The sequence below is a fragment of the Myotis nattereri genome (assembly GCF_964212035.1).
Source record: "Myotis nattereri genome assembly, chromosome: 2".
Classification (NCBI taxonomy): domain Eukaryota; kingdom Metazoa; phylum Chordata; class Mammalia; order Chiroptera; family Vespertilionidae; genus Myotis; species Myotis nattereri.
The window spans coordinates 213,999,520-214,282,415 of record NC_138076.1 but is presented as its reverse complement, the minus strand read 5'-3'; the positions used below and the strand labels follow the sequence as shown (position 1 = coordinate 214,282,415).

Sequence of the window (282,896 nt, the reverse complement as noted above, 5' to 3'; positions counted from 1 at the left end):
TCGGCTGGCTCAACACGGAGTGTGTGTGTGATATCCGGGGGCTCACTTGCACACTTCCTGGCCTGGTGGCACCGGCATGGCCGACTTGGTCCAGCACACCCGCCATCCTGGGATGACCCACTATTCCCCCTTGTCAGATGCTGCACAGAGGGTCTCTCTTCCCATCACTGCAGCAAAGGGACCCTGTGCAACAGGCAGGTGGGTGCTAGCCTGGCACGGATCTCCAGGCTTCTGGGGGCAGAGCTCAGGGCGCTGGGCACCGTCAGCGAGGAGAGGGGTTTAGCTCTGCGGAGGAGCGAGCAGTAGGAGCTAAGGCCAGTAACATAGCTGGCGGCCGGCTGTGCCCACCGAAAGGGAACGATGACCACGCAGCCCGGCTGGCACTGAGCGTGGAAGCTGAGACTCGGCATTGGGGATGTGGGTCCAAGTGCAGGCGGCGCCCCTTCTCCCAGGCGGCCTGGGACGGGCTAGCTGGCGAGGATCTCAGCCCCCCACCTGAGAAATGAGGTGACTGGCATGACCAGCCCTTCACAGAGCTGCTCTGGGTCATGAGATGACACGGGGCACACGTCCCAGGCCTGCCTGGCCCTGGCTTTCAATGGACGGCAGCTGCTATTGAGATTTCTGGGACTTCAAACTTCCTTGGAGCAGGACTACCTCCCGCTTCGGTTCTCACGCTCAGGCCCCAGGCCCAGCCAGCAGAGCTGGGGGCAGAGCTGGGGCAGAGGAGCCTCGCTGGCCCAGCCTCCCCCCTGCAGAGTGGGTGACGGCGGACATGAGACCTAACGGGAGCCTGAGTCCCGCCCAAGGGCGCTGCGTCCAGGCAGCCGCTGGGGAGGGCCGGTCCCGCAGGCGCGCTTGGATCCGCCCTGCGCGGCCGGGGGGAGGGGAGGAGGGCGCCCCTCTGATCTCTGTCCCCTGGCTGTGAGGTCTCCACTGCGGCCGCCGCGTCCCGCGCACCGGGGGCGGGCGGGGGGAACGGGAACGAGGAGGACCGGAGGAAGTGCGCGCAGGACCTCCCCGGGTAGCCGCGCCCTTCCGCGGCAGCACTCGGCAGCCTTGACCTTGCAGGCCGCGCGCCCTTCCGTCCCGCTCCGGAAGCCGGGCGGCGTGCACGCTGCGTGGCGACGGGGGGCGGAGCCTGCGGGGCTTTACGTGCCCGGGGGCGGGGCCTCTGCGATGCCCGCTCCGGAAGCCCGCGCGGGGGCGCCGTGGGTGGGCCGATCGAACGCGGCGGCGCACCCGAGGGGCGTGGCTTGGCTCGGGGCGTGGTCTCCACGCGCTGGGGGCCGCGTCCAATTGCCAGGGCGGCGGGCCGTGCAGACGTCGTGGCGCAGCGCAGGGGGCGGGGCCTGAGCGGAGCCTTACGCGGCCATAGGCGGGGCCTCCGCGCAGGTGGCTCAGAAGCCTCTGGAAGGCACGATTGCGGCGCTGCGGGGGGCGGGGTCTTCCGGGCCTGGGCGGGGCCTCGGTGCTGGGCTCCCGCGCGGTGGATTTCAGCTTCCGTGCCCCGCCCTCCTGGCCTCCCGCCCTTTGCTCGCGAGCCGGAGATATCTGAGCTAAATTTAATCTAGTTCAAATTTTCATTAAACTGTCATGTTTTAAAGTTTGGTAATTTTATTTCCTCCTCCTTCCCAGCCAGCTGACCAGGCAGTAGGCAATTTGGAAAACCTAGGAATGGACACATAGAAATGAGAAGTCTTTCAGAATCTCAGCAAGTCCAGGCCGACAGCTCAGCATGGGCTCTGGCCTTGAGTCTTTTTTTTTTCTTTCTTTTAACTATATAGGTTTTTCCTTCTTTTTCACGCCATTATGCAGATCTTTGAAACCAAAACAGTATGGCGCTGGACACACTGTTGGGCAACATCCTCCTTTCATGCGCGGCTCTGTGCCAAATGTTCCCACGCCACCGGGTGCGCATCTACGCCACAGCCCTGTGTTGGTTGGCCCATATTTTATTTAACATATTTGCTATGATTGGGCATTGATGTTCACAGTGTCCATCTCGTCCATCTTTCTTTGGTGACGAGCATCCTTATAGCTAAATCTTTGTGCGTGTTCATGAAAATGCCTTATGAATCTGTAGGCGTGGAGTTGCCGACTCAAAGAGTATAATCACGAATGCTTCTTGTACCCCTCTTTTTTTTTTAAAATATATTTTATTGAGTTTTTACAGAGAGGAAAGGAGAGAGATAGAGAGTTAGAAACATCGATGAGAGAGAAACATCGATCAGCTGCCTCCTGCACACTCCCCACTGGGGATGTGCCCGCAACCAAGGTACATGCCCTTGACCGGAATCGAACCTGGGACCCTTGAGTCCGCAGGCCGACGCTCTATCCACTGAGCCAAACCGGTTTTGGCGACCCCTCTTTTTTTGTTTTCCAGATTTAAAACGTAATAAATGTTTTAACAAATGATATGACCCAAGAATACTCTATATTTTTTAAAAAGTATCTCTCATATGCAAAATATTTTATAAAGGATTCCTACAACTTAACAAACCCAATTAAAAAGTGGGCAGTAGACATTTCTCACAAATAGCCAATAAACACATGAAAAAATGCTCAACATCATTCATCATTAGGGAAATGCAAATCAAAACCAACATGAAATACCACTTCACACCTATTAAGAAGACTATTAACAATAAACAAACTACTATGCACTGGTGAGTAGGTAAAGTAATGGGAATCCTCATGCATTGCTAGTGGGCATGGGATATGGTGCAGCTGCGGTGGAGACATGGCAGTTCCTTGAGAATTAAACATAGAATTATCATATGACTCAACCACTTCACTCCGAGCTGTGTATCCAAAAGAAATAGAAGCAGAAACTGGTTTTTTTAATGTATGTTTCATTGATTTCAGAGAGGAAGGGGAAGGGAGAGAGAGAGAGAAACATCAATGATGAGAGAGAATCATGGATCGGCTGCCTCCTGCATGACCCCCACTGGGGATCGATCCCACAACCCAGGCATGTGCCCTTGACCGGAATCGAACCCGGGACCCTTCAGTCCCCAAGCCGATGCTCTATCCACTGAGCCAACCCAGGGAGGGCAGGAACTTTAACAGACAGTTTATGCATCCATGTTCATAGTAGAATTATTCACAATAGACAAAAAGTGGAAACAGCTCAAATGTCCATCAACAGGTGAGGAGTAAACAAAATGTGTTTATACATAAAATGGAATAGTATTCAGTCTTTTTAAAGGAATGAAATTCTGGTACATGCTACAACATGGATGAATCCTGGAAACATTATGCTCAGTGAAATAAGCCAGACACAAAAGGGTGAATGTCACATGATCCCATTTATATGAAGTACCTAGATTAGTTTAATTCAAATTCATAGAGACAGAAAGCGGAATGGTGGTTGCCAGGGGCAGGAGGGAGGGGAGAGTGGGAGCTCGTGTTTAATGGGGACAGAGTTTCGTTTCAGATGATGGAAAAGTTGGGGGGGGGAGAGCGGTGATGAGGGCAAGTATGAGAATATATTTAAATGTATTTAATGATGCTGAAATGGTAAGTTTTATATTATGTACATTTTGCCACACTCACAAAAAGACATTTCTGTGCGGGGGGGGGGGGGGGGGGGGAGATTTCTTAGATGCCTGCTCCCAAAATGCCTGGGTGGGACAAGGCCTGCCCATGTAGCAAGCTTTGGGGGTGGGGGGGTGGGGAGTGACCCTGCCCAGGCAGTCAGGGACAACCTTTGGGGGGCAGGGCCTGCTCTGGAAAAACGGGGGCTGGGCTAGGTCTTATATATCCAGTATTTTCCATAATAATTCCCAAGCTGCGAGAGAGAACCCTGCTTTGAGGAAGCAGTGAGTCACTATTGGTCTTTTATCTGAACTTGGTCTTTTCTTTCTGGGCCATTGAAACACGCACACACACACACACACACACACACACACACACACACGACTCTCTTTCTCTTAATTGCAAACATAATACACGTTCATTGTTAGCAATGTTGCAAATGCAGAAAGGCACCCATGAGAAAATACAGAGGATCCCAACTCATTGTTGACCTGCGGGGATATATTCGTACGGCAATACTTCCTTAAATCCTGTGGTCCTGCCTCATGCTTATAATCTGCATTCTCGCTAACATGCAACGAACAGCTCACCCTGCCTGTGAATATGTTTCTATAGCCTACTTTTTTTTTTTAATCGTCACCCGAGGATATTTTCCCATTGATTTTTAGGGAGAGGAGAAGAGAGAAAGACAGAGAGAAACATCGATGTGAGAGAAACACATGGACTGGTTGCCTCCTGCACACACCCCGACCAGGGCCCGGGGCCAGGGAGGAGCCTGCAACCCAGGTACAGCCAAACCGGCTAGGGCTCTATAGCCTCCTTTTGTTGTTAGTTTGTTTTGTTAATTCTCACCTGAGGATATTTTCCCATTGATTTTTAGAGAGAATGGAAGGGAGAGGGAGAGAAACATCAATGTGAGAGAGATACCTCGAGTGGTTGCCTCCTGCACACACCCCGGCCAGAGCCAGGGAGCCTGCCACCAAGGTGTGTTCCCTTGACCGGAATCAAAACCGAGACCTTCAGTCCATAGGCCGGGGCTCTACCCACTGACCCAAACCGGCTAGGGCTCCATAGCCTACTTTCTAGTAACTGCAGGGGAATCCGTGGCTCGGCTGCTCTGTGGCTCCTCTGCCAGCGCTTCTTGCCGGCTTCTAGGAGAACGGGCAGCTGTGAGCACCCCTGCCCAGGAGTAATTCTCACAGGAACCCCTAGGAGAGCGACAGAAGGCAGAGCATCGTGTTCTAAAGGTGCTGGACGAGATGACCATCAGGCCCCTCCAGGAAGGGGCACCATTACAGCCCCCGCAGCGTGAGTGTGGGTGTGGCTTTTACATGGAGGTGTCTTAGCGCTACCTGGCAGGAGGCCTGGCATGCAGGCCCCGCTGCTCCTGGGCCCTGCTGTCCCTGGGGGCCCGTTGTGGGCTGCTGTTTTCACCTTTGCTCAGCACTCCCAAGGAGCGTGGGCGGGGAGGCCTGGCTCTGAGCTCTGCTGGGGCAATGGCCCCGGCCCCGTGGTCCCTGCCCCTGGGGAAGGGTGACCCCTACCTGTCCCTGGAGGCCACCAGCACCTTCCACTGTTTGTCTGCTGGTGCTGTCAGGGCCGCTGGGCCCATTTCCCAGGGGCAGGGTGTGAAAGGCCCCCCAGTTTCCCACCAGGCCCGCCCCCCGCCCCAGCTCTGCACCCGGCTTGGAGGGCGATCAGTTGCACCATTGTAGGGTCACATTTCTATGAAGCAGGACTCTTGCATAGAGCAGTCACCCCAGGACCCCCACCCTGGAAGCCTCCCTCATGGGGGCCCCCACACACACACACCACAGCAGAGGGTGTCTTGTATGACCCTCGGTGGCCACAGCTCTTGGCCCAGTCACACAGCGGCTCAGCCCCAACCCAGGGGCCGGCGTGGGCACCCTCTCCACATCCATCCATCTTGGTTTCCACAAGGCCACCAGGGACACTGGCGACACAAAGTTCTGGCAACTTTCCTCCAGGGCCCCATCCTCACAAGCAGCTCCCCTCCCTCCCCTGGGCTGCAGCCTCCCTCCTCTGGTTAGTACCCCCCCCCCCAAACTGCTGCCTGCCCCACCTTCTTCAAACCCTGATGCTCCACCACCCCAGGGGGGCGGGTCCCCTGCTACTCTCTGCAGCCCCACCTCCCAGCCTTCCCCCACCACGGCCTCCCATTTCTGCAGGCACATGCTGTTCCCTCCGAAGGGGATGTTCTTCCTGCCCACAATGCCCCCTTCCCAAGCTCCTCCCCTTACTCCACTGCCTGCAACAGCAGCAGCTAATGCTACTGAGCAAGCCCCTGAGCAAGGCTCAGCTCACCTACCACCTCCTCCAGAAAGCTCTCCTGGATTGACCCTGTGGCTCTGCCAAGTCGCCCCTACAGTGCCTGGCCCTTCCAGCCCGGGTGGCAAGCCTTGCCTTGGAGCCCCACTGGGCTGGTTTCCGCAGAGCAAGGACTTGAGTTTCAGTGTCCGCGGGGCCCAGCCCAGGGCCTGTTGCCAGTGTCACGTCACATCCTGTTTGGGGGAGCTGGGCCAGGACAGCACAGCAGGCACAGCCCAGCCTGGTTACAGCGAGCGGCTGAGCCCTGATAGGAAGAGGAGCGCTGGTCGGAAGTTAATTCAAACCATCCAGTTTCAAGCCTGCAGCCATCTGAACACAGAAAAGCTCGAAATTCTTTCTTGACGGAAAGGGATTAAAAAGCAAACGAAAATGAGAACAGTGTTCACCTTCCTGTTACCGAGAGAGCAATGGTCTTTCCAGCGTGACCGTGCTGTGTGACCTTGGACAAGAGTACTCCCTCTCTGGGCCTCAGTGACACCCCCCCCCCCCCCCCCCGCGCCTCGCAGCTCGGAGGCCAGTACAGGTTCCCATGCTCATTGCCGCCGGGGCCTGCAGTCCAATGAGCAAAATGTCCCGGGGCCACCTGCCCTTGGAGGAGGGGGCGAGGTCCTTCTAGAACTCTCCACAAGGTCCAGTGCAGCCGCTTTCCTCAAACGCCCCGTCCTGCCCGCCCCTCCAGGGGTGGAGCTGATGGCCTGTGCCAGGAGGGCCAGGCGCTTATGCACCTTCCGCACATCTGCACGGCCCTGTCTCACACCCTGGGACAGACGGACGGACGGAGGGCATCTGTGCTTGGTCCCCATCTCTCTGTCCTCACAAACACCCTCCCATCTTAGTGGCCCGACAGGCTTGTGCCACAGCTGCAGGCCACGCCCGGGGCGCTCCTCAGGGTTCACTGTGGGCCGGGTACCCCGGGTGGAGCCGCCAGTGTAGGACCCCATGGAGCCAGGGACCCGGCAGGAGACCCACACGGCCCAACGGGGTCGGGAACGCTGGTGCCCAGAGGAAGGGGCGCCTCGCAGGGGACCCGACCGGGAGGGAAGGCCTGGCCGTGGCCACCACGCCTGCCACTGTTTGGGTGAAACACCACGCAAGAGGAGGCCGCGGCGAGTCATGTCTAATGCCACGCGGGGGCCCAGGGAGAAACGGCCTTTGTCTGCAGACTGTCTTCCTTCTCCAAAAGTCGGTTTAAAAATATCCTTTCGAAAAAGGAAATTATAATTAATCTAAAGGCTCCGACATGGAAAAATAGAAAGCTGGCCATCTTCAGCGGGTCTGCAACGTTTCCTTTGAAATGTGACCGGTCTGTGGGTTCCAGATGTCTGAGACCCCTTCCCGCATGCTGGGGGAGGGGGGGGGGGACCAGGGCGAGCCCGCACCGGCCTCCCCTCCGCTTGAGTCGGTGGGGAGGCAGGTGGGGGAGGGAAGGAAGGGTCAAGGGCCGCTTCCTGGAGGAGGGGGGTCTGCACCCAGCCTCGTGGGCTGGGGGAGGGGTGGGGGAGAGGAGGGAGGGGCGGGGGGAGGAGGGAGGGGCCGGAGCGGGTGCCCCAGATGGCCTTGCCTTTCTCACGGAGCGGGGGCTCCGGGCAGGAGGCATGGGGAGGGGGTGCTGGCAGGGACTTGGGGCCTCGCGGCCGCAGGGGCACATCAGGGGCTCCTGGCCGGGACCGTGGGGGGCTCCCGGCCGGGCCGCCCGCCCAGACGCGCTGCCAGGCTGATTAGCATGGGCGAGGGGCGCTGGCGGGGGCGCCGCCGGCCGAGCTGGCACGTCCCCCGCGGGCCCAGCTGGCCGGGCCGAGACACAAAGCGCCGCAGACGGCGGCGGCCTCGGCCATTCACGCGCAGGGGCGGCGCGGGCGCGGGGACCAGGCATTCCCGCCGCTGGGCGGCGAGCAGCGCCGGGCCGGGCGGGGCTGGGCGGCCGCGCTCCTGACCTTGACCCTTTGTGACTGGAGCGCATGCAAATCGCGCGCCGCGGGGGCCGGGCCGGGGTCCGCGCCAACAATGCGCCGCTGTCCCGCGCGCAGGGCTGGGGGGCGCGGGCGCGCACGGGCGCGGCACGAATGCCAATGCGGGCTCCCGGCGGCCCGGCCACGTCCCCAAGACCTCCCCGCCTGCCTCCCCGTCTTCCCTTTATTCGCTTTATTTTATTAAATCCTCTAAATGGCCGTTAACAAGATGAAGGTCGCCCTAGTAACAGCCGCAGCCAGAGAACCCGTGCTCCCCGCGGGCCCTGCGCCCTCCCCACCGTCCTTGTCGCTCGGTGCGGCATCTTGCCTTTGTCACTGGGCATCGCCAGTGGTCGCTGACCCCGTCCCCAGTCCCTTCCCCAGGCCCCTGACCCCCAGTCCCTTCCCCAGTCCCTTCCCCAGGCCCCTGACCCCCAGTCCCTTCCCCAGTCCCTTCCCCAGGCCCCTGGCCCCCAGTCCCTTCCCCAGGCCCCTGGTTCCCAGGTCACTTCCCCAGTCCCTTCCCCAGGCCCTTCCCCAGGCCCCTGACCCCCCAGTCCCTTCCCCAGGCCCTTCCCCAGGCCCCTGACCCCCAGTCCCTTCCCCAGGCCCCTGGCCCCCAGTCCCTTCCCCAGGCCCTTCCCCAGGCCCCTGACCCCCAGTCCCTTCCCCAGGCTGCTGGCCCCTGCGTGCCGCGTCAGTCCCAGAGTCTCCTTGCAGCCTCCCAAGGAGGAAGTACAGGGGGCACCCCCACATCAGTCGCTAAGTTACGAGCCGTGACATTGAGCCCAGAAAGGTGGTGGCGGGCCAAACCATGGGCAGGTGAGCGGGCCCGTCCTCCCTTCATCCTGCCTTTATTGTGTGCCTAAGTGGCCAGAGCAGCAGTCAGCAAGCCCATGTGCAGGCCAGAGCACACACGTGACCCAGGGGTTCCAGCACCTTCCATGAACTTGAACTGGACACATTGGAAATAGGAGACAGAGCCCCCGCGCGGTCAGGCGTCCTGGCCCTGATGCCGCCGGAGCGTGACCGGCCACTGGTGCTCCTGGGACTCAGTGTCCTGCCCTGATAAGGGGTCTGGCGCCTGCCTGCTCAGCTCGCAGTGGCCGTGGGCATGGGGCGGGTCCTCAGTGTGAGGGAGGCCCTGTGCGCTCGGATGTGCCGGGGTGCACACACCGTCCATTCCGACTGAGGCGCTGGGAGCCCAGCTCTGCCACAGAGAGGGCCCAGGGCAGGGGCAAGAGGTCCAGAGGAGTGACCTTGGGCAAGAGCCCCCCTCCTCGGGCCTCAGTTTCCCCAGCTGCTCAATGAGGGGGTTGGAGAGGGGATCGCTGAGGATTCTTCCACCTGCTCACATAGAAATGAATCAGAACCACTGTTTAAAACGCTATGTATTTTTATTAATTTCAGAGCGGGAGAGAGAGAGAGACATCAATGAGAGAGAATCATTGACTGGCTGCCTCCTGCACGCCCCCCACCAGGGACTGAGCCCACAACCTGGGCCTGTGACCTGGAATCGAACTTGATCTCCTGATTCATAGGTCGACGCTCACCCACGGAGCCACGCGGGCGGCCATAGAACCACTGTTTCAAGGCCGGTCTAGAGCGCGGGCTGCAGCCTTCGCCAGGGCGCCGGGATGCGCTGCCTCCCTTGGTCTCCAGCAGCTGCCTCACCCACCGAGGCCTCCCTTGGTCTGGACGCTGGGGCAGACAGAGCCCCCAAAGGGCATGAGAGCCTGTCGCTGTCCTTGGGGGGCTCAGAGCCTGGCTGGAGGCGGGAGGTGGGCAGGAAGGCCAAGAGGCAGATGGTGAGTGTGGTGAGGGAGAAAGCGTCGGGGGCTGGGGGGGGGGGGCAGAGTGCAGCCGGAGAGGAGGCGATGCAGGGCCCAGAAGGCTGGGGCGGGGGCTGCGGAGCACTCCAGGCAGAGGGACACCTTGGGACAGAGGGAGCTCGTAGGACACACACAGGGACCACCCCTGGCAGAGGGAGCCCTCCAGGGACGCAGTGCAGGCGTGGAGCCTTCTAACAGGCTCAGGGCACAGATCACTCCAGGCAAAGCCCTTCCTCAGGCCAATGGCCCTGCTTTTCTGCCTCACGGCGGCGAGGGTGCTGGACCAGAAGCACCCACCGAACTAAAGATGACATGCAGGAGCTGGTCTGGCTGAGGGAGAGGGCAGGGCAGGAGGCTGGTGGTGGTGGGGGGCGGAGTAAAGAGCTGTTGGCCTGGAGTAGCAGTTTCGGGCGGGCCCCTCTTGCCCTCACACATGTAGCTGCTGTTAGGGCGCCTCCCAGGTCCCTCCCTGCGCCTCTGGACAGCGAGGGCTGCTGGGTGCCAGCGCTCAGGGCGCCACTCTCAGCGCCAGCACAGCCCGGAGGCTGGGGGGTCCCTGGCAGGGCTCCTGGGTGGGACGTGGGGGTCAGGGAAGGCTTTCTGGAGGAAGGCATGGCGACGGGTTGATCTAATTCTGTTCGCCAAATGGCCACGTGATGCTCCAAAGCTCCCGGTATGGACGGGAAAGAACCGGCCAAGCAAAGGCGTCCCGCCCCCCCCCCTCCCCCATACCTCCCCCCATCCTCTCCCTCAACATCTGGCTGCTCTAGGGACCGGACCTGGCCGCCCAGAGGGTGGCTGGGGGTGGGGGGTGTGTGTGTGGCCACGTTGGTTCTCAAGTTCTTTGAACTCACAGTAAAATACGTTTCTGAAATGGAAGTGCTAGGTCATGGTTGGCTGGTCTTCACTTCCGAAGACACATTCTGAAAACAGACAGAACTCAGAGAGGATGCGAGCCCCGAGGTCCGCCGCCGCCGCCGCCCTTTACCCTCCTGGGCCTCGCCAGCACCGCCTCTTGGGTGAGTCAGGCCCCCAGGCCCTGGGCATCACGGCCCCCGGCTGCCGACCTACCGAAGAGGAGCCTGAGGCCCCAGAGGCCCTCATCTTAGACGAGGGCCAGGGAGAGAACGGGGCCTCCCGCCTTCTGGTCTTTCCACTACTTCACCAGATTCCTCAGGAATTAGCAATGGAAACGCGATCCCACGCTGGGGAAGGAGCGCGTCATAGTTTCCATCCTGGCTCTGTGAGCACCTGGGACTTGGTGGGTCCCCGCCCCCAGATCATGCGGAGGAGCTGGGTGATATCCCGGGGCCGGGCGGGGTGGGGGGACAGTTAGGGGAGATGGTTTGGCTGAGCTCACCGAATGGGTGGGGCTCTGCTAGGAAATCGCCCGGGAGGCCACCAGCTGGCGGCAGTCCTGACCTCCTGCTCCGTTGGCGGCCCAGGCCCTGGGGCAGAGGGGACAGGGGACAGGCGCTGGCTGGGCTGCCAGGCTGCCAGGCTGGCCGGAGGGCCATGGCAAGGCCTCCGGGGCTCCGGTGCAGGAGGGAGGAAGGAAGCCACACGGCTCTGGTCCCGGGCGTGGTCTGCTCAGGTCCCGGTGGAAGCGAGCATGGAGCTGCCTGCCTGGGCTTGACCCTGGCTCGCCCCTCACGGTCCTGGGCCCCTAGATAGGCTGTGTCCCCCCCCGCAGGCCTCCGCTGTGAAATCAGATTGCAGCCCTACATGGTGCCTGGCACACAGTAGGTGCGCAGGAAATGTCAACATTTGCTGGCTGCTCACCCTGCACTCACTCTCCCTCGGTCATGCCGTGATGGAACCCTGTCGGTTTTGTCCTTTCGTCCCTATTTCTTTTGGTCCCCGAGACCTGAGGTCCCACACGGCTCAAGGAGGGTGGGGGGCGCTGGGAGCTGGAGAGAAGGGGCCTGAGTCTCTAAGACCCAGCAGTGGAATTCGGGCAGGACTTGCTGGGCAGGATTGTCCTGCCCGTCCCCTGTGCACCCACTGACCCAGACACCGAAGCCAGCGCCTCAGGAGTGGCGAGAGGCTGTGAGGGAGGCGGCGAAGACGGGTTTTGGTCCCCAAGGCTTTGGTGATTTCCGCCGGCAAGAGCTCACCCTCAGTATCCGTGGCTAAGCGGGACTCCCTCCGTCCCTCCGCCCCTCTATTCCTCCCCCGCCTATCTTCCTCCCTTCTTCTCTCTCTCTCTCTAAACTCTGTTAGTATCTGCTTCTGTGCTGGTCCCTGTGTTAGTAGCTGGAAATAGCAAAACCAACCATGTTGACTGCCGTTTTCATGTCGATAGTAAACAGCGCGAAGCAGCAGGCAGTGAGCCAGAACCCAGAGCCCCCGGGGCCGACAGAGCGCCCTGCAGTGGCCGTCGCCACTGGCCACACGTGGCCACGGAGCCCTTGAACGGGGGCTAGTACCGCTGCGGAGCTGGGTTTTGAATTTTATTTCCTTTTAATTCATTCGCATTTCAGTGTAAATGTGGGGCCAGGGCTGCGATGGACAGCACGGAGTTAGAGCTACAACCGCCCCACTCGGTGTTGGTCAGCTTTTATTCTATTTCTTCAAATTCGTGAGCTGTTTTTTGGTCATCTGTCTCCACCATGACATACGAGTGTCTAGTCTGGCTTCCTTGACAACAGAGCCCTGGACGGAGGAGGCTTGGCCGCAGGGAGCTCGGTTGGGAACGAGGTCCCGGGGAACCCAGTAAAAGCTGCTACCGGGATGGGGGCTTGGTCCCACGGGAACTTCCGGCCACGTATGACATCGTCTCAGAACTGACTGCCTCGGGGGTGCGAGGGGGGCATCTGTCCAGAGCTCCCGCTCGCCATTCGCCAAGGATGGCTCCGGGGCGGCGGGCTTCCTGGGCTGCGTGCCTGTGAGTGCGGAATGGGCGCGGGGGGCCTAGGTCTCAGAGAAGCACCGGGCAGGAAGCAAGAGGTGCACAGCACGGGCCCAGGAGGAGGGGTGTCCGGCTGCACCTGTGCAGCGCTGGCCGAAGCCGACGTGGGATGGGCGGCTGCGGTGGCTGGAGTCGGAGGTGGGGTTGGGAGGACGCTGAGATGGCGCAAAAGAAGTGCCCGACACAGTCCGCCCCTTGCATCACTCCTGTCTGCCTCTGCCTCTGAAGTGCCACCTGCCGGGGAGCTCCCCGGGAGCTGCTGGCTCGGGACGTTTGCAGCACAAGATGGTGAGGGGGGCAGGCCACCCAGGCATGTGCCCTGGACCGAAATCGAACCCGGGACCCTTCAGTCCGCAGGGTGACGCTCTATCCACTGAGCTCTATCCACGGGTCCTCTTGAAGGTCAGGGCCAACTGCCTCGCCAGTGTGCTGGCTACGCGTTTTGCCTCTTGATACCCTAGCACAGTGGTCAGCAAACTGCGGCTCGCGAGCCACATGCGGCTCTTTGGCCCCTGAGTGTGGCCACGAAGTTTTAATCGCACTGTACATGTGTGGTATTTTGTGGAAGAGCCACACTCAAGGGGCCACAGTTCGCCGACCACTGCCCTAGCATCAGAAGGCCGAAGCAATCAGCATTTAGTTGAGACTAGTGGAACCTTTAGCGTGTTCCCTGGTGGAAGAAGCCGTGTGTGGGAACCAGGGCCTCGAGCTGAACGAAGCCTCAGGCTGGGGGGGCGGGGGGGGCGGGGCGCGGAGGAGCCAACGTCACTGCCCGCGCCTGTGTTCCCCGGGGTTCCTGGGCCCACGCCTTCCAACACCGGGATGCAGGCCACGCGTCCACGCTTCTCTCTCCCTCCAGCACTGGAAGCCACAGACTTCACCGGATCTGGAAGGGATGAGCAATGGGTGTCTGAGCAGAAAGAACGTTCTAGAAAGGATTCTTGTCTGCGTAGGCCATTGCTATGTCTCCAGCACCTAGGACGGTGTCCAATTCGAAACAGGAACTCCGTACATATGAGCAGAATAAGTAATTTCAAGTGGATTTAATATCTGTAAAATGTATTATGAAGATGGTCACTGGGAGGGCGGATCAGTCTAGAAAGAAACGAAGGTGTGGGGTGCCAGTTCCCGGGGGTGGGGGGTGGGGCATACAGCTTTGCTTTGTTTTTTTAAATCAGGGGTGGAGACGCCGGCCAGCATTCTGAGGAGGACATGGCATTGGCCCTGCGCTCCTCTCCTTGAACCGGGTACACTTGAGATGGATCCAGAATCGTAAGGCAAAATCTGAAACCGCGAATACAGCTGGAGGAAATATAGAGAGTTACATGCTTTGGCGGCGAATAAAAGTCCGCCCGAGGGACGACACCCACATCAGAGGCCGTGAAAAAAATAAGGGAGATTTGTGCTAAATACAAATAAAAGTGTCCACACGGGGAAAAACAGGGAAGCAGAGTGGAAAGGCGAGTGGCAAGGGGGGAAATATGTCACTGACAGAATACAGTCGCCCCTGAACAATGCGGGTTTGAACCGCACGGCCCGGTGACACGCGGACTTTTGTCAAGAAATACCTCTTCTGTCTTCGGTCCGTGGTCGGGAGTCCACGGACCCCACAGACCAACTGGAAGCACTGACCGACGTCACGCTACGTACAGGGCTTGAGCAGCCCTGGGTCTTGGTGCCTGCGCGGGGTCCTGGGACCAATCCCCCATGGAGGCGGCTACATTTAGGGGGGTCGAAAGTGACACATGGGTTTTCGATTGTGTGTGGCATTGGCGCCCCGAATCCCCACGTTATTCAAGGGCCAACGGTGGTTCCGACTCGAGATGCCAAAATCCCAAAATGACAAGACAGCATATTTGCAAAGGAAACTTACAGCAGAGAAAGCTCACATGTCCAATATGGCTGTGGAAAAGGCTTTAAAGGATGCAAATTCACCAAAGGTGACATGATAACCTATTAGATCGGGAAGGCAAATAGAGAGATGGAAGGAAGCACTTGTAAAGATTATAAGCACCCGTGGGTGCTCAGGGGATGAACACTGGTGAGACAGATTGGGAAAGTGTCCTGGAGGCAGAGTGGGCAAGGTTCACCCATTAAGCAAATATTTACGGAGCTCCTGTGCGTGCCAGGCACGTGGGAACCACACGGCTCGTCCTGGCTCTCCTCTCCCTCCCAGGGTCATCGGGGAGATAGGCAGGAAAGGGGAAAGTATACAAACAAGTGTGTAATTACTGCAGTTGTACAAAGTCCTTATAAATGTGTTTAACGAGGGGTCCTCGCCTGGTCAGGATTATTGGGGAGACTTCCCTAAGGAGGTGCTTCTGAAGCCAAGTCTAGCTCGATGAGCAGGAATGAGGAAGGAGAACGGTGAGGAGAATCGTTCCTGGCAGAGCAAATGGCAATATGAAAGCTCTGATGAATCCTGCGACTGTCCCCTCCCCGCCGATGGCCGTGATTCCTGGTATGTTCTGGCCCCCACTCGTCTTCCTCGGCTCAGCCTCTGATTTCAGAGCTGCTACAATGTCTTCTTCAATAGCCAGCGTTCAAACAAAAAGCATCAGACCATCAAAGAGACCAGAACGCTGCTCACACAGGAAGTGGACAGATACGAGCCCGGAATGGGCTCAGGTTTCAGATGGAGCAGTCGCACACTTCAAAGCCGCCGCCGTCAATGTGGCCAAAGAACTAAAGAAAATTGCTTTCAGAGGAAAATATGTTAAAGGAGTTAAATGAAAATATGGTATCAATGAGTACACAGACAGGGAATCTCTGTGGACAAATGGGAACTATTAGTGGGTATTTGAGAGCTGAAGAGGACCATAACCAACAATTGAAAAGTTCCCTGGATGGGCTCCATGTCTGGGGATGACAGAAGAAAGGATGAGTGAACCTGAAGACAAATCAGCAGGAAGTTTCCACCCAAAGGAAAAAAAGAGAAATAAGGCTGAGGGTAAAAGAGGAGAACTTTAGAGACCGGTGGGGCAATGCCACGTGGTCCAAATTCATAGAGTTGGAGTCCTAGAAGGAGAGAAGAGAGATGGATATAGGGGTAGGAAAATGTGAGGACGTAGTTGAGAACTTCCCAACATCCGTGGAAACCATTAACGTGGAGACCCAGGAAGCTCCACAAACCCCAAGGAGGGCACTAGGAAGCACAGGTTGCAGCCACGTCCAGGTAAATCACAGTTACACTTCTGACAGCCAGAGGAAAGGGGGAAACCTTGAAAGGTTTGGAGGGAAAAAAAACACACAACAAAAACCATGTGTGTTGATTAACCTCTGACTTCTCATCAAGAACCAAAGGCAGCCCTGGCTGGTTTGGCTCAATGGATAGAGCGTCGGCCTGTGGACTGAAGGGTTCCAGGTTCAATTCCGGTCAAGGGCACATGCCCAGGTTGCGGGCTTGGTCCCCAGGAGGCAGCCAATCGGTCATTCTCTCTCATCATTGATGTTTCTCTCTCTCTCTCTCTCTCTCTCTCTCTCTCTCTCTCTCTCTCCCTTCCTCTCTGAAATCAATAAAAATATATTTAAAAGAAAAAAAAAGAACCAAAGGCAAATCCAGAGGTTTTCCTAGAGTCCCCAAGAGTAGATATTAGTGAGAAGAGAGAATTAGCATTTTGTCTCCTATGAAACAGGGATTCCCTAGCCTGAAGGAAGGTGTGAGTGCTCACGCTGGGAACGCCCGTGTGCAAAGCAGAATAAGTGGGAGAACGAAGAAAAGAAAAATCGCAACATTCCCCACCACGGCCCAGGATAATGGACATCTAGGAGAGAGAACACACTCTAAAACCGCACGTTTCTTATAATTATAGAAGCTGTCAGGAGGAGCGTATATTACAGAGAGGACGAATGAACGTGTTTTTTTTTAAGCGATAGCTCTGTCAGGGGAGAGGTTAAGCTACAGAGAACTGGTTGTAAGGCCAGGCTGCCTGTCCATAGCAACGCGAATGAACTTTGTACAACAGACATATGTCGGGTTCTGCCTTAGAGGACAGAGAGCCAGGGAGGACACGCGCTGCCTGCAGGGCATTCGCCAGTTCGGCGCCGGTCAGCAGACTCGTGTCCGCCTTCCTGTTGCCCACACACGTCTGTCCTTCAGATTCTCCTTTGAACCGGCTTTCGCGTCGCATCGTGTGGGTGCCCTGAGCACCGAGTTAAGTAAAATGGTAGATGGCCTCGTCTTCCATGCGCATGAGAATTATGATCTAATCGCTTGCAAAACCTGTTATTTTTCTAGAAGAATTTGAATTCATAGTAGATGGCATGTAAGTGCAAAAGGAGCTCCTATTATAAGGAAAAATCCCCAAAGACAAACACCTAATAAAAAACGAGTGAAGTTTTTAAACCGAGAAGTCACCTCATTAGTAACCAGAGGAAGTAAAATGGAAACACCCATTTCTCCTTTTGCACTCACACGGTTTCCACGGGCCTGGACTCGTGGACGTGACTGGGGAGGGGCGGGGCGCCAGATGGGGCTCTGTGTCTCCAGAAGGTGTTCTGGCTGCCGGGAGGGCGTGTGGGAGAGGGACTGGGTCCCGGTGGCTGGGGTAGGGCATCTGGGGAGGCATTTGAGGTCCCAGGAGGGTACGCAGGATTCCTCTGCCGTGGAGGTGAGTGAACCACGGCAGGCTGGAGGCAGGGAGGCCAGGCCACGAGTGGACACCACCAGACAGCCACCACGTGGGATGCCCCATTTCGGGCCCACTCAGCCCTGTCCCCTCCACAAGCCCTCGGCCCCTCCTCCCCCTGTGCAGCTGGCATTGCAGAAACACTGGGGGGACGTGGGGTTCGGGGCTGGGGCAGGGCTGAAGATAGGTGTGGGTATCCTCAGAGGGTTTGGTCTTTGAAGTCTGGGAGTGGTTGAGGTTAGGCAGGAGGGCAGCCACGGCACAAAGGAGCACCCAGCGAGGTGGGGGCCCAGGGAGGCCGGGAGCACCCAGGCCCAGGCCCAGGCCCAGGAGCTTTCCTTGCGGAAGAGGTGCATCCGCACATCACACACCGGGATGGAGTCAGAGGCGGCCCTGGCTTCGGCAAGATGGGGCTCATCGTGGGCCCCGATAAGGGCCATTTCAGTGGAGGGTGGCGACAGCACCCGACTAAGTGGGTTGGGAAGCCTGCAGGGGCGTGGGGGGGGGGGTGACCGGGGCTGGAGGGACTGGGCAGTGGGAGGGGGGCAGGGGCGGTGCTGGAGGTGGGTGTGGTGTCCGGGTGTTTTTCTCTGAAGAGGAGCGATGAGAACGTGAAGGTGCTGGGTGCTGGGTGCTGGAGGGAAGGGAGCGGCAGCAGATGCCGCAGAGAGAGGGGGAGGCCGGGAGGCAGGGAGCGGGCAGGGCCTGGGTGAGCAGGTGGGGCGTGGAGGGAGGGTGTGGGCGCCTGCACGGCGGGGTTGGTGGCAGGAAGGTGAGGGAATGCCTGCCACCGAGAAGCAGGTGGGTGAGGCAGCGACTTGCCCTGAGGTCAGGGGACCGCCTCTTACCACCCCCCCCCACGCCCCCTCCCCCGCCAGCACCTGGACGATGATTTATCTGTGAGACAATCTGACGGGCGGTGGCAGCGCCGTGGGAAGGCGGCTGGAAGGACATCTGAGCTCAGAAGCCTGCACGTTCCAACACAGAGCTCTGGGCGCCCGGGGCGCAGGGCTGCCGAGCGGGGGCCCCCAGGAAGGGCAGGTCCCCCAGGAGGCAGGTGGCGGCTGACTCAGCAGGCGTGGCCACTGGGGAGCAGAGCCTCCTGGGGGGTCGGAGGGCATCTCTCAGGCCTGCCCTGGGGAGGCTCCCGGAGGCCACTCCGTCCTGAGTGAAGGGGGCTCTTCCCTCCGCCCAAAGTTCAAAGACGCTTCCTGAGCGTCCCCACGGCGTCCACGCTCAGGCTCAGGCTGGCGGGCGCTGAAGGAGATCCTCCACCTTCTTCCAGGCGGCAGAGCTTCTCATGGGACCCTGCGCCTTCACACACTCAGCCCCTCACTCACATCATCCACTCTCTCACTCTCTCTCTCTCTCACTCACTCACTCACTCACTCACTTGTTCGCCTCTCATCTACACATTCACACATCCATCCATTTATTCATCATTTGTCCATTCGTTCCACGTGTTCCCTGGGGGCCTGCTGTGCCACAGGCTGTGCCCGGCCAGGGCCACCACCCGAGGGGCAGACTCAGCTGCCTCCGAGCCCGTGAACTGACGCTGCCGCAGCAACGCGGGTCAAAGGCTGAGAGCCCTGGGTTGGCTGACGGCCAGGGGAGGCCTCCCCGACCCAGAGAAGGGCTGACGGAGGGAAAGGGCGGGGAGGGGTTTAGGTGGCGGAGGTGGGGTGAGTGGGGTGCCCGGGCCGGGGCTCCAGGCTGTGTGAGCACCGGGAGTGGTGTGACTGGGGCAGGGACTGTGCTCAGACGGTGGCTCTGGCTGAGGCAGGGAGGCTGGCCTGTGGGGTCAGGCCCACGGGGAGGGGAGGGGGGGCGGCTGGCCAGGAGGTGCAGCTTCACCCAGACCTGCGGCCCAGGCAGGAGGAGCCAGGAAGGCGGGAGCCCAGTGGGCAGGCAGAGTGGGCGGGGCCTGCAGGACGCCCAGGGCCAGCCGGACAAGCCGGAGGCCCAGGGCAGAGCCCGCCTGGCTCCCAGAGCCTCTCGCCCCCCTCTGGGCCCCCTCAGCTCTCGGCCCCTTGGGTTAGAACCTGCAGGGACTGGCCTGGCCGAAGGTCACGGCCTCTCTGGCCCGGCCACGTCCAGTGATGGGTGCAGGCGGGAGTCTGAGGCCGGCGCCCCCCAGCTCAGCGGCTCTGGGCGTCTAGTTCCCCCGCCCCCGGCCTGTCCCTAAGGGGCGTCCTGCTCCTAGAGCTGCCCACAGCGGCTGCTGGAGGCTGGGGCCCGCGAGCTCAGGTCCACGGGGCAGGGGCGGTGGGGCCCACCGGGGAGCAGGGCACGCAGCCCCTTCTCAGCTATGGGGGCCCAGACCCGGGTGGGCAGGAGGCCCAGCCCCAGGGGAGACACAGACGAGGAGTTCGGGGATCTGGAGGCCTGAGCTGCTGTGTGGGCAGACGCCTTGCTCTGAGCCCCCACCCTCTTCCTGGAACCCAAACCCCACTTCCTATCTGCAGCCCAGCGCCCCTCGGTCTATGCCTTCCTGGTCCTCTGGCCTCTGGGCGGCCCAGGTCCCAGCTCCCGGGACATCACGGCGCCCCTTCCTCGGCCTCCGCGCTCCAGGAGGCGGGAGCCTGTGGTGCGCTGCACGCAGGGACCCCTCTGGGAGCTCCCCTCTGGGTCCCCGGAAGCCCCATGAAGCACGGGTTCCGGAGCGCGGCTGGTGTGGGCGGAAATCCCCGGAGGCGGAGAGGCTGGCGGCAGGGACAGCGATACCGCCTGTGTCCGCAGCGAATGAACTGGAGGGCGCGGGCGGGGACCTTGGCCGGTGCTGGGCCCACAGGCAGCTCTGAGCAGCGGGGGGCAGCCTCCCGCCCACCGCCCAGGGGCTGGCTCAGCATCTGTCCTGAGGACCAAGAACAGCTGGACCCGTGGGCCTGGGTCGGGTCACTCCCCGGTGCCCTGGGCGAGCAGGCCCATCTGGCATGTAGCTCAGCCCGCTGGAGAGAGAAAGCCCAGCTTTACCGGGAGCCCCTGCTGCCCGCCCTCTCCCAGGGGCGGCCAGGGAGCTGCGGGCCGAGTGCAGAGCTGAGGGTGGAGCCAGCCCGGCCACCCTCCCCTTCCTCCCCCCAGCTCCCAGGGCCCCCTCCACAGGCTTGGGGCCTGGCAGCTCAGCCCCCTGGCCGCGTCTAAACCGATGTTCTGCCAGGCGGCCCGTTGGCTGCCATGAGCGCCTGAACGGCCGCCTTTGTCCCGCGGGCGGCCCCGGCCCCGCTCACTTGAGGCCCAGCTTCTTCCCAGGCCAGGCGGGGCAGGCAGAGCCTGGGAGCCATGGAGACGGCACAGACCACTGCCCCACCCGCTCTCCTCTCTGCCCAGGGCTTTTGTCTGCGCGGGCCTCCTGGTGCGCTGGCCCTGCCCCTGCCAGGTCTGGGCGACAGCCCTCCCCACCCTCCCCACCCTGGGACCTCAGCGGCACCTCACCTGCCCCCAGCCCTCACCAGATGCAGCCCCTGAGGGCCACGGGGGCGAGGGCCCCTCCTTCCTTCTCCAGACACCCCACCCCCACCCCGGGGCCAGGGAGAAGGCCACTCGGGGAAAGGCTCTCTGCTGGGTGCCGCCCCACCATGAAGCAGGCCAGCTTGAGAGGTGGTGAGCTCCCCATCACATGAGACATGCAGGAGGAGACTCCCGGAGTTGCTGTAAGGGACCCTTGTATGAGTGTGACCTTAACTGACTGAATGAATGAGCTCAAGAGGTCACCGGCTCTTTCCTTCCTTCCTTCCTTCCTTCCTTCCTTCCTTCCTTCCTTCCTTCCTCCCTCCCTCCCTCCCTCCCTCCCTCCTTCCTTCCTTCCTTCCCTCCTCCCTCCTCCCTCCTCCCTCCCTCCCTCCCTCCCTCCCTCCCTCCCTCCCTCCTTCCTTCCTTCCTTCCTTCCTTCCTTCCTTCCTTCCTTCCGCAGACACCAGCGGCGTCCACCTGCCCATCCTCTGGGCGAGGCCGGTGCCGGGTGCTGAGCGCATGGCAGTGAGATTACAGTCCTGGGAGGCGGAATCCTGTGGACAGAGGAGGTGGGAGCCCCACACAGGAGGGAATGACTCCCCCGTCGGGCGGGTCAGGAGCCCCCAGGGACCACAGACAGGATGTGTTCAGCGCACTATCCCGTGGGCGGGGAGGCTGAGGCACAGGGGGACGGCCTGCCCCACAGAACCAGGACAATTTCCCGTCTCCGGATGGGAGACAGCTGCAAAGGCCCATGGGAGTTCTGAGGAGGGGAGACCCCTTCCGAGTTTGAGGAGCGCCCGGGGAACAGCTCTGTGGATGAGGCTGCGCAGAGCCCTCCCGAGCACTGGCTGCCTGGCAGCCCAGGCGCCACGAGAATCCAGCCTCGGGATGAGTTCCAGGTTGGGGTCCTCTTGCTTCGCGGGGCCACACGGCTGGCAGGGCGGAGCAGCCCGAGCTCCTCGCTTGTTCTCAGGAGCAAGTGCTGAGCAAACCGCCCACACGGGGAGTAACCCTGCCGCCCTGTCGCTCTGCTCACCGGTGCAGCGGCCAGGCGTTCTGCAGGGGCGCCCGCTCTGCTCTGCGGCGGCTGGCGCCTCACCTGGGGCCACGGCCACGGCCACAGCCACGGCCACAGCCACAGCCACGGCCACGGCCACGGCGGCGCTGGCGCCCTGAGCGGGTGGAGCCACCTCTGAGACGGCTTCTTCTTGCTCCTGTCTGGAGCCTGGGCCGGGCTGACTCAAAGGCTGGAACTGCCAACCAGCGCACCTACAAGTGGCCTCTCCATGCTGCTTGGGCTCCCTCACAACATGGAGGCCTCGGGGAACCTGAACTTCCGTCTTTGCCAGGTGACTCAGGACTCCAGGGCAGAGGCTGTGTGGCCTTTGGTGACTCCGCCTTGGAAGGTGCCCAGCGGCACTGCGGTCACAGTCGGTTGCCGTGGTCACAAACCTGCCCAGATTCGAGAGGGGAGGACACGTGGATCGGTTGCCTCCGCTCTCAGTGGCAGGAGGACCGGGGACTTGCAGCCATATTTAAACTAACGCAGGACTGACGTTCCCTCTCATTTCCTCCTCTACCCTTCGAGCATTCTACCATCTGCCGAGGCTGGGCTTCAGTCCGGAGCCAGAGAACCTCCTGCTGACTCCTGTCCCAGCACCACTTCCTACTCACCTCGCGCCCTTGGCTATGACCTCTTTCCAATAATAAGGGCAGCCGTGAGCCTGGTACTCCTCGCATTGGGACCCTGCCCATGTGCTTCCACATGTATGTTCTCCTTGGGGTCTCACAGCAACACTGTGAGACTTTTCAGAGGGAGGGGCATCTAGCCTGGAGTTTTGCAGGATGAGTAGGAGTTCTCCAGGTAGAAGTGTGAAAAGAGGCGTGGTGAGCTTGGCACGTGTGCAGTCGGGTGTGACTGGAGGACAGTTTCACTTACCCTGGGGCAGGGGCTTTCTAGTGGGAAGTGCACCAAACAGACCTGTGTCATGGGGGACCCCTGTGGCCCTGAGAGTGGGGAGCCTGAAGCTGGCCCAGGAGGAGCTGGTGTTGTTGGTGCCTGTGGAACACCCCCCCCGCCCCGCCCAAGAGCCTGTCTGCCTGTGCCCCCTAGTCTCTTTCTTTTTATTTTTTGTTAATCCTCACCCGAGGATATTTTTTCCATTGATTTTTATTTTTTTAAAACTTTTTTTATTGATTAAGTTATTACATATGTGTCCTTATCCCCACATTACCCCCCACCCCCCACTCATGCCCTCACCCACCTGCTGTCTGTGTCCACTGGTTAGGCCTATGTGCATGCATACAAGTCCTTTGGTTGACCTCTCCCCCTCACCTCCACCCTCCCCTGCCTTCCCTCTGAGGTTTGACGGTCTGATCGATGCTTCTTTGCCTCTGGATCTGTTTTTGTTCATCAGTTTAGGTTGTTCATTATATTCCACAGATGAGTGAGATCATGTGATATTTATCTTTCTCTGACTGGCTTATTTCACTTAGCATAATGCTCTCCAGCTCCATCCCTGCTGCTGCAAATGGTAAGAACTCCTTTTTTACCGCAGTGTAGTATTCCATTGTGTAGATGTACCACAGTTTTCTAATCCACTCATCTATTGATGGGCACTTAGGCTGTTTCCAAATCTTAGCTATTGTAAATTGAGCTGCTATGAACATAGGGGTGCATATATCCTTTCTAATTGGTGTTTCTAGTTTCTTGGGATATATTCCTAGGAGTGGGATCACTGGGTCAAATGGGAGTTCCATTTTTAGTTTTTTGATTTTCCATTGATTTTTAGAGAGTGTGGAAGGAGGGAGGGAGAGAGAGCGAGAGATGTGAGAGAGACACATTGGTTGCCTGCCATACGCACCCCAACCGGGGCCAGGGATTGAACCTGCAACCCAGGTATGTGCCCTTGACTGGGAATCCAACCTCCGACTGACCCTTTGGTGCGTGGGCCGATACTCTAACCAGTGAGCAACACTGGCCAGGCTCCTATCCTCTTTTTTAAAAATATATTTTTTTATTGATTCAGAGAGGAAGGGGGGGAGAGAGAGAGAGAGAGAGAGAGACATTGATGATGAGAGAGAATCATGGATCAGCTGCCTTCTGCATGCCCCCTACTGGGGATCGAGCCCGCAGCCCGGGTCTGTGCCCTGCCCGGGCATCGAGCCCTGGCCTCCTGGTTGAGTCACACCAGCTGGCTCCTGTTCTCCTTCTCACGTGGTTTCGAGTCCTTTCGACCATCCCCTGGGGGAGGGCAATGAGCTCACGTTGTACATGAGGACACTGCTGCTCAGCGTGTTCTCAGAATCCGAGCCGGCGGGAGGGCTGAGCCCGGCTGGGAGCTCCCTGTGGCCCCATCCTCATCCCTCAGCGCCCCCCTCAGTCCTGGGAAGCTCCCCCGCCCCCCGCCCCCAGGTGCCCGCAGCCCCCACCTCCGCCCTGACCGCCTGGCCCAGAAGGCCCAGCCGAGCCGCTGCAGCGCCGGTCCCATCGGCCGGAGTGCGGCCACATGCTCGCCTCGTCCACTGCTCCTGTGGCCTCAGGGGGGGAGGGCAGGAACTCAGGGGGGAGGGGAGCTGGGGGGAGGGGAAACTGAGGCCCAGAAGGGGGGAGGGGTCGGCTTCCGCTGGGAGCCTGCACCTGGCTTGCCCTCTGGTCCGGCCACCAGTTCCAGCTCTTGAGATAAATCCCTGCCCGCCTGGTGGCCAGCCGGCTGGGCAGTGCCATGCTGCCGCCGGTCACCCCGAAAAGCTGACAAAGCCAGCTGCCCTCCCAGCGGTCGCCCGGCAGGCAGACACCGGAGGCGTGACGCCTGCCCTCGTCTGGCACCGGCGGCTGCCAGGAGGCCGGGAGGCCCTCCCGCTCCCAGGGGCCGGGCTGCTCGGCGCGGCATGGCTTCCCGATGAGGTAATGCGCTCGGAGCGCGGGAGGAGGCCGCGGGGAAGCGCTGGCCCCGGCCCAGGCCTCCTCCCTGCCCGCCCCGGGCCGCCAACATGGGGGCCAGGGGGCCAGGCGGGGAGCGGGACTCTGGACTCAGGACGCTGGGCAGCCTCGCCTTGGGGCCGCTGGGGGACCCTCCGCGCCCCGCCCTGTGCCCACGGAGACAGAGGTCCCCGGGTCAGCAGGCGCGAAGGCACCCCTGGGGCGGGGGCGGGGGAGGGCAGCCCCGGGCCACGTGGTGCAGAAGCCTCAGGGGTGCTCGCTGCCACCGCCCAGCGCCTCCTTCCTGTGCCCCAGCCTGGGGACCCGCCTCTGGGCTGTCCACCCCGACCCCCAGGCCTCTCCTGGCCCCCCTCTGGGCAAAGCCCTGCACCCCACCTTCCTGGGACGTGCCCAGGAAGCCGGGAGCTCAGCGGGAAGTGTCCCCCACTCCCTGCCAGGCCCCCGAGGCCGCAGGAGCCAGCGGGCCCAGCAGCTCCTGCTCCTCCGGGGAAGGAGGCACCCAGAGAACCAGGCGGCCGGGAACAGGCCTGGGGGGGGGGGGGTGCTGGGGTCGGAGCAGAGGCCCTGGGAGCTGGAGGGTCGCCTCCCCCTCCCCTTCCCCGGGTGGGCCCGGGGCCCCCTGCTCATGATGGAATCTGGGACACAAGGGGGTGCGGGGAGGGGGGTGCAGAGGAACCAGGCCAGGCCTGGGGTCTGCAGGCCCAGCCGGATCCGCCTCCGCCTTGAATGTGCCGTGGGCCGCGGGCCAGGCCCTGCTCCTGGCTGGGTCTCAACTTCCCCATCTGCGGGCGGGGGGCGCGGGGCGGGGGGCTGCACCGGACGCCAGGAGCCGCGGGGCCGGGCCGCAGCTGTGTGGGGGAAGCCGCGCCGCCTCCCCGGCCGCCTTGGACCGGGCCCAGGGACCACAGTGCAGCCCGTGCGCAGCGGGGCGGGCGGCCCCGCGCCTGCGGGCGGGAGTCGGGCCCGGATCCCAGCCCCGGCTCCCGGCCCCCGAGTGACCGCGGGGCCCCGCCCGCCCGCCCGCCTTCCCTGCACAAAGCCCCGCGCTGGCGCCGGCGGGAGGGCTGGCTCCCCGCGGAACCGCGCCCCTCTGCTGCCCCCCGGTGGCCGCAGTCGCACACGGCGGCCCAACCCAAAGCCCTGGCGCCCGCGGGGCTGCGCCCCCACCCGCGGGGCTGGGCATCCCCAAGGCCACGGGGCTGGGCGTCCCCAAGGCCACGGGCGCCCTCACTAGGCGGCCCGGCGAGAGCCACCTGCTGGCTTCATGGGGTTCCCGGCCCCCCCCAGGGGACGCCATGGCTGCCCGCGTGCAGACGGTGGCGGGGGTGGGGGCCGGAGGGGGGACCCTCAGGGAGGCTCATCGGGTGTCCGCCATGGTCGCAGTCGGACACCTCCAGGGGGAAAGTGAGCCCCAATCCGCAGCCACCTGGGCTGCAGGCTCGGGGAGGCGACGGGGAAGTGGGGCTCATTGTTCTGTGTGTGGGGGGTCCCCAACTGAGAAAAGGAGGAGAGGGGCCAGTTCTTGGGAGCAGGGGGTGTGTGGGGGCCCTGGTGCAGGGCCGGGGGGTGGGGTGGGGCACGATCCCGGGGACCCGCTGGGGCTCAGCCTCTCTGTGCTCAGAGCTGCCACGCGGACCTTAGGTTGTGTGGCCGCTGGGGGTGCGGAGAGATGAGGGGTAGCCCTGTTCTTGGGGGTCTCCCAGTCCAATGTCAACCCTCACCCCCGCACCCCCGCCCCTGGAGCAGGACAAAGGGGCTCCTCCTGGGACGTGGCTGGCCCTGAGCAGGTGTGTGTCGGGAGAGGGGAGCCCGCAGCCCCTGCGCTCCCGGCACCACTGGGCGGCAGGGGCGGCCGCAGGGCAGGGAGCAGGGAGGGCAGAGTCCGGCAGCCCTGGAAGGTCGCTGGGAGGGCCATCGCGTGTCCCCCTGTCAGGCCCACGACGCCCCGCGGGCTGGGCCGAGGGTGCACGGTCCCCACGGGCCTCTGCAGACGGGCATCTGGCTCCCATCACCCCTTTGTCCGGAGTCTCCCTTCCGGGTCCAGGACGCGCTGGGAGGCCTGCAGCCTCTGGCAGCTGGATGCAGTTAGGGAGCCAAGAAGTTATTATTTGGGGGAATCTCCCCCCAAAGCAAAAGGCATCTCCCCGAGATGGCCAGGTCTCCTCGAGGGCACGTCCTCATGACGCAGCCCCATGAACGCTGGAAGGGGGTCCCTGCGTTCCAGGATGCCAGAGAAAAGGACAGTGGGGTGACACAGCCCACCAGGTCTGGCCCGGCTGGAACAGGGCTGTGGGGGCATTGGCCAGGGCTCTGTGGGCCCCCTCCCCTGGCTCCAACCCAGCTCAGGCCGCTCCCACCAAGGCCCCTCCAGGCCCAGGCTGCACCAGGGCCCCAGCCCTGCACCCTCCCTCCTCCTCCTCCCTCTTCCCTCTCTCCATCTCCCCTCTCTCCCTCCTTCTCCCTCCTCTCTCTCCTTCCTCCCCCTCCTTCCCCTTTCTCTGACTCTCTCCCTCTCTCCCCTTCCCTCCTCTCTCCCTCCCTCCTCCATTGGCCCACCAGGGGCCCTGAAGCTCCAGCTCAGCCACGGCCCCCACCCTTGGGGACAGCCCAGGGCTTCGCTGTGCCCCTCAAGGCTCCCCAGCCTGGTCGCCCCCTTGCCCCCCATGCATTGCCTCTGACACCCGCCTGGCCCGCCCGCCTGGCCCAAGGCCGGCCTGCTCAGAGCCCGGACACTGTCTGCGGGGTCATCTGGGCAGCCCCTCCCCCTCCTTCCTGCCGCCCCCAGACAGGGCCCTGCTGTGGGGGTCGGGCGGGAAAGGGGCGGCCAGCCCCACGGAGGGCTGAGCCCACTCTTGGACGTGAATGGCCAGCGGGGAGGCGGCCGCAGGGCCTGGAGAGGTGGCCATGCTGTTTATTCAGCTGCCGGAGGCGCCCCGGGTCTGCGCTTCTGCAGTTGAGGCCCAGCCCTGCCCGCGCTGGGCAGTGCCTGCTCCGCGTGGGGTTTCTCCGTGGGAGGCTCGGGGGCCCTTGGCCAGAGCCCCCAGGCGGGGCCCCGGCTGCGGCTCAGCCTCCGCTCCTGCCCCTGGGTCTGCGCGGAAGAGGCACAGCCTGAGGAGATTTCCCAGGGCCGGAGCAGTGAGGCTGGGGGCCTGAGGGCGAGGGAGGGAGGGGGGTCCCAGGCCGGGAGGGGCCGGCCGCCTGGAGTGGGGCTTCCGCCCCGGGCCTCCCAGGCTGAGCCCACGCTGGTGGGGACTGGAGGAGCTGCCGGGGCAGCCAGGAGGACGCCACGGAGGACACTGCTCGAAGCCCAGCCGGCTGAGCTCCAGGCTGGGTACTAATTTCTTCTAGAGCAGCGGTTCTCAACCTGTGGGTCGCAGCCCCTTTGGGGGTCGAACGACCCTTTCACAGGGGTCGCCTAAGACCATCGGAAAACACATACATAATTACATATTGTTTTTGTGATGAATCACTGTGCTTTAATGATGTTCAATTTGTCACAATGAAATTGGGGGTCACCACAACATGAGGAACCGTATTAAAGGGTTGCGGCATTAGGAAGGTTGAGAACCGCTAGTCTAGAGCCTTAAGGGGACTGGATGCTCCCGCCCCAGCCAAGCCCTGCTCCCTACCCAACCCAGCGCCAAGGCCCCCCCTCCACACACACACACACACACACACACACACACACACATGCTTTCCGGTGGTCAGTGCGTTTGCAAGGCTGAGGCCAAGCGTAGCTGTGGGTGCCATTCCTGCTGCTCCTCCTGTTTACCTCTGGCTTCATCTCCTCCTGGGGGTGGGGGACGGGGAGGCTGGGGGGGGGGGGGACGAGGGCAGGAGGCTCCTGAGGGCAGGGCAGGAAGCACCTATAAAAGTACTCCCCACCCCCCGCTGAGCTGCCCTCTCATCAGATGATGCCCCTGATGGTACCCCAGGCCTCTGTGCCAAGGAGACGGGTGGGAAAAGGTCTCGGGCTGTGAGAGCCTGGGGCAGGCAGAGGGCCATCCGGAGAGGCTGCCTGGAGGAGGAAGCCTCGAAGGGGAGCCAGGATGCTGAGCAGGGGCAGCCGGGAGGAGGAGAAGGCCCGCTGTGGCCTCGCACTGGCGGCTGGAGGCCTGTGCCAGCAAAGGTGTGGCAGGGACCCACGTGCCTGGGGCGGAGGGAAACCAATCCTGGAAGCTCAGTGTGCCTGCCTTCAGGGAGCAGTGGGAGCCATGGGAGGTGATGGGGGAGGGAGTGCCCGGCTCGACTCTGAGTGCAGAGAGTTCTGACCAATGGGCGTGGCCATCTGGCCTGGTGGGGGCACGCCTCTGTCCCCACTGTCGGCACCGCCCCCGCCAGGCAGCGCGGGGAGAAGGGGGTATTTCCAGGAGGGGTAATAGGAGGGCTGGCCGGCTTTGGACATTAAAGCAGACTTTGAACGCCCTGGCCGACGTGGCTCAGTGGTTGAGCATCGACCTTTGAACCAGGATCCACGGTTCGATTCCGGTCAGGGCACAGGCCCGGGTGGTGGGCTCGATCCCCAGTGTGGGGCGTGCAGGAGGCAGCCGACCCATGGTTCTCTCTCTCTCTCTCCCTCTCCCTTCCTCTCTCTCTAAAAATCAATAAAATCATCTCTTTTTTTTAAAAAAAAAGCAGACTTTGATGCCGAAACCGGTTTGGCTCAGTGGATAGAGCGTCGGCCTGCGGATTGAAAGGTCCCAGGTTCGATTCCGGTCAAGGGCATGTACCTGGGTTGCGGGCACATCCCCGGTAGGAGATGTGCAGGAGGCAGCTGATCGATGTTTCTCTCTCATCGATGTTTCTCACTCTCTATCTCTCTCCCTTCCTCTCTGTAAAAAATCAATAAAATATATTTAAAAAAAAAAAGAAAGTTAAAAAAAATAAAATAAAATAAAAAATAAAAAAATAAAAAAGCAGACTTTGAAAAGCATGGTTGAGGCAACATTTTGAAAAACAACAACAACAACAAAAGAAGCTTCTAGAACCCAGAGCCTCGGCCAATGTGAGTCCATGTCCCAAACAGTGGCTCTGGGAACTGAGGAGCCAGGGCCCTGAGCCGGTGCTGCTGCGGGCCGGCCGGGGAGGGCTGAGAGGACGCGGTGAAGGCCCTCGGACAGGCCCGCCGGCTCTGACCGTGGCCCTGAGAGCAGGCCCCCCCCAGGCCCCCCAGGAGAGATGCCCAGTGACGGGGCGAGGCTGCCCTGGAGGGGCCAGGCTGGAAGAGGGCCGGAGGGTACCTGCCTGGACAGACGGTGTCCCCCCAGGGGATGCCCTGGCCTCAGATGCCCCGCGAGGGAGAGCTCTGCGCTGGAACCCCAGGGACAAACTGCGCCGTGAACACGTGAAGCCCCCGTCCCCCACCCTTCCTCACAGATGCTCCTGGGAAAGTGCTCTGTGACCCTGAGGTGGGGGGCGTCCAGCCCAGGTGGGTGCCCTGGGGACCAGGGACACTTACAGGTTCCCAGGGTGACCTCTGCACTCCGCTCCCTCACCCTGCTCCTGTCCCTGGAGTCTAGGGCTGGCATCCCCGTGGGCAAGGACAGGGACAGAGCCTCCATGGGCACTGCCTGGGGGGGCACCGCGCTGGGGTGTCCTTGGGAAGGCGCAGCCTTTGGAGTCATTTCACTGGGAAATTGGCCTGGGCTTCTCTCTCCTCTGGCCTCTGTCCTGGCTGAGAGGCGGCTGCTGGCTGCTGTAGGCGGGGCCACCCCCCTGCCCCCCACCCTGGCAGGGTGACCCACCGAGGGGTCCTGGGAGCCTTGGGCAGACTGAAGGCCCTGGCTGTGCTTGGAGGCAGCCTCCTCATTTAACATCCTGGGCAGCCCTGGGGGGGGGTTGGCAGTCGCCCCCCCCCCACCCCAAGTCCAGGCCAGAGGAGGGCGTGCAACCCCGGAGGCCTCTGCACAGTCTCAGAGCCAGGGGTTCAAGGTCCCCATGCCCCGCCCACCCTGGGCAGGAGCCGGCTTCCGGCCACAGGACAGACAATGAGCCCGCGGGGGAGGGTGGCCCTGGGCCAGACCCCCCAACTCCCTCCCAGCCACACAGGAAGGCAGCGTGTCCTAGGGTGACCCCGCCACCAGCGCTGTGATTTCGGCGCCAGATTCGCCTCCAGCGGCATCGAATTGGTTTCATACTTTCAGCCTTAAAGCCACGAGGGGCCAGGACCCTGCCTGGGGTTGGGGAGGGCCTCTGCGCCCTCAGGCAGCCCTGGCCACGCTCCCCCAGCCCCTCAAGGAGGCAGCTCCTCCAGGAGGGCCCCCGGGTCTCCGCAGGCTCCGGGCCCTTCCTATCCTGGCGCCCCTCGTTCTGCCTCTGCCGTCTGGGTCCCTGGTATCCAGTGGGATGTAGGTGCTCCCCTCCATCCCGCCTCCCCACTCAGCCCCCTCCCCATACTCCCCCCCCATGTCCTCTGCCCTGGGGCTCCGTTCTCAGGATCCAGCCCCGGGCCTTCCCTGCCCCAGCCCCTGGCCGCCCGGGTGAGTGCACCCCAGGCTCGGTCTGCCTCAGTCTCCCGCCCTGGGAAGCCAGGAAGGGCAGGGCTGAGGCGGGGGGAGGGAGGAGGCGGGGGGGGGGGAGTGTGGGGGTGTGTGTGGGGGGGCATCCATGTCCAGCCAGGCAAGAGTGGCCAAGTTCTCTGCTGAGCTGGGCACGCCAGTGATGGTTGGGCTAAGGCGCCCACAGCCCTCCCCCTGGGACCCCAGGGTGGCCTGGGGAAGAGCTCGCGGGAGGAGCCAGGCTGACCAGTGGTGCGGGGAGCCCAGGTCCTCAGTGGGGCTGCCTCCGAGCTGCCCAGCCAGCACCAGCCCTGAGCCTGCTTCCTGGCTGGGGGCCCGCTCCCTCCCAGGCCCAGCCCCCCTCCTGTCCCCCTCAGCCCACAGCCCAGCCACCAGGCCTCTGCTCTGCCCCAGTCACACCCTCACCTTGCACGTCCCCTGCCCTGGGCCTCCCGCAGAGCTCGCACCGTGCCCACAGCAGGGCCCTCCCAAGGCCAGAGGCAGGACTCCCGTGCCCACGGGCATGGATGCATGGGCAGAACGTGGTCCCTCCGTGCAACCCTCCTCAGCCCCACGGGGACCCTGCATTCAAATAAATGCCCCCCCCCGCCTCCCCTCCCCCCCAACACACACTCCTGCCCGTCTGGCCTTCGTCTCTCCGCATGGGGTGGGGCGCAGCCAGGCACATCCGCCCTCCCATGCCCTCCTCGCAGGCCCCAGACGGGCATCGCTAGGGAGAGGCGAGGGGACCCCTCCCGGTGGCCATGGACCCTCTTTCCTGGCCGCAGGGCGCCCTCTGGTGGTCACACTGGGAGTTTTCGGGGACTTGGGGAGGAAACGGAATGTGGTGGGTCCCAAGGTCAAGGGTCTGAGGCCTGGGGCTGCCCAGGGACCCACCAGCCCCCCGGAGACCTGGGGGCAGGGGAGCAGGAAGCACATGGGCCGGGGTGCGTGTGTGGAGGGCGAGTCAGACCTCTGATGTCGCAGAAGTGGGGGTGTTACTATCCCATGGTGCCGCGGGGCCGGGAGGCCACCCAGGGGGTGTCGCCAGGCCGCTCACCCCAGAACGGCCTGTGTCTGCATCCCACAGGGACCCACTTCCTCCCTCTCGCTCTGCCCCCCAGGCCGGGGCCATCCTTTGTGGGGACTGGCAGCCAGGCAGGGCACCTCGGGGCGTGCGTGCAGGCGCGGGCAGCCCTCCGGACACGGACACGGGGCGCCAGGCCCCCTCGCCTCCGGCCCGCCCGCCCCGGGCCCTGAGCTCGCCCCGCCCGCCCGCCCGCACGGAGGCCGGGAGCCTGGGCCGAGGGCGGGCGGGGCGGGCGGGGAGGCCGGTGCTCGGGGATCTGGCCCGGCTCCGCGGAGCTCCGAGAGGCCGGGAGTCCTCCGCGCCGGGCGGGCGGCCTTTGTTAGGCCGATGAGGGACGCGGAGGCCGGCGGGGCGGGTCGCGGGAAGGACTGGCCGCGCGATCGGAGGCGGCGCTCTGGCCCCGGACTGCGCCCAGCGCCTCGCGGGCGGGACGGAGCGGCCGGGAGCGGAGGGCCCACCCTGCTCGTTGGTCTCCCGGGTCAGGCCCCGCGTCCTGGCCCAGCGCCGGAGGCGACGGGGCTTCCCCGCCCGGAGGGCAGGAGCGGGAGGCTGAACTTGGCTCCCAAGTGGGCACTTTTGCATCACAAAAGAGCGGGCTGGGGCGCCTGGAGCACCAGGGTGGCTGCAGAGGCTCAAAAACACACAAAGGGAGGGGGGGGGTTAGAATCAGGGGGGTGTAGGGGGGCTCGGGAGCTGCAGTGTGCTCCGTGGGGGGGTAGAGGGGGTGTAGGGGGGTGGGGAGCTGCAGTGTGCTCCGTGGGGGGGTAGAGGGGGTGTAGGGGGGTGGGGAGCTGCAGTGTGCTCTGTGGGGGGTAGAGGGGGTGTAGGGGGGTGGGGAGCTGCAGTGTGCTCCGTGGGGGGTAGAGGGGGTGTAGGGGGGGTGGGGAGCTGCAGTGTGCTCCGTGGGGGGCCAGGGGGGTGTAGGGGGGTCGGGAGCTGCAGTGTGCTCCGTGGGGGGTAGAGGGGGTGTAGGGGGGTGGGGAGCTGCAGTGTGCTCCGTGGGGGGTCAGGGGGGTGTAGGGGGGTGGGGAACTGCAGTGTGCTCTGTGGGGGGTCAGGGGGGTGTAGGGGGGACTGGGAGCTGCAGTGTGCTCCGTGGGGGGGGGGTCGGGGGGTGTAGGGGGGTCAGGAGCTGCAGTATGCTCCGTGGGGGGTCAGGGGGGTGTAGGGGGGACTGGGAGCTGCAGTGTCCTCCGTGGGGGGGGGAAGTCAGGGGGGTGTAGGGGGGACTGGGAGCTGCAGTGTGCTCCGTGGGGCGGGGGGGGAGGTCAGGGGGGTGTAGGGGGGACTGGGAGCTGCAGTGTGCTCCGTGGGGGGGGGAGTCAGGGGGGTGTAGGGGGGACTGGGAGCTGTAGTGTGCTCCGTGGTGGTGGGGTCAGGGGTGTGTAGGGGGGACTGGGAGCTGCAGTGTGCTCCGTGGGGGGTCAGGGGTTGTAGGGGGCACTGGGAGCTGCAGTGTGCTCTGTGGGGGGTCAGGGGGGTGTATGGGATGGGGTGTGTCGGCTGGACCCACTCTCCCAGAGGCTGGGCTCTGCCCTCAGCATCCCCCTTGTCCTTCCACAGGGACCCCCTGGAGGAGACCTCAGACAGGGCTGCTCTGAGGAGGAGGGTGCCTGGCTGGCAGTGCCCAGAGGACAAGCCCTGGAAGCGCCCCGTGTTTCAATCACTGTCCCTCACAGCCGGACCCTGGTTTACTGGGCGCTTAGTGTGTGCCAGGCCCCAGCTGGGGGTCATGCTTCTGACAGCTCAGGAGGGTCAGGGTCCCAGTGGGGAAACTGAGTCACAGTCCCTGCCCCCAGATTCTGCACCCCCCTTTCTCTGGGTCAAGTGAGCCTGGGAGCCAGCTGTGCAGCCTGCGGAGCTGCCCCCAGCACCTGGCGCTGCAGACCGGCTTCTTTTTTTGTATTTTTATTGATTTCAGAGAGGAAGGGCGAGGGAGAGAGAAACATCAGTGATGACAGGGAATCACTGATCGGCTGCCTCTTGCACGCCCCCTACTGGGGATCGAGCTCACAACCTGGGCATGTGCCCTTGGCCGGGATCGAACCCGGGACCATTCAGTCCGCAGGCCGATGCTCTATCCACTGAGCCACACAGGCCAGGGCAGGTGGGCTTCTGGTTAACTCTCACCAGAGGATATGGTTGTGTTTTCCTTTCGCTAGTGGAGAGAGAGGCAGGGAGCGGCACAGAGAGAGAGACATGGACCGGGTGCCTCCCACATGCAACCTGACCAGGGATGGAACCCGCAACCTGGGTGTGTGTCCTGACTATGTGCCTTGACCCTTCGGTGTTTGGGATGGCGCCCCAACCACTGAGCCACCCTGCCTTCTTAAGCCCCCCCGTGGAGGCCCCTGGGAGGAAAGGCTCCTCCCAGTCCCACCAGGAGTGTGAGGAGAGGCCGGGCCAACCAGCTCTGAAGGCTGGAGCCTCCCGGGTCCTTGGGCACCGGCTCTGTTGAACCCGGAGTGGAGGGTGGGCAGCAGGGAGCGCCCCAGGGGCCACGGCCGGTCCATCACCTCTTTGTTCACTCATTACCGTCCTGGGGGCTGCGCAGACGAGGGCTCACAGGGCACCAGTGCTGGCCAAGGCCTCCGCGTGGGTGGCAACCTCCCAACTCACAGCTGAGCAAACCGAGTCCCAGAGCTTGTGCCACACAAAGGCCTTTTCTGGGCCAGGACGACTGCCACCTGCCTGGCACGGAAGCTGCCCTCTGGGGCCTGTGTGTCTGCATGAGGAGCCCCCGGCGGGGGGGGGGGGGTCCTGAGGAGTCCCCACCTCCCTGGGGCTCTGCCCTGAGGACGAATGAACGGGTGCAGGAAGGAAGGCCGTGTGGCCAGAGTGGGGACCCCAGGCCATGCATCCGGTGCTGGAGTGGTTGCTGTAGCCATGGGAAGGGTGCAGGTCAAGAACCCAGGGGACCCCCTTGGATGCTGGGGCCAGCACGCTGGGCTTCCGATCCTTGCTTGGCCCCCGGGTGACCCTGCCGCCCTGCCCCCTGAGCCGCAATCCTCCCGCCCTCAAAGCCAGCGGCTCCCAGGTGCTCTGCCCCTGAGTCAGTGTTTGCCACTCGTGAGTCACCTTGCAGGGGTGGCGGCGGGGGCGGGGGGGGTGCGGCGTGCAGCTTGCCGCCTCCTGCCGTCTCCGCCAGCCCTGGGACCCTGGCTCTGAGACAAAGACCAGACACCCATTACTTTCAGGAGATCAATCTGGCAAATGGGATTCCGGCTGCCGAAGTCATTACATTTCAGACAGTGAGCCCTTCTTACCGGTTCAGAAATGAGCTTCCCTCCTCCCCTGACCAGCCAGCCTTCCCCGAGGCCGGGGTGCAGCCCTGCTTCTAGAGCCTGCACTTGGCTTAAGGCATGAAAAATGCACGAGGCAGCGTGACCGTGAGAGGAAATGAACGGGCTTGCCTTACACAATGGCCCGCTCCCCGCACCTCCCAGGCCGGGCCCAGTCAGATCAGCCAGGAGCTGGCTTTACTCAACACTCTTTCTTTCTTTTTTAAAAAAATATTTTTATTGATTTCAGACAGGAAGGGGGGGGGGGAGAGAGAGAGAGAGAGAGAGAGAGAGAGAGAGAGAAACATCAATGATGAGAATCATTAATCGGCTGCCTCCTGCACGCCCCCTACTGGGGACCAAGCCCACAACCCGGGCATGTGCCCTGACTGGGAATAGAACCCAGGACCCTTGAGTCTGCAGGCCGATGCTCTAGCCCAGCCATGGGCAAACTACGGTCCGCAGGCTGGATCCGGCCCGTTTGAAATGAATAAAACTAAAAAAAAAAGAGACCGTACCCTTTTATGTAATGATGTTTACTTTGAATTTATATTAGTTCACACAAACACTCCATCCATGCTTTTGTTCCGGCCCTCCGGTCCAGTTTAAGAACCCATTGTGGCCCTCGAGTCAAAGAGTTTGCCCACCCCTGGTCTAGCCAGTGAGCCACACCGGCTACGGCTCAACACTCTTTCCATGAACAGGGCTGGCTGAAGGCGGGAAAGGGGTGTCCACCTGCCTCTGGATTCCTTCAGCACAGCCTTCGGGGCCTGGCTCCAGCCTGGGGCCCAGCTGGGTCCCTAGGGAAGAGGCTGAACATCAGTTGTCCACAGGCTGGGTGGAGCCAGGACAGGGACACCTGAGCAGATCACGGGAGGGGGAGAAGTCGGTGATTGTGCGCCCCACTTTCCATTTCCCTATCGAGCTCCAATTCCAGCTGGGTACAGTGCTGCTCGGCCAAGAGATTCCGTTTCCCAGCCTTCCTTGCGGCTAGATATGCCTATGTGACCCGGTTCTGGCCAATGGGAATTAAGTGGGCGTGTTCGGGAATGGGGAGAGGCAGGCCCTGACTTGGTCCTCCTTCTACCCAGCAGCCTGGAGAGCAATCGTGATGGCAGGCCTCCAGCAGCCTTCGAGGACTCCGAGGTGAAGAGAAGGCAGAGCAACAAGCTGGCAGGAGCCTGGGTCCCTGATGACACGCGTGGCCTTTAAACAAGCCCTGGCTTATCTACGTCTAGGCATCTATTATGGGAAAGAAACACACATTCATCTGATTTAAGAACTGCTTTTTTGAGTTTTGCTATACTATGCAGTCAAACCTAATTGGAACTGACGTGTTGGGAAAAACACTTCAAGAAAACAACATGTGCGAAACCCAGAGGCGTGGCCAGCGTGGGGTCCTGCAGACAGCTCGCGGGGGTCACCTGCTGCAGGGGCTGGCCCTGGGGCACGGTTTGCCCCCTCGAGACCAGGAGTGGTGGAAGCGAAGGCCTGCAGGGCCCATAAGAATAGTGAGCAGTGGGGGAGGGGCGTCAGGCATGTGTGGGGAGGACCGGGGAGGGGACTGGCATCTACAGGGAGTGAGGAGCTGCCAGTTTTCCCTGACGATCCATTGTCCCCTTCTCTCTGCTTGGCATCTGTGTGCCCACCTGTTCTGTAAAGTGGAAGCTGGCCCTGGCCGGCACCCGGCTGTGACCAGGGCTCCCAGCCCCAGAGCAGCTGGGCGGGGCCATAGACTGGGCCGCATCAGTGGGGTGCGGGCAGGGGTGGTGTCAGTGGGGTGCGGGCAGGGGTCGGTGTCAGTGGGGTGTGGGCAGAGGTGACAGGGTGCAGGCAGGGGCAGCGTCAGTGGGGTGTGGGCAGGGGTGGTGGGGTGCAAGCAGGGGTGGTGTCAGTGGGGTGCAGGCAGGGTGGTGGGGTGCAGGCAGGGGTGGCGTCAGTGGGGTGCGGGCAGGGGTCGGTGTCAGTGGGGTGCGGGCAAGGGTGGTATCAGTGGGGTGCGGGCAAGGGTGGTATCAGTGGGGTGCGGGCAGGGGTGGTATCAGTGGGGTGCGGGCAGGGGTCGGTGTCAGTGGGGTGCAGGCAGAGGTGACGGGGTGCGGGCAGGGGTGGTATCAGTGGGGTGCGGGCAGGGGTCGGTGTCAGTGGGGTGCGGGCAGAGGTGACGGGGTGTGGGCAGGGGTGGTGGGGTGCGGGCAGGGGCAGCATCAGTGGGGTGCAGGCAGGGGCAGTGTCAGTGGGGTGTGGGCAGGGGTGGTGGGGTGTGAGCAGGGGTGGTGTCAGTGGGGTGTGGGCAGGGGCGGCGTCAGTGAGGTGCGGGCAGGGGGATGTGGATGCTGTGTCACTGGCTTAAAAGGAAATTTCTTGTTTGGACTTTTCTGCTCCCCCACGCGGGAGCTCAGACGTGCCTGTGACCCCACGAGAGCCTGGCAGACCCCGGAGACCAGGCCACCCTGGAGGTGTCCACGCAAGAAGACAGACAGGACCCGTCCCCTCCACACACAAAACCCAACCTCACAGCCGAGAGCCGGTTCTCACTGCCTGGGAGCACGGTGGGCGCCGCCCCTGGGCGATGGGGTGTTACAACATGTAGCGGGTGGAGGCCACGCCCCTGCAGCGCCCAGCACAGCGCGCGCCACGGAGCGGATCCAGCCGGGGGCCCGGTGCTGCGGGTGTGGAGCGTCGGCACAGACGGGCAGCCCGGGCCCAGCCTCGAGCCCTCGCCGGGGACAAGGCCAAGGCCAAGGCCTGGCTCTCCACGTCCTTCCTGGCTGGGCCCACATAAGGGCTCCAGGCCGGGGCTGGAGTCCAGCTGTGCAGGGGAGAGGGGGAGAGAGGGGAGAGGGTCCGTGGGGAACAGCAGGGAGAAGGCGCAGAGCAGGACTGAATGGGGGACCGGCTCCCGGGGCCGTAACAACCCTGTTGCCCGCTGGGCAGGGTGGCCCTGAGCTGTGAGAGGAAACGCAGCCACGGCCGCGGGGTGCGGGTGCACACTGGCCGCGTGCCGTGCTCTGGGAAAGGCTGTGCTCCATCCCAGGCCGCGGGCAGCTCACTGTGAGCTGGGAGCCTGAGCAGGTGCCGCCGGGTCTGCCCCGTCCCCGGCCCCGGCCCCCCGCCCCGCCCAGGCCCCACCCCAGCCTGCATGGCGGCTCTCTGGCCTCAGGGCCAGAGCGAGCCCACCTGCCACTGGTGAGGTCACGGTCAGGGCAGGTCCCCTGTGGAGAACAGCACCCCCTCACCCCGTGGGGGGACGCAGCGGAGACAGTCTCTCCCGTGGCTGGTGGCTGGCGGGCTCCCCTGTTCCCTGTCCTCTGTCCCCTGTCCCCTGTCCTCTGTCCCCTGTCCCCTGTCCCCTGTCCCGTTCCCTGTCCCCTGTCCTCTGTCCCCTGTCCCCTGTCCCGTTCCCTGTCCCCTGTCCTCTGTCCCCTGTCCCCTGTCCCCTGTCCCGTTCCCTGTCCCCTGTCCTCTGTCCCCTGTCCCGTTCCCTGTCCCCTGTCCCCTGTCCCCTGTCCTCTGTCCTCTGTCCCCTGTCCTCTGTCCTCTGCCCCTGTCCCCTGGAGGCCATGTCGCCCACTGAGAGCTGCAGACAAGACATTGGGCAGCCCGGTCACCAAGGTAACCGCTGGCCAGCCTGCCCTCCGCAGCCCCTGGCATCTTGGAGCCAAACAGCAAGTTCACTGCGGCCCTGAGCCTCCACCAGACGCTCCCCACCTGGAGTCCTAACCCCACAGAGGTCGCAGGTCAGAGGTCAGAGGGTGGCCTGCGCAGTGTGTTCTGGGTACACCCACGCTGGGTCCCCGGGCTCCCAGATGCCCTGTGGAGTCGTGCCCAACTCTGGGGGTGGCCTGTGGGCTCCCCTTCCGCCCAGCGGGCCAGGCTCTGTCCGCCCTTCCTGGGGGGGCCTCGGTCCCGGGGGCGGAGGGAGGGTTCCCCGAGGCTCTCAGGCTCCCCTGGGATCCCCTCCATCTCCCACCACCTCCTCTCCTGGGTGGGCTCCAGGCCTGTCCCACCAGAGGGTGCCCCGTGCCTCCCCTAGGGGCCACCCTCCGCACAAGGGCCCTACCCCCCGAGGGGGCTGGGAACCCCCAGGGGACTCAGCAAACCGCGCACGGAGAGGGTCTGGGACGTGGACTCGGCACCTTCAGCCGCGTGTGCGAGTCCAAAGGGCGGGTGGCAGGGCGCGAGCTGACGGCCCCTCCCGGGACCCTAGGAGCCAGCCGGGGGAGCGGAGATGCACCATCTGAGCCGCCTCCCCGGTCCTCCATGGCGCCCAGCACCCATAACGCCGCCTCTGCCCCCAGAGTCTGAGCCCGCCTCTCGGGCCTCTCACCCTGGGCTCCGCGCTGCAGCGCCAGCAGCCGGTCGGCCATCTGGGTTTCTGCCCCGCAGTCTGCAGGCCGGAGCAGACTGTGTGTGTTTCAGTCCTCAGGGCTGCGCTCCGTACCGCCCGGCCCGCGGGTCAGCGGCAGCATGTCTGCAGGGGGCGCTGCTCAGGGTCCCCGTGTGTGCGCCTCACCTGGGGCTGGGAAGGACCCAGGCTCCTGGGGGCAGAGGCAGGGCCTGCGGCTCCGGAGCTGAGTCCCCACGTCCTTGTTGGCTGGCAGCCGGGGTGGCTCTCAGCGCCTGGGTGTCACCTGGGCTCCTCACCCCAGGCCCCTCCGCCTTCGAAGCTGGCAATGCAGGGCCAGCTTACACTCTGAACCCCCCTGACTGCCCCTCTGCCGGGAGCCAAAGAAAACTGCTTTTACAGGGCTCACCTGCCCGGCCGGCGTGGCTCAGTGGTTGAGGGTCAACCCATGAACCAGGAGGTCACAGTTCGATTCCCGGTCAGGGCACAGGCCCAGGTTGTGGGTTTGATCCCCAGCTGGGGGCATGCAGGAGGCAGCCGATGGATGATTCTCTCTCATCAGTATTTCTTTTCTTTTTAAAATATATTTTTATTGATTTTGGAGAGGAAGGGAAAGGGAGAGAGAGATAGGAACATCAGTGATGAGAGAGAATCATGGATCAGCTGCCTCCTGCACACCCCACACTGGGGACCAAGCCCACAACCCGGGCATGTGCCACTGAGCCAAACCGGCCGGGCATATCAATGTTTCTATCTCTCTCTCCCTCTCCCACCCTCTCTCTCTAAAATCAATAAAAACATATTTTTTTTTTTTTTTAAAAAAAGGGCTCATGTGATTGGGCCAGGCCTACTTGTGATGAACTCACAGTCAGCTGATCAGTCACCTCATCACTTCTTTTGCCACGTGACATGGCATGCTCATGGGTATCGCATCACCACATTCCCGGTCCCTGCGATCAGGGCAGGGCTCTTGGGGGTCATTTAGAATTCTGACCCCTGCACCCCCATTCCTCTCCAGGCCCCCCTCAGGGACCTCACTCCCCCTGGGGTTCATCTAGTGCAGGGGTGGGCAAACTTTTTGACTCGAGGGCCACAATGGGTTCTTAAACTGGACCGGAGGGCCGGAACAAAAGAATGGATGCAGTGTTTGTGTGAACTAATATAAATTCAAAGTAAACATTACATAAAAGGGTACGGTCTTTGTTTTTTTAGTTTTATTCATTTCAAACGGGCCGGATCCGGCCCGCGGGCCGTAGTTTGCCCACGGCTGATCTAGTGGGTCCTTGTGGCCTCTTGTCCTCTGCTCGCACCACACCCCTGAACTGGGGGCTCGACTTCCCGAGGCACAGGCCCCGCCTCCCCAGAGGGTGAGAATGAAGTGAAAGAAGCCCAGCTCTGGGCCCGATGGCCCGGGCCCCAATCCCAGCGACTGTGTGACCTCGGCCAAGCCCTTCCTTCTGGGCCTCAGTTCCCTCATCTGTGCAATGGGTTTAGCAGCAGCGTCACAAGGCCGCCTGAGGCCCATCAGGCAAGCTCGCGCTCCTTATCCAGAAGGGGCTCAATGCACGTCCAGTGTAACCTGAGTAGAAATTTGGGGGCACAGGAAACGCTTGTCCATCAAGCCAGAGACAAGAAGCAGGGGAAAGGCAGCCAGCATAGGGAGTGCCGGATGCTGGGGATGGTGGCTGAGGTCAAACTCGAGGTTCAAAGGAGTCACTGTCAGGTTGCTGGTCTCCATGTTTGCAACATCGCAGGCCCTGGATGCCAGCTGCCTCCTGGAAAACCATTCATTCACCCAACAATGGTTTATTGAGCACTTACTATATGCCAGGGCCAATCTTACCCCCTGGGGACAGAGCAGGAACCAGAGCGGACAGGGAGGTGGTCCCTATGGAGCTTACCGACTGGCGACGGACAGGACACAGATGATGATGGATTTGCCTTCCGTGTCACCCGGTGGACAGCAAAGTGTTGTGTGACGATACAGAATACCAGTGAGTGCTTTCAGGGAGGAATGTGAGGGCCCCTCTGACATTGGACATGTAAGCGGGGGCCACACAGAACCAGGGACAGAGCTGCACTTGAAAGGACAATGTGTGCAAAGGCCCGGGGGCAGGAACTTGCTTAATGTGTTCGCGTGACAAAAGGAAAGACAAGGGCGGTAGAGAGGAGAGGACAAGGGCCTGTGATGAGGCTGAGGAGGGACAGGCAGGGGCCAGAAGGTGCCAGGCTGAGCCCGCACTGACCGAATGCCCGCCTCTGCCAGTCGCTTTTGCGTGGTCAGCTCCTCCCTCTGCCAGAAGCCCTGGGGCTGCAGGGGCTACTGTCCCCCCCCGCCCCCCGCATGGAGACGAGAAAACACGCGCTGCAGACGTTGAGAACTTGGCCCATGGGCCTAAGACCCATCCGGGGTCCCTAGGGTGCCCTCCTCTGGAGACTACCGCCTTTGGGGCATTGGCTTGTATCCCTATTGAGTGGGAACCGGAGCCCCAGCCCTGGCAGAAGGGTCCCCTCTACTTCCTTCCGCCCGATCCTTCCCGCCCTAAACAGATGTGGGACCTTGGAGCTGACGCCAGCCGCCCCTGCTCAGGGTGAGAGAGCTGCAGCCCCATTTGGGAGGAAGGACAGGTGGGGTCACTGCAGCCCTGGATTCAGCCCTGGGAGCCCGGGCAGCTGCGTCTGCCCCCTGCATGTATGCATGTATGTGTGTATGTATGTGTGCATGTATGTGTGCATGTATGTGTGCATGCACATACGCCAGAGAAAAACAACCCGGTGAGGGGAGCAGGTCCCCTGAGTGGTCACTGAACCTGGCCCCGGCGCCGTTCCCTCCCGCAGCCGGCAGGGGGCAGCAGGACGCCGCGAAGCTGAGTTACAGTGAACCAACCAGGTGTCCCGCCCGCGGCCGGTAACCCTCTCATCTCCCGGCCCCAACCCTCCAGAGCCCATCGGGAGGGGACACGGTGGGCGATGGGGGTCCCTGCAATCCGAGTCTGAGGCTGGCCGAGGCCGGAGGTGGGAGGAGGCCCCACCGGGTGGTTCTCTAAGGCGCGCCGCAGACCCACGGCTCCCGGGGATTCGCCCTATTAACGAGCAGGGACACGGAGGACGATGGCGGCGGGGGCGGGGTGGCCCGCGGACGCGGTGCCAGGTTGGCGACACTGCCCGGCTGCAAGTCCCCGGGACGCGCACCCGCGGCCCCGCGCCGGAGCCTGAGTGGCCGCCAGGTGGCAGCATCGGCCCGCGGCTCCGAGCTCCTCCGACGCTCTACCCGCGCCGACCCCTCCAGCTGCGGACCAGGGCTCCGGCCTGACCCTCCAGTCTCCAGAGTTCAGCCTTCTGTTGCGCGGGGGGCACTCGGAGGTGAGGCTGCTACGGTCATTTCACGTAGTTCTGTGCCTCAGTTTCCCTGCCTGTGATTGTCCCCAACTCCATGCGCCTGGGAACACCGCGTCCTCCCGGCTCAGCACAGCTGCAGGCCCCCCTCCGATCGAGGGGCCCGAAAGGCCACGCCCGGGTCATGGCAAAGGTTCAGGGGATTTGAAGGATTAAGAGGGGATCAGGGGCCGGGGGTCGAGGGGGACTGCAGGGGGCGGGGGAGGGCGGCTCTGGGCTCCTGGTCCCTGCCTGAGCTTGGCTGGGTGGGGCCAAGGGGGACTGCACCCCCTCCCCCAATACTCCCAGGCTGGCGAGTCTGGGTCCCAGTTGGTCCTAGGGGCCTAAGCTCTCCCCAGCTCCATCCACTCGCCCGGCAGCAGGAGAGGGGCCCAGCCAGGCCCGAGGTTAGGCTCCTGGTCGCTGTCCCTGCCACCCCCAACAGCCAGGGCTGCAGCTAATTGGGCCTGCGGGCCTGGCGCCCACTCACTCCCCTGGGCCCAGGTGTGTGAGGCCCCGGCCGGCGGGTCTGACCTCCCGCTCTCCAGCCCAGCACAGGGGACCACAAAGACGATAGGGGCCGGGGGCTGGGGAGGGGAGGCAGGGACCCCCGAAGGCTGGAGCTCCCCTCAAAGTCTGGGAAGTGCCCCGCTGTCCTCCAATTGTCTCTATCATGGACTACTTAGTAGAAGGGCTCCCGCAGGTCATCTGAGCCTCCCCCTGCATCTGGCCCACCCGGCCGTCCCTTCCCGTCTGGGCCGGGCGGTAGCAGTGCTGACAGGTGCTGGCGGGTGGGGGGGGGGGAGGGGGGGGCTGGGATCCAGGTCTGCCGGGAGGCCGAGCTGCTGGCGAAGGGTGTGGCCCCGAGGACCCCGTGCTGGGGGAGGGGGAGCGCCAGGACCAAGGTGTGGCTGGGTGGTCTCTCCCTCCCCCACCAGAAACTGGAGGCTGAGTGGCCTCCACAATCTGTACTGTCCATTCCCGGCCCCCACCCACCCCCACCCCGCAGGCGAAGAGGCCGGCCAGCCCCTGCGCAGGTGTCTCTTCCGAGCCGCGCCCTCCCCCGCGCCCCCCCTCGCACCCAATCTCCCTCCCCCAGCCCCGTCCCAGGAGGACAGTCGGGAGGGAGCCGGCCTGGGGAGGGGGTGGGGGGGTGGATGCGTCTGTGTGTCACGGGGGAGGGAGGAGAAAAGGGAGGGGAGAGACGGGGAGCGAGGGAGAGAGAGCGCGCAGCGAGCGAGGAGGGCGGGCGGGAGGCGGGTCCTCCTACCTGGGGCGCGCTCGCTCCCTCGCAGCTCGTTTGCCGGGGCCGCGAGTCACCTGGGGAGGCCGACAAGTGCGGACACATTGGCCGCCGAGGCGCTCGGCGAGGCGCGCACGGCCCCAGGCGGCTGCGCCCAGGACAGGCAGCGCCCGCCCAGCCGCCGCGCTCGGGCCCGGGCCCGGGTCCCCGCCGGCGCTCGTGGGGCTCCGCGGTCGCTCAGTGGGGCGGCGAGGTTGCGCCCCGAGCCTCGGTCACTCCCCGGCCCCGGCGGCGGCGCCCCGCTCACCATGGTGGCAGCGCGCGCCCAGTGCCCGCGCCTCGCCCGCCGCCGGAGCCGCAGCGCCGGCTGAGCGCGGTCCGCCAGCCCCCGCCCGCCCGCCCCGCCGCCGCGTCCCCTCCGCCGCCGCTGTTTATGGCGCAGCCCCCCGCCCTGGATCATGCACAGAAACTTTCGCAAGTGGATTTTTTACGTGTTTCTCTGCTTTGGCGTCCTCTACGTGAAGCTCGGGTGAGTAACGCCGTGGGCCGGGCCGCGGCCGGGGGTCGGGCCGCCGCAGGAGCCGCCTCCAGGGTCTCCCGCGGGAACGTCGGGACCGGCGGGGGCCTGGGCGGCTCTCCGGGATCCCGGCTGGCCTGGGTGCTGGCTCCTCGCCGCCGCCGAGCCAGGACGCAGCCGAACCCCTGAGCGGAGGGTCCTCCGAGGGCGCCCAGCCCGGGGCTGCGGGAGGAGCAGGCGCTCGGCGGCCGCGGGCAGGCTGGCGGGTAGCGGCGAGCGTGCCCGGCGCGTACTTTCACCTGTTTGGGCTCCAGGCCCCGGGGGTGGGACGCGCCTTCCCTCCCCCGGGCTGCGCTGGGCGCTGAGCCCGGGCCGAGCGCTCGCCGCCCGGAGGGCGCGCCGGGGCGGGGGGCGGGGGGGTCGGGCGGTTGGGGAGGCCCCAGAGCGCGGGGGGCGCGCACCCCGCCCGCGAGCGCGCAGGCCGGTGCACCCGCCACGGCCCTTCGTCTCTATCCATCACCCGGACGTGTTGAAATTACCTTGACAACTCGTCCGGCTGGCTCGGGATGGGCCGCCGGGGCCGCCTCGGGCTCGGTCCGGGCTCCGCGCCCCCGCCCTCCCGGGGCCCTCGGCCCGGCCCCCTCTCGCCGCGCTCCCCCTCGAGCGGCCCGGCGGGCGGGCGGGCGGGCGCCCGGCGGGCCGCGCTCGCAGCAGTAGCTGCTCCGAGTCGTATTTCCACATTCCTGAACCCAGCCGAGTCCTTACCTGTTGAGCCGCGATCTCCTTTAGACAGAATCTGTCTCGGCCTCGCTCGAAGGGGGGGGGGGGAGGGGGGAGCGGTGCGCTCTCCGGGGCGCCCACGGCCCCGCACCCCGCCGCTCCCAGCGCGCCTACTGTGCGCCGCGGGCAGCCCGAGGCAGGCGGTCCCGGCGGTGGGCAAAGCCCGCGAGCAGCCGGAGGGAGCGCCCAGCCAGGTGCCGGCGGAGACGCGGCTTCCCCGTGCGGGGAGAACCTCGGTCCACGGGCCCCTCCGGCGTCTCACAGCTGGAGAAACTGAGGCAGGTGAGGGCAGGAGGGAAGCCCTGACCAGGCCTCGCCTGGCCGCGTGTTGTTCCCGGGTCTGCGTGGAGGCTCCGTCCCGGGCTGTTTGTTTATGGAGGTGCAGGTTCGCGCAGGGAGCCTGCTGGGGGGGTGAGGGGGGAGGGAGACCGTTTTCTGGACTCTCCAGCAGCCCCTGCAGTTACTCTTCCTGTGCCCCCCAAAGGAATGGGCACCCTAATGAGGCCCCCTGCAGCCCGCTGCGCAGCACCAGGGTGCCCTCCCTGGAGGTCAGTGCCCTGACTCCTGTGTTTAAGGACGCGGACACCCAGCAAGGAGGCCAAGCCACTTGCCCAGGAGAGTAAGGGACCCAGCTGGAACGGGAGCTGGCTCTGGCCTCCGAGGAGCACCCTTCCCAGCACCCATTCCCCCATGGGAGCCCTGAGAACCGCTCCCGGGGAGGGCTCTGTGCGCCCCCCCCCCCACTCTCAGTGCCCAGCCTGGGCTCCCAGGGCTGCCCCCCCACCTCCTGCCCCGCCATGAGCCTCCTGCCCCAACCCCCATGCCATGAATCTTCTGCCCCCCTGCAAACAGGACTGCGCTCGGCCATCTGACCGCAGGGGTGGCCAGTGCAGGGGTAGGGAGAGCGGGCCTGGGAGACCCGGCCTGTGCACCCAGGCACGCGACAGCCACTGGGCGTGCAGAGAGAGCGGGTCCAGAGAGAGCGGCTGGGGCTCAGGCCCTGCCCTCCACTCCCATCAAGGAACCTGGAGTGGAACATCCTCCCGGGTGCCCCCGAAAGCACACACTCTCCTTCCTGGAGAGCAGGGAGACCCAGAGGCACTGTGGGATCCACTAAGGGTCCAAGGGGGGCTCAGCCCCTGCCACCAGCTCCCCTCCCCTCCTTGATCTTGGGGGGGGGGGAGGGGAGAGGAAAGAGGGGGAGGAGGAGGACCCCTGTCACCTCAGGGGTTAAATGACCTGGGAGCCCTGTGCACTGAGGTGGTTTGGGTGGGCAGTGCCCCCTACACCCCTCCTCCAGTGGCCTTGGCTGAGCTCTTTAACTGCCCAGCCCACCTGCCCTCATCTTAAAAATGGGGTGACAGTAGTGCCTCCTTTCCTGGGTGCTGTGAAGGTTAGTCCTGGGGCCCTTTGTGTGGGATTGGGGGGGTGTCCCCTCACACTGGCCCAGTATTTCTTATTGTTAATGCCTGAGACCTCACAGACACTACAGACCCCTGGGGCGCCTGCACAGCACATCTGGGGCCTCAGAATCGGAGGAGAGGGCCCCAGGTGAGAGGTGGTATGTGTTGGGATATTCCGTGATCACACCCTGCCTGCCCACAACTGTGCACACACAGTACCCCCCCCCCCGCCCTCAGCCAGCGCGGGTCTCAGCCCCTGGGAGGGCTCCCAGACCAGCAGGGATGGAGAACTAGGCCCTCAATCCCTTGGGATTGGGGTCCCAAGGCCAGCTGTGCCTTGGGTTTGCACAATTCTGAAGCCATCGGCCTTGAGGAGTCACCGTTTCTCAGCTGGGTACTGAGCGGCCCTGAGCTCCAGGGCCCGGAGGACCCGCTGTAGCCTGGGTCCCCTCTGTCCCCGGGAACCAGGGTCATGAAGTCCCAAGACCAGCCCTGCTCCAGGCCTGCCGCCTGGCCTTGGGGCCGGAGAGGCAAAGGGGCCTGAGAGCCCTGGACCCGGAAGAATGGAGAGGAGAGGCAGCCCCTCTCCTGGTGCTGGGTGTGTCTCCGCAGAGGGAGAGATGGAGGCGACTGGATCCCCCAAATCCACCCCCGCCATGTTGCTGAGGGCTCTGTTTTCGGGTCACCTCGCCTGCTCTGTGCCTTTGCCCCAGCTTAGAGGGGCCACGCTGCATCTAGAGAAACACGGAGGTTAGCCACGCTCCACAGACAATAGCAGGTGGAACTCGACCCGTGTTTCTGGTCTTAAAAAAAATCACTGGAAGAAGGATTGTTCAAGAAAGTGTGTCCCACTCTTCCTGCAATCAGCCCCTCAAGAGACAGCAAAAGGAGTGGGGGGGGGCGGAGCCAGAGCTGGGGGCTCTGTGCACCTGTTGGGGGTGCGTTCCCACTGTCAGCCTCTCCCAAGAGACCCAGAGGCCGGCCCTGCAGACACCAGTGCGCATGTGCACAGGTGAGCCCTGCCAGGCTGGGCCTGGTTGGCCAGAGCAGTGAGGGCCTGTGACCCACAGCCAGGCTCACCAAAGTGAAGGGCGCGCAGGCAGAGGCGCAGCACACACAGTGCATCTGTGTGCACACACCTGCGCCCTCCGGGACGCGCCCACGCCCCTGCCGGCGCACAGGCACATGCAGGCACATGCACACAGCACACACTGCCCAGCGCAGCCCCGGGGAGCGAACGCCCCCGCGCGGTCACCCCGCGGCGCGCCCCCCCAGGTGCACCCTCCGGCGCAGCCAGAGCCCTGTGGCTCGCCCCAGTTGCGGGGAAGGGGTCCCAGCCAAGGCGGTTTGGGCAAGCCCTGGGGGCGGCTCCCGCCGCGCGCTCGGGTCAGCCTCCCCTTTAAAACACCCGCCCGCGGAGGAGGCGGATGTAGGGGCAGCCCGGCCAATGGCAGCTGCGTGCCTCGGGGACTTGGAGACGTGAGGCAGAGCGAGTGACAGAGCCGGTTCCGACCGATCCACGGACGGAGGTCCAGTCTCGGCGGCTGAGGCTCCCCGGTGTCCCCTGCCGGCCCCACCCCCTCCCCGCGCTCCAGCCCCAGGGCGATGCGCAGCCCTGGCGGCGGGGCACCGGCGACCACTGCGCCGGGACCCGCACGCCAGGGTCCCTAGCGCCCGCCGCCGCCGCCCTTCCTCGGGGAGGGCCCTGGAGACCCCGGCCTCCGCTGGCCCAGGCGCCCTGCCCGCGGGGCCTGCCCAGCCCGCCGGGAGCGCCGGCCCACCATGCGGCTGCTGTCGCCGCGCAGCGCGCTGCTCTCCGTGTACTGCCCGCAGATCTTCCTCCTCCTGTCCAGCGGCAGCTACCTGTGAGTGCGCGGGGCGGCGGGCGGGGACTCCTCAGCCTGGAGTGCGGGAGCCCCGGGAGGGAACGAGGCTGGGAGGTCCTGGGCGGGGCGCCGGTGTCCAGCGCGCAAAAGCCGGGGGGCATTGGGTCGCCTGGCTGCCTAAGCCCCCGAGGTGGAGGGCGGGGCGGGGCGGAGGGCTTTGGCGGAGACGGGGTGGTTTGGGTTCGAGCAAAGGTGGCTTCCTAGAGGGGATTATCCCCCACGGCCAGGCTGCAGGCACCGGGCGCGAAGGCCGGAGGGCTCTGGGGCGGGGCGGAGATGCCCTGCGCGCCCAGCTGAGTCCTGGACCAGCGCTGTCCCCTCCCCATATAAGCCCACGCGGCCCACACTGTGGGGCCACATTTGAGAGGGTCCCACGCACGCCCCCGCCCCCCGCGGAACAAGGGCGCACACGTGCACGCCGCTCCCCTCCAGGCTGAGAGCATCCAAGTTGCCCTGGAGTCTGCGGCGTCTCGCGCCTTCCGCCTGGCCCGGCCCGGCCCGCTCCTCACCTGGGGGTGAGGGGGAGCAGAGTGCGCGCGCGGCCCTCACCGGGGTGTGCCCCGGGGTCCCGGCCCGGGCAGCGGCGCGGAGCGTGGGCGCGCGTGTGCATCGGCCGGGCCAGCGATCGCCCGGCTCCGGGCAGCTCTAGGCAGGGCCCGGCCCGGCCCAGGGAGCCGAGGGGCACGTTGGCGCAGCGGTGCCTTCGCTGGGTTCCTAATGGGACGCATATGCTCTGGCCTCCGATTTAAAAAGAAGTTTGATTTATGGAACCGCCGTTTGGGGGAATTTAAGCTGGATGCTACTGATTAAACCTCAGAGCCAGCTCTCCCTCCCGCCCGGCCTCCCTCCCCTCCCCTCCCCCTCCCCCTCCTTTACACGCGGGCCACGTCCGGGGTCGCCTACCGCGGCCTTCCCGCTCCTGCGCCTCCCCTCCCCCCACGCGGCCGCAGCTCTAATAAATGGCCGCGCCCCCACCCCCTTTTAATAGCGACACAGCCAATTCCTCCTCCAGCTCCTAGGAAATTACTATCCTACCAGTTTTCCTTCTATAAATAGTCGCGCATCTTGAAACAAAAGTTCGCAACCACAGCCAGATGCTGCGAGGCCCGCGGTTTGCCGGGCTGTGGGACATAATTACAAGGTCCGGGCGCGGAGCGCTCCAGGCCGGCGAGCAGCCGGCTGCGGAGGCATCGCCGGGGGCGGGGGAGCGGGCTGCCCCGGGCGGCGCGGGGCGGGTGGGGACCGCCTGAGCGGCGGGGACTCGGCTCGGGAAGAGCCCTGCTGCTGGCGCGGCTCCCAGGAAATGGATCAGCCCAGCGGCCTGGGCCCCCACCCCGGGGTCCCCGAGGTCGGAGGTGGCGGTCAGCAGCCTCGCCCCCAGAACCGGGCACCCAGCCTCACATCTGCACCCGCAGCTGCGCTCTGGAGCCAGCTGGCTGAGGTGGGGTGACGGGAGGTGTGCAGGGTGGGGACCCGGACTCCTGGGCTGGTTTGCAGTGAGGTTCCGAGAGAAGGAGCTGGTGGGGGCGGAGCCCGGCAGCAGCTGAGGGCTGTGGGGCAGGTGATGCCGGTTTACCTCCGCAGACCCCGGGGCTTTCCTTGGGGTTTGGCCCCCAAATCCGGGTCTGCAGTGGCCACGGTGTGCGCTGCCAGCTTGGTTGGCAGAATTCTCCTACAGCGACCGCTTTCCCAAGTGTTCCTGGGCCGCCGCCGCTGGGGTCTGGAGTGGGCACTGGCCCCTGCCCTGCCTTCAGCAGCCCGGCCTGGCCCAGCCGCCAGCCCAGCGGGAGCTGCAGTCCCAGCCCCGGGGGAGAAAGTGCTGAGCCGGCCTTTCCTGGGCAGAGAGGAGCTCAAGATGTTCCCAGGAGGGGGGCAGGGGCTGGAGCATCTCCGGGCATCCCTGCCCGGTTTGGGTGGGCACAGCCTGGTTTAAGCAGTGGTGCCAGGGTGGGAGCAGGGCCCAGCAAGGGGAGTGCAGTGCGGGTGGTGAGGATGGGAGGCTGAGCTGATGCCTGCGGGCAGGTGAGCCGGCCAGTGCCAATGCGCTCGGAGAACTGGGGTCAAGGGAACGCTTGGGGATCTGGGCCCTGCGGGATCTGAGGATGCCCAGGGCAGGAGGGGCCTTGGGCAGAGGCTTCTTTCTTCTCCAGAGAAGTTTCCAGAAGGCATCCCGTAGCTGGGGTCGCACACTGGCGGACAGCTGATCCTGCCCTTCCTCTGGCCGCGCTCCCAGCTCCCTGTCCTGGCCTGTGGTCGTGCACAGCGACTCCCAGATGCTGCCTGGCCCCTGTGCTCATGGGGTCCGACGGGTGTGCTGGCCTGGAAGGGCCTGACCCCTCCCCCCAGGCCTGGTGCTGAGCTGGGCCAGATGCGCTTGTGCGGGGCGGCTCTGGCCAACCACGCCCTCCTCTCCGGGCAGAGCAGAAGCTCCCGGGGCTGGCGGGTCAGCGAGGGCCAGGGGCGGGCAGGTGGGGGGCCGCAGGCCAAGAGGATGCTGCGGTGCCAGGTCAGCTGGGATGGGGGCCTGGTGGAGGCCTGATGCCAGGACCAAGCTGACTCTCTGTGCTGGGCAGGTCCTTCCGGCCCGGGCCGCCCGCTCCCAGATGTGGGGGCTGGCTGCAGTGACCCCCCAGGTCTTCCGGTAGCAGCCTCGTGGTGACCGCCTGCTCCGGGGAGCAGAGTGAGTCACGAGTGACAGGGCGGTTACTCACCGACCACCTGGCTGTGGGGGGCGGGGGCCCTCGCCACGGCCCAGCCCAGGCTGGCCTCTTCCTGGCTCCGCCACCGTGGCTTTGGTGGTGGTGTCCACCGCAGCCCCAGAAGCCCTGTGGGCATGACCCTGGGCGGGGGGTGAATCAGGTCCCCTCCGCGGCATCACAGCCCACGTGGGGGCAGAATGGGGCCATCGCTGAGGTGGGACAGGTCGCCCTGGGAGGAGAGCTCCCGGCCGTTGGCTGGTCAACAGGAGGGACAGGAGGGGCTGTGCTGTGCGGCCCTGGCCAGGCCCACGGGCCTCTCTGGGCCGCGGTCTCCTTGTCCGTCACTCTCCTTCGCACGCTCAGGTCCGGCCCACGTGCCCGAGGGTCTGAAAGCGAGAGCAGCGCTGGAGAGGGTGGGTGTGTGTGCAGGGGTTAGAGCCAGGGGACTGACAAAATCTTAGCACCCCAGGGACCCCGGCTCAGGTGTACAAACCAGAGAGAACCCCAGGAAGTGTCTGACATGTGAGACTCACCAAGCGCTAGTTAGGGGGCGCAGTGTGCTCTGGAGGGGACTCCCTCTGACCTCTGTGTGTGGGGAGGGTGCACTGCGGGCGGGGGGGGGGGGACCTCTGAGCTGTGCTGAGGCCGTAGGAGAGTGGCCCCTTTTCTAGTCAGGTTTCCTGTGAGTCCTTACGAGGCCCAGGGGCCAGGTGGCAACCCAGATCCCATCCCCATTCCTCCACGTACTGCCTGGGTGTCCTGGAGCCTCGGCTGTGTCCTCTATACAGAGGGGACCACGGGGACTCAAACCTCCAAGAATGGGTGTGAGAACCCAGCAAGCCAATGCAGGGATGTGCTCAGCGGCTCCTGTGTGTACAGTGAGCGCTCAGGAGGTGGGCTCATTCCCAGCTCTTAGGAGTGTGTTTGTTCAGAGGAGAGTGATGAACTCTCAAGGGTATCTCGGAGGGCTTCCTGGAGGAGGTGACACCAAGACTGAGATTGGAAGGATGGGCAGGAGCTACCCAGACTAAACAGGACCATGAGAGAGAACCTTAGAAGGAACAACAATACTTACTGTCTTGAGAGCACCTTGCAGCATCTTGCGGAGGGAGTCAGACTGTGTGCCGGAGTCCAACAGAGAGGCCCTGTCCCGGGGACACCCAGAGCCCAGGGGAGCAGCCTTTGAGGAAATGTCCCCTAGGGAGTCCAACAGAGAGAGGAGCCCGGGTTTGGGGCCTCAGGGGAGGTCTGGCAGCCGGTGGAGGTGCTGGTGGAGGAGGTCACCATGGAGGGAGGTGCTGTGTGGGGCCCTGTGGGCTCCCCTGGGGGCACGGGGACATAGGCCAGCAAGTCCCACCCGCCCCCTCCACCCCACCCTGTCCCAGAGTGTCATGCAGCCTGTGGGGAGCCCAGAGCCCCAGCTGGGGATCTGGGCTGATGCTCTGGGTAGAGGGTGTGGCAGGGGAGGGGAGGGGAGGAGATGGAGGTCTTGGCCGTGGGACTCAGACCTTTCGTCAGCTCAGGATTGGGGGGGCCCAGAGCGAGCCCTCTGGGTGCCGCCTGTGGCCCGTCCCTCGGCGCTCTGCCTCTCTCCCGGGGAGGTTAGAGGGGCTTCGGCTGGCTCCCCGGAGGCCTCCATTCTTCATGGCCCTGGGTCCAGCTTGCATAGGGCTCACCCCCACCCCCCCAGCAAGGGGACAGGCTGGGCGCCCTCCCTTGTCAGATGAAACCCCGGCCCAGGGCTGCCTCAGCCTGATGAAAGGGTCATTGTGTGGTGCCGGCCGCCCGCTGGCCAAGGACAAAACCACCGTTTGTCCTCCCCTGGCGCGGGGCTGGGGCCTCCCCTTGGGCTGGCCGGCGGGGTGGGGGTGGGCACAGGTGCGCTCCCTCTTCCCTTTCTCTATCTCCCCTGTCTCCATCACAGAACTGCTCCTGGCGTGGGCCCCCTCCCAGTCCTGCCCCGACCAGGGCATCCTCACCCCTCAGTGGGGGCCTGAGGCTCCAGCCAGCCCAGCTGTTGGAATAGAGGTGGTGAGCTCTCTGGCCCTGGAGGCATGCAAGCGATGCAGGAGTGAGGCCGGGAAGACAGCCCTTCCTCACCGGGCCTCCGCGCCAGCAGCCATGCAGGTGCTGGGTCCGCTCCACGGAGAAGGTTGCTGAGCCCCGAGGCGGGTCTGTAGCCTCAGGTGCAGAGCCCAGCACAGGGCAGGTGGCCGCTGAGGCCTTGGGGCGCCGGGAGGGGCTGTCGGGGCTGTGAGGGGCGGACACTGTCACTGGGCAGTGGCCACAGGAGGGAACAGGAGGAGGGATCCCTGAGCCTGCCCGCCGCCCGCCCAGCAAGCAGCTCCGGCCATCAGCTGGCCTGGAAGAGCCCTTAGCCTTCCCGGCTCCCGTCCCCATGACACCCGTGGGCTCTCACTTTCCGGACCCGCCCCCCACAATGCACTGCTGTCCCTGCTGTCCCCGCTCTCCGCCCGCTCCGCCTCCAGGTCAGAGGTGCTCCTTGCACTGAAGGTCCTGCTCCTCCGGGAGGAAGGGCCCGGAAGGGTGGTGGCGGCTCAGCTGACCTCCCGGGAGCAGACCCTGTACCGCCAGGCGCCCAGGTTGGAGCTGAGACGGGCTCACGCTGTCCGGATGGTAAAACATTAAAGGCCCCTCTGAGTGGGATCGTCCGGAGCGGCTACCTGCCCGGCCCTGGGCCGACTGGGGACCGGTCTGTGCTCTCCTGCGGGAGGCCGGGCCGGGAGCGGCCTCGCAGCGGCCCCTGTGCCAGGTGAACGCCTGGGCAGAGCTCACCGGTGGGACTGGCAGCCCCGCCTTCCTTCCCACAGCAGGGCCCTCACCCTCTCCTGGAAGGTGACCTCTGACCTGCTCCTAAAGAATGTGCCGGCCCAGTTGCGTGGCTCCGGGGTTGAGCGTCCACCTATGAACCAGGAGGTCAGGGCTCGATTCCCGGTCAGGGCACATGCCCGGGTTGCGGGCTCCATCCCCAGTGGGGCATGTGCAGGAGGCAGCCGATCCATGATTCTCTCTCATCGTGGGTGTTTCTCTCTCTCTCCCTCTCCCTTCCTCTCTGACATCAATAAAAATATATTTTTTTTAAAAAAAGAAAGAAAGTGCTGGAGAGAAGGATGGTGTTCCTGGCAGAGGGCTGGGTGGCGGGGCTGGGTCGCAGCCAGTTAGAGTGGGGTGGGCGGTGGGAGGTGAGGGGGGCGGGGCGGGGCAGGTGCCCTGGGCCTGGGGGCCGAGGGAGGGAAGCTTTTAGTCAGGGCACGATGGGCAGCTTTATCCTGGGGACGGGGAGGGGTGCTCCTGGGCGGGGCTCAGAGGGAGGGGGCTTCAGCCAAGCAGGAGCTGGGCTGAGGGCTGTGAGATCTCTCTGACCCCCGCCCCCCCCAGCGCTGATGAGCAAGGCCTTACTCCAGGCGACAGCCCTGAGCATGCGGGGTGGGTGCTGGGTCCCTCGCTTCCTTTTTCCTTCCCATCAGCTCCAGGAGCCAGGCAGGGGGCGAGGTGTGGTGACTGCTGGGCAGTCCTCCTCATTGTCCAGCTCCTGCCCCAGGCCAGGGCCTTGCAGGGGGCTCCCTGCCCCCAGGGTGCGGCCCCCATGGGGTGGTTCCCGGCCCCTCCCAGAGAGGTGCTGCGAGCCAGGGTTTGCGGCCAAGGCTGAGCGGGAGCCCAGAGCGACCCCTGGCTCGCCTCCCTGCCTTCCTTCCAGGGCGGAGATTCCCGCAGGGGGAGGGGCGGGAGGGCCGCCAGCGCTGGGAGAATGAGCGCTGAGGAAGCAGGAAACGGGGAAGGCCCAGGGCTGTCCTGCCCTTGGCAGTGATGCCGAACCCCTGCCAGGTGGTTGCGTGGCCTTGGACCAGACACTGCACCTCGCCTCCAACTAGGGGCTGGGGCTGGGGGTGGCGCGTGGCTGAGTGTGTGTGTGTGTGTGTGGGGGGGGGGGGTTCCGAAGGTGCTGCCCTCATTAAGCGCTCACCACATGGTTCAGGTGGTCACACCCGGTGCCCAGGGTGGAGCAGGCTGCCCCTGAGGTGGTGAGCGCCCTGCCCCGCAAGGCATCCAAGATAACATGGTTGGCTGGGGAGGCCCTGGGGGCTCAGAAAATCTCAGAAGGAAAAGCCCATAGCGCTGAGGGGGGGTTGGGGGGTGCAGGCCTGTGGTGGGGGCAGGGGGTGGGCTCATACTCTGCTCTGAGCACTGCTTGGCCCATGCAAGCCCCTCCTTCATCTGTGCCTGGTGGGGGACCCTCCAGTTCATGGCCACCCTGTGGGCTACGCGGAGGTGGCTGCTCACCATCCGCTGCCTGCAGGGGCCCGGCCCCCAAACCCACCTCAGACCATGGCCCGAGCAGCCAGGGTGGCAAGTCCTGGGCGGCCCGAGAAGTGCCCGTGGGCCAGGGCCCTGCCCGTGTCTTCCCTCCTTTCCCGCCCTCGTGTTGTCCAGAGTCTGTCCTGGGGCTGCAGGCTGGCCATCCTGGCCACCCAGGCCTGCAAGGCGCCCCGCGTCCCACAGGTCCGGGCACCAGGGCCAGGGCTGGGGTCACAGTGGCCCTCTGTGCCCGGGGACGAGGAGAAAGGCCGGGCATAGGCCAGGGGGAGGTCTAGGGCCCAGCCCCGGTCAGGCAGAGCGGCCGGCCTGCGGGCAGGGGCGCTGACTCCCAGCCCTCAGCAGCCCCTGCGGGAGCCGGGAGAGCCGCATCCGGGCTGGGAGGGGGGACAGGAGTGCGAAGCCGGGCCTGGAGCTTTGCCTGGCTCCGCAGGGGGAGTTGTAGGTCCACGAGGCCTGAACCCGGGCATTCGCGATGGGCCCTGGACGCCCAGCAGAGGTCTGGAAGTTTCTGAGGTCAGGGTCAATGTCTTGGGGTCACAGTGATGGGTGAGGCTCTGACTCCACAGGTCTAGCAGCTGGGGCTGCTCCTGGAGTGGGGGACCCCTGGCCGTGCTCGCCCCTCTCCAGCCGCCTCAGCCCGCCCACGCCCCCCGCTCACGGCCTGCTTTTGCCCAGCCTGCCTGGTTCTCTCCAGGGCGGAGTCCCAGGTGCCAGGCCAGGCGTGCCAGCTCTGAGGGGAGGGCGGGCTGGCGCTGCCCGCCGGGCGCGGGAGGGACGGGCGGACGCTCCGCTCTCTTCCCCGGGAACACTGCGTTTGCGGGCAGCGGCGGCGAGCTGAGCTGAGCTGAGGGAGGGAGGGCAGTGGCCCGGAAAGGCTGTGGCGGGCAGAACCGCCAGGGAGCCTGCGGGCAGGAGACCCCGCCTGCAGCCGGGGGGTTCTGCCCATGGACAGATGGGCCAACGGAGGCCCGGAGGGGCCAGTGAGAGTCAGCGGCAGAGCAGAACTCGCACGCAGGACCCCAGGCCAGACTCTGTGGAATACAGCTCGGTACCTAGGTGGCCGCCTCGGCCGCTCACTCTGCAGATGGGGAACTGAGGCCGAGCCGGGTGTGCCCTCCGCCCGTTTCCTCCTCTGGAGGCGGCTGGGGAGGCCCCTTCTGAAGAGCCGCGGGGGGCGGATGTGAGACCGGCGGGCAGCGAGGTGGGCCTTCTGACCTGTTCCTCCCCCGAGCAGGCCTGGGTCTGGGCAGGTGAGGGGACAGGCTGATGGCCGGGCGGGCTGCGGCCAGGCCTGCCGTCCGTACTCACGTCCCCCTCCCCCCTGCAGGGCCCAGGCCGGTGAAGGGAGCTGCCATTTGCCTACAGAGGGCTGATGGGTCCCTGTGATCAGAGGAGAAAACCAAGACTTGCTCGCAACGGCCTCGCGTGGCCTTCCCGACCTCTGAGATGTCCCCGCGCCCGCGCCCCACAGAGCTGGGCCTCGAGCCCCGGGGTGGGGGGGCGGCAGAGGAGCGCACTCGGGGGTCCAGACACGAGACAGGCGTGAGGGCCCGGGCCCTGGCACCAGCCGCGTCCGGCTCCGACCCCTTCTGTCCCTTCTCTCCTGCTCATTCCGCAGAGGCGGCTGCGGGGACCCCCGCTCCCCCATTCTGGCTCTGACTCTGTGACCGGGCTGGGGGTCCGCTGCACGACCCAGGCCTGGGAGACAGGCTTCTCCCCACGCGGCCGGCCGGCGGGCCCACCTGCGGGGCAGCCCTGCACCTGCGGGCGCGGGCGCGGGCGCGGGCGCGGCAGGAAGTGGCGGGGGCGGGCAGGTGCCGCCTCCGGGACTGCGAGCACTTCCTGGACGAGTGGACCGCTGGCCTCCCCGGCTGATGCGGATGATTAGAACATTCCTCAAATATTTCGCCCGAGGATGCCCAGGAGGAAGGATTGCACAGCTCCCGGGGCAGAGCGTGGGCTGGAGGAGCGGGGGCAGCGGCCGGCGCCAGGGGTGGGGGCCGGAAGGAGGCTGGGCCTGGGCCCCAACTTGGCCAGCGTGCCCCCCTCTCACCAGCAGCTGGGGTTGGGGTGGGGCTCACGTCCAAGGCCAGCTCCGAGCCCAGCTGGGTGCTGGGCCATGGGGGGGATCCCTGACCTGGGAGCCCACAGCAGGTGGGTGGACAGCCCGGGCCCCAAGTGGTGCGCAGAGAAGCGCGAGGGGTCCAGCACAGGGTCCTCCGCCCCGGGGCCTCCGAGGAGGGTCCCTGCGGGAGAGTGGGGTCTGGGAGGACCGTCAGCCGCCGGTCAGCCTGGGGCCCTGCGATCTGCCGCCCAGCGCTGTGGCAGGAGGGAGCGATGAGGAGTGTGCTGCGGCCAGCCTGGCTGACCCCATGGCCCCAGCCACTGTCCTGCTGGGTGGGGAGGGCAGGCTGGGCATGGGTGGTGAGGCCCAGAGGGCAGGGGGCTGGTGGGCTGCCCCTGGGGATGGGGAGGAGGGATGGGGGCAGGTGCCCAGGGGCCCCTCCCAGTCCAGGGGAAGGGTCTGGGGTGTTGAGGCCCAGAGGGTGCATCCAGGTAGGGCTCCAAGAAGAATGGGAACCTCCTCCCCCTTGGGGTGCTGCCTGGCCCTGTCCTCAGGACCTCCCTTCCCCCCTCCCCCCCGCACTGGGGGCCACAGGAGCTGGTGCTCAGTCCAGAGAGAGGGCAGAGGGCGCGGGCCAGGAGGGCCGCCCACGTCAGCTCTGTCCTGCAGCCTGTGGTGGCGGTGCCGGCTCTGCGGCCTCCTGGCGACAGGGCGGCCCGCCTGTGCCCATGGATTTAAGCCCTGCGGGCGGATCCCATGGCTCCCAGCCTGGGAGGCTCCTGTCAGGTCCCGGCTGGCAGGGACACCTCCTCCTCTGGCTTCGACACAGAATGGCACAGCTTGTCCCGTCCCTGGCAATGCTGGGCCCAGTGCTCAATGGTCGGTGCCCACCAAGGGCACCTGGGGCGGCTTGACCCCATGACCCCGTCACCTGCTCACCTCCCACAGCTGGAAGCGGGCCGTTGTGGGAAACGTCCCCTCCACCCCGTGGGAAGTGGGGATGAAAGCGGCCTTTTTACTGACCACAGTGAAGGTGGGGCGGCCGGAGGGCCACCCAGTCACCTGCCCGCCAGCCCGACCCCCTGAGGTGGCCTCGCTGGCCGCCCTGCTCCCCGAGTGACCTCTGGAGCGTCTCCAGCAGCTCTCCCAGCAGATGGGGCTGAGGTGTCGCCTCGTTCTGCTCCTAGGCCTGCCTGTCGGCCATTCATCCAGTTGTTCCAGGAGGACCCGCCCGCACAGCACACAGTGGGGGTGAGAGGGACCCGCCGCCCTGGGCCGGCCCTTGGAGGAAGCGTCCAGTACTCAGCCCTGGGCCCGAGGGACTCTGCCTCCTTCAGGAGCCCCCGGAAGGGAGTGCAGCCCCTGCTTCCAGGCACCAGCGGGGGACCTGGCTCTCCAGATGGACCAGTGCCCCCCACCCCTTGACAATCTTTGAGGTCAGGGATGGGGTGACGAGGCGCTGACCAGCCTGGGCAGAAGGTGTGGCCCCAGCCCCCGCTCTCCGCTCCCTTCTGAGCTACTTGGCAGGTGGCTGGGCCTCTCGGGACGCCCGGTTCCTATTGTGAGGGACTCACATGACTCTTGTTATTGTTGTTATTATTATTATTTGTTGTTGTTGTTGCTGTCGATCCTCACGGGAGGATATTTCTTCCATTGATGTTTAGAGAGAGTGAGTGGAAGGAAGGGAGGGAGGGAGGGAGGGAGAGAGAAACGTCAATGTGAAACAGATGTTTCCCGCACCCACCCCAACGGGGTTGGGGAATGAGCCTGCACCCAGCTACGTGCCCTTGACTGGGAATCAGACCCTTGACCCTCCCGTGCCTGGGCTGGCGCACTGCCCACTGAGCAACACCGGCCAGGGCTGTTGCCTCTCCTCTTAGCCCGGACTCCAGCGCTCTGTCCTAGCTGCCGAGTGCTGAGCAGCACGAGGGATTCAGGTTAGACTTCCGGCTGCTGGGACAGGCTGGGAGGGTGGTGACCTCCTGAATGAGGCCGGGGCACCCCCTGCAGAGATGGGGCACAGAATGGCTCGATGTTGGATGCAGCTGAGACGCTGGCTCCCCGACCCGGCCCCGCTCTGGGTCTCAGGTCCCTGACAGCGCCCTGGCATGGATGTTCTTCCCAAGGATGGTGGGGGCGGGTGCTGCCCGAGGAGCCCCCAGCGGGGCCGTGGCAGGGGTGGTCTTAGCCAGAGCCCAGAGCTGTCGCCTCCCAGGCGCTGCCAGGGCCTTGGGGAAGGGGACGCCAGCAGGTGGGCAGTTCGGCCACGGGCCCTGAGGGCTGGGCAAGGCGCAGCCTGTCAGCCCCACCTGTGAAGGCCCCCCGCCCCCAGGCTCTGCTGTCTCCATCCTCCTCCTCGCCCCGGGAGCCACTGAGCAGCCCGTCCCCTTTACTCAGGGTTCACAGAGCCAAGAGCCTGGGGGACGGGCGGGCTACCTCTGCGGGCAGGCGGCCAGCCCCCAGCAGACCAGCCGGGGAGGCCTTTTGATCCTCGGGGTGTCTGAGAGCCTGGGTTCGGGTTGCACTCCTGCGGGGGAGCCCCTAGGCCAGGCACACACAGGGGAGGCACGTGGCAATGATTTTTAACGTTCATGTCGCATTTTGAAAGCGTCTTTTTGTAGGAAACCTTGGCGTTGCATCCCCGCCTCGTTCTGCTGGCCTGTGCCTGTGTGTTGCAGCCTCGACCTTCTTGTTGAGGTGCAACCTGCACGAGGTGGCTGCAGACATCGCAAGAGGACAGGGGTGCCTGCTTCCCTCTGTGGGCACCTGTGTGACCATTACCAGCGGGGACAGAGAACATTCCGGAACTCAGCAGGCTCCGGCCCCTCCCAGGGGGGCCTCCCACCCATGGGGACACCAGTCTGACTTCTGTCTCGAGGGGAGCTGGGCCCGGTCCGCAGCCTGTCCTGTCTGGCTTCATTGGTTCAGCGTGTCTGGGAGGGTCACCCACGTGGACACATGTCACTCATGTGGACCTGTCACCACGGTGTGAACGTGTCACCGTGTATCTGTCGTTCTCCCGGGGCGGACCCTGCAGGGCGGCTCCCCGCTTGTGCCGGACACGCAGGCATGGCTCTGGTGACACAGACTCAGCTCCTTGGGGTGTGGACTCCGTCCAGAGCGAGATGCGGGTCGGGAGCTGGTCCAGGCGTGGGGTGCAGCGTGACGTGGGCCCCGCTGGCTCCAGAGCTGCCGGGGGAGGCGTCAGCCCCCCCCCCCATGGACACACCTGCTCCCCGGTCCCCACAATGGCTCAAGGAATGACAGTTGGCAACGGGCCCCCAGTCTCAGGCCCCGAGGGTAAAGGCGGGCCCCCACTGGTGACCTCTGGCCACAGGCCAGCTACAGAGAGCTGGTCCTTCGAATCGTGTCCTCCAACATCAATGTGAGGCAGCAGGCCCGCCTTCCTCCCATTTCACAGAAGTGGAAACTGAGGCACAAAGGCTGAGAAACTTGCCTGAGGCCTCACAGCTAAGAAGGGGCAGAGCCAGGTTCCCAGCCCCGCTGGCCGGCACCCGCGGCGGCCAGGTGGGGAGGCTGGCCTGCTAATGCCCCCGCGGAGGCCGCCCTGTGGGCCACTCCTGTCGCCTGGCCTGGCCGCCTCCCCTCCCCCTCCCCCACTGGAACCGCCTCATCCCCTGGGGACGCTCTGGCTGATCTGTCTTCTCTCTTGTCCCCTCCTTGCACGAAGCCCTGCTCGCCCCGTGCCAGGCCCTCTGCTGGCCTCACGACCTCTGGCCCGAGACTGGAGTCCTGTCCCCGGTCCCCAGGGGACAGAGCTTCTTGTCTGCTGGGCCCCGAACCCCTTCTCCGCGCTCCCTCCTCCGAATGGCCCTGGCCAGGGGCGAGGGACATTTCCGGACGTTCCGCCGCGTCCCCTCCCGTGTCCCGAAGCCCCTGAGCAGTGCAGGGGACGAGCCCAGAGCAGAATTTTCCATGGAAAAAGTCAGTGACTGAAACAGGAGCCCCTGCCCGCCTCTCCGGGTGCCCGGGCCACTCGCGACGTCCTGCCAGCCTCTCCCGGCACCTGAGCGGCAGCTGCGGGTGGGAGCTGCCCAGAGGGTCCTCCCCACTTTGGGGTGAGAGCCAGTCCCCTTGCGGGCAGCGTGCTGAGCGGCACAGCGCGCCTCACCCAGAGGCCAGTTACCGCAGGGTGCGCCCGCGCCCGCCGCCGCCCGGGAACCAGTTATCTGGCTGTGATGTGTTTCTATCCCCACCCCACGCCAATGGCTCCCTCCGGACAGCCAAGCCGGCCCTTATCAGCCGTCCCCTCCCTTCCAGGCGGAAGGAAGAGTGTGGGCAAGTCCTGGGTGTGGCGGGGCCAGGCCTGCCTGCGAGGGCAGTGGCCAGCCCGCGGGCACGCGGGGCTATGGGGGAGAGGGTGATGGGGCGGCCAGCAACGGCTCCGACCTCAGACGCCAGCAACAACAGTGTCCACAGCCCTGGACGAACTCAGGAGTGACCGGAGCACTTCAGCCGGGGAGGGTGTCAGCTGTCCTGAGATGGAAAGGGAGCGTGGCTTCCACTCCTGGCTGACCTCTCATGTCTGTAAAGCACCTACTACGTGCAGTGTTTGGAGCCACAGCGCTGCGTCCACCTGACTTCTGGAAGCGGAGCGGGCTCTAGGCCTGGCTGTGTGGCCTTGGCGGGTCCCCTGGCCTCTCCCAGCTCCAGGCGGCACCCCGTGACGTGGGGATGGCAGGGCTCTGCCAGGAGAGGCCCGAGGCTCAGGGCAGGGGAATTTAAGATTGTGGGGGACGAAACCCCACAGTCTAAGGAAGACTATTCGAAGTTATTTCTGAGTTACCAATCATATCTGATTATTCATGCTTCTGTGACTCTTGTGCGGTATATATATATACACACACATATATATATTTAATATATTTTTATTGATTTCAGAGAGGAAGGGAGAGGGAGAGAGATAGAAACATCAATGATGAGAGAGAATCATGGATCGGCTGCCTGCTGCACACCCCACACTGGGGATGGAGCCCGCAACCCAGACATGTGCCCTGACCGGGAATTGAACCGTGACCTCCTGGTTCATAGGTTGATGCTCAACCACTGAGCCACGCCGGCTGGGTGCGGTGCCTATATTTCACCCGTACGTAATCTAGCACTGGCTGGGGGGTGACTGGGGGCTCCCATCCCCCTCCTCATCGCCTCCCCCCATACCCCAGGGAGGCATACAGTGGGTACAAGTGGGGCACCACATGGGCAAGGCCCCTCTACTCTCCCCCTGAATCCCACTGCAGCCGGGTGTAGAAATCCTGTGTACAGATGGAATTTTTAAAAATTGTGGTTAAAGACACGTTACATACAATCGGCCCCTTTCACAGTGTGAGAGTGAACGCCCAGTGGCACCGGCGCATCCTCGATGTGTGGCCGTGTCTCTGTCTAGTTCCAGAACATCTCTCATGACACCAGGTGGAAACCACGCCATGAGATGGGGCAGGCGCTCCCCTCCCCCCCACCCCCCGCCCCTGGCAGCCACGGATCCCCCTCTGTGCCTGTGGGTTTACCTTCGCCGGGCGTCTCACCCAGACGGAGCTACAGGACGTGGCCTTTCGTGTCCAGCCCCTTTCACAGATGTGATGTTCCCGTGGTGCAGCCGCGTGGCCGTGGCAGCACTCCCTTCCTTTTCATGGCCGCATAGCATTCCATCCCATGCAATGCGGGCCACATCCTGTTTGTTTGTTTGTTTGATCCTCACCGGAGGATGTTTTTCCATTGATTTGAGAGAGAGAGAGAGAGAGAGAGAGAGAGAGACATCGATGTGAGAGAGACACATTGATTGATCGCCTCCTGCACGCGTCCTGACCAGGGCCTGGGCGGGGAGGAGCCTGCAACCGAGGTATGTGCCCTTGACTGGAATCGAACCCGGGGCCCTTCGGTCTGCAGGCCGATGCTCTATCCACTGAGCCATACTGGCCAGGGCCATATTCTATTTATTCATTCATATGATGACGGACACATGGGTGGTCCTGCCTTTGGCTGTTGTGAATTGCTGCTGTGAACGTGTGTGCTCACGGTCTCGTTGGAACCTTCTGCTCTTGTGGCTGCGTCCCTCGGAGTGGAGTCGAGGGCCGGGGCCTCACCATCTCCCACTCCCACCAGCGAGCGCGAGGTTCCGGGGTCGCCACACCCGCACCAGCATGCGGTTTTCCGTGGCGTTGAGCGAGGCCACGCCGGCGGGTGCCACGCGGTCCCGGCTGCGGCTCTGATGCGCGTTTTCCCAACGGGAACCATGTTTACAGGCCTCCCGCCTGCCGGCTGGCCACTGGCTATCTTTTAGGAGAAATTCTCTTCCAGTCCTTCGCCTGTTTTCAAACCGGACTGTCTGTCTGCTCCTGAGCTGTAGCGGCTCTTTTAGACGGAGTCTTTAGTATGTACTCACTCACCCACCCGTTTCACAGACACTCGTGGGCAGCGACGCAGGGCCGCCCCGAGGCCCCAGATGCAGCTCGGACTGGACGCCGCCCTCACGGCGGGGAAGCTGGGCATGGGCCCCTGGCCGTGAGGCAGGGGTGAGGCGCGTGCCCCTGTGCGAGTCCTCAGCACCGGCCGGAGGGTGTGCGCCAGGGGGGCTTGCACTTGGGCCTGGAAGGGAAGGAGCATCTGCCAGACAAAGGCAGCGGCAGCGGCACCCCAGGCGGGGGGGCCAGCGCCAGCATCGGGGGTGGGGTCCTCAGGGCCAGGTCCCCAGAGCCCCCAGTCCCAGGCAGCGGAGCCTGGCGCTGGGGCTGGGCTGTGAGCAGGGAGAGCATGGTTGATGGGGGCGTTGGCGGCAGCAGGGCGGGGTGGGCTGCCTGGAGGCGGAAGACCAGGGCTGCCGTGATCTGTTCCATCCCCCAGCACCCACCTGAGTCCCACTGCAGTCTCCCCAGGAGACCGGCCGCCCCAGCGCCTGCCCCAGCAGGGGCTCCTATGCCGGGGGCGCTCGGAGCGGGCAGCGGGCAGCGGGCAGCGGGCAGCGGGCAGCAGGCTTGCGCCGGGATCCGAGGCGGCTCTGACCTGTGGCCTGGAGGCGGGTGCCCGGCAGGGTTCCCATCCGTCTCAGTTCCCAGGGTCGGTTTTCGGAGGATCTACAGTTACTCTGGGCGAATTCCCCGGATTCCAGCCGCTCCCAGCCTCGCCGCCCAGAGGCTTCCTCCACGCCAGCCTCCACTCGCTGCTGCCCATTGTGCCCGTGGGAGACCGGGGGGCCTGGGCCAGATTAGCGGGCGGGCCGGGCGGGCTGTGGGGATTGGGTGTCGGTCTGGCGTCCGGGTCCCAGCACGTGCTGTGGGCTCGAGCCACACGGGGACTTTCCAGGCGGCTGTGGGTGCTGGGCTGCGCTCCCAGGAAAGGACTGCAGACCGTGGCAGAGGACAGGGCCGTGGGCATCCGCTTTGGGGGCCCCTCGGGGCTCCCCCGCTCCCACCCTTCGGCCCTCACTGAAACCAGCTGTCGCCTGCACTTCTGCCGAGCCACGCCCCTCCTCCAGCGAGCGGTCCCTTCTCCTCCGGGCGCAGCCTCTGTGGACAACAGCTGGGCGATTCCCCAAAAGCTAAACAAACTCCCGATGGCCCAGCAATTCCACTCCTGGGCGTGAGCCCCGAAGAACGGAAGACAGGGACTCGCACAAACACCCGGCCCTCAGGTCCGGGCAGCCCTGTCCCAGCGGGGAAGGCGGGGCAGCCCAGCTGTGCTAAAGGGGTGGACGGAGGTGGTCTCTCCAGACGGTGGGACGTTACTCCGCCTTAAAAAGGCTTGAAACACTGACACCTGCTACCAGGTCACGGCCCTTGAGAATACAGCGCCCGGTGATGCTGCGTGAAAGGAGCCAGACTCAGGCCCGGGTCGCGCGAGCCTGTCCCTCTGCGGCGTCCGCACGGGCAGAGCCGCAGGACCAGGCGCCGGTCCGTGGCGTCGGGCTGGAGGAGCGGATGGGAGTGCCGGCTGAGGGCTGGGTGGCCACGTCTGGGAGCTCCGTAGAGGTGGTGGTTGCACAACACTGTGAATGTGCTGAACTTTAAAATGTTTAACTTTATGTTATGTGACTTTCACTTCATCAAACAAACAGTCACGTGGATAGCAGCTCCAGCAGGAGCCTGAGCCCCACAGGTGCCCTCCTGTCTCGGCCCAGCTCCCCGAGGATGCCGGGAGAATTGGCCAGGGCGCCCTCAGGGGACTGCTCTGAGTTCTGAGCACAAGCTGCCCCGCCCAGCACGCAGTAGGTGCTCAATTCACGTTGGCGCCTGTTTCCTTCTCTGAGGGCACCTCGCCATCCAGAAACGAGAGAGTAATGGCAGCAGCCCTCCCCCCTCTGCTGTCCGAGCCTGGGTGGCGGAGGTGGTGACTGGGGACAGGTGTCTTATACCCCCATTCCATGGATGTGGAAACTGAGTCTCAGAGAGACACAGCGCCTTCCCAAGGTCACGCACAGCCTGCGGCGGGAGCCAGGAGGCGGTGGGCTTGGCTCCCAGCCCGGGCACCCCGGGGGCCAGCCGGGAGTTGGGGTGTGCTGCTGGGGGCAGCTGTGTGCAGACCCGAGGGGATGGGCGCCAAGCCCGAGGGTCCAAGCTTCCTCTTGACGCCTGGGGCTTGGGATTCCATGTCCTGCCGCGTGCTGGTCCCTGCGACTGGGAGGCTGAGAGGGCAGGGGTGCGTGTCAGTGGAACGGGGCCCCTGGGGGCGGCCTGCCGCCGGCTCACCTCGCCCTGCCCTCTCCCCGCCTGCAGAGCGCTGTCGTCCGTCGTGGCCCTCGGAGCCAACATCATCTGCAACAAGATCCCCGGGTTGGCCCCGCGGCAGCGCGCCATCTGCCAGAGCCGGCCCGATGCCATCATCGTGATCGGGGAGGGGGCGCAGATGGGCATCAACGAGTGCCAGTACCAGTTCCGCTTCGGGCGCTGGAACTGCTCCGCCCTCGGGGAGAAGACGGTCTTCGGGCAGGAGCTCCGAGTAGGTAAGGGCACCTCCCGGCTCGCGGGACACCGACATCCCGGCTTCGGGTGCTGGGGCCAGGCCGCCTGCCCCCCGCCCCCCCAAGGCCAGGCTGGACCCCGCCCCCTGACCAGTGACTCCACCACAGCATCTCCTGTGCCCTTCTCCATGCCTGGCCTGGGTGGGACCGGGACCCCAGGGAGACCCAGACCGGGCCTGCCCCCAGGGACCCTGCCACATTTGGGATGAGGGAGGTGTTGCCGGGAGCCAGCCCGTGGGAGTGGATGAGGGTCCTCGCTCTGGGCTGTGGGCTGGGCAGGCTGGTGGCGGGCAGTGTGGGGCAGTGGTTGGAGGCGCGCCCTGCTGCTGGGCGGCTGTGTGTGCCCAGTACCTCCACGCCTCCCCGCCAGCCCCCGGTCTGCACTGCTGTTCCCGGAGATGGGGTGACAGTTGTGGATTCCACGTGGGGCTGCGGGGGCTTGGTGTGAAGGGTGCCCAGCCCACGGGAGCTGTGGTGCCACGGTCCCGAGAGTGGAAGGGATTCCAGGCAGAGGGCAACAACGTGATCACACGTGATCACACGTGCGCGGGATGCTGGGGTGTGACTGGTGTGGGGACACGGAGGAGTGTGTATGTGGAGTCAGGACTTGGGGGTTGGGGGGAGAGGTGCTCCTCCACTTCCCTGGGCAGGGGCGGCTCAGGAGGCAGGGGCGGCATGATCTCTGCTGGCGGTGCCGCTGCACGGTTCACGCCATGTGTCACGTCCTCACAGCCCTGGAGGCTCCATCGTGCCCATTTCACAGGCAAGGAGACTGAGGCCCAGAGAGGGGCTGAGAGGGGAAAGTGTGACTTCCACGTCTGACCTGGATTAGAATCCAGCCGTGTGACCTCCTGCCACTCAGGGCTGCTGAGGGCATCCGTTTCCTCATTTGTAAAATGCGCTCCAAGAGAGCAGGCCTTCTGCTGGGCCCGGGGCCTCTCCTCGCGTCTGCACACAGTCGGTGCCCCATAAACTGCTGCTGCCTGAGGGAGGGGGGCAGTCACACTGCACCCTGGCCATCGTGAGGGTCAGGTGGGGAGAGGGATACCTTGGGGTGCAGCGCCGGGCATGCAGGGGCGCCTTTGCTCTTAGACCGCAGCCTGAGGGCACAGGTGGGCCTTGGAACGTGTGGGCACAGCGTGTCTTTCCGGTCCCAGAGAGCCAAGCGCCACAGCTGCTGGGACCCGGGCCAGGCCAGAGCTCTGCAGGGCTTGGAACGCCGGGCATGAGCTGGGGTGGCGCAGGGAAGAGCTCCCCGGGGCCCCTTTGCGGTGAGCAGCCTGTGGGTGGCACCTGGCACGGCCGGGAAGGCGGCCCGCCCCTCCCTGGGGCCCCACCACCCAAGTGCAGCTCCTCCCTCCAGGTGCCAGCTGGGGAGAGGGGGGCTGCCCGCCCATCCAGTGCAGGGCCAGGTGCCCACTCCTGCCTGGCCCTGGCCCGGAGCTCCGGGCTGTGAGGCAGCTGCGAGCACCCCACGGCCCAGCCGAGGCCGCCGAGGCCCCGGGCAGCTGCACCGTCGCCGGCGGCTGCAGGTTTGCCTCGCGGAGCTGGGTTCAGATCCCGCGTCCGTTCTGGAGCCCCTCGGTGCCTCGCTGTGCAGGCGGGCAGGGGGCGTGGTCCCGTGGCTGGGCCGAGGGCCGTGGTCACCAGATGGGGTGAGAGAGACGTGGCCCCGCTGAGCCTGCTCTTGGTTGGGGCCGGGCCCAGGCGGGGGATTCACATTCGGTGCCTCAGTAAATGCCAGACGCCTATGGCCGCCTAAGTGGCCGGAGTGGCGTTGGCCGCACCAGTGACCTGTCCCCACCCAGGCCACCTGCTGTGAGGACGTGGCTCTCAGCTCCCTGGTCCTTCTAGGAGCCCAGGCCTCGGCCCAGCGGGGGCCTGGGAGGATCCGCAGCTCTGGCCGCAGGAGGGGCAGCCTCAGCCAAGGACGGGCTGAGGCAGGCGTAGGCGGGGGGGGGGGGGGGGGGGATAGGGTCGCCCCCTGCCTCCAGGGTGGCTGCTCGGTGTCTTCACGCCCTGAGCCCCGCAGCGCCCGGCGTCTCGGGCTCTGCTTCTGGGGAGCCCGCCTCAGAGACCCCCTTCGATGAGCCTTCCTGAGGGAAACCTTTGGCCAAGCTGCCCACCCCCATCCCATTCCTCACCTCCTCTTGTTCCCGCCCTTCGAGGCCAGGCCGTGGTGACCTGTGTGGCTGAGTGACCCCTCTTCCTTGGCTGGGCCCCCTCGCTGGCTTCCTCTGTGTCTCCGCTCCTGGGCCCCGCTCCAGTCTGCGCTCCCCGGGGCCACACCATGGGGCGCCCTGTGGACGGCCAGCAAGCTGACCTCTGGCTCGCACGCTCAGCCTCCAGCTGTTTACGCCCCCCACACCCAGCCTCCGCCCCCGCCCCCGCCCAGCCCACCCAGGCGTCTCAGTGGTAACCTGGTTACTCCTCTGTCCACCTCTGCCCCCTGCCCCCTGCCCACCGCGGGGCCTGCCTCTCTGGCCCTCCCCAGGCAGCTGCCTCCCACCCAGCCCCAGCCGTGCCATGTGACTCCCTCCACAACCTGCAGTGGCTCCCTATTGCCCAGGACACAGTCAGCTCCTCAGCTTGGTGACTGAGTAGCCCTGCCTGTGTCACTCCTGCCTCCCTCCTCTCCCCAGCATACCAGCCCCTTCCCTCCTCCTGGGCCACCTTCCCCTCTGCTCTGCTGGCTTCTCCAGGGGCCACGCCTTTTCACCCTGCCTGACTTCGCTGTCCACAGCCAGGCCATAGTCACCTCCTCATGCCCCTCCTCCCGCTCTCAGCCCCAGGTCAGCCCAGCACCGGCCCCGAGCCCGCCCTGCACTTTGCCCGGGCTGGGGGCTCTCCGCCCAGGCGAGGCCTCCGCTGGCATCCTCCCCAGAGGGCCTGGCGCGCTGGAGCTGGGCTGCACTCTGCGGGCAGCGGGCTGGGTGCTGTGATGGCCCAAGCCAGCGCCTGCTCCTCCCGGGGCCAGCGGCTGGGCGCTGGGCATCACGAGCAGGGAGTGGGCCGAGGAGCGAGGCATGCGGGGGCTCTGGGCACGAGATGGGAGCCGGGCCATGAGCTGGCAAGCAGCCGGGGGCACTGTGGGAGCAGCCACTCAAGCGGTGACCATTAATGATTGGCCCCAAGAGGGGGAACGGCCCGGGTGCGGGACGGCCCCCTCGGGCCTTGCCTGTGACCTTGGGCCATGCCTACATCTTGAGAACGGAAGGGAACCCCCTGAAAGGGGCACACCAGCCCCTGTGCAACGGCCCAGGCCCTCTTCCGGCACCTGTGCCTCCAGGGACGGGCGCTCACGACTCCATAGCAGCTGCAGCTTCCTTGTGCCCGCGCTGGCTCTGCCTGGGCGCCCGGCTGCTGGTGGCTCTGGCCCTTCGCGGAGTGAGGCCGCCATGCGCCCCCTCCAGCTGCTGTGCATGGTGCCCTCCTGCCTGTGGCCTCCCTGTGCCCACCGGCCTCTTTCCTCATCTACTGAATGAGCTAGAGGCCCAGGCCCCTCCTGGCCTGTCTCTTCTGGAAATGAGCGTGTGCATGCATGTGTGTGTGCGTGCATGTGTGTGCGTGCATGTGTGCACGTGCACTGTGGTGAATGTGTCCCCAACTCAGCTGTCTTCATGAAGTAGGGGAGGGGCAGAAAAGACAAGAACTGGGGGGTGAAGCTTGTATTCCAGGGACACCTGCTAGAAACTCAGGGCCCCCAGGGCCCCCGAGCAGGGCAGGACATTGCTAACGGGCCTCGTATTCGATTCAGGACTGTGGCCAGGGCTTCCTGGACAGGGCGCAAGTAAGGGGAGACCGGAGGGCGGATCAGAGTGACTCAGAGGGCCTGGGTGAGCACGGGAAGAGGGCTCCAGGTGGAGGGGACAGCATGTGCCCAGGCTCAGGGGCCAGAGAGCTGCTGGTATTACCCAGGAACCGTGGGAGCCTGGAGGGCGAGTGGGAGGGGGAGCGGGAGGGTGCGGAGACCCGAGGCCGGAGGAGGGGGTGGGCAGGAGCGCCATGGCAGGTGTGAGTGCTGGCCGCCTGGCAGGCCTGGGAGGACTGCCCCGCCCCCGCCGGAGCCCTGGGGACCCACCTGCGCGGGCTCCGACCCACCCAGCGGCCATGGGACACCGCGTCCCGCCCGTCATGTGGCACTCAGACATGACCAGGCATAGGGCCGCCCTAATCCCGGCTCACGTGGCCGCCCCGGCCGCTGTCTCCGTCCTGTTTGCTCCGTGGCTGAGATCTGCGTTGGGAGCCAGCCCCGAGCGCCGCAGCCGCACACAGGAGGGCTCACGAAGCTCCTCCAAGCGGCGCAGGGCACCACAGAGACCTAGACCCTAAGGAGCCGTGAGCTCCCCACCCCTGAGGCCTGGCTTCCTGGACAGTCAGTCTGAGGTCCCAGGGTGACTCTGAGGCAGGGCTGGAGGCAGGGGCCTGGGGAAGAGAGGGCGACCCTGGTCCCGTGAGCCTCCTGTGCGCCAGGGTGCCTGCCCGGGGTCCCCAGGAGGGCCGGGGCTCCAGGCTGCAGGTCCACTCTCGGGCCACTGGGAGCACGGGGCTGTGACACCTGCAGACTGGACCATGCACGAGGGTAAGATTCCGGAGACTTTGAAAGAGAAAAGGCAAGTGAAGTAGCTCTTTAATAGCTCACGGCTGACGCGTGGACACGGTGCTGTTGGCTAGATGGGCTACACAGGTGTTACCGGGGGACATTCCCCCGGTATTTCCACCTGGCGTGGCTGCCAGGAGCTCTGCAGTGGCTGCCAGGGCCGCCCGCGACTGGCGCCGTCAGGAGCTGCCGCCTGGCCACGGGGGGTGGAGATTTGAACCCCGACTTGACTCTGACTCTCCCCGGACTTCCTCCAGCTCTGCTGCGGGCGGAGGTCGCTGGCCAGCTGCTTCCTGGGCAGCCCTGTCCCTGGGCGGCCTGGGCAGAGAGTGCCCGCTCTGTGCCAGGCCTGGGAGAGGCGAGAGGTGTCACCAAGGCTCGGGATCCCTAGGCGGGCGGCCGGGGCCGGGCTCAGGCCCTGGGCCTGAGGGAAGCAGGTCTTTGTCCTGTCTGCCTGGTCACTGCTGACCCCACCCCGGCCTGGGGTCCCGGCCTGAGGCAGCACAGAGACGTCTGTGAGGCTCGGGGTCCAGCAGCCGGGGCACCAGGACAGCTGGGCTCGAATGTCAGTCAGGGGACGTCCCCGGGCACCGGCGGTTTGAGCCTCTCCTGCCTCAGGACGCGGTAGGGTCGGGGAGGCCGGGCACTGGCCAGGGTGGAGGCTCCTGGACAGGACACGGCCCAGCTCAGGACACAGACTTGGGGTTCTATCCACGTCGCCCCTCGCCATGCGGCCCGGGGCCAGCTTGCACCTGAGGGGGCGGCTCTGAGTGCCCGTGGCCTTCCCACGGCGGCACGGGAGCCCGAAGGTCAGCGAGCCTTGGGCCAGCTGGGTGCCGGGCTGGGCGCGGCTGCCCCCTCACGTGGGCCCTCGCAGGCCACCTGGACCTGGTCCAGGGCGGGAATTTCCACCCTCGCTGGCCGGGCCCAGCAGGCAGGACAGGCTGTGGGCGGCTGGCCCAGGAGGGGAGAGGGTACTGCCATGGAGGCAGCCCCCCGGCCAGCTGCCCACTCCCACTGTGTGAGCTGGGGCGCGGCTTTGCTCTTGCTGGGCCTCAGTCTCCCCAACCGGACCAGGGGCCGAGGCTGGGCCCAGACTCCGCCAGGACTTGGGGTCTCTCCGCAGAATGGGGGCAGGAAGGCCCTCACCTCTCCAGTGCCCACACCAGGGTTCCGCCAGGGGTTCCTTGGATGGGGGTCTGGAGATCTGGGCTCTGGTCCCCTCGGCCTGGCCCAGCCCTGACCCCAGCCGTCTCTGAGCCCCATGCCTGCGGCCACCCCCCACTTCCAGCAGCGTCGCTCACTCCCGCCCCACTGCGCACACATCACAGGAGGGACACAGGCCACAAGGGGCCAGTGCCCGCCCCGGGCGCCCTGGGAAGAGCCCGGGTGTGACCCCCAAGGTCCAGCTCTGCCCTGGCCAGCCAGGCGGGCCACAGGCCTGGGGGCAGGGGCTCTGGGCCGCCTGTCCCCCCACAGGCGGTGGCAGCCTCTGCTGAGAGGCCAGATGCGGGCGGTCAGGAGGCAGGCGGCCCGAGGCTGACTCCCGAACAGGAGCCCGGGGGGGTGGGGTCCTGGACACGGCCCAGCTCAGGCCCGGCCCCGGGGTTCCGGTCCAGGTCGCCCCTCGCCATGTGGCCGGGGGCCGGCTCTCCCCGCTCCGGGGCGGGCGCTCCCCGAGCCGGGCTGGAGCGCGACCCACCTGCCGGCTGCGCGTGAGGGCCTCGCTGGGTCAGAACAAGGCCGGGGGCGGGCGTGCCGGCGTGTCGGGGCCTGGCGGGCTCTGCCTGCTGTTTATGGCAGCGGACGGCTGGGCTTAGCGCGGAGACACTGACTCAGCCGCGCTGGGCGGGCGGGGCCGGGCGGGGCCGCAGGAAGGACAGGGGGCAGAGGGACAGGGGGAAAGTCAGACACCGAGAGGGAAGGACGGAGGCCAGCAGCACACGCACACACGCACACACGCACACACGCACGCACGCACACGTGCACACACGTGCACACACACGCACACACATGCACACAGACACGAGTACACACACTCACACACAGACACACATGAGCACACATGCACGCACACATGAACTCACAGACACAAGCACACATGAGCACAGACACACACATGAGCACAAACGCACACATACATGAGCAGACACCCACGAGCACACACACACACAAGCAGACACACGTATACACACACGCACAAGCACGCACACACAGACACACAGAGAGACACACAGGTATACACAGACACATGCACACATATGAGCACGCACAGCACTAGCGTGGCCTCCCCCCGCCCTCGCTGCCCTGGCCCAGGGCCTCGGTCGGCTCAGCGGATAGTCACAGCAGCCAGGCGCTCCTGCACCTCCCGGTCCCTGAGGCCTGAGCCCTGCGCGACTCTCACTCACTCACACTGCGATGCACGCCCCCCCCCCCCCCATTAGCAGGTGTAGAAACAGCCGGCCTGGCCGTCGCTGGGCAGAGTGGTCCAGGGCTCCAGGCTTGCGGTTCTTCAAGTGCACAAATACGGACTTGGGGCCTCGCTAGGCCTGAGGCACCTCTGGGCTCACCTGACCCCCACTGACCTTGCCCCCACCTCCCAGCCTGAGCCCCGAGTGTGCTGGGAGGCAGCTCAAAGCTGAGGCCAAGGGGCCAGGTGGGGGTGTGGGCAGACGAAAGGGTTTGCTGGCCCCGCCCTGGGTCCCTGGGCTTCTCTCTCAGCTCCTGTGCCCCCCACACCTGGACTTGGGCACCGTACCTGCTTGGCCGGTACCACCAGGAGCTGCCTGGGGCTCTCCTGGCCTCCCCGGCCCCCTCCCCACCTGTGCGCTGCGTGTGGATGGGGTGGGTACTGCCCCCCACTTCTAGGCTTGTGGGAGCTGATCAGCCAGCAGCGTCCTCCTGGCCGGGCGCAGGCCTGGAGGACTTGGGACCCCATCCTGCCTGTGGCCCTGCCCCCATCAACCCAGCATCCCACCCTGACCTGCTCCTCAGGAAGATCCCTCTGACCCAGGCTCCCCACTACACGGGCCTCACCCCATGTTTTCTGGGAAATGGAGGCCTGGGGAGCAAAGGACTGGGCCAGTGTCACCCAGGAGCCCACCTGGGCCCGCCTTCCCCTCCCCTCTCACCCGTCCACTGCCTCACGTCTGGCCTCCTCCTCCAGGCAGGCTGCCAGCACTTCTTACCTTGACGCTTGTCACAGCCTCCCAGGGGTCTCTGCTTCCACCAGGCCCACCCTCAGCCTGAGGGTCCCTTTCAGTGTCAGTCACCGCAGCCCTTCCAGGGGCTCCCCACCTTCTTAGAATAACGTCTAAGATCCTCTCGGGGGCTCCGCTCCCACCGCTCTCTGCACAGATGGTGAACGGAGCTTCATGCCCACACGCGAGTCACATACCACACACGGGCTCTCCGCAGCTGTGCACATGTTTGGACATCCGTGTGTGGGTACCTCACTCATTCTCTCTTCAGCGCCTTAGCATTGCTGTTCCCTCTGCCTGAATGAACACTGTACCCCGTGCCTGCGCATGGCTCACTTCTCTCAGCGTTCAGGACCCGCTGCAGCATCCCTTCCTGGGGGGGGAGCCTGGCCATCCTCTGCCCAGTCCCTGCGGCCACCCTGCCATGCCCCCTCCGTGGCGCTGAGCGTGTCCCGGGCCTGCACCCTGTGAACCGCCTCCGGCCCACCCCCTGGGCTGCAGCGGGTCAGTCTTGCCCGCCGTGTGCTTGGTCTTAGGCTCGGGGATGGGTGGGGCTGAGGGCCTCACCCCCGGGCCCTGGGGCTGGGTTGGGAGGGAGGGCTGTACTGGGTGCTGGGGACACACTGGGTGGTCGCAGAAGGAGCGAGAAGAGGAAGGGGTGAGAGAGCACAGCCCCCGGGCTCACAAGCAGGCCTGAGCCCAGGCCGGTCAGGAGGTGGGAGGCAGCGCCGCGAGGTCTCCCTGTCCTGGAGGGCGGCGAGGGGTCTGTGCACAGACTTTGGGGTCCCGGGTCAGATCCCTGCTCTGGGGCTGGCCTGCCACGTGACCTCGGGCCAGTCGCCTGCCTGCTCTGAGCCGAGCACCCTAACTGCCGGGGAAGGGGGGGGTGCCTGTGAGGGTTTAAAACGAGTAGGACAAGCTATGTGCAGTCCCCTAAAACCATCACATGCTCTGTTTTATCACAGCTCTATTGAGACCTCACCCTCATACCACACCGCTCACCGATTTAACGTGCGCACCAGTGGTGCTGCGTGTTCAGAGTGTGCAGCCGGCGCCACAGTCCATGCTGGAATCTTTGCATCTCATTCAAAAGCAGCCACACCACCTGCTCTCTGTCCCCGTGGGCCTGCCCGGTCCCGACACCCCGTAGGAATGGAATCATGTCACACGTGGCCTTTGTCCGGCGCCTCTCGCTGAGTGCGCGTTCCAGGCCCACCTGGCGCGGCCTGGCGCAGTTCCCTTCCTTTTCGTGGCTAGGTAATATTCCGCGGTGTGGACGGACCACAGCTTCTCTGTCCGCTCTCCTGTTTCTGGACGTGGGGGCCGTTTCCAGCCTGGGCTATTGTGGCTGAAGCTGCTGGGAGTGTGTGTGTCCAGGTTGTGGTGTGGACACGTGTGTCGTTTCCCTGGAGAATGTACCGAGGAGGGGCTGCTGGGAACCCTGCTTTGCGTGTGAGGACCTGCTGAGCGGTCCGCAGCGGCCGCAGCGCGTAGCTGTCCCGGCGGTGTGCGGAGGCCCGAGCCCGCCCCCTCCTCGCCCCGCGGCTCGCTGCCTGTCTGTGTTTCAGCCACGCCGCAGGGGTTTTTAAAAAAATATTTTTTTTTATTGATTTCAGAGGGGAAGGGAGAGGGAGGGAGAGAGAAACATCAGTGATGAGACTCATTGATCGGTGGCCTCCTGCGCGCCCCCCTCTGGGGATCGAGCCCGCCACCCGGGCCTGTGCCCTGACTGGGAATCGAACCCTGACCTCCTGGTTCCTAGGTCGACGCTCCGCCACGGAGCCACGCCCGGCCGGTGGGGTGTTCGTTTGTATTTCCGCGAGGGCTGATGACGCTGAGCCTCTTGCCACGCGCTCCTTGCTCCGTGCACGTCTCATGTGGAGAAACGCCTGCGGATCCTTTTCCAGTTTTAATTGGGTTGTGTGCTTTTTTATTGCTGAATTGCTAGCACAGAAGATGCCAGTTTTCTTTTCTTTGCTTAGACAAGGGCAAGCTCAGCTCGACAGGGAGGCGGGGTGAATGGAGCTGTGGCCACGAGCGCGGGCCGGCGTCTCTCGCTGAGTGTGTGTTCCGGCGCACACTCACGGGAGCCACATTCGTGGGTGAGCCCAGCGACACGCCCGGGACACGAGCATGGGGACTCGTGTAGAGGTTTACACACACGGATGCCCAAATGTGTGCACACTCACGGAGGGCCCGTGTGGCGTGTGTCACGTGTGCGGGCATGATGCTCAGCTCAGCCACCCTCTGTGCTGGGCCCGTCTGCCACGTGACTTGGCCGGATCAGGGCCATTATCCTCATTTTGCAGGTGGGGAAGCTGAGGCCTGCAATGGCCTCTTTGTCGGTCTGGACTTGAGTTCGAGGTTTCAGCCTCTGAGTCCCCTCTCTGGGAGCATGTGACCCCAATCCTCAGTCATTCTGGAATATCAGGCCTGGGCTGCCCCCACTTCTGAGCTGCTGTGTGACCTCGGGCAGCGTGTGCCCCTGCCAGGAAGGGGGCTAGGAGTGGCAGTAGCTCTGAGTGGACAGGGCAGGGAGCCCCTGGCATGGGGGAGGGCAATGGGCTCCGTTCTGCCCAGGCCCCCGCTGTGCTTGGGCGACACCTGTCCCCTCCAGCACCGCTCACAGAGATCGGCCTGGTCCCCGCGTCCTCCTGGAACCAGGGTGAGGGGATCCAGCTGGCATCACGGAGGGCTGGGGCAGGGCGGGGCCAGGTCTCTTCCCTCTGGGCCTGGAGCCCATCGGGGCAGCGAGGGCTGATTTTGAATGACCCACAGGAAAGAGAGGGCGGAGCGGGGTGGTCCCCGAGTGGCCTGGTGGCCTCGGTTTACCCACAAGGCCGTGGTCCCTGAGGGCTCTGCTGTGCTGCTCCGATGTGTGGAGGGGCGGCCGGGGCTGGCTGGTCAGCCTCAGGAGGAGGCTCGGCTGAGCACAGGGGGCACCGGGCCTGTCCCGGGGGCCCAGCGTGGTGCCTGGTCGTCGCGGTCCGCCCTGCCCTGCTTCCCACTTGGTGAGGGTGAAGGGTGCCCACTTGTCCTGTTGGTCCTCAGAGCTGCCCCGGAGCTGTGGGCTGGGTGAGGATCTCCAGCCCTACCTGGCCGATGGGGACACAGGCTCAGGGAGGGTGTGTGACCTCCGCAGGGCCACACGCAGATGTGCTGGGTGGGCTCTGATACCAAAGAAACCCTGAGGCCTCCTGAGACCAACGTGCACCCCCAGGACAGCTGCTGGCACCAAACAGACCACCATGCCGCCTTCTGCCAACTCCCCACCCCGTCGCCAGACACACCTGTGGCACCTGCCGCCGCCACTGCCGCCTGGAGCAGACCGTTCCGGCCTCCAGCCTCAGTGTCCCCTGTGACGTGGGCTCATCAGGAGGGTCTGTCTCATGGGCTGTCGTGGGGATAGGAGGAGGTGGTGAGTGTAGGCCCCCAGCCCAGCCCTGCTTGTGTTTGGGGTACAGGAAACAACATTGAGTTGGGGGTGCACTAAAGAGTCAGACGTGAACCCTGCCCACCACCCTGAGCCCCAGGGCCACCTGGCTAGAGCCCAGAGGGGGCACCTCCTTCCAACGGGGCTGCCAGGAGCAGGGGCCGGCCCAGCGGTGTGCAGAGCCTGGAGAGCCTGTGGGCAGTGGCAGGCACCCCCGGCAGGGAGAGGGCCGGCGTGCACCAGCCCGTGGCAGGGCCCAGCTGGATGGTCTACTGGACAAGAGGGTGCACCCTGGCGGCCAGGTGTCCATGTGGCCAAGCTGAGCTGCAGGTAATGGTGAGCGGGGTCCGGTGGGGTCGGGCCTTTGGGGCTTGAGGTCGTCTCAGAGGCCAGGGAGCCAGACAGCTGCTGAGGAAGGCCCAGGGTCCGAGGGGCTTCCTAAGCCCTCGTGCCCGCTCCCCCTGGGGAAGTCATGCAGACAGCAACCTGGGGACTGGCCGGGCAGCCCCGCGTGTTTTGGGGAGGGACCCTCTCCCAGCTCCACGCCGGGCACGCTGACCTGGGCGAGCTCCGAAGACCCGGAGCCTGTGTCCAGGTCTGTACGGGGCTGTCGTGAGAATTAAACTGGATGAGTGTACAGAGTGCGGGCGCACGGGAACCAGGACCTAGGACCAGCCTCCTGGGTTCTCCCCTAACGAGACTCCCTCCGTGCCCCCCCCCCCCCCCCCGTCTCCATGGTGAGACAAGAGGGTTTGGCTCATTAAAACCAAATAAAAAAGGAATTATCGGGAGTGGCGGCCCGGTGAGTAAGTGATGAGTAACCGAGTCTGAGCCGGGTCTGGGCTTGGCCAGGTGGGAGCAGGCACTCAGCGAAGGATCCGGGAGATCCCGACACGCCCTCCGCAGGCACAGTCCTGGCCTCCGGCCTGCCGCCTGCCAGGGGCTTAGGAGGAGTCCCCATGGGCTCCTGGGGGCAGCGGGGAGGGGAGGGGGAGAGAAGAGGAGGGTCAGGCAGGGTCCACGCCTCCTCGCTGGGGCAGGACTTTCACTCCCCCGGCCCGGCCTCTTGGCAGGATTGCACAATTGTCTGCGATTTCTCTGCCCTCCCCACCTTCACTGGTGCCTAGCTTGTGTCATGCCCCCTCTGAAGCCGGTTGGGTCTCCCTGAGCTCCCCCGAACCCCCACCCAGCGTGTATCTGCTAGCTAGCTGCTATTCCCTCTCCCCCGCACCCGCCCCAAGATCCAGGCTGTCCAAACATAGCACCCTCTCCCCTCACGGCCGCACCTGCTGTCCCGTCTCCTCCTGCTCAGGTCCCTTGGCTGCAAAGGGGCCACGCTGGGGGCAGGAGGGCCTCCGGTGACCCACGCCCCAGGCCCTCAGGCCCTCCCTCTGCTTCTCTGGGCTTTGATTCCACCGCCTGCATTCAGATCCTGCTTCAGCCCCTAACCGTTTCACAGCCTGTGCGCTCCTCTGTGAGATGGGGACAGTAATGAGAGCTGCCGCATATGTGAAGGCTTAGAGCAGTGGTTCTCAACCTTGGCTGCACATTAGAATCACCTGGGAATCTTTTTAAAATCCTGATTTCCGCCGTGGCCGGTTTGGCTCAGTGGATAGAGCGTCGGCCCGTGGACCGAAGGGTCCCAGGTTCAATTCCGGTCAAGGGCATGTACCTTGGTTGTGGGCACATCCCCAGTGGGGAGTGTGCAGGAGGCAGCTGATCGATGTTTCTCTCTCATCGATGTTTCTAACTCTCTATCCCTCTCCCTTCCTCTCTGTAAAAAATCAATAAAATATATTTTTTTAAAATCCCGATTTCTGGGCCTCATCCTCCGGAAATTGTTTCTTTGTTACTAATGTTGTGGTCCCACCCCGTAACAAAGACACAGAATTTCCGGAGGATGAGGCCCAGAAATCGGGATTTTAAAAAGATTCCCAGGTGATTCTAACGTGCAGCCGAGGTTGAGAACCACTGTCTTAGAGGGATGCTGGGATGCGGGACAGCTGCTGAGGGATAGCAATGGCTCTGCTGCCCTCTCTCACCAGAGCTGGATTCTGAGTGCCACCGCGTCCGCCCCAGCTCGCACAGTGCCGCCTGCTTCACAGGAGTCTCTGGCCTCCCACAAGCAGCTCCCCCAGACCTCAGCCACCTCTCTCCTGGTTACTCTGGACCTCATACTTCTGCAGCACCAAACTGCCACACCTCTGCGCCTTTGCTCCTGCCGTGGCCAGGAGTGTGCACACACCCCACACACCGTGCGTGCACACACTAGATACGTATACACACACTCGGATACCACACGCGCTCACAGGGAGTTAACACGTGCTTCTTGTTAAACTTTAAGATGTCGCCCCCTCCAGGAAGCCTCCCCAGACTCCACCTCCACCAAGGCAGGTCAGGCATCCTTTGAGGTTCCATGCCTCCCCGTGGCCCCTGCTTGCAGAGTCCCATAGTCACCTCCTTCCCTGGGACCCACCTGGCTGATCACTCCTGCCCGCGTGTCCTGTGGCCGCTTGTCGGCAGGCTCTGCTGGGCTTGGGCGACACAAGCAAGGGGTTTACTATCCACTTCACACCCAGCGGACTTCCCTTCCGAGCGGAGTGGCCTAATTTAGAGCCGGGAGGTCGGCTCCCATGTTGCCCTGTCCCTGTGTCTGGGAGCCCTGGTCAGCCGGCCTTGATGGCACAGGGGCTGGGGCTCCTCAGGGCCACGCCCTGTGCTGAAGGACGGTTGGTTATGGAGCCGGGGTGCGGAGCCCCTGTGGTCAGCTGGTCCCCGGGTGGCCGTGCTCTGACCCGGCTGGGAGCGAAGCGCCCCCAGGGAACAAGGACTTCAAGGGTGAGCCCCCCAGGAGAACGGGGACCCCATCTAAGTGAGCCCCCGGCGGTTAGTGGGTGAGGAGGTGGACCCCGGAGCACAGTGAGCCCCAAGCACAGGCGGGGCGTGCGGTCAGTGCTCATAATGTTTATGGAATGAACCTGACTTGAGCCTTAAGCCTCCTTCAGTCTGGGGGTCACCCCAGCCCCCAGCAGAGGGGACGGCGGCCGTCAGGGACACAGGTACGGCTTGTGGACGGCCAGGGTCGCGGGCTCCCAGCTGTCCCTCCCGGGACAGAAGCCGGCCCTCCCCGTTACTGCATCGCCAGGCAGTGGGATCCCGGCTCGTCCATCAGAGGGGGCTCTGGTCCCGGCAGCACCACTGAGCTCTGTGCCCGCAGTGCCGGGCTGGGGCCCACAGGGAGCCTCCGGTCATGGGCACGGGGACAGGGGGCCGAGAGACAGCCGGGATGGTGGGTGCACAGGGCCTGCCCAGGGGCCGTGGAAAATAAAGAACTAGAGCTGGACCCGTTCCTCTCAGGGGCCTCGGACCCCGCTGTAGCCAGGAAGTCCCTGCGGCCAGGGCTCACTCGCGGGGCCGTGGAGGGCTGCCGGGAGGAGGCATGGGAATGGGTAGGATTTGGGCAGAAGGAGAGGGAATTCCACCAAAAAGACCAGGTAACCCCCAGGGCATGTGAGCAGCCCTGGAAGGGGCATCGTTCTGATGGACGGAGGCCGTGGAGGTGGGCACTGGGCTTGGAGGGTGGGCACAGGCTTCGGGTTTGGGCTGTGGCCGGCCCTGCCCAGCTCGGGCAGAGGGGAGCTGCGGAGGTGCCAGGCCTGCACCCTGGGCCCGCACGGAGGGGGTGGGGTGAGGGAGGCAGGGAGGCCCCCGGGGTGTAGGAGAAGGGGACGCAGGAGGCCTGGGCCTGGTGGTGGGGTGGCTCAGTGGTCAGAGAGGGAGGCGGGGACAGAGGCCGCGTGGCTCGGGGCTGCGTGGGTTCTGCTGGGGAGCCCACGGGGAGCCGACGAGGCCTGCAGCCGTGACTGGCCCCCGAGGAGCAGCGCGGGCAGTCAGGGGGGCGGGGAGGGAGGCCGGGCCCCACACCTATCACAGGCGCCTCCCACGTTGGGGAAACTGCGCCCCTCCAGCCGGGCCCTCGGGACAGGCAGCGAAGGGGGGCGGGCTCGCTGCGCACCAGGCAGCCCGGGCCGTGCCCTCCGCCCGCAGAGCCGGGCTCCGAGGGGGCGCGCTGGGCGGCCCGGGTCCCCGAGCCGCCCGCCCTCACCGTGTCTCCGCCCCGCAGGGAGCCGTGAGGCCGCCTTCACCTACGCCATCACCGCGGCCGGCGTGGCGCACGCGGTCACGGCCGCCTGCAGCCAGGGCAACCTGAGCAACTGCGGCTGCGACCGCGAGAAGCAGGGCTACTACAACCAGGCCGAGGGCTGGAAGTGGGGCGGCTGCTCGGCCGACGTGCGCTACGGCATCGACTTCTCCCGGCGCTTCGTGGACGCGCGTGAGATCAAGAAGAACGCGCGGCGCCTCATGAACCTGCACAACAACGAGGCGGGCAGGAAGGTAGGGCGCAAGGGGCGGGGCTGTGAGAGGGGCGGGGCGTGGGGAGGAGCGATGAGAGGGGCGGGGCGTGGGGAGGAGTGATGAGAGGGGCGGGGCTACGAGAGGGCGGGGCGTGGGAGAGGAGGGCCTATGAGAGGGGCGGGACATGGAGGGAGGAGTGATGAGAGGGGCGGGGCTATGAGAGGGCGGGGCGTGGGATGAGAGGGGCGGGGCGTGGGAGGGGAGGGCCTATGAGAGGGGCGGGACATGGAGGGAGGGGTGCTAAGAGGGGCGGGGCGCTGAGAGGGGCGGGGCGTGGGAGGGGAGGGCCTATGAGAGGGGCGGGACATGGAGGGAGGGGTGCTAAGAGGGGCGGTGCGCTGAGAGGGGCGGGGCGTGGGAGGGGAGGGCCTATGAGAGGGGCGGGACATGGAGGGAGGGGTGCTAAGAGGGGCGGTGCGCTGAGAGGGGCGGGGCGTGGGAGGGGAGGGCCTATGAGAGGGGCGGGACATGGAGGGAGGGGTGCTAAGAGGGGCGGGGCGCTGAGAGGGGTGGGCGTGGGCACTAGGTCACGGGGTCTTGACCTCCCTGAGCTTTGGGCGCTCCTCCTGGAGGTGGGAGCTGGGAGCCTGGACCCCGGCCGTGCGGTGCGGGCGGTGCTGGGCAGCACAGTCACCCGGGATCCTCCCAGCAGCTCAGAGACGCACTCGCTGTTCCCATTCCCGAGGTGTGAAGACTGAGGCTGGGAGTGAGGTGGGATGTGCCTGCACCTCCTCCCCGCAGGGAGCCCTGGGAGGAGGATGAGACAGGGAGCCTGTTTCCACGCAGGATGGGACCCCGGGTGGGGGCAGCCCCCCAGGTGACACTCCCATGTCCCCGCACTGGTCCCAGGGGGGTCGTGCCCGCATACCAGATACCAGGAAAGGCTTCTCAGAGGAGGCGGCCTTTGGCTCAGTTTGCCCCGAGAGACCTAAGGAAGGGCTGTTCCCTCAGGGAGGAGCGGCCTGGGGAGGGTGGGCGGGCCTGCGGGGGCGGGGGCTGGTGCCGGGCTGGATGCAGGTGGGGGGGAGATAATGGAGGACATTCAGGAGGGACACACTGGGGAAGAGGTCAGCGCGGGCCCAGTCCTGCCTCGGGGAGATGCGGGCCCCAGATACTGGGCCGGGAGGAGCGGCCACCGTGGCGGCAAGATGGCCAGAGATAGGGCAGGCAGCGGAGCAGAACGCCTCTGTGGGTCTGATTCCCAGCCCCGGCTGCACCCAGGGCGCCAGGTCCGAGGGGCGCTGCAGGCACAGGCAGACTTGCCTTTCCCGGCAAGGAGGAGTGGAAATTGCCCCCAGGGACCACCGGGGAGGCCACTGGCCGCTCACTCATTCACTCAACGAACGCTCCTTGCCCTCCTCTGTGCCATGGCTAGGTTGGACACAGGGGACAGGGAGGAGGAAGACGTGACCCTAGGCAGGGAGCTGCCCCCGCACCTACAGGGTGCACGTGAGGGGAGCAGAGGCCACACCCAGGGCCAGCGGCAGCCTGGGGACCAGCGGGCGGTGAGCAGAAGCTTCCTGGAGGCAGCGATGTCCCCGTGGAGCCTGAAGGACACACCAGAGCTAAGAGGCAGAGGCAGAAGGAGGTGGCACTGGGCGGGGGGGGGGGGGGGGGGGAGGCGGGGGGAGGGGGGGGCAAGGCTGCAAAGGACTCAGGCTGGCGGGAGCAGGAAGGGCGGGCAAGCAGGGCGGGCCCAGAGCAGGCCTTGAACGCCAGGCCAAGGGTTTGGCTTTTTTCTGTTGAGGTTCTTAAATTTTGGTCAAATGAACAAGTGAATGAAGGAATGAGTGACAGTTTGCCTCCAGACAGTGTGTGGGCACGTTCTCTAGGCCAGAGATTGTCGACCTTTATCAGCTCACGGCACAGAAGCGAGTTCCAGGACTTCCTCGGCACGCTGAAACATTCTAACATTCCAAATGGGTAGAATCTTGACTCATTCACACCGGACGGCTCTTGTGTTGGCTGCTGTCCGCTTTTTGCTTGACAACCTGAGGGAAGAGAGGTCCGAGCCGCGGACGAGTCAGAAATTGCACGTTTTAAACCTTCTCGCGATTCGCCGCTTGAAAATCGCTGCTCTACGCACAGGCAGATCGAGATCGGTGCCCAGGGGGCCGAGGAGGCGAGATTCGCTTATCCGGAGGCCTTGGGAGCCGGGGGTGGGGGTGGGGTTGGGGGGGAGGCATAGCTGAGCCCGCAATGGAGCACCTCCCCTGAGCCTCTGCAGTGGCTGGGTCCGGGGCGGGCCTTCCCACACCCCTGGGAAGAAGGCCTCACTGTTACAGGGAGAGCAGTGGGGCCCCAAGGAGCTGCCCGTGGCCCCGAGGCCCGCGCCCTGGTCGCTGCTCCATGGGGAGTGGCTGAGCGAGAGCGGAGGTGGGGAAGGGAGCCCGCGGAGGGGCCAGCACAGGCACAGGTCACGCGTGCAGTGCAGCCGAGGGGTTTGGGCGGCTGAGGAGACGGGCAGGCTGAGCAGGCCTGGGGTGAAGGACTGACAGCCGGGCTGGATTTTGGCCCCTGGGGCGCGGGTGCGATCGCAGACCCTTGAGGGAGAGTGGGGCCGAAGAGCTGGAGGGCCAGGGTCGTGTCTGATTCCGCTCGGAGGCCTGTGTGAACCCCAGGGCTGGCCCGGCGCGGGACTTGGGGGTGCTCAGAGACTGACGGGTGGTGAAAGGCATTGGGCGGGATGGGCCCGGGGTGGGGGGGTGCGATGGGGGTAGGACAGCGAGGGGGCTGGGGGCAGGGTCCCAGCCTGCCAGGGGGATGCGGATGGAGGAGGGTCAGCCTGTGGGGGTGCACCGGGTGAAGCTGTGCCCTGAGGAGAAAAGGTTGTCAGGGGAGGGGTCAGGAGTTGGAGGGCCCGTGGGGGACAGAGCAGTGCAGGGAAGGGCTGTAAGTGGCAGCGGTCAGTTCGGTGCCAGCGCTGTCCCTGACTCGCGTGCGGCCCGCTCACCATCCCTCTTTGGAGCCTGTCTCCGCATCTGCACGGTGGGCATAGCGCACCGGTCCCCCGCCCCGCTGCCCCCCACCGCTGCTCTGAGCCCGCGGACAGGCCAAGGGTGCTGGCAGCACCGTGACCCTGGGGTCCTCCAGCAGCACGGGGCTCACCGGGGGGGGGGTGGGGCATGGCTTTCGAGGTTTCCTTAAGACCCCAGTCCACACCTTCATGCGTCAACCCAGAGTGGGGGGCCGGCCCCCATTACAGAGCGATCAGGCTGCCCTGCTTCCTCCACGTTCTCAGGGCCACGGAGTTTAGCAAGTCGGGTAGAAGGCACGCTGACGGCTGCCACACGAACTCCCACAAAGGGGTGGCTTAAAACGACGGAAGCCTGTTCTCTCCCAGGCTGGAGCCAGGCGTGGGCGGGGGGGCTCCCTCTGAGGGCTCCAAGGGAGGGTCCTTCCTGCCTCTCCAGCCCTGGGGCACCAGGTGCTCCTGGCTTGTGGCCCCATCATCCAGGCTCTGCCTCCGTCTGCACGTACCCCGCCCCCCCCCCCCCCCCCCGCCCCCGTGTCTCCTCTTCTGTCTCTTGTTAGGACGTGTCCTCAGACTTAGGGCGACCCTGGTCCAGAATGACCTCAGGTCTCACCCAGTTACACCTGCGAAGTCCCAGTTTCCGAATAAGATCACCATCTGAGGTCCTAGTGGGGGTGTGTTTGAGGGAGACACTCTGCAGCCCCCCTCGGCTGGCACGTGGTCCTCCACATCCCTGGTGGGCCAGGGGCAGACAGGCTGAGCGGAGGGACCTGCTCCCACCTCTTCTGCTGGGCTCCAGGCTCCAGGCTCCCTCGGGACACGGTGCACCCACCTGTGATTCCCCTAACCCGGCCGTTCCTGAAATCTGTTCCCAGAGTGGGGGCACCCCTTATTCCTGAAAGAACCCCAAGTCAGCTCTTTCCTGGAGCTCTTGCCACCTCCAGACCACCTGGCGGTGGGGGCACCGAGGCTGGGGGAGGCCCCGCTCAGTCCTAGCTCCCCGGGGAGAGCGGTCGCTCCGCAGCCGCCCAGGTGGTCTCAGGGGCAGCGGGGCTGGCGCCACCTCCGCTGTCGCCCTTATCTCGAGGGCACTGGAGCCGGAAGCGGCACATTCTTCACTCCTGTGATCACTTCCCAGGAGAGGCTCGGGCGCGGGGGACCCAGCCAAGCGAGGATGCGGCCCCTCGCTCTGCAAACAGCCGCCAATCGGCTCCATCGGCGGGCGGCCACTGGTCCCGCCACACAGGGTCCCTGGACGGGGAGGGGGGGTGGCCTTGTGGCCTTGATGCTGACAGGAAGATGGGACTGAGGGAAGGGGTTTGGGCAGGTGGCACAGAGAGGGGGGCAGCTGTTCAGCCAAACTGGACACGCAGGTGGCAGTTAAGCTGGGCCCACCGGCTGGCACAGCCTCCGGTGTGGGCAGCCCTGCCAGGTCTCCGGCCATCACGACGACTGAGGAGGAATCCCTGAGGAGCAGCCTGGGGTGGACGGTGCCAGGCGAGGGGTGTGGGCAGCTCCTGGCGGAGGGGCAGACACAGTGGGCAGTGGCCAGGGGAGGGGAAGCATCCAGGCCTTGAAGGGCCAGTGATGGAAGAAGGGGCTCTGAGGAGAGGGGAGAGCAAAGATGAGCCTGGGGAGGGGGAGGAGGGGGTAGGAGGAGGAGACACGGGTGGGAGGGGCAGGAGGCCAAGAGGAGGCCCAGGGGTGCTTTCCCCTGGGAAAGGGATCCCACCAGGGTCCTGCCCTTGACCCAGACCCTCAGACCAGCCTTCTGGCCTGTGCCCTGGACCGCGACACCCCATGGCCCTGCAGTTCCACGTCTGAATATGCCCCAGGATGTCCTCCACACAGGAGCAGAGGGCCCTACCCCCAAACTCCAGGCCGCCAGCCTCACGGCCGCCGCACACACATAATGCTCATTTGGGTCAAATATTCCCTCTGCAGTCATGCGGACAGCTGGTGCTGCACCCCCTCGCGCACACCTTCTCTGCACCTAATGATCTCCATAGACATGCAGTGCACGTACTGCCTCCTCCAGGAAGCCCCCCTGCTGGCACCCTGGACCTGGGCAGGCGGAGGCTCCCATAGCCCCTGCACTTTGAACTTTTGAGTGTCAGTTTCCTTCTGTTCCCCACACTGGACCATGAGCCCCGGACTGACGTCCTCCCCGAGGTCCAGGCCCCAGGCTGCCAGGGCAGGATGAGAGATTGGGCAGTGGCTGGTTCTGTGGGCTGTCCCTCTTGCCCCTTTGCATTCCCCGTGGGCCTCCTCCCTGGGCGAGGGCTGGGGTCCTGGGCGAGGGCTGGGGTCCTGGGCGAGGGCTGGGGTTCTGAGCGAGGGCTGGGGTCCTGGGTCAGCGCTGGGGTCCTAGGCGAAGGCTGGGGTCCTGGGTCAGGACTGGGGTTCTGAGCGAGGGCTGGGGTCCTGGGCGAGGGCTGGGGTCCTGGGTCTGGGCTGGGGTTGTGGCATAGGCTGGGGTTCTGGGCCTGGGCTGGGGTTGTGGCAGGGGCTGGGGTTCTGGGTCAGGGCTGGGGTTGTGGCATAGGCTGGGGTTCTGGGTCAGGGCTGGGGTCCTGGGCGAGGGCTGGGGTCCTGGGTCAGGGCTGGGGTCCTGGGCCTGGGCTGGGGTCCTAGGCGAGGGCTGGGGTCCTAGGCGAAGGCTGGGGTCCTGGGCCTGGGCTGGGTTGTGGCAGGGGCGCAGGGTAGCAGCTTCCTTCTGGGCTGGTGGCGGAAGTGAGGCCGGGCGGGGACAGCTGACAAATGGCCCCTCCGCAGCCGTGGGCCGAGCTAATGATTCTCATCTTTAATCAGCGCGGCTGGCAGGCCCCTTCGATCCAGGTAAATGAGTACCTGGGGTCAGGGCTGGCGCTGGGAACCGGCCTCCGCCAGGGAGGGAGGGAGGCCCCAGGAGAGCACACGGCTGCGCCCCTCACGCCCGCTCACAGCCGAGGAGGACCCACATGTGGGTCAGGGAGGCTTCCTAGCAGATGGCAGCCCCACCTCCCTGACCTGCGCACCCGCCCGCCCCCCCCCCCACGCCTTCAGCAAACGGGGCGCGGAGAGCCCCACACGCACATGCACACGGGCTTCCAGGGCACAGGCCCGACCGCACGCCAGGCCCAGTCCCCCAGGAGGGCAGGGAGGGGAGACGGGCGGGTATCCCCGCCGATGAAGCTCCCGCTGTCGCTGGGCCTGGTGCCACCGTGAGGCGCCCGCCCCGAGCCCGGCTTCACCCCTGCTGCCCGTGACCTGCACACGCCCCACAGGCACACCAGGCCCCAGTTTCCCCGCAGCCACTGGCCCCAGCTCCCTGAGGGCTGTTGGGGAACTTGCGAAGCACTTTGGATCAATGTGTGCCCAGCTCTGCCGAGTTCCGATTCTCTCGCGGCCCCTCGCAGGCCTGCTCGGTGGGGACCTGTGGTCAGAGCCCCTTTAGCGGGGGAGGGCTCAGGGAGGAGACACTGACTCAGGTGACACAGCGGGGAGTGTGGGGGAGCTGGCTCCGCTAGGGCTGGAGGCTGAGGGCCTGGGTGGAGGGGTGCTGTGGGTGGAGGGGTGGTGTGGGTGGAGGGGAGCTCTGGGTGGAGGGGTGCTCCGGGCGGAGGGGAGCTGTGGGCGGAGGGGAGCTGTGGGTGGAGGGGTGCTGTGGGCGGAGGGGTGCTCCAGGCGGAGGGGTGCTGTGGGCGGAGGGGTGCTCCTGGTGGAGGGGTGCTGTGGGTGGAGGGGTGCTCCAGGCGGAGGGGTGCTCTGGGCGGAGGGGAGCTCCGGGTGGAGGGGAGCTCCGGGTGGAGGGGTGCTCCTGGTGGAGGGGTGCTGTGGGTGGAGGGATGCTCCAGGCGGAGGGGTGCTCTGGGCGGAGGGGAGCTCCGGGTGGAGGGGTGCTCTGGGCGGAGGGGAGCTGTGGGTGGAGGGGTGCTGTGGGCGGAGGGGTGCTCCAGGTGGAGGGGTGCTCCAGGCGGAGGGGTGCTGTGGGCGGAGGGGTGCTCCTGGTGGAGGGGTGCTCCTGGTGGAGGGGTGCTGTGGGTGGAGGGGTGCTCCAGGTGGAGGGGTGCTCTGGGCGGAGGGGAGCTCCGGGTGGAGAGGAGCTCTGGGTGGAGGGGTGCTCCTGGTGGAGGGGTGCTGTGGGTGGAGGGGTGCTGTGGGCGGAGGGGAGTTCCGGGTGGAGGGGAGCTCTGGGTGGAGGGGTGCTCCTGATGGAGGGGTGCTCCGGGTGGAGGGGTGCTCCGGGTGGAGGGGTGCTGTGGGCGGAGGGGAGCTCTAGGTGGAGGGGAGCTCCTGGAGGAGGGGAGCTCCAGGTGGAGGGGTGCTCCGGGTGGAGGGGAGCTCTGGGTGGAGGGGTGCTCCGGGCGGAGAGGAGCTCCAGGTGGAGGGGAGCTCCGGGCGGAGGGGAGCTCTGGGTGGAGGGGAGCTCTGGGTGGAGGGGAGCTCCGGGCGGAGGGGAGCTCCGGGTGGAGGGGAGCTCTGGGTGGAGGGGTGCTCCGGCCGGCCGCTCAGCCCTGCTCCTGGCCCCGCAGGTCCTGGAGGAGCGCATGAAGCTGGAGTGCAAGTGTCACGGCGTGTCGGGCTCCTGCACCACCAAGACCTGCTGGACGACGCTGCCCAAGTTCCGCGAGGTGGGCCACCTGCTCAAGGAGAAGTACAACGCGGCCGTGCAGGTGGAGGTGGTGCGCGCCAGCCGCCTGCGGCAGCCCACCTTCCTGCGCATCAAGCAGCTGCGCAGCTACCAGAAGCCCATGGAGACGGACCTGGTGTACATCGAGAAGTCGCCCAACTACTGCGAGGAGGACGCGGCCACGGGCAGCGTGGGCACGCAGGGCCGCCTGTGCAACCGCACCTCGCCCGGCGCCGACGGCTGCGACACCATGTGCTGCGGCCGCGGCTACAACACGCACCAGTACACCCGCGTCTGGCAGTGCAACTGCAAGTTCCACTGGTGCTGCTTCGTCAAGTGCAACACGTGCAGCGAGCGCACCGAGGTCTTCACCTGCAAGTGAGCGCCCCGTGGCCGCCGGCCACGCCGCCACCCGCCACTGTGCCCACGCTCCCACCTTCCCGGCTCCGCGCGGCCGGCGGGGCAGCGGCGGCTGCAGACGGTGGGGCTCCAGACGCAGGGGAACCCCCTGGGCCCAGCACCCTCTCCCCGGCCCGCGGCTCCTTCCTGCCGTTCCGTCACTTCCTGCGGCGGCCCAGCGCCCGCGGCCTTGACGGGCCCAGTGAGTCCTTTTCTTCTCTCCGGGAAAGTGAGGCTCAAGGACACACGTGTCCCCGGAAAGCAAGGAGACGACAGGAGTGTCCCCCGCCCCTGCCTGGTGGGTGAACACGGACAGGCCACGCCGGCCGGCCCCACGCGAGACTGTCCTCGGCCACGTCAGCTGCGGGACCCTGGAGGGGGCTGGGCAGATGGGGACAGATTATTTATGTTTTTTTAGTGTCAGAAGAGGACTCTTAGCACGCAGGCCTGCCGGTCCTAACTCCGCACCCGGTGTTAGCGCACCCCCTCGGCCCCCGTTCCCGTCCGAGGCCCTGCCTGGCTCTGCCCCGAGACAGGGGGCTGTGTGCGCGTGGTCCCCAGGTGAGCGGGCAGCGGCTTGGTGACCACCATGGCCCCAGAGGGCCCTGAGGGCAGCCCTGCACAGGGACCTCGTGCCCTTCTCTTAGAAAAATTTTAGAAAACCCCATCAAACCGATCAAGCTGTCCCCCAGGTCAGGTTCAAGGCGTGCTGTCCCCCTCCCCAGGGCCATGGCCCCCCAGCCTGGCACCTTGCTGTTTACAGAGCCCCTCACACCCCGAAGCCAGCGGGACCCCAGGCCAGCGCTGAGCGGGGTGTGGGGGGCTGGGAGTCTTTAGGGTGTTTGCCTCACTGGACAGCCGGGGACACAGGCCCAGTATGGAGCACCTGCCAGAGGCCCCAGGACCTGAGTGGGGTTCCTGCCGTGGCTTGGTGTCCTGACCCACAGCCCATGGCTCCTGGCCCAAAGGACAAGCTCTGGAGACACCCAGGCTGGCGTGAGGCGGCCCCCACGCCCTGAGAAATCCGTTGCACCCCTCTCCGCTGCCTCACCGGGCTCTGCACCCCCAGAGGTGCCTTTGAGGGTTTGCCCTTGCCCATCCTGGCCTTTCACCCTGACCCTGATGTGGAGAAAACTTGGGTCCAGGCGACCCTGTGCTAGGGCCCCACCTGACACCCTCCCCCCCCCATCCCCGCACCACGCAGGCCCTCCCTTGAAATCCACTCACCCTGAAACCCAGGAGACAGGAACCGGAGGGGGTTGGCTCATTCTAACCCACGTGGGGAACAGGGAGAGACGAGAAACCAGGGACTCGAGCGGGCGTGCCCTCTGCCGACGCCCCCACCTCCCGGGGAGACGGAGTCGCAGAGGTGACTGTGGGAAGCTTGGTGTGTGATGACTGCTGCCCACGCACCCCGCCCCGAACTTAGGGTCTTTTCTCATCGACCCGTGGACATGCGTCCTCAGGCAGCTCACCGGCCACGTGGGCTGGGCGTTAGCCTGGCGTGAGTGACACTCTGGGCCTGGCGTCCACCCTGCGTGCCCCCAGAGATGCCAGGACACTCCCTTAGCTGCTGTCCTGGGACCCTCCAGGCCCACGTGAATGCCCCCTCCCCCTCCCCCGCCCCGCAGGCCCCAGGACCCCCACGTCCACAGCCCTCTGCCGGGGCACCTGGTTAACTTATATTGTTATATAGTGTTGAGATGTCTATAGTGTCTTAAATTATTGTGACCTACACTGGGTACAAGGGGGGGCTGCTGCCCCCCGAGACAGGCTCCTCCTTCTGCTTGAAACAGACTCTCGGGCCCTGGCGCTCGTGCGCACCGTCCCCGGGCCTCCCCCAACTGTCAGCAGGGCCCTCCGCGGGGGAGGGGTCAGTGTGGCCCGGGCAGGGGCGGGGGGCCCGGGTGTGTGTCCCTGCAGGGCCCACTCAGGAGAGCGGGTGGCTTCTGACGGGCTGTGTCCACCTTCTGGAGGGGAGCAGCGGCTCCAATAAAGCTGGGATCAAAGACGATGGCGAGTGTGGAGTGGCGTCACCCCTGGGCACAGACATGCTGGGCGCCAGCCGCTGCCCCTGGGCCCCGGCCCCCCTCCTCTGGCACTGCCCGATGTCCCCACCCCATTCCCCTCCTCACATCTGGCCCAGGTCCCAGGTGGGACCTGGAGTCACACCTTCAGGTGCCTCTGGGCCTGCCCCACCCAGCGAGGGCCACTGGCGGGGCTGGACGGAGGGCTGAGGCTCCCTGACAGCGGGGCCAGGCTGCGGGACGGGCCATGGCCGGAGCTGGGCTGACTCGGGGCAGGTGGGGGCTCTTCTCGGGAGAATGGGGAGCCTGGGGGTGGGGGACCCCAGCCAGGTGTCCCTGGCCCCATCTGCTTCCCTCTGTGAGGTCTCCCTTCCCTTCTGACCCCAGCTGGCCTGGGGGTCCATCCAGCTGTGTCTGGTGGGTTTTGGCTCCTGTGCCCCCTGAGGTGCCCCCTGAGGTGCCCCTGCCCTCTCTGGTCCTGGGAAGGCAGCTGAGGCCCCTGGGCAGCCACCAGCCTCCCCTCCTCTCCCCGGAGGCCCGGCCTCGCCCGAGGTAGCCATGCCCAGGAGGATGAATGGCATTCCTGCCGAGGGGAGGGCCGGGAGGCATGCGGCGGGGCCGGTTTGGCCACTGCCCGGGGTCCCAGCAGCCTGGCATCAGGCGAACCACTGATCAAACAGCCCCGTCTGCCCTCTGCCCACCGGGCACCCACGGAGCCTGGCCCCAGCCCCAACCCCCGGGGAGGCGCCACAGGTGGGTTTCCGAGGGGGTCGGCTCCTCCGGTGCGTGGAGGGGGGACAGGGGGAAAGACCCCGTCCTGACCCGGGGCTCGAGAGCTGCTGGGCGGCCCTCCCTGATCTATGGCCTCAGCCTCCCCGTCGGAGAGCAGGAGGCAGCCGGGGCGTTGGTGGTCGCCGAGGCCCGCGGGCCCAGCCGGCCTGAGGGGTTTGGCAGGAGGCCCCGGTTCCCCGTGAGACGGTAAGCAGATCCGAGGTGGCGGCCGCGGTGGAACGCCAGGGTCCGGCTACTCCCACGAGGCCAGGAATGAGGAAAGAGCCGAAGGCCGGGCCCCGGTGCCCAGACTGTACTTATTTCTTGGCCACAGTTCAACCCCCGCCCAGCCTCCCAGGCTGCGGGCACATCCTCGGGGGCCCTGCCCCAGGCGTCGGGCCCACACTGCCCGCCAGGCCCTGGGCCCGGACCCCAGCCCCGGCCCCGCCCCCTATTCCAGGGGCCTTTCCCAGGGCGGCCCGGCGCACACAGTCCGCTGCCCACGGCTCCTGGCTGGCCCCGGGAGCGAGGCCTCCTGCCTCGGGTTTGTTGGGTTTGTGTGTCCCTTCCCCACGTGCCCGGGCCCTGCCTGGACCGTGGGAGGCTGTGGGGACCCTAGGGAGAGAGTGGGGGCGCCTCACTGCCACCCATTCACCCATTCATTCCCTGGGGGTGGGGGACCTCAGGGGCTTCAGCTCTTCACCCCGCCCCCCTGCCCTGAGCGGCAGCCCATTCTGGGGGTGCATGTGCTGACCGAGGAGGCCTGGGAGACAGGAAAGGCCTGGGCCGGCTCCCCAGTCTCCGAGCCTCGCTGCCCCCTGCGGACGGGCACAGGGAGTGAGCTTTCCCGCCGGGCCACCCGGCTCCCCTTCCTGTGGGAGACACACGGGCCAGGCTTTAGCACCCAGGCCTCCCGCACTGACCGCCCCCCCCCCCCCCACAGCTGTCCACCCAGCAGGGCCCTGTGGCTCAGGGGGCAGAGGTTTGCTCCCGGTGTGGCCCGTGGAGTTCTTCCTGACCCTCTGCCTCCTCTGCAGCCTCCCTCCCCCCAAGCCGCGCCCCCACAAAGCCCCGCCCTGCCAGCGAGCCCTGCCCCCCCCCCCCCCCCCCGTGCTTCTGCCCACGCACCCCTCTGCCCCAGCTGTGCCCTCTGCCCGGGGCCCTTCCTTCTCCCCCTGCCCACCCCCTCCCCTCTCTGCCCGAGCTCACCGGGCTCCTGCCCTCCCCTTGCTCTCACCCCTCCCCCGTCCTGATGGGCAGGGCTCTCATTGCTGTGACTGGCCCTGCCCCCCAGCAGGCCGAGGGCCCATGGGACACTGAGCAGCCCCCATCATGCCAGTCACTGGGTCTGGCCCACAGGTGCCCACAACCTTCCCAACACCCTTTCCCCAGATGGGTCAGTGCTGGCTCCAGTTTATAGACGGGAAAACCTAGGTGCAGGGAATAAGGCGTTCTGTCCAAGGTCACACAGCCGGCGAGAGGCAGACCCAGGATTTGAACTCAGGCCCTCTGGGGTCTTCCTTCTACACAACCCACACGCCTCCTCCCGTGAGTGGGAAGGCGATGGTGAAGGCGAGTCTCGGGGCGGCGGTGACAGCTGCAATCCGTCCTCACCTCGGACAGAACAGGAAAGACCGGGTCCCACAGCGAGGATCTGGGTCAGACATCTGGGTGAACTTCGGCGTGAGCCGGAGCTGGGGGAAGGGTCAGGAGGGCAGGGCTGGGTGAAGGGAGGACGAGGAGGCGACCTGGCTGAGGTGGGTCTGGGACGGGTGGGGCTGTGATGCCAGGCCTCCCAGGGGCCGGGGAGGGAGGAGCAGTGAGTGGGGGCTGGAGCTCAGGGGAGCAGGCGAAGTGTGAGCTGCCTGGGCCCAGCAGGCAGGCCGCTCCGGGGGCCGAGGAGCCGGGAGCCGGGGGCCTGAGCCGGGAGGTCAGCCTGGGTCTTGCCTGCTGGGGTCCTGGCCGTTTCCTTCCTCTGGGTGCTCGTGCGCCCACTGCCTCTCTGGGAGGTCCTTGGTCTTGCAGAGCCCGGTGCTCAGAACCACCGGGCCTGGGGGTCCCAGCTGTGAGTCCTGGTGGCCCTGGGAGTGGCAGGCCTGGCACCCGGCAGAGGCCTGCGGGGCGGTCAGGTGGTCAGCCAAATGCCCTGTGAGGGGAGCCCAGAGGGCCCGGAGCCAGGGCCTCGGGGCGAGCAGTGCCCAAGCCGGACCTGCCGGGCCCGCTCCCCTGGCTGGTCGGCTCCGTGCCTCTGGGCTCAGCTGGAACCTGCCGCCACCTGGGCCGCGCGGAAGGGAAGCCTCGCAGCCTCGCAGGGAGCAGCCGGCGGGGCGGTCCGGCCGGTGAGGTCCTCTGACTCCCCCAGGGCAGGGCGGGGCCCCGTCCAGGTGCTGGGCAGGTGTCCTTCCTAGGGCCTTGTTGGCCTCCTGGGTGGCCAGCCCACCCGCCCTGAGGCCCGAGGTAGCCCTCAGGACTCAGGACTAACCCAGTGGGGGGTCCCGGCTGCCCACGAAAGGCAGGACCCCTGAGGACACGCTCTCTCTGGAAGCCCTGCCTGGCTGCTGGGCTGGGCCGCAGCTGGGCCGTCCTGCCGGCTCCGCCTTGGACTCCACCCCAAGGGCCTGGGGCTCTGCCCAGGGTCCCTCCCTGGTCCCTGGCCCAGTTCTGGCTCCTGAGCCCCTGCTTTCCCGTAAGCAGGACGGGGTCTGCGTCTGTCTGTGCGCACATCCCTTTGCTCCCCCGTCCACCACTGAGCGCGGCCGGGGATGCCAGGGTCCCAGAGCAGGGTCCAAAGTGAAGTCTTCCTTTCAGAGCCCAGGCTGGGAGAGGGACAGAATGAAGGACAAACTGGCCCTTCGCCCCCGTCCCACCCTCAATGCCTGAGGCTGGGAGAGCAGCGGTGCGTGGAACCGGGCCTGGGGTGGGGGTGGTCAGGGAGGGCTTCCTGGAGGAATTGGCATCTAGGCTGGGCCTAGGAGAAAAAGGCAGGACAGGGAGGCTGGGAGGGAGGCAGGAGGCAGAGATGGTTCAGTCCTGAGGACGGAGGTGAGTGAGGATCTGGGGTGAACTGAAGGGATGGGGAGCATGGAGTTTGGGGGGCTGGGCAGGAGGACAGTGCAGCCTGAAGCACTGCCCCACAGCTGACAAGGATCCAGAAGGTTCCAGAAGGACAGGGGGGAAGCTTGCACTTGAGTCTCAGGCTTTGCAGCATTTGGCAGGAACTCTCACTGCCCCCTCTCCCCCGCCCACGGCCAGCGCAGCCCATTCCTCCGGGCAGAGGGCTGCGTGCCAGCTGGCTTTCCCGGCACCGGCTGCTGCCTGGAGCGCTCATTTTTCAGTAGAAAAGTCTCTCAAATAAGAGTCCGGGTCTGTGAGGGGCGGGGGAGCGAGGGCTGGGCACCGGGGCCCCCCCGAGGCTGCTCCTGGCCCCCCCTTCTCCCCCCCGCCGGGCCTTGGGACAGGGTCTGCCAGGCCGGGGGCTGTTTCATGAGGTCCCTGCAGCCAGTGCACACGTTCGAGCCGGACCTCCCGGGCCCTGGGCCTCCGCTGCCTCGTCAGACCAGGCTGGGCCCAGCCCAGTGGGCGCTACGCAGGCCGCGGCTCCCCAGGCCACCGCCGGGGGCTCAGCGGGCCCACACCAGGCCTTTGGGCTTCTTGTCACCCAGCCCCGGGGCGCCCTGTCTCAGGACCCGCTGAGGGTGAGGGCAAAGGGCCTCTGGCACAGGACAAGGGCCTTCCTGAGGCAGAGCTATGGGAAGGGGGCAGTTCCTGGAGAAAGTCAGGCCTGGCTCCATCTCCACGTGATGGCGAGGTGCGGCCCCGGGCTCCGACCCTCAGGCCTCAGTGCCTGGGCTTGGAGTCTTGGTTCTGTGGTTGGAGGGGCCGCAGTTCTGGGCCAGGGCGGGGGCGGGGCGGGCAGTGTTGGGTTCTGCGAGGGCTGCCCCATCCACGTCCTCTCCTCCTGGCCCGATGCCCAGTGCCTCTGGACGTGAGACGCTTTGCCTCACCCGCATCCATTTGATCCGCAAATGTCGTGCAGCCTCGTGTGCCAGGTGCTGGGGACGCAGCGAAAGCCCTGCCCCCGGCAGCGGACAGTGGGGAGGGGACAGGCGACAGCAGCGTCTGTTAGCGAGAGCATGAACGTCACAGCCCGGGAAGGGTGGGCACAGAAGGTAATCAGGGCTAAGGGGAGCCAAGGCAGCTGTGGAGGGAGGGGCAGAGTGGGCACAGGGAGGAAGAAGCCAGGTTATGGAGGGTGGGGGCAGAGCGGGCACAGGGAGGAAGATGCCAGGTTATGGAGGGTGGGGGCAGAGTGGGCACAGGGAGGAAGATGCCAGGTTATGGAGGGTGGGGGCAGAGCGGGCACAGGGAGGAAGATGCCAGGTTATGGAGGGTGGGGGCAGAGCGGGCACAGGGAGGAGGAACCAGGTTATGGAGGGCGGGGGCAGAGTGGGCACAGGGAGGAAGATTCCAGGTTATGGAGGGTGGGGGCAGAGCGGGCACAGGGAGGAGGAACCAGGTTATGGAGGGCGGGGGCAGAGTGGGCACAGGGAGGAAGATGCCAGGTTATGGAGGGTGGGGGCAGAGCGGGCACAGGGAGGAGGAACCAGGTTATGGAGGGTGGGGGCAGAGTGGGCACAGGGAGGAGGAACCAGGTTATGGAGGGCGGGGGCAGAGCGGGCACAGGGAGGAGGAACCAGGTTATGGAGGGCGGGGGCAGAGCGGGCACAGGGAGGACACCAGGTTATGGAGGGCGGGGGCAGAGTGGGCACAGGGAGGAGGAACCAGGTTATGGAGGGAAGGGGCAGAGCGGGCACAGGGAGGAGGAACCAGGTTATGGAGGGCGGGGGCAGAGCGGGCACAGGGAGGAGGAACCAGGTTATGGAGGGTGGGGGCAGAGTGGGCACAGGGAGGAGGAACCAGGTTATGGAGGGCGGGGGCAGAGTGGGCACAGGGAGGAAGATGCCAGGTTATGGAGGGAGGGGGCAGAGCGGGCACAGGGAGGAGGAACCAGGTTATGGAGGGCGGGGGCAGAGCGGGCACAGGGAGGACACCAGGTTATGGAGGGCGGGGGCAGAGTGGGCACAGGGAGGAGGAACCAGGTTATGGAGGGAAGGGGCAGAGCGGGCACAGGGAGGACACCAGGTTATGGAGGGAAGGGGCAGAGCGGGCACAGGGAGGACGCCAGAGTGAGGTGGGTGGCACAGAGTGAGGGAAGGGAGAGCGGGAGGTGGTGGACAGGCGCAGACTCCAGCTCACGGTGAGGGCGGAGCAGGCCCTGCAGGCAGGGTCACGGCTGCCTGCTCTCTCCGGGGGTCTGGCTGCTGCTGAGAAGGGAAAAGCAAGGGCGGGGCGGGGAGCTGCTGCACCACCGGGCGGGATGCGGCCGTGGGGACGCGGGGCTCTGGGTGCACGTGGCGTGAGAGCAGCGGCACTGACCGGGGGGAATGGCCGGGAACCCCAGGGAGGCCGCGGCCAGAGAAGGCCCTGGCGCGTCTGGCCAGCTGAGCACCCGGCTGTCCCTTGGGGCCGTGGGGAGGGGCTGCCTGGCACATGGGGTTGGGGAGGGCCCGGGACACAGGCCCGCCTGCTCAGAGGCAATGCCGGGGTTGAAGGAGCCGCCGCTCCGCCGTGGTCCCGAGCGGCCTGTGGATGGAGGGCGTGGCCTGCTGAGCCCCGGCTGTGTGACCTGGGCCGGCTCTGCCTCGGTTTCCTCTTTGGGAGACGGGACGAGAGAGCCTGTCTAGGGCTGGGAGAGGGGCCAGTGAGATGGGCTGTGATGAGCATCCGGTAGAATCACCGGCCTGCCCCCCCTGCCGCCTCCGGCCCCTCAAGCCGCCTGCGTCCACGCCACCTGGGAGCGGAGAGCTGACTGTCCCCACGCTGGCAGCCCGGCGATGACCCTGGGGGCCCCTCTCCCAGGCCTGGGGCTGCTGGGAAGGCTGGTGCTCCAGGGAGGGACCCGAGCCTCGCCCTCACCACGGCACCTGACAGTTTAGTGTCCCTGTGCCATCATCCGGCTCTGACTCAGGGCCGGGAGCCCCAAGTCCTGGCCTCGCCTTCATCCTCGGGGACCCCCTCGGCCGGTGTCCCTCCCCCTCCTTCCTTTCCTGGTCCCTGATGGACGCTGGGTCTCAGGACCCCTCCTGTCCCCTCCTGGCTCCTCACAGGGCACAAAGCTGCCTGTGTTCCGAACCTCTGTCTACCTGGCCGGCACGGCCTGCGACCTCTCATCCTGTGGGCGTCACCCAGCTCGTCCCCTACCTGCCCTGCCCCTCTGGGGAGTCCCCGGAGTCTCTTGCCCTGGACTCCCTCCCCCGCCCCCCGCAGCCTAACAGAGCCCCCTCCCTGAAGGCCCCCAGGTTCATGTGCCACCTGCACCCGGGATCTGCCCTGTGCACAGCCCTGCTCCCTCTGGCGGACACTCCCCACACCCCACATCCCCACACCCTGTTGCTCCTGGTCCCTCAGCAGGATGCGTCTTCTTCCTGCGCCTCCCCCATCGGTCTGTTGCTGTTGTCTGTTGACTCTTAAATGGGGGGGGGGGGGTATTAGAGCTGTTGGGTGAAGGGCGGCCGGGCTGGTGTCCAAGCCCCGCCCGGTGCCCCTGAGGCCGGCCCTCCTGGGTGTGGCGGCCCCGCTGCTGTGCCTCCTGCGAGCAGAAATGGGCACCTTAATCCCATAATCATTTTCTGATCCTGCTCTCCTGTCACCGGCAGCGCAGCCAGAACTTGGCAGGAGCCCGGGGGCTGCCGCGGCCTTGCCCAGCGCCGGCGAGCGTGGGAGGAGGGAACCCCGCACAGGCGCCTATTTTTAGACTCGAGAAGAAAGCTAAACCCCAACACACACAACATGCAACACAAATATTTGTTTTTATTCTTAAAAGGGCTCGGTGGTGGGCGTGGGGCCTGCAGCACACGCTTGGCTGAGCCGCTGGCTCAGAGGGAGCCTCGCCTGTCCCCACACGCCCCACCCAGCGCGCCCTCCTGCGGCCCCACCCTGCCACTCCCAGAGCCGCCCGGGGTCCCCACCCGCCAGCCAGCGCTGTCCTTTGTGGAACTAGCCGGCCGACTCCAGGCCCCTCTGAACGGGCAGCGACCCCGACCCCCGAGGGCTCCTTCTCCGCGGAGACTTCCCTCCCGTCTCCTTCCCCGGGACTGGCCGCCATTAGATGTCGGGGGCAGAGGACCCTGTGGGCGGGCGCCGTTCTGATTGCTCAGCTTCGTCTTGCAGAAGCAGACGTGACAAAGGCACCCCCAAAGTGCCCCCAGCTCCCGGGGTGCGGGGGAAGGGCCCGGCACGCTCTCCCGTGGCTGCCGGAGGGCATGACCGTGACCGCCCCCCTCCCGCCTCGCCTCGCCCCCCGGGGAGCTTTAGAGCGGACACCTCCTCCCTCACAGCGCGGAGGCCACCAGCCCCAGGCCGAGGGGTCAGCAGGGCCGCCTCCCTCGGAAGGCAGACTTCTTCCGGCTCCTGGGGGCTGCCGTGTTCCTAGGCTTGTGGCCTCACCACTCCGACCTCTAAGGCGACCTTCCAGTCTTCGTGCTCCATCTGCACGTGGCCCTCCTCTGTGCACCAGGCCCCCAGGCCCCCGGAGGACTCCTGTGCTTGCACTGGGCACCCTGGCTGGTCCAGGGCAATCTCCCACCTCAGACCCCGAGTCACCCACAGGTGCGTGTAAGGAGAGGGTGACAGGCTGCAGGCAAGAACCTGGACTCCTCCGGGGCGGGACTCAGCCGGCCACACTGGGGGAGGGCTGGGCACGCTCTCCCGTGGCTGCCGGAGGGCAGGACCATGACCGCCCCAGGCAGCTCCTTCTGAGATGAGGGAGGTGGGGAGGTGCCCGCCACGCCGAGGGCAGCAGGCCGTGGCCTCCGGAATGTGGGTCTGGGGAGAGATGCAGAGCTTGAGGCTGCGTCGAGCCCCCCAGGCTGCTGGGTCGCATGTGCCAGCCAAGAAGCTCGGGCTGGAGGCTGGGCGGGGCCACCGCGGTCCACCCCCCGGACCCGCCCTCCCCGTGCAGAGGTGGGAGGAGCGAACCCAATAAATGGTGGCTCTGCCCCTGCCCAGGACCAATCGGCCTGTGGGGAGGTGAGGGGCTCACGCCTGGGACACCCTCCTTATAGAGCCCATAGGTCTCAGCATGGTGTCACCAACTCAGAGAGCCTCCCCTGCTCCAAGCCAAAGAGGACCCCCAGTCACCGGCCACCTCCTCCCTTCGCCAGCCTCCTCCTCCCATCGCCGGCCTCCTCCTCCCATCGCCGGCCTCCTCCTCCCATCGCCGGCCTCCTTCTCCCATCGCCGGCCTCCTCCTCCCATCGCCGGCCTCCTCCTCCCATCACCGGCCTCCTCCTCCCATCGCCGGCCTCCTCCTCCCATCGCCGGCCTCCTTCTCCCATCGCCGGCCTCCTCCTCCCATTACCGGCCTCCTCCTCCCATCACCGGCCTCCTCCTCCCATCGCCGGCCTCCTCCTCCCATCGCCAGACTCCTCCTCCCATTACCGGCCTCCTCCTCCCATCGCCAGCCTCCTCCTCCCATCACCGGCCTCCTCCTCCCATCACCGGCCTCCTCCTCCCATTACCGGCCTCCTCCTCCCATCACCGGCCTCCTCCTCCCATCACCGGCCTCCTCCTCCCATCGCCGGCCTCCTCCTCCCATCGCCGGCCTCCTTCTCCCATCGCCGGCCTCCTCCTCCCATTACCGGCCTCCTCCTCCCATCACCGGCCTCCTCCTCCCATCGCCGGCCTCCTCCTCCCATCGCCAGACTCCTCCTCCCATTACCGGCCTCCTCCTCCCATCGCCAGCCTCCTCCTCCCATCACCGGCCTCCTCCTCCCATCACCGGCCTCCTCCTCCCATTACCGGCCTCCTCCTCCCATCACCGGCCTCCTCCTCCCATCGCCGGCCTCCTTCTCCCATCGCCGGCCTCCTCCTCCCATTACCGGCCTCCTCCTCCCTTCGCCGGCCTCCTCCTCCCATCGCCAGACTCCTCCTCCCATCACCGGCCTCCTCCTCCCATCACCGGTCTCCTCCTCCCATCACCGGCCTCCTCCTCCCTTCGCCGGCCTCCTCCTCCCATCGCCAGACTCCTCCTCCCATCACCGGCCTCCTCCTCCCATCGCCGGCCTCCTCCTCCCATCGCCGGCCTCCTCCTCCCATTACCAGCCTCCTCCTCCCATCACTGGCCGCCTCCTCCCATCACTGGCCACCCCTCCCCATCACTGGCCGCCCCTCTTCATCAATGGACACCGCCTCCCATCACTGGCCACCCCTCCCCATCACTGGCGCTCATCCCACTAGGCCTCCAGGCTTCTGGGGGGTTCCACCGGCACGTCAGGCCCACGGAGGGCCCGGCTGGTGCCAGGGCCGGGACACAGCAGGACTGTCGCAGTGTCTCCTGGTCCCCGTGGGTGGGTGTTTGCAGAGCCTGGTTCCATGAGAAAACGCCACGAACGTTTGAAGGCAGACATCAAAACGGCGAGTTTGCCCAGCCACCCTGGACACGGTCACATCACGCCGTGCCCCCTGCCCCGCGTCCCGGCGCGGGTGGGCCTGAGCCCCTGGCCCGGTTTAGGCAACTACAGATCAGGAGCTGGGTGATGCCTTCATCCAGGAGCACATTTATTGAGCGCCCACTGTATGCCAGGACCGCCCTGTGAACAGTGTGCTAACTGCCAGGCCCCGCCCCCTCAGGGCCCAGGGTCTGAGGAGGAGAGCTGGCGGCTGCCCCCCTCCCTCCGGCCAGGCGCCCTGCAGCCGGGCTCGGGGGGCTCCGTGGACACTTCCGGGCTGCGTTCGTTGAGCGAGGAGCGAGAGGAGGGATTGTGCACAGCCAGGCGGCGGTCGGCAGGGCCCTAGGGGGTCAGGCGGAACCCCCCTCAACTGCACAGTAAGAGAGAGGGGTTTGGACCCCAAATCACAGTCTGGGGGCACCCAGGGTGGCCACAGGCCCAGGTGCTCGCCCGGGAGGGTGCCGGGCGGGTCCGGCACTGAGTGTCCTCAGGGGGGTGCCCTGGCCCAGGGCGGGGCGCTGGCCTTCGGACCCCCTCCCCCTCCACACAGCTCTGCCGTGGCCTGTGCCAGGTGGGGTTCCACGGAAGGGCTAGTTCGACAACAGGTTCCGCTGCTAAAAATGTTTGAAAACCACAAAGGGAGTCCAATCCCAGCACTTCCCGGAGGACTGGCCGGTGCGGGCCTCGGGCCCTGAGCTGCCGCTGCGTCTGCAGATGAGCCCACCCGCCAGGCCTGGGAAGGCGCCCACCCCTCCTTTGGGCTGGGGGTGACCCAGGGCTTTCCCATTGCCCAGCCGTGGGTAATGGAGAAGGCGGCTTCCTTTTAATTAAGGATCTGCCGGGGCTGGTGCCCCCGGGAGGGGAGAGCGGAGCTGCGGGATCGTTAGCCAGACAAAAGGCAAATCCTCTTAGCCGCTCTCGGGCCACTGCAGGGTAATTGCTCGGCGCTCCTGCCCCGCAGGTCTGGGCCAGACACCCGGCTTTCCCCAGCCCCCCACCGCTCGCTGACCCCGAGGCCACACCTGCCCCGCTGGCCGGCGTGGGAACCCAGCGGGGCTCCGGTGCCCTCTGATCTGCCCCCTGCCCTGCCAGGCCCTCTGCTCGGCCCTGGCCCCTCCTAGCCCCCTGAGTGAGCAGCCCTGGCCCAGCTGCCTGCCTGGAGCGCCTGGGGCCTGGGCAGGTGCCCGGGGCACCCCCAAGGCACGCTCTCCTGTGGCCCCGGCTGGGCCCTGTACCTGGAACTGCCCTCCCAACCCCCCCGACCCCCACCCCCACCCCCCCGCCCAGGGAGACGGGCTCCAGGGACAGGGCTCTCTGGCGAGGTCCCCGCCCGCAGGCCGCACAGATGTCACAGAAGTGGCCACAGCTCCCGCTCTCTGGCTTGTCCGGTCCTCACCTGTCCCCAGGCAGAGACGGGGTCCCCAGGGGCTCGGGGCCCAGCCCGGCCGAGGGCAGGTGGTGGCTAAGGGGCTGGGAGGCCCAGTGCTCTCAGCAGGCTGCCCGCTCGCCCGCTGCCCGCGGAGAGCCGCCCTCCTGCCCGCCTCTGCGAACGGCGCTCGCTGTCTGTGGGAGGCAGGAAGGAGCCTGGCCACCCGATGCCACCGTCAGGGCGTCAGACGGTCCCTGGGCTACACTCCCTGGCCCATTCCTTCCACCTTTGTTACAACCGTTCTGACCGCCCCCTTTCCGCCAGCCACGGCGGGCCTGCCACTGGGTGGCCCCGGCTGGGCTCAAGCGGCAGCCACCCGAGGTGGTCACGGCCGTCAGAGCGGGCGGCCCGGCCTGCGTCTGCCTCCGGCGATGAGGCCACGAGGCCGGGAGAGGTCAGGCCCGCGGTCACAGGCCGGGCTGAGGGACGGCGGCTGCAGTGGGGTGTGAGCCCCCTGCCCTCCTGGCCCAGACCGGGGTGGGCGGGCCTGGGTCACCGCGGGCAGCCTGGGCCCCACGTGCGGCCCTGCCAGCGGGTGAGTCAGCCCACGGCCGGGCCTGAGCGGGCGGCCTGCTCCCAGTCGCAGGGAAGGACAGCTGTTTGTTTTGCTTGCCGTTGAGGGGGGCGGGGCGGGCACAGGGGGAGCTGACCACTGGTTCTCACACTGGCACCGGCTCCCTGGGAGCCGCGAAGGGAAGGGGCCTCAGGGACAGGCGGGGGGTGGGGGGGAGAGAGCCTGGGGCCTCCCCACCGCGCTCCCGGGGCAGCCGGCCAAAGCCCCGGCCGCAGACCAGTTCCTGGAGCGGGATGTTGGGGTTTCCGAGGTCGGGAAGGAACTGGCAGCATCGAGTCATGATGTCACCGGCCCAGCCCCAGCCTGGCCCGGCCCTGGCCTCGCTGCCGCCTCCCCAGGAGAGGGGCGCCCCAGGGCTGCTCAGGGCCGCGGGGAGGGGTGCCCGGGCTGCGGGGGCCTGTCCCAGAGTGGCCCTGGGTGTCCCAGCCCCTCCAGGCCCGGGTCCCGACACTGGGCCACCAACCTGGGGGCCCTCGGAGCAGAACAGGCCTCGGCTGGGCCTGGCCTCGGTGGCATCGGGGCTTCCTGAACCCAGAGAGCACCCCCGGCAGAGGCGACCAGCCCGGGGCTCCTGAGGACGCGACCCGATCCTCCGGCGGCCCTGGGTATGGGGTGGGGCCTGCGCCCTTGGCCTCGCCTCCCCTTCCCAGGCCTCTCGAGGGGGCACCCCCCCCCCCCCCCAGTGGGAAGCTTGTGGATCAGAGAAACCACCTTCCTCCTCCTCTTCTGGGATTTCCAGTTTCGGCCGCAAACACTATTTTTTCTGGAGCCTTTGAGTGAAGTATAACCCGCAGAAAAGTGGACGCAGACGCGCACAGCTCAACAGATTCTCAGCCCCGAGCCCCGCGCCCCCGGCACCGGCTCAGAGCGGCAGCCGCTCCCAGCGCCTCCGCGTGGATCGCGTGGCCTGTTTTGTGCCCCGAAGGATGGGTCACACAGCCCGTCCCTCAGCTGTCTGGCTCCTCTGTCCAACGTTGTGTTTACAAAAACGTAAAACGACCGGGGGAGCGAGGAGTATGTTAACCAGCGCGACGGTGGCGACCTTCACACGGGCACGGGCACGGCTGCGCGGTCCGTCTTCAAGGCGCACCCTCCGTAGTGCCCGTCGCACCTCGGCCGAGCTGAAGGTCACAGGCGCGCCAGCACCCAGCCTGTCCGTGGGCTTCACCCCCATTTCTGTGTGTGGTTGTAGTTGATGTAAAATTCTTTTTTTTAAATCAAAAGACTCCTGAGAGCAGTTTTGGTTTACGGAAAAGCTGTGGGGAAGCGCAGAGCTCTGTCTCCCGCCTGGCCACCCCGCCCGCTCCCCCGCTGCGGACTTCTCCGGCCAGCGTCCCCGCGGTAATATTCGTAAAGCCCCCGGCGGAAGGGTTCGCTCGTGGTGCCGTGCGTTCGCTGGGTTTGGATGAACGTAGGCCCGTCATGACAGCGTCACGCGGGAGTCCCACTGCCCCGAGCCTCTGGGCTCTGCCGCGCACCCTGCCCCCCAGCCCTGGCGGCCGGCCTTTCACTGTCCCCATGGTTTTGCCTTTTCCAGAACGTCACAGAGTTGGAAGCACAGCGTGCAGACTGTCGGACCGGCTTCTCTGCCTTGGGGACATGCCTTTAAGGTTCCTGCATACATGTCCGTGGCTGGACGGCTGTTTCTTTTTAGTGCTGAAGGAGGCGTCTCTGTCTGGCCTGGCCGGCGTGGCTCAGTGGTTGAGCATCGACCTATGAACCTGGAGGTTGAGGTTCGATTCCGGTCAGGGCACATGCCCGGGTTTCGGGCTTGATCCCCAGTGTGGGCGTGCAGGAGGCAGCCGATCCATGATTCTCTCTTATCCTTGATGTTTCTCTCTCTCTCCCTCTCCCTTCCTCTCCGAAATCAATAAGAACATTAAACAAGCCATATTCCACCGTCCGGGTGGACCGCGTTTCCCCGTCATCTGCTGAGGGCATCCTCGCTGCCCCCGGGTTCTGTCAATTGCGAATAAAGTTGCTGTAAATACCCACGGGCAGGGTTTTGTGCGGAAACAAGTCTCAGCTCCTCTGGGTAAACGCCAAGGAGAGCGATCGCGGGATCGGACGGCAAGAGGGCGTTTCGTTTTGTAAGAAACCGCCAGGCTGGCTCCCACGGTGTCTGCGCCATCGGCATCCCCAATGGCGTGAACGGGGCTGCCTGCTGCTCCCCGGCCGGCCGGCCTTCCGTGTCGCCAGTGTCCTGGGCGGCACCTCCTAAGGGAACGTGGGGACACCTCGCTGTCTTCCTGTGCGTTTCCCGATGCGTCGGAGGCGGAGCGTCTCCACGGGCCCAGGTGGCGAGGGGGCTCGGAACCGCCCTGCGCGTGCTGACCTCCCAGTGCGAGGCGTCTGCTCAGATCTCCGCCATCTTTCAGGCGGGCTGTTTGCTGTTCCGTGGCGGAGAGTGAAGAGCTCCCTGTGTGTTTGGAGGCCCGTCCTTCCCCGGTGCTTTGCACAAGGACTCGCTCCCTCGTGGCTCGTCCCCTCGTCCTCTGACCTTTCACCCGGCCGCTTGCACCTGGGCAGCCCGCTCGGCCCGTGCCTTCCGCGGTCACGTCTCTGGCGTTGTGTCCGAACCGCCGTCGCCAAGCCCGCGGCCACCGGGGTTTCCCCCTGTGCTGTGTTCTAGACGTCTGACGGCTTGTGCCTTCCATTGGGCCTGCGACCCACGCGGAGTTCCCTCGGGCGACGGTGTGAGGTCTGTGCCGATCCACCGTCCGCGTGTGCCTGTCCCGCTGCCCCAGCACCGAGGCAGGAAGGCGGACTCCGCTCCGTCAGCCCCTGCGCCTTCGTCGGGGGTCAGCTGACCGTGCGCGCGGGTCTACTTCTGGGCACTCGGAGGCGCTGCTCTGGCCCCGGAGAGAGCCAGGCCCGGGCGGTAGCTGCCCAGTGTCTCAGACTCCAGCTGCTCCCGCTCCTCTGCCTCGGTTTCCCCAGCTGCACGATGAGGTGACTGACCTGCAGGATGCCCCATCTCCTGTTTCAGGAGCCGACTCCCGGAGTCCTGGGTGCACAGGTCAGGAGGGGACAGATGAGCCTCCTGGCTGGGTCCTGGGGGGTCTACTGAGCGGGGGGCTGCCCACAGCACCTGATTCCTGTCAGCCCCTTCCCCCGTGGAGCCCCAGTCCTGTCACTGCAGCCCCCAAACCCCGCTGCCCGGGGCCAGGCCCAGACGAGGAGCCCGGAGGCGGCAGGAGCCCAGCCCCTGAGAGCAGGCGGCCCCGGGCAGCCACTGCCAAGAGGCGGAGGCCCCCAGAGGCCGGCTGCAGGGTCCCTGGGGGGTTCAGATACTGGGGCCCCTTCTCTGGGCCCGAGTCTCTCCATCGGGAACAGGGCCCCGAGGGCGGGACAGCCACACCCGGGCTGGGGACAGGGAGGGCTGCAGACACCATGCCACCCTGGTCTTCATTCTGATGGGATGGGGGGGGGGGCTCTAACCCTCTGGGCCAGCAGTCCCTCCTTCCCTGTGCGGCGGCCCGACTACTGCACGCGTCCCAGCACAGCCGTCCACTCCCTCACCACCTGCAGGTGCGCTGTCCGCGGGCACAGAGGCACTGTGTGTGTGTGTGTGGGGGGGGCTCTCCCAGCTCCCACGTGCTGTGGGCACTGAGTGTGGTGATCGGACCTAGCCCTGACCCCTGGGGTGCACACATGACTCAGCGCCCCTTTTGCAGATTAGAACCTGAGCTGAGGGAGCGACTTGCTCAGAGTCCCACCGGGGAGCACCCTGCCCCGAGGGGCGTCCGCATGGCCCTGTCCTCCGGCCGGGAGCTGGGAGGTGCTGGCCTCCCCGGCGCAGGGGGCTGGGGGTGTGGACGGGGTGTTTTGCCAGCGCCCGCGCCTGCCCCGGGGCTGTGGGAATTTCCCGGAGCCCTGAAAGGCCTCGGAGGGCGGGGTGCTGAGTCCAGCGGGTGGAGGCGAAAGGGCCACACGCTTTTTGTGGGCGAATTATCCAAACCCGGAGCCGGGCCAGCGCGCCGGCTGTGAACCGGCCGCCTTTGTCCAGCGCAGACAAAGGCGGCGCTGACGCGGCTTTTCCATGGTCCCGGAGAGAAAGGCCGGGACAAAGCCCAGCCAGGGGCGCGGGGCTCAGCTCAGTCACGCAGGGCCCGGGGCAGCCCCCCCAGAGCGCCCCCCGCCTGCCCGAGCGCAGGATGAGGACAGAACAGCAGGAGCCACTCGCACGGCCCCCTCTGTCCCTGGACGGCTCTCGGGCTGCAAGGTCCTCCCTCCTCACGACTGTCCCCCACCAAGGGGCCTGACAGGGACCCTGAGAGACCTCAGGGTCATACTGCCACCAGCACCCCCTCTCCCCCCGGTCTGGCCTCAAGGCCAGGCCAAGGGTGGGGACAGCGCACAGCCTGTACCTCACACCTGCGTGGGCCAGGCCTCCCAGCCAGCAGCCCAGGAGCCCCCAGGGGAGCCCCCCTAGCAAAGGGCTAGAAAAGGGGTAAATGGGGTTGGGGGGAGGGGTCAGCTGCAGCCCGTGGGGCAGGGAGACAGCCCCCCCGCCGGAACTGGGGCTCCCTTATCCCAGGCACAGTGGCCGAGGAGTGACCACGGAACGGGAGGCCTGCAGGGCTCGGAGCACAGCCTCAGGTGCAGGGGCGGGGTGACCGGAAGAGGAGGAGGCCCCGTGGGAAGCAGGGCAGAGCCAGGCACCAGAGCTGGGGAGCTGGAGCACAGGGGGGCGTCTGAGAAAACCCCTCCCGTGCCAGTAGGTCCTCCTCAAGCCTCAAGCTTCGGCTTCTGGGCTTTGAGGGAGGGAGGAGGGGATGGGGGCGGCGGTTGGGAACGCCGATCTGCATGGACATGGCCTGGGTGTGGGCGCCCCACAGCACTGAGGTCACAGAAGGGGCCCACCGAGGGGCTGTCAGGCTCATTCCTGCGTTTCAGGAAACGTCCTCGAGGCACCTGGGGCGTGAGCAGGAGGCGAGGCCCAGGCCAGGCCGGTGGCCGTGGGGCGCGGTGGAGGGGACGGTGGGGCGGCAGGCAGCCGGTGCCCTGGGTCGGCGGAGGGGGTCCGGCCACAGGGGTCGGTCCTCGGGGTCCACACGCCAGAGGCCACGCCCGGGAACAGGGTCCGAGCTGCAGGCCCTGGGCTGGCTCTTCACAGGCCGTCACCCCATCATTTACTCCTCAAAACTGCAGGGAGGGACTTATCTCGTCTACCCCCCGGGAAACTGAGGCTCCAAGGGCCTGGGAGGGGTCCATCACCCCGCCTGGCGGCACCACAGCTCACCCCGAGACCCCTGCGCCACCCCGAGGGGTGAGGCGGCTCACCCACCACGGTGCCCCCCTGGCCGCTGGCCTGAGCAGGCCCCCTGCGCCCTGCCCGCCCGTCTGGTCGCATCAGCCTCTGCCGCCAGGAGCCAGGCGCTGCCTCACGGGAGAATGAGCAACAGCCGTGGGGATGCCGCCGGCCTGGCTTCGCCCCAGCTGGGAGGCGCGTTTCTGATGAGGAAGCAACTTGCTGATCCACCCTGTCGGGTGGTGCCCCGAGGCCACCCGCCCAGGCCCCTCGGGCCCGGCCAACAGCTCCGGCTCAGGCTTCCGCCAGGGTGACAACGGCCCGGCGCTTCTGTGGGTCGCCTGGAGGGCAGCCGTGGGGCATGGAGGGCAGAGTGAACGTGTGTGAGTGTGAGCACGTGTGCAAGGGTGCTTGCCTGTGTGTATGTGTGTGTGTGTGTGTGTGTGTGCACGTGTGTGAGGTAGCCCTATGTTGGGCCCGCCCCACCTCCTTGGAGACGTGGGCTGCTGTGTCCTCTGGGGACTGGGACCCACCACCCCGACCGCAGCCGCCGGGGAATGGCATCTGCGTGTGGATCATGGGGGCGGAGGGAGCGTGAATCTGCAAAAAGCCTCTAATGTGTTTGGAGAGAGCAAGCGAGCCGCCCAAATGCTCGGTCACCTGCTCACTGCCCGGCCCGCCGCTGTTCTCTGGCCTCTGGGGTCACGGGGCCTCACCACAGCCAGCAGTCGAGCAGGCTGTGCAGACGTGGGGTCACCACCTGGCGCCCCGCCTCCCACCCCTGAACTCGGGGGGCAGGGGCCCATCCTGGCCCCAAGTTCCCGTCAGGAGCAGCGGGCAGGCAGGGAGGCCCCCGGCAGCAGGCGGTGAGCACCGTCGCAGCCGTGACTGTGAGGCAGGTGGTGGGGGCCGTCGGGGCAGAGGGGACGCCCTGAAGGAACAGGAGGAGCAGGAGGGGGGCAGAGAGCGGCGTGGCCAGGAGGCCAGGGCCTTGGGGAGCTGCTGACGTGGTGCCGTCCACGGCCTGACCTGAGATGCCTCTCTCGTGCCTGAGCCCAGAAGTCTCTCTCACCGGGGGTTTGGGGGACCTACTCAGCCCCTCACAGAACGGGGCTCCATGGGGGGTTCAGAGACATCCACCCAAGCAGGTTTCTCCCTCTGCTCTCGGGGGGCACCCCCTGCCGACTCCCCAGTGGCTTCCCCCTCCGGCTCCACAGGCACCCACAGGGCCCAGGGAGCAGACGGGGCGGCGCAGGGACCCGGTGGGGGCGGAGCCCCGGCTCCAGGCAGGCTGGGAGCAGTGTGTGGCCCAACCTTGGACAAAGGGTAGGATTGGGCGGACAGGGAAACTGAGGCAGGGTGCTCCAGGGAGAGGGAGGGAGGGGCTTCCACACCTCCCTGAACACGGTGTGGCTGCAGCATGGGGCCTCCCACGTGTCCCCCACCGGGACCCCGAGTCCCTCTGAGACGTAGCTCGGGCCAAGGTCCCCAAGGCCGCCAGCCACGGGCTCCCCTGCGCTCACGCCTGAGTGTGTGCTGGCTCGGCCCGGGGCCCCCCCCCCGGCTCTGGACTCCCCGACGAGGAGGCTGCACCTCACTGCGCCCCACCACGACCGGGGGACCGCCCTGGCCAGTGACCGGGCGCCCGGGCTTCGGGATCCCAGTGGACCCGCTGCGAAGCTTTGGGCCCGGCCGAGGGGGCGGGCGTCGCTCCCCGAGGTCCCTCACGGCGAGCACGGACGCTGTCACAGCCGAGGACGCAGGGGGACGGTTCGCGGTCGGACGCCGCGTGCCCATCTGCCTTGAGGGACGCCTCCAAGCTGGGAATTATGGTTCCCAAATATGTACTTACTTGGGTTTGCTTTTGAAAAGGTTAGGATTTAAGTATCACCCGATAACACACACATGCCCAGCGACATGGGAAATTACAGAGCGGCCAGTCCCCGGGCCTGGCGCGCGCCCACGGCTCCGCGAGGAGGTGCCCACGGCTGGGCCCGCTCTGCCCGGGGAGGGGCGGCTCCGAGCAGCTGCCCACCTGGGCCATCGCGGCGGGGGCTCTAGGGGCTCCCTGGCGAAGGAAGGTCTTCGGGGCGCCCTGAGGGCGGGCAGGAGGGCGCCAATGGCCCCGCCGCTGTGCCTGGGGAGGGGCCCTGGATCGCCACCCACGGCGGGCACAGAGGGGACCCTAACAGCTCTCACAGCTCGGAGCTCGGGGCCCTGGGCATGTTTCCTGTCCTCCCCGAACCTCGGTTTGCCATCTGTGCAATGGGCCCCCATAGGCTGCGGTGAGAGAGAAGGTGCGCAGGCCGCCCCGGGCCTGGAGGCGAGACGCAGGGAGAGGGCAGAGGCCGCCAGCCCAGCCTCATCCGCACAGGCTGCTGGGGGCCCGGGCGGCAGTGGTGGCCGCGGCCTCATGGACAGATCATTATCCTGGCCACACGAAGACCAGCGGAGGGGCGAGGAGGTGGGAGACGTGGGGAGCTCTGCGGGCCATAGAGCAAGTCCCAGCGGAGCGAGGCACAGGCTCCGGGAGGAGCCCAGGGAGGCGGGGCGGGAGTCATGGGGAGCACGCGGGCGTGGCAGGGCCCGAGGCAAACGTGAGCAGAGCTGTGCGGGGTCTCCCCCGCCCCCTCCCACCCCCCTGCTCCTTACCCAGCTTCCTGGCTCCCTGAATGGGCAGGACCCCCACCAGCCCCCCTCCCTCCACACCCGCTGTCCCCAGCCCTGGGTCCTCTGGCTGGGACCTGCTGTCCGCACTGCACCGGAGGTTGGAGCAGGGGTGATGGGACCCGGAGAGGGAGCTGCGGCCCAGCTGTGGGGGGCTCCGAGGGCCCCCTCCCTCCGTCTGTGGAGCAGGGTCTCCAACCTGCCGCTGGAAAACCAGCCGAGGGCCCAGGCGTGGGGTCCATTGCTCCCTCCTCTCCGCGGTGTGGCTTGGGAAAGTGAGTTCGCCTCTGCTCCTGGTTCCTCTCTATCAATAACAGTGATGCTGCCCCCCACCCCCGCCCGCCACACCACAGGGCTCAGCCTCGGGCCACAGGCGCTGGCACAGTGGGCCCTGGGGATGGTGCTGAGACCCCGGCTGGAGTTGGGGCCGCTGAGCCGCCACCCTGTCCCTGGGCTGGCTTGACCACCTCACTGGCCTCCAGCTGCTCCAGCTCAGGGGCACGGGCACGGGGTAGGCGGCCCCGCCCACATGGAAATGGCAGCCCTGAGGCCGGCGCCAGCCCCCAGGGCAGGAGGGTGTCTCACGCTGGTTACGTTGGCGTGAGCCATGGGGGAGCCAGACCCGGGCGCGCTGTTTGCAGGCATCTCGCCGTGGGCTGCCGTGGCGTGAGTGGTGTGGAGGTCGTGCCCTCAGCTCACGCCCCAGTCCTGAGCAATGTGGTCACAGACGGTCTTTAGTGGATGATCCTCACGTGGCCCGACAGACCCCCGGGAGACACCCCAACAGACACCCAGAGACCCCCCGACAGACACCCAGGAGACACCCCGACAGACCCCCAGGAGACACCCCAACACACCCAGGAGACACCCCGACAGACCCCCAGGAGACACCCCGACAGACCCCCAGGAGACACCCCAACAGACACCCAGAGACACCCCAACAGACCCCCAGGAGACACCCCAACAGACACCCAGGAGACACCCCAACAGACACCCAGAGACACCCCGACAGACCCCCAGGAGACACCCCAACAGACACCCAGAGACACCCCGACAGACCCCCAGGAGACATCCCGATAGACCCCCGGGAGACACCCCAACAGACACCGAGACACCCCCACAGACACCCAGGAGACACCCCAACAGACACCAAGAGACACCCTGACAGACACCCAGGAGACACCCCAACAGATACCCAGAGACACCCCCACAGACACCCAGGAGACACCCCGACAGACCCCCAGGAGACACCCCGACAGACCCCTGGGAGACACCCCAACAGACACCCAGAGACACCCCCACAGACACCCAGGAGACACCCCCACAGACACCCAGGAGACACCCCGACAGACACCCAGGAGACACAACAGAACCCCCAAGGAGACCCCCTGACAGACACCCAGGAGACCCCCGACAGACCCCCTTGAGGCCCCCCGACACACCCGAAGACACCCCGACAGACCCCCGGAGACACCCCAACAGACACCCAGAGACACCCCCGACAGACCCCCGAGAGACACCCCGACAGGCTGCCAGACACCCTGACAGACACCCGGAGACACCCCGACAAACACCCGGAGACACCCCGACAGACACCCAGACACACCCCGACACCCCCGGAGACACCCCCAGACCCCCGGAGACACCCCGACAGACCCCTGGAGACACCCCGACAGACTCCAGGAGACACCCGACAGACACCCGGAGACACCCCGACAGACCCCCGGAGACACCCCGACAGACCCCTGGAGACACCCCGACAGACCCCCCAGGAGACACCCGGGTGGGTGATGCCCAGCTTGAGCCTCGGCAGCTCAGACCCAGATGGGCACAGGGATGGAGGAGGCAGTGCCCGGCGTGGGGAGCACACCACCAGGGCGGGGGTGGGGGGAGCTCCGGATGCAAGTGCCAGCCCTGCCCTGTGGAGCTGTGCCAGGCCAGAAGCAAGCGGCTGAGCCTCCCCGGGCCTCAGTTTCCCCATTCGTAACTGAAGTGAGCAGCTGTGATGGGGTGGGGGTGCGGGGGGGGGATGGCTGGGGGCAGCGGGGGGTCAGGGAGCTGGTGTTTCTGTTATACCTATTGGCTTGCTCCCAGGAACGCCTAGTGGCCCAGAGGTCACCCCACTCACAGAAAGCATCTTGAGGCCGGCGGTGGAGAAAGGTCTCTGGGAGGGTCTCTGGGAGGGTCTCTGGGAAGGTCTCTGGGAGGGTCTCTGGGGGGGTCTCTGGGAGGGTCTCTGGGAGGGTCCCTGGTAGGATCTCTGGGAGGGCCTCTGGGAGGGTCTCTGGGAGGGTCTCTGGGAGGGTCTCTGGGGGGGTCTCTGGGAGGGTCTCTGGGAAGGTCTCTGGGAGGGTCCCTGGTAGGGTCTCTGGGAGGGTCCCTGGTAGGGTCTCTGGGAGGGTCCCTGGGAGGGTCTCTGGGAGGGTCTCTGGGCGGGTCTCTGGGCGGGTCTCTGGGAGGGTCTCTGGGGGGGGTCTCTGGGAGGGTCTCTGGGAGGGCCTCTGGGAGGGTCTCTGGGAAGGTCTCTGGGAGGGTCTCTGGGAGGGTCCCTGGGAGGGTCTCTGGGAAGGTCTATGGGAGGGTCTCTGGGAGGGTCTCTGGGAAGGTCTCTGGGAGGGTCTCTGGGAGGGTCTCTGGGAGGGCCTCTGGGAGGGTCTCTGGGAAGGTCTCTGGGAGGGTCTCTGGGAGGGTCTCTGGGAGGGTCTCTGGGAAGGTCTCTGGGAGGGTCTCTGCGAGGGTCTCTGGGAGGGTCTCTGGGAGGGTCTCTGGGAAGGTCACTGGGAGGGCCTCTGGGAGGGTCTCTGGGCGAGTCTCTGGGAGGGTCTCTGGGAAGGTCTCTGGGAGGGTCTCTGGGAGGGTCTCTGGGAGGGTCTCTGGGAAGGTCTCTGGGAGGGTCTCTAGGAAGGTCTCTGGGAGGGCCTCTGGGAGGGTCTCTGGGCGGGTCTCTGGGAGGGTCTCTGGGAAGGTCTCTGGGAGGGTCCCTGGTAGGGTCTCTGGGAGGGTCCCTGGGAGGGTCTCTGGGAGGGTCTCTGGGCGGGTCTCTGGGCGGGTCTCTGGGAGAGTCTCTGGGGGGCACTCTGGGAGGGTCTCTGAGAGGGTCCCTGGGAGGGTCCCTGGGAGGGCCTCTGGGAGGGTCTCTGGGAAGGTCTCTGGGAGGGTCTCTGGGAGGGTCTCTGGATGGATCTCTGGGCGGGTCTCTGGGAGGGTCTCTGGGAAGGTCTCTGGGAGGGTCTCTGGGAGGGTCTCAGGGAAGGTCTCTGGGAGGGTCTCTGGGAAGGTCTCTGGGAGGGCCTCTGGGAGGGTCTCTGGGAAGGTCTCTGGGAGGGCCTCTGGGAGGGTCTCTGGGTAGGTCTCTGGGCGGGTCCCTGGGAGGGTCCCTGGGAGGGTCTCTGGGAGGGTCCCTGGGAGGGTCTCTGGGAAGGTCTCTGGGAGGGTCTCTGGGGGGGTCTCTGGGAGGGTCTCTGGGAGGGTCTCTGGGAGGGCCTCTGGGAGGGTCTCTGGGAGGGTCTTTGGGCGGGTCCCTGGGAGGGTCTCTGGGAGGGCCTCTGGGAGGTTCTCTGGGAGGGTCTCTGGGCGGGTCCCTGGGAGGGTCCCTGGGAGGGCCTCTGGGAGGGTCCCTGGGAGGGCCTCTGGGAGGGTCTCTGGGCTGATCCCTGGGAGGGTCTCTGGGAGGGTCTTTGGGAGGGTCCCTGGGAGGGCCTCTGGGAGGGTCTCTGGGCTGATCCCTGGGAGGGTCTCTGGGAAGGTCTCTGGGAGGGTCTCTGGGAGGGCCTCTGGGAGGGTCTCTGGGAGGGTCTCTGGGTAGGTCTCTGGGAGGGTCTCTGGGCTGATCCCTGGGAGGGTCTCTGGGAGGGTCTCTGGGAGGGTCTCTGGGAGGGTCTTTGGGAGGGTCCCTGGGAGGGCCTCTGGGAGGGTCTCTGGGCTGATCCCTGGGAGGGTCTCTGGGTAGGTCTCTGGGAGGGTCCCTGGGAGGGTCCCTGGGAGGGTCTCTGGGTAGGTCTCTGGGCGGGTCCCTGGGAGGGTCTCTGGGAGGGTCTCTGGGAAGGTCTCTGGGAGGGTCTCTGGGAGGGTCTCTGGGAGGGTCTCTGGGAAGGTCTCTGGGAGGGTCTCTGGGAGGGTCTCTGGGAGGGCCTCTGGGAGGGTCTCTGGGAAGGTCTCTGGGAGGGTCTCTGGGAGGGTCTCTGGGAGGGTCTCTGGGAAGGTCTCTGGGAGGGTCTCTGGGAGGGTCTCTGGGAGGGTCTCTGGGAAGGTCTCTGGGAGGGTCTCTGGGCGGGTCTCTGGGAGGGTCTCTGGGAAGGTCTCTGGGAGGGTCCCTGGTAGGGTCTCTGGGAGGGTCCCTGGGAGGGTCTCTGGGAGGGTCTCTGGGCGGGTCTTTGGGAGGGTCCCTGGGAGGGCCTCTGGGAGGGTCCCTGGGAGGGCCTCTGGGAGGGTCTATGGGCTGATCCCTGGGAGGGTCTCTGGGAGGGTCTCTGGAAGGGTCTCTGGGAGGGTCCCTGGGAGGGCCTCTGGGAGGGTCTCTGGGCTGATCCCTGGGAGGGTCTCTGGGAGGGTCTCTGGGAGGGTCTCTGGGAGGGCCTCTGGGAGGGTCTCTGGGAGGGTCTCTGGGTAGGTCTCTGGGAGGGTCTCTGGGCTGATCCCTGGGAGGGTCTCTGGGAGGGTCTCTGGGAGGGTCTCTGGGAGGGTCTTTGGGAGGGTCCCTGGGAGAGCCTCTGGGAGGGTCTCTGGGCTGATCCCTGGGAGGGTCTCTGGGTAGGTCTCTGGGAGGGTCCCTGGGAGGGTCCCTGGGAGGGTCTCTGGGTAGGTCTCTGGGCGGGTCCCTGGGAGGGTCTCTGGGAGGGTCTCTGGGAAGGTCTCTGGGAGGGTCTCTGGGAAGGTCTCTGGGAGGGTCTCTGGGAAGGTCTCTGGGAAGGTCTCTGGGAGGGCCTCTGGGAGGGTCTCTGGGTAGGTCTCTGGGAGGGTCCCTGGGAGGGTCCCTGGGAGGGTCTCTGGGTAGGTCTCTGGGCGGGTCCCTGGGAGGGTCTCTGGGAGGGTCTCTGGGAGGGTCTCTGGGTGGGTCCCTGGGAGGGTCTCTGGGTAGGTCTCTGGGCGGGTCCCTGGGAGGGTCCCTGGGAGGGTCTCTGGGAGGGTCTCTGGGAGGGTCTCTGGGTAGGTCTTTGGGAGGGTCTCTGGGAAGGTCTCTGGGCGGATCCCTGGGAGGGTCCCTGGGAGGGTCTCTGGGAGGGTCTCTGGGAGGGTCTCTGGGAGGGTCTCTGGGCGGGTCCCTGGGAGGGTCCCTGGGAGGGTCTCTGGGAGGGTCTCTGGGAGGGTCTCTGGGAAGGTCTCTGGGAGGGTCTCTGGGAGGGTCTCTGGGAAGGTCTCTGGGAGGGTCTCTGGGAGGGCCTCTGGGAGGGTCTCTGGGTGGGTCCCTGGGAGGGTCTCTGGGTAGGTCTCTGGGCGGGTCCCTGGGAGGGTCCCTGGGAGGGTCTCTGGGAGGGTCCCTGGGAGGGTCTCTGGGAGGGTCTCTGGGAAGGTCTCTGGGAAGGTCTCTGGGAGGGCCTCTGGGAGGGTCTCTGGGAGGGTCTCTGGGTAGGTCTCTGGGAGGGCCCCTGGGAGGTCCCTGGGAGGGTCTCTGGGTAGGTCTCTGGGCGGGTCCCTGGGAGGGTCTCTGGGAGGGTCTCTGGGAGGGTCTCTGGGTGGGTCCCTGGGAGGGTCTCTGGGTAGGTCTCTGGGCGGGTCCCTGGGAGGGTCCCTGGGAGGGTCTCTGGGAGGGTCTCTGGGAGGGTCTCTGGGAGGGTCTCTGGGCGGGTCCCTGGGAGGGTCTCTGGGAGGGTCTCTGGGAGGGTCTCTGGGAGGGTCTCTGGGTGGGTCCCTGGGAGGGTCGCCTCACTGGCTCAGGGACCCAACAAAACCCAGCACCAGCCCCACCAGTGCCTGTGTGTCTGTGGGACCGACCACGGCAGGCGGCCATCTGCGGCCACCCTGGCAGGAGATACGCGAGAACAAGGCCAGGCACTGAATCGCCGGGACTCGGCAGCCCCCCCCCCCCTCCCCGGGGTGGTCCCAGCGCCCCCAGCCCAGCGCCGGCCCCGCCCCGGAGGATGCCAGGGCTGCGGTATTGTCCCGGGACCGTCTGTCCGGGGGGCGGGGGGCCGCGCACACGGGGTCACGCCGCTGCCTCTCATTCACATTCACACGCCTGAAAGGAGGCCGCCCACCCTCCTCGTGGGAGCTGCGAGGGGAGGGGGGAGGGGAGGGGAGGGGAGGGGAGGGGGCGGGCCGGGAGGCTGGGCAGGGCGAACAGAGTTGCTCTGTTCTGGCCTCACAAACAGAACTGAATTCGGAAGAAACCAGCCGGGCGGGCGCTGGGCCGAGGGCAGCTCTTCCGCGTCCTCCATCAGCGAGGCCCAGGGCTCCGGGCACAGGGGCCAGCCCCCGCCCTCCTGCGCCCACAGGGGCGGCGCTGGGGGATCCCCTGAATACAAATCAGTTCGCTCCAGTCCCTGCCCCCGTTCCTGCCCCGCAAACGGGGTGTGCAAGCAGCAACTGCCCCGACGGAGGGGCGGCCAGCGAACCGGCCACCGGGCCGCCTCCTGCGCAGACCCTGGTGGGGCAGGGCACCCTGGGCCCCGCACGAAGGAGGCTGGTCCCACCCCCCACTCACCCCGGAGAAGGAGAGAGAACGCTGGCCCCAGTGCCCGCGGCTCCCCTGCCTCCTCTGGGACGTGGCCGCTGCCCGCCACCCCGCGCAGCCACGGGGGGCACGCAGGCCGCGGGTCCTGGGCCTGGTCAGGCTGTTCCCGATAACCATCCTACCAGCAGCCCCTGCCGGTCGGAGGGCCGCACCGTCCCGTCCCGGCTCCACAGGAGCAGCCCCAGAGGGTCCCCGTCCCAAGGCCGAGCCCCGCGCGCCTGCTCTGCGCCCACCAAGTCCTGTCTCGTCCCCGGACGCGCCTGCAGCCGTGGACGGTGCCCCTGGAGCCACCTGTTCCCAGAACATCCACCTGAAACCAGAGGAAGGTGCCTCCGGCTCCAGGAAAATGAAACAGAAGTGCCCCCCCCCCCCCCCCCACCCAGGAGCAACCAGGCCCTCTGCCTTTTCCTGCGGAAACCCTGGGGCCCGTCCTGCCCCAAGACCCAGGCCCCTGGCCTCCCCGGCTGTGAGCTCCAGGTACCACCTTAGCCCAGCACAGAGCGGCCCAGGGAGGGAGGGGGGCCTTGGCGCCCGCCACAGCAGCCCTGTCCCCTGGCCACACGGGGAGCGTCCTCTGCAGGGACCCCAGCCGCCCCTCTGCCAGGGATGCACCCGTGTTCAGGGGCGTCCTCCTGGGAAGGGCAGTGGGCACACAGCACCCATCTCCAGCCCCACCCCGCTGTGGGGGAGAGCGGCCAGGCTGCCCAGGGGCAGGGGCAGAGCCCGTGGGTGTCTGTGCCGGGTGGGCTGGGGCCAGTTCCCTCTGAGGCTCTGAGCCATTGGGCACCACCAGTGCTTCGGGATGGCGCGGCCCGGGGCCTGGTCACGCCGATCGCCAGGCGATCATTGGTGCTAATTAGGGTCTGGTCGCCTCACAAGGCCGTCGGTCCAGGGCAGCTGAGACCCCCGAGCGCGAGGGACCCCAAGGGGTGGAGTCCTTCTGCAGTTCAGCCGCGTGGGATACTGGTCGCTGGCATTGCCTGACCCCAGGAGGCGAGCCTGTGGCTGGCCCCGCACCCAGGATCTCCACCCACGCCGCCCACGGGGCACCTGCCTCTGCTGCCCTGGGGGCCACAGTCCCCGCTCCTCATGGCCCCGGGCACTGGGCTGGGCCCCGGGCACTGGGCTGGGCCAGGACCTGCAGTTCAGGTTGTGCAAGTTTCCCCTGCGGGTGCGCGTCCATATCTAGACTCCACCTCGTTCCGCTGATCCACTGGTCTCTTCACACCAAGACCACACGCTGGTCACAGAAGCTGTGCATAAGCCTTAGAGCCACGCAGCGTGCGTCCGCCAGCTTTGCTCTGATTTTTCTAAGTTGCCTTGGTTCTTCTCGGTTCTACACATTTATTTCCATGTGAACGTTTGAGTCAGTTTGTCAGTTTCTACAAAAGCAAACAAACAAAAAACCACCCCACAACAGCAAACAACCCTGCTGGAAGTCCCATGGGGGGCGGGGGTGGGGGGGCGCTGGGAGGGGTGGGACTGGCATCTTAACCACGTTGGCTCCTTCCCGGGTGTAGATCTGCAGTTTCTCTCAGCAATGGCTCCTAGTTTTCAGATGACAGGTTTTTCACATCTCCTGTTAGATTTAACCGTGAGGATTTCGCGGTTTTTGATACTATTGCAAATAGATTTTTAAAGTGTTGATTTCTGATTATTTGTTGCTAGTATAAACACAACTGATGACTGTGTATTGATCTTGTTCCTGCACATTTGTTAAATTCAGTGATTAGTTCTAGTAGCCTTCCTGTAGATTCACTGGCTTTTTCACATAGATGATCATGGCATCTTTCCAACTGAAGTATATTTCACACGGAACATTGTGTACATGTAAGGTGTGCAACATGTTAACAGGACACACTTACATGTTGTGATGTGGTTGCAACGACCATGTCCTCTGTGACTAGACAGTTTGCCTCCTCCTTTTCCCATCTGGATGTGCCTATGTTTTTCTTCAAGTTTGTTCGTATTGTATGGTGATTGAGTTGCCAATATTAAGCCAACCTTGCATTCCTTAGATAAACCTCACTTGGCCATGGTGGAGTTAACCTTTTTATATGCTGTTAGATTCAACTTGCTAAAGCATTTGGAATTTTTGGATTTATGTTTATGAGATGCTGTTTTCTTGTCATGTCTTTGGTTTTTGTGTCATGGAATAAGTTGGTAAATACATCATTTTCTTTAGCCTTTTGAGTTTGTGTAGAATTCCTTAAGCATTTCATAGAGCTCCCAGTGAAGGCACCTGGGACTGTTTTTTTCAATTTTTTAAAGATAGAAACACAGATACGCAGGTTATACTTCTTCTTGAGTGAGCTTTGGACGCTCATGTCTTTCAAAGAATCTGATGTTTAACCTAACATGTCGAATTTATAGGCATAAAGTTGTTCATAATACTTCCTTTTATCCCCTACATCTGAGGAGTGTGTGGCAATGCTACTTTTCTCATTTCTGATTTTAGTAATTCCTGCCTTCTCTCTCTCTCTTTTTTTTTTGGTCTGGCTGGAGTCTTATCAGTTTTATGATCTTCCCAACAGAAGATCATAAAACTCCTCTGTTATTTTTCTATTTCATTGATTTTCACTTTGCTCTTTTCCATTTTCTTCCTTTTCCTTACTTCGGGTTTAATTTGTTCTTTTTTTATTTTATCATTTCTTAAGGTGGAACTGAGGTCACTGATTTGAAATCTTTCTTCTCTTTAATACAGGCATTTAGTAGCATCCAAAGCCGAGCTCAGCTGTGCTTCAGCATCATCGGCTCAGAAATTATATGCTGTGTTTTCATTTTCATTCCTTTTAAAATATTTTCTAATTGTGCTTTTTATTTCGTCTTTGACTCGTGGAGTATAAATTGTTTAGTTTCCAAATAGTTGAGTATTGTCCAGATATCTTTATGTTGCTGGTTTCCATTATGGTCTGAGAACATATTTTCGATCATCTGAATCCTTTCATATTTTATGACCCAGAATATGGCCTATGACGGTAAGTGCTCCATGTGCACTGAAAGGAATGTTTACTCTGCTGTTGGGTCCAGTTGGCTCATGATGCTGCTCAAATCTCCTCTGTCCTTCCTGACTTCCGTCTGCTTCTTCTTCAGTCCCCGAGAGAGGGGTCCTGAAATCATGACCCATTTCTCCCTTCAGTTCTGTCCGGTTTTGTGTCTGTCTGCTTCGTGTTTTGAAGCGCTGGAATGAGGTGAATATTTAAGATTGTTACAGCCTCTTGATGAAATGACACCTTTATAATTACACAGCCACTTTCTTCATCCCTGGTAATGTCCTTCCTCTGAAGTTTGCTTTGATGTTATAGCGACTCCGGCTTCCTCTGGACGGCCATTAGCACGGGGCACCCTTTTCTGTCATTGGTGTCTTTAGAGTTAAGGTGCTTTTCTTGCAGGCTGTATATAGTTGGGCCTTGATATTTTATCCAAGGTGACAATCTTTGACTTAATTAGGGTGCTTAGACTATTTATATTTAATGGGATGATTGACATATTGTCTCGTTTTCTATTTTTTTATTCCATCTGCTCTTTATTCTTTTCCCCTCTTTCACTGCTTCTTTGCGTGTCTCATAATCTTTGGTTGAATGCTTGAAATTTGTAAAATTGTACCTTGTTGGTCCCTTAATGTCGTTGTATTCCAACAAATACTCTTGATCTTTGGTCTGGGACACAGTTAAGTTACTTGGAATGAGTTTGATCCTTTGGGTCTTGCTCGCATGAGTCCGAGGCGGGTCTGGGTAAGTGCTCAGCCTAATTGTTCCCCACTCCCCAGCCAGGCCTTTCTGAGCACTCTGCCCTCTTCACCCCAACGGCTCCCCAGGACCATGAGCTGTTCCGATCCGGCTGGCGGGCACAGGCGTGGTTCCCGGCCCCGTGAGAGCACAGGCTGATTCCCAAAGTCCTTTAGGGTGATTCTCTCACCGGCCTCGGGTGGTTTCCTCACACGTGTGCCGTGATCAGAACCCGGGAACACCTGAGGGGGGCCCTCTGCCAGCTGTGTAACATCCTGGTTCTTCAGGTGGGAGTGAAAGCAGCTGTTCCTCACCCCGGGCAGAGCAGAAGCACCCCCTCTTTTATTTAAAAATTTTCATTTTTTTAATCCTCACCCGAGGATATGTTTCCATTGCTTTTAGAGAGAGTGGAAGGGAGGGGGGAAGAGAGAAAGAGAAACATTGATGTGAGAGAGACACAGCGATTGGTTGCCTCCTGCACGCACCCCACTGGGGCCAGGGATCAAGCCTGCAGCTGAGGTACGCGCCCTTGACCGGAAATCAAACACGTGACCTTTCGGGGCAAGGGCCGACGCTTTGACCACTGAGCCGAACTGGCCAGGGTGCACCCTCTTTTTAAACCAAGAATTGGCCACCTCCTCCCTGCTGGGTGTGTGATCCCATGCAAAGCTGGACAGAGCTCCCGCCCCCCCTCCCAGGTGGGGTGGGGCTGCCCCACGGAGCTGTCAGCAGGCGGAGGGGTGGGAGGCGATTGGACACGGGTTGCTGGGGCCCGGGCCGAGTCAGGGCAAGACGCATCACCTGCGCAGAGGGGAGCGGCCGGAGACGGCCTCCTGGCAGGGGTGCCCAGGGCTCTGTTCACGAAGGCAAAGAGCCTGACTTCCTTGTCTTGATGATGCCAACGCAGAGAGAGCCTAGCACCCGGGTTACGGCCCAGGGCGCTGCTCAGAGTGTTTTTCCCTGGATTAGAGGAACAGGCCGATGGCCCGGCAGGAAGGCTGGAGGCTGGAGGTGTCAGGTCAGGGAGAAGACGAGGACCCGTCTACCAGGTGGAGGCACGGCACCCGCCAGCAGAGGGGCTCACTGCCACCCAGGGAGCCTGAGGCTGAGCCGGGGTCACGGCCGCGGTCATCACCCCGGTTCTCGCTGCTCATCTGCAGTGGCCGGCGGGGCCACTTCTGTCCATTCCCACTGGGGGTGGTGACTGAGGCGGACGCTCACCCGGGGAGGTGCCCTCTCCCACCCGCCCATGGCACGATGGGGCACAGCGCCCTTGGATTGGAGCACAAGGGGACGCAGGCCATGCCCTCGCCCTGGGCAGGGCCCTGCCTGTGCAGCAAGACGCTGGGCGACGTGGTCCTGACGGAGCCCCCTCTCCCGGGCCTCTGCGTCCAGTGGTGCCAGGGCCGCATTAAACACCTGGCAAAGCGGAGGACCCCCGGTTCCCTAGCCAGCGGCTGTGCTAAGAAGTGCATGTGAGCCTGTGTGTGTGTTGTATGTGTGTGCATGTGAGCCTGTGTGTGCGTTGTGTGCATGTGAGCATGTGTGTGAGCATGTATGTGTATATTGTGTGTGCATATTGTGTTGTGTGCATGTGTGCATATTGTGTGCATGTGAGCTTGTGTGAGCATATTGTGTGTGCATGCGTGCATTTTGTGTGTGTGTGCATGTGAGCCTGTTGTGTGAACATGTGTATGTGTGCATATTGTGTGTGCATTCGTGCACATTGTGTATGTGCATGTGAGCCTGTGTGTGTGCGAGCATATTGTGTATGCATGTGTGCATTTTGTGTGTGTGTGTGTGCATGTGACCGTGTGTGTGCATGTGAGTGTGTGTGTGTGTGTGTGTGTGTGAGAGAGAGAGCATGTGTGTGTGCACGGCAGTGGGACCCCTGAGGTCTTGGTCTGGGGCTGGAGCCGCTGGGTATCCCCAGCTCACAACTCTCTGGGGTGAGCGGAGGCTGAAGCGGCTTCGATGCTGAGCCTCGGCGCCCAGGCCGCTGGGGTGACACCCGCTCTGGCCCCGAAGACACGGAGCGGAGGCCAGCTCCCTCCACTGACTGCAGCTCCTCACAGGCCGACGGGCGGGCAGGGCTGCCCAGGGCAGCAGAGCACTAGCCCCCCCGCCCCCGCAGCTCCTGTTTGGGGCCCCCGGGTCTGAGCAAGAGGCAAAGGGGTGGACGTTGGTGGGGCAGCCGCCGCGCACCAGTGCCGTTTGGGGACCGGGCAGCAGGGAGCAGAGAGGGGGAGTCCCCGCCCGCCCTCGGGAACAGGGGGCAGCGCCCAGGACGGCGGGGGGCGGGGGTGGGGGGCGCGTGGGAAGGGAGACCTGAGCCAGAGGGAGGCTGGGGGGGGGGGGGCGGGCAGCAGCCGGAAGGCTAAGCGCCCAGGACGTCAGGGGCCACCTCCTGCCTGAGCCGCCCAGGGCGCAGGGGCTGCTGGCGGGCGCCCCGGGGACAGTGCGGGGGGCGCCATGGCCCCGGGCGGTGCAGGAGCCCCAGCGGCTGCGGCCACCTGCTCAGACGGGACTGGGCTCCGACGGGTCCTCTCAGCGTCCCTTTCCCGCTCTGCCCCCACTGGATCGCACCTCCGGGGCTCTGAGCCCGGCGCCTGCTCCCGGGAACCTCGGGCCGCATCCCCGAGCGCTTACTCTTCGCATCTCCTCGGTGCAGAGACACGGCTGAAGCCGGAGGCTCTGGCGACCTGCCCAAGGCCGCACAGCCGGGGCCCTCCGCCTCCCGCCCGCAGGCTCTCCGGACCCGCGGCCCCTGTGACCTTGGCGCCTGTTCGCTTGGTCTTTGGCGGCGCCCCCTCCGCCGGGAGAGCAGGGAGCCGGTCTGTGTGCACAGGGCCTGGCGTGTTCCGGGCTCCGTGGCCGGGGCTCCGTGGCCGGGGCTCCCACGGAAGGTGTTACCGGAGGGAGGCGGGAGGACGGGGAGCAGTCCCGCCCGTGGCCGCGAGAAGGCGCCTCGCCCTCCGCCATGGGCACCGCAGCCACGCGGGGCGGAGGCTGGAGCCGCGCGAGCCCTCGCCGGCGTAGTCCTCCCACCTTTGGAAGCCACACCTCGTGTTCCGTGGAGCCGGGCCCTTGGTGACTGTGGCTCAGGGCCGCTTGTGACACCTGTGCCTGGGCCACCTCCATGCCCCGCCCTGCCTGTCCCCTGGGTCCCGGCCCTTCCCGTGCAGGGCAGGGAATGGGTGCACCACCAGGGCCGGGCCAGGCAGCCAGGGAGAGAGGAGCCAGGACCCTGGAAGCAGGCGAGGGAGGGAGGGAGGGAGAGAGAGAGAGAGAGAGAGAGAGAGAGAGAGAGAGAGAGAGAGGAGGGGTGGGAAGAGCAGAGGGAGCAGCTGGCAGGGCGAGGGGGCTGGGAGGAGCGGGCCTCGGCGAGCCCCTGGCGGATTCATTATTCACGGATGTTAATGGCTGGGAACACACTGCGGCGGGAAGCCCCGTGAGTGCCAGCTCGATGCCTCGGAGGAAGCGCGATGGAGCGGGACCTGGGAACAAAGCCCCACGCCAGCGGCCGGGGGGGGGGGGGATCCCCGACGCAGGCCTCACACCGCCCGGAGCGCGAAACCTGCGGCCGCGGGCTCTCCGTGCTCCCGGGGGAACATTGGCCGCGGTGACTCAGCAGCCGGCACCCAGGAAAAGGCCCAGGTCACCCCTGAGGGCGCTATCAGCGCTGCCATCGCCCGGCCCTGCCCATGAAACCCGAGACAGTGCCAGCTGGGCCGGGCGGGGGGGACCCTGGCCAAGCTGCCTTCCTGGAGGGAGCGCGGCCATGCCCGCCGCAGCCCTGTGTGGTCCAGGCGTGCGGAGGTGCCCGCCCCACCTCACGGCCTGGAAACGCAGGCCCCGCCGGCAGCTCAGACGCCAATAGGACGGGCGGCCTGGAAGAGGCAGGGCTTCCCGTGGCCAGGGAGTGGGGGGGAGAGTCTGGGTCGGCCACGTGCCTCCCCCCTTGGCCACTGAATGGCCACCATTCAAGCACATGTGCGCTGTGGGCGCCTGCGCACTTTCATCAGCCTCCGCGGAGTAGGTGCCACTCTGCCCATTTTGTTGATGGTAAAGTTAAGGCTCCAAGAGCTTGTCACCTGCCCGGTCACTCAGCTCGTCATGGCAGCACCTGCCTCCAGTGCATGCTCTTCCCACGGGGACTCGCTGCCTTGGTCACCCTGCAGGCCTGTCACACACACACACACACACACACACTCACACTCACACACACACACACACTCACACACACACTCACACACACACACTCACTCTCACACTCACACACTCACACACACACTCACACACACACTCACACACACACTCACACACACTCTCTCACACACACTCACACACACACTCACACTCACACACACACTCACACTCTCACACACACTCACACTCTCACACACACTCACACTCACACGCACACACTCACACACACACTCACACACACACTCATACACTCACACTCACACACACACTCACACTCACACACACACACTCACACACACACTCACACACACACACACACTCACGCGGCTGTGCCCACTGTGCCTGCAGAGCCCTGGCACCGCGGGGCGGGAGCCGACTCGCTGGCCCACCCACGAGCCGGGACTCTCCTTGCCCTTAATCAGTGAGATATGTTTCTGGAATAAGAACCGCATCAGCACTTTTATTTTCAAGTTCAGACAAGGCTTCTTCTTTCTTCCCAATTTCCCTCCGCATGGGCGAGGCTCATCCTGCTGCCCAGACTGACGGGCCTGAGACGCAGCCGCCGGGAGCGGGAGAATCGGGACAACAGCGCAGGGGCGCCTCCCTCCCTGAGTGTCCGGCCCAGGAAGGCCACAGCCAGCGGACCCGAGGGACAGCAGCCCCCCGGCCTTTCGCGGGTCAGCGACAGAGACGCAAAGGCTGGGGCTCCCGCTTCCTCCCCGGGGTGGCAGGCAGAGGGGTGTCCCCAGGTGGCTGGGCCGGGCGCTGCGCCTGGGAGGGAGAGGAGCTGGAAGCAGCAGGGCACAGATAAAGGGAGGCGGGAGGGGCAGGGGCGGGAGCCAGAGCTCACAGCAACCCTTCCAGTCGGGGAACTGACGGCCAGGGAGGGGAGCACTGGCCCCGGCCACACAGTAAATACTAGGATTCTGCCCCCAAGAGTGTTTTCCTTTTTATTTTTTAAAACTTTAATTTTTAATCTTTACTGTTGAGAGTATTACAGATGTCCCCATTCGAATTGTCGCTGCTCCCGGATCTGGAATGGACTCCTATCTGAGCAAGGGGTGCCGGGAGGCGGACTGCCCGCAGTAAATGGTCTGGGCCTCCGTTTGGGAAGATCTCCGAGAAGCCACAGCTAGCAGAGCCGGGGGGGGGGGGCGGTGGGAGTCAGGGCCCCCCAGGAGAGGAGGTGAGAGAGCCCCCGAGCCCACCGCCGGTCTGCCCCGGGGGAAGCCGAGGCAGTGCCATCAGGCGGGACTCCGAGGGGCTCTCCCGCCATCCTCTGCAGGGGACCCTCCTGTGGGGCCTGCTCCGGGCACTGCGGGGTGTCTGACCCAGCCTCTGCCCATGAATGTCAGGGACATCCTAGGGCAGTGGTCGGCAAACTGCGGCTCGCGAGCCACATGCGGCTCTTTGGCCCCTGGAGTGTGGCCACGAAGTTTCAATCTCACTGTACGTGCGCGCCCGCACGTGGTATTTTGTGGAAGAGCCACACTCAAGGGGCCGCAGTTTGCCACCACTGTCCTATGGTGGTTGTGGCAACTCATGCTCCCACACATTCCCAATGCCCCCTGGTGGGGGTAGGCAGTACTGCCAGGGTAGAAGTGAGGTGTGTGTGTGTGTGTGTGAGAGAGAGAGAGAGAGAGAGAGAGAGAGAGAGAGAGAGAGAGAGAAAGAAGAAGAAGAAGAAGAAGAAGGAGGAGGAGGAGGAGGAGGAGGAGGAGGAGGAGGAGGAGGAGGAGGAGGAAGGGGAGGAGGAGGAGGAGGAAGGGGAGGAGGAGGAGGAGGAAGGGAAGGAGGAGGAGGAGGAGGGGGAGGAGGGGGACAGGGGGAGAAGAGGGAGGAAGCCAGGGGACATGAGATGGGGAAGGACGGTGGTTAGGGTTGAGGCAGGCAGCACCGGGTCAGATTGCCTTGAATGTCCCACTGGGGAGCAAGCTGCTGGGGAATTCTGGGTGCAGGATGACATGACAGGTTTTGCTCTGGAAAGATCCCTGGCGGCAGGGCGGCCGCTTTAGAGGGTGCTGAGATCGAAGGCAGACGTCTGGGATTGTCTCTGTGGAAAGGTTAATCCAAATTCTATTTAACAGACCTGGAGCTCTTGGAATTTTCTTGTTCTGGGTCCATGTTGATAATTCATGTCTTTCACGGAGAAAAACTCAAGTTTTAGAATTTTTTTGGGCATAAAGTTGTCCATGTTCCCCTCAGTCCCTCGTCTTTCTTTAATGTCAGTAGGATTTGTAGTGATGCCCCTGCTTTTGTGGCTGATATTGATCATTTGTTTGTGGGGTTTTTCTTGAGAAGACTCATTGGAGATTTATTTCCTTTATTGATCTTTCAAAGAGCCAGCTGTTCGTTTCACGATTTTCTCTGCCATTTGCCCATTTCCTATATTGATTTCTGCATTTGCTCAGAACTTTTGGTTTCATTTGTCCTCTTTTTGTAGCTTCTTATACTGGAAACTTAGATCATCGCTTTGAAATCTCTCCTTTCCTAACAAAGCACCTTAAAGCTCAAAGTTTCTCTGAAACTCAGTGTTAGCTGCATTTAGAGAATTTTCACATATTGTCTTCCTTATCATGCAGATAAACATACTTTTAACTTGTTTAACAATTTCTTCTACCCACAGGTTATCTAGGAGTGTGCTTTTAAATTTCCAAATATTCAGGTATTTTCCAGGTGTCTGTTTGTTACAGATTTTAATTCACTGCTGTTATGGCCAGAATTTAATTGTGTACGTGCCACCATGCGTATCCTGTATGACTTCAAGCGTAAAAATAACACATTAGGATGAAGTTCTGCGAGAGGAAGGACATGAAGATGCAGATTCCAGAGGGAAAGTATTTCCAAACGTTAAAAAAAAGCATCCTCACTTTTTAAATGGATGAAGGTGGGCGCATTTTTCTATATTTCGATTTTACTGAACTCAATTACAGGAATGATATCATAGCTCTGTTTTAAAGTTATCTCCCACATTTGCTGCAAAGCACATTATCTGCGACGATAGACTTCAGGTGAAAAACTTAGGTATCGAATGGAAGTGCTAGAGTCCATTTCTTCAAGGTTCCTTTAGGGAGATGGGAACAGAGTTTGAAGACAAGCGAGCTGCACAGCGAATGCAGTTGGGGGGGGAGGGCTCCCTTAAGGGGGGTGAGACCTGTGCCTGTGGGGGAGGAAGAGGCTGGGGACCTGGGCGAGGGGCACAGATGGCACCTCCCGCCTGTGAAGGGACCAGGCCAGGTGGGCGCTAGGCCGGAGGCGTGAGGGCTGGTGGGAGACGGGGAGGGAGCCAGTCCTGCTCGGGCTCCTGGGGAAGGGGAGGGGAGAGGAGGGGGCGGGACTGGGGTCTCCCAGCCCCGGGGAGCTCGGGGTGCTGACGGGAGGATGTACAGGAAGCGTCTGTCCGCAGTAGGCTCTCAGCTTCAGCAACAGGATGCACCACGAAAGTTCCCGTGGCGTCTTATGCCCGGACAATGGTGGGCGTCGAATGCGACATAACTGGGCACCTGCCATGTGCAGGCCCGATGCGGCAGCGTCTCTGGCACCTGCCAGTCGTAGCTGGATTTTGGTGACTGGGTTCCCTTGTCCCCTAAGTAAACAGGGAGCGGCATTGAGGCGTCCTGTCTCCCCCCAGCACCGAGCGCAGCCCCGTGAAAGGCGCGCTGTTCCCTGGGGCAGCAGATCCATCTCCCTCCCTAGCGCCTGTTCTGAGCTGTGGTCCTGACACATGGAACAGCCCGAGGCCCTGGTGCAGAGCCCAGGGGTCAGGGAGGTGCAGATCCAGGCGCACCCCGCCCTTGGAAGGCTTCCTGGAGGAGGAGTGAGCAGGCTCCCGAGAGGAGAGGAAGGACGCGCGTGGACCCTGCGGCTCTAGAGGCAGGCGGGTGGCAGCTGCCTGAGCCTGGCCTGGGCTCCACCCTCTGCCGCCAAGCGGGCCTCCCTGTGGGTTGTACGCCCCCACCCCACCCTGCAGGAACCCCAGAGCAGCGGCGTTGGCCGGCATCTTCGCTGAGCGAGGGCCCTGCTGTGCTGTCAGGGTGAATCCTCACCTAGTTCTTCCTCCGCGGAGAAGAGGGAGAGTGGTGCTCCGATGGCCTGAACTTCCTGAGCTCCCAGGACCGGGAATGGGAGCCGGGTCTGCATCCTCCCGTGGGGCCAGGCCGCCTCCTGCGTGGCCTCGCGCCGTCCGTTTTGCCTCCTTCGCCTGCGGCCGAGTGAGAACCTCCTGCCCGGGGCTCCCACCGTCTCGGGTGGGTGCGAGGTCTCCCGGCAGGTGAGCCTTCAGCAGCAGCGCGGAGGTCCCAGCGGCAGCGTCCTCGGCTCCAGCCCGATGCACACACCGCCGGGCCATCCCTTCCGCCCAGGCCAGCCGCCTGCAGGCCGCGCTCCCACCTGGGCTGCGCCCGCGCTGCCCCTGCAGGTGCTCCGGCTGCGGCCTCCCCGCGCCCTGGCAGCTATGCGGGCGAAGCCTGTCACTGATGCCACCGCGAGCGGGCTGGGGGCTGAACGACAGAAAGCCGTTCTCCCCCAGGGCTGGAGGCCAGAGCCCGAGGCCCAGGAGTGGGCGGTCTGGTTCCCCCGAGGCCTCTCTCCCCGGCTTGCGGACGGCCGCCCTCTCACCGCCTCCTCCCGCGATTGGCCGTCGTGCACGCACGCCCTGGTGTCCGTGTCCGTGTCCGTGTTTCCTCGTCTCGGAGGGAGACCGCAGTCAGACCGGGTGGAGCCTGCTCCCCATGGGAAGGCCCAGCTCCAATACAGGTACATTCTGATGTACGGGGGTCAGATGAACCTGGGAGCGGACGTGATGCAGCCCCTAACGGGGTTAGACATGCCCAAGTGACACCAGCAGTCCCTGTGCTTCCTAGCCTGCGAGCCGGGGGGCGGGGGGGGGGGGGCGACAGGCAGCACGGGGCTGGGTGGGCAGTGGTGCCAGCTCAGGGCCCTCCTGGGCTATGTGAGAGGTGACTGTGGATGAGCTGGCGGCCTGAGTAAAGCAGCTTGCACTCCCATCGAGGGTCGGCCTCCTCCAATCAGTTGAAGGACTGAGTAGAACTCAAAGGCTGATCCCCCCCCCCCCCACCCCGCCCCAGAAAGGCGCATTTTCTCCTGCCCGACTGCCTTGAGCTGGGACGCTGGGTTGGAGTGACCGAAACATTGCCCCAGGCCAAAACCCTGCCCACACACCAAACAGCCTCGCCTGCACAAGACTGGAGGGGCCCGTAGCCTTCACCACTCTCTGGGTGGCATGCCAGATCCAGCGAACTGTCCCCACGCCCCCTCCCCCTCCTTCCGGTGGTCAGGAATCACTGGCCCTGAGCGGGCACATGGCCACCCAACTGGAAACCGCACGGTCCAGTTTCACTTCGGACTAGATGTGGCCAAGGATTCAACTCTCGCCAATAGGATGTGAGCACAGACACGTGCGCGGGGACCGCCTCCTCCAAAGGAAACTGCCCGCCCTCCCCTTTCCTCTTCCCAAAGGCAGGGAACCAGGCTCCTGCGACCCCGAGGACGCGGGGCACCTCCTCGTCCCCCCCCCCCCCCCCAGGGGTGTAAGACCTGGGTGATCAGCTATTCTGGTGGTACCCGGATGTTTTCACTGTGGTTTTAACGTGCATTTCCTTGATCACTAATGAGGTTAAGTGCTTTTTCATGTGTCTACTGGTGTCTTTTGTGTGAAGTGCCTGTTCAAGACTTGCGCCCATTCCCAACTTTTTGATGTATTTGGAATAGGAACCCTCTCTCAATGATGTTTCAAATATCTTCGCCCTCTGCCTTTCCACCCTTACTGGTGACTCTTCATTTTCAACCAGGTCCACCGATCAGCTTTTGTAACATAGCTAAGAAATCTTACCCTACCTAAGGTTGTGAGTCTCTATCAGATAGAGTCTATCTCCTAGAAATGGTAGCACTTTGCGTTCATATTCAGATTCACAGTACTGCTAGGAATTGATATTTTTATATGACACAAGGTAGGGGTCAAGTTTCCTTTAGCCTCTAAAGCTGTGGTTCTCAACCTGTGGGTCGCGACCTCTTTGGCGGTCGAACGACCCTTTCACAGGGGTCGCCTAAGACCATCCTGCACATCAGATATTTCCATGACGATTCATCACAGTAGCAACATGACAGTGATGAAGTAGCCACGAAAATAATGTTATGGTTGGGTCACAGCATGAGGAGCTGTATTTAAAGGGCCAGAGGTTGAGAACCACTGGGCTAAGGGTATTCGATGGTGCCTGAAGGTTTGTTGAAACCACCCTCCTCCTCCATGCTCAGCAGTGGCACTGGGGAACAGACACCCAGAGCCCGCGCAGAGGGTCCGTCTCTGGCTGTTCCTTGGGCCTGTCTCTCTGCCCTGGGCCAGGACAACGCTCGGTACTAATCTTGCTTTGACCAGTTTTGATCCCCGTCTTGTTCTTACAGTGTCTCCGCAGTTCTTGGCTCTTTGCATTTCCTTATACATTTTAGATTTTAAAACTTATTTTCTAAATCTTTGTTGCTGGAATGTAGCAGTCCGCGAACCTTTGTATATGTACCCTGCATCCAGGAACCTTGTTATTCATTTGTTAACTCTAACATTTCCCATCCAGACTTTTCTGCATTAGCTACGCAAACAAGCCCATTGTCTGTCTGTCTGAGTGCTTTTCCAAGCATTTCCCTCCTGCCTCTTTTTTTCTGGAGTATTTCATTGGCCTGGTCACCTTTCCACTATAAGGTCGAATGTAGGTGAATTGTGACCGACCTCGCCCTGTTCCTAATGTCAGAGGAGCATGTCAACATTTCTTCATCTCGCCTGATACTTGCTGTGGTTCTTAGAGACACTCCATCAGAATCAGGAACTTCCCTCCTAGCCCTAATGTGTTCATTCTAAAATTAACAGCACAAGTTGGATGTTGAATTTTTTCATACTTTTGTCTGAATTGATCATGATTTTCTGTTAATGCTGTGATGTTTGTTTGCTTTAAAAAAAGCGATACCCATCTCGCATCTCTAAGATACAGTTTGCCAATAATGTGCGTAGGCTGCCTGGGCCCATGTTCATGTGTAGGGTGGGCCTTTGCTGCTCCTTTCTTCTTCTTGGGTGCTGCCATCAGAGTCACGCGGGCCTCACAAAGTGAGTTGTGAGGTGTTCCCTCTTTATCTGGGAGAATATGTGTGACTGGTAGCACTTCCTAAAACGTGGGTAGGAAGTTTCAAAGATGAAACACTGAAATATAATCACATTCTATTGCCTTTGAGAGCAAAGCTGGAGCAGACAAGGGCCACATGTCCCTGTGTAGTCTGCACACACAGGCTGAAAGCCCAGGGCAGGGCCAGGGCCAGCCTCCTCCGCCTTCGCCGGGGCAGAGCATGGTGAGTGTGTGTGTGTGTGTGTGTGGGGGGGGGGGGGGGCGACACATGGCAGCTTGACTCCAATTGTTGGGATGCTTGGAGGCCAAGCCTGCTCTTCTTTCAATATATTTTTATTGATTTCAGAGAGAAGGGAGAGGGAGAGATGGAAACATCAATGAGAGAGAATCATTGATCGGCTGCCTCCTGCACGGCCCCTACTGGGGGGTCCAGCCTGCAACCCAGGCACGTGCCCCGACTGGGAATCCAACTGTGACCTTCTGGTTCGTAGGTCGATGCTCAGCCACTGAGCCACGCTGGCCGGGTTGCTCTTTTCTAAATCAGACAATTCTGAGAAATGTCCTTGGCCTTGACCTTCTCTGACCCCCCGGTGTGCTGCCTAAACCACAGAGCTGTACCTGCTGTCCACTGGAGCATTCACAACGAGAAACATGACAGAATGCCTGGTGAGGAAGGAATGGTCGCGTCCATTGCTTGGATGTGAGAGAAGGGGTTTTAGCTGTTTCCCCACACACCGGCCATGCAGCTGGGCCGATCAGAACCTTGGACAGCACCGTGGCGGCTTTCTTCTCCAAAGGACTGGTTTTGTGTTAAATCTTAAATGTTAAGGTTCACCCTCAACTTCCCTGCATTTTAAGTCTCAAGGGGATTCCTTTAGGTTCATGTGCAGAGCTTACCAAGGAGAGAAGATATGTGTTTAAAGTCCTCCTCCTGCGTGCAAAGACTGGCGTTTTTGTTCCAGCATCTTTACTTCACTTGAGGATAGAAATTAAAAGGTAGTAAAAAAACACTTAAATGACATTTAAGTCACAGGTGTTGTTATAAGAGCAGTATGTCAATGCCTTCAAGATAATGAGTGCTAAATATAGGCATACAAAATTTAAATTTTGATTTAAAATGTAGTAATTGAGCCTGACTACATGGCTCAGTGGCTGAGCATCGACCTATGAACCAGGAGATCGTAGTTCGATTCCTGGTCAGGGCACAGGCCCAGGTTGTAGGCTCGATCCCTAGTGTGAGGCGTGCAGGAGGCAGCCCATCAATGATTTTCTCTCATCATTGATGTTTCTATCTCTCTCTCCCTTTTCCTTCCTCTCTGAAACCAATACAAATATATTTTTTAAAAATTTTAAAAATAAAATTTACTAATTGGTAGTCCAAATGACCGCAATCATTTCTCTGTCTCCCATTTTGCAAACAGACATCTTTGAGTAATTCGCAAAGCCCAGTGGTTAGACTCAGAAGTTCCTGAACAGAAGATGCGTCTCACTGTTAGCATCCCTCAGAAACCCAAACCCGTGAGGTGTATTCATGTGGATCTACACACACACATTCATACACACATGACGAACGCAGGAATATGTTACTAAAATCGTAAGAACGAGTATTTTTGAAACACCAGCACCCACCGTCTAGTGATTTTTTAAAAATCATCTGCAAGTACGTGGACTCCACGCCAGGCAGAAGCCGCGCCTGCAGCGTCAACCCTGAACTGCCTCCCCGGTTTGCCCTTGAAAGCAGCGATATGGCCACCCAGCTCGCTGTGACCACTCCATCTCCATAGGCTGCCTGCCCTTTCCCTCGCTCTCCTTCTAAGCGACGGATGGAGGCGGCGATTCAATCCTCGGCAGCAGCGTGTGAAATGAGGCGCTCAGGCGCCGGGTCCCAGGCGGAGGACAGGCAGCGGCTGTGGGAATCAATGCGGGAGCATCCGCAGCCACAATGCGGCCGCCAGCGGGTTCCCTGCGAGCCCCCACCTCCCATTAGAGCACACAGACCCCCGCCCCCTTGTCTTCCCACGGGCTCCCTTCACTTGCTCGTGTTTGTTATTCACGGCTCCACCGGCACGTCTGTGCGGCTGCACTGGTGTGCACACAGCCAGCGAGGCACAGAAGTGTCTACTGCAGCCTCCTTAAAGGGAAAGGACCCCTGCTGCGTCCCTTCTGGCCCCACTTCCATTCACAGAAGTGGAGTTTAACGCTTTGTGTCCCGGGCCAGAATGCCGGCTCTGCATTTCATTTTGAATTTTGCAATGGCTTCTCCCGTGGTGGAATGCCACAAACAAGAGAAAAAAACGTTGCTTGCAGATTGCCCATCCTAGAAGCTGACATGCTTCAGAGTGACACAGGACGCAGAGCACAGGGACAACCTTTATTTCATGCTCAGGCTGTTTTACAAAGCGACCAGGTGTGGCACAGAGGACTCAGGAGCGCGGGATCTGGGACAGCGTGTTTGGACGCGCCTGCTGGGCTCTGCTGTTCTGATCTGGAAGGTCCAACAGGATGTGCAAAAGCTCCGGGGGTTCTAGCTGAGCAACAGGCTGGAGCACCAGGGTGAGCTTCCCGCACGGCCACGACCTCCCAGCCGAGGCCCCGAGGAGGCTCCGGATCGATGGTCGCAGGCTGGCGCTCACTGACCCAGCTCTACTCTACAGTGAACACGGAGCAGTGATGGCGAACCTCTGAGCTCGGCGTGCCAGCATTTGGAAAACCCTAACTTAACTCTGGTGCCGTGTCACATATAGACATTTTTTGATGTTTGCAACCATAGTAAAACAAAGACTTATATTTTTGATATTTATTTTATATATTTAAATGCCATTTAACAAAGAAAAATCAATCAAAAAAATGAGTTCGCGTGTCACCTCTGACATGCGTGTCATAGGTTCGCCATCACTGACATAGAGGAAGGTACAGACAGACGGAAAGACAGATCCAGGTCAAATCGCCTCCGGCTCTCCAAAGCTATCTGCGCAATCCCAGCGGAGCCACGGCCACCCCGGGCACGGCCTTTGGAGACTGCGGTTCACCGAGGGCAGCTGTCCCTTGAACGCAGACCCTGCCCAGAGGCACCACAGGGCCAACGAGGCATCAGCGCTCACACATGGACCTGAGGGGCCTGACTCTAGGACGTTCAGAGCAAGAAGAGTTAATGGCCCCGTTTCTCCGACTCCCCACGGAATTCCAAAGGGCAGCTCGGTGCCCCAGCGCAGAGGGAGAGCAAGCGAGCGCTGTTCTTCAGCATCTCTTGAATTAATGAACTGGAAATGCGTCTTGTCAGTGCTTGGAGAGGCGGAAGGGGTGAAAGAAGAGGCGAGAATGAATCACAGTGAGAGCCGCGTCAGCTGCCTGCGGCGCTCAGGAAACCCAACAGGCGAGGAAACAAAAGGGACCGGCTGCCTCGCATCTAAAGGAACAAATGGGACCCGCAGCCCCGCGTCTCCGCCAAGGCGGCGGCCTCCAGGGAGCGCACCAGGCCCGAGATGTCCGTGGCCCCGGGGACGGGCTGCAGACGCTGGGGTTTAAAGCACAGAAACAACAGAACACGCGTGTACTCTCACGTTTACGCGGAAACACAGGAACACTAGCATCTAAGCATGACGAGCTCCTGAATCGGTGCCGAGCCTTCAAACACTTGCACCTTCACGCGCTGCGAAGACGAAACGTCCGTGAAACACACTCCAGAACTCCAGGCTCCTGGGGAAGGGTCCGTCACTGAGAAGAAAGAAAGAGAACTGCATCTAACCACCCCTTTCCAAGAGTCACGGGGAGAGCCTCTGAGGGGCGCTGGTCAGTGATCAGAAAGGAGCGAGAGCCCGACAGCTCCCGCAGCACACGCTGGCCCTGCCCGAGGGAGCAGGAGCCGTCTCTGCAGTCTCCTTCTGGCCAGAAACACAGACACACAGGTGACATGCTCTTCCGAGTTCTTCCCAGAATGAGTCTGACATTTTCACTCTTACGAAAACTGCAGCCTAAAGCCTGAGGAACTGGCGGCAATTGAGTGTCAGGCCGCCTTTTCACTCTGGAGGCGCAGCGCTCCCACCCGCTCCCAGGCCGGAACCCTGCCGTCCGAGGGGCCGGAGGGGGGACCTCCCTGCAGCATACTCACCGGCGGGGGGGTGCTGGTGGCTTTCAGAACCAGCTTGTCACCCCTCTTCTCCACCTCGAATCCCATCTTCTTCAGCAGGGATGCGTCCGCCAGCCCCTGCTCCTCCATCTTGGCGATCAGATCCTGGTTCTGGCTGTTGTCCTCGGTGAGGTTGCGGATGGCGTACACGACCCACTGCGTCAGGACTGGGACAGAGTGAAGGAATCTGGCGACACGCGTGTTGCGTCAGGAACGCCCGTGAGGGCTGCGGGGCAGGGCGGGGAGCGGCACCGTACCGCCTCACGGATGCTTTTCTTGAGGCTGTGCTATAACTACGCATCCAGAGCGGAAAGACACTTACAACCAAATGCACACACGTATGCACACGTGTGTCCAGTGTGCAACGGCAGGATGTGCTGATGAATGAACACAGAAGCAAAGGCGCAGAGTAGCCACTCCTGAAGTTTAAGAACACCAGTGTGTGCACTCACGCACACTCACATACATGCACGCACGCATGCACAGGTAACGGTTAGAGTCACCAGGGAAAGGATCAGGGCGTTACCGAACCAGACAGGAAACCACCTTTCCCGAGGAAAGCCCGTGGAGGAACAAGCATGGCTTCCTAGGCACGCGTGGGATTCCCTCACTCCCGCTGACGGGTGAAGCTAGGAACCTCAGGGGCGTGCTTTCGGTTTGAATGCTCGTGCCCTCGGGAAAGAGCCCCCCTCCCTGCCTCGCCGCCCCCTAACTTTACATGATGTGACGAAGTCCTCACAGCAGACAGGCTCTCAGTGCCTGTGAGCCTGGAGAGGTGCTGCCGTCGGGACATTTCCATGTTGGATCCAGGGACACACAGGACATGCCAGGAACCGGGGGCCCGGCCCCCCTGTCGGTCCAGAGGGAACAAAGCTCCGGAGAGGGATAAACACTTTCCCCGCGAAGAGCGCCTCCTGCCCCTGCCTGGGGCAGCAGCAGGGAAACAGGCCTGTCCAGTGGCAGAGGTTCCCAGGCCGGCGTCTCCGAGGCCATGACTGGGGCACGTGTGTCCCACAAGGTGCCAGACCTGTCCTGGTTGCAGCCCCTTTGCCCTGACGCAGGAGCCAGGGAAGGCTCCACGCACAGCCTGTGGCCCCAACGATGCGGGCAGAGCCTGTGGCCCTGACCACGCAGGCACAGCCTGTGGCTCTGACGCAGGAGCCAGGGAAGGCTCCACGCACAGCCTGTGGTTCCCGCTCAAAGGGTTTGGGGAAGAAAGTGGTTCAAAAGCCTCACGGGAAATAGTAAAAGACGCGCCCGTCCCTGAAGTCAGACAAAGGTGAGGTAGAAAACACGAGAAGTTTTATGTTCGGGACGTTTTCTGGGGGCTGAAAGGTCGCTCGTCTTGGTTCCTGACACACCTGAGCTGCCCCGCACCGAGCGGCCTTCCTGGCACCGCGCTCCTAATCGCGGCTCCTGCAGGAGGGGCCTGGCCGCACACCGGGCCGCAGACACGCGCTGCGGGACGGCCATCCGGGCGTGTGGCACCGAGACCATCGCGTGTGAGGGCGGCCCTTCCCAGGTGCCAGGCCCGGAGTGCGGGCCGAGGCTGCCGCTCTCATTACTCGCCCCGGGGGAGGTTCTCGCGCCACCGACCTGGCACCCTGGCGCAGCGCCCCGGTCCTTGATGAGCTACGTTTTCCTCCTGGAGCAGAAAACATTCCAACGCATGAAGCCTAAATGTGACTTTCTCCCTCTCCCACAATCACCAGAAGACTGGGTCCCGGGGGAAGCTCTTCCAGCCGCCCGTGCCCTGAACAAGCCTCACTGCGCACGCGGGCCAGCCAGCACCGCCCAGCTCCTCGCGAGAGGCAGCGGCCGCGAGACCCCACGGGAGGAGCCAACGTGAGAAAGGGGGGATGTAGGCCGGAAGACGCCCCTGAGACTGGAGTTCCCGTGCTAACCTCTCCTCTCAATGCTAGAAGCCGGAGGCTGCTTCCCGGACCTTCCTGGCCACTCACTGAGACACCGAAAGTGGGAAACGCCATGTTCCCATCCGCGCTGAGAGCCGGACAACTGCAGGGCTCGGGGCTGGGGCTGGAACGGGACGGAGGCCGCTGGCCCGCCCGGTGCACACGCGGTGCCGCTGGAGGAGAACCATCACCCGAGCCGCCAGTGGTCAGGCTCACGGCCCCAGGCAGCAGCCCCTGCCCAGCACGGCCCGCATTCGTCTCGCTGGGTGCCCTCAGCCCTGAGGCTCCAGCAATGTCAGTCCCACACGCGAGCCCCACCTGGGACGTGCCCCCCCCCCCCCGCCCTGTCATTTCTCACTGACACGCTGAGCCCCTCCGGCCCCGACATGGCAGCCACCCCCCACCCCCACCCCACCCCGGCTGCCCCGCACACAGCTGGCTCGGTGTGCCCTAGGGATGTTTCCAGAGCTTTCTCGTTCTCGTTCCCACATCACTGTGCCCACCTGTGTAAGGGCCAGGGCCACACCTTCCAGATGCCCGTACCCCCGGCTCTGTCTCATTCCCCACACAACGTGGATCACGATACACGATGTCAGCGGACCACCTGCGGATGTGCGTCTGCCCAGCCCCCGAACCCCTCCTACGCAAGGTGATGTCTCTTCACCTCGTCCCCTGCTCCAGCCCAGTGCTGGGAAGTGTCTGCCGGTGTCGGTGTCAACAGTGAGCGTGTCTCCCACTCCCCGTGGGGCGGGGGCGGGGCCTGGGCACCACACGACCCACAGCCCTGACTCAGGGCTTTGCAGGGTTGAGATCAGAGGAAAGTAAACAACATAAATGCAAACCAGGCAGATGCTGAACTGTGTACATAAAAGGCCATGACAACAAACCTCAGAGTCCCATGTGGACGGACAAGTGTGGACCTGACTCATGTTCATCTGGGAAGGCAACCACCACATTTTGTGAAAATACTGTTATGTTTGTTTTCTTTTATATTTCCACTAGAGGCCCGATGCATGAAATTCGTGCAAGAGTAGGCCTTCCTTCCCCTGGCTGCCGGCACCGGCTTCCCTCTGGCACCCAGGACCGGGGCTTCCCTTGCAGTCCTGAGTTCGTCTGGAAAGATGTCCAGTCTAATTAGCATATTATGCTTTTATTATTATAGATTGCTTTCAGAGAGGAAGGGAGAGGGAGAGAGAGATAGAAACATCAATGATGAGAATCACTGATTGGATGCTTCCTGCATCACCCCACTCTGGGGATGGAGATGGAGCCCACAACCTGGATATGTGCCCTGACTGGGAATTGAACTGTGACCTCCTGGTTCACAGGTCAACGCTCAACCACTGAGCCAAGCTGGCTGGGCTGTTATGATATTTTAATAGCATTTCACTCGTAAAGGGTTTGGTGGCTAATTTCTGCTGAAAAGCTGACGCGATCCCCATCTGACTCCAGGACAGGAGGAGCAGAGGAGGAGATGAATGAGAGCCGACACCGGCGCCGCGGACCCAGGGGCAGGTGCGGTGCGAGCTGGCCCAGCCCAGCTGCAGGAACCACATGATCCAGACTTCCCGAGGAGCAGGTCTGGGCACAGCTGCGAGCGACAGCCTCCCAGAGCAGCACTGAAGCCGCAGCAAAGCAGGCAGTTCGTGCTCTTCCAAAGCCGGGCTCAGGGGAAACGAGGTGCAGGGAGGGAGTGGGGAGCTTCTCGGTACCTTGAAAACCAGAAAGAACAAACAACGGCAGCAGGACCCCAACACTCTCAACAAAGTGCGCCCACATTCTTACGTACGTGAGAGTAATCCCACTTCCTCTGTAAGGAGGGCCTGTGCCCTGGGAGTGCTGCGTGTCGCTCACTCTGGGGTGCCATCTACCAGATGTACCGGTTAATAATGCAGATTTTTTTTTCAATAGATGGGAGTTACATATATGGTGATATATATGTGATCTGATATGTATGCTATTTTGTATTGACAGCAAGCTTCAAAACTTCATATGTCAAATTTGCTGAAGGTGTTAACATCATAGATATTTTTACGCTTATGAATGCCAAATTTTGTGCCAAAAAAGAGCATTTGTGGGAAGTTTTAATTCATTACTTTATTTTGAAGAAAAGTGCTGTTGAAAGTTATCTTCTACTTCGGGAAGCTTATGGTGAACATGCTCTATCTCAAGATGCTTGTGAGCGCTGGTTTAAATGCTTTAAAAGTGATGATTTCGATGTGAAAGACAAAGAACATCCAGGTCAACTGAAAAAGGTTTGAAGACCAACAATTACAAGCATAATTGGATGAAGATGCGTGTCAAACTCAAAAACAACTTGCAGAAAGATTAAACGTTGCTCAGCAAACAATTTCCAATCGTTTATAAGCAATGGGAAAGATTTTAAAGGAAGGAAAATGGGTGCCACCCACATCAACTGAACGAAAGACAAATGGAAAACCAAAAAGTCATCAGTAAAATGTTGCTTCAACGGCACGAAAGTCTTTTTTGCATCGAATTGTGACTGGCGATGACAAGTGGATTTATGTTGAGAACCCCAAATGCACAAAGTCATGGGTTGATCCAGGTCAAACATCAACATCGACTGCAAGGCCAAATCGCTTCGGAAAGAAGACAATGCTCTGCGTTTGGTGGGATCAGGAAGGTGTGGTGTATCATGAGCTTCTAAAACCAGGTGAAACTGTTAATACTGATCGCTACCGACAAATAATCAATTTGAACCATACTTTGATCGTGAAACGACCAGAATGTGCCAGAAGACACGGCAGAGTAATTTTGCTTCATGATGACGCACCATCACACACTTCAAAACCAGTTAAAAACACATTAAAAGATCTTGCCTGGGAAGTATTAACCCACCCGCTGTATTCACCAGACCTTGCTCCTTCAGATGACACTTGTTCTGATCGATGGCACACACACTTTCTGAGCAGCACTTTAAAACATATGAAGAAGTGGAAAATTGGGTGTCTGAATGGTTTGCCTCAAAACAAGAAAAGTTCTATTGGGACAGTATCCACAAATTCCCTGAAAGATGGGGGAAATGTGTAGCTAGCAATGCACATTACTTTGAAGAAAGCACTTTTGATGTTTCTCTTGAAATTATCGTGTTTCTTTGATTACAAAACCCGCCATTATTAACCGGTACACCTAGTCTATATATGTAAAAGCCTAAGCGACCATCGCAACCAAACAGACGACTGAACAGGATGTGTGGGGTTAGTGAGGGGTGACCAAATGACTGAGCAGCAGGCTGCGTGGGGTGACCAGGCCGGCAGGGGGGTCAGTGAGGGGCGACCAAACAGCACGCTGAGTGGGGTGACCTGGCCCTTAGGAGGGGCAGTTGGGGGCGACCAGTCTGGCCGGGGGGGGGGGCATTGAGGGGCAACCAGGCCAGCAGAAAGGGGCAGTGAGAGGTGACCAGGCCAGCAGGGGGGGCAGTTAGGGGCAATCAGGCAGGCAGGCAGGTGAGCAGTTAGGAGCCAGTGGTCCCGGATTGTGAGAGAGATGTCTGACTGCCGGTTTAGATCCCTGTGGGATCGGGTCTAAACCGGCAGTCAGACATGCCCTGAGGAGCCCCAGATTGGAGAGGGTGCAGGCTGGGCCGAGGGGACCCGCCCCCCATGAAGGAATTTCGTGCACCGGGCCTCTAGTATATATATAAAAAGCCAGCGACCTGAATGCTGTAACAACCATAAGGACTGGTCGCTATGACACCACTGCGGCCAGCAAACCAGCCTGATCTGGGGGTGATACTGGCCGGCCAACACCCCCGCCCTTCCCCCTGGATGGCCCCGCCCCCGATGGGCCTCCACCACCCCAATTGGCCAGCAGCCCTTCCCCCTGATCACCCCCACTACCCCAATAGGGGATGGGTCTGACAGGCCAAGCTCCTGCAGCCCCTCCCCCGACCCATCCCCACCCTAGATCAGCCCCCCCACCCCAATCAGGGGCAGGGCTGGCTGGTCAACTACCTGTGGCTCCTTTCCCAAGCCAGCCCCATCCCCGTTGGGCCCCCACCACCCCGATTGGTTGACAGCCCCTGCCCCCAGCCAGCTCCGCCCCCGATCGGCCACCCCCCCCCACACCAATCAGGGGTGGGGCAGGCCAGCCAACCTCCCACAGGCCCTTCCCACAGCTGGCCCCGCCCCAATCGCCCCACCACACCAATCGAGGGTGGGACCAGCCAGCCAATTACCCATGGCCCCTCCCCCCAGCCTGTCCTGATCAGCCCCAGTAGGGGTGGGCCAGCTGGCCAACCTCCCACTGTCTCCTCCTCCCGACAGGCCCAGCAGGCCGGCCAGACCCCACCTTTGAACGAATTCGTGCACTGGGCCTCTAGTTTATCTATAAAATAACAGCTCACGAGGTCCTCTAATTGTCCCCATGTCCTGAGGACATTGTAGAATTACTGTTTAGGATCTCCTACTTAATCGGAATGTAAAAACCAAGTCTTAGTTCCTTCGATAAAACCAGCTGACAAGAGAAAAGGTGCAATAGAGCCCTTATGCACTGTCCCCCGCCCCAGCCTGGCTCATGAATATGTGGCCTCCAGTGTCTGTGGGACCCAGACAGCCTCGAGTGTAACGGAGACTAAAGCAGGTCCCAGTTAATATTCACATTGCCCTCTTGTTCCCTCTCTAAAGAGACAGAAAAAAAGCATGGGGGAGAAAATTAAACATCTTCTAAAGCTCTAATCCACCAATACTTGAAGTGCTTTCTTGTGTGCTTAGCTCCAGAAACAGCGCTTCTAAAGTTCCCATAGCGACTGCAAACAGAGGCATGGGCCTGTGTCACACAGCCTCTGTACAATGCCTGCAGCCAGTGCTGGAGGAGGCCGAGCCCGGGAGGGAGACAGCCCCTGGGATGGCCAAGCCCGGGAGGGTGACAGCCCCTGGGATGGCCGAGCCCGGGAGGGTGACAGCCCCTGGGATGGCCGAGCCCGGGAGGGTGACAGCCCCTGGGATGGCCAAGCCCGGGAGGGTGACAGCCCCTGGGATGGCCGAGCCCGGGAGGGAGACAGCCCCTGGGATGGCCGAGCCCGGGAGGGTGACAGCCCCTGGGATGGCCAAGCCCGGGAGGGAGACAGCCCCTGGGATGGCCAAGCCCGGGAGGGTGACAGCCCCTGGATGGCTGAGCCCGGGAGGGTGACAGCCCCTGGATGGCTGAGCCCGGGAGGGAGACAGCCCCTGGGATGGGTGAGCCCGGGAGGGTGACAGCCCCTGGGATGGCTGAGCCCGGGAGGGTGACAGCCCCTGGATGGCCGAGCCCGGGAGGGTGACAGCCCCTGGGATGGCCGAGCCCGGGAGGGTGACAGCCCCTGGATGGCTGAGCCCGGGAGGGTGACAGCCCCTGGATGGCCGAGCCCGGGAGGGAGACAGCCCCTGGGATGGCCGAGCCAGGGAGGGAGACAGCCCCTGGATGGCTGAGCCCGGGAGGGTGACAGCCCCTGGATGGCTGAGCCCGGCAGGGAGACAGCCCCTGGATGGCTGAGCCCGGCAGGGAGACAGCCCCTGGATGGCTGAGCCCGGGAGGGAGACAGCCCCTGGATGGCTGAGCCCGGCAGGGAGACAGCCCCTGGGATGGCTGAGCCTGGGAAGGAGACAGCCCCTGGGATGGCTGAGCCCGGCAGGGAGACAGCCCCTGGGATGGCTGAGCCTGGGAGGGAGACAGCCCCTGGATGGCCAAGCCCGGGAGGGAGACAGCCCCTGGGATGGCTGAACCCGGGCAGGTGAGAGTGAGAAGCTGCTCTCTCCCTCCGGCAGCTGTGCATGGGACTCAGAGACTTAGCCCAACACGGGACCTGTGGCCGGTGCATGTCAGGGAGGGACCGACTCCAGCAGAGAAGCACGGAGGCCGGGAGATGGCACCACACAGAGAACCTCCCGACTGAACATTTAACCAGCAGGCGCACGTGCCAAACTCACGTTCACAGTGCAGTCAGGAGGCTCCCCACGGCACTGGAGGTGCCTGGTGAGGAGGAAGAGGACCCTTCCAGGAGCCAGAATCAGGGCACTTGCCGTAGATTCCGGAACTCGGCCCCGGGGGGTGGCAGGGACTTGGTTCTGCTCCCCACTCTCTCTCTGTCGAGAAGACTGCTGAGAACAGGTAAAACATAGCCCGTGTTTTCATATGGCTGCAAGCTAAAAAGATTTTATATTTGTAAATGGTCAGGGGAAAATCAAAAGAACACTAATTTGTGACATTAAAATTATTTGCAAACATCAGTATCCACAATGAATAAAGTTTTACTGGTACACAGCCACGCACACTCACTCATGCATCGTCTATGCTGCTTTCATGCTGCGGCGGCTACAGGCAGCGCGGCTCTGAAGCCAAAAACACTAAATCCAACCTTTACCGAGAGGCCTGCAATCTCTGGCCCCGAGCATGGAAGGCACCAATGAACACTCGCTGGATGAACACACGAGCTTTTAAACGTGCCGTCACTGTGTTGGCCAGCACGGCTCAGTAGTTGAGCATTGATTTATGAACCAGGAAGTCACGGTTCGATTCCTAGTCAGGGCACATGCCCGGGTTTCGAGCTTGATCCCCAGTGTGGGGCACGCAGGAAGCAGCTGATCCATGATTCTCTCTCATCACTGATGTTTCTCTCTCTCTTTCTCTCTCTCTCTCTCTCTCTCCCCCCCCTCCCTCTCTCTCTTCCCCTCTCTGAAATCAATAAAAACATATTTTTAAAAAAGTGCTCACTGAAAAATATATATATTATTTAAATTAAAATTTATTCTTTAAAAAATATTTTTTATTGATTTTTTACAGAGAGGAAGGGAGAGGAATAGAGAGTCAGAAACATCAATGAGAGAGAAACATTGATCAGCTGCCTCCTGCACACTCCCTACTGGGTATGTGCCCGCAACCAAGGTACATGCCCTTGACCAGAATCGAACCTGGGACCCCTGAGTCCTCAGGCCGATGCTCTATCCACTGAGCCAAACCAGTTAGGGCTAAATTAAAATTTAAATGTTAAAAGATTTTACTCACTTTCGAGACACATATACACTATATGTCTAATGTATCTATATTTAGTGCTTTATAGAACATCTATGTTTAATTTTTGCCTCCAGGATAGATTTGAGAATTGTTTCGGCACCACGCCACTGCTGGTGAGGGGCGTATGTGCTGCCCACCTTCCCAAGGGCACTGGCTGGTGGGCCCGGGCACCGCGGGAGCCTCTTAGGAAGGTCCGAGGCCAGGATGCTCGAGGCGGGGCACGCCCGGTCCCCAGGTTTCGCAGAACCATGCAGTGGCGAGTGCCCTCCAGCCCGGTTTCCCAAAGCCGAGGAAGCTCAATAGCCATCTCTAAACGAGTATGCTCCCGGGCCGAGCAGGCCTGCAGAACTTCCAGAGTCTGAAGAAGTAGTTCAGTTTCTAAATGGTTTGAAAATGCTAAAACCCCAAACGTTTCCAGCTATGCCCGTTTCTGTCCCAGAGAGAAGCGTGGCCTTGGCATCAGAAGGATGACGGCTCCAGCGGACACGACACACTCTGCCCCCCTCGGAGTGGCGGGACGTGTCCTCCCACCCCGCCCCACCCCACCTGTCTGCAGGAGCCCTACCGGCCTCGCTCTGAGGGACAGAGAAAGGCATTCCCACCTGCTGCCTGGACCCGGCTCCCCAGGCTCTGCCCCTGAGGAGGGCCATCACCCACGGCAGGAGAGAGGGGGAGGGAAGAGCGCGCCAGGCTGTGGGCAGGGGAGGGCGGGCGACTTAGGGTGAAAACGGAAGTGGGGTGGGCAAATACTGGTCCCGGGGGGGAAGGAGACCTGGAATCCGTTCCTGTTCCCTACACAGCGCCACACGCCCTTCCTGGGCAGGTGAGCCCCATCGTTACACATCAGACTTCACTGCGCAGCTCGTGCCACTGCGGCCTCCGCCTCCATCTGCTGTCACTACCCTCTGCTCTCATCTCTCTGCAGGTCCTCAGCTAACGGCGCCCCTCCCTGCGGAAAGGCCCAGCGAGGCCGCCCGAGCAGATTCCGCCCAGCCCGCCTGCCGCTGAGAGCAGCGTGTGTCAGTAACACCACAAACCGCCCATCTGGGCTGCCTCTTCCTTCTCCAAATTGCTGGTCTATCTGGTGTCTAGTCCCCCATGTTTTTGTAGTTAAAGCTGAGGGACATCTGTGGTTGGCGTGCTCCGGGCTGCGCCGACACGCACTGCTCTGGGCTCTGCAGTGCCCCCCGACAGCAGGCAGAGTAAACACGAGGCCCCTTGGATCTGCCACTGAAGGCTGACGGCTAGCGCTGAGCGGTGAGAAAGGAGGACCCAGAGGCGGGGACGAACAGCGGCCCGATCTGTGAGCTGCAGAGCACAATCGGGCTGAGAAGGTAACGCTGCGCGGAGGGCGCTACAGGAAGGACCAGAGCACCTCAGTACTGACGGGGGAGTCACCCTGGAAAACGGGCCCTTCAAAAGCAGCCGCAGCTGGTCTCTGCCTCTAACTCCCCGGAGCCAGGACGTCAAGGGACACATGGCAAAGGCCCAGCGCTGACACGGCCGCGTCTGACAGGACCTGGAACACGCAGTGTCAGCCAGGAGACCCCATCCCGGCGCAGTCAGCCCTCCCCACACGACTCGGCCACGCGCTGTCCTCACAGGCACAGCTTCCTGCCCATCCGCTGACCCTGGGAAGCAGGGCGGGGGACCCTCTATCTGCCCAGGGCCATGTGGATATTTATAACGTCATTCACTGACTATAACTCACTTAATAGGTTCAATCCCAGTCTCTGGTAGGAGTGTGTGTGGGAGGCAACCAATTGATGTGTCTCTCTCACATCGATGTTTCTCTCTCTCTCTCTCTTTCCCCTTCCATTCCCTTCTCTAAAAATCAATAGAAAAATATCCTCAGGTGAGGACTAACACACACACATACACACATACATACATACATCAAATAAAGGGGATTGTCTGTTCAGGACATGGTGAGTCACTCCCCCTCCCCTACCAGAGGCCTGAGCCCGCTCTCCGTTCCCCCGGCCTCCACTTGCGCAGTGTCATCTCCCGGGCACCGGAGGACCGAGGAGGACGGCGGAAGTGCCGCCTCCCCTGGGCCCTGGTTGGACTGTGCGCAAGTCCTTTCCAGTCCCAGATGTGCACGGTGCACGCACCCCGGATGAGCAGGGCACCATGTGGCACCGCTGTCACCCGATCCGCAAGCCCACAGCTGGGCGGTGATGTCATGGGGAGGCGGTGCCCTGCCTGCCAGTGCCACACGCACCCCCACCCCAAAAGCCCTGTGGCCGAGCGGCCGCACTTGCAGCCTGTTGGTGAGGGACCTGCGGCACAGAAACTAATTCTGCGCGCCCCACGTTCTGGAACCGTTTTACTAACCACTTAAAAGCACAGCGTGGGCCGGAGCGGTCGCAGCCTGTTATCCCTGTCACCCAACAGGTTTCGGGATCAGAAACAACCAAGACCACTTCTAACTCCAACCACACTAAAGGCCGAGGGGCCACAAGTGGTTCCATTTGTTCTTGGGGCAGCTCTCCAACGTCACGGAGGCCAGGCGAGCAGGGCACACAGCGCGTAGAGCCCTGGCTCGGGGCAGCTGCACGGATGAGGAGGAATAACCGGGAATAACCCTTCTCAGCTATCACGCAGGGTGCCTTCTCCGTGACCACCCTCTCGTGCCCCTCGTCACGCTCCTGTGGCTGTAACCCCGACTCCTCCCGGGCGTGTGCGGCCTGCGCGCCGGGGCTCCCGCCTTCGTCCTTGTCACTGCGCACTCAGGTCGGATGCTTCCTGCATTTGCTGGGTGAGTGCCCCCAGCTCCCATCTCTGTGGACGGGCACCCAGCCCTGTTGGCTCCAGGCTGGGCAAACGCCCAGTGCTGCGCAGCGCCGCCTTCACTCCGCAGGGAGAAAGTGCCAGGGAGAGGCGTCTGGACAGTCAACTTCAAAAGCAAGCGACGCTGCCCGGTGCCCAGGTTCCCAGTCGGGGCCATTGCGCGCGCTTCCTGCCCAGAGGCAGCAGGACAGGGTGGGATGGAACCCGATGTCACCGCGTCCTGGCGAAGGAGGAATCTACGAACAGGCGCCGTGGAAACGGGAGAGACCCCGGAAACGGGAGAGACCCCAGGAAGCCCAGGCCCCTCTGCCTGGTAGGAGGTGCGCTCCGTGGGGTGAAGGAATATCAAACACTAAGCTGGCAAGAGCGCGTTTCTGTTCAGAGTCCCCGCTACGTTCAGCGTCAGCGAAGCTTTGCAGGAGGAACGCCCGTGTGTCCCAGAAGCCACGGCTGTCGCGTTACCCGCATGAACTAGTAGGGGCACTAATAATGGGCATAGGCGCAGCGGTCACACCCCGGGGCAGACAGCGCCTGCAGGCTGTCCCAGGCCCTCACAGACGCGCTCGTGCAGGCAGGGTCTCCTCATTCTGCTGGCAAGGAAACCACGACACGGGAGGCACTGCTACCCCGGGTGACACGGTGCGGGTGGTGCAGCCGGGCGTGGGCATGGGCATGGGCGTGGGCGTGGGCACAGCACTCAGCCACGCTGCCCTGAGCACTCCTGCGACCGGGGGAGGGGCCCGGGGGAGGGGAGGCCCTCCCCGCTGAGACTGAGTGCCAGCTTCTAGACCAGGGGTGGGCAAACTTTTTGACTCGAGGGCCACAATGGGTTCTTAAACTGGACCGGAGGGCCGGAACAAAAGCATGGATGGAGTGTTTGTGTGAACTAATATAAATTCAAAGTAAACATCATTACATAAAAGGGTACGGTCTTTTTTTTTTTAGTTTTATTCATTTCAAACAGGCCGGATACGGCCCGTGGACCGTAGTTTGCCCACGGCTGCTCTAGGCTGTGCCTGGAAACCAACAAAAGGATGGAACAGCTCCTACTTGCAACAGGGTCCCTTCTCTTCAGAAATCTCTGTGTCAAACACTGTCAGACAGAGTGACCACCTCTGCACGGTGCCGCTGGAAGTGGCCGTGAACCGTGAAATGAATTAGAATCTGAAGTAGGAAAGCACCGCATCCACATGATGGACACGGCGCAGGTCAGCACAGCGCCAGCGCACGGGCTAAAGGCAGGCTTCGGACCGCCAGCCACCGCGCCACCCTCCTCCCAGCCGCGCCCTCGGGACCAGCAGTGAGGCGCGGGTGCCCACAGGTGAGGACAGGCACCGGCCGCAGCTGGGCCCTCGTGCTGTCTGCCACTATCTCCGTGAGTCACCGGGGAGCCCGGAGCTTGTCCTCATGGCGGGAGGGGCCTGCTGGGTCCACGTGGTACAGTACGTGCCCTGGGAATAACCCGACACTGACGGGAAGCCAGCACCCACACGTCAGGCTATTTAAAAGCCAAGGTGGCTGTGGCGGGGACACTGAATCTAAAGCTCTTCCTCGACATGTCTCTTCTAAAACTTCTACCCCGAGGGACCCGCTTTGGGGGAGACCTCGCTCCGCGACAGAATCTAACACTGGCAGGTTCCCCACTCCTCTCATCCACAGCATCGTCTCGGATCTTGTGCTGGCGTCAGAAGCGATGTAGTCATCACCAGAGACTGCGCACCACACGCCCAATGTCTCCTGAGCGTCTCGCCAGGACGGGCTCCCTCCCGGAACAAGCGCGAAGGCCGCGCAGTGCTGGGGACACAGGCACTGACGGCACAGCCGGCCCTGGCCTGTGGCGTGGCTTCTGGAACCAAGCCCAACCTGAACAGGTGCTCGCGGAAGCTCATCACAGGAGGACAACGATGACAAGGGGGCGGCGGTGGCCTCAGCGGGGGACACTGAGCACGAACCACAGGACAGAAGAAACCGGCCGCCTGGCGAGCTGCAGAGGACGCGGGCCGCGGGCCGGCAAGCGCGAGCCGAGAGAAGTGACGGGAACCCTCTGTGGCCGAGTGGAGCGTGGGGCTCCGGGCAGAGGGCCGTGGGTGTGGGCGCGAGTGGAGGATTTCGGGGGCCGGGCAGAAGGGAGGCCAGCGAGCGGGGAAGACAGTGGGGAGACCGAGGAGGATGCACCTTCTCTGGGCCAGGCGCGACCCACAGCAAGGTCAGATGCTCAGGCTGGTTTGCCCCCAGGGAGCACCCATGACGCAGAGGCAACAGCCCCAGGCGGGGTGTCCCGCGCTCCTGGGGGCACAAGGCGAGGCTTCTTGCGGTGAGGCTGGGGCTCCTTCCTCCGGGGGAGCCGAGTGCCTGTCCCCAAGCCGGTCCCATGCGGGGCCCACCCCCAGCGGAGCCCCAGCGGCTGGAACAGTGCCGCACGCAGCACAGATGCTCAGGAGTGCAGAGCGGAGCATGAGAGACAGCGAGCGAACCCGGCCGCACGGGGACAGGACACGCGTGAGGCTTCACCACTGGAGATGCTCTACCCCATGGGGACAGTCACAGCAGCAGGGCCGCACACGCTGATGCCGAAACGGAGAGCAGGCGGCACGGATTGCCACGTGAACAGGGCGCACCGAACTGGGCAGAGCCGTGCCCGCGGGACAACAGCTTATGGTAAGCGCCCGCAGAGCCGGGCGAAGAAAGGTCTCGTCACGCTGGGACCACAGGGAAAATTAAACACTGCGCCTGCACTGTACGCCACACGGAAAGTAACTTCTGGGAGATCACAGGTCCCCACGGGAAAGGCGGAGCGATCCAGCGTCCAGATGAAAACACAGAAGGATGTTCGATGACCTCAGGGCTTTGGGAAGACACCAAACCACTAACCACAGAGGAAGAAAACTCATCAAAACACCATGGAAGTCAGCAGAGTCAGCTGCGGGGACTGGTGTTGGGAGGAGGGTGGGAATGCCCTGCACCCCGCTGGGTGGTGTCAAACACTGAGACGTTTTCTCACATCTTGCATTGTCCTATATGTAAGTTACGTCTCAACGATAAAAAGATACTATAAAGACAGTAAAAAACAAAACAAGCCACTAGGACGGGAGGGACTCTGTCAACACAGATTTGATATCCTGAATATAAAAAAATTCCTCACTTAAAAAAATATAGGCAACAAAATTTGAATAGCTTCTTAATGACACAGGAAACCCAAATGGACAATAAGCATATTGCTAATTAGAGAAATTAAAGTTATCACAACAGCAACACATACTCAGCAGACAGGCAAAACTCTACACGTCTGACTGCATCACGTGGTGGCACGCTCAGCCGCTGCTGGGGGAGGACCGGCTGGAACACGGGTTCTGGAGAGGGTGGCACCCTCCGGAATGAAGCTGAAGCTACACCAGCCGCACAAGGTCCGCACCCCGAAGGAAACACACGCTCCCCCCAGGACACACGCATGAACAGGAGTGCTCCCGGCAGCATTCATTCTAACGGCCCCAAAGTAGACATAAGCCAAGTGTCCACCAACAGCTGAATGAGAAAATGTGAAATTCTCCCGCAACAGATACAGGAACCCGCACGCAATGACTCGGCAAATCGCAATCATGGTTTTGAATGCCCAATGACAAAAAATGCAAGCCACGACGCCACTTACACACGTTTAAAAAGGGGCCAGCCACCCCAGAGCACGTCGGGGTGCGTGGGCTAACAGGGCAGGTCGGCTGACCCAGTCGGGTTTCTGAGCGGCTGGGATGGGAAGGGCTCAGCGAGGCCGCAGTGTTTTCCGCCTTGACCTGGGTGTTGGCTACACGTCTACTTTATAATTATTTGCAAACAGTGCATGCATACTCCTTCTGCTTTCTGGAATGCATATTGTATTTCAAAATAAATCACCGGGGGAACCTGGGGTGACGATGGAAGGGAGACTTGAAGCGCAGGCTGGTTTGCCAAACGCAGTTCCCAGGCCTGCCCGGTACTGCCGACACCTCGAACGCCTGGATCCTGTGGGCTCGCAGAGGTACCGGGCCTGCGGCCCACGCACAGCCCAGCCCCTGCCGATGCTCAGAAGCGGCCGGAGGGGGAGGTGGGCTGTCACCAGTTTCTTCCCGAAACCCGAGGATTCCCGGAGCTGCCCAATGTGCCCGAGGAAACTGGGTAAAAGCGCGTTAGGAGGGAAACCGGCAGAAGCAGCTTGGATTCTGACGGTTTGTCTCTCTCACAGGCAGGGGCAGCACTGGGCTGGTGGGGTCCCATCCTGGACCAGGAAGCAGAGATCTGCATCTGCCTTGGACCAGCTGTCACTCGTGAGCTTCCCTGAGCCCGTCCCTGGGAGGGGAGGCCCCTCGCTGTCCCGTGACACCCTCCAGGGCAGAGCCCGCCGGGCTGCGCACTGCCTCCCCCTCCAACGCTGGCCTGGCCTCCGCCACCAGTGAGGCCTCTGCACAGCACGGAGCTGCTCTCGGCCGCACTCAGCTCACCCCGAGGGGGGCTGGCAGCTCAGACACGCGAGCCTGCTGGTGGGAGCAGGCGACTCAGGCGGCCCACTCACAGCCTGCTGCCCTGGCTGCCCAAGTCCCGTCTCTGCCTCAGAGACGTTCAGACCAGAGCCGGGCCAGAGCGGGAAGGAGAGATCTGAAAGCTGGCCCTATTTTTGTAATTTCGGGACGTGGGACCATTATCCAAATGAAGGGCTGATGTGAATCCACAAAACTAGAAGGGACGCGAGCCCGCAGCTGCGGCAGGTTCCCTCCCTCCCGCCCCCCTGGGGGGTGGGGGGAGCCGCACCTCCCGGCAGGAAGCAGGCCCTGCGCCTCCTCCACTCTCCCCAGCATCCAAGTCGCCCCAGACACACTCAGAGACGTGCAGTCAGGAGGAGCCCCCATGAGCCCCGCCGCCTGTCTGGTCTCTCCTGTCCCCTCAGCTGGTGGAAGGTGGGTTCCCTACCCGTCTGTGCCGGGTCACCTCCCTTCGCCCGGCGGTCCAGGCTCCACACTGGGCCCAGGGCGCGGGCACAGGCCAGCTCGCACGTACTCAACAAGGACGTCCCGAGGGCCTGCTCCCCGAGCTCACTCCTCCAGAGGCTCACACACTCACCCAAGGTTTCTGTTGTTTTTTGTTTGAAAAAACCTGTTGGTTCTAGAGAAATAAGTGCTACAGAGAATACAACACTCCCCGCAGAGAACGAGGACCTCAAAACAAAGCAGCCGGGAGTTACTACGTCACCTGCTGAAAGGCTGCGGCACGCCGAGGTTTTGACCAGACCCTGGCACGGCTAAGTCTGGCCAAGGTCATTTTAGGCAAAAACACTGACATTAGTCAGGGTCACCCGGAACTTGTCTCTCTGTGCCAGGCTCCGGCGACCCGGCCTCTCAATGTCTTACAAAATATGGATCCTCCGTGGAATGCTACTTAAAGAGACAATATGAAAAAGTTATGAACATAGCCAAGAGGCACTGAACTTTTTAATAAAGCAAATGCAAAAAGAAAAACTGGCAAATAAGTAGCTTTGTAAGGAAATTACATCTTAATAACGATGCTTACAGCGCAGCCCGGGGGCCGGGCCGGCTCCAGGCGCCTTGTGCCGGGGTCACACCTGTGCTGAGTGCGGCCGGACGCGGGCTGAACCGCCGAAGGCCACGGCCGTGTGCAGACCCGCGAGGGCGCGAGGGCAGACAGGGCCGCCCAGCACGCTCACCTGCACAAACCGCAGTGAGTGACACTGCGTGCAGCGCTACCCTCGAAACTTAGATATGACACCGAGAAGCACAGAACTGAAAGCCACGTGGACACAATCTCAAGTATTTCACTTTTGTGTCATTTCAAAATAGTTTGACTTTCACCAAAACAAGGAGACAGTTCACTTCTGTGAAAGCCTCACTCACAACATTACACCCGATTCCTCCAATGTCGGCGTCAAGGCCTGGGAAGAGTTGCTAGGTAACCATAGGCTGCAGGAAGCAGGTCTTCCTCTGGCTTTCACTCTGAATGGGTCTGTTCAGATGCCTGCAGCTGTGTGTACGGGCGTGTGGGGTGCTCGGCGGCAGCGGGTTGCGCTCTAACCGGCCTGGAAGTGGCATCCGCGTAGCGCCCTCTCCTTAGCCCCACACTCGACTCACTGCACAGGGGGCCGGGGAGGCCCGCTCACCTGGGAAACTGCACACTGTGCGCTGTGGCTGGGGAGAACAATGGTTTGTGCATCTTCAGTCGCACTAGGAGGGGTAAGAGAATCAGTGAGAGGCTTCAAAAAACCAAGTTACACTGCTGGGAAGCCAGGACAAAAACTGATCTTTTGAAAGCAAAACAGCACTATGAGGCTTTCCAGATTTTCCTGAAAGTCAGCCCAACACGGAACAAATGATCTGAATGCCGACAGGCTGTTTATAGGGGACCCAGAAGCAAAGGGAGGCGAGCCCTGCCCATCCCCAGGAGGAAGCCGATTCCAGCAGAAGGGCCCCCGGCCAGTCACTGCTCCTAACGTCGAGGGAAGGAAGTGCCGCAAGGGGACACGCTGACACCTTTTACAAACACCCACACAGCAGGGGCGCCAGCCTGGGCCCAAGGCCTTCCCCTGGGCCTCCCTCTCGCTGCGCTTGAGGCCGTCACAAGCTGGAGCCCCATAAAAAGGACAGAGGGAACCCTGTTTGTGTTTCTTCTAAAATTTCTACATTCTCCAAGACGAGGCACTAGCGCAGCGGTTCTCAACCTGTGGGTCGCGACCCCTTTGGTGGTCGAACGACCCTTTCACGGGGGACGCCTAAGACCATCCTGCATATCAGATATTTACATGACGATTCATAACAGTAGCCACATGACAGTTATGAAGTAGCAACGAAAATAATTTTATGGTTGGGAGTCACCGCAACATGAGGAACTGTATTTAAAGGGCCAGAAGGTTGAGAATCACGGCACTAGCGTCTGGAACTTGCAACATGCAGAGAACAGTGAACACTAACTCCTGCAAGAAAGACGCTGCTCGCCCTGGCCAGGGGCACAACGGCTGGACATGCCCTCTGCTGGGCACACATGCGCATTCCTCTTGGGCACATACCTGGGAGTGGACCTATTGGCTCCCAGGCCGGGTGCCATGAAGTGGCATGTTCGGACCACTCCAGGCCCCGCCAGCGCTCCATTCCCCTCTGGCCCACGTGGTGCCCATGGAGCCGAGCTCTCCCGCAGTCACCGGGCACTGCAGCTCCTCTTTGCGCTGTGCCTGCCTGTGTCTTGCGGCCACTTTAAATGCCTGAACTGTCTCTTCCCTGTTGTCTGGCAGAAGTCCTTACACCAGTGGTTCTCAACCTGGGCTGCACATTAGAATCACCTGGGAATCTTTTTAAAATCCTGATTTCTGGGCCTCATCCTCTGAAAATTCTGTTTCTTTGTTACTGGTCCCACCCCATCACAAAGAAACAGAATGTCCGGAGGATGAGGCCCAGAAATCAGGATATTAAAAAAATTCCTAGGTGATTTTAATGTGCAGCCAAGGTTGAGAACCACTGTCTTACACGCTATGGCTATGAGGCCTTTGTCAGCCTAAGCCAGTGGTCGGCAAACTGCGGCTCACGAGCCACATGCAGCTCTTTGGCCCCTTGAGTGTGGCTCTTCCACAAAATACCGACTTCTGCGCATGGGCCACGAAGTTTCAATCGCACTGTAAGTGTGCGCCTGCACGTGGTATTTTGTGGAAGAGCCACACTCAAGGGGCCAAAGAGCCGCATGTGGCTCGCAAGCCGCTGTTTGCCGACCACGGGCCTACACAATGCAATTACCTTTCCACAGGTTTTCCTCACAGTTAGTGCTTTTCAGCCACAATTCTTACATTTTGTTTTAAGAATCTTCAGCTAACCCGAGACAACAGCCATATTCTTCTGGTTCCTCACTAAGCCTTTTGGTTTTACCTTTCATGTTGCAGACTATGGTTCATCTTGAATTAACGTTTGTGAAAGGATTGACATAGGGTGATGAGTTTTTCCCATTATGGATTTTTTTAAAAAATCCTCACCTGAGGATATGTTTTTATTGATTTTAGAGGGGAAGGGAGAGAAAGAAACATCAACTGGTCACTTCCCATACGCGCCCCAACTGGGGATCGGATCCGCCACCTTCTGGTGTACAGGATGATGCGCCAACCAACGGAACCACCCGGCCAGGGCCCAGCATGTCCTTTTAATTTGTCTCACACTATTTATGGAAAAAACTGTCCTTTTCTCACCAGATTGCACTGGCACCTACGTGTGTAGCTGTGAACCTGTGTGTGAGCTCTCCGTTCTGTTCTGTGACATCATCATCACCATCACCATCATCACTGTTGGAGTTTTCACATGACTCAGCATGGAGGGACATTTATACCTCTCTCTTAGGGAGTAAGAGCTATCACAGGGTCTCTGTATAAGAAGATCTATTTGCTGAGAAACTGAACGCTGGGCAATTACAAACATTCACATACCCTGTGGGGCAAAGAGGCTAAAGCTCAGAGGGGCTCAGGGAGGTGCTTAGAATTTAAGAAGTGGCAGAATCAGGGTCTGTCTGCTCCAGGGACGATGCTGTGGGCACTATGCTATAGGACTACAAAGAAAAACAGTTTGCTTATTATTCCCACTAACGGTGACACTGCTGTATGCCTGTGAAACTTACAAATGAGGTATTTCAATACAAAAAAAAAGGTAAAGAAAAAAGGAAGGAAAAAGAAGAAAGAAAAGAACAGAAAAAAACAAAAGCCTGTTTGGATTCTCATTTTATCCCTGTCCCCTCCCCCTCCAATAAAAACAACATTAAAAAAAGCCACATCAAGGACGCTGATCAAAACAGATCAAAAAAGAATGAAAGAAAAACATTTCAAATAAAGTTCAGCTGTTTCTATTTGGAAACAACAACAAAAAGTCCCACTTGCCACAATAAACTGACAAATACGAAATGGCCTCTGCGGTCGCGGAGCTGGAATTTTCCGATGGCATTTGCTCCTGTGTCATTACTGCGGGATCCACAAGTGCGCGGCGAGCAAACAGCTGGGCCGCGGGCTCGTGTCGCGAAGCACAGCAGCCCAGGGCTCCTCACCCGCCAGCCACCCTGGAGACGGTCTTCCTGACACTGGAAATCCCCACCGGGCCCTGGAACTGCCCCCGCCACGGGCAGTCAGTGGCCCCCCAGCCTGTCCCACCTGGACAGGTCTGACACGCAGCCTGGAGTTCCTGATGCCCACGGGTGGCCAGTCGCAGAGTCCCATGGGGTGTCCAGGGGCCGCACAAGCCCTCCCCGTCCCAGGCAGGAGCCTGATGGGCATGGCCCGATGACCCAGTGACCAGAGAACGGAGGTATTGTTATTAACGGCTATGCAACATCAGAACTGTCCCTGGTCTAAGCATACCCAAAGCATCCATGCTTCTTAACATAAACCACTGAAATGAAAATTCACTAAGAGCTTGCCTGTTGTTAATTATTTGAAGAGGTTAAACCAAACAATGTGAAATAATGTTATTGCCAAGCCAAGCTTAATGAGTTCATAAAAGAAAGAACTCTTGGGAGAAACTTCTTTTGGCAAAACACACACACACACACACACACACACACACACACACACCACACACGCCACACACGGCACACACACGTCACACACACGTCACACAGGCACGCACGGCACACACACACACACACACACACACGCACACTTCACCACGCCACTGTGCTCATGGATGTTCCTCCTCTCACTCGGCAGAAATAGCATGGCACGTGGCCCCCAGGCTTCTGGCCGTGGCCACTGGACGGCGGAGGGTCACCGCTGACCAAGACAGGCTGGCTGGGCAGAGGGAGGAAGTCTCACCCGGACGTGTCAGGTTGGGGACATTGGTAAGACACACAAGCCAAATGCTAACGGGGCGTTAGATACACGTCTGATACTCAGTAGAAGAGCTTGTCTAGAGGTTACGTTTAGGTGACGCTCTTCAAAGCCGTGAGAATACCCAGAGCACACTGTCTCCCCATCGGGCTCCAGCCAAGGTCACCTCCTGCCGGATGACGGCACAGCCTCCTGCAGATTCCGTCACTCCGCCGTCCAGAAAGCGCCCAGGAGGAAGTTCCTGCGGCCTCTCTGTCGCGCCTGTGCCCTCCCAGGGGCTGGCGAGGAGGCAGTGCAGGCCGGTGACTAGGAAGCAGGCCCACACCGAGTGCAAAGCCGGCCTGACCGTTAGGACAAGGGGCCGGGACTCGCAGTGCATCGCTCACCTACGAAGTGCAGGTGAGACACGGGGTCTGGCTCGGACGCTGCCGGGAGCGGGGAAGGTGAAGTGTGCGCATGCACAGCAGGACCGCGAGGTTCCTGAAGAGCTGAGTGAGTGAGCGAGTGAGGACGGGGGGCGGGGGGGGGGGGGCGGAGGCCTCCCCAGGAGCCCCGTAGCTGGCGTGCTGTGGGCAACAGCCTCCCAGTCGTCTGGTCTTCACTGAAAGGCCCTGAGACAAAGCTTGTCTCCCTAGAAGGGCAGTCCGAGGGCCATGAGAGTGAACCTGGGTGAATTTCTTTTTTCGTAATAAACCACTTTCCTTGCACCTGCACCTCTCGTTCCCTGCTCTCCTGGGCAGAAAGCTTTCCTCTCTCTCTCTCTCTCCTCCCCAGCCTTGGAGCTAAGCCGAGTCGGAGCTCTGCAGCGAGCGCAGCCCGAGCCCCAATCATGAAGCGACGGAGCCAGCTGCTTGCCCCTGAGCAGCTATGGCTCCGTGCGCTCTGAGAGGAGAGATCTCTACTGCTAATCAGACAAATGACAGTATCTTTAGCACAAGCAAGCATTTTCCGCCCACTTACTTTGAAACACATGATTTTCATCAGCTCCTTTTCTGTTCTTTTAAAAAATATATATATTTTTATTGATTTCAGAGAGGAAGGGAGAGGGACGGTTAGCAACATCCATGATGAGAGAATCACTGATCGGCTGCCTCCTGCACGCCCCCTACTGGGGATGGCGTACACAGCCTGGGCACGTGCCCTTGGTCAGAATCGAACCCGGGACCCTTCAGTCCACAGGCCGATGCTGTATCCACTGAGGCAAACCAGCTAGGGCTCCTTTTCTGTTCTTGACAGAAACCCCAGTGAGGGATTTTACTTTAAAATGCGCCCCCCCCGCCCCCCCATCTCCTCCATCCTAGGCCAGCTCTCACGGTCCCCGTGGGGCTCCACTCTCCAAGCCCCCACAGCAGCCTGTCTGCCCCTCTCCACCCACAGCCAGTGCAAGGCCATGCGGAGAAGGGCTCTCACCAGGGAAGCTCCAGAAATTAAAGTTTCTCTCTCAAACCGAAACAGGCGGCATGGGTTCTGGGCTTCCTCGTCACTGCACTAGACCTGCTTCCTATAGTGCCACTCCTTGGGGACACGCGTGCCGGCCCCCCCAGAACACACCCGGATTACAGGTGAGGACGAGAGCCAGAGCCGCAGCTTCAGGCACAGAGGGTCACAGAACAGGACTTGCCGAAACGAGAGCTCGGTGCCACCGCAACGCTCTCCCTGTAACATCTGTCCCCCCGGGAGCCCGGCCCGACCTGCACAGGCTGCCGGGGACAGTCCGGCCGCCGGAGAAGGGGCCTCCTTCTTAGGAACAAGCCCACGGGGAGCAGCAGCTCCTCAGCAAAGGAGCGGGGGGGGGGGGGCACGCAGAGGCGCGGGCTGCGGCCTGCAGCCTGCCGGGGGGCTCACACGCAAGGATACAGGGGTTGCTGTCGTCCGGGCTGCAGCTGTCCAGGATCAGGGGGATGCCGTCCAGCTCGCTGACCTGCAGAGAGGAGAACATGGAGTTACGCACACAGCAGCCCGGGGCGCCGGGGATCACGGGGGATGTTTCTGTTTTCTTCCCCTCCTCGTCGCTGTACTGTCTGTGCAATTACCGACCCGGAAATATTTAACAACAGGCGTGTAAGCACAAGTGATACTTTCCCTTGCCCCCTTCCTAAAAATGTGGGGCGACGGCAGCCGTACAAACCAGGACAAAGCAGATCGCTTTCACCAGGACAGACTCCAGCTGGGCCTGGGGTTACGACAGTTCACTAGCACGAGCACGTGAGCCCTTTTTCTAAGCTCGGAGTAGGAAAAGCTTCTCGAACTCGGATTCAAAATCCAGAAGCAACAGAACAGGTGTGCCTCGGTTTTTTAAGAGGGCAAATGAAAACTGGAAAAATGATTTATAAGCTATCATAGGCAACGGTTTATTATTATTATTAATATATATTTTATTGATTTTTTACAGAGAGGAAGGGAGAGGGATAGAAAGTTAGAAACATCGATGAGTATGTGCCCACAACCAAGGTACATGCCCTTGACCGGAATCGAACCTGGGGCCCTTGAGTCCACAGGCCGACGCTCTATCCACTGAGCCAAACCGGTTAGGGCAACGGTTTATTATTTTAATACATAAAGAACTTAAAAAAATTAAGACCAACAATCCAATAAAAAATGGATAAAATACATGAACAGAAATGACCCTGAAAAGAAAGAAATGCAGGTGGACCATAAAGATACCAGAATATGCTGACTTTGTGCACAGTAAGAGGAAGGCACCAGCCTCAGCTGTCAGGTGGCAAACGCCGGCTCTGACATACACTGCGGGAGGGGGAGGGGGCCGGGGCCGGGGGCACAGCAGGGCCCATGCTGAGGGCGCCGCCATGGAGCGGTGCCGGGCGCACGCAGCACAGTCCTGAGCTCTGAGCTCTTTGGGCCAGGACTGCAGACAGAAGACGCACCGTGGTCATGCGAAATTATGTTTGCACAGACGACTCGCTGCAGCACAAAGTATATTTTTACAAGTTTTATTGAGATTATAATCCTACCAGAAAACCCACCCTTTTAATTCAGTGGACTTTAGTATATTCACCAAGTTGCGTCGCCGTCACCACTATCAAATTTTAGAACATTTTCATCACCCCAAGAAGAAAGTCCATACCCACCAGCAGACACTCCCTCCCCCGCTCCAGTCCTTGGCAACCACCCATCCACTTCCTGCCTCCAGGGATGTGCCTGATCTGGAGGTTTCCCGCCATCGGAAGCACGCGGCCTCCCGTGTGGCTCCTTTCACTGAGCACAGGGCTCTGAGCTCCCCGGCGGTGGCGGGCGGCAGTGCTCCATTCGCTGTGATGGCTGAATCACTTCCATCGGTACTGTGGATGCACCACATTCATTTATCCACTCACCGGGCGATGGGCATTTGAGCTATTTCAGCCATCTGGATATAATGATGCTACTGTGACCATCCGTGTACATGTTTCTGAGCAGACACGTGCGTTTCAATTTCTTGGCTCTGTACCTGGCAGCAGCAGAGTTACTAGGTTTTTAGGTAACTCCGTAGTGAACGTTTTGAGGAGCTGCCAGACTCTTTCCAAGTGGCTGTCCCATCTCCATCACACCAGCAGCGCGCGGGGCTCCCACGCCCCCTCCTCGGGAACAGCTGCTATGGCTGCCTGTCGGTTTAGCCGTCCTGGGCGTGAAGCGGTATGTCATCGTGGTCCATGTGCACGTCCCTGAAGACTGCTGAATGGTTCCGAGTGCCGGCAGTATTTATAACAACAAGTACCGTGGCCACACCTCACCGTGCGCCAGCCCAGCTGGTCGCTGAACTCCGGTGTGACACGGAAGACTCCACGGAGCTGGGAGAGCGCACGGCGGTCGCACGAGTGCTGCGGACGGAGGCAAAATAAACAGATCTTGGATTCCAACACACAACACAGGGGCTTCCCAGAGCGCAGAGAAGAGAACGATGTGGAAGAAATACGGATGGAGGCTGGCCTCTGTGAATGTACCTGTTTGTACAATTCTCGCTTTGGAATCCTGTGTATGGTTTATATCATTTTAAAAATTAAATTCATAGTTATAAAAACAAATTAACCTGATGACATATAAAAGCAAGAAAACTTACTTCACAGAATTAGATCGGTATTGTACCGATGAGTGAGATGCGCCCTGAGCTCACAGAGAACCCACAGAAACCTTCCACGCACTCGCCCTGAGCAGGATGCAGTGGCTCTGCTGTTTGGACTATTATTTCTATACTAGAGGCCCGGTGCACAGAAATTTGTGCACTCGGGGGAGGGGGGGTCCCTCAGCCCGGCCTGTGCCCTCTCGCAGTCTGGGACCCCTCGGGGGATGTCCACCTGCTGGCTTAGGCCTGCTCCCCGGGTGATCAGGCCTAAGATGGAAGTCAGACATCCCTCTGGCAACCCAGGAGGCCTCGGGGGATGTCCACTTGCCAGCAGGGAGCAGGCCTAAGCTGCAGTCGGAGATCCTTAGCGCTGCTGAGGAGGCAGGAGAGGCTCCCGCCACCACTGCTGTGCTGGCAGCCGTCAGCCTGGCTTGTGGCTGAGCAGAGCTCCAGCGTCTGCCCCCTGGTGGTCAGTGTCATAGTGACCAGTCATTCCCAGTCATTCTGCTGTTAGGGTCAATTTGCATATTACCCTTTTATTATATAGGATTCAGGCTAAAGCAATGGGCAATTAATCATTAGGAACCAAGACTTTCAGCAGAAAAACGTTAATTTTACATTTCAATTGGAAATGGTGAGCATGCATTCATGACAGATTTTTCTTTTTCTAAAAGTATTTGCTCCCTCTGAAAAGGCCCAGAAGCCGGGGCAAGCAGCAGGGCGGTCGCTCCGCACCAGCCGCGCTGTCACAGAGCCCACGTCCCGGAGGCCAGCTCTCCAGGCCTGTGCGCGACTGGCCAGGCGTGACCGCTTCCTGTCGCTCCTCGAGCCCCGAGGCGGCGGGGACGAAGGTCTGACCAGGCACTGCCGGTGCTCGGCGATGGGCAGACCGGAAGTGAGCCTCAGAGCGAGTGTGACGCAGAGCAAGTCATGGACCCCTAAGACTTAGTTTTCTCATCTGCACAATGGAGATGACAGGGCCCAATTCCAAGGGTGACTGCGAATGGACGGGGTGACTGCGTACGCTGGCTCACAGGGACTTGTCATGGTGGCGAGGGAGTGACGGCGACAGTCGGCAATGGCCTGCTGCTCGCTGCAGGAAATCCAGGGGCCACAGCAAGGAGGGAGCGGTGGCTCCCGGAAGCCGAGAAGACCAGGGAGACGGGCCCACTGCCCAGGACACAACCCTACTCGGAATTAGGCACAACTGTACATTCATTTTTAAAAACCAGGTTTCTTGGGGGGGGGGGGGGTAAGGATTCAGGCCCTTTACTCAATGCAAGAGAAACATCTCCTTTTCCTGGGGAGAGAATCCTCAGGTATGCTAAACGGGTAAGATGTTCTTTGAAGGAAGTAAAATCACTGCTGAAAACTGAAGCTTCCGTAAGCAGTCAGTGATGGTTACCCCAGTCGTGGCGGAACTGGGGTATGCTTCCCTAGTTAAAGGTTTGTCATTCACACCAATGAATTAGGAAATGATACAAAGTAAATTCTTATATAAATTCATTTAATGTTATAACGTAAGTGACCCATGACAAGCAGGTCACTGAAGAATGACACAGGGCAGCCTTAGCTGGTTTGCTCAGTGGATAGTGTCGGCCTGCAGACTGAAGGGTCCTGGGTTGGATTCTGGTCAAGGGCACATGCCCGGGTTGCGGGCTCAGTCCCCAGTGGGGGGGCGTGCAAGAGGCAGCCAATCAATGATTCTCTCTCATCACTGCTGTTTCTATCTCCCTCTCCCTTCCTCTCTGAAATTAAAAAAAAAAAAAATGGCACAGGGCAAGGTCACGAGGAGAGGAGGACAGAGTGGAACACCTCGGGAGTGATGGGCAGCATGTGCTTACTGAGCTCAAGTTCACTGCCGGGTGCGGCGCTCATGTCAGGGGCAGGGGCGAACAATTAGGGAATTAACAAGTTTTCTTCTGTTCGCACTTCATAAAACAAGCTGTTTTTTCACCCCGGGTGTTGGGAACCGATGCCAGGCCCCCAAGAGATGAGTCATGGCTGCAGCTCACATCAAGGAGCCGAGCTCAGTCGAGGCCTCCCCAGTGAGCGCATCTCAACAGGACAGCCCACCCGCTTAAACAAACCGACGTTTCGCCCCTGGAAACGACGTGTCAGCAGGACAGCTAACTGGTGTGTAGCCGTTCTCTGCCACCTCAGCCAGTGACCCCAGAGAACGCACCTGCGAAGGCGCAGCCCGCCCCAAGCTCCTGCGGGAAGTGTGGGCTGAGAGAACAGCCTGTTATTCGGGCTGCTCTCCCACTGAATAGGAAAGCAAAGTAAACGCAGACCAGAGAGAGGCGCACGTCACCGCAGGCCCGGACCCCGCGCACAGGGACGGCGCCCAGCCTCCGTTGGTCACATCTGAACCCAGCGCCTCAACCGCGCCAGACGCAGCGTCCCAGCCCTCGTGCTGACATGGACGCACGGAGGCGTGGCAGGGCAAGGCCTCTCTCGAGGACGTGGCGTCCTCAGACATGCCGGCACTGGGTGCTGCCAGACCCTCTTGGGGCATCACCCCAACTATCTGCACCTGCCCGATGACTCCCGATGTGGAGCCTGTTTTCAGGGCGTGCGCCCCCCCCTCCCCCCCCTTTAAAGGGCTCTCCGAGTACTCAGCCCACAGTTACTCTTACTGAGCGCCTTCCTCATTAACAGGACACGAGTCCTTGGCAAACACGCGTATAGTGAATCCTGTCCCCCACTGTGGGCCTTTCCTTCGCATTTTCTCAAAGACGCTAACTTTTCCATTTAGACGAAGCACAATTTTCCCATTTTTACCACGATCAGTGCTCGGTGCAGCCGGTGGGTGCCGAGAGCGGGCATTCTTGCCTCCTCACTGATGCTGGGGAAGTGCCTTCCTGCTCTTCACTTGCTGCAAATTTGTATTATGAATGTTAAATTTTGTCAAATGCTTTCCCTCTACTTACTGAGATAATCCTATCTCCTTCCCCTTTTATTCCATTAATATGTGGTCATTGGTGTTTGATTTTTGTAACGTTGACTCAGTGCCTGGATGAGATAAACTATCATTGTTTTTTTGTTTTGTTTTAAATATATTTTATTGATTTTTCACAGAGAGGAAGGGAGAGAGATAGAGAGTTAGAAACATCGATGAGAGAGAAACATCGATCAGCTGCCTCCTGCACATCCCCCACTGGGGATGTGCCCGCAACCCTGGCACATGCCCTTGACCAGAATCGAACCCGGGACCCTTCAGTCCGCAGGCCGACGCTCCATCCACTGAGCCAAACCGGTTTTGGCTAAACTATCATTGTTAGCAACGCACTTCCTTTCATATAGTACACAAATCTGTTAATATTTTGAAAAAATGTTTTTGTTCATGATTCTGTTAATGTTTGATTCTGTAGCTTGTTTTTTCCTATAAGGCTTTGTCTGGAATATATACAGACAAAGGCACTGTTAGCTTCATAAAATGGGTTGGAAAGTATTCCCTCCTCCTTTATTTCTTAGAGAGAAAGACTGGGTTTTCCTTCTCAGGTGATTCAGAAACTCACCACTGAAACAATGTGTGCCTGGAGATTTGGTTGTGGGGGAAGTTTTTAATTACAAATTCATTTTCTAAAATGTAGGCTGTGGAGCTTTTCTATTTACTCTTGATTTGGTGCCAACGAGGTTACGTGAGGACTGACTGGAGACTACTCCATACACCATGCCCAGACTGACAGCTGGGCACTCCACTGGGCACTTGGGCATCTGCCATCCTCATGCATTTCATTCTACACACATTATAAACCTAAAAATATGTTTCTGTTATAATTGCATCAAAGAGCCAGTTATATTTTAAACAACTAAAAAGTGAGGGGGAAGGCATTTTATTTTTACCCACATATTTGATTTCTTCGTTTGAATTGGGTTCACCCTGCTTGTCCTTCCATGTTTATTACAGCCAGTTCTGCTGACAAATTCCTTTACCTGTGACGGTCTGGGAATCTCTATTCTGCCCTCATTCTTTTTGAAAGATAGTTTGGCAGTCTGGCTCTAGAATGACGGTTGTCTTCTATCACCTTAAAGGTCGCACTTCATTGATTCCTGTTTTGCATTGTTTCTGAAGAGAAACCTGCTATGGCTCTTATCTTCGTTCTTCTCTAGACTGACAGGCAAAAGTCAGTGAACTGGAGAGTAGCAACACAACTGGAAAAATTCACCCAAACTCGAAGCTTAAAGTTCTTTGTAAATATTAGAATTTTAAAAATTCTGTAAAGACTGATGAAGGAAAACAGACATAGGTTTTAAAAGAATAGAATAAAAAGAGAAAAATAAGTATAGAAACATAGATAAAATATCATAAACTTTATTAAAAAAACTGAAAATCTAAATGGAAGTTATTTCTAAGAAAAATAAAAGATGTCAAAATTGACACAATGACTTAAAAGTCTGAATAGAATGATCATTTAAGCATTTAAATTTAAATAATTTAAAAATATGAACACGACCAAAGATTCTCTAACAAAAACAGAGCCAAACTGCTCTCCAAGTGGGTACACCAACTTTTTAAGGACCAGATTGTCCATCATGCATGTAAGCTGTCCAAAACAGAAAAAGAGCAAGTTTCCCAACCCCCATTAGACATTTCCTATGACGTGTGGCTCCTAACCCAGGACAAGGCAGATCAGCAAGAAAACGACAGGCTCATTACATTCATAAGCCCTAGAGACACGAGACCACTACATGCTGCAAAAGCCATCACGGTCTCAAAGTAGGTCAGAAAGCCTACAATGTCATTATCCTCATTAACGGACTGATAATGACCTCGATGTCACGGGAAAAGGTCTGATGTGTAGCACCTCTTTGTGATTTGATGTGGGGAAGCACGGGACTCGGTTGGAAAGTTTGTAAGGAGGAACTCCGAAAGGTCAGGGGCCTCTAGGGGGAGCCGGCCGAAGGCGAGCACCCCTGCCTTGACTTTTCCAATCAAGTCTGAGCCCCCAGTGTCTACTGGAATCGTTATGCTTAGTCTTCAGACGTCCTTGCTTAAAGGACACTGCAAACGCAGGTGTCTTCTCAAGGATGCTTGCCCTGCTGATAGCATCTAGAAGTTCATTTTAGTTCAAGCTGTTGTTACAATGAAAGCCTGAGGAGGAAGGAGAATGGAGCTGTTTGGTTTCTCAAGCCAGGCAGCCCCTTAGCCTCTCTTTCACAGAAACGTGTCAGAGTCATCCTGGCAATTTAATTCTCAGAGAACTGTTTTCGTGAACAAGGCTGTGTGCCAGAGACCTGGAGTAAATACCACACCTCGGAGAAGAGGCAGGTGGCTCCCCAGAGCACAGCAGACCCAGGGAGAGGCTTGTTTCCTAACTGGTGGGGTCAGGCTTCGGGAGGGAGGGTCAGTTCTTACACCAACCCGTGCCCTGCTACCGACTTTAACCTTAGGAAGTGAGGCACATCAGCGACTTGGTCCTGGGGCTCCTGAACCCCAACAGGCTGCAGCGGTTCCCAGGACCCGGTGAGCAGGCCAAGCCCCCCAGTTGGGATTGAGCAGAATGAAGGTCGCGAGAGCGGTTTCTTTGCATTTTAGCTCACACGGGCGGAGCATTTGACTTTAATTTAAAATGAAATGTCATCTTTGGATTTTAGTATTTCCCTGGGAATTTCATTAATGAGATAGAATTAATATTCAAATATAGGGTATCTCTTGTGGGCATTTTATTACTACAGTGAATTCAGACCTTTTGCTGCAGTATCTTAATGTGGAATGAATTTCTGCCTTGAAGTCAAAGTGATCTGGGGGTTAATTTGATTCATGTATTTGTCTGACCCACTTAAGAGTCCCCTGGGGGCACAGTCTTGCCTCCCTGCAGTGGCCCAGGAGAAAGGAAGGCGTGACCAGCACAGGGGCGGGGCCTCCTAAGGTGGGAGATGTCCCGAGGACCGAGCCCCTCTCCGCTGCCCAGTGCACAGACCACAACCCAACAAGAAAGGACGCGGAGGCAGAAGCCACTCCCCGCCCGTCATGCTGTGGATGGAGCTGAGGAACGCACTGCTCCTTGGCTTTCACCGTAATGCCTCAGTCCCAGCTCATGGATCTTGGGGTGATGGTCCAGGCACACACACATGCATGTATGTATTGTAAAAGCTCCTTAGGTGATCCAGCAGGGGAGAAGATAGCCTTGAAGTCAGGAAAATAACTTGGATTTTTTCCTAAGTGTAAAATGAGCCTAAAGATTTTATGAAGGTAAATGAAATAATCAGTCTGGATTTTTTTTTTTAAATATATATTTTATTGATTTTTTACAGAGAGGAAAGGAGAGAGATAGAGAGTTAGAAACATCGATGAGAGAGAAACATCGATCAGCTGCCTCCTGCACATCTCCTACTGGGGATGTGCCCGCAACCAAGGTACATGCCCTTGACCGGAATCGAACCTGGGACCTTTCAGTCCGCAGGCCGACGCTCTATCCACTGAGCCAAACCGGTTTCGGCGAGTCTGGATTTTTAAGATGCCCTGACTATCCAGTAAAGTGTGGCTGGAGGAAGGGGTGTGGCAAGGAGGCAGCACGGTCAGAGCCCAGTGGTGACACAGGCCAGGCCACGCTGGTGGCTGTGGGGACAGAGGAAGCAGGCCGACGTGAGATGCAGCTAAGGTACATCAGAAGGAACTGCTTTCTACAATGGTGGCGGTAAGAGAAGAGGGGACATGGACATTCAGTCATGCTGGATGTGGTGGCCTCACCTACTGACGCAGAAGCAAAAGGCGGGGTGGAGCTGGAGGGCTCAAGAGCACGGCTGTGGACCTGTGAGGGGTGACGCGTGGAGACCTCCAGGTGGACGCCAGCAGCTGTCTTCTGTGTTTCACTCCAGGGAATGGGAGCAGTCCTCTGTCCCTGGGCTTGAGAGCTACTTTCGAAGTCACCTGCACACAGGGGTCTCCCCAGCCCAGGAATGAGGTCTCCCAGGGGTGGGCGGAGACAGCAGGCTCAGGACAACCCTGAGGCACTGGAGCACTCAAAGGTCTGCGGAGAGAATCCTGGGCTCCTGGCAGCTTCCGATAACCGTGGCATCATCCCCATGTTAGTCAAAAGGTGAAACAGGTGCAGGTTGCCACGGGCTGGCAGCGCCACCCGGTCCCTGAGTAAATCAGGGGAGTCTCTCCTGAGCACGTAATCGGAGTCCCAGTGGGCGGGGAGCCGCGCTCGTGTCTGTGCAGAGCCCAGTGTCTGGCCGCCTACCTCAGCTACGGCCCGAGCGTGGGCCCCAGCGGGAGGTGGGGTTTGGGGGGTGGTGGTCGTGGAGCAAGCACTTGGGCGCCCCTGGCCAAGGTGAACCTGAACACCTTCACCGCGGGAAGCTCCTCGGGAAGCCTGCCCTCCCTTCTGAACAGTGGCCTGCAGGGCGCCATAAAGGCTCCTTAAAATACCACTGCGCCGCCCACTCGCCCACTCACGTGTGGTCCTGGCGCAGCCGCTTTCTGCAGCTCAGCTCCCGCGCCCGGAGCTGCTGAAAGCTTTGTCTGGGCTCAGCCTCCCATCAGAACTTACTGCAAACATCTTTCACACCCGCCTCACTGAGCTGTGAATACTCTCGCCTCCCCAAAACAGAAAGGAAGTTGAAACTTGCGTTGTTCATCTTTTATAAGAAAAATAAAACTCACTTGTGCTTAAAAAAAAAAAAGAAAAAAGGTTGGGTAATCCAACACTAGATACCACCGACGAGTGTAAGCGCTCATTCCCAATAGATTTGTGAGCAACATGGATATTCCCTTTTTACCTGGAAGGAGCTCATTGATAAAGAAAACCTTTTCAGTTAACAGTTACACTGATCGCCCTGGCCTGAGGCTCAGTCGGTGGGAGCCCGTAAATCAGAAGGGGGCGGGCACAATTCCCACTCAGGGTGCGTGCGGGAGGCAACTGATGGATGTTGCTCTGACACTGATGTTTCTCTCTCTCTCTAAAAATCAACAGCAAATCATATCCTCAGGTGAGGACTTTTAAAAAATTTAAAAGTTACGGTGATCATCGGGTTATTTGTCCTGGCATCATTTTTCAGGGTAACTTCTTTTAGACGCTTATATCTAAACCAAATTATACTGTGGGCTGTGAAATATGCCAATTTCTTACCTTGTTCTGCTACAAATAGATAGCAATAACACACATACACATACAAACACACCCAACTAAGCTGAATAAGAAATGTTTTTATTGTAACTGACTCATTCTGTCCCAGCCCAGGCCACAAGAAGAGCAAGGACGACTGGGATAGCAAGTTCAACTTCAGGAAGACTGACAGTGCTCCCACGAAGGCCTACTGCGTGCCAGGGTAAAGGGTGCTGGTCTTGGGGACTGGAGAGAAAGCGAAGCACCAGTGGACTCACTGTTTCCCGAGCCCTCTGCCCCTCTAAGTTCGAGGGCTGAGGGGCAGGCAGCAGGGCAGAACAGACGGAGGTCAGCTACGGGGCCAATGGTAATTAGAGTTCGTTTCACTAGGATCCCGGGCCTGAAGCCTCACCGCAGCCCAGGCTGGGGGCGCCCTAGGATCTGACCCTTTCTTTTGAGGCCAAGCCCCCGCCCCCTTGAAATAGGGACAGCTCTATCCAAGCACACCTGTCTTTCTCCTCGAACCCGAATATATTATACACATGCATGTTTTAAAAATATGGTGTCATTATCAAATGCACACTATCTCACATCTTTCCGTATAATAAAAATTCTTTGAAAAAGTGGGTTTTTTAAATGGTAGATACGCTTCTATTCCAATCCACGGTGATTTATTTAACCTCAGGACATTTGAATCACTTCTAAATTTCAGCCAACACTATAATGAAAATCCTTACCAAAATGTTTTCACTCTATCACTGATGATTTACTTTGGGGAAATTCCCAAAAGAACTACCAGATGAAAACTGTTAACATATTTGATACACATGCCAAACTGCCCCCAAAGGACTCTTCCAACTTTTTCCACCCTCAGAACTGCCACTTGCTTTTCTCCTACCGGCCAGCGCCCGCTCTTTAATAAATAACAAATGTAGTTTGGGGCTTGCTCCGCCTTTTCCTAGCGGAAGTGGGGCACTTCCCACCTGCCCAAGGCTGCAGTGAAGGCTCTGGGATCAGGCGTTAGTGTAAAGCTTGCTGACCAGCTACCACATACGCCGAGCTGCTCTCGGAGCACGAGCTGCAACCTGAACGAGGACGAACCAGCCGTCCTGCTCTCCCAGGTGGACAAGTGCGCAGGCAGGGAAGCCGACAACCTGCAGGACAAGCCTTCGCCCAGGTTCCCAGACGACAGACTCCGCAGAACCTCGTGTCACTGCAGGGACCCAGTGAGCCAAGAACAGCCCAGACTTGTTCGGAGCCGCGTCCCTCGGTCACCTTTCCTTCCAGGCCACTGCGCGCGGGCGCTGGGAAAGCCAGCAGGGGGAGGAGGAGCCCGGAGCAGCCGGGACGCGGGGACACGCAGGAGAGGACTGCGAGAAGCGTGTCATTTCCTCAGTGAATCGGAGGCGTCGTGGATTGGAACTGTGCGCGGAAAAGGAAGGGGCTTTTCCAGAACAACAGGGCCCAGGCTGCTGAGGTCCCCACAGGACAGGGGCAGTGTGATCAATACAAATGCTTTTAATTCAACCACATATGCCAGGAAGATGAACCACCCATTTTTCTGGAGCATCTGCATCTGAATTCGGTGCAATTTCATCATGAATTCTTCACCCAGCCGATAAGATCTGTTTAAATGAGTGAAGCGAGATGGTTTTAAAGAAAATTGGTATATTCTGCTCTCCAGACGGAAAAAAGAGATGTGTGCCCATGTGAGGAGGAAATGCCTCCCACGTGGTGGGGAGTGGACGCTGCGGCATCACCCACGCCACACACACACCTGCTCCCACAGGCCCGCGCAGCCAGGGCCGAGGCTGGCCACACAGGTGTTCTCCCCGAGCTGGAATGTGAAACATCTCCAGGAGTTGTCCAAGGGGAGGCTCAGAGGCGGCCGAGCGTGTCCCTCCTGTCAGGGCTGCCACACCCTGCGAAGCCCTGCCCTGGCTCCCACCCTCAGCGGCTTCAGCGGCTGCAGAGCCAGGGCGGCAGGAAGCCCAGCGCAGGGCCGGCTCTGCCTCCTCAGCCATGTGGACGCAGACGAGCCTCCGGGCCTCTCAGCCACAACGGGCAGGAAGCCGGGGCACAGCAGAGGGTGCCCTGCGGTGGGTGCCCTCCGAGAGGACACGCCTGCACCAATCTGGCCTCTAGCAAGTGCTCAATAAAATGGCTGGTGTTAACACCGCCCTTTACTTATCCTTCCTGTGGCATTCTTTGTAAAAACTTTAAACTCGCTGAACCATAAGAAAAAAGTAAGATCACAGACTTCCTTTCCCACTGCTGTCGTTTCTATAAGACAGTTTAAGCAAAATGTGAAAATCGGACCAGTGACTTAAGGAGCTAGGTGAGAGGCCGCCGTTTTTAAGAAGAGGGGAAATACGGGTCCGAAAGTGCATGAATCGCGAATGCACTCGCATGCGGTGATTAAAGCCTCCCTGAGTCCCACAAGGCCTGGCACGGATGCAGGAACCCCAGAACCCCGGTCCGCAGGGAAAACGAAGCCGCTCTGAAAGCTGTGTCGGCACGTCTGCGCCCACACGCAGAGCTCCGTGCAGACAGAATAACCCACCGGCCAGTTCACAAAACACGCGTCCACCGGCTGCTTGGGGTGCTATTCCCACCCCAATGCATCACCCTCAATGTCACGGTCCGGTGCCTGAGCAAACAGAGCGCTGTCCGGAACACACCCAGTGTTCAATGTTTAACCCGTGGCAGCGCCTCGGCTGCCCGCTGGGTTCCGAGGAGCCGGTGCCGCTGACGCACAGCCCCGGAGCCCAGCCGCTGCCACGGTGTTAGACAGACCTGCCCAGCGTGCGTGCGCCCGGCGGGGCACCACACGGCCCGGGAAGGAGCATCTCAAACCTGGGAGACAGCCGGAGAGGAAGGCCAGGCCTCCACGTGGCGCTGCTCTGAGGGCCACAGGTGATCCGGGGGGCGGGGTCCCAACAGCCCATCCTTCTGTCCCCAGCCTGCCATCTAGGAACTGACTGCCCGGCTGCCAGCCTGTCGCAGCCCCACTGTCCCCACTGTCCGGGTGCAGGTCACTAGGAGGGGACCGTTTCTGAGTAGACGCATTCCAGAAACGCACCCTGCTGTCAGAACGTCACCTCTGCTGGAGAATGGGAAACGGACAAGAGGAAGGAAACACACTTGTATGCCAACATGTTACACACATGTTGGGTGCTCAGAACAGCTTTGCAAGGTAGGAAGGGGCGTTCTGACCCGACAGATGAAGATGAGGCCTGGAAGGGTCCTGCAACTCGGCAGAGAGCGAGGGAGCGGGAGAGCCCAGGTCCGTCCGGTTTAAAAGCTCACACCTCAAAGCTCGCACCACACCAGGGCAGGAGGGTGTTTCTGGTCTTCAGGAAAGAGACAACGGCTGAAGTAGCATGACATGAGCAGGAAGCCTCAGAGTGTGCAGCTGAGAGTACCCGGCCGTGAAGGGGAGCCGAGAGCCCGAGCAGCCAGAGGCCCCGGCGGTCACAGGAGGCAGGTGGCCTCCAGCGACTGACTCATTTCACAGAAGCTGCAGGAAGCGGCCGGAGGCAGTCTTCCCGGGACTGATGGGTGTCAGACACATTCGCTGCTCACACAAAACCAGGGGGATATGGAGAGGTGAGGTCGCAGAGAGCGGGTGGGGGGGGGGGGGAACGGGACGGGGACGGCGGGACGTGATGCGCCCCGGGAATAGTGAGAGGAGCACGCCGGACCCGGCTGAGCGGGGAGCGCCCGTTCTGTCCTGAAGGCAACAGGAAGGCCTTCCGCAGACACCGAGTTCCAGAGCACACGCACTTGATTTAGAAGTTAGTTACCAAGCAAAGTGCACAACCTGCGGGTGCAACGGAGAGAAGTTTATACGCAGGCAGCCCAGCACCCAGGGCTCCCGCGGCCCCACCAGCCACACGCCCCCTGGTGAGCAGCACTCTCGCCTCCATTAGCTCAGGGCGCTCCTGGCTCTTCTGCAATCTGGGAAGGGGAGCCACACAGGCCCCGGGGCCCGGTTCCCTTCAGAGACGCCGCTGCCCCACAGCACCGTCCTCTCATCCTGCCCTCCCCCCGCAGCGACACACTGCGGCCACTCAGCCATCCTAGTAACACACTATCCAGCTGCCTGCTGGTATGAATAAGGCTGCTATGAGCGTCCATGTACACGACTTTTGGTGAATATAAGTACTAATTTCTGGTATATACCCAGGTAATTGCTGGTTTAGGAAAGTAAGATATGTAACAAAAGATTACCTTCTCATGCTGTTATTGAAATGCTGGCTGATGTGACCTGGGCTAAGCAAAGGCAAGCGGTCTTAGTGATGACGAATAAAGGCTGAAAACAAGACCCTTTCCAGCAGGAAGAATGGGCCAACAGGACCAGAAACGTTTCCCGAGAGGTGAGCCACTTACCCCGGAAACGACCCGTCTGGACCCTCCTGCATCTGCACGTCTATTTTTTGTCAAATTTGGGACCCTGTATCTTTGAACACTTTTCTGGCCGCATCCTCTTTCCTGTCTCCTCTGGGAGCCTGATGACAGTCAGACCACCTATCCGAGCCCTACTGTCCGGGGCCCTGCCAATCTCCCCATTGTGCTGCGCCAGCATGGCCGTGGGTGAGCCTGAGGGGGTGGTGGTGAAGGATTAAAGAAGAGAATGAAGCTGGGCCGGGTGGGACACTGCCCTCTGATTAGAGAGACAGCGCCATGGCCTGCAAGCTGAGTCTTTATTTTATAGCAGATTCCACAGGCAAAGTGAGGGCGTGGTCAAGATGTTCACAATGTTCTCTCGGGGTTCGAGTCTCCTCAATTACATGCGCCTGAACTCTATCCAGCCCACATCACTCAGCCTCGTGGGACCACAGGTTCGGACCATACGGTCAAGCTTACAACTGTAGCCTTTGGCTATAACTGTGCGGGGACTTGCACGTGGCTTTGCCACGAGAGGATCGTGCCTTCTCGTTAGTCCGAGGCTTGAACCTGTCCAAACGCGGTAGCCACTCTCCACACCCCACCTGCCTGCTTTCTGTCGTGGAGGCTGGATACTTCTTACTGCGCCCCACGCTCACCGCCTCCTTCCTCTGTCCTCTCCACTGGGCTGCAGAGCCTGTGGACAGACTGTAAATGTTAACTCGGTTACTACATTGTTCAGCCCTAAAACTTCCATTTGGCTTTTCTTTCCATCTTCTATTTCTCTGCTGAGAGCTCCTATTTGTTCCAAGTTTCCTCGCTGCTCACTGAAACAGTTCTGTGAGAGCTGCTTGGACCCTGTCCGGCGGCCCCGCATCTGTGCCGTCCAGGTGCCGGCATCTGCTGACTGCCTTCATCATTCGAGTGGAGACCTCCCAGGTTCTTGGTCTGACACATGATTTCTAGTTGGACCCCACATTCTGGGTGTAATGGCAGGAGACTGGATCTTGTGAATCTCCTGCCTTGGCCAGCGTGGGGAAGCAGCCTGTTACTGCCACGCGGGGTGGAGGTCCAGGCCCTCCACCAGCCGCCTCTGACCCCCGAGGTGTGCGGCCGGCCAAGCAGCTCCTTACTGCTGGGAAGAAGTGAGTTTTACACCTCTTTCTCGAACAGGTGGTGTCCCAGTTTCCCACGCGGCTTCCGTTAACAGCTGTGCAGGGGAGGGAGGGCGCCTTGTTACAAAGGAGTGGGATGAAAGTCCTGGCTCCCCACCCAGGGGGGTGAGGGGCACCTCACTGTCTCGGGGTGAGGGTTTAAGTCTACGCTCCCTTTGCCAATGCAAGTGAGGATACATTTTCCCCGTGGTGTTTGTCTAAAATAGGGTGGTGACTGTCTACAGGTCTGTCTTGCTAAGTTGCCTCTTTCTCAGTTCTTGACCAGCTTCTGATGGTTCTTCCTTCCACCCCCAGTGGTGTTCTGGGCCAGGTGCTTCTGGAACATCAGCCTGAGAGGAAACTGCCCTCAGGCTGCTGCTCAGTCCGAGGCCGTGAGGCAGGCCGCCTCCGCCTCGTCACCTCCGGTCTCGCTGTGAGTTTCACAGAAGAGGTCAGGGCTGCGGCTGCGTGCACGCAGCGGGGCACCCAGAGATCGCGCTCTGGAGCCAGGAGTGCCGTTCGCAATGTGCTGTTTTCCAGACGCCACAGGACTTGCATCGGGAGACAGAGAAGGAAGTCAGCGATGCAGGTTTAGATTTCAGAAGGAAGCCCAGAATGCACTTGTGCAAACAAGAACGACAGTTAATGTTTACTAAGGCTTCACCCGCTGCTCACATCCCATGAACCACCTGACTTAACCCTCCAAGAAGCACTGGCCAGGACTTCCTGCTGCCCTATTTTTCTAGGGACAATGGGCTTACTCCGGTCCATAGCAGGGCCAGGGTCTGGACCTAGATCATCGCCCAGAGCCCCTGACCTCCACGTGCAGAGACACCTCTCCCCGCCACACCCTCCGCAGGCGGGGAGGAGGCCTGGACTCGCCTGAGCTCTGCTGTCTTCAGTCCACGCCACTCAGTCCGGGCCAACAATCCACAGCTTCAAACGAGAGTTGGCCCTTTATCTACAAAAGCCTCTCTGGTTGGCGTTGGGAACACTACAGCCATTAAAGACAGATAATATTAACCCTAATAATATTCTAGACAGGTAATATCAACTTACTCCTGATTGGTCAAACCCTGAGGTATATTATATTTTTCCACTTTAAATAACTAAATATTTTAAAAATGAAAGTTCCAGAAAAATGGCATGATTTCATATAAAATACAAGTGATTTTTCTTTTTGTTTTCCAAAGTATATAAATTTTATTTACTCTCTACCAGATCACAAGCTACAGCTTCAGGTCTTGGTTTTGTCGCTGTGATTACATGAGGCGACCGTGAAGGGGTCACTTCACACCATGTATTCTTTTAGGGTAGATATTTCCTACAGCCGCTGCCAAGGGCAGGCGTTAGGAAAAGGGAGCTGCCTAAAACCATAGGCGCGCATGCGCACAGCAAGTCTAGCCTTTCCCAGCTATGGAAGTTTCCCCTCTTTTCCACCTTAAACAAACAAACCAACAAACTAACCCCACCCTCTTCCTTCCCGCCCTTCTCTAGTCTCCTGACCGTGACTCTGGACTCTCAGGCTGAAGACTGGAGAGTGCCCATGGCCTATGGAATCGCACTCTGCCTGCAGACAGGTCTCAGAGGAAGCCCTGCTGACTGGGGAGAGGAGGAAGCTGCTAACTCCTCGGAAGGGCACGCCTGCTCCCAGCGTGGTGTGCTCTGCACTGAGAACATGGAGCCCCACGGGTGCCCGTCATCCGGGGAGGAGGAAGTGGCTATTTCTAGCAGAAGAGAAAACCATTCAAGGCTTTCTACTCGGGGGCATCTGGTCAGAGAGAAAAGTCACAGATCACATCATCAGAGCAGCAAGGACCTGGAAAAACTTGGTGCAATCTCACTTCACAAACGAGGAAACGAACAGAATTATTTTGCCCCAGTCATACAATCAGGGCGTGTAGGTCCTCGGACACTGTGACCACTGCACGCAAGTGTTAACTCTTCTCCCACCACACACGCCGAGCACCCCGCTGTGAAACACGCAGGTGCTAGGACCTGTGCACAAACACCAATGATCAACGTTTACTGTATGTAAACAAACATACCCATTTCCTATCTTCACATGTCAGTCTTCAGCCTTCAAACACAATCACCACTGTTCCTTCCATTCCTGAGCACTTTTCTCCCGGCGCCTACACGGTGTCAAAGCACCTGAGTCCAAGGGATCTAATGTCTAATGGGGATTTTAAAACATGGAAAAATTCCAGGAGTTAAGTCCAAGTTCTGTAAATGAATATTAAGAAATTTTCACTTTTTCTGTTCTCTTCTCCATCTGAACCGACCTCTGTACCAAGAACAACTTGTGACCTTCCCCTTGCTCTGAACCGGGCCCTCAGTGACACTGTTTCCTTAATGGAGACCACACACGGCTTCGCACCAGCTGTTCTCGCTACGGGGCTAATGCACCAGTACAGTCCTTAGACTTCTGGCTACTCATTCTTTCAGTAAAAACCTCAGGGACAGTCAACAGGGAACCATACGGGTTCCAACCCAGAACTGAGATTTTACTCTGTTTACACATCGAGCACATAGTCCACTCACGATCACTATGCGGGGTGTTCTGCCTGGGCTGCTCCCCTCGCCTCCCTCGGAACGGGCACTACCCTCTCTGAACATGCGTCACTGCGATGGGAGCCCACGAGGGCAGGCACTGGTGTCCATTTCGTTCACTGTTGCACTTCCTGAGCCTAGAACAGTGCTGGCCCACGGCAAGCACATAATAGTCATCGACTGGATGGAAAAATGACGTTTGTGGAGGAGAAATTAAGGCACAAAGAGGTTACAAATCATGATCAAAGTCACAGTTACCGAGTGGCAGAGCTAAGACTCAACCACTGTTTTTTTTCATGCATTATATCAAGGGCCAGCACATTTTTTCTATAAAGGGACAGAGAATAAATACTGCAGGCTTTGTAAATCATTGGGTTGTCTCCGTCACAACTACCCAACTGTGCTGGGGCAGCATGTGAGCAGCACTGACAAGACTAAAGGAATGGCCATGACTGTGTCTCAAAAACAGGCCCACAGGTTATAGTCTGCCAGCCCCGCACTACATCCTCACACAGTCGAGCAAAGTAGATCAAGGAGAAGCAGACACTCAGCTACTAAGGGCTCCATCCACGGCCACACGTGCTCTTTCCACGAAGCCTCGTGGTCTCCGTGAGGAGTCTGGCAGATCTGCTGTCACTCAGAAGTTGCTTCGGCACTTTTATGCTGCAGAGCAGAGCCTCACCCACTCTCTGGCATGGAAATGAGAGCCGGGACCTGGGCAGGCTGCTGGAGCTGCAGCGGACAGGCAGGTGTGAAGGGGTGTGCGCAAGTGCCCAGCATAGTTAATCCAAAATCTGTCTTCACAAGAAAGCTGACCTTCCATTAAGCACCGTGATCTGGAAACAATGCAGGGCTCCGCCTGGAAGACAGGCAGGCCCGGGATTGGCCGTTCTGCTCTCACAGGAAAACAGCCCGGCCAAAGCTAAACACTAACCTGGTTAAACGTGAGGCTGAACATAGTCAATGCATTAATCATCAGACAGGGTAAGAAAGGGAATATGCAAGCTCGCTCCCAACTGTTTACCACCAATATTTTCCTTGGAACAGAAATGCATTTTATATATTACATGAACCTGTGAAAGACACATGCCTGGTAAAATATTTGAACACATACCACACCGAGAATATTAAACATGAAATAGTCCATCATCATAAAAGAATTCTGAGTTCACGAAAGTTTAAGCCCCCACCTGACTCCAGCTACGGTAACCTCTACGTAACAAAAGCGAAACTGCACGTGATGCTACCTGGGTGACAGCCTTGATGATCACAGGCCATTCCGTATGCAACAGAGCACGAGAAACGTCTCCTTTTCAAATGAAGCAGGCTGAGTTCAGTAAGGCATCACTTAGGAGTAACAGCAAAACTTAAAAATCCAAATCAGTAACTTTTCAAAATATAAAAGTAGGTTTTTGGATTATTTAAGATTACTCCCCCACCACACACACACACTAGCTCAATGGTGTCCATTATCTGGACTAACATTACTTGGCTCCAGAAATTCAACTCAACAGATTACTGAGAAATTATGTGCAAAATGATATGGGAAAATAAAGAGCTGAGGAAGGCACAGTCTCTCCCCTCAAGAAACTTTAAAAATCCCACATTTGTCTCAATTTATTCTTGTGTCATTATTTTATTTCCATACCAACAACTGTAAACCTATTTTTGCCCCACTCTGTACTTTAAAAATGCAAGCAATTTATGGTACTGCTCGTTCTGCACGAATTAGCCGCACTCTTCCATAAGGTGCCCCTCACCAAGCCTCGACTGCCCTCGAGTACAGCTCCAGCGTGAAAGGAGTGTAAGTGCTGGATTTGTCCCCTTTATCACTGTCCGGAATAGCGCACCGGTGTCTTGGTCATCCTCACACGTGATGACAGAACGCTTACACTTTCGGCGTCAGTGTGGACGTAAGGATTTGGTGTATCTGATGTGTTTCCACCCACTGCAGTCCCTGCTCTTTCTTCTTCACATCACCTAGTCGTTCCCCAGCGGACCGCCCCGCAGCCTTCCACACGCGCTAGCACCCCCTCGTGCCCCAGGCACATCCTCCCGACTTCCTGCCCAGCAGAGAGCCAGCCATTTCTCTGCTGAGCCCGGGTTCTTTTCATTTTCATTTATTTATTTTTTTAATCCTCACCCAAGGATATTTTTCCACTGATTTTTAGAAAGAGTGGAAGGGAGGAAGAGAGACAGAAAGGGAAAAACATTGGTGTGTGAGACACATCGACTGGTTGCCTGCCGCACACGCCCACAGGCGTATGCTCTACCCACTGAGCCAAACTGGCCAGGGCAGCCCGGGTTCCTTTTAGAGAGCAATGGTATTGAAAACACAGCTTTGATGCTACAAACACTCTTTTTCAGTCTTTTCAGTGAACAAAACTAGGAAATACGTCCTCTCTGGAAGGAAAAAACGACTGCCCGTGAATTCCCACGGCTGTTTCCACTCTGCCCTCACACTGAGGGCTTAATTCTTCACTCTGGCATTCGTGGTACCGTGTTTAGGCTGAACAGCTTGCTCCCTGACAGCATAAACCGAATTGCTTATTTTCTTTATCCTACATGTGAAGTATTGACATGTACGTGCACAAAAGTGTGTAAATACATACGTACGTGTTTCTAGGGGAACGGACTTCCCTTTATGTTGCTTTCCTGTCAGCATGGCTCTTAAAATTCCTTAAAGAGATTTGTGGTTTTCATTAAGAAAATGCACTCGTACGCATCTCATGTAAAAATCAGTTTGTGAGAATTAGCTGGCCAATGGACCGCCATCGAAGGTCCAGGGCGGGCACAAACGCAGTCAAGTCTGAACTGGACAGAACCTCGCTGGCTGCTCGCCCTGCTCAGGGCGGACGTTCCAGGCACTGGACACCGAGAGAACAACAGAACTTCGAGCAGCAGAAGCGTGTGAATGTCAGTAACTGCACAGCTTACTAAATATGTTTGTGGTTCTGGGATTCTGTTATTTGTTCCATCCAGAGAGTCTCATTTTAATAGTTTTGAATAAATTCTTTGCTTGTTTAAAAGCTTGTTTAGCTCCTCTTCCCCAAAGCATGCAAGGGTTTGATACCAAAAAAGAGAAAAACCCTATCTTAGCTTAACTCTACCCACAAAGGGTGACGGGGGAAAGTCAACAAAACGGCCGCTGGAAAGACAAAGGATAATAAACAGCGAGTCAAGTTTTGGTGTCGGAAGAGACGAGGCCAGACAGACCTGGGTCAGCCAGATGCAAAGTGGGTGCCTCGGCCTCGGCGAGTCCCGGCTCGAGGGTGGAGGCGGCGGGAGGGCGGCGGCTGCACACCCGGCCGGAGAGCCTGGCTGAGAAACCTTCCGCCAAACCCTAACTCTGGGCTGGGACAGGAGGGATGGCTGCAGAGCTGAGGGGACCTCTGCAGAGTGGGGTGCTCCCGGTCAGCGGGGGAAGCTGCTGGAAAGGATGGCCACGAGCCTAAGGGAAGCTGCGCAGTCCCCCTCATGGAGGTTCTGGAAGGAGGTGCAGAGGGGCGCTATCTGTCCGGCGGGCTCAAGGGGTGAGGTGAGGCTGGGCGAAGAGTCGGGTGGTGGCCACTCGGCGCCATAAGCAAAATAAGAGCGAGGTCTGAGAGAGGAGGCCAGGAGAGCAGGCAGAGGGCGCGGGGGAGGCTGCGGCCCTGCAGACACGGCAGCCCTGCGTCCTGCGGGCTTGGCCAAGGCCTGGGGCCCTGTAGCTCCCGCCTGAGGCTCCGTGCTCTCACGGGGCAGTGAGCAGGCCTTCACTTAACCTCTCCAGTAGGTTCAGGACCTTACGTGAAACGCTGTCTAGTGAAACCAACGTTACCACAGGCCAATGGATGAGACAGGAGGGAAGCTCCTACGCATCTCATCAGCTTCCAACAAGACGAGGTTACTGGCCTCCTGAGCACTAGAAGGAAGAGTCCTCATGGACCACCTGGTTCCCTGGGAGGGCCCGCAGCTGACTACGGCCGAGCCAAGTGGAGTGCGAACACTCTTACTAGGAAACTAGAGTGTAAAGACACATTCGAAGGTGCCACATGGAAATGTGTGTGTGCATGCGCGCATGTGTAATGAGCAGTATTAAGCAAAGAACATGGTGAAAGGAGTCTGTGCTTACACGCCCTCCTGCCTGAAATGGTCTCCCCGCAGCTGTCACTGGCACGGAGCTGAAGGACAGCAGCCGCCTCCTCTCACTGCAGCAGGGGCAGCACTCACAGACGCCGGCGGGCCTCTCTGGGTCACGCACACAGAGGAGAGTCAGCTAAGACCTGCCCTCGGAGGAGACAGACAGGCTGTCGGGGAGACAGGCCAAGGGAAGCCAACGCAGAACCAGCTCCGGAGACGCACGGCGAAAGCCAGTGAGGACAGAGAAAGTTACCTTACCGTTTACCTACAACGTCAAGCCGGTCACTTTGGCAGTGGTTATGAGCGTAATGCTACCCTTGATGAATAAGTTTTGTTGTTCAGCTCACTTAAACCATAAACTGAAGGAAGAACATATGTTTAAACAGGACATTTTTCTAAAATGAGAAAATCCTGGGAGTCAGAAGACTCTTAAAGGTTTACCTGGTCCTTCACCTGCTTAAAACCGGGACCACACCTCCATCATCCCAGACAGATGTGGTTTTGTAAAAAGCCAGATTAGACTTTAATCCATTTAAGTACAGTTTCAACCTGACTACACTTAATCAGCCTTCTGTTTTAGACAACGTTTAAAAAACATTTCCATCATTAGGGCCTAAATTTTCCCCCAAGTTTAATTAAAGACCACTTAGACAAGCAACCAACTCGTGCAATTCCCTGGGGTGTAGCTTAAAACAGATTTTTATGTAATTACTAATAATGACTGGGCAAAAGCAGGAAGAGGTGTATGATAAAAAAAAATAGAGCAACGAATTATATAAAATCTTTTATGCCCTGGATTCAGAAGGTTCACAAAAGGGAAAATACTTTCTAGCACCCATGTATCTTCACTATATTAATTTTCACCTTTTTAAAGGAGTTTTTAGCTATTATATTGCATTATCATTTTATCAATGATCATTTTTGTGCCTGCGCTTCCTATAAAAGTTACAGGGAAATGAAAAAGAAGCAACTGTGGCATTACATAAGAACATAGGCAAGTTTAACTGTGAAAAAGTAATTCTAGTTAAGAATATTCATTTGTCCTTCCTACCATTAAAGATGTACAGAACACTCGCCCAGGGCAAGGCACTGTGCTGGGGCCGAGGAGAGAGTGAGGAGTGAAAAGCAGCCTGCAGCCCCTATGAAATGTATTTGAAATGGTATTTAATCTCTGCTCACAGTCCCCAATATAAATACGCTAAAGCAGTAAGGCAGTCCTTGAAATTCTACGGCAACAACAAAAAGCTAACTTTCCCAAAAGGTAACAATAGCCAAGTACAATAGCCCAGACCCCGAAAGCGAAAGCAAGCGCTCATGGACTCCTGTCTTCCTCAGTCTTCCCCCACTCATCAGCCCTCCTACTTCCAGCCTCCTCACCACAGGGCCCCTCCTCCACTCTGAATGGTTCCCCTCCTGGGTGGTGCCCCATCCCTCCCACACCGATGCTCTTAGAGTCAGGATAGGCTCGTTTATGCTGCAGTAACAAACAACCCACACAAATGTCCGTGGCTTAAGGAGGCTTATTTCTTGCTCATGCCATGTGACAGCAGTGTGCTCTTGGGCACATGATTACCGTCTCTGGCCCGTTTCCCCGTCTGCAAAATGGAGGCAACCACAAGAGAACCCACCGAGCTGAGGGAGAAGTCCGAGCCATGCACTCCAGAGCAGTGACTATCAGCCCTCCGCTCTTCCCCGGAGGCCTCTGCCGGTGCCCGTTCCTGAGCAGCCACCGGGCATTCTGCTCCCATCTGGCCGCACCACGCCGTGCCACAGCTGCCTCACCATGGAAGCTACCTGAGCATAAGGAGAGCTCCTGGTAGACCCTAAGGAGGTGTCTGCTAAGCTAAAGGGAAGACTGTGGAATGATCACCCCTGTTGCTTGAATAAACCCCACGGGAGCTGGGTGGGTACACACACACACACACACACACACACACACACGCACGCACACGCACACACTCAGAGGCGCTGGCCTGCACGGAGTCTGACGGAAAGCATGTGACTGCAGTCGGAACATCGCCTGCAGATGGCCAAGACTTGCCGTTACCCATAAGGGTCCTGAGTCAGGCCTCGACGGAGCCAGGACCCCCAGGACCCGCGCCCGCGCCCAGGGAAGTCCAAGCACAGGAATGCGGTGATCAGCACACAACATCTCCACCTCGGAGAAGAATGCGACCCGGCGCCACCCGTTCCTCATTCCTGTCCAAGGCCACCAGCCCCGCACAGGGTGTGCTGGGGGCAGCCCCACGGGGCAGCTGCCTGAGATGAACTGTTCTACAGACCTTGACTGGGCGATAGCCACACGGATACAGGCTCATGTGGGAACTCCCCGAAACATCAAGAATCTGTGCATTTTACTGTATATAATTGGGGGGAGGTGTGCAAGCCACGGACACTCCCAACTGCTCTGTACACCTTCGGTCTCCTCGGTGCCTACGAAGGAGGAGGGGAGGCACGGCGACCAGCGTGTGAACAGTTAGGTGGCCCGGCCTTTGCGACATTACTGACTGCTACTCCCCCGCTGAAAGTGCAGCGCCACCTCCCCGGGAAGCCCTCCCTCAAGCTTCACATGGCCACGCGAAGAGGGGATCCTCTGCCTGTCCCGCCTGTCACCTCCATCATGAAAACACACTTTCCAGACGGCACCCCATTCCCTGGCAGGCACCTCCTCCGGGCTCCGCCAGTCCGCTCACGCCTTCCCGCCGGCGCTGGGCACAGTGGGCGCCGTGGGCGTTTCTCGGCGGTGGTTTTCAGGCTGCCGTCAGAGACATGAGACCCGCTGCCTGCAGAGACGCTCAGTTCCATCAAGTCTTAGGCACTCTGTGAAGGCTAGTCTCTCTTTCTGGGAGCCGTGCACACGTGCGGTCCTGATGGATTCTAAGGCCAGAAAAGCCACGTATTTGTTGGCCCTCGATGTGCACCGTACAGACCACACCACTGGCCCCCAAGCACAGCTCCCGCACTCCGCCCGTGTGAGGGCACAGGCCGTGTGTGCTCACGTGAGCACTCGGCAGCCCCCAAACAACATCTCACAGGTCACTTTCCGAGCATGACACGCTGCGCCAACCCCACATCTCCAGGACGGTGCAACACAGCAGAAGCAGCCGGAAGGTGTGATGCTCCGCGGGAACTCAGGCTTTTCAAGGTCTGTAATTGGAATCTAATGTTTGGACCAGAAATCCTCACATACAACCCTACATGGAGATACCTCCGGCCCCGAGTATGTGAGCTCAGTGAGGGGAGGCTGGCTGGCTTCTCCGAGCCCCGACACGGATCTGAAATGGCTGGAGCCCGCATTCAGCCTGAGGACCCCGCCAGCGTGTGCTGTGCTGACACTTGGCGGTTCGGGCACCCCCGCTGGCAACAACCCGTCTGGAACCAGGTGGACCCACTTGCAGATGAGGGAGCCAAGGCCAGGCAGGAGCAGCTCAGGGCGATGAGGGAGTGGTGTGTGTGTGTGTGGGGGGGGAAGGCAGGAAGCGTCAGGGGTCCCCTCACCGCCACGCGGCCTTCCCGACGTCACTGCTCGGTCGCAAACAGCTAAGCCGGTCTCTGCAGCACCGCCTCCGGTGAACCTGTGCATCTCACACAAAGGCTCAGCTCTGTGTCTTCACCTTTTTACAAATTTAATAAAATGACTAAACAGTATACACAGGCATCTAATGAATGCCCAGTTAGTAGAAAATGTAGCCTCCATGAGTATGACTGATGGGAGAAAGTGTACCAGTGCTTAATTTTCTAAGAAATCCAAGTTAAATTGTTTACAAAAAGTACAAAAGAGAATAATGCATAAAAGACAATAAAATACCGGTGACTTTACATGAGAATTCTAAGCACAATTTGTTGGCAAGGTCCGTGGTGTAAAAGCCCTTGAACCCTGTGCCCGCCTTTAGCCACGCTGCCTAGTGCGCGCTCTCCTGAAACTACTGGCAGTGCTTTCTCAAGACTAAGCACAGCTCTACCCGCAGGAGAACCGGGAAGGGCACACGGGTGGACATCCACGCCTCCCTTTCGAACATTCTCCAAGGACCCCAAGGGGAAATCGGACGGCACTAAGGGCCCCGCCCCGCCCCCAGCCTCGGCCACAGTCCCAGCTCCCAGCCGCAGGCTTCCTGGGCCTCTCCTAGCGCAGCTGGAGCTGCGGGCGAAACAGAGGCAGCATCCCAGTGGGCAGTGGAGGGCCGCCGCAGCACCTCCATGGCACGGAACAGAGCAGCTGGCACTCCCCTGTGGGCAATGAAGCTCTGAGATGTTGGGTGGGGGCTGGGGAAGGAGGGTGAAGCTGAAAGTTGCCAGGGTTGAAATTCCAGCAGGCAAGACACACCCGCAGCAGCCTTGCTCCCAGAGGCCTGCCAGTCTGATTCTTCCTGTCAACACCCCCCACCCACCGCCCTGCTCAGCCGCCCCAGCCTCCTCCTCTGCACCCCAACCCCCAGGCTGTCCGCTCTGGAGCGCAGGTGTAGACCAAAGTCATTCCTTGCCACAGAAAGGAGGCGGGCTCCGCTTTAGAGAGCGCCTGAAGCGTGTTCGTCTTAGGGTGGCCCTCGCCTCTGCTCTCAGGCACTGACGGGTGGGGGTGGGGGTGGAATTAAAAGAAGGAAACTCAGCTCCAACCCCCACCTCTGCCACAGAAATGATTTATTTTTTAAGTTACCTGTTGGATTTTTCCAGTGGGTAAGTTCAACGCTGCCCTGAATCTTACCTAGTAAATAGCAATGAATCATCCCCAGAAATTAGTCTCACGTTAAACCAATTATTCAAATCCCGGAGAGAAACACGAGCTGAGAGCCACATGGGGAAGGATTTGTAACACAAGAGGCACAACAACACAAACAGTTCAGCCACAAAAGGACAACTGTACTACCCCCCCCCCCCCCCCCCGCCACACACACACACAGTCGCTGCTGATGCCACTCGGAGGCTGCCTGCGGGCCTAGCAGGGGGCCGCCCAGAACACGGCCCAAAGGCCTCCCAGAAACTTCAGTCACACAAATCCTGGAAATAGCCTTTAAGAAGGTCGTCACAGCTCTATTGCTATTTTCTTTTAATGACAAGAGTCTACTGTTTTTCTTTAATTAAAGAACATCTACTCTCTGCTTATATGTGTATATATATTTGAAAATGTCAGTCAAGGCTGCACAGAATATTAGTTACTTATAAACAGGCTGGTTAAGCAGAGAACCCTAAAAACCGCCTGTATGTGTGCACCTGAAAGGCTGATGCGGGCATCCTGCCCGCTTTCACATGCCACACAGAACCGAGTCTGCGATCCTCGCTAGAGAGCTGGAGGGAGCCTTCGTGCCTGTGGCCGCCACGTTCCTGAGGAGTGTCACCCAGGCCGGCCGACACCGCGTGTGGCCCAGCAGGGAGAGAGGAGCCGGCGCTGGGAGGCCACGGGGCCCGGGGAGGAGCCCGGCCTCCTGGTTCCTACGTGGCTCTCCCCCTGACTGGCTGTGTGTGATCTTGGGCAAATTATTTAACCCTGATGGGCCTCAGCGTACAAATCTGTAAGATGGGGACAATAACACTACCCACTCTAGGAAACACACCATGTACGCAGAGGGCTCCAGCGCCGCCCCACAGTCAGCCCGCACAGGCTGGCCTCTCCTGTGACCATTCATTTTAGATGCAATTAATCAGTCATTTATTTTAGTCGTAGACCCTGTCCAGGGTCTTAAGTTTTATACTTTCCATTTTTTCGATCTAACCAAGTGGCCCAGATGACTGGTGCCTTTTCTCCAACGTAGATAAGCACCCACTACTGGCAGCATGACCCGTGGGAGCAAGTGCGTGGCTCCAGGGCTGACATTGTGGGCCTCGCCAGGAGGCAGCCGGGGCTCTCCTCGCCATCTCACCACGCTGGCTCTCAGGAAAGACAAAAGTGTGCCACATAAACATGGACACACTGAAAATGTTCCCTCCAACGTGTCCTGCACGTTCACACAGATCTGACTGAGGACAATGACAGGTTAGTAGTGCGTTTGTTCGTGTGATGGAAAACAGGGGGGGGCTGTGGAGGAAGAACCAGCCCTGCGCCCACGCGGGGCAGCGCACCTGCCCACAGCGGCCCAGGGGGTCTCCGCTCCGCGGGCTGCGTGGCCAGCAGGCCCTGCACCCGCATTCCCGGCCCTGCACCCGCATTCCCGGCCCCGCGCCCAAGGAGAGCCAGCGGGGCGTGTGCTCGCAGGCGGAGAGGCCTGCAGGGACCCACCTTCCCCGCGTGGCTCCCACCCCCGGTGCTGCCTGCTCTGGGCCCGAGGCTCTGCCCTCAGCGCCGGAGGCATCACACTGAGAAGAATCGCTGCTGGAGGACGCCCTGGGGTAAGGAAAAAACTGGAATTTAAACTTTCTTTTCCCCCAAATGAAAACTCCCCCTCCGCTCTGCTGAAGGTAAGAGCGTGAGTGGCCGGGAGCAGGCAGTCGGGGCGGGTCTCGCTGTAACCCGGGGCCGCTCAGCTGTCTCCCGGCAGCTCTGCTGACAGGACACACTTTTGTGCCCCAGCCCCGCAGGGCGCAGGGGACCCGGTGTCACCCTGCCAATGGGCAGCCTTTGCATCACCCAGGAGGACAGGGAGGAAACGCCAGAGTGGACAGGAGTGGAGGTATCTGGGAAAGAGCCAGGACAGGCCCTGAGGGCAGGGCTTTAGGACCCTGTGGGATACAAGCCAGGCTGCCACTTCCCGAAACCCGGTCCACGGCTTTAAGGAGGCTGTGGCTGCCCGGGACCTGAGTGGGGGCCGCAGGGTACCACGGCCACAAGCAGGTAACCGAGTCCCCGTACACTGTCGCTGTGGTGCCAGAGTCCTGGTCAAGAAATGACATTAACATAAAAACTGGGCTCCTAGGACCCCAGTCTAGCCCCGGGCCTATGGCACTGCCCGGGAAAATGGTCCCCAAACAGAAATCACTGGGAGGAAGAACCACAGAGAGGAGGAGGAGGAGGAGGAGGAGGAGGAGGAGGAGGAGGAGGAGGAGGAGGGGAGAGGGTAGGGTGGGGTGGGGTGGGACGGGGAGAAAAAGGAGAAAAATAACACCCCAAGGACTAGAAATAATGAAAACCAGCTGAAAGAGGGAGGGAGGCTAAAGCAGGCACAGACCGTGCAGTGAGGGACAGCGGACGTGCGGTGAGGGGCAGCGGACGGGAGGAAGCAGTCGGGATCATTTTGAGATGAAAGATGCTCTACTGCCATCTCCTCACTCGAAACTCCTTCCCTGAAGTTCAGAGCCCATCAGTGCGGCCGACACAGCCCCGCTCTCCAGCCCTGTGCCCCACCTGCCCCTATGCACCCCCACCTCCCACCGCAGGCCCCAGGAAGTCCAGCACACAGCGGTGACCCCGCCCTGCTCCCGGCTGCGAGGTCTGCAAGGCTGGCCTCTCTCCTTCATCCTTTAAATCCTAGGCCCTAGCGCAGGGGTGGGCAAACTTTCTGACTCGAGGGCCACAATGGGTTCTTAAACTGGACGGGAGGGCCGGAACAAAAGCATGGATGGAGTGTTTGTGTGAACTAATATAAATTCAAAGTAAACATCATTACATAAAAGGGTACGGTCTTTTTTTTTTTTAGTTTTATTCATTTCAAACGGGCCGGATCCAGCCTGCTGACCGTAGTTTGCCCACGGCTGCCCTAGAGGCTCTCCGTGAAGGTCCCCAGGGAGCCCCTCACACCAGGCACTTGGCACTTAGCGCTGCTACAGTACTTTTCACACCCTTTTCACACCCGCTTGTTCTGCTCCCTGAGCCGGACCATCCTTTTACATCTGCCGCCCCCACACTGGGCTCTGGCGCAGCCTAGGGCACACCCCTCTCCATTCCTGTCTGCGCCCAGCTGGTGCACAGCACACGCAGACACCGATGCGAGGAGCTGGACTGGGGGCTCTGAGCGCCGTGCCAAGCAGCACGCCCATTCCCATTGGAGTTGAAATCGTCCCTGACTTTAACTGCAGCACAGCAGCAGATTGAAGTTCAAACTGAAAGCCACAGCTTGAGCCTAAATCTCACTCTTGGTCCCTTAGGGTGTGATGGGTGTGAAATTAAACTCTATCAGAACAAGAAACACAAGAGGCTTTTGGGAGGGGGGCAGGAGGGGAGGGAGAGCGACTTCTGATGCTGACGGAAAAAAGTCTTTTATTGAAACGAGACTTTGATCCTCTTAATTTTCAGTGCTGCCCGGGAAAACACACACACAACTAAATAAGCTAGAGATCAAACTGTTTCAGATGCGTGACAGGCAGGTCCACTTCATTTTCTTTGAAAAGGAGAGAACTCTCCAGCACATGAAACAGGAGCACTTTCCTCATTTAACCAAAGAAATGAGCCTGGGGAGACAGGAAGACATTTCACAGCGTCAAAGCACTCGCAGAGCCTTCAGCACACACACACTCAGCAAAGCCAGGCGCCCAAATCAGAACACCTGACCATAAGGTGTTCCTTTAAAGGGGGGAATAGTGCTATAGCCTGTGTATTTCTCCTCTCCTAATCTCTCTCTCTCTCTCTCTCTCTCTCTCTCTCTCTCTCTCTCTCTCACCACCACCACCACCACTTAACCATCCCCATCTCAGCTATTGTTTGTTAGCAGATCTTATGCTAATGTTTTAGTTTCTAACATCGTTCAATTAAAAATCTAATTAAAGTTATAACTGTCAAAGCCCAGGCCTTGGCCAAAGAAGGTGGACTGCTGTGAAGGCAAAATAAAGAATCCCTTCAGCCACCAATGAACCAAGCAGTTCTCTTCCGGTCACAGCGAAAAGCAGGAATTCTAGACACGAGTCCCTTTCCCTTTTTATTAGTATCTTCTTGTTATTATTAAATTGATTCACATTCACTATACAGACTGCAAAGAGTATATGGAAAAAACACGCCCGCCCTAATGTCACCAGCCAGAGGTCACCACTGCTACTATGACAGTGTTTCCTTCGCTCAGTCTGCCATGTACCCAGGTATCCGCGGACCTTAATAAACATGTAGCACAGACACGAGGCCTTGAAGCAGGCTTCTAGGCCGCATGCTGTGGCTGGCTCTGAACTCCCTGCCCGTGCCCCCGTGAGCGTGGAAGCCGCACAGTAAGTGCCCCTGAAACAGGGCTTTACTGGGTGCAGATCCTGCTGCCATAACTGGGAACATTTCCAACCAGGGAAACAAGGCTGAGGCCAGCGTAACCATCACGGACTGGACTGCATGCTGGGCACGTCTTACACCCTGACCTCATGTGCGCCTCGCCCACTTGGCCATGACGACTAAAATGACTGTTCTGGGTTGAGTAACCTGAGTCACGGAGAGGCTAACTAATCCGCTCAAGGCCACCCAGCTATTATCCATCAGAACCTAGGTTGAAGCCCAAGTCCCCATTTATTTATAGTCAAATCTATGATAATCCTTTTTTTAATATATTTTTATTGATTTCAGAGAGGAAGGAAGAGGGAGAGAGAGATAGAAACATCAGTGATGAGAGAGAATCATTGATTGGCTGCCTCCTGCTCGCCCCCTACTGGGGATCGAGCCCACAACCTGGGCATGTGCCCTTGACTGGAATCAAACCTGGGACCTTTCAGTCCACAGGCCAACACTCCATCATGAGCCAAACCAGCTGGGGCACCATTATTTCTAACTTATAAAACATTCTTGCTTATTCTGAAAAACCGATTAATGTTGTTACAGATTTCTGGCTCCATCTTTAACAGGCTGTCTGACTCAGCGCCCGGGTTCTGTTGGTCTGTGGCGGGCGAGGCGGGCCTTCCCGTCACCAGCTCCTCTCCCACTCACTTTGTAACGAGCTCCTTTTCTCGGGATCCCGGGGCCACCCCATCACGTTAGCTTCTCCGGGGGCTGTTTCTCCTCCACTAGCCTATACTCTTCTGTGCATCGTCGACTGTTTAATTTTAAAAAATACTTTAATACTGTTAAAGCAATGCCCCAATTCTTTTCATTTTTCCAAATTTTTGGGTTTTTTTCCTCAGTAGATTTTGGCAGCTCTAGCAATAAATACATGAGTCTGAAAACAACTAACACCTTCACAGGATTCTGCATTCCCATCGGGACAGATGCAGCGCTCGGTGATGTGGCCCACCTGTCCGGGTGCTTCTTGCTGTGGGTCCTGGGACATAATCATTGTCACTGTTAAACTAACGCCACTGAAGCGCCTGTTGTCCACCGCTCCCCACGCGGCACAGGAAAAGGCTTCCAGGCCCCGACAACCTGCTCGGTCGCCAGGGCCCAGGGACTCCGCGGCTTCCTCTGGGCATCGAGGAGCCGTGACTGTGCTTCTCAGAAATGTGCACGCCCCTGAGAGGTTCCCTCCAGGAAGTCGAAGGATCCACCTAGAAGGCTCAGACCAAAGACAGCCCCGCAAGAACTAAGATGCAATCTCTGTCAAGAACGACTTCTCAGTCGGTCCCGCGCGTGCGCCGCTTTACAAAAGGTGTCCGTCCGCTCCAAGAGCTCAACCAAGTCGGTCAAAGCTCTCCAAGGGCAAGCTCGCACGTCTGCTCTGGGTGAATGTGGACACTCCAGGGAAAGCCTGGCCGCTAGAGTCAGCATCCAGCCGGATGTCGCTCCCAGCAAGGGACTGAGCCGCTGGGAGGCTTCGGTTCATCAGTGACAGGGGTGCTCGTCCACTGCCCACACCAGGCGCGTGTCCACCTTCACGGAGCTTACAGCCTCGTGAGCCAGAGCGAGTGGACTGGGAGCGGGAGCAGCACAGTTAGTGCTTCCCATGGCAGGGAGCCTGGTTAGTAGGCCACAGTCACAGTAATGACAGCTGTAACTGGTTACGTTTTATCTACATATTTAGCACGTTCCTTCCTTTTAAATCATGTTTCACCTTTTCTGTAAAAGAATAAGCTGATCATTCCACAAGATACAGAAAGGGGTCTTTGGGTCCTTAAAAAAAATTTACAGCTGCAACAAACTCACCCCCGAGATGTGTCCTCCGGTAGGAATTTTAATTTCATTTACTGTAACAGGAACTGCAAGTTCAGGAAGCAAATGGTGACAGCTTGATGTATGAATTTTGACATATTTCTTGAACTGGGATTACATTACAAAAGAAAGTGGAATTCTCAGCAAGTCAGATCTTGCCTATACACTCAATCTTCAAATCAATATGCTGAATTCTATACAACTCGCTTCTGACAGAGGAAAACAGCCGAGAGGCCACGGCCCCGCCATTGCAAGGTTGCCCGCGCTCTCAGAACCGAGCTAGAGCGGTTTTGGTGTCCGCACAGAAACACTCAGCTCTTTACTGAGTCCCACCAAAGAGAAATCAGCTCGGAAAGCATCTGTGGTGAAACTGACAAGAAAAAAAATGATTCTCCGCTGAAGAAAGGGCTCATGTTTGCTCTCACTTGACTTCCTCTGAGAAGGCCCTCTAGGGAAAGCAATGTACACAGACCACGGAATGTGAGAGCTACTTCAAGCTTTGTGAATACCAGAAATTAGAGGAACATTAATTTCCATTTGAAAACGTTATTTCATTTTTATCGCATGTCTTTGTTTGAAAATGCAGCCAGGATATTTTATAGTAAAATACAGACTACTTGAAAAGGGGGGTGTGTCTGATTGGCTATGTATTTTCAGAACCTAAAACTGTGCTCAGTATGCACCAGACAACAAATATTCTAAAAACAAACTCTCATTCAAGAAAACTGTACTGAATGCCTACTGTGTGGCAGGTACAATTTAATCTTGGGAACAACAAAGGGGGTAAAACATTTTTGACGAAAAAGGCATCACAGAGATTTCTCACGTATATAAATGAAACCAACCTTCATACAGATAATTTTGGACCAAAGTGGCCAAATAGTTGTGTTTACATAATGAACTTCTCACACAGCACCAACTTATTTCTAAAATGAAGCGATGCCTGTACTGAAAGCTGTGTGCGTGCATGTTTGGCCACATGGGATCAAACACACATGTGCATGCACAGAATCTTTCTATCAGGAGGAGGAGAGAAGAACTGAACAGCACCTCCATGGACCCTCTGGCGGAGAGGACTCAAGCGCAAACCTGGACAAGTCATCTCAGCCAAGACCACTTCTCTGGGGACAAGAGGTGGATAAACTAGGTCACCTGCCTGCCCATGTGAAAAGAACGCATGCAGCTTTATGAAGAAAAAAAAAGTTTGTTTTTTCCCCTAATAAAGCATTCACTTAAAGAACTTATGATAATAGCAAAGAAAAGAAGAATGGGGAAGAAAAAAGCAAACCACACATTCCTTATTCTACCAAAGCAGCCAAAGAATGCTTTCTCCGTGTTTACAGCATAATACCATGTGCCTCTCCCAACAGAAACCAAAACAGCATCTCCATTTCAGGCCCCCAAAGGTTTAAAGGAAAGCTAATCACCAAGATGGGGAAGGAGAGCCTGTGAGTGGAGCACAGAACAAGGGAAGAACAGAAGTCAGTGAGCGCCTGCCTGCGGGGCTGGTAAAGGGACTCCAGCACCAGCAGGACTTACAACTCAGGACGCACCGCGACCCACCACGTGTGCTGACTTCAGAGTGAAACCCACTGCTGAGCACGCTCCGGCTGAGGCCAGGCCCCTCCACGCCCCTGAGGACAGCCCGAGGGCACAAACACAAGGCAAGAGCAGCCCTTCCCGGGCCTGGGGAGCTCCTGGAGTCCAGCTCCCGTGCCTGCTGAGAGGGGTGCTCCTGGCACAGCTGGCCCAGAGTATGGCATCGTTCACCTGCTCCGGCCTGCCAGGGCTCCCAGCGGAGGCTAGAGCTGCTTGCGCTGCTGCGTGAGCTCACCTGCGAAGGAGCCGGTCTGCTCTGGAGCACGCGGCTCGGAGCAGCTTTCACTCAATCAGCGACAGCTGAGTTAAATCCCTGCCTCTCTGTCTTGGGTCTCACATTTTAAAAAAGACGGTAATTACCCTTCCAGCCTTGTCCAGAGCTGTCACATGGCTCCAATGAAGTAAGAGCAGTGACAGGGAAGGGCCTCAGAGTCTCAAGGGCGCTCTCCAGGTGGGCACCACACTCCATGCATCAGTGAACTTCAAGCACAGAGACCCAGCTGGGCTTAGCTGGCTTCTGATCAAACGGCAGGGCAATCGGGTCATGTGTCCTCAATAATTTTGGAATTCCAGCTCAGAGGCAAGGATGGTGTCTAGATGCTCCTAGAGCAGCCGTGGACAAACTACGGCCCGCGGGCCGGATCCGGTCCCTTTGAAATGAATAAAACTATTGAAAAAAAAGACCGTACCCTTTTATGTAATGATGTTTACTTTGAATTTATATTAGTTCACACAAACACTCCATCCATGCTTTTGTTCCGGCCTTCCTGTCCAGTTTAAGAACCCATTGTGGCCCTCCAGTCAAAAAGTTTGCCCACCCCTGTCCTAGAGTGACAGGTTCACTGATGGAGACACCCACCCGTCGCATCCAACAAAGGCCCCCCCGCTGGGAACGCCCTGTGAAGAGGGGAGGAACTGAGATGGCTCATCACCAGAGCGCCAGCCTTGACCGAGATGGGCCTTGAGCCGCCTGGCTGGCCTGGGGACCCGAGCGCACCCGCCCTCCGCACCTTCAGTGTGAAGTCCGAGAGAAGCTCACTGAAGCTCCTGCCTTCAGTGAGCCTGCCCGGGAGCTCCCGAATGAGAGGCCCTGGTGCGGGGCGGGGGAGCAGGAGCTCACACACAAGCCTGGGTTCGCAGAGCCCCGCAGCTCACAGGCTGAACGGCTCTCCCTGAACGCGGTGAGCAGCACCTGCTCCGCAGGGCTAAGTGCAAAGACTAAATGACAAACCCCGTCCCTCAGTGAGCACACGCTGGGACGCACAGACACTAACCAGGCCCTCAGCCCGTCTCCTCCCGCGCGAAGGAGGAACTAGGTCAGGCCGGACGATACAAACCCTCACTCACATCTTCAGTCTCAGGGCAGAGACAGAACTCCGTTTCCTGTGGGCAGAAGCGGGACCAACCCTGCAGGCGATACAATGAGAATGAATAGCCTGGCGATCAAGACCGGCTATGCCATCACCGTTTTTCCAAAATCAGAGCCAAAGGCATCTGAGTGCCAGGGAGCTCCTTCCTTTGAATGAGCCGAGCCAACATCTGCCACCCCAGCTGAAATCAGGACTTGACTGGGAGAACAAAGAAGCTTCCAGCACATTCAGAAAAAGACTGCTGCTGTGTCTGCTTCTTGGGAAGAGACGACAATCCCGAGCAATGCTTCCGGCTGAAGGCCTTTGTTGGCTCAGGGGAGAAAGTGGGAGAAACAGAGGCATTCCGCCCCTCAGTGCGCCAGCTCCTTCACAGCCTGGAGAGTGTTTGCTCAGAACTCAGCAGAGCTATTAGCAACGGCCCACGGGCAGGAGCACCCGTGGTCTTCCTGGGCCCGCGACCTCCCGGGGCAGCCTTGGACACACTCCATGTTTACCCAGGGTGCAAGCTGAGCCTGCCTTCAGTGAGTCACTCCATAAGCCTTTGAAGGGTTACTACATTTATTCCTATAAGAGGCCAATCCAAAGCAGCAACAAAAGAATAGTTAAACACAAGAAAAAACACCTCCTTTGTGCTCCTCGAGAAAGACAGTCTTGGTCATTAAAGAGGTAAAGAGTTTTATTCTGTACAAACTTTTTCTTACAGAGACCAGCCCAGGAATTTTCCAAGGGGGGTTAGTAGTCTTCCACTCACACCTGCTTGGCGATGAGGAGTCATCGAAACAGTGTACACACACAACCAGGCTGTCGGGCATTTGGTTCTGTGCCATGGGCTGTCGGAATTATTCTACTTAGGAAATGCTCCAGAATTTGCCCCAGAATTTAGCATCTTAGGATCAAGATTTTATTTTCAATCTTTCTCTCCTCTGTTCTTTAGACTAGATGATTTCTATTGATCTATCTCCACGTACACCAACATTTTTTGTTGTTGTTGTTAATCCTCACCTGAGGATATTTTTCCATTGATTTTTAGAGAAAGTGGAAGGGAGAAGGAGAGACAGAGAGAGAAACATCGATGTGAGAGACACACATCGACTGGTTGCCTCCCACATGAGCCCCAACCAGAGCCGGGGATCAAGTCTGCAACCCAGGTACATGTCCTTGACAGGAATCGAACCCAGGACCCTTCAGTCCATGGGTCAACACGCTATCCATTGAACCAAACTAGCTAGGGCCCAACTCTTTATTCTGTCATCTCTATTGAGTTGTTAAGCACATTCAGTAAAAATTTTTAAATTTTAGTTTGCCTACTATATTTTTCAGTTTTAGAATTTCCAATTGGTTCATATTTTTATAGTTTCTATTTCTTTGAATCATGCTATCTTTCATGCATTAAAAGGATATTTTCCTTTACCTCCTTGAGCACAGTTATAATTGCTTTCAAATCCTTGTCTGCTAAACCCAACATCTGTGTCATCACATAGTCAATCTCTGTTAATTATCTTTTTCTCTTGAGAATTTTCCTGTGTGCCAGTGAGTCTGGATCCTGGCCGCTGTAAGTGCTATGTTGTGGGAACTCAGCATTCTATTACTCTAAAAAACTGTTATGTTTGTTTTAGCAGGCAATTATCTTAGTTGGACCTTAACTGTAAATTCTTTAGGGTGACCGTTCAAATCTCAATACGATTAATTCATCCTTCTCTGAGCTGCGTGGTGCCTGACCCACGTGTGATTCAGGCCTCAGCAGGGATGCAGGCGGTTAGCACAGAGAACTTGGGGCTTGCTTTATCCTTTCCAGGATTACCTCCCTCCTTCACCTTCCAGTGGCTGTGGCTGCTTCAAACTGTCTTTCAGCCCTAACCGGTTTAGCTCAGTGGATAAAGCGTCGACCTGCGGACTCAAGGGTCCCAGGTTCGATTCCAGTCAAGGGCATGTACCTTGGCTGCAGGCACATCCCCAGTGGGAGGTGTGCAGGAGGCAGCTGATCGATGTTTCTTGCTCATCGATGTTTCTAACTCTCTCTCTCCCTTCCTCTCTGTAAAAAATCAATAAAATATATTTAAAAAACAAAACAAAAAACTGTCTTCCATTCTTTAACTAAAAGGTCTATAGGTTTTCCATCAGAGTTTTAACTGCCCTGCATCACTCACACACACACACACACACACACACACACACACACACACACACTGTGCCTTCTTCCGTGTGTCAATTCAACTCAGAATCTGCCGTTGGGTCACCTTAGAGTGTCTTCACTAAGCTGTCTTTTGTCCTGAGTTTATAATTAATTATTTGTGGGAAGATCACTCCAATAGTAGCTTACAGGGCCATTAACAAAAGCAGAACCTACAACTCAATCCCCTCCCCCCCCAATTTTCACTTTTTCTCACAATGTTGTGGGCTGTGAAGTCAGGAAGAGCTTGCTGGGGAGCTACTCCTGATTCACGGGGCCTCGGCTGGCAACTAGGAAACTGAGATTAGTGACTTCCAAGTTGGAGTCTCGCTCACATGTCTGGTGCCTCGGCCCTAGAACTGATCTCTTTCTGCCTCCTCTCTGCATCTCCTCCTCCAGAGCTGCTCCACATGGACTTGGCAACTCTCAGCATAGTGACCGCGGGGAATCTGCGCTCTCACATGGTGACGGCTTCTGTGAGGCAGGCACGGGGCCCGCCAGGCAGTGCGGGCCATCACAGAGATGGTGCTGGACCACTCGCACCATATTTTGTTGCTCAAAGTAGTCAAACAGCTCTAGTCATCCAAATTCAAGAGGATAGGGGAGTGGCAACGTCACATTGCAGGAGTACACGCAGAATGATGGGTATTTGTGTGGCCATGTTTGAAAAATGGAACCTGCCACACATATATTCAGTATTTAATGAAGCAAAACAGATGCTACTTAAAGTGTTAGGAAGATACAGGCAGTAGTTCAACATGAAGCATGTGGTCTAATTCTCCTGCCATCATTTTTACCACCTTCTCATATTACTGATATAATTACCTCTAAGCTATTCAGCACAAAATAGGTTTCTAATGCAAGCTACTGAGTTTCCAGAGATTTAATATTATATCCATTTCAAAACTCCTAGAAGAAATGCTTACGTTGCTATAATCCAAGACATAGGGCACAGACATAAATTAAAATGTAGCTGTTTTTCTTAAGATAATGTCAGTAACTGCTGTTGCCTGGCCAGAGCAGCTCAGTGGTTGAGCGTCGCCCCAGCACTGAGAGGCTGCGGTTCGATTCCCGGTCAGGGCACATGCCTGGGTTGCGGGTTTGATCTCCAGTCGGGGAGCATATGGAAGGCAACTGATCAGTGCTTCTCTCTCACATCAATGTCTCTCTCCCCCTCCCTTCCTTTCCTCAGGTGAGGATTAAAAAAGTAATAACTACCGTTTATTGTGTCTACTATGTGTTAAACAATTTCTAGGCTTTTTAAATACCTGTTTTTATTGACTATTGTCTAAGGACATTAGGTTGTTTAAATGCATAGGCTTAGGACGAAGATCAACAATTTATAAGAAAGGAGACTGACTCAAACACACTAAGGACAAATACAATGCAAATTACAAAAATACAAACCCTAATACAAGTAATTATGGCATTTTACGTTTATCTGTGGGAATATATATACACACATATACATATCTCAAGCTACTTTCTAAGCACTGTAAGCTTTCATGCCAAAAAAGTGATTATTTTCTGATTTTAAATATTATATTCTAAATGAAGTCACATATGTCTTATACACAGTAAGAAACAATCTTACCTTGTCTTGGTTATCTTTATTCTTGTAACACATATTTCCGATCAGACGAATGAGATGAGACCTAAAGCCCTCGGCCATGTTTTTGACGTCCCCTTCCGCTCTTATGCAAGCAGAGGTATTGAAGATGTCCGTGGTGTCGTTGGCAGTTACATGAATCAACCGTAAAAGATCTATAACAAAAACAACAAACTTCATTTTCCACAGAAACATTTTTAGTATGTTGTACTAGTTTTTCATAAATGAATCTAATTTATGTTAATGGATTAATATCAAATACAGGTTGAATGCTGAAAGCTTCCTTTAAATAATGATTAACAGGCTCTTCTATTTTTGTTCTAAAATTTTTCATGAATGGTTTTGGGGACATAGGCCATGACGACCCCAACTTGGGCTTTCCATTTATCCACAAAGAAAAGTTAGCTAAACACTTTCCACCATCTTTCTTAGAAAAAGATTTCCACTTTCAACTTCTTTGTGGAAGAACGGCTGTGAGGCCCACTGTCAGCTGCGTCTAGAGACACCACCTGTCTGTGAGGAGCCACACACACACCCGGGAGCATGGCTGGCCCTCTGGCCAGGTGATCCGAAGGCGGCACCAGGTGCTGTTTTGGCTACATTGAGAAGAACTGATAATACTGTTACACTGTATGAGACGCCATAACAGCCTAGGAAAAGAAGCTGTATTTAAGTGTTTGAGCATTATCTCATTTAACCAGCTCAACAAACCTAGTCACACATTAAGCGCCCAGCCTGTTTTGTCTTTAGGACTGAAAGTATAGTGTCAGTCACCGGTGACTGACTGGGCACTTAACGTGTTAAAGGCAGTTGTGTCTTTCCCAATTTATAATGAAGGAATCAGGCTCAGAGAAGTTAGTAATTTCAGAGTTCAGATGGCAGCCTGTGCCTGCCCTGACTCCAAATGCATACTTTTCCACAATGACTAATTATCACTAAAAGCACTGAATTCAAAAATAAAACACCGATACGAGATTCTAACTATCGTCTACAGCTCACTGTGCACTTGTCTACCCATCTAGATCCAAATTCATTTTTCTTAGCATATGAGTCTCCAGAATAATTATAACTTTTTCTAAAGAAAAACATAGCAGCCAGTGAATAGCAACACCATAAGCATGGCTAACCACAAGGAGCAGGTTCTACTTGAATTATTTTTTAAACAGTTTTTTAGCAAAGATGGTAATATTTCAAACACTGGCTTCTTGCTTAAAAACAATCCTATATACTATAATAAAAGCATAGTATGCAAACTGTCCCCTCGACCAGGGGGCGGGGCTGGCCGGGGGAAGGGAGAGAGGCCCCGGCTGGCAGCCAGCAGCCACTAGGGACCCTACCAGTGCATGAATTTTGTGCACTGGGCCTCTAGTTTTCTATAAAAATCAAAGACACAATAACTATGTGTAAGGCACTATTCTTCGCGTCCCATAAATGTGACTAGGAAAATTTTTCTAACAAATTTGGTAAAACTACAGTGATATTAAAAATGCTATCATCGCCGAAACCGGTTTGGCTCAGTGGATGGAGCATCAGCCTGCGGACTGAAAGGTCCCAGGTTCAGTTCCGGTCAGGGGCATGTACCTGGGTTGCGGGCATATCCCCGGTGGGAGATGTGCGGGAGGCAGCTGATCGATGTTTCTCTCTCATCGATGTTTCTAACTCTCTATCTCTCTCTCCCTTCCTCTCTGTAAAAAATCAATAAAATATATATAAAAAAAAAAAAATGCTATCATCATTGAAACCGCGCCCCCTCACCATCACAGGCCCTGGTGATGAAACACTCCCAGGAGCACCATGCGGCAGGCACTGGGACCCTCACATGCTGATGAGGCAGCTTGAGTCAAACAGCAGGGCAGGGAGAACAGCCTGAGCTGTTACAAAACACCACAGTTCCTCCTAAGAAAAAATATTTCCCCAAATCTCAAAAATATAACAATACCCTGAAAATTACAGATCCGTGTTTGAACTTAGAGTATGAAAAGTCAGAGATTTCTCGATGAAAAACAACAGCGTGTGCTGGCTCACTCACCAACGGCTCTCTCCAGCAAGCCAGGGTACCCCTGCAGGTAGCTGAGCAGGTCGGTGTTGGCGGTCATCTCACACAGGACGTCAAGGAGCCTAATTGTAGCCAGGGCCTCGTGAGAAGAGAAGGAAACATACATTTTTAAATCAAACTAAATTATTTGACTGCTTTAAATAGCTGTGAGAAAATGAACTACCACAGTAAGTATTAAAGAGTGAGTGCTTCTCACACATCTATGGAGAGAAACAACTATCAAAACCAGAACAGAAGTATCAGAAATGGCCAGGAACGACCAGCTGCGCTAGCAGACACTGCCATCGAGAAGGCAAAATTATGTGTCTTATCAGAGCAAAGAACCAGAGAAGTTCTCATCCAAGCAAAAATACCTTCCAGCAGTGGAATGAGTGTTCAAAATTACTAGCTACGCACATAACATTTATGCAGATACTTTCTTTTTAAAGCGTTCCCAGCAAGCAAGTTCACTTTACAGATACAAATACACCATGAACTACATTGATTTCGTGTCCACAGGATTCCTGTAAAATGCTGTGGTGCAGAGCATTGGCAACAAGAATCTGCATTATTTCTGGATAAATATAAGCCTATATACAATATCTTGGTAAGCTGGAAAATATATTATTTGGGCTAGTTCACATAGCTACTAAAGAGTTTATTACCAAATAGACTACATGCCCAAGAAAATACCAACTACCAATGGCATGGTACTAGGGAGTCAAAATAAAATCTTTTAAAAATATATATATATTTCTATTTATTTCAGAGAGGAAGGGAGAGGGAGAGATAGAAACATCAATGGTGAAAAAGACTCATTAACTGGCTGCCTCCTATATGCCCTACATTAGGGATCGAGCTGGCAACCCAGGCATGTGCCCTGACCAGGAATCTAACCACAACTCCTGGTTCATAGGTCAATGTTCAACCACTGAGCCACACCAGCTGGGACAAAATAAAATCTTAAAATGCAATTTTTGTACAGATTTTGAACCTCATTTTTAAAGTACACATTAGCTGGCAAACTGTGGTAGATGCTATAAATTTAGGTCATACAGATAACACTCTTCAAAAGAAAAATATCTTCTTTTTGTTAATTCTAACTGCATTTACTATTTTGTAATTTGGAGATTTAAAATACTATTTTAGTGTTGGAATCTCAAAATAAACAGCAAGAAACACACATTTTTAATGCCTTGCATTTTAATTTTATTTCATAGCTTCAATTGCTGGTTAAAGAGTTAGAGGGAAATCCTATATAATAAAGAGGTAATATGCAAATTGACAGTCATGCCCTCACAAGATGGCTGTCTACAACCAGGCCAGCAGAGGGGTTAGTGAGGGACAACCAAACAACTGAACAAGCAGGCTGCGTGGGGCGACCAGGCCGGCAGAGGGGGCTTTTGAGGGCAATTAGGGTGGTGGGGGGACAGTGAGGGGTGACTAGGCCAGGGCATCTTGCAATACGGGTGGCAAAGGAACTAACTGAAACTACTAGGATCAGGTCAGGAGAAACCAGAAGCAACCCAAGAGGCCCCAGTAGGAAGCGCACATTAGGACATCAGGAAGAATCATGCTGCAGATGATGGAGAACAAATCAAGTAAGTCTAAAGCCATGACTGCATAATAATTAAAACAAAACAAGGCACTTGTCACCTCTGGATGATATCACAAAATCAACTCCTTACTCTGAATACTGGTAATCAAGGAGGGGAAAACAAAATGTATCTTATATAACCTATTAGCTGATTAGGGGAAGATATCTTTAGAAAATATTATAGTTAATAAATGAAAAATTAATGATATTTCACAGCCCCTAACAACTGATGGATCTAGGTCAGTGATGGCAAACCTTTTGAGCTCGGCGTGTCAGCATTTTGAAAAACCCTAACTTAACTCTGGTGCCATGTCACATATAGAAATTTTTTATATTTGCAACCATAGTAAAACAAAGACTTACATTTGATATTTATTTTATATATTTAAATGCCATTTAACAAAGAAAAATTAACCAAAAAAATGAGTTTGCGTGTCACCTCTGACACGCATGTCATAGGTTCGCCATCACTGATCTAGGTAATAATCATAACACCTGCTAGCATCACAAAAGAGACAACCAGACATTATGAGCCTCTTGATGAATGAACGTGTCAACAAAGATGAAACATGACTAAAAAAAAATCACAACGAAAAACTAACCGGAATCTGAATACGTATTTAGAACTAATTATCATTCATAAGAAATTCAAGAAAAAGAAGGCCATGTTAACACCACCATGGAGATCCACTCATCCAAATCCAAACTGTAGAAAACGCCACAAGTCAAGCAAGCCAAATTCTTCAACAAACAACTAGCACAGGAAAGAGAAGGAAGAGGGATGGGGCGGGGGTAACCTATATACTAGTAGGAAGGGAGATCTGAGACCTATCAACCAATTGCAATGTATGGCCCTTATTTGTATCCCAAATCAAAGAAATAAATTGGGGGGGGGGGAGTAGACAATGGGGGTAATGTAAATACTGTTTGATACTAAAATTTAAAAATTTTAAATGTGCTAATTGTCCTTCACTTATGTGTGAAGACTCCTTATCTTTCAGAGATACATATAAAATTAACAGATGGCCCTGGCCGGTGCTCAGCAGTTAGAGCGTCGGCCCGAGGACCAAATGGTCTCCGGTTCGATTCCTGGTCAAGGGCATGTATCTCGGAAGTATGCAAGAATATACCAAAAGACAGAAATAGGTATATTAACATCATAATCTAAGACCATTTTTATAAAGGAAGAGATATGGATAAAACCTCAGGATCTTAAAGCCGAATGAATACATAAATTAAAAACCAGATGCTATAAAAATGATTGCCTCTTTCTGATTTTTCAGACATAGTATTATGAGCACATTACTGGTTATCTTGTCCTAAAAATATCACAGATGGGTAAATGCAGTGGTTTCCTGGTAAAGTGGCCGATTTCCGCGCTACAGATACTCCACAACGGCCGCTTTCAAGCTACTGAGAGTTTAACAATCAGCTCACAAACTCCTGACTCTCAGGCATCAGTGGAGACGACACCAGGATGTATAAATACTGAGGCAAGGGGTCTTGTGAAAAATGACCATAGCTTTTTAAACTTGTAAGTGAAAGGATAACGTATATACACTAATATGCACAAGTCGTGCATGTATATAGATCAATGAATTATCAAAAAGTAAACTACTGGGGTTTTTCAAAAGGAAACTGTCCACAATTTTCTATCACTTAATATGTAATAATTTCTCCCACCTTAGAGAAAAACCTCTTTGGAGGAGAAATGTAAAATTTCTTAAATATAGTTCCATCAGGTCACTGATGATAATACTGAACTCATCTATACTATAAATATAAGAGCCGTGAGAACATTTACAGCTGAGATTTCACCAGCACTAAGCTTTCCCTCCCTTCTGTTCTGGAGAATTCATTTAACCTCCTAGAAGCTCAGCTCACTGCTCCTCCTGCTGGAAACACGCAACTCTGTCTTCACGAAGGACAGGCAAACCCGTGAGTGAGGGCGTTCTCTTTCTCCTCCTCTGTCACAGCAAATGGCAACGCAAATATTGGCTTTATCGGCGAGACCTCACAGGGCCGGCATGAGCATCAACAGCAAAGTAACCCCGAGGAAAAGCACAGGCACCCGGAACGAAGCACGCCTTTGTGGCAGGAGCATCGTAACCACGCCTGCGTGTGGCAGGGGTGCGCAGGCTCGCAGAGCAGTCTCCAGATGCGATGGAGCAGTGACCACACACCCCTCCCATCTGGAGAAAGAGGATGGTCCCACCAAAGGGCAAGCCCTCACCTACTCCTCCCCCTATTTGCCAAAGTGCTTCTCTCTCTTCATCATTCCTATCAGCACACAAAGGACCCATTATTGTGTTTCTGAACATGCTGATTAAATCAACTTCACTGAGGTAGAAGTTACATGCAATAAAATACATGCTCTTAAGTCTACGGTACTGAGCGGTGTGAATGTACGCAGCTATGTATAACATTTCTATTGCCCATGACATTCCCACGTGCCCTCCGCAGCCAACCCCACCTATCCACTGGCAGCCCGGGGACAGCTGAGCTGCCTCGCCGTGAGCGGTAAGCGGTGTGCTGTGGAGCTTCAGGTGGAATCAGACTACACGCTCCAGCCTGCCTGGCTTCTTTCATCGCTGCGCGTGAGATTCATCTCTGTTCTTGTCTCAGAAATGTATTTCTTTATACTGCTGAATAGAATTCCAGAGAAAATCCAATTCCAACTTTAAGACCGAAGGAAAAAGAAATAAAATAAAGAGAATTTCTAAAGCGGAGAGGAGGGAAACAGGATGTGAACTAGTTTAGCAAAGGAAAGGCCAGGATGACGTAGGGTAGAGCTTGGGAGAGTAAAAATGCCTGAAGGAGCCCACCAGGTGTGGGTGAATGGGCATCTCCTGCCATGTCAGAAGAAACAAACTCTGGAAGGCAATTTGCAAATGTGCATCCTAAGCTTCACAACAGGATCAACCCTTCCGCCCAGCAGGCCACCTCTGGGCCTGCGCCTGGGTGAACAAGCATGGAAGTGTACAAAGATGCTGCTACAGAGACACAGTCTACAGCACTCTTCAGAACCAATGCAAACAGGGACACCTCAATGTCCAGCTCCCTGTAGCTGCACAAATAAATGATGATAAAGTCTTTACTTAGAGTGCTACACTGGCACTGTAAAAAGCCATTAACAAACTACTGTTCATTCATTCAGAAAATATTTGCTAAGTGCCCACTCTGTACATAGTACTACAAACGTAGTCAAAACTTCTGTGCGCATGGAGCTTACATTCAGAACAACAGGAATTTACAAAAAGATGGCACAGAATCATTTCATTTTTAATGTGTGTGTGCACATGTGTACATATGCATGTGTCTATTTGATGTTATCTGCCTAGATAAATATATTAACTAGAATTGTTGTCATTAACTTTGAATGGTTGTGAATAACAATATTGTTTTCCTTTATCTGTATTTTCTTAACTGTTCTAAAATAAGGACACAGTCTTAGTCTATTTAAACTGCTCTAACAAAAACAGCGTAATCCTATCTAATAAAAGAGAAACATGGTAATTGGCGTATGACCGCTACCCTTCCCATTGGCTAATCAGGGCGATATGCAAATTAACTGCCAGCCAAGATGGCGGCCGGCAGCCAGGCAGCTTGAAACTAACATGAGGCTTGCTTGCTTCAGTGACCGAGGACTCCAAGTTCCCCACCTGCCGCTGCAGGCCTCTGAGCTGCAAGCAACTATGTAACAAACATAGAAGCTAAACAAAACCCCAGAAACCTGCCGGGCTTCAGCCAGCAGGATCGCAACATTGTAAGCAAAGGCCAGAAACCTACTTTCAGCAGCGGAGGCCTAAGAGCTGGAGCCAAGCCTCAAAGCTAAAGCTGGCCCAGAATTAAAAAAAAAAAAAAAAAAAGAAAGAAAAAAAGGAGTGGTTGGGAGCTTCAGTCACCCCCAGCTTGAAAACAGCCCTCAGCTCCTCACCCAGACTGACCAGGCACCCCAGTGGGGACCCCCACCCTGAAGGGTGTGTGACCAGCTGCAAACAGCCATCATCCCCTCACCCAGGCTGGCCAGTGGGGACCCCCACCCTGAAGGATGTGTGACCAGCTGCAAACAGCCATCATCCCCTCACCCAGGCTGGCCAGGCACCCCAGTGGGGACCCCCACCCTGATCCAGGACACCCTTCAGGGCAAACCAGCCGGCACCCACCCATGCACCAGGCCTCTACCCTATATAGTAAAAGGGTAATATGCCTCCCAGCACCGGGATCAGTGGAGCCGCGAGGCCTCCCGGCACCGGGATCAGCGTGACAGGGGGCAGAGCCCAAACCCCCTGATCAGCCCTGCTCTGTGTGTGAGAGGGTGCGGCGCCCCAACCCTCCGCCCCACCCCCAACGGGCCCTACTCTGTGTGTTACGGGGTAGAACCATAACCTCCCCATCGGCCCTGCCCTGAGTATGAGAGTGGCGGCACCCCAACCCCCTGATCGGCCCTGCTCTGTGGGTGATAGAGGGCGGTGCCCCAACCCCCTGATGGGCCCTGCTCTGTGCGTGACAGGGTACAGAGCCCCAACCCCCCTGATGGGCCCTGCTCTGTGAGTGACAGGGGGAAATGCCCCAACCCCCTGATTGGCCCTGCTCTGTGCATGACAGGGGGTGGCGCTGCAACCTCCCCATCGACCCTGCCTTGAGTGTGACAGGGGATGGTGCCCTAACCCCCCAATCGGCCCTACCCTGAGCGTTACTTAGGGTGGAATCACAACCTCCCAATCTCCCTGCTCTGTGTATGACAGGGGGCGGCGCTCCAACTCCCCAATCGGCCCTGCTCTGAGCCCGACCGGGGGCTGCACCTAGGGATTGGGCCTGCCCTCTGCCACCGGGAGCAGGCCTAAGCCAGCAGGTCGTTATCTCCCGAGGAGTCCCAGACTGCGAGAGGGCACAGGCCGGGCTGAGGGACCCCCTCCCCCCCCCCCCCCCGAGTGCACAAATTTTTGTGCACCGGGCCTCTAGTCTATATATAAAAGGCTAAGTGACCGGCTGGTACCTATAACATGCAGACCACGAGAGAGCAGACACTCAATGCAGGAGCTGCCAAGCTGCAGTGACTTGGCAGTGGCAGTTCTTGGGTGATGCACCCCGGGAACCAGAGAGGAGGGAGCCCGATTCCTCTTGGGGCCGTGTGATTCCACCTTATCCTGTGGGTTATGTTGTTGCTGGGGCATTGTCACCCCGAATCTGGTTTACTGCACACTTGCATTTACGTTCCACCCTGTATGACAGCAACTTTGCAGAGTGCCCTCTTGCACTCCAGGACCCCTTGGGGGATGTCTGAGAGCCGGTTTCAGCCCGATCCCCTCAGCCCAGGCCAAGAGACCCCACCTGCCAGAGGGACCCCGCTCACTCCGCAGACAACCTTCAAGCCGCCCCAGGTGAGGCCAGCCAGGAGGGACCGTGGGACCACCCAGGACCGCCTGCATTAGTCCCTGCACTGGAGCCAGCGCCACGAGCTGAGCGTGAGTTTTCTTACCCCCTCCTGCCTGCCCTGCCCAGACACCCTTCAAGCCTCTGTACCATCCCAGGAATTCTAATTAATTTCCTTTCAATGTACACGAATCTGTGCACTGGACCATTAATATGGCTTATAAACAAGGGAAATTATTTCTTGTAGTCTGGAGGTTGTACGTTCAAGATCAGGTGCTGGCGTGGCTGGTTTGGGGAGGAAGTCTTGCGGGTTGCAGATTGCTGGCTTCTTGCTATGCCCTCACGTGGTGGGAGGGGCGAGGGATCTTTCTGGGGCACTAACCCTATTCATAAGAGCTCCACCATGACCTGATCACGTGCCAAAAGCCCCACCTCCTAACACTATCAACTCTGTCATTAGGTTTCCAACATATGAAGGGGGAGGAGAGAGACATCTGACTACAGCGATACTTATGTAATCTTTCTGAAAAGCTTGAAAAAAGAATTCTCATAGAGGACCTCGTGGAGTTGGGAAGTCTGTCTTCTCACCTCGTCGTCATCATGCTGCCCGGCAGTCAGTTTCAGCACAACCCTGCATTGCTCCACGAAGGTGCTGGCGATGAGCTCGGCGTGGCCCAGGAGCGCCGTCGTGTCATCCTTGGTCAGAGGCTCCTCGCCCACCATCTTGGCTATGAGAACGTCCAAGAGTGTGACCCTGGGAAGCAGAGACTTTACAGGAACGTGCACTACAGGGATGCCACAGCGCTAGAAATGTCTAGAGACCACTGTAAGAGAACATGTTTACTCTCTAACTTCCGCACTTTGCTTATAATGTCTAGCTGGGGAAACAGGATTTGAGAATAAAATTAACCCTCATCAATCACCTGTTTTTTAAAAATCTTGATTTCTTTGATATGGCGAGGCTACAGAAAAAAGCACCTTTTATATTGTTACTTTGATCACTAAAATAATTCAAACTTCAGAAATGCTGCCAGTTTTCTAATATATCAACAATAATAACAATAGCAAAGTCAAATGGGCAACATTCACTACTTATTTTTTTTATTTTTTCAGGAAATGTATACTTAATCATTCTCTGAGTGATGAGAACTATAAAATCAACATTCACTACTTACTAGAGCGAAGCGCTTTCCACCCATTTTCTCATTTGGTGCACACAGAACTGGGAGGCTGGTGCTCCACCTCACACCAGGGTGGTGAGAGGCTTACGCAGGCTGCCTGCCGAGGGCCACCCACCTGAGAGCCATGGCTCTCCCGCTCCTGGGCCGGGTGCCTCAGCTGCTCATTTTCCTATCTTTCTTGGGAAGGTAGGCTTTTTTGTTTGTTTCATCATTTGAGTTTACAAAAACATAAATCTGAAACGCAACCTATGCCATTTTTTACATCAATATTTAAATTATCAATAAATATTTTTATTCAACAACCTTTTTCCTTTTCCTAGAAAAAAACAAATCATATACAGGGCAACCTATCCAGCATAAACGAAGTGTGTTCCTCAGAATCCTATTCTGACCTGCGATTATATGTACAAGTCTTCGTTTCTACACCAGGGAGGGGCCCCGCTTCCTTTCATCAAATGTATCACAAAGTTTGCTGGCATCATTCAATTGCTTCCATGTGTGTATATGTGCAATTCAGAGGGCATGAGGAGCAAAAGTACAAATCTCAAGCCAGAATATTTATGGTTGATGTTTCTGGAAAACAAAGTTCGCAGCAGCTAGAAATCTGGCTGAGGCCGTATAACCATGTGCAATATGAAGCACAAGACGCACCTCCAGCAACATCTGCCTCCCAGTGGAACGGAGGATTAGGCTCTCATTCAGGCCTTCATTCATTCACTGAATTGGCACCTAAACCACCATACTCGACACATCAACGTTAGAAAATACACGGTATTCAGGAGAAATAAGCCACCGATGAGGGAATGATCATCTTGTCGTAAAGGAATTCACTTTAAATGTCCTCGTACAGTGTACTGTCAGGTGTCTTTTACGTTTTCACATACAACACAGACGTTACCCTACCCCATGGCCTCCGCAGGCGGCACAGGGCAGTGTTATTAAGACAGGCTCCAGAGCCAGGCTGCCGTCCACCGCAGGGAGGCCTGGGCCAGCCACTACCCTCTCCCTCCGTGTGTGCACCTGCCACGCAGGACGACAGGAGTGCCAGCTGCCGAGGCTGACAGTGACTGAGCTGCCCCTGTGGCGCTTGGGACAGTGCTGGACTCACCGAACAAGAGCTGTGGACAAGTTCGTAGGAGCAAAAACTGTCGATGCTTTCACTGACAATGTATTCATAGCAAAAGCAATGACTACCCATAATGCCAAGTGCAGAGGAGAGGGGAGGGTGGCTCTTAGTGACATTTGTAGAGTTAGGATGTGGCCAATTAGATGTTAAATTTCTGACACATCTTCTTGTAGAAAATAAGCACTTTGAAAAGAGCAAGGTCCCCTCCCAGACGCCACCTGCCGCCTCGCTGTGCCTGGAAGACGGTATCTCGGTATCGCTCGCAGTGGCCAATGCGACCTGGAAGTGGAGGCGGCCCCACGGGATAGGCTGCCCTGTGAGGATGCCAGGGCTCGCACACCCTAACCAGCTGCTAAAGACCCTTCGGAACGTAAGGAAACCCCTCAGCCGCGCAGGCTTCCATGCAAAAAACCCTGTTTTGCACCTGTTCTGTGCCCGGGCAACGTGGACACCGCAGAATAGGAAAGACCAAACCCTTCCCGCACACAGCACCTGGCGGGAGTGCCGAGCAGCAGCAGGCAGGCACGTGGCACGGTCCGCTGTATGGCAGGTTATGTAACGGCACACGGGCCAATGTCTGGTAAGTTCTGTGTGTGAGGAGGGGCTGGCACTCCTCCTGGGAAGGAGAATGCAGGAGGCGGAGGAGGAGATCACGCTTGAGCAGAAAACTCCCATGAAGGAGGGAAGTAGCGGCCACCACTGGTTTATAAATAAAAATGGAAACTATTGTCTGCCATCCTCATTTGCTTAATGATTAGCTGCAAAACAGATCACTTGATAGCAATGCAGAAAATACAAACATGAGTCTTAAATCACAATTACACTATGTATTCGTGTACTCGTGTGTTCCTTACTGCGAAGCAATGACTAATTTCTACCAGTGCTCATCAAGTTACTTATTTTAGGTTAAAAAAAAAAAAAAAACTACAACTAATTCTCTTTTAGGAATAAACGTATACATATGTGGCAGTAGCAGGGGTCATGGATTTATAAACATGGCATTTAAACTTACTTTATAAGCATGAACTTTTCTTTTTTGTTAGTGAGGTTAAAGAAAAATCAGTACTTAACACGACTACGAAGGAGTGCATAAAGCTTAACGTTAGACCCAAACATACAGGCAAAATTTCAAAACCACAGCAATTATAAAAATTGTGACTACAATCAAAAGAGTAACATTTTTAAAGTTCTTAACCATTATATCAGTTTCTGATCATCAGATTTCTGAGTAAGTTTTATTTTCCTAAGACAACATTTCCAATAAGGTTTGGAAAAACACATCCTATTGGAATGGAAAGAGAACTGTGAATCATTTTGTTTAATCCTCTAATTTTATAGGTCAGGAAACGGAATCCAAACACGATAAAGACCTGACCACAGTCACACACAGAATTCCTATCGCCAGGCGGGCAGGGAGCCGGCTCGCTCTCAGGGCACTCACGGCTCTGCCCGCTGCAACAGTGGGGAGGTCCCCACCGGGCACCCATTTTCCGTGGGTCTGAATGACCTGTCGGAAACTACCGCCTGGGAGCTATATCCCAAACGAGCCTATCAGCAAGGTGGACAGATGCGCACTCTTAACACACACAGCAGGAATATCTAGCTGCAGGAATGACTAGATAAAGTCACGGCACAAGCACATTTTGCTCCTGGCGTTTTTGAATGTGGCTTCGCTGGACAATGGCGCCAACCTGGATTCTGCAGCCCTGCGCTAACCACTGCCTGTTGTGGCGAAGCTGTAATGTTAACCAACCAATTTCAAACCATTACTGACACAGAAACATGTATTTAGAGATTTTGTGCCAACTAAGAAACCACACAGTTTTCAGTCATGTGTACAGGATACCCTATATGGAATGCTAAATACTCAAAACCACACTGGTTTTTGGGGTTACCTTTCTTGATTGCTCATTTTGGCATACATGGCTCTCACCAATTCCGGACTTTTCAGAAAATGGTCTGTAATAATCAAGAACCTAAGGAAAAAAGGAAAAAGAAGTTTGGTTACTAGAAACACAGTCAAACAGACATGGCCTTATCAACTTTATAGGCGTATCTTACACATAAAAGCACTCCTTTTAATTGAATTCTTGATTAGCTGTAATCTTAAAATGTTTTAAGAGGTTCACATATTCAATATTTTCTATTAGCAGCTAGAGGAAAATTAAAGCTCTCACAATATTTCTCTCCAATCTTATTTCTGAAACATTTACTGAAATGATTCCGCTTTACCCAGCTCCAAGAAAGGGCCTGCTATCGCATTCGGCAAAGCTGGGAAAGGAAAAACACTTCACTGGAGTCTAAACAGCAGAATGGAATTTAGCTGCAAGCTCAGGAATAAACAGAAACACTTTCACTGGTTTAGTCAGAAGCTTGGTGCGAACATGACCCGAGAAAAAGAACATCCTACTGTTTTTCATGGGAACATCTGCCAACCACAGAGCAGTGAACGCTGGCTTGAGTATCTCCTCTGTAAAGCTCTCACATTACCAAGAAAACCTCCTCACTGTCAGGCAGCGCAGCATCCAAACTTAGAGATCAACTGCGCGAACCCCCAGGCACAGATTATGAGCATATTCTTCAAAGTGCCCCTGTGACAGCTGGAAGATTGAACGGTTTATTAATGAGTTCTGCATCTATTTACCAGAGGGCATCTGAAGACTTAAGAACTAAAGAACACGCTGTTCATTCCAAGTTTAGAGTAATCGAAGTGGCTATTAAGAAGCCAATATATGTACAGTCATAGCTTATTTAATTACTTCTTAACAAATAAAAGTATGGCTTTCAGAATGATAACAGGATGAAGCACATTAGCTACCACAATGCTGTCACTTCACATAAAAACAAAACCTAAATCCCTCCTCCACTTCCTCCACATCCACACACAGCAATGGCGATGGAATGCTCTTCTAGTGACTCGAAAATGGTCGTTTAAGTGGCTATCAGTTATGCAGAAGTTTTTATGTGGTAGATGCTTAGATTATTTTTCTAAATATAATACATACACTCTCCACTCCAGGGTGCTGCATAAATTCTCAATTTTTAGTAAAAATTCACTGCATTTACTTTCTTACCAAATATCGACTCGAGAAACCACAGGTGAAAACTTTCACAACAAAAAGACCCAATCACACTCCACATTTGCTAAGTTACACACTTTAATTTGTGATTAAATTTTTTGCAGAACTATTTCTGTCAACTCAGAAATTCAGTGGTAATTCTGTAAGAGGGAGGCAGGGTCCCACTAATCTACAACCCAAAATGTGCAAGGACATCTAGAGACGGTCAGGAAAACTCCAGTAGCTCTCCAAACCTATGGAGAGTGGGACAGACTGCCCGGGGGAGGGTCAAAAACACATCCTATCCAAGAGGCAGAAGTCGGAGCGGAAGGGGCACAGAAGTACATCTTTATTTCACAGAAAGAAAAAGCTAGAAATGGGATCCTGTCCGCGCTCCTGAGCGCTCCCTTCAGTTCCGCTGCAGGCGCTTTGGGGGGCCTGGTTTCCCTCCCACCAATTACTCTCAGCCTCTGGGACCAGAGTGGACCTGCCCCAGGCAGTTGGAGGCAGAGCTCAGTTTAATAGGGAAATTCCTCACTTAAATGTAATTACAGAACAGCCAGTGTTCACAAAGCAAGTTGTTGATGGTAAAGCACTGACCACAATTTTACAAGTTTCCACACTGGCTAAAAGCCAAAGTGCATGAAGGTCCCTCTTCTCTTCTCTCTTCTCTCTTCTCTCTTCTCTCTTCTCCTCCCCTCCCCTCCCCACCCTCCCCTCTTCTCTCTCTCTCTCTCTCTCTCTCTCTCTTTCTCTCTTTCTCTCTCTCTCTCTCTCTCTCTCTCTCTCTCTCTCTCTCTCTCTCTCTCTCTCTCGTTTATAATTGGTTTTGAAGAGATTAACAAAGAGATTAACATGATCTGCATCCCCGTGTCTCTTCCACCAGGCAGAAGGTGGTAAAAGCCATCTGCCTCAGGGAGCACAGGGAAAGGCCCATGAACAGTGACTATGTCTTTGGGAAGCAGGTAACCCTAAAGTCAGCGTTGGAGGGAAATTTTCTAAAAGTGAGGGCCACTTACCACCATTTCCATACACAAGTCTACAATGTCAAAGCTTATTTGTAACAGAAATAAAATCTATTTCATTGACTGCAAACACCTAGAAAATGTTTTCACAGCTCATTGGTTGAATAAAGAACCTGATTTAAACACGCTCTTGAAAACGAATGCCACCCTCCTGTTTGCTTTGAGATCTGGGAACCCCACCCACAGCGGCTAATACAGCGACCTGGGCAAAGCTGCCCGCGCTGCACAGCCAACAGCCTCCTGCTCCTGTGGGTGACATTTCCGGGCTCCAGGAAGCACCAGGCACACAGCCATCCACCAGCCCGATGACCCCAAGGCCATGCTCCACTGCAAAGCCGTGAGCCACCATCTCTGAGAAAGTCTGACACCAGCTGGATCCCGGGTGCTGCCCGGGCCAGGCCAGTGAACTGCCTTCTTACACGCGCGTTTCTGCCCCCTTCCTCTCCCGCCCCTCGAGAGAAGCGCAGACACCTGAGTCGTAGAGAGAGAGCTGGGCCAGGGTCTCAGTCCTAACCCGCTGGCAGCGGGCACTGGACACGGTGCCCACCCTCTCAGCACCGCGGCGTCCTGCTTCTCCAGTTTCCAGTAATAACATCAGAACGCAACGCCAACCGAATAAGAGAAATTAAGTAATATTTAACTTCGAAAGCAGTACGGACAGTGAAAATGATTCACTCATTCATCAAACATTGACTGAGTTCTTGTAGATGTCTGCCATTTTTATCCTAATATCCCTTTCACCTTCTTCAAATAACAGAAACTCTTCCTTTCAAGAAAGAGCCCACACCTGCCAGCTGGGCTCAGTCCCGCAGCTCGGAAAGCTCCACCCAGAGTGAACTCGGGACCCCGGCCTGGGAAAAAGGCTGACCCAGGGAGAGAACATGAGCCTAGAAGGACCACTCGCACACCTCACACACCACACAGATCCGTGGGCTAACCTGCTCCTGTAGAAACCTCTGTAATTCCCAAACTTCGCAGTACGTGTGCCAGCCAATGTTGACAAAGAAAATTTTTACTTACATCCTAAAGTATTCCAACTTTCACAAAAAGATGTGCACACAAACATCCCAGGTTGCATTCTACATGCGACTCCAGGTCGGAGCTGCGTGTAGACACCTTGAGAAGCACCCCAAACTCCGGTGCAGTGGGAGCAGCGGCACGCGCACTGCAGGCTCTGGCTCTCACCGCAGCCCCTGAGCTTCGCCGCACAGGGCTCCCGGGAAGGCCCACCCGGACCTCTGGGAGTCTCTCAACAAAGGCATGGGAACCAGACAAGCCCAAGGCAACCGAAGGCCAAGGACACCACCATCACCCAACTCATTCAACAAATACGACACAGCAGACACTTTTCCCATAAAGGGCCTACTACTAAATATTTGAGACTACGGGGCCCAACTTTCTGCCACTTGGTCTGTCATGGTAGCATGAAAGCAGCCAGAGACAATAAATACATAACTAATGAGTATGGCTGTGTACCGATAAAAATCCTATATAATAAAGGGGTAATATGCAAATTGGCCATCACTACAACACACAAGATGGCCGGCAAGGGAGGGCAGTTGTGGGTGACCAGGCCAGCAGGGGAGGGCAGTTGGGGGGACCAGGCCTGCAGGGGAGGGCAGTTGGGGGCGATCAGGCCTGCAGGGGAGGGTAGTTGTGGGCGATCAGGCCTGCAGGGGAGGGTAGTTGTGGGCGATCAGGCCTGCAGGGGAGGGCAGTTGGGTGGACCAGGCCTGCAGGGGAGGGCAGTTGGGAGGGACAAGGCCTGCAGGGGAGGGCAGTTCGGAGGGGGGTGAGTACCAGGCCAGCAGGGGAGGGCAGTTGGGAGGGACAAGGCCTGCAGGGGACGTCAGTTGGGAGCGGCGGGGGGGGAGTACCAGGCCTGCAGGGGAGGGCAGTTGGGGGGACCAGGCCTGGAGGGGAGGGCAGCTGTGGACAATCAGGCCTGCAAGGGAGGGCAGTTAGGAGTGACCAGGCTGGCAGGGGGGGCAGTTAGGGGCTTCAGACCGGCAGGGGAGCAGTTAGGCATTGATCAGGCTGTTAGGGGAGTGGTTAGGGGATGATCAGGCTGGCAGGCAGAAGCAGTTAGGGGCAATCAGGCAGGCAGGCAGGCAGGCAGGCAAGCAGTTAGGAGTCAGCAGTCCTGGATTGTGAGAGGGGTCCCAGATTAGAGAGGGTGCAGGCTGGGCTGAGAAACACTCCCTGCCACACACACACACACACACACACACACACTGCACGAATTTCATGCACCGGGCCTCTAGTGTATTTATAAAAGCAGGCTGTGGCACTCCACACAGAGGAAGAGCATTCCACACAGAGGAGATGCACTCCACACAGAGGAAGAGCATTCCACACAGAGGAGGTGCACTCCACGCAGAGGAGCAGCACGCTACACAGAGGAGGAGCCCTCCACGCAGAGGAGGAGCACGCCACACAGGGAAGGAGCCCTCCACACAGAGAAGCACTCCACGCAGAGGAGCACTCCACGCAGAGGAGGTGCACTCCACGCAGAGAAGGAGCTCTCCACGCAGAGGAGCAGCACGCCATGAAGAGGAGGAGCCCTCCATGCAGAAGAGGATCACACCACACAGAGGAGCAGCATGCCATGCAGAGGAGCACTCCACACAGAGGAGCACTCCACGCAGAAGAGCAGTATACCACACAGAGGAGCAGCACGCCAGACAGAGGAGCAGCACACCAGACAGAGAAGCAGCACTCCATGCAGAGCACTCCACCCAGAGGAGCACTCCATGCAGAAGAGCAGTATGCCACACAGAGGAGCAGCTCGCCACACAAAGGAGCACTCCACACAGAGGAGGAGCACTCCACACAGAAGGGAGGACAAGTGTCAAGATTCAGGAGAGAACAAACTCGGGCAATTCACAGCAAAGCAGCGAGAGCAGTGGGAAGTAAGGAGCAGGGAGATAAGTAATGGTCAGAAGTAAAATGAGCTCAGTCAGGAGTCAGGACATGACAATTACTTCAAATTGGCTCCTTGGTGCTGGGGGAAGCGCCCAGAGGGTCTATTTAAGCAAGCGAGTGGCAAGATCTACAGCACATTTACGCACTGTGTGGTGACTAGGAGGGCAGAAAGGTGAGCGAGCAGTTCCCGCAGTCGTCTGTCTCCGGGAGATGCTGCCTCAAGCTGTCGCGGCAGAGAGGGTGTGAAGCAGGTGACCTTGGAGCACGGCTGGCAGACAGGGCTGATGCGTGCAAGCGGAGAGAGGAAGAGACGCAAGACCAACTCTCAGGTTCGGGCGAGCAGGGTCCGGGCCTCAGCACGAGGTGAAAGGTGAGGTGGCCACTGAACCAGTGAGGACGGGAGCAACGGCAGGCTCCGGGGGGACTGAGGGCTTCCTGAGTGTGAGGCCTCGGTTACAAGCGCGCCGGGGAAGGTGCACACACAGGTCTGGAGCTCTGGCCAGAGGTCAAGGCCAGACACGTCCATTTGAAAATCATCAACTTAGAAAGGAATCTTAGCTGTGGAACTAGGGAAGGTCGCCCAGGAATGAGCAATGACAGGGAAGGCGGCTGAAGATGGGCCACGGGCCATGCCATCTTCGGGCAGATAAAGAACAGGCGCTAACAACGCAGGCGGCAATGGTGCCTGAGTGAAAGCAGCGCAGGAGGAAGAGGAGATACAGCGAGCCAGTACTGATGGGCCTGGCCGCCCCTGCACCCACTGTTCCTACAAATCCAGTACCTCCAGGACGGCTTGTAGGCCGGTAGGCTCTCTCAGCATGTGTGCTATCTGAGCGGGGCTGCCGACACTTCAGACTCAGAAGCCTCAAGACTAGGCTCCTGCCTGCCACATGCCAAACGCTGTTCTGTTGAGGTTGCCAGAACAAATGCCAAATCTTGCCATAAGGTGCTCACAGTCTCACAGACAAGTGGCACATGCTATGCAATGCGAGTGCGCAGGAGAACAGAAGAGGGGCAGCAGAGTCAAACCACCACGGGAAGGATAATTACATTTATCTCCCTAATACCTTTATAGCCAAGGAAATAGTAAAATTTATATCCAAAAGGCAAGAAACATCCCTAGAGCAAAGGAGATAGCAATCTGGGAGTGAAACTTTGTCATGCAAAATAAATCAACTAGGTAACCCAAATATGACCCAAAAGTAATACTCCACTCACAGTTATAAATTCATTTTTGTGGTGACACCGTAGGTTCAAGAGAACGCTAAAGTTTATGCTGGAAGAGGCCAAAACTGAAAGAAATCGTCATTCACCTTTAAACTCGGCCTCCTCCCGAAACTGCTTTCTTACCGCACTGGACACAGTAACAAAGTGGGAGCCCTACAGTAACTGGCTGGGGCTCTCGTTCCCAGGATGGCAGTGACCGGAAAACAAGACCCGACACCCTGCGCCCTCAGCACAGGGCCGCACTGGCCGCCCCCACCGCTCACGCTCCGCAACTCCACACCGACCCCACCGACGAATAATGCGCAGCCAGTGGGCGGTCTGGTGCAGAGAGATTCAAATGCTGCACTTCGCCCCTTGGACCGATTCACCCAGGCTTATCTAAGAGCATGCGCACATCGCTCACACCTACAAACGAGAGAAACGAGCATTTTTAGAAGGACATTATGCCAATCATTCACACGGAGGCGTGCCAAAGCCTTCTTCGCCTACGCTTTCCTGTGTGAACCAAAACAAAAAGACCCAAAGTTATTGAAACCTTACATTTGTCCCTTTCCAAGAAAAGATACTAAACCTGTGAATTCTAACACCATGTCCTTTTGTGCTCATTGTAAAATACTGTTCTCAATATTTTAAAATTAGGTATAATTTCAATACAACAATAACATTCACACTAACAGAGGCCAAAACTGGGCAAGTTCATGCCTATGGAATGCTCTCGCATGCTGAGAGCTGGGAGGGCAAAAAGTAGTTTTACTCTTCATGTTCAGGGGTGGGTTCAGGTTTAACAGTGAAAAGTAACAATGTTGTTGGACATCTCTCGGTATTTTGTGGTCCCATTTTTGTTTACGAAATATAGAGTTCTGCTCACGTAAGTCAAGCAGAGTGTATAGAAGACAGTTAGCTACTACTTCCCATCCTTTTTCCTGTCTAAACCCTCTTAGTGACCTTTGATGACTTTAACTTGAACTGTCCTGAAGTAGATCTTATATTTTGCCATTTACGACCTTTTGCCCTTTATTCCATGCTGCTAAACAATTACAGGTGGTTAAGATATAGATCCGCCCTGGCCGGTGTGGCTCAGTTGGTTGAGTGTCGTCCCATGCACCCAGAGGTCGCTGGTTTGATTCCGGTCATGCCGGGATTGCAGGCCCTATCCCCCGTGGGAGCATGTAGGAGGGCAACCGATCCATTTCTCTCTCTCTCTCTCTCTCTCTCTCTCTCTCTCTCAAATCAATAAAAACATTGTAAAGTATTTACATAAAATGTAGCTCCAAGATACTTAACAGATGAAACAGAATTAGGCTATAGAAAATTTCGCTTAATAATCTGACTAATGGTTCACCTGTCATGTAAAAACACCTGCATTACCGAGGGAGTTTTCTAAGTCAAGCACAATAACGTAATTACTTCTGTACCAACTTCTGTTTGTGTGCAAATGGTCATTCAAATAAAATAAATGCCCATACATAGAAATCACTTTAAGATTAGGTATACCTTCAATAGAACAATAGCGTTCATACTAAGAGGCCAAAACTGGGGAAGTTCATGCCTGTGAAATGCAAGTGGGATTCCTGGCAGCTCAAGGCTCCCGACCCAAGACAAACGGATCACTATGTGGCAAACAGACATAAAACAGATTTTAAAGAAAACAGGAGGACACTGATAAAGAAAAACAACAAAACGATGAGTTTATAATGATGAAAGAGTCAATTCCTCAGAAGACACAGCGATTACAAACTTCTATGTACCCACCAACACAGACGGAAATAAGCGAAACAAAACCTGACAGAACTGAAGGGAGAAATAAAAAGCAACCCACTTTCAATAATGATCACTAGACAGGAGACCATCCGGGAAACAGCAGACCTGAACAACACTATAAATCACTAGACCTACCAGATATCTATAGAACACTCCATCAAAAACAGAATACACATTATTCTCAAAAACATGGAACATTCTCTATGACAGACCAGGTGTTAGGCCATAAAACAAGCCTCAATATATTTAAATAGAATGAAATGACATCAAGTGTGCTCACCAACCACAAGTATAATATGACAGTGAATCTCTCATCTAAACGATGCCCACAGGACACTTACGAACCTCTAACCTTTAAGGAAGCAGCCACAATGGTCGGACCCACACTCTCCACAGTAGCCACGTATTTGCCCTCCTCACCACCTTAAAAACTTCTCACCCCCTCAAGGACTCGCTCAAACCTCACTTCACCTCTCGCAAAGCCTCCAGGGGCTGCTGAGAAACTTTTCTTATTTTGTCAACATGTGTCATTTTAACTTACTGTCCAATTATTATAATTTGAATTTTTACTTAAAATCTCTATTAGGAAAGTGATCTGTCAGAATGTTCTTAAGCAATCAAATTCCTAACATGATACTCACGGCCATTCTGATTCAGGCTGCTTTTGGTGAGTTTCTATGACATCAATCGCAATATTGAGGTTTTCTTCCAGTTCTTTCATTCTTTCAGAATTAAGGGATGTAAACAAAATCATTGAACAGTAGGCAACAATTTTTTTGTCTGGGTGATTTAAGCAGGACCTTCCAAATAAAGAAATGAAAGTATTAGCCCAATTTAACAACATGATAAAATATAATTATAGCAAATAAATAATAATAATCCCAATAACAAATTCAGTACATACTAAATTTTTAAGAATTTAAAGAAGAATTACAACACGTTGAAACAAGTACATTATTTATTGCAAAAAAGGCAAGTATAAAATTAGTCACAACATCAGTATCCATTAATAGTCATAAAGGACAGACTGTTTAAGGGGAAGGTGGTATCCTGGCAAGAAATAAAATGTAGACAAGAGCCTCACTGTAAATCCTGGTTCATCCACCCGTCCTGTGATCTTAGGAAGGTCTCAATTTAGCTCGTCAATTACATTATGGGTCAGGCATGTGGCAGAATTTATTTTTTCATTTAAACTTCATAATACTCTTCTGGAGAAGTGATTAGCTTTATACTTCTGTAACTTGAATCCCACAATTCTTTCCTTCCACCTAAGCTCAATTATTATTAATCATACAGATAACAGGTATATATATATATCTACACTAATAAAAGAGAAAAATTGTAATTGGCGTACGGCGATACCGTTTTCATTGGCTAATCAGGGCTATATGCAAATTAACTGCCAACTAAGATTGGCAGTTAACTGCCAACAAGATGGCGGCTAATTTGCATATGTAGGCACAATGCAAGGAGGCGAAAGGGAAAGCAGGAAGAAGCCCCCTGCCACTGACAGTGATCTGAAACCCAGGGGGGAGCTAAGAGCTGGGGAGCAGGGCAAAGGCGGCCCTGGGGCCGCCTTTGCCCTGCCCCAGCCATGATCGGAGAATCAGGCGCCTTTGCCGCCCTGGCCAGTGATAGCAGGAAGTAGGGGTGGAGCCAGCGATGGGAGCTGGGCACGGTCGAAGCTGGCATCCCAGGAGCTAGGGGTCCCTTGCCTGGGCCTAAAGCGAAGTCCACGATCGCGGCGCCCCCCGCTGCCACTGCAGGTCCCCGCTGCCCGGGCCAGACGCCTAGGCCAGAGGCGTTAGGCCTGGGCAGGGGCAGAGCCTGCAACCGCGGGGAGCTGGGGGTCCCCTGCCCAGGCCTGACACCTCTGCCGGAGGCCTCAGGCCTGGTCAAGGGGCCGATCCGGTGATTGGTGACCGGAGGGTGATGAGGGTCAACTCCTCTGGCTGAGGCATCAGGCCTGGGTGGGGGGTGGAGCAGGGGATTGGGGGGATATGACGGTCCCCTTGCCCAGGCCTGAAGCCTGGGTCAGAGGCGTCAGGCTTGGGCGGGGGGTGGAGCAAGCGATCAGAGGGAGATGGGAGTCCTCTGCCCAGGCATGATTCCTGGGCCAGAGGCCTCAGGCCTGGGCGGGGGCCAGAGCCAGTGATCGGGGGGAGATGGGGGTCCCCTGTCCAAGCCTGACACCTCTGGCGGAGGCGTCAGGTCTGGGCAAGGGGCCGATCAGGCGATCGGAGGGTGATGGGGGTCAACGCCTGAGGGCTCCCAGTATGTGAGAGGGGGCAGGCTGGGCTGAGGGACACTCGCCCCCACACACACACACACACCCAGTGCACGAATTTCGTGCACCGGGCCCCCAGTATATATATATATATGCCTCCAATTCTACTTATCTTTGAGTGACAGTTATACTCAGGGCACGAGAAAGAACATGAGGATTATCTGATGCAAACACCATACTTTACAAGTGACCCAGAAAAATGTATGCAACCAGGGAAGAATTGAGGCAGCGAGGGGGTTATGTTTAGCAGCACGAAGCTCCAGTTCCCTCATCTGCCCAAACATGGACAGCAACTGACCCCCAGGGCTGGGCACAGGACAGGGAGAATGTGCAGAAATGCCCAGCTCGGGACATACGAACAGCAGCTGCTCTGCTTACACGTTGCCACCACCAAAGTCACCCCATTCAGTGGCAACACAGCCAAGATGAGACACCAGGCCTCCACTCCCAGACACTGCTTTTCCCTTCCCTTCCTGCCCTATCACTTGTTCACCTTTGCACTCAATGCTCAAATTCTTACAAACTAACAGAGCTGCTCAAACAAAGTAGAAGACCGCCAGGAAAAGTACCCTGAGCCAAGCTGGGGGAGCGGGCTGGGACCCACACGAACATTCTCCACATCTGCCAGCACTGTGCCGAGCACACAGGAAGTGCTCAGACACACATGAATGATTTTAACCCGCTGCCCACAACTCCATGTTTTATGGCTTTTTCTTATAAATTACAGTGTCCGCTAAGGACAATATTTCTCATTTTAACCCAAACTTTTAATTTCTTAAAGTGAAACTGACACACAACAAAAGACACAAATCAATGCATTTGAGACATGAATACACCTATGCAACTACCACCCAGGTGAGGGCACAGAACACTCCCGAATCCCAGGAGACTGGCTCGTGCCCTCTCTCAGCTGGTACTGAACCCGCCGCCACTCACCAAGAAAACCACTATCCTCATTTCCATGAGCAAAGGTTCACTTTTCCTGTTTTTGAGTTTCATGTAAATGGAATGATATAACCACAATTTTCTCAGAAATTATAAGAACTCAGCAATATACTCACAAGAAGAGTTCCGGGAAAGCGTGCACCCACACGATAGCCTGGGAATCTTCATTCCGTGAGGCAATATTGCCTAAGAACTGCAGGCCACAGCGAAAAGCTGAGAATTTATGAATAAAAAAGATGTATGTTTTTTAGAAATTTTAACATAATGAATAAAGTCATCTTAGTAAGAAATTCCCAACATTTTTAAATAGGAAGTTTCTGTTAGCTTCTTTTAACAATGACGGTGTCTGGTCACAGGAAACTTTGCACATGACATGAATATTAAGTGCCTTACAAAACAATGCACTCTACAAAGTTAACTAACTTCTGGAAAAGATTATCAATGTCAACACATATACCTGTAATTAAGTTAACCATGGAATATATGCTCCAATTTTTAAAAAGTTACGCTTAGACTAGAGTTTTTATAGTTAAAGTGGGGTAAAAATGATTTAAAAAAAGAAAAAGATATACTGGACAAATACCATTCTAAAAAGAACATCACAGACCATATAAAATCAGACATAATAAACCTTAAGGCTAATGCTTAAGGCAAAAACCATTATTGAAGATTTTTGTAAAGTCATTTCAGAATGACTTAATTCACCAGGAAGATATAACAATTTTAAATCGGAATGACCCAATAACATGGCCTCAAATACATAAGTAAAAGAAAAATTGACAGGGTATAAAGAGGAAAATCCACAATTAAATTGGACAATTATTAAATACAAACAAAAACATCAGTATACTGGTATTTAAAAGAAGTGAATATGACTTATTGACAACCTTGCTGATGTGTTTAGAATAGAACGCTGCTGACAGCTGGTGAGGACGGGAGCAGCGGAACGCCCTCAGTGCTGGGAGAACGCACACGGGGCAGCCACTTTGGAAGACAGTTGGGCAGTTTCTTACAAAACTAAACATACTCTTGGCATGCGATCCAGCAGCCATGCTCCTCGGCCTTTACTACAGGCACGGAAAGCTGTGTCCACACAAACGTGTACAGCAGCTTTCTCTGTAACTGTCAGAACTGGGAAGCAGCCAAGGTGTCCTTCAGGAAGGGACCTGATGAACGATGTTGCCTCCAGACAACGGAACAGTATTCAGAACTAAAAAGGAATGCGCTAGCAAGCCGTGGAGGCACAGAGGAGACGTCGCTGCATGTGGCTCCGTGAGCGAAGCCCATCCGAAGAGGCTGCACAGTGTGTGTTTCCAGCGGCACCACGTTCTGGAAAAGGGAAAGCTGTGGAGACGGTGAAAAGATGAGCTGTTGCCAGGGGTTAGGGGAGGGAGCGGGAGTAGGTGGGACAGAGAGGATCTCAGGGCAGTGACACTGTTCTTCATCGCACTGTAGTGGTGGGTACATGTCATCACACATCTGTCCCCACCCACAGAAGGTACCACGCCCAGAGCGAACCGAGTGACATGATGTGTCAGTGGAGGCTCATCAATGGTAACAAATGGACTACTTTGGTGCCAGACATGGGTGGGAAAGGCTGTGCAAGTGTGGGGGCAAGAAACACATGAGAAACTCTGTACCTTCTTCTCAATTCTGCTGTGAACCTAAAACTGCTCTGAAAAATAAACTTTATTTAAAAAAAAAAAAAGAAAGAATAACAGTAAATAAAACTATTTAGTGACACAAAAAAAAGAGACCTAAGTTCAATTCCCAACTTTTAGTGTGAACCTGCACAAGTGACTTAACTGTAGTCAGATGTAACTTCCTCATCAGCTAATGGTGATAACTATCTATTCTGCAGAGCTGCTGTAAGGATGAGCTGTGCGCTCAGTAAGTGTGAGCCTGTAGCAGGGATCACACTCAATGCTCACCGGGCCACGCTTTCTACCAGCACATAATATGGACTTGATAAACAGCTTAAAAAGTCAGATTTACAAATTTCAAATTAAATCGTGTTTGGTTCTATAGCCAAAGACTCTAAATCAGTGGTTCTCAACCTTCCTAATGCTGCGACCCTTTAATACAGTTCCTCATGCTGTGGTGACCCACAATTTCATTGTTACAAACTGAACATCATTAAAGCATAGTGATTAATCACAAAAACAATATGTAATTATCTATGTGTTTTCCGATGGTCTTAGGCGACCCCTGTGAAAGGGTTGTTCGACCCCCAAAGGGGTCACGACCCACAGGTTGAGAACCGCTGCTCTAAATGGAAACCTTGAATACTTAATGTGTAAATCCTTATAAGAATCTTACTATTGAGACAGGTATGTTTATACTCATTGGAGAGCACAAGAAACCAAGACCCCCACAAGTTATCAGTAACATGACCAAAGTCACACAATTATAAAGAATCGCAATTCTGGATGAATCCCTGTGATCGCGGCAATCCAATATGGTCTGAGTGTTACCTCAAGCTTATCAGAAGCTCTACTTGGTAGTTATATGTGAACTTAATTAATAAAAAGGGAATTTAAAAATCTGCAGCATATGCAGTCTTCCCAAGGATATTTGTATACTGTAATACAATATTTCACCATATAACAGAGGAAATGACGATCTCAACAAATTTAAAGAATTAATATATGAATAATGCTCACTGTGTACTAAAAATAAATCCCCCAAAAGATTAGCACACCCCATAGTTTAAAATAGGAGATATAGCTCTGACTGGTTTGGCTCAGTGGCTAGAGCATTGGTCTGCGGACCGAGGGGTCCCAGGTTCGGTTCCAATCAGGGGCATGTGCCTTGGTAGCGGGCACATCCCCAGTGGGGGGTGTGCAGGAGGCGGCTGATCCATGTTTCTCTCTCATCAATGTTTCTGACTCTCTGTCCCTCTCCCTTCCTCTCTGTAGAAAATCAATAAAATATATTTTTTAAAAATAAATAAATAAATAAAATAGGAGATATAGTTCTAAATAACCCATAGGGACAAAAAAGAAATCATAACGCAAATAAAATATTTTAACCGAATGGTAAAAATACTGCACACTAAAACTTTGAGATGCAACTAAAATGGAACAGAGGGAAATCTGTAGCTTTAAAATGCATATGTTGGGAAAGATAAACAATGAAAATAAATGAGCTAAGTAAACATTCTTTTCCAGAAACTATAAAATAGCAAAATAACACCCCAAAACGGAGAAAATTAAAGATGAAGAGCAAGAAATTACTCAAATTGAAAACAATCAAAAAGAAGAGAATATCAACAAACCCAAACTGATTTCATCAAGAAGCTCAATACTAATCAACCTTTGGAAAGACTGATCAGAAGAGAGAAAGGGCACGAATAACATAGAAAACTTTCAGAAATGAAAAGGAGGGGACTGCCAAGATCTTGCAACTTAAAAAAAAGAAAACCGTAAGATATTACAAATGATATCTTACTATCTTAAATAATATTATGCCAAAATATTTGAAAATGTAAATAAAATAACCGAAACCCGAGAATATAACAAAAACTGACTCTGTAAAAAATTCCGTAAAATATTCAGGAAAAACCTGAAGAGTCCTCTAACCATTAAGGAAATTGAATCAGTCGTCAAATATTTTCCCAAAAAGAAAACCCCAGACCAGAGTGTGGCCAGTTCACATTCAAGGAAAGAGTAATTCCAGTTTACACAGCTCTCCCAGAGAACTCCGACAGAAAGAGGGAGGCGACTCGCAAGCCAGCGTTCTGAGGCCAGCATCACTGAGACCCCAATCGGAACAAGGACAGAATCAAAAAGGAAGTCACACCCCTGGCACGAAAAAATCCGCTAACAAAAGGCTCCAGAAGCAAATCACATGACAAAGTTGAATTAACACCTGCCTTGAAAGCTGCTTTAACATTAGAAATCAAAATTTATAACTGACCATATTAACCTGCAAAGGACAAAATCATCTGATCATCTCAAATCCTGTAGAAAACAGATTTGATGAAAGTTAACACCCACTCATAATTTAAAACAAAACAAAAAAACTCCTGGTCACCTAAGAATAGAAGGGGCCTTCTTTAACCTAAAAATAAGTATCAACAAAAACCCATAGCACCCAGTATAATTACCTGCCGACTGCAGACAAAGAGTGTTCCTTCTGGAGGGAACGGGTCGACAGCCCTGCTGTTCCCGTTCCTAGTCAACATGGCACTGAAATCTGTCAGCAAGACCAAGACATGAGGCCCAAGGAGTGGAAAAGGAGAAGCAGAACTGGCATTTACCCCCGCCCCCCCCGCGATGAAATGTCATTTCTAATCTACATAGAAAATATTAAAGTAGAACAAATTTAAGAATTATACCATGTTCACAGATTACAGGACTAGAGATTAAATGCAATTCCAGACTGAATCACAGCAGGGTGAGGGTGTGTGTGTGTGTGTGTGTGTATAATTTCATACACCAGAAGATGTGTTTGTGTGTCTATGTAATCTGACGATATGATTTTAAAATTTGTGTGATGATACAAAGGGCCAAGCATAGCTGAGATGCTGTTCAAAGCAGTGAGAGGATTTGTTTTCACAGACAGTGAGCCCTGTGGTGAGACAGTGTGGTCCTGGGGCAGGGAGAGATAAAGCAATAGGACAGAACGGGATAAGAAAGACTCTGACCTACGCTGACATGTGATTAACAGGGATGTAACAGCAGATAGCTGAGTAAGACACAGTCTTTTCAAAAATAATACTGGGACAGCGGGGCATCAGTACGAAAAAATGGAAACTGGACTCCGTGTTCCCACAACACAGAAAATGCCATTCCATGTGCTAACCTAAATGCAAAGAAGTCCAAATAGAAAGGTTTTTAAAACAATAACTCTGTTAAGAAAGATTTTAAAACCAAACATAAAATCATATCCATAAAGGAAAATATTAATAAACTATATTATATTAATAGGCCTCATTAAACTTAAGAACATTTTTTTCCCTCAAGATACCACAAAAAACAACAAAGAAAACTAACCCTAAAATAGGAAGAGACGCGGAGCACATAACTGAAGCAGCTTCAGGCACAGAGCACATTGAAAGAGCTGAGAAATCATTCAAAAAGACAGACAATCCAGTAGAAAAATAGGCCCAAAAAACCAAGAACTCAAAAAACACTTAATACAGTAGGATAGCCAAAAGGCAAACACACACACAACACACGTGAACAGTGCTCACCCCCATGGGGAAGCAGGAGGCTCTACTACTCCCCACCAGACTGCGAAAGACACAGTCAGGAAATGCCGCAGTGTGGTGAGGATGTGATGTGAGAGGCGCGCAGGTGCTACAGGCTCTGCACCCCAGCTTCCAGGAGCCTGCTCCCCAGACTGGGTGCACCGTGTTTTTGAGTGGATACCAGTTATCTATCAGTAACTCTTGGCTCCAAATAATCCCTCCAGTGCCTGCTCTGCAAAAGAAAAGCTGGGCCCTTCAATGTCTCCACTGGCGGGGGGGGGGGGGGGGGGGGCAAGGGGGGCACGGCCAGCCTTGGCAGCAGAGGCTCAGGAGGAAAGCAGGGGGGGGGAGGGGGGCAGGATTTCCTCCCGGGGCTCCAGGTACCACAGCAGCCGCCTGCAGCGCTTCCCTGGTGATGAGCTCCTGCACAGCTGACAACCAGCCCTGTCCCACACCAGGACGGTCTCAGGAGCGCTTTAAAGCAGGGCTGAGTCAGGTCCCTCCCTGCAGCCATGACAACCTACAGTAAGGGAGGTACTAAGATTCTCCCCGCTTTACACAGAGGAGGGCAAAGTTCAAGAGGTCACTGACTTACTCAGGACATGAAGTTGTAAGTGGTGTCAGTACAGTTGGCAAACAGGGGTGCCCTTCCTGGGGCTACAGGAGTTAAGGCTGAGCATGGAAGGCCAAAGGCCACCGGAGAATCTGAGTCGAAAGATTTTGCTCCATTAAAGGAATTCCCTCCAGGCATCAACCAGGAGACAGTGCCCAGGGCAGTGAACTTCCAAAGCCCTTAAGCTTTCTAGCTCTGCTTTGCTAGAAGACAAGCTGGCCTGCCAATCCAGCCCCAGAGCTGCCGTCCTCTGACCTTGGACTTTCCCGGGTCAGAGCCTGTGCCTTCCCTTTAAACCCTGTTGCCTAAACCCTGGCTGAGCACCTGGCTGCTGGCTCAAACCTCCAAGGCAGAGCTGCTGAAATGATGAAAGGCTAGGTGAGTAACATGCCACACTATTCACTTACTCAGACTCGCCCAACAGCTGGTGGTTCAAAGAGAATTGCAAAACTGTGGCCAAAAATCAAAACACTGAAATTTAAAAAGTATACAATGAAAATGAGGAGCCAAAAACCTCAAAGATGAATTAAGTTAATATTACTATCTAAAACAAGGATGCAGGGTACAAAACTGCACATACACATCCCTACCCATGCATAAAGTACTGAAAAATGACTGAAAAAATAACTGTTTGTTTAATGTGGTCTGCATAGATAATGATGATTATTTTTCTTTCGACTTTGTGGAATTTTTAAAAATTATTCTATAATCCTATCTAATAAATCTCATGCTGTCACAAAGATGGTGGCGCCCACAGCCAATAAGGAGGGAATATGCTAAATGACTGTCCTGCCCTCAAAGATGGCAGCACCCACAGCCAATAAGGAGGGAATATGCTAATTGATTGCCCCGCCCTCAAAGATGGCAGCACCCACAGCCAATAAGGAGGGAATATGCTAACTGATTGCCCTGCTCTCAAATATGGCGGCTCCCACAGCCACAAGATGGCGGCGCCCAGTCCCCTCAGCCGCCCAGGGCCGCCCAAGGCTCAGGTGGCCAGGGCCAGCCGAGGCGTGCGCTGCTGGCAGTGGCAGCAGCAGAGGTGTGATGGGGCGTAGCCTTCCCCTGATCGCCTCCCACCCCTGAGGGCTCCCTGACTGCGAGAGGGGGCAGGCCGGGCTGAGGGACCCTCCTCCAATGCATGAATTTTCATGCACTGGGCCTCTAGTAAAATTATAACATGCTTATAATAAAAAAAAAAAAAAAAAAAACTCTTCATTTTTAACCTTAAGATAAGTCATAACTTAAATGACATATTCCTACTAAGTATTTTAGAATACTAACACTCAAACTTTGTGAAAGTGAACACATTAAATAGGGCAACAACATAAGTTGGTCCGAAAGCCAACTGACCCAACAAGTCACCAGGCAACTGGAACTTAGCACTGTGAATCAGAACACAATTCTGGGAAGGCAAGGTTTAAAGATGTCCCAGAAGCAAGAACAGAAAACTCCAGACACGGACAAATGACAGTTTACTTTTACCAAACAGCTTATCAAGTGATCTTTATGTAAATACTGCAAATGTTACCAAGTCCCTCAAAAATCCCAACATTATTTTTACAGATTAGAAAAGAATAAAAGCCAAAAATAACACCAATAACTCAATTAAAATAACTCATGCTTGTGTTTACACAAAATGTGATGAGCATAATATATTCGTCACACCACTGTAATTATTCTCTGAAAATAATACTCTAAATATTATTTTGACAATGTAATTATAGTTCTTACCTCAAAAGTGGTTACAAAACTGGCACAGATACCCTGCTAAAATTCTACCAAGCATAAGGTTCTCACAGAGAAACAGTCAAAAAATAGTATAAGAACTTTATTAGGAACCAGAACACCTTTTAAAAGATTTGCATTAGGTTTGAACTAACATACTATAAATACTTTTAAAGTTTCATTGTTGAATACAAATTTCATTCTTGAATGAAATTACTTGAAATAAAATTCAGTAATATTCGTAGCTTCCTTTTTCAGGAAGATAGCAAGAAAACTTAGCTTGCCTTCCTCCTTGCCTCTAGTAGCTTTGCAACTCGGCCTACAAGCATAAGCTGTCTACCTGAAATGGATACAACTAAAACATTAAAGACCTAAATAAATACATGCTCCATACTCACAGACTGGAAGACACTAACATTAACATGGCAATTCTCCCCAAAAGGACCTATAAATTCCACACAATTTCTAGTATCCATAATATACACTGAGTGGCCAGATTCATATGACCACCCCATCAGTACTTCGTTGGGCCACCTTTTGCCTTCAATACTGCAGCGATTCTTCTTGGCATTGACTCCAGGAGATGTTGAAAGGTGATGCGAGGAATCTGACACCATGCCTGATGAATAGCATTGTCCAGTTCTGTGAGATTTGATGGTTGTGGAACCAGCTACCCGATGGCTCTTTAAACTTCGTCCCACAAATGCTCAATTGGATTGAGATCTGGTGACTGTGGGGGCCACCTAGGCAAGGTAAAGTCTCCCTCATGTTCTTGAAGCCACTCCTGCACAATACGAGCACCGTGGCATGGCTCATTGTCTTGTTGGAAGACGCCATCTCCATTGGGATACGCCATCAACATGATAGGATGAACTTGATCAGCAACGATACTTAGGTATGTTGTGCTATTCAGACATTGTTCCACACGAATTAAAGGGCCCAAATCATGCCAGGAAAACATGCCCCAAACCATAACACTGCCCCCACCAGCTTGAAGGGTTGTACTCATGCTTGTGGGGTGCCTGCTTTCATGCTGTTTCCGCCAAATTCTCACTCTGCCATCTGCACGATGCAACTGGAAACGTGATTCATCGGACCACATGACTTTTTTCCAATGCTCGACTGTCCAATCCTTGTGTTCCTGTGCGAATTGGAGACGTTTTATCTTGGTAACTGCAGACAGCAAAGGTGTTCGAACAGGCCTTCGGCTTCCATATCCCATACGATGCAGTGTACGGCTAATTTGCCTACAAACGTCAGGTGGTCATAATAATCTGGCCACTCAGAGTGTGTGTGTGTGTGTGTGTGTGTGTGTGTGTGTGTATCCATCCCACATTCAAAGGCTTTTAAGTCGCACTGTTTACCCATATCTTCAGAAAAAAATCACTTCTACTGTCGTGGTAAACAACCTGCTTCCCTATTTATAATGGTCTGGCCCTCTAGCAACTTTAGCGCGAAATTATAGCTAATTTGCCTACAAACATCAGGTGGTCATAATAATCTGGCCACTCAGTGTATAAGTAACTCCTATAATTTGACAAGAAAAAGGCAAACAACCCAATTAAAAACTGGGCCAAGGACTTGAATAGACACTTCCCCAAAGAAGATTGACAACCAACAAGCACATAAGATATTCAACATCATTAATCATTAGAGAAATGGAAATCAAAACTACAATGGGAGACCATTTCACACTCACCAGGATGATCATAATCTAAAGAAAAGAAAAGAAATGTTGGCCAGGATGTGGAGAAACTGGAACCTTGAACATCGTTGGAGAAAATGTAAAATGGCTCAGCTGCTGTGGAAAAGTCTAGCAGTTCCTTAAAAATCCTGTATCATAGCCCTGACTGGTTTGGCTCAGTGTATAGAGCGTCGGTCTGCAGACTGAAAGGTCCCAGGTTCGATTCCAGTCAAGGGCATGTACCTTGGTTGCGGGCACATCCTCAGTGGGGGGGTGTAGGAGGCAGCTGATCGATGTTTCTCTCTCATTGATGTTTCTAACTCTCTATTCCTCTCCCTTCCTCTCTGTAAAAAATCAATAAAATATATTTTTTAAAAAAATCCTGTATCATAAAAGCCTAATATGCAAATCAACCGAACAGCTGAAAGACCAGTGGGACGGCTGGTTGCTATGACACACACTGACCACCAGAGGGCAGGTGCTCAAAGCAGGAGCTACCCCCAGCCCACAGGCCCCAACCAGCAGCAGGGGGCAGGGCTGGCAAGCGGGTGGCTCCAGGCTGGCCAAGGCAGGTGCCAGCAGGGGGGCGGAGGGGATCTCCTGATCGCCCTACTGGTCACCCCTGATCGCTGGCCAGGCCTAGGGACCATACCCATGTACAAATTTAGTGCACTGGGACTCTAGTTTAAACATAAAATCAACCCAGCAATTCCACTCCTAAGTATATACCCAAAGGAACTGGAAGCAGGTACTCAGACAAGTACATGTACATGCATGTATTTATAGGTGGCACAATAGCGAAAAGGTGGAAACAGCCCAAACAGTCATCAATGAATGAATGGCTAAAGAAAATGTGATCTGAGCATTCAATGGAATTATTCCGGCATAAAAAGATAAAGTTCTGATACATGCTACAATACGAATGAACCTCAAAAAACATTATGCTAAGAAAAAAAGCCAGACACAAAAGATCCCATAATTCTATGATTCCATTTATGTGGAAAATCCAGAGTAGGTAAATCCACAGACAAAATGCAGAATGGTGGTTGCCAGGGGCTCAGGGAGTAGGAAATGGAATACAGCTGCTCAGAGGGCCCAGGGTAGCCTTTGGGGGTCATAAAAATATTTGCAAGGTAGAGTTAGTACGTGTACAGTCCTGCAAATGCACTAAATGCCACTACTCAGTTCAGAGTGGTTATTTTTATCTTACGTCATGTCAATAAAAAATTACTTAAGGTGATAAACTGCAGCTACCTAAATTGTGGACACCTCTCACACACCTCACAGAAACAGGTCTGTAAAGACCAGTTCCTCTGACTGTGGGTATCAGTGAGCAGCCAAGACCAAAATCAAACAACCAATGTACTCATCAATTCAAACCAGTTCATAAAAAGTTTCAGAAATCGCCTCCTTTAAATTTGATAGATCATCCGCTTGCTTCAGTGAAGAGAAAATTAATCCTTCGAGATGAGAAATAATCTCCTACCATTTATTATATTAATCTCCTACCATTTATAAACAATGAAAAACAAATCTTTGCAGCAGAGGTGGGAGAGCAGGGGAAAGGAAGAATGGACTGAGGGAGACAGGGGGAGACATTCTGGAGATGGGAGACAGAAGAGCATATTATACTCTGATGAAAACGAGACAAGGGAACAGCTGAAGAGGCGGAGGGAAGGGGATAATTTCAGGGCAGAGTATCTGCGTGCAGAGGGAGGCGCTGGGTCAGGCTGATGGCTATTTAATCGCAGCGTTTGCTTGCAGGGCACTTCCTGCAGACGTCTTATTTCGGGGCACATCGTCACGGGAGAAACCTGCTGCCCACCTCAGCTCGCGGGATGCCAGGGGCACCCTATCTACAACGTGTGTACTTTCCAGCCATGACAGACCACAGCACCTTCTGAACTCTCTGAAGCACGTGCCACACAGACCTAAACGCAGCTGCCTTTCCATGCAAGAGAGAGAAATCCATCTCTACTGCCGATGGTTAATCCCCCAAGGGCACTGGGGCTTCCGTTTTGTTAAAAAATAGAGCAACAAACAGAACTTTGTAACATCTTAAAGGCAATTCACAGCTAAATCCCACAGCCTATCAATTTCTTGAGAATATTTGAAAAATTACTGCTGTTTAAAAAAACTGAGAGCAAACACTTTGTAAATTCTTAAGTTAACTTAATTCAAAGGCCCAAAGGAAGAATTCTAAATCAAATAGGAATATGCAGGAATTTTAACAAGTGAGCTTTAAATAAAAACACTAAGAAATCACAGAATAGAATGAAAATTAAACCAAGCCAGGCAGCATTTCAAACAGCTAATTTAGCCTAGCGCACTCTGTGCCTCAGTTTCCCTGCTGTACAAAGAGATTATGACCTCAGTTCTCTGCCCACCTTGCCACAGCAGCATGCATATTCACACGGAGGTAAGTATGCCTCACTTTCAATAAAAATAGGCATTAAGAACGGTATATAAATAAATTTATAAATCATTTTAAATATAGCTGGAGATTTCTCACTTAAAGAAGTATCTGTAGAATTATGTTATACTTTCTTTACTAAAACGAATTTTAAGGACAGCTTTTTAAAAGCCAGATATTTACACTGGGATTTTCTTATTAAGTGACTTGGGCTTACCCATCAAGTATTTTAATTCTCTGGGTAAATATGCCATATATTAAAATTGTATGTTTTTTAAGCATGATGTTAGGATAATAACCCTCGCTCAAAGGCAAGTGTCGATGCTAATAGTTCAAGAACCAAAAACATTCAAAAAAACCTAGAAAAGCTTCCTGGCCTTCAATGTAAGAGGCCTGGTTCTCCTCTGATCCCACATCATCAGCCACTGGCGATCAGAGCAAACCTGCCATTCTGGCGCACTCCTTCTTCTTTGTCTAACACATTCAGCATCTGGTTCTCCTCCATGGAATGTAAGCGCCCTGAGGGCAGGGGCTTGGGGTCACCGTTAGGATCACACCCAACACAGACTGGGGGGCTTAACCAATCAAAATGCCTGTCTCACAGCTCAGGAGGCGGGAGTGGGAGGAAGGTGTGGGCAGGGTTGGTTCCTTCTGAGGCCTCTCTCCTTGGCTTATAGACAGCTGTTCTCTCCCTGGGTCCTCACACAGATGTCCCTCTGTGTGTGTCTGTGTCCTGACGTCCTCTTCTTATAAGGACACCCGTCACGCTGGATTAGGGCCACACACACGACCTCACTCTACCTTAATGAACCTTTTTAAAGGCTCTGTCTCCAAATACAGTCACATCTGAGATACTGGGGGTGAGGACTTCACCATGTGAATTGGGAGGAACACAGCTCAGCCACAGAGGTAAGGAAGGAAGTTGCTAAAACTTTTAAAATGATAATTCTTAGGTACCACTAATAAAGTTTCTCTGCATCGTTCGAGAACATTTGCTTTAATGAATGATTAATACTCAGTGTTTAGTTTTTAAACCTTTTCAAATACGTAAATAATTCCCGAGTCTTCCGGACGTACCTGTCAGCAGGGCTTCCTGTTCCACTCGGAGCTCCCGAAAAAGAAGAATCAAATCAACAGCAATGCCGATCGTATCCAAGTTCCTGGATCGTGATGTTAAAAGAGACCAAGTTAGACACGTTCCCAAGCCTACATTTCACATGATCCAAAAGCAGCGCTGAGCCTGCTGGGCACAGTGCCTACGGCCAGCAGAAAAAACAATGGTCTCCAAAGAAAGAGTTCAGAATGTACTGCTTTCTGTAATTGCTGAACCATCAGCCCCATTCGCTCCCCAAACCTGTGAATGTGACCTCACAGGGCAGAGGGACTTCCCAGCAGGAGTATATTAAGGACCCTGAGGTGGGAAGAGTGTCCTGGAGTATCAGGTGGGGCCAACTGAACCACAGGGTGCTTCTAAGGGGAAGAGAGAAGGTCAGGGTCAGGGAGGGAGGCCTCGAGCCCAGAAATGCAGGCAGCCCCTCAAAGCTGGAAAACGTTCTCCTGAGCGTCCAGAAGGACTCTCCATGTCACCTCAGTCACCTCAGCAGACAGGAGAGATGGCATTCCCCAGGAAAGCTCTATGGCAGCCCCTCCTGTCTAATGTGAATCCCTATGACATACATGTGCAGCCAAAGGATTTGAGAAGGTTACACCAGTAGAAACCCTGCCAGCTTGAACAAAATGCACAGAGAAAGGATGAAATGAAAGGTAGTCAGACTCCCCAAATTCTACAGGTAGAAAACAGGCTGATAAAACTACTCAGCTACAAACATGTGCTACCCTTGAAGAAAAAGGAAGGATGACTCTAAGGGCGGGTCATGGGCAGAGTCTCAAGCCACGGAGGCTTAATGCCTGGCCTTGACAGCTGAGTTTGCCCAACTGGATTTTGAAACTGCTTAGGGCCAGCGACTCCCCTTCCCTTCCATTCTCTCCACTTTAAAGGGCAATGGCTAACACTGTTACCCGATGCCTGTCCCACCACTGTATTTTGGAATAAAAAAACACATTTTCTAGTTTCACGTATCATGGGACATGGCCAGGCTCTTTCGTTCACCTATTATCTACGGCTGCCTTCACACTACCAAGGAGAAATGAGAAATTCTGACAGAGGTCACAGAGCCTAAAGTACTTATTATCTGGCCCTTTACAGAAGAAGTACAGCAACCTCTGCAACTGGGTGACATTTACATGCAGAGCTAACCACTTTCAACCGTGTTCTCTGAGCACTTCCTGAACTGTCAAGATCGGGTGGTCTGCTCGGCCGTATTAGGCCCCGTTCCACACATCCTAGAGAAAGAGCAGCCACATTCACACAAAGTGCAGTGTTCATACAGATGATGTGAAAAGATCTAAGTCTCAGTAGCATCACACCTTCTGACTAACTCTTTAGTAACTTAAAGTAAAACACCAGGAAAATATATGTTGGTTGTGATCTGAATCTTGACAGGTTCAGAACTGGCTTCAGTTAAGGTTAGCCTTGAAGGCTTATAGAATCTCTGTTGTATTTCTGACTAGAAAATGTTTTATTCTGAGCTGATACCCTAAATAGTTGGAATTTCCCTTTAAAACCAACAGTAAATAAATATAAATCTAGAAGGTAAAAGGCAGGACAACTAACAAAATTCTATCTTGGTGCCTTTATTTTGTGCAACTTACGGTCAGGTTGAAATGAAACCGAACATTCTGACCCAACTGTAAGTTGCAAGAAATAAAGACAACACGACCCCGGAGCATGGCCCAGCCAGGAGACCGCTGGTGTTTTATCTGCCACAGTATTTATTTGTGTAACGTTTGAATTTTTATAGTTTACATATATTACTTTTGTACTCAAGAAAGAAAATAAAGTGAATTGTTTTCCAAGAGGGTAACATAAGCGTTTATTGGCTGAGCGGTGTGCCCCGGGACCAGCAGGCACTTTACATAGATCTCATCTAAAACTCACCCTGTGGAAAGAGAGGAGAAGCCAGTGCTCAGAAAGGCGAAGGCCCTTGTCCAGGGCCAAGGGCTGTTACAGGGACGACAGTCACACACAACAGGGTCAGTGTCTCGGGCTCGTTATGGCGGCTGCTCTGAGCTGAGCTCTAGGCTGGAGTCAGAAGAAACGTTCCTGGGCTCTTAGTGATGAGTGACTCGGACAAGTTCCTTAACCTCTGAGTCACGGTTCTTCCATTGTAAAATTGGGAAAACAGGAGCATACTATTTCTTTTTCTTTCTTTTTTTTTTTTTTTTTACATGTATGGAGCCATCGCACAGACAATCTGATAATTATAGACCCTGTCGGCAGGAACCATATGTTTTGATGTGTGTGACTGCCTATGGTTGCACTGCAGCACACTGTTTCTTGAATTTGTTCTCAGGATTACACAAGACACTGCAAGTCAAGCCCTTGAGTTACAAAACCTGGTGCTTAGGGCAGGCGCGCAGAATGCCCGCCTCCTTTCCTGAGAGGCTGGCCAAGCGTTAAGACAGCCCTGCCAGCCCACAGCCAGTTTCTGCTCTAACTCCCCCTCCCTTCCCCCATCGCACAAGAGAGCCTCCCCGCCTAGAAAGAGACAAAAGAAACCTGCCCTGGCCCACTCTCCCAGCACACAACTAGTTATGTTTTTAAATGTTGACTATTATTATCAAGATTATAATTGTTTCTATCCATTTGTCTGCAAAAGGATGGCAGGTTTGGTTTAGAATTAAAGTTAAACAACCCTAGCTTTTTTCCCTCTCGCCTTTTATCTTAAAAATCCCATTAATCACAGCGAAGCCTCAGGTATCAGAACTGTCTAGGCAGCGCAGGGCGTCCCCCTGTCCCCTCAAGTGGCTTCTGGACCAGCCCGACTGCACCCATCACCGCAGTGACAGGGAGGCCCGGAGGCTCGTCTACACTCAAGTCCAGGAAAGAAAGGTGAGCGTGCTCTTTGAGGCTTCTGACTTCATCTCAAGTAAAAATTTTTAATAAAAAGCAGATTCCATAAAATCAAAGAGGAAAGGTGTTCAGTTCTGGGAGGAGAGAGCAACATGTCAAAGCACACACACAGCACCGAGCAGTGTTTGCTCAGCTTTCAGCCACGTTATAAAACAGGTGGAGCCCGGCTGGCGCGGCTCAGTGGTTGAGCGTCGACCTACGAACCAGGAGGTCACAGTCTGAGTCCTGGTCAGGGCACATGCCCAGGTTGTGGGCTCGATCCCCAGTAAGGGGCGTGCAGGAGGCAGCAGGTCAATGATTCTCTCTCATCATTGATGTGTCTATCTCTCTCCTTATCCCTTCCTCTCTGAAATCAATAAAAGTATTTAAATAAATAAAACAGGTGGAAGTGGAGTGTTAAGACAGGTCATCTTAGACCTTTACAAAACCTGCTCCCTGTTCAAAGCAAACACAAGGGCCACTAATTTAAGCACTGAAACGAATGAAAGCACTTAAGCTAAGACCAGCGAGGCCCAGAGCTGCACGTGCATTAGGCAGAGTCTGGGATCAACGACTCCGAATTAAGTTCCTATCTGTGCTGTGTGGAAAACCAAGTGCCTCAAAACACATACATGCAAGTGAGAAACCTAAAGCCCCACGTAACCACACTCCGTGGCCGGTGACACCACTCTCTACCGGAGCCCTTCTCCCCCAGTGACACCAGTGCCCCGCGGTTTCTCAGAGGCACACGTGAGGACAAGCACGCCACCTGATGGAGTTCTGGTTCACGGAGCACTCGATGCAGGCATTGCGGAGGCACCGGAAGCATTCTGTTATGAGCTGCAGACTCGAGGCCAGGTGCTCCACGTGGGACGGGTCTCTGCAGGCCAGCTCGACGGTGCGAGCGGATCTCTTCAAGATATCCAGGACTCTTTGGAAGATAGTCCTGGGTGCAGTTTCCCTGAAAGAGGACAAAACTGTCACCAACCAGAAAACAATAACCTAATCTCCCAACGTCCTGTTCAGAACACAGCCTGTCCTTTCTGGGAGGGCGGGGAGGTGAGCTGGGCCTGCCTGGGCCAGCTCCCTAGTTAACAACACAAAATAAAAGAGCTACACGCACTGAGCGCTATATGCCAGGCACCGTCCTTATCAACATTTTCATGTGTTATATCGTTTAATCTTTGCATTAAGCCAGCACTGTCCTCTCCATTTTAAAGATAACTGAAGGGGAGGGGCTTTGAGCAACTTGCCCAGGGCCTCGGGCAGTAACTGGCAGAGCCGTCCCAGCGGGGGCAGTGTGACCCTGTGCTCCACTCCCAGGACAGCCCACACCCAATTTCAGGGACTGTTCGTGCTCCTGGATCTGCCCTTAATCCAAGTGGAATCGCTACATTTCATGATCCAGATAGACAGCAGAGCCATGGCCTGTGACCCAATGCGCAGTAAAGTACAGTTACCAGAAACCAGTCATGAGGCCTGACTGCCTGGGAGGCAAATACACGATCCATCTCGAGATACAGAGAAGCTGGCCACACTGAGCGAGAGAGAGTGTGTGCCAGCGCGCACGTAGTCATTCAACTACGTGTGTGTGTGTGGGGGGGGGGGGGGGGGGCAGAGACCAAAAGCCTGTGCCCAGGGGAGAAATGAGCTTGAGCTGTCCCCTCAGGCACCCAGTTCCCACATGCCTCTCATGCCAGGAGCGGGCCTGCACTCACTCTCATTCCAAAGCTATGAAGGGAAGAATTTTTTGTACAACACAGCACCTAAATGCAAGCCAACTTCCTCATTCCGGACTCCCCGGGAACCAGCCATCTAGCTCAGCGTTAGAAGGAGTGCCGCCGTGGGGACAGTGTACGGATCTCGCAGATTCATTGACCATGTGTTTCCTCCTTTTGCCCTCATCCTGCAATCACAACCCCTACGTCACCCTTGGATTAAGCCAGATCGTCAGGGAGCTGCGCATGCATGCAGAACTAGGGACCATGAAACGCCTGCAGCTGCTGGGCTTGCTCAGTGCCGGGAAGACCTGCATGTCCCCTTTCCCACCCAGGGGAGCTACTCCCACCTTGAGCTTCAGGGCCATGCGGGCTGGTACTCCAAGTGGTGTGTGTGCATCGCATGGGCAGCTCGTACAACCACACTGCTGGTCTCAGCCTCTCCTTTAAGATGTCCACAGCACCCAGAGCTCGTCTTTAACACGGAGTCCAAGGCATGACTTCAAGTATTAACCTTATTTTTCCCCACGTGGCTTTCCCTTCTCTCCCTTATCTTTTACTTTATTCAATCGTTTTTATATTTTCAGGTGCTTCAAATTTGTTTTTGGAAAGAGGCAGAGTGTAAATTAATCAATTAAAAATTGAGGAATCGGGCATAAAATAAAATAATTTGCCCGCATCCCCCCAGTCAGCCGTCTCTAAGTATGGAACGTGAAGTGAAGCTCTGACTCAGCATGGCAGTGACTGGTGATCAAATGACAAAGGAAAGCCCGAGGGCACACCGAGGGCACACAGACCTGCCTCAGTACGGCAGGAAGCAGTTCAGTGGTAGCCACTGTCAGTGCCAATATGCCATGAAAGGCCTTCACTAACTCTCTCAAGAACGCTTTAAGGAACACAAAATACAGTGCAGCAGACATTAATACGCTAAGAAAATATCCAAGAGTTAAAACCTTTCAAAGACTGCCAAGAGTGCTCACGATCTCTACAACGAAGAATTTATTATTTAATCTTACATTCAAATAGAAGCAGAGCTCTGCAACTTGAATAATCTACAGTAAAGCCTCTTTTTTTCTAGTAAGATGGCTAAAATGTGTGTATTACACCTGTGATAAAGAAGCCAATTATGTCTTCTTTCAACTGGTCCTTTGCAAGCTACCTCTGGCATGGGAGTCAACTTCCTACTGTGAAGGTCGTCCCTGACGTCACTCTGAAATCTTCACATTCGGTTTACTCAACATTGGTACCTAGCACTGCAAAAGCTTGCAATTAAACTCTGGTAGACTAAGCACAATGGGAGAAAAGCATTTTCTTAGGAAAACTGGGTAACTGATGTTCCAGCAATAGAACAATTAGTTCATGAACTGGCCTGTGATGATTCCCAATGTCACATGTTAATTTGTCATTTATGCACCATGCCTTTTTCTTTCATTCTTTCTTTTCTTTCTTTTCAATCCTCTCCCAGGGATATGTGTATTGATTTTAAAGAGAGAGGAAGGGAAAGAAACATCAATCTGTTGCCTCCCACACACACCCTGACCAGGGGTCGAACCCGCAACCTAGGTATGTGCCTTGACCAGGAAGGGAATCTAACCCGCAACCTTTTAGTGCATGGGGTGATGCTCCAACCAACTGAGCCTCCTGGCCAGGGCCATGCCTTCTTTTTTATTTATTATACTTTCAATCAAAAGAAAAATGTTTAACTGAGCTAGTCAATCAACAGGTTCCTGAATCCAAGTAACTATGACCAGCCACTCAAGAGGAACCATGGCAGCGTCCATCGGCACACAGTAATTCACATCTGTGGGTCAGAGAGAGGGGGAGCTAGGGTTGTGATCACTGTCCTTTCCTGTCTCCGGGTTGCACACCCATCAACTCCTGAACATGCCAAGCACCTGCAATCCTGTGTCTGCTCCACCAGAATGCCCTTCCCACACCTTCCCAGCCAGTTCTCTGCCTGCAAGTCTTTGGGTCTCCTTCATTCTCACCCCTGGGGGAACTCCCCACTAGTCCAGTCCAAGTGAACCAGTTCCCACCTCCATGCTCCACTGGCACTCAGTCCAGAAGACTGCAGTAGCACCAACATCCATTATCTTCACTTCCAGTTACCTCCCCAGCTAGTCTATAACGACCCCTCGCCCCCAAAATAGAGACTATCTTTCTTTTTATCCCTAGGCCCAGAATTGGCATTCACTAATTGTTCTGTTCGATTCAAGTTTAAAGTAAGTGATGAGACTAAGTATTTGCATACTCAGCGTGACATCTGCTTGTGATCCAAGCCCCTGGGAAGCCAGGCCGGAGGCAGCAGTGGGATCAGTGCGCTGGAAAAGGGAGCTACTGAGGCCTCGGCTCACCCCTTCCATTTCCATTAAGAAGCCACATATCCTGGCCCCAAAACATGAAAAATGTCATATGTTAAGAGGTAGATATCTTCTGATTGCAACTTAACAAACATCTAATTTCTCTTCTACACTATACAATAAATGGCTAAGTTTAAAGGGGGAGGGAGAGGACTTGTAACCCGATTAAATATATTTTAAATTTATTGAGAGCAGAGACTATTTCTTAGATGTCTGTATCCCTCTATAAAGGGGCTAGGGGAGACTCTTTCATCTAGACCAGTGGGACTCAACCTTCCTAATGCCGAGCGAGACCCTTTAATACAGTTCCTCATGTTGTGGTGACGCCCAATTTCATTGTTACAAATTGAACATAATTAAAGCATAGTGATTAATCACAAAAACAATATGTAATTATATATGTGTTTTCCGATGGTCTTAGGCGACCCCTGTGAAAGGGTCGTTCGACCCCCAAAGGGGTCGCAACCCACAGGTTGAGAGCCGCTGATATCGACCCATAGAATAAATAACTATGATTTTATTCACAATATTTTATACAGTATGACACATTAACAACTTCCATCAGATGAGGACAAAAAGCTTTTACTCTTCTATACTTCCTTACCTTCTAAATGGCCTTGAAAGAAAGCTTTTTTGGCATTACAGATCCAAAGTAGTTAAAATGTACTTGGTTTGCAAATTCCAAGTTCACTGTCAAGACAGCACAGCTAAATATGTGTAATGATTAACGACAGTGAAATAACTAGTAAAGATCAGTCAATCGTTCCTATATTACAAATGTTAATAACAAAAATTGCTGTCATTTCTGCTTTAACCAAACTAACACAAAATATTCACAAGGACTTTAAAAAGCTTAGCTACTTCATTCACAGAAGGCAGAAAGTACTTAAGAGGACAATTAAATTCAACCGTTAGACATTCCTATTAGGTAGGAATGCATACCCTGAAGACAACATATAAATGAAATGTTACATTACACACAAAAAAGGCCCCCAAAAAAGCCTTTGAATTATACAAAAGGTAGAATTTCATTTCCTTCAAGTTTGAACAGATCTGTAGGTGTAATCTCGGCAAGTCCTGTTTGAGCAAAATTAAAGAAAACTACCCATGATTACATGTTAACAGGTTAGAGAGGTCTAATAAACTATATGTACACACATTTTACAGTCAATTCATCGGTGGAACCTCCTACTGAAAGGAAACTAAATGCCAGTCATTGTAATGGTGCACCGAAGACTCTCACACTCGCTAAAAGATTTATTCTAATACCTTAGATTTAATTAAAAACTGGCACATGCGGTTTAGAGTAGTTTAACCACTGTCACTAAGAAAAACTATTAAGTACATACAAGTTCAGAGATTAAATAACAATCACTGGTTGTTATTAAAACCATAAGCCCTGCCTCCTGATGTGACTGGGCTGACGGAGCAAAAACAGAAAACAAAGCATTTCCATCTTCTGCCAAAAGCAGCCGAGGCAACATTGTGAAATTCATCTTTGCAGACCTCACAGCTCCTCTTTGACAGTCTTTTCCCACTTCTGTCACATCCGGGACTCCCCAGCTGTCCCTGACAGCCCCGACCACTCCCCTGCGCAGGCAAACTTTGTCTGGAAAGGGTCAGGGACACACGTTAGGCTGTGAGGGGCTGACAAGCTCTGTCACAACCTCTAAGCTCTGCTGCTGTAACACAAAGGCAGTCTCAGGCAACACCTAACTAGCTGTGTCCTAATAAAACTAGTTTTATGGACACCGATACTTAAAGTTCATATAATTTTCACATGTCATGAAATTTTATTTATTTTCCCCAACCATTTAAAAATGTAAAAATCATTCTTAAATCAAAGTCCATAGATCTAAACTGAATTAAGAAGGGCACTGTACCCTGGCCGGTGAGGCTCAGTAAGTGGAGGGTTGTCTGTGCACCCAAAGGCCATGCACAAAAGGCCTCTGGTTTGAGTCCAGTCAAGGTGTGTGCAGGAGACAATCAATCGATGTTTCTCTCTCCCTTCCTCTCTGTTTAAAAACAAATAAAAAAAATTATTTTTTAATCACATCGTTTTAATACCTTGTCTTTGTTTAAACTGCAGTAATGCTGAGAGTATATGCTGCAGTCCTTAAAAAGAAAGAAGGGAAATGAGAGCCTGAGGGAAAAAGGGACAGTAAATAGGAAGTAGAAGGATCAACAGGTTGTAATTGAAAAGTTTTAAAAAGGAAAAAAAAATAGAAAATCAGATTGTGAATTTCTAACAAAAACCACGTTGATTTTATTTTGAACGTCACTGAAACCACAGCTCACTTTTGGGAGAATTGATGTCTATATTCTTTAGGTTTCCTATCGTATAATGGTGTATCTCACCACTGAAGTGTTCTTTACTATCTTTTGATAAAGTTTTGTAACACTCTCAATGGTGATGAGAGCCACTGACACTTCCATTGTACTTACTATGTGCCCTGCACTCTACCAAACACTCCATGGATGCACTCCTCAATGGCTGTAATGAGAGTATCGCTTGTTTACAAACCGTCTTCAACTCTAATATGACGGCTCTAGGCTTGTGGCCTTCAGAGAGGTTGACTCAGCCTGGAGCTAGCCACGGGGTTCCTTTGCCTTTGAGTGAGTGTCCTTGCCCACAGTTCCATGACCACACCCTTGGGCCCAGAGACCACTACAAAAGACTGGAAGAATGAAAGACTCGGGAACTCTTCTGAGGGTACTACTGGTCACAATTCTAACCTTATTTATTTTGATTTGCTGGCTCTAACTTTTTCCTGTCTACTGTGTCCATTTAAGATAATTGAATGTGAGGGGTGGCTCACACTGACCACATCTGTATTTTGAAGTTGAGTCAGAACACCTTACCAAATAGTTCCATATGGCCTTCCAGCTCATGGCACAGATAAAAATAAAGGAAATTGCCATCACTCTAAAAGGCTCTTTTTATAGTGTAACTTAATTGATGTTCTCTCTCAAAAAAAGTTGACCTGAATCATGGTTGAGTCAAGATGATATGGCATCCTTAACTAAGCTGACAATTCGTGTGGGTTTTTTGTTTTGTTTCGTTTTTTGTTTTGTTTTTGGTGCATCCAAAAACTCTGGCTGGCCAGGGGCACAGACTGTCTGGGGGAAGCCTACTGCGTGTGCATACACACAGATGGCTAGGCTTATTTTCGAGCTCTGTAGTATGTTGGCTTCTCAAGTATTTACTCAATTCCCTTCATGAAAGTTAGTCAACACACTTATACAAGCAATGAGTAACACTAAGACATTTTGTACCTCTTGATATCACAGTCATCGTCATATTTCATGATTTTTCTATACTTTCCTTACTAGAAGAGCATACTTTCCTCTATGCTCTCACTTATATACCCAATGACTCAAGAAAATCAAATGCTCAAGGAAATAATAATACTATGAAGTGCTTATTATGTGCTAGGTCTTAAAGTAGGTCCTGAGAACAGAGGTGAATGAGAAGAATCCTGCCTTCAGATTGCTGTCATTCTGGGCGGGTTGGTAGGTGATTAAGTGGTTATAACATCCTACACAAAGTTCTCTGAAAGAGGTAATAAGCAGAGAGTATCTTGGTTCTTCCACGTCTAGGCACAACCGTAAACTACAGCAACCAGCCTGACAAGAGACAGGCAGCGGAGGGCTCAAACCCCTTCAGAGCAGAGCCTAGCCAAGTGCTGGCGGAAAGCAATCTAGACGGGAGGGTGGGGAAAGGATCATCATCAATTAGAGTCGGGACAGGCTGCAGCAGTGGCGAGGGCAGCTTGTTGCACTAACACTCCTGTGTAGGCCCTTTTAGACTCCAAACAGCCCTAGAACAGTGAGCAGCAGAGTGAACCGCAGGAGTGGAGCAGACTGAGAAATGCCCGGTGTCCCTCCTCCACCTCTGGCCGGGCTAGTTAAGGGCCCCGGGCCATTCTCCACCAATGGGCAACATGTTAACAGAGCAGTGACCCAGCGTCCATTCGGACAATTCAGAGTTGCATCCCTCAGAGATGCCCAGTGGGACTGAGCCCCCGTTGCCCACACAGCTACCAGCTTGATAAGGACAGCATCTTACACTGGAGTCTCTCCTTCCCGTCTAGCTTCCCCTCTCCTGCACTCCTCATCGCTGGGGGTCACTTCCGATTAAATTACCTCATCCAAGTCTTTGCCTCAGACTCTGCTTTTGGGGAAAAAACCACTAAGGCTCAGGCAGACGAGGAGCTGTGTACAAAGATGGCCTCCGCAGCACTGTCTGAATTACCAAAAATTCAAGACAAGCCAAGGAGCCATCAGTAAGAGAAGAGGTAGATAAATTAAGATGTTTACAACAGCTGAAGTTAGTGATCTAGCTCTCTGGGATGAACACCAGTAACACTCAAAACAAAATGTCAATAAAAACAGGAGCTGCAGAGCTTACAGCATCCGTTTATGAATAAGGGAGAAATGGGATTGCAAAGTGAAACACAGGGCACCCCTACCCGATCCCCCCTCCCTGGCATTCACACCCTCTAGGTGACTCCTCCTGCGCTCCCGCTCTGTGACCACTGGAATATGCAGGCGTAAGGGTGTGCCATTTCCAAGGTTAGGTTATAAAGGCACCACAGCTTCCATCCCCGCCGCACTCTCTTGCATCATCTGGCTTCGGAACGAGCCGGCTGCCAGGTGCCGAGTGGCCGACACAGGGGTCCACGTGGGAAGGAACAGATGCTACCTGCCAGAGCCACGTGCGAGCGTGGAATCCCAGGCTTCAGCCCGTCGGCCTCAGCAGGCTGCGGCCTGGTCCACAGCTTGACTGCAACCTCGTGAAAAAACACTGAGCCAGGCCCACCAGCAAAGCAGCCGCAGGTTCCTGACGCTCATAAACTGTGCGCAATAATAAATGTTTGTGTTTCAAGCTACTAACTTGCCGGATAATTTGTTCTAATACAGAGGACATTAACAGTATCAGTAATGTTTTGACTTTGAGAGAACAAAACACAATTTTAACTCTTGCTGATTTTGCAAGTGAAATACATGTGTACTAGTTAGATTATATCATCTTCCAAAAATGCATTAACATAATCATGTATTGTAGTTTTGTCAAGAGTTTAAAAACAACCAACTGACAAAAACACTAGGATGAAAGCTAAAGATAAGCTTCAATTCCTTTTTCCTTGGAGTATACAAGGATGTTTTCTTAAATGTCAGTTCCTAAATGCAAAACCAAATCATCTAAATTCCCCTAAGTTACTTTCAAGTAGTCCTTTCTTTGTTTGTTTGTTGTTAATTGGTTAACATGTTACATGTGTCCTCACCCCCCTACTGCCCCCCCCACTCAAGTAGTCTCTTTTTTGTGGGAAATCCTCATGGCTTTTTAAAATTGTTTAATATTGCTTTTAAAAAACCTGTTTTTTTTCAAGGAATTCAAATATTAACAAGAAATTACTGCCCACATCTTTTGGACCTAAAAAACTATTTTTCTTCCACTGAGTTATTATATGCTTCTTATTCTAAAGTTCCAGAAGCCACTATTCTAAAGTTTAAAAGCCTATTGAGACCAGAACCTGATCATGGAATTGAGATGAAATTAAACAGTTAACAAGCACTATTTTAAAATATGCAAAATTCTCAAGAATGACCATACATTTCATTTCCTTTCACTACTGACTGACTAGAGCAGGGGTGGGCAAACTTTTTGACTCGAGGGCCACAATGGGTTCTTAAACTGGACCGGAGGGCCGGAACAAAAGCATGGATGGAGTGTTTGTGTGAACTAATATAAATTCAAAGTAAACATCATTACATAAAAGGGTACAGTCTTTTTTTTTTTTTTAAGTTTTATTCATTTCAAACGGGCCGGATCCGGCCCGCGGGCCGTAGTTTGCCCAGAGCTGGACTAGAGGCTGCAATGGTAATATTGGTGTTTGCTGGGCACCAGCCATGTGCTGGCACCATTCTGACTCTACATACAGCACATCAACCTACAAGGCTGGCATCATCATACCACTGGCCCAGGTGAAACAGGCTGGGAGAAGTTAAATATTTGCCAGTTCACACCACTAGGAAGCGGCAATACTTGGATTTGAAACTAAGCCTATGCCTCATGAAAGCCTTTTTCCCCTGAAACCCATTGCCTGATTCCAAAAAGGTACCAATATTTCATACTGGTGTATTTCAGGAGAGAACAGGGGAGAAGGAAGGAGCCCCCAAACACAATTGTTTAAAAAAAAACAACTCTCTCAGTCACTCTGCAAAACAGACCACAAGCTGCCCTGCGGTACTCAGAGGTCACAGAAAGCAGAGGGAAATCCCCTGCAAGTGAGCTCTCAGGACCAGAGCCGTCAGGTAAGACACTACCATGGCTCACCCTGCGTGCAAGATCCCAACAGCGGAATCTTAATTATATTCAATGTTGTGCAGCCATCACCAGATCTAATTTCAAAACAGAAACTCTGTAACCATTAAGCAATAATCCCATCACCCCACCCCCACCCGCTCAGGCACTGTCCCAATTCCCTGGTAACCTCTAAAATACTTTGTTTCCATGACTATTCTAAGTACTTCAGGTAAGTGGGATCACAGAATATTTGTCCTTTTATGTCTGGCTTCTTTCACCTTGCAAAACATTTTCAAATTTCATCCATGTTGTAACATGCATCGGTATCTCATTCCTCCTTATCCTATACTAGAGGCCCGGTGCACGAAATTTGTACACGGCGGGGGGGGGGGGGGGGTGCGGGTGTCCCCTCAGCCCAGCCTGCACCCTTTCAAATCCAAGACCCCTCGGGGGATGTCCAACTGCTGGTTTAAACTGGCAGTCGAACATCCCTCTCACAATCCGGGACCGCTGGCTCCGAACCACTCACCTGCCTGCCTGCCTGATCACCCCTAATGGCCTCTGCCTGCCTGCCTGATCGCTCCTAACTGCCCCCCCCCCGCCAGCCTGATCACCCCAAACCACCTCTGCCTGCCAGCCTGATTGCCTGTAACTGCCCCCCCTGCTGGCCTGGTCACCCCTAACCGCCTCTGCCTGCCAGCCTGATGATCCCTAACTGACCCCCCTGCCAGTCTGGTCGCCTCATGCAGCCTGCTGTTTGGTTGTTTGGTCGCCCCTCACTGCCCCCCTTGCCGGCCTGGTCGCCCCACACAGCCTGCTGTTCGGTCGTTGCATGGTGGCATCCCAGACAATTTACATATTTCTCTATTATTAGTATAGATAAGAAAAGCCTAATATGCAAATCAACTGAACAGAACAACAGGTGGAACAACAGATCGCTATGACACGCACTGACCATCAGGGGGCAGACACTCAATGCAGGAACTGCCCCCAGCCTGCAGGCCCCAGGCAAGCCAAGGCAGGTGATAGTGGGGCCCTCTGATCACCACACCAGTCACCCCGCAGAGGGAGGTGACCGGCGGTGGCAGCGGGGCAATTAGGGGCAGCACTAGGCTGGCCAAGATGGGTGCCAGCGGGGGCCCCCTGATCACCCTGCCAGTCACCCCACAGATCAGCCCTGATCACTGGCCAGGCCTAGGGACCCTACCCAGGCACAAATTTCGTGCACCAGGCCTCTAGTGACTAAATAATATCCCACTGTATTCTATGTTTTGTTTATTCGTCTTTGATGGACATGGGCTGTTTCCATCTTTTGGCTATGGTGAATAATGCTACAATGAACATTAGCACACAAGCATCTGAGTGCCTGCTCTCCATTCTCTTGGGCATATACCTAGGAGTTGCTGGGTCATATTCTATGTTTAGCTCATTGTGGAACCACCAAACTGTTTTCCACAATAGCTGCATTATTTTACATTCCCACCAGCAATGCAGAAGGGTTCCAATTTCTCCACATCCTCACCAATACCTATTTTCTTTTATTTTTCTTTTTTTGATACTAGTCATCCTAAGGACATAAAGTGGTATCTCACTATTGTTTTAATTTGCATTTCCTTAATAATGCTGTTGAGTACTTTATCACGTGTTTCTTGGCCATTTATATATCTTTCTTTGTAAGTCATGTAAGTTTTTTGTCCAATTTCCTCTTTTAATCATTGAGTTGTAGGAGCTCTTTATATATTCTAAAACAAGTCCTTTGTCAGATATATGTATTGCAAATACTTTCTCTAACTCTCTGGCTTGCCTTTTCATTTTCTTCATTTCTTTTGATGAGCAGATGTTTTTAGTTTTATAAAATCTAATTTGATAGTCAATTTTTTCTTGCATGGTTAGTGTTGTGTCCTGGATAAATGTTTGCCTACACTCAGGGCCACAAAGATATTTTCCCATGTTTCTTCTAAACATGTTATAGGCCCAGCGGTATGGTTCAGTGGTTGAGCTTGGACCCAGAAACCATGAGGTCACTGGTTCGATTCCTGGTCAGGGCACATGCCCAGGTTGTAGACTCGACCTCCAGTTTGGGGCATGCAGAAGGAAGCCAAGTGGTGTTTCTCTTCATCGATGTTTCTCTCTCTCTACCATTCTCCCTTCATCTCTAAAAATAATAATAATAATAACAATAAACACATTATAGTTTTAGTTTTCATGTTAGGTCTATAACCCATAATGAAATATTTTTTTGCAAATGGTGCAAGGTGTGGGGTCAAGGTTCATTTTAGTCCAATTATCTATCAAGTTGTTCTACCGCCATTTGTTGAAAAAAGTCATTTTTAGATTGTTTTGATTTTGAGTTTTCAAATATTTGCAAAGGGAAGATACCTGAAACTGACCTCAATTTTTCATGTACAACATTCAGCATTCAAAAAAAAAAAAAAAGACAGAACCAAACAACTAAACACAAGAAGACAAAAACTGACAATAGAAAGTTATCAGGCACATTAACTATAATTAATACATTCAAGAAGGTAAATGACAAAATGAATTCAACAGTGTAACCTATTTTTAAAATCAAATAGAAATTCTACAATACAATGACTCAAAAATACAACACCTGAAACTAAGAGCACAATAGATAACAGCAAATAAGATGCAGAAAAGAGGATTAGAGAACTACAGCAAATTAGTACAAAATTTTCAAACAGAAACTCAGAGAGAATAGGAACTACAGAAAGGAGCCTATGGGATATATATGTAGAATGAAAGGTTTAACATATGTGCAATTGGAGTCCTAGAAGGAAATAAAAAAAACAGAAGACAAACAATATTTGAAAAAATACTGGCTGACAATTTTCCAAACTGAGAGAAGACATCAAATTCAAGCAGCATTATCCAAATAGGATAATCATGAAAAAGCCAAACATCTCTGCCTTATGGGTCTTCCATTCTGGAAGGAAACATCGAGAATAAAAAACCGCTGTATATTATTATATGGTACATTAGATTGTAATAAGTGCTTTCTTTAAAATGAAAAATAGAGTTTATAAGGTAAAGGGATTCAGAAGTAGAGGGAAATACCTATGCTATTAAATAGGATGTATAAAACCTTGAAGGCAGTAAACAGAAAAAATTATCTTAACTAAACACAGACAGAAGAGGAAAAATAAGCCATCTTGACAGAAGGCTTAAAAAAATTATTGTCTACATGGGTATGGGAGAAAAAGACCAAGCACGCACAACGAGTAATAAGTTATACAAACAGAAGCAATTCCACGGGAATTTGTTAAGTACCTACAATTATCAGACTCAATGCAGATGCTAGGCATACAGGGAATGTGACATGCTCACTTCATTCAAGAAGCTTAGCTGCTGGAAGAGCAATGAGGTATCAGTTAAGTATGAGAAGAATGTATAGAAAGTAGAATCCAAATGTTACATGATTTCATGAATATTCAAGAACTGGAACATAATCTCTATAGAAAAAAAATAAATTATAGAGCAGCACTATCCAACAGAACTTTCTGCAATGATGGAAATATTCTATATCTGCATACCAATGAGGTAGTCACTGGCCACGTGTGGCTACTGAATACTTAAAAAGTGACTAATGCAAGTAAGGAACAGAATTATTAACTTTACTTATTCCTAATTAACTTAAATAGCCACTTGTAGCTAGTGGCTACTTAATGTACAGCAGAGGCAGAGTATGACAACCAACCTCACTTGGCTCCACATTTTTACACAGTGGCTAAAATGTGTTATCTGGATATATATCATAAAGATAGATAATGTAAAGACAGAGATACATCACAAAGTTGACTAAAGAGTTGAAAAAGAATACCTCTGGGAAAAAGCCAAAAATAGACTTTTTAATGCATTTATATCTTACTTCATCCCAGAAAGAATTTAACAAGACTTGCAAAGACTCAGAGCACAGCAAGAAAAATCACTTGTTAAATGTTTAAAATGCCTATATGGTCCAGCCAGTGTGGCTAAGTGGTTGAGCATTCGACCTATAAACCAGGAGGTCATGGTTCCATTCCAGGGTAGGGCACATGCCCGGGTTGGGGGCACGATCCCCAGTAGAGGACGTGCAGGAAGCAGCCAATCAATGATCTCTCTCATCATTAATGTTTCTCTCTCTTCCTTCCTCTCTGAAAGCAATAAAAATATTTTTTAATGCAGTTATGTACATTTAAAAAAAAGGTCTGATACAAACTTACAATAAGTTAAAAAAAAAAAAAAGAATTATCTTCTGAGAAGAAATAGTGGGCAATATCTTAATACTGATAATTTATGACCATAAGCAATTTTTTGTGGATTTAAGTGATTAAGATACTATTCAAGAAATGGGTTATTGAATCTGAGTTTAATCCAGATCGAGTAGAATTTAGATTGGAATACTAATTATCCATTGCTATTTATTAAATGACTCCAAAATCTCGCATTTTAAAACAGTAATATTTCGGGTCCCGCACAGGCCTGCGGATTGTTAGTGGCTGAGTGGAGTGGTTCGGCTCAAGGTTTCTGAGGAATTGTAAATGGCTCCTTCCCTGGCTGCTGGCAGGAGGCCTAGATCCCTCACCAGCACGTCCCTAGGGATGCCCGAGTGTCCTCAGGACATGGCAGCCGGCTGTGTCAAAGTGATCCCAGAGAGCAGTGAGGAGCTGCAATGCCTTCATGCATGGCCTAGGCTCAGAAGTCACATTGCCACTTCTGCCACATTCTTATTTCAAAGCAAATCACTAAATGCAGCCCCCACTCAGGAGAGAGGAATTACCCTCCTCCTCTTGAAGGGCAGAGAGTCTGTGAACATATCAAAGCCACTGCAATGAGCCAGGAGAATTACCTCACTGGGTTGGGGTTGGCTAAACCCCAAAATTAGCATTATCACCTTTTTAATAGCGTCCATTGCTTTCTAAAAGGCAGATTAAGCACAACTGGGTTCTTGGTCGCTTACAGCCCAGTTACTTTTTAATAGCAGGTGCTAAATGGCACCCACTGGGCATAAAACACCGTGCTATACGTATAGTGGTACAGATCCTCACAATAACTACAGAGTGGGAGGTATCATCCGCATTTTCAAGTCGAGAAATAAGAAGTCCAGAGAGATAGATAAGCCCAGGTTTTTGTCATTGTTCCCGAGTCATTGTTCTTTCCACTACATGACACTTCTGTCACTCCAGCTACCACAGACAGAAGCTGGTTTCGTAGCATCAAGTCTTCGAAGACCCACAAAATACATTTTTTCAGCTAACATGCAAATCTTGTTCCATCAATTGCTTTCTTACTTTCTTCAGTCTGTTTCTGTTTTGTCGGATGTTTTCTATCTGCTACTCTGAGGCCTCATTTTGCTTCACTTTTCCCATCCAGCTCCTGGCACTGCGGCCCATCCCCGCTCTGGGTTCCTCTGCAGTGGAGGGATCCTCTCAGAGCAGCTGGACTCTGGTCTAAACCATGAGACCCCTCTGAGGGGCAACTGGTGATCTGTCCAAAGACACACAGAGAAGCAGAGACAGAACCAGGACCAGAAGCCCGTCCTCACAAACTCTCATCAGGTCTCTGCCTCACCAACAACGGCCTCCCCGCCCCAAGACCTGAACATCAGTTCACCTTTCCTGGTCTCCAAATCCTGCCTGGAACAGGACAGGTTCCAGAAAAACTCCAGCCAAATGTGGGCAGCATCTGTTTCCTCATTCTCCCCTAATAATCCATTTGGTGCCCAAGTCCTGTCCAAACAACTTGTAAATACTTTTCAACGTTTATCCTGTCCCTCCCCATGGCCAATGTCCTAATGCGGCACTTTCCTTTCACCTGCGCTTCTGCATCAGCTCCTTCCAAGTCCCCTGCCTCCAGCCCCCACCTCTCTAATTTAGCCCCCACAGGGCAGCCAGAGAGCTCTTTGTCATATGCAGATCTTCTCATGCCACTCCCTGGAGAGGCCCTGCCCTAGTTCCCATTAACTGCCCCCACAAGAGAACAGAAAAAGGCCTTGTAAGTTGACTGAGGGTCTTGGATTTTCTCCTCAGGTTACAGAAAGGGGTCTGATGTTTGAATGTCTCCTGTTATTTCATTTACCCTTTCGGGAAGCCTGCAAAATCAGCCTATGGTCCCTCTGCATATGCTGTTCTTCCTAATCAGCCCTCTCATCTGTAAGCCACGCAGCCAATGTCATCTAAAACCTTTCCTGGCCCATCCATGTATCCAACAAACAGACCCATATGGTCCCCTGGGCCACCACCTCTTCTTGTCTAGATCCTCTCATTACAGATTGCTTACACAGCAACTTCCCTAATATGCTTGGAAAAAGGGGGTCACCTCACATTCACCTTTGTACCCTCAGCCCCTAGCAAAGAGCCTGTTTCATAGGGGGTGCTCAAAATGGTTGAGAACTAGTCACAGGCCCATCCTGGTTTAGATCTGCTGAAGCCATAACTCAGTCAACACATCTCCCATCAGTACCACATCAGTTAACATCATCTCCCAAAAAGCACTCAGCGCTCTCTCAACAGACACGCCACTGTGATCTGAGGTAGAAGTGCTCCAAAGAAGGGGTCCAGTTTAAAGACAAGAGGACCTCCAGGGATCATCTGGACCCACCCAACCCTACTGTGCCTTTCTTGTATGCTCTCTCTACCCTCTGTATGCACCCCCCGGGACTGCATGACTGTCTGCTGGCTTCCCAGAACAGGACTTTTCACAAAACCTGGTATTTGGGGACATAAATATGTGAAGCGACAATACCAGCTAACATTTACTTAGTACTACTAGGTGCACCGGTTAATAATGCGGATTTTTTTCACTAGATGGAGTTACATATATGGTGACATATATGCGATTTGATATGTATGCTATTTTGTATTGACAACAAGCTTCAAAACATCATATGTCAAATTTTCTGAAGGTGTTAACATCATAGATATTTTTACGCTTAAAAATGTCAAATTTCATGCCAAAAAAAGAGCATTTGCAGGAAGTTTTAATTCATTACTTTATTTTGAAGAAAAGTGCTGCTGAAAGTTATCGTATACTTCGGGAAGCTTCTAGCAAACATGCTCCATCTCAAGATACTTGTGACGCTGGTTTAAACGCTTTAAAAATCATGATTTCGATGTGAAAGACAAAGAACGTCCAGGTCACCCGGAAAAGTTTCAAGCCCAACAATTACAAGCGTTATTGGATGAAGATGCGTGTCAAACTCAAAAACAGCTTGCAGAAAGATTAAACGTTGCTCAGCAAACAATTTCTGCCGGGGTCCAACCCCAGCGGGTCCAGGGGTCCCCAAAGGTGTGGACGGAGTCGGCGAAGAAGGAATGACAAGGAGGCAGCGTTCAGTTGATCAGCAGCCTAGCCAGGATCTCCAGCCAAGTTCTGGTCTCGATCTCCAGAGAGGTTCTGCTTAGGATCTCCAGCCAGGTTCTGTGTCCATGGTCTCTTGCTAGGTTCTCCAGCCAGGTTCTCCAGGTTCTCCAGCCAGGTTCTGTGTCCATGTTCCCTCGCTAGGTTCTCCAGCCAGGTTCTGTCCAGATTCTCCAGCCAGGTTCAGTCACCAGGTTCTAGTCAGGTTCTCTTGCCAATTTCTGTAGTCAGGTTCAGTCCAGGATCTTTTGCCATGTTCTCTCCAGCGAAGTTCTTCTGTCTCTAGGTTCTGTGTAGGTTCTGTCTTCTAAGTTCTGTCTTCTAAGTTCTGTCTTCTTACATCTGTATTTATACCAGTTGATTCAATCCTATCAATCTCTATTACAAAGGTTAGGGCGTTTCTTATCTCCATTCCAGGGAGTAAAGATTATGTAGCTTAAGCATGATTGTTCATAGTTAAAGTGATTAATTACCCGCCTGGCACTTAGTTAAGAGGTTTTTTTTTTGTTTGTTTTTTTGTTTTTTGTTTTTTTAAATATATTTTATTGATTTTTCACAGAGAGGAAGGGAGAGAGATAGAGAGAGTTAGAAACATCGATGAGAGAGAAACATCGACCAGCTGCCTCTTGCACATCCCCCACCGGGGATGTGCCCGCAACCCAGGCACATGCCCCTGACCGGAATCGAACCCGGGACCTCTCAGTCCGCAGGCTGACACTCTATCCACTGAGCCAAACCGGTTTCGGCAGTTAAGAGGTTTTTATTCCCTCCCTAACTTCAGGGGAAAATCCCTACCTGGGGAAACAACCTTTCTCAGAGAGGAGACCTTGGTTAAAACACATAGTGCCAAGAAGGTGAGCAAACATATTAAGAACAGTATGCCATATATGCCAGGTCCCTTGAAACAGCAAGGATGGACCGGCTCCCGGCAAATTTCCTATCGTTTATAAGCAATGGGAAAGATTTTAAAGGAAGGAAAATGGGCTCCACATCAACTGAACGAAAGACAAGTGGAAAACCAAAAAGTCATCAGTAAAATGTTGCTTCAATGGCACGAAAAAAGTCTTTTTTGCATCGAATTGTGACTGGCGATGAAAAGTGGATTTATTTTGAGAATCCCAAATGCACAAAGTCATGGGTTGATCCAGGTCAACCATCAACATCGACTGCAAGGCCAGATCGCTTCAGAAAGAAGACAGTGTTCTGTGTTTGGTGGGATCAGGAAGGTGTGGTGTATTATGAGCTTCTAAAACCATGTGAATACTGACCGCTACCGACAACAAATAACCAATTTGAACCACCCTTTGATGGTGAAACGACCAGAATGGGCCAGAAGCAATGGCAAAATAATTTTGCTTCATGATAACGCGCCATCACACACTTCAAAACCAGTTAAAGACACATTAAAAGATCTTGCCTGCGAAGTATTAATTAACCCACCCGCCGTATTCACCAGACCTTGCTCCTTCAGATGACACTTGTTCCGATCGAGGGCGCACGCACTTTCTGAGCAGCACTTCAAAACGTACAAAGAAGTGGAAAATTGGGTCTCTGAATGGTTTTTCCTCAAAACAAGAAAAGTTCTATTGGGACGGTCTCCACAAATTCCCTGAAAGATGGGGGAAATGTGTAGCTAGCGATGGACATTACTTTGAAGAAAGCACTTCTGATGTGTCTCTTGAAATGATCGTGTTTCTTTGATTACAAAACCCGCCGTTATTAACCGGTCCACCTAGTCTGTATCAAGTACTGTACATTATTCCCATTAAACAGATGACAAAACTGAGGCCGAGATTCGAACAAACTCACACACGCATTGACTGAGGGCATCACACACTTGACACTTTCACGTGCTATTGCCGTCATTCCTCTGAACGATCCAGAAACGAAGGTGTGTATCATACACCCATTTTTGGACAAGGAATCCAAGGCTTCTAGAAACTGGTCAGTAATGAGCAGCTTACAAGGCCAGGAAGCCCATGCTGGGCTGTCGGGCTCCGGGGCACCTGCTGCCCTGGCTATGGTGCCCGGGCAGCACCTCTCCGCCGGTGCTCTCCCATGGCCGCCCGCCCCGCCCCGCCCCGCCCCGCCTGGGACGGCGAGGCCCGGCGGGCAGTCAGCACCGGGGATGCCAGCCCAGCCCGCCGCCTCGGGCCTGACCGCGCGACCCCCACGTGCCATGCGCCCGGTGTGGTCCTGTCACCTGCTCCCAGCCACCGAGACCCGCAGCCTGCACGTTGCAGGAGCGCCATCGGCTCAATCCCCGAAACGGCCGAAGGTGGCGAAGGGCTCGGGGGTCGTAAGGTCCCCTCAGCGCACCGGACCGGCAGGTGGGGGGCAGCTGGCAGCCCCGACGCCCAGGCGCCCCCGGGACAGACGCGGGACTCGGCGGCCTGGGGCCCGGGCCGGGCGCAGGGGCCTCCGCAGCCTCCGGGGGAGGGCCGGCCCCCCGCTGCCCGCCCCCGCCAGGCCGCGCCCCCCGCAGCCGGCCGCCCGGACCCCGCGCCGCGTTACCGGTTCCGCTGCTCCTTGAAAAGCGCCGTCAGCGCGCGGAGGGCCTCCAGGTCCGGGATGGGCGCGGGCATCATGATGCCAGACAGCCCGGCGGGCGGCGGCCTGGGCGCCGCCATCTTGCCGCTGCCGAGGCGGACGAGGACGAGCGGCGGCCGGGGAGGAGCGGCGGGCGGGAAGCCGGCGGGGAGGGGCGCCCGCACCTCAGGCCACGCTGCCGCCTCGCGCCCTGCGGCCCCGCCTGAAGCGAGAGCGCGCGGCACGGCGACGCCGGATCGGCCGGCGGGAGGGCTGTGCGCGAGGGAAGGGGGCGGGCGGAAGTGCGGCCCGGGGGGAGGGGGCTGGACGGAAGTGCCGCCCGAGGGGAGGGGGCGGGCGGAAGTGCGGCCCGAGGGGAGGGGGCGGGCGGAAGTGCCGCCCGAGGGGAGGGGGCGGGCGGAAGTGCGGCCCGAGGGGAGGGGGCGCGGGCGGAGCTCTGCGTGAGGCTTGGGGAAGCGAGGCCTGGAGTGTCCAGGTCTGAGGGGACGAGCCTGGGTTCAAGGTTCACTCTGATGCGGAGGGTACAGGACAGGTTCACCTGAGGGGGAGGGGGTACAGCACAGGTTCACCTGAGGGGGAGGGGTTCGGGGACAGTTTCACCTGAGGGGGAGGGGTTCGGGGACAGGTTCACCTGAGGGGGAGGGGTTCGGGGACAGGTTCACCTGAGGGGGAGGGGTTCGGGGACAGGTTCACCTGAGGGGGAGGGGTTCGCGGACAGGTTCACCTGAGGGGGAGGGGGACAGGTTCACCTGAGGGGGAGGGGTTCGGGGACAGGTTCACCTGAGGGGGAGGGGGAGGGGACAGGTTCACCTGAGGGGGAAATGGGAGTCCGGGGAGGATGCGGGGACCTCTAAGGGCCTGAAGGCCATTTCCTTTGTTGAAGGGATCAGTGCCCGGACCCGGACTCCACTAGGAGCAGTCTGTCACCAGCTTGAAGTCTCAGGCCCCGAAAGTTCAGTTCTCCTTCCCCAGCTGTTTACCAGGCACTTCACACGGGGCGAGAAAACACTGTTCCAGCTCATCCAGGGCTTAAAATACAAGCCATAGACTATGAATTGTTGTGCTTTGTTTCCTAAGGGAAATGAATATATTTTACAGGAATCAGACAAGATTCTCTGGAGGGTGTTGGTAACTCACTTATTTCATTTCCATGCCCTTGATCGTATCAGGTATCCTTTCAACAGGCATTGTTGCCAAGCACTATGCCAGGTGAGATGATCCCAACTCTGAAGGAACTCAGACTATTGGGAGACAGGCAAACATGACCGAGTACAGTTAAGGGCTATAGAGGACTGTACAAATGGCTGTGGAACCACTTAAAATACATAGATACGTGCCCTCTACAATTTAATTTGAAGAGTAGGAGTGTGTATATAATGTGTTTTTTATGTTCTTTCCTAAATAAATGTAGACACAATAATAAGCACCACCAGAGTATGCAGGAGAAATGAATCGTGCACAAGCAAGTTACTTGGTATTGTAATTCAGCCTTACCATTTAACTGACTACATAATCATTTCGTTCCACAAATATTTCTATGTGCCAAGCATTAGATCTCCCTAGCAGTGCTCAAGACAATTCAAAATGCTTAACAATCCTTAGAAAGCATTCCCCCTAATGCAGTGGTTCTCAACCTTCCTAATGCCGCGACCCTTTAATACAGTTCCTCATGTTGTGGTGACCCCCAACCATAAAATTATTTTCGTTGCTACTTCATAACTAATTTTGCTACTGTTATGTATCGTAATGTAAATATCTGATATGCAGGATGTATTTTCATGGTTACAAATTGAACATAATTAAAGTATAGTAATTAATCACAAAAACAATATGTAATTATATATGTGTTTTCTGATGGTCTTAGGCGACCCCTGTGAAAGGGTTGTTCGACCCCCAAAGGGGTCGCGACCCACAGGTTGAGAACTGCTGCCCTAATGTTTAGCCTAGATCATTGAAATATAATCCTGATTGGTTTCTTTGCTTCTATTGCCTCCCGATATTCTAGATCCTTTAAAAATGCAAGTCAAATACTTGCAGGATTTACTTCCTTACTTCAGCTTATCTGCTCAAAGGATCTAATGAGTTTCCCTTATCAATCTTTTTTTTTGAATCCTTACCCAAAGAGTGAGGATATTTTTTCCATTGATTTTTAGAGAGTGTGGAAAGGAGGGAACAGGTAGAGGGAGAGAGAAACACTGATGGGAGAGAGACACATCAATTGGTTGTCACACACACACACACACACACACACACACACACACACACCGATAGGGGTGGGGATTGGACCTGCAACACAGGTACCAGCCCTTGATCTGGAATCAAACCAGAGACCTTCTGGTGCACAGGCCAATGCTCTAACCACTGAGCCATGCTGACCAAGGTTCCCTTACCAATCTTTAAAATTGTAACAGCAGCACACCACCCAAATTCCTGATCTTCAGGAATTTTTCTCCATAGCACTGAACACTTTCTATATCATAGTTTATTTCTAATTGGTTTATTGTTACTTATCTATTTTGTTTACTGCCAGAATGTATTCCAGCACCTAGAAAAGGTCCTACTATAAGGTAATTGTTCAATAAATGTTAGTTGAATTAATGAACAAAGAACATTTCTGAAAGATATATTTTAGGACTGTGACTTTGCATTTTCTCTTCCCAGTAAGCACCGAGCCATGGGCATCTCTCAGGACAACTGGCACAAGTGCCACAGGCTGGGGACAAGAGAAAGCCCTATCAGAAGAAGCAAATATATGAGCTGGGCCACCCTCCTGCCAACACGAAGATGGGCACCCACTGAATGCGCACAGTCGGAGTGCGAGGAGGCAGCAAAAAGTACCATGTCTTGAGGCTAGATGTGGGCAACTTTTCCTGGGCTCCAAGAGTTGTACAGGCAAAACAAGAATTATCGATGTTGTCTACAGTGCATCCAACAATGACCTGGTCCACCCCAAGGCCCTAGTAAATGCCTGCATCATGATCATTGACAGCACACCAGACGGACAGCAGTACAAATCCCACCGTGCACTGTCCCTGGGCCATAAGACGGGGGCCAAACTGACTCCTAAGGATGAGGAGACTTTAAACAAAAAACCTTTGAAGAAAAAGAAGAAGAAATATGACGCAAGGGGAAAGAATGCCACCATCAGCAGTCTTCTAGAGGAACCGTTCTAGCAGAGCACGCTTCTTGCGTACATTGCTTCAAAACTGTGCTGCAGGTGGCTGTGTGCTGGAGGGCGAGAAGCTGGACTTCTATCTGAGGAAAATCAAGGCCCAAGAAGGCAAATAAATCCTCCTCTCTCCTCTCTTAACTCATGTCATAAAGGTGGTATACAGTCTATGGAAAAAAAAGATATTTTCAGAAAGGAGAAAGGAAATAACCAAAAAAGTACAGGAAAGAGGAAAGCTGGAGGAGAGGAAGACAAGAAGTATAAGGAAGATTAAAAGAGAGAGAGATTAACAGGATAGGCTAGAAGTACGGGCAAGTAAGAGAAACAGAAGGATGTTAAATTGGTCAAACAGTGGGGTGTTATTTACTGCCTGGAATCAGCTGGAGGATTTTCAACCTTGGCTGAATTGACAGAACTAAGCTAAGTTCACTTGGGCTAAAAGGCATTTTTTTAATGTTACATATCTTATGTAATTGTTTGCCTTAGATCAGCAATTTTCTACCGGCATGCCACAAGATTTTTTAAAGCATGCAATATGTGACTATTGGGTGAGGGGCCCTGACCTCTTTTCCCTTAGATTGTCAAATTAAAAAATTACAACAGCCACACAACCATTGCCATCTGGTGTGAATGAATCAAAATTATACCTATTTTTGTCAGACTGGCAAAAATATATATATATTCTGGTGTGCTGCAGAATTTTAGTAATTAGTTTATGTGCCATGAGATGAAAAAGGTTGAAAATCATCACCTTAGGTAAACATGCCATCATTTTGATGTACCTGAATTAAACTTCAGATGAAATCTGTGATCTGAGTTTGTCTTGAGCCTGCTGCAGAAGACCTAGATCAACAATGACTCAGTAGTCAAGAAGTAAAAATAAATAAAAGGAAAGGAAAAAATAGAAAGCAAGGGAGAAAGATGAGGTGCAAGCAAGATTTGGACCAAAATGTGTATGGTTTTTGTACAGAAAAGAGAGAACGAGGATACAGGTAAAGAGAACGGAAGATGAATGATGGTGAGAAAACTTCTTGCTTGTGCTGGCTCCTCTATCTCACTTTCTCCTTATTATCTCTGCCTATGATTCTCTCACTAGAAAGCTTATGCCATTGCCACCTATGCCACCAAAGCATCCTGTGTCAATCAGGAAAAGCTCTGGTCAGACCTCTCTTGGCTCTGACCTTTCAAAGACAGCTTTGGGCTATAAACTTGTTTATGTACCACCTTCCTCCATCTGAAGTCCCTCAAGTCAGGGACTTTGTCCTCCTCATTTCATCCAGGACCAAGCTCAGTGGCTTGCACTTAGAATCTATGCTATAAAAATGTATTGATGCCCTAACTCAGGGGTCCTCAAACTTTTTAAACAGGGGGCCAGTTCACTGTCCCTCAGACCGTTGGAGGGCCAGACTATAGTTTAAAAAAAAAAAACTATGAACAAATTCCTATGCACACTGCACATATCTTATTTTGAAGTAAAAAAACAAAACGGGAACAAATACAATATTTGTATTTGCATGTGGCCCGCGGGCCGTAGTTTGAGGACCCCTGCCCTAACTGGTTTGGCTCAGTGGATAGAGCGTCAGCCTGCGGACTGAAGGGTCCCAGGTTCAATTCCGGTCAAGGGCATGTACCTTGCTTGTGGGCACATCCCCAGTAGGGATGTGCAGGAGGCAGCTGATTGATGTTTCTCATCGATGTTTCTAACTCTCTATCCCTCACCTTTCCTCTCTGTAAAAAATCAATAAAATATATTAAAAAATGTATTGAACTGAAAACTTTGGAGCCTATAGGAAAAAATAACAGAATAGTGTAATTGTTAAGAGCAGAGATCAGCAAACTGCAGCCGGTGAGCCAAATCTTTTCCACTATCTATTTTTATAAATTGTACTGGAAACTATCACAGTCATTTGTTTACATATTGCTTATTTGATGCTACTATCAGAGAGTTGAATAATTGTGGCAGAGATTGTATGGCCCAGAAAACCTAAAATATTAACTAATTGGGTTTTTGTAGAAAAGGTTTGCCAATCTCTGGTAAAGAGTATGAATCCTGCTCTCCTTTCTTAGCACCTCATCATGGACAAGCAAACATCTCTTTAAGCCTTTTATTTGTAAAATGAAACAGTACTAATACCTACTTAATTTGGCTCAAGGTATAATTGGTAGTAAGTAACTAACAATAGACTGCTGGTATTTAAGCAGTAGTTCTGATCTTTCTAGTAATAGTTTCATTGTAGGGATCAATGATTTTAATATAATTTGTAAAGTTAGCAACCGAATTTGCTATTATTGTTACTAATTCATTTTAAATGTAATTTTCATTTTTCAATTTAGCCAATATTTTTAAGCATCTATCATGAACTATATTAGAATCTCTATTACAAAAATGAATAATATAATGCCTCAACCATCAATCAGCTCTCAGTCTATTAGAGAATCCAGAAATATAAACATATACTGATGATACAATGTAATAATACCAGAAAGGATGTACAAAGAGCTAGGAAACTGGAAGGTGAATAAGGGACTACTAAAGAAGATATTTAAGCTGAATCTTAACTAAGTAGATGAATACTGGACAAGCAAAACATAAAAGTACATTCCAGAAAAATGGCCTAAGCAGTTGGTTTTATATCTGAATTCTACCCAACATAAAAGATACAATCTCTGCCTTATACAAGAAGTTTCACAAAATGGTAAATGTTTCACTTTTAGTAATGACAGGCTAGGTTATTTAGTTATTTTTATTTTTTTTAATATATTTTATTGATGTTTTTTTACAGAGAGGAAGGGAGAGGGATAGAGAGTTAGAAACATCGATGAGAGAGAAACATCGATCAGCTGCCTCCTGCACACCCCCAACTGGGGATGTGCCCGCAACCAAGGTACATGCCCTTGACCAGAATCAAACCTGGGACCTTTCAGTCCGCAGGCCGACGCTCTATCCACTGAGCCAAACCAGTTAGGGCCAGGCTAGGTTATTTAAAGCAATCCTTTGAATAAGAAAAACTTTTTAAAAATACTAAAGGAGCCGAACCGGTTTGGCTCAGTGGATGGAGCGTCGGCCTGCGGACTGAGGGGTCCTGGGTTTGATTCCGGTTTGGGGGCATGTGCCTTGGTTGAGGGCACATCCCCAGTGGGGGGCATGCAGGAGGCAGCTGATCGATCTCTCTCATCGATGTTTCTGACTCTCTATCCCTCTCCCTTCTTCTCTGTAAAAAATCAATAAAATATATTTTTAAAAAAAGTACTAAAGGAAAACCCTAGCTAGTTTGACTCAGTGGATAGAGCATCGGCCTGTAGATTGAAGGGTCCCAGGTTCAATACCTCGGTTGCAGGCTCCTCCCCTGGGCCCTGGTCAGGGCTCCTAAAGAAGGCAACCAATCAATGTGTTTCTCTTACATTGATATTTCTCTCTGTCTTTCCCTCTCTCTTCCACTCTCTCTAAAAATAAATGGAAAAATATCCTCAGGTGAGGATTAAAAAAAAAAAAAGCAATAAGAAACGTGAACATTCAGCTTCCTCTAAATGACCATCCAAAGTATAAAGCAATAATAAAGCAGCCATGTGTCATGGGTTTAAAAATAAAGAATTGGAATATTTATGGCATGTCTCTGCTCCCAACCATCGTGAAACCACCTGGGAACTTTGCCTCCTCTGGTATCCTCATTCATTTCCCAGGTCTCTCAAAATGCCCCTTCCGTATAGGCAGCAAAAGAAAAAACAAGCAAATTGGACTGTATGAAAAATTTATAATTTTGTACATCAAAAGAGACCACAGAGTAAAAAAAGCAGCCCTCAGAATGGGAGGAAATGTTTGCAATCATATATCTGACAAGTTATTAATATCCAGAAAAACAAAGAACTCCTAAAACTCAACAAAAGCAAAAAAGAACAAATAATCTGATCAAAAGTGAGCAAAGGATTTGACTAGACATTTCTCTTTAGAATATATACAAATAGGCCAACAAGCATATGAAGAGATAGTCAATATCACTAATCAGCATGGAAATGCAAATAAAACTAGGAGAGACCACCTCATGCTCAGTAGGATTGCTACTATTTAAAAAAAAAAAAAAAAGACACCAGAAAATAACTAACATTGATGAAGATGTGGAGAAATTGGAACGCTTGTGCACTGTTGGGGGTGGGGAAGTAAAATGGTACAGCCACAATGGAAAACAGTATGGCAGTTCTTCAAAAAATTAAAGAGGGAATTACCACGTGATCTAGCAATTCCATTTCTAGGTGTATATCCAAGAGACTTGAAAGAAGGCTCTCAGAGGGATTTTTGTGCACCCATAGTCAGAGCGGCATTATTCATAAAAGCTAAAATGTGGAAGCAGCTCAGTGCTCATCAATGAATAATTGGATAAGCAAAACATGGTTCATCCCACACAGTGACTATTTATTATTCAACCTTAAAAGGGAAGGAAATTGACATACACTACAACATGGATGAACCTTGAGGACATTAAGCTAAGTGAAATAAGCTAGTCACACAAAAACCAACAATGTATGATTCCACTTATATGAGGTACTTAGAGTAGTCACATTCATAGAGCTAGAAAGTAGAATGGTGGTTGCCAGGGGCTGGGAGAGAGGAAGGAATGGAGAGTTTTTAATGGATAGAGTTTCAGTTTCACAAGATAAAAAGAATTATAGAGATGAATGGTGGTGATGGTTGCACATTGTGAATGCACTTAATACCACTGAAGTGTATACGTAAAAATGATTAAGATAGAAAATTTTATATTATGTATATTTTACTACAAGTGTAAAAATTGAAGGAAGAAAAGACCACATCTGTGGGCACAGGCCCAGGTATATCTCTTGCCTGAAAACTTCCTCTGCTTTACATTTCCCAGCAACTAAGATCACAGAAGGTTGAAAATCAGTAAAGAAAAGAAATCTAGGGGGATAAGGACACATATGTAATACCTTAACCAATAAAGAAAAAAATAAGTAAAAATAAAATGACTGACAAAACCCCCCAAAAAGAAAGAAAGAGATCTATTGGCAGAGAAGAAGAGAAATTCATTGAGAACAATCTGCAAAGGCCAGAGTTACTTTTTATGAAGTGAACTTTGTCAAGTCAATCAGTACCAAACAATATTCAGATATTATTAGCACTCCTCCCACCTTCTCTGCCTGAACTTGGAATTTCTCCACTGGCATTGACATTGTCTGACATTGAGCTCTTAATTATAAACATTTGGCAGAAAACTATGGAAGAGAAACTTACAAATGCCATTCTGAATGTAACTACCGCTGGTCTAACAGTGGTTTAGACCAATGCTATTCAAAGTGTTCTGAGTAAGATGGATGAAGGACTTAAGTATTTTATTTCAAGACTTGTAAAGTTACAGTCATCAAGACAGTGGAGATAAATGTAATAGAATAGAGGGATCAGAAATTAACTCACACTTATATGGTCAATTCATTTTTGACAAAAGCACCAAGGTAATTCAAAGGGGAAAATAGCCCTAGCTGGTGTGGCTCAGTGGATAAAGCGTCGACCTAACTACTGAAGGGTCCCCGGTTCGATTCTGATCAAGGACACATGCCTGGGTTGTGGGCTCAAATCCCCAGTGTGGGGTGTGCAGGAGGCAGCCAACCAATGATTCTCTCTCATCGTTGATGTTTCTATCTTTCTCTCCCTTTCCCTTCCTTTCTGAAATCAATAAAGATATGTAAAAAACAAAAATTTAAAGGGGAAAACAATGAGAAACCACTAAGCAACTATACAAAGTAACATGTACGTAGCCCCAATCTGGAAGGAACTAAGTGTCCATCAACTGGTGAATGGACAAACTGTGGTATATCCACATTAAGAAACGAGGCAAAAAAAGACTGCATGCTGTATTATTACATTTATATGAACTTTCTAGAAAAGGCAAACAATATGAAGACAGAAAGTAGATCTGTGCCCAGCTGGTGTGGCTCAGTGGTTGAGCACTGACCCAGGAACGAAGAGGCCACCAGTTCAACTCCCGGCCAGGCACATGGCCGGGTTGCGGGCTCCATCCCCAGTAGCAGGGATGCAGCGGGCAGCTGATCGATGATGTTCCTCTCTCATTGATGTTTCTGTTCTCTATCCCTCTCCCTTCCTTTCTCTGAAATCAATAAAAAACGTATTTTTAAAACAAAAACAAAAAAACTCGTCAAAGTATTGAAGTAAAAGGCTCCTGCCTGGCATGCTACAGGTCTCTGCAAGATATGGAGCACCTGACCATGATGTCAAGTAAACCATGTGGCCAGCGCTGCCCACCATGAGCTGGATTCTTCCAGACCCTCTGCTAGTGCTGCAGCAACTCGTCTAAGACAGGAGTAGCAGGACTGGGATTGAGAACCCGCAAGGCCAGAGGGCGGCCGAATGTAACACCAGCAAGCGGCCCAAAGTCATGACACCCACCGCTGTCGCACGGGCACATGTCCCGAAGCTCTCACTACCTCTGGCCATATGGATGGGAGTCGCTCATGGTCAGATGGAGAAGGGCAAATGCCAGCTTGGGGCACAGGTGGGAGTGCTTGGTGTGGAGTAGTTTGCGCCGGCGCCGCTGTAACACATCATCACAAACTCAGCGGCTTGAAACAACACAGACTTAGTGTCTTAGAAATCGAGTCTCTTACATCTTCACAAACTTCGTGGCTTGAGGTGACTCAGTGGCTCACTGTTCCGATGACTGAAATGGATGTCACTGGGCTAACACGAGGTACTGACGGGCAGGCCTGTGTTCCTTCCGGAGACTCTAGGGGAGAACCCGGTTCCTGGCCTGTTCTCGTTCTAGAGGCCACCATGTTCCCTTTCTCCAGCCCAGGGCTGAGGGGTGAGTCCTTCGCACACTGCCCTCCCTCTGCCCTCCGCTTCCATCGTCTCATCCCCTTTTCCAACCTCACACGGCCTCTCCCTTTGCCGGCACTCACGCTACCCATGTTTATTTCACGTCGTCATGCACGTATTTACCGTGTTGTTCCTGTAAAATGTAAGCTTCAGGAGGGGGAGACCTGGTCTGCCTTGTGTGCCACGATCGCCTTAGCCTGTGGCACGGCACCTGGCTCTGTGGGTTCAGAGCGCACATCCGAAGACGCTCAGCACCCCCGTCCCGGCCCCCACCTCCTGCCTGCAGGCTGTGGAACCCGGGCCGGCCACTCAGCCTCCGGCTCCTAATCTGTCAAGTGAGACCAGAGGCAGGTTGTTGCGAGGAGCAATGAGAGAGCACAGTCACAAAGCACGTAGCGTGGCACACACAGAGAAATGCGTGTGTGGGGACGGGGCGCAGAGCTGCGGCATCCGTGCTCCCCCCATTTCCCCTGTGAGCCAGGAGCAGAGCCGTCTGATGGGGGGAGCTGTGGAGGCCTGGAATGGATGCTGAGAGGAGGCGGGAGGGGGAAGTCATGAGGAGTGAGCAGCTGACTGGGCACCATGGCTCTGTGGGCAGCACACTTCCTTGGTGTGGGATTTCCTCCCTGGGCGCAGGAGCTGGCGGAGGGCGGGCAGGACAGGTGCTTGTGCAAAGCTGGGCGGATGAGCAGGGCGGAAGGACGAAGGGGCAGCGCGGTGAGGGTCCTGGCCAGAGAATGGCTGCGCCCTGGCCTGCGTGTCTGGAGGCTGGAGGCAGGGAGCCGGGGGTGGGGCTCACGGGAAAGTCCAGGGCCTGGAGATCAGGATGAGGTCGCAGGGGTGGGGGACGGGGGCGTGAGGGGACTGGCAGCGCCGTCGGAAGCTGTGGTCAGGGAGTGAGACCGTGGAGTGCAGTTGGAACTGTCCACTGGTGACCAGGCCCGGGTGTGGGCGGCCGGAGGGGAGTGGAGGTGAGAGTCACCGGTGAGGAGGAGGTGCGGGGAGGACAGACATCTGGCAGCTCCCTCCCGTCTCCAGGCCTCGGTGCTGGTTTCTGGGACTCGGTCTGTCCTCCAGATGACTCACAGATGCGCCCCTGCCCCCACCTCCAGCCCGCAGTTCCTCCTTCTACCTAACATGCGAACCAGGCTTCCACCACCGACGACCAAACATCCCTCAAATGGAACTTATTTTCTTTATACCAAACCCTTCCCTTTCTTAACCACCCTATCATTGTCTTCCCAACCCCCCAATTTTAATGTCATTCGCTTCCTCTCCTGTGTTGTTGGTTTTGCTCCCATCAGCGTGTCTGCGATGAATCCTCATGAATTATTTTGTCCATAACACAGCGCTCAGCAAAGCCCCTTCTTTCCGTTTTCAGAGCAAAAATCCTGCCCAGGAATTGGCAGCACAGATCTGGGGAGTGAGGGCTGAGAAAGGGGCCGAGTCTGCGGTGGGTGCCGGGAGCTGGTGGGAAGAAGCCCTCAGATGGGCGAGAAATAGCACAACTTCGCAGCCAGACACATGTGTCCTGGCCAGACAGACAGATGTGGGTTCCGGGCTGGCTCAGGGGGGACCTCGGACAAGCCACTTCTCTCGCCTCAGTGAATGGAGGAAAACGACCCCTAACGGGGATATTATAAATACTCGTTGCAATTAGCTGTGAGCCTGCCTGGCACACAGCAGGCGCCTGTGGGATGCAGGTCCCCTTCCAGTAGAGCCACCGGCTGCAGGCGCACCCGCGTGCTGGATGGAGGACGAGGCTGCTGCACCCTCACTGGTCACCCACCTGGGCCTCGGAGTCTCTGTTCCTTTGTCTGCTTTGCCCACTGGACAAGGCTGTTGGGAATCAAATCCTATATAATAAAAGGCTAATATGCAAACTGACCAAACTGCAGAACGACCGGTCGCTGTGACACCCACTGACCACCAGGGGGCAGACGCTCAATGCAGGAATTGCCCCCTGGTGGACAATACACTCCCACAGGGGGAGTGCCGCTCAGCCAGAAGCCAGGTTCACTCACGGCTGGCGAGTGCAGCAGTGGTGGCAGGGAGCAGGCCTAAGCCATCAGTCGGACATCCCCCAAGGGCTCCCAGACTGTGAGAGGGCGCAGGCTGGGCTGAGGGATGCCCCCCCCCCCCGTACACGGATTTCGTGCACTGGGCCTCCAATATAGTTATAGATGTGCAGATGCTTTGCAGATGGCAATGTTTCCCTCTCAAGTAACTTAGCAAATCACCGCCCCAGGCAATGCTGTCCACACGAGCCCTGCAGTCCAGGCCCATGGAGAACACTGTCCCTCAAATGCTTTTATTCATGTTGCTCGGAACTGTCATGGTGCAGGCTCGTCACTGTGCACTGCGGCTGAGAGAGTCCCGGAGCCAGGCTGCCTGTGCCCAAGGCCCTTCCGGTGGCACTGCCAGCCATGTGCCCACGACACACAAAGCAACCATCTCGTTGGGTGACGGTGAGCACCTGTGGGCCTGGGACGCTGTTAGAACAGTGTCTGGCACATAGTAAGTGCCTTCCCCCCCACGACCCAAATGTCCCCACCTGCATGGAGGTCTCTGTCACCGCTGTCTTAGGAAGGTCCGGGGCTGAATGCCCCCAACGCTGGACACTCTCCAGAGTGACCCTCCCTGGGGATCAGGATGAGGTGGGGGGAGGGGAGGGGACGGGGCGGGAGGGGATGGCGGTGTCCTCTGTCTGTGTCCCCCATTTTGCTTTATGTTCTTTTTATGCCGCCTACAAACCCACCAGCACAGGCAGCACCGCCCGGAAACAGCAGAGGTGCCGGGGGCTGGGGCGGTTTTTACCCTAGGCGCTGGGGGACCTTGTACGTGACCTGGACCTGGGACGGGAAGTGAGGCCCTGGGTGGGGAGCAGGTTGCAGCAGCTCTACCAACTTACAGGAGTTCCTGGCTACCCTGTCTCTCCTTTCTGCCCCCCCCCAGCACCCCCCAGTACCCCGCCAGCACCCCACCAGAGCACTGCCTCTCCCTGCGCCTGCCTGGGCCTCCATAGAGGCAGCCACACATCACCCACCCAGCTCTCCACGCGGCTCCCCCAGCCTCGCTTTCTCCTCTGCGTGGACACACACTCCCTGGCTCCCTCACTGTTATGAGGGAACTGCTGCTGGTTTTGAATGTTTCCTTGGCTCCGGGTTTAAACTGTTTCTTTTCCTTTCCTTCCCCCACGCGGCAGCAACCCCGACACGCTGCCTCTGCCACCCGTGTTGCTGTGCGCGGAGGGATTGGAAGTGGGAGCCACTCGGGGTTCGCCATCCAGAAGGCGAGGAGGCCGTGAGGCAGGTGTGGGTGCAGCCACGAGGAGTGGGAGGCAGGCAGCAGGGCGAGGAGCGAGCCAGGTGTGGGTGCAGCCACGAGGAGTGGGTGATGGGCAGCAGCGCATGGAGATGTGGTCCCTACGCGATGGTCCCGAGGTCCAGCTCAGGCTCCCTGGCCGGGCTGCCTCTCTGGCTCCCGGGGACTCACTGGGGCTTCCCACGAGGCCCCCCCCCCCCCCCCCCCAGGAGCACACCCACACCTGCAAGGAGGTCCACCACCAGGGGAGGAAGTTTGCGGAGGAGACGGGGCGGGGAGAAAAGAGGGAAGGCAAAGATAGCTGTCGTGGAGAATACTGGAATGTTTGTGCCGGAGGCAAAGGGGCAGAAAATGTAAAAGTCTGGGGGAAAAAGCAGCAGGAAAGAAGAGCCACTCAGTCTGCGGCACCAGCAGTCATTCCAGACCCCAGAGCGACACCTAGCGGGCACCTGGGGACATGCTTCCCGCGCGGAGGCTGGTGGGGCTCAGGCCTCCTGGCTGGGCGCTCACCTGCACAGCTCGCCTGCCTCCGCGGTGGGTGTGGAGGGGGGGGACCCTGGGTTCAAGTCCTGGCACAGACACCAGCTAGTCACCCTCAGACCAGAAACTCTGTCGGGAGGGCTCCTCCTCCTGCCCCAACTCCCTGGGTTCCCAGCCCCGCCTCGCACAGCCCTGCCTACCCTCCCTGCGGAACTGGGGTGCCCTGGCAGGAAGGGCTGGCTGCTCGGGGCATGAGGCCCACCTTTAAAGCCTTCAGATTGCTCCTGGCATAGGACTGCACCCCCCAGGGGGCCACGCTGCCAGCACAGGGCTCTGCTGGCGGGAAGCTCCAGAAAGTTCTGATGGAGGAAAGAGCCAGGGTTCTAGCCTGGCCGCTGCACGGCTCTTCTAGAAAGTTCTCCCTGTGGCTTAGTCAGACTGGCCTCTACAGCTTTGCCCCATTTGTCCTTGTCCAGCCTTCCGAAGCAGCTCAGAATCGCTTGTTTTAAGGCGATGCCTGCAAACGGCTTCTACGTTCCCTGAAGATACTGTCATTTGAGACTAACTGTGCCCACCGCCCCTGATTCTTTAGGGCAGTGGATCTCCATCCAGGACGCATGCTGTCCCCCAGGGGACCTCTGGCCTTGTCTGGGACCTTTTGGTTGTCACCCCTGCAGGAGAGAGGCTGCTACTGACACCTAGTGGGCAGACCAAGATGCCTGCCCTCCAAGGATGCCCAGGGCGGCCCCGCCCCCACAGCACACACAAAGAGCCACCAGCCCCGAGGTGAGGGCTGAGCCTGCGGAGCTGCTGGAGTCCCCAGGCTCCCCCACAACCAGCCCTTTGGGGACACTCTCCAGGGGTCGTTGCCGTGGCTGCTGCGCTGTGGTCCTGCAGTCCAGCCCAGCCCTGAGCACCCCGCGGCCTGGCTGGAGGCCCCTTCACGGGAGACTCCATCCCCTCTCTCGTGGGGTCGCCGTGTCCTTCGTGGCTCTGAGGGAAGAACCTGTGCACGCCAACGTGCGTGCAATGCAGTAAAGCACACGTGGCACCTGGAAACACCGTGTTACGTGAAAATATGGGTAAAATGAACATTCCCACCAGGCAGCGCCCATTCTGAACCCCCGCCGGTGTGTAACCATGTTTTCTCAGCCGTGCCTCTCAGCGGAGGACGGCGAGGCCGCGCCGAAGCCCGCGGAGCCGGCGGGACAAAGGGAAGGGCGCTGGTCAGGAAAAATAGCGGGCGGCTCCCCGTGACCTCTGGGCCGGGGAGCTTCGTCCCCTCAATTCGGGCTCATTTTTCACGAGCTCAGGCTACCCCCTTGGAGGGTCTTAGGAAGCTCCATGATACGGAGACGGTTGAGAAGGTGGTGGCGGAGGCTGCTAAGCGATCGGACCCAGAGATCAAGCCCGCTCTGCCCGCCGTGGCCGGCGCCCGTGAGCTCTGGCAGCCAGCCGGCGCCTTCCAGCCGGGCTGATGGAGTCGGGCTGTGTACCGGCTCCGTGTGTGGTTTTCACCGAGGCGGCTTGGCTGAGGCGCAGATGGATCTCCGATACCCAACATATTCTGTAGTCACAGATGTTGGTTTCTACGGAACAGCAAATACTGGGTTTATTTCTATAAACTGGAAGCAGAGGAAATAAAACCCCTTTCGTCAGCCCCTTAGGTCTTTCCTTCTGGAATAGAAAGTCCTAAAGAAAATCGTGGGTTACTCTTGCCCCGTCCTGAACGGTAAGTGTTTCCTGCCTAAACTGTCATTAAACGCAATGAGATGAAACTCACTTGGCTGGCAGAGTCCCGGCCGCACACCTGGTTTAGGCTCGGGAGACGGGGGAGCGGATTTTATAGGGGCTCCAGGTAGTCAGGAGACCTCTTGTTTCTGCGCAAGCGAGCCCTCATTCCTGGGAGCAGGAGTGTCTCGCAAGTAGGAGTATATTATAAATCACATTTTTAGTGAGAATGACAAAGCTCAGTAACCCTAGCCTTAGGGAACCTGTCCAATTTGTCAGTTAGAACTCAGCCTCTGATATAAAGCGAGCCCGTTCATGTCGTGTTCGGGCCGATTCCCTGTGGAAAGAATCTGTTCGGAGCTGTCAACAACGCCGAGAGCGGGAGCAACGCGGGTGGAATGTGGGGACCCCTGGGGGATCTGGGTGGGGTCCCCTCATTTACCACCTGTCCCTCCATCCCTCACCCAGCAGGCGTTCTCCGGCCTCTGAAATCATGGGGGTCCCTCCCATCAAGATGAGTTTCTGCTCATAAAATTAGAACACAGATCGCATCTGTTATGTTTATGAACAGGATGATGGAAACACTGAATCTAAAAACAGCAGGCAGCCAGGCCAGCGTGACTCAGTGGTTGAGCGATGACCTATGAACCAGGAGGTCAGAGTTCAATTCCTGGTCAGGGCACATGCCTGGGTTGCAGGCTCAATCCCCAGTGAGGGGCATGTAGGAGGCAGCTGATCCACAATTCTCTATCATCATTGATGTTTCCAATGCTCTCTCCCTCTCCCTTCCTCTCTGAAATCAATAAAAAATTATTTTAAAAAATCTTATCTAATAAAGAGGGAATATGCTAATTGACCCTCATGCCACCACAAAGATGGCGGCGCCTACAGCCAATAAGGTGGAAATATGCTAATTGACTGCCTCACTCTCAAAGATGGTGACGTCCACAGCCACAGGATGGCCGGCAGGGGAGGGCAGTTGTGGGTGATCAGGCCAGCAGGGGAGGGCAGTTGGGGGCGATCGGGCCAGCAAGGGAACAGTTAGGCGTCGATCAGGCAGGCAGGGGAGTGGTTAGGGGGTAATCAGGCTGGCAGGCAGGTGAGCGGTTGGAGCCAGCAGTCCTGGATTGTGAAAGGGATGACTGACTGGGATCGGGCCTAAACCGGCAGTTGGACATCCCCCGAGATGTTCCAGATTAGAGAGGGTGCAGGCTGGGCTGAGGGACACCCCCCCTCCAGTGCACAAATTTCATGCACCAGGCCTCTAGTAATAATATAAAAACATAAAAACAGCAGGCAGAGTACCAGGCGTTTCATTGAGAGGAGAGGATGCAGACCAACCCACTTCCGTCCCCACTGGGGTCTAGACTGGACAGGCCCCCTGGGATAGCAGGGGTGGGTTTTGATGTTGAACCCTATTATTTGATGATTCTGAAGGGTCTACGGCCCAGAAGGTGCTGCGGGTAGGTCCACCAAAGGGCCGAGTAGGCAGCAAGTGAAAGGGACTTTATTCTTAATAATCACACTGTTTGGGGAGCAAAGAGGATGCAGTTATGTGATCTCCACACCTGAACCCGGGAACCCCGTCCCCATGGCCCTGTCCTCCCAGGGCCTCCCAGCTCTCAGGCAGCCCAGCCCCCAGACACTCCCGGCTGCAGGCCCGTCGCTTCGAAGGGGCAGAGCGTGCGTGTCTCAAGCCGGAGCTGTGGCTCAGGAGGGAAACTCGGGCACTGCTCTCTGCGAGCACCTCCAGAGCCCCTTCCCCTGGGACACGGGGGTCCCCCCAAAGCTCCCCCTGCTCCTGCCGGCCCCAGGACCTGCCCCACTGACCCTGACCTGCCCTTGGGACAGGCCCCTCGGGACCAGGGACCAGGGTCCGAGAGGCCATATCTCTGACAGACCCCGAGGACTGGTGCTGCCCCCAGCACCCCAGGAGAGAAACCCACAGACCTCCCCGCAGCCCAGCCCTGGGTTAGGGTTAGAATGAGCTCACCTCAGAGACCTCAGGACCTGGCAGGGAAGTGATCTCCTTGCCTTCCCAGACCTCCAAGGACTGAGGTGTGAATGGTGGGTTTGCTCCCTGGACTCCCTGAGTCCCTGCCAGCTGCTGTCCATTCAAGACTCTCCTCGAAGGCCACCTCCTCCAGGAAGCACTCCCTGGTCCCACCTTTTGAATTGCCCTGCCTGCACCCCTCTGCTCCCGCCTGGTGCCATTCAAGACTCTCCTCAAAGGCCACCTCCTCCAGGAAGCACTCCCTGGTCCCACCTTTTGAATTGCCCTGCCTGCACCGCTCTGCCCCCGTCTGGTGCCATTCAAGACTCTCCTCGAAGGCCACCTCCTCCAGGAAGCACTCCCTGGTCCCACCTTTTGAATTGCCCTGCCCGCACCGCTCTGCCCCCGCCTGGTGCCCAGGCAGCTCTGGCTCAGTGTGCCCCGGGCCGTGGCTCCCTCCTCCCTTCACAGCGGCATCTGCCCTCGGTGCCGTGTGTATCAACCACTAGACTTCGCGCCGGTCTCTCTGGGCCGGCATTGCACCGGGGTCCTCCCCGCGGCCACGCAGGCAGAGGAGCTCGGGGACACTCCTCCCGGACCTGCTGGGTGATGGAGGCAGGTCATCCTCCTGGGCCGCAGGGAGGGACGACTGGAGGAGGCCCGAGGCGCCGGTGCCCATGCAGGGCCAGGGAGTGGCTCCGCCGCCCACCCAGCCACCACCCTGGGGCCTCCGCTTCCCTCGCTGCTGGAACGCTGCTGGAACGTTAGCGATGCCAGCGAATCCTTCCAGACCCTGCCATCCACGGCCCTTTGTGGGAGGAGCAATGGCTGACGGGGTTATGGAGGAGGAGACCAAGGCACAGAGAGGTTCAGCAATTGGCGCAGGTCACACAGCTCGGAAGGTGCAGCTCCGGGAGCCCACAAGCACATGCACTGCCCGCGCTCTCGGCGGCCCCGGTGCGGCCGTGGCAGGAGACTGTCTTCTCCCCACGCTGCCTGGGCGGCGGGAACTGTGGACACTGTTCAGACTGCACTGGCGTCCGAGAGAGAAAGGCGGCCGCGGGGGTGGGGAGGGAGAGGACAGCTAGAGCTGCCGGGTCTGGGCCCCTGTGGAGGGCAAGAGGCAAGCCCCGGCTGGGACAGGTCACCTGTCCATCACCCTGCGGGGGCCGGGCCTGTGGGCACCTGAAGGGACCACGCTGACTCCCTCTCAGCCATGGGGCTGGGACACCCGCTCCTGTGGCCACCGCGGCCTCCCGAGGCGTCCTGTCCCCGCCCAGGGCCCAGGCCTGCGCCGCCTGGTCCCATCGACACCCAGGGAGCTTTCGGGTCTCCGCACCCACCTCCTCCTACCCCTGCGCCACGAAATCTGGCCGCTATCGGCGCAGGCAGAACCGTGGGTGAACCAGCCTGGCCCAGCCTCTACTCAGACCTGTTTGCCCACCCGAAGGCGCTTTGTGTTGAAGTCAAACTACCCTTAATGCAGTCTCCACTCTCTACAGAAACCCCGCCGCCAATTAAGAAACAAAACCCAACCACGAAGCCCACTTCTCGGCCGGTTCCCATTTTCTTTGATCCATTAGAATCGGAGCGCGAGCCGCCTCCGCCTCTTGAGCGGGCGGAGAGGGAGTAATGGCCGTGAAGTGGCCACGAGTGTTTGCTCGGCGATGAAAGGGAGCGTTTGAGAACTCGGCATCAAGGCGGAAAGCGCCGTCTCCCCAGACCCCCTCGCTAAGAATATTAACGAATTAATGGTTGACTCGCGCCGCAGATGTCTGTTTGCTCTGCTGCTCCGAAGCCCAGAGCGTTTCCTTAGCAACCGCGCCATCGGCCGCCTCCATCCCCCGAGGGCGCGGGCGCCTCTCCAGCGGCTCCGCAGTGTTTGCCGAAGGGAAGGTGATGGATTGAGACATTCTAAAGGGGCCATTTTTCTCCTTTCCTCTTCCTTCCCGTGGCCATTGAAACCTGACATGGGGAACACCTCCTGAGTCAACACCTAATTCCCCCCCCCCCCCCCCCCCCGTCCTCCCCGACAAAGCGCTCCGCCTTAACCAAACAGCCCGCTCGCACCGCGCGCCGCGCACTCGTGTGCGTCTGTGCGGCACACGCATGTGCCGTCGCTTCCCGCTGACACACGGCATGTGGATGTGTTTGCTTCGCGGACGTGAGGCCCCTCGCGGTCTCCGGGGTGCGGGCCGGGCCGCCGGCTGAGCCAGCTCACGAAGGGCTGGTCGCTGAGCGTGGTCGGACCCGGATGTGCGGGGTAAGGAACCCACTTACCCACAAGAGCTCAGGTGGCAGCACGTCGGAGCTCCTCGCGCAAATGCTCACACAGGAGCTTAGCCGGACGGGCGGACCTGGGGCACAGAAGGGAATTCACAGAGGGAGAGCCTGGCCCGACTGCGGACGACCTTCCCCTGGCCCGGCATTGCCGCCCACGGCGTTCTCCGGAGAGGGTGTTGTCACTTTTCTCTTGGGGGACAGAGTCTAAAAGAGACAGAGGCGAGGGGAAGCAACGAAAAGGCACAGTCAGCGTTTACAAGGAGCACAAACCCGAGAGGTCGGAGCAGTGGCCCGT

The 282,896-nt window shown here is 57.1% G+C and overlaps 2 protein-coding genes across 3 annotated transcripts; one reads left to right on the top strand and one right to left on the bottom strand.

Moving 5' to 3' along the window:
* The first annotated feature begins 66,970 nt into the window (after positions 1 to 66,970).
* On the top strand, positions 66,971 to 92,732 carry WNT7B (Wnt family member 7B). The gene is made up of 3 exons (XM_081084806.1): positions 66,971 to 67,080; positions 82,455 to 82,726; positions 90,236 to 92,732. The coding sequence occupies exons 1-3, from the start codon at positions 66,984 to 66,986 to the stop codon at positions 90,713 to 90,715; spliced, it is 849 nt and encodes a 282-aa protein (XP_080940932.1). The 5' UTR covers positions 66,971 to 66,983; the 3' UTR covers positions 90,716 to 92,732.
* Positions 92,733 to 137,054: 44,322 nt separating this feature from the next.
* ATXN10 (ataxin 10) lies at positions 137,055 to 263,066 on the bottom strand. 2 transcript variants are annotated; one of them, XM_081084804.1, is made up of 12 exons: positions 262,742 to 263,066; positions 243,253 to 243,444; positions 239,609 to 239,691; positions 227,016 to 227,112; positions 224,309 to 224,467; positions 215,566 to 215,646; positions 211,952 to 212,117; positions 204,385 to 204,490; positions 202,341 to 202,510; positions 162,218 to 162,281; positions 138,806 to 138,990; positions 137,055 to 138,411 (listed from the first exon to the last, which is right to left on the bottom strand). In XM_081084804.1, the coding sequence occupies exons 1-12, from the start codon at positions 262,855 to 262,857 to the stop codon at positions 138,409 to 138,411; spliced, it is 1,422 nt and encodes a 473-aa protein (XP_080940930.1). In that variant the 5' UTR covers positions 262,858 to 263,066; the 3' UTR covers positions 137,055 to 138,408. The 2 variants fall into 2 exon arrangements, with proteins under 2 accessions (XP_080940930.1, XP_080940931.1); XM_081084805.1 differs by lacking the exons at positions 137,055 to 138,411; positions 138,806 to 138,990; positions 162,218 to 162,281 and adding an exon at positions 192,265 to 193,008.
* Between the last annotated feature and the right edge of the window lie 19,830 nt (positions 263,067 to 282,896).

What these genes read in the sequence shown, in the direction of transcription:
- WNT7B (XM_081084806.1), top strand. Translation starts at nt 66,984, where the DNA reads ATGGGCATCAACGAGTGCCAGTACCAGTTCCGCTTCGGGCGCTGGAAC. An exon ending in CGGGCAGGAGCTCCGAGTAG is followed by an intron (nt 67,081 to 82,454) that starts GTAAGGGCACCT and finishes TCCGCCCCGCAG; the next exon opens with GGAGCCGTGAGGCCGCCTTC. An exon ending in ACAACGAGGCGGGCAGGAAG is followed by an intron (nt 82,727 to 90,235) that starts GTAGGGCGCAAG and finishes CTGGCCCCGCAG; the next exon opens with GTCCTGGAGGAGCGCATGAA.
- ATXN10 (XM_081084804.1), bottom strand. Translation starts at nt 262,857, where the DNA reads ATGGCGGCGCCCAGGCCGCCGCCCGCCGGGCTGTCTGGCATCATGATG. An exon ending in ACAGGAAGCCCTGCTGACAG is followed by an intron (nt 227,113 to 239,608) that starts GTACGTCCGGAA and finishes ATAAATTCTCAG; the next exon opens with CTTTTCGCTGTGGCCTGCAG. An exon ending in CCCGGACGACAGCAACCCCT is followed by an intron (nt 138,991 to 162,217) that starts GTATCCTTGCGT and finishes ACTCTGTCCCAG; the next exon opens with TCCTGACGCAGTGGGTCGTG.